The sequence below is a fragment of the Aythya ferina genome (assembly GCF_964211825.1).
Source record: "Aythya ferina genome assembly, chromosome: 19".
In the NCBI taxonomy this organism is placed as follows: domain Eukaryota; kingdom Metazoa; phylum Chordata; class Aves; order Anseriformes; family Anatidae; genus Aythya; species Aythya ferina.
This window is the reverse complement of record NC_140309.1, coordinates 12,432,625-12,715,875: the sequence shown is the minus strand read 5'-3', so window position 1 is coordinate 12,715,875 and position 283,251 is coordinate 12,432,625. Positions and strand designations below refer to the sequence as shown.

Genomic DNA, 283,251 nt, shown 5'->3' with positions numbered 1-283,251 from the left:
AAGCGGACTTCTGAGTTTGTGTCAGCTGAGCACAGCCCAGGCGTGGCCAGGACGGGCACTGGTGCTTTGTGCCTGCATAAGGCAAGACAAAGTAAAAAGCAGGAAGGCAAAATAGTTTCCTTTGTCAAAACTGATACCTGATAAACAATCACAGAGTGGTTGAGGTCGGAAGGGACCTCTGGAGATCATCTGTTCCACTGCCTGCCAAGCAGGGTCACCTAGCACAAACATAGCTCAAACTTTGCTGTGTTATGATGTTGGACATCTCAGCTGAACAAGCAGAACTGGAGCACCTGGCTTGAAGCATGCATACTACAAGTTAAAATGAGGGAAGAAAAGTCTGCTTATGCACACAGTGTAGAAGCCTGTATTATTTCAGTACATTTACATAGAAGAGAAGGGCCACAGTATGACTGCTACTGGCTCATCGTAAGTGCAGCCACTGCCACAGCGATTGACCAGGAACCAAAGTTTTGAGCCGTGCATTCCCAGGGATGTGGTGTCTGTGTGGGACTTCAGCCCCCTACAAGGTGGGAGGTGCCCTCATATTCCTCCACCACTCCTGTGTAAGTGGTGGGGCAGGCTGCAGCCACTGGATTGCAGCACAGATCGGTTCGGCACATTTTTATTTGGGTTTTAGTTTTTAATCTCGTGTTTATTTTCCTCTTTGCTGCTTATCTGTGCCATGTTCTTAAGCTGTAAGAATAGGAATTCACAGAGCCACTGTGCGGCTTTCGGTTCATCAGTTTTTAATTAAATTTGAATTGAATATTCTCTTTCCTCTAGGCTAATTTTCAAGTGACAAACAAAATCCCCTTAAGTGCCTTTTCTCTTCTACCATAAACTAGCAAAGCTGCTGTCAAATTCCCTCAGAAACCAAACTTCTCCAACCCCGTAAGTTCAGATTATTGTTCCATCAGAAATGGCACAGTTCTGAGGAGAACAGATGAAGCAGCAGCACTTCTCCCTTTGCAAAGCCTGGCTGCTGCAGCGTGTCCTGGGCGGGTGCCGGGCAGGGCACGTCCCCAGCACAGGCAGGCAGCAGGGACAGGGTTGCAGTGCTGGCATTGGACTTGCAGGGGCTGGGCTGCAGAAGGCCACACATGGAAGGAGTCCAAGCGCTGTCCTCACCACGCCTTCCGCTTTCCATGTGCGTAAGATCTCGAGTCCTTTGTCAGCAACTGTGAATGTGCCAGCGGTGCAGCGGGTTCAGGTTCTGCTTTTTTTCCTGCTGCGAGCTGCAGCAGGGTACCGTAACCCATCAGCCTGGTCAGAAGCAGCAGGTTCCTTCTCTAGGTGCAAGAGCATCCCAGGGAAAATGAGCCTCGGTGTGGACAGCATGTGCTTGCCACAGGGCAGAGCCACAGGGGGGTGAGGTGGGCTGCAGCCCCCCACAGCCCCACAGACAGGGGCTGGGGAGCGCCCCACAGGGGCAGGCTTCCCACCCAAGTGGTCAGTGGCTGCTGCTCATTTGGGAAGCAGGTGTGGTGCTGTCAGGCCGAGAAGATGAATTACGCAGAGCTGCTTTTAGTGACACCGCGGGGCCGGGGCGGCTCCATGGTGTGTCCTGCAGGGAGCTGGGGCTGCATCCAGGGCCTGCAGCTGCTCCTGCTGCCACACCGCGGCCGCGGGACCGACCCAGTGTTAATTGACCACTCTGGCACGGCGTTGTTCACTGAGTCTGTCTTCCTCTGGCCAGTTTCCTATGATTAACCTCAATTACAGAGAGCAGGTTTGATTATCCTGTGAGATTGACTTCTTGGGAGCTGCTCTCTATTCTTAATGGGGCAAGGGAAAAATACAGGGTTTAGTGAAGAAATCGGCTATGCAAAATTAACTTACCGTCTTTTCAAATGAATTTTCAGGCCCTTTAAAGCCCAGACTTGAAGTGTTCATCTGCACCAGTTAATCTTTCCGAATGGATTCTGGAGCTCAGCTCTTGATTGTGGGTGAAGCATAAAAAAAAAAAAAAAAAAAAAAAAAAAAAAAAAAAAAAAAAACACGCAAAATGAAACAAACAAATAAAAGTATTTCATAAACTAGCCTTGCAGAAGGCACACTTAGGGGAGCCAAAGGTAATGACCAGACCCAACTTTCAGCCTTTGTTTTTTTAAGCTCTACCCTCTGTAAAAAATTGCAACCAACCGGGAAGCAAATTCATGTGCCACATTGCTCTCTTTCTTTTCTGTTTGTAATGCCACAAGGCTGACACCATGCAGCATCCTGAGTGGTGCATGATGTGCAGGTATCTCTGCTGGCCCTGGGGCATTATTTGTCAGCACGTCTGTGGAATTCATTCACAGAGTCTGAGGCTTTTGGAGGCAGCTGCTCATCCTAGTAGGGTTGTCTTCCCATGTGCTCTGGCTTTTTGCCACTGCTGGCAAAGACAAGAGATGCTCAAAAGCCGCCCTTCAGAAGTCTCCCCAGAAGAGGTGCCGTTGAGCAGTGCCTATCAGCAGTGGTGCATTTCATGCATTGTATGAAATAACCTGCAGTCCTTTACATCAGAGCATGAGGGGATGAATTGTTTTCTGATTAGTGTTATAAACTAATCCAGGATACAGTATAAAAAAAGGAGGGGACAGGGGAAGGTATTACTTGGTTTTCATAGGGATTTGGTAATAATAATGCTTCTGTTGCCTGTCCATGAAAAGAACAAAAATGAATTTTAGCCTTGCTTTTATTCATATGCCAGTCTTGTAGGCTTACAGTTAACTTTAAAGACTTTTTGTTTCCTTTCCCTGTGGTACCTGCATGGGAGCACCTCATGTCCTGCTTAAAAGCAGAGGCAACTTTTGCTTTCTTTTCCCTGAAAGATACATTTTGATTGTTTGTTTGTTTGTTTTTGTTCTTCAATTCTAAAAATAAGCAGCAGCTTTAGTCCGAGCATGGGCAGGAGAAAGCAGTACTGCGTAGAGATGTCAGAAGTCAAACCATGTCAGAGCCAGGCTGGTTTAGGAGGTTGGATGCATCCATCTATGGTCTACAAATCCTCCTGTCAGTTTACTCTGTGCAAAAGCTGTTAACAAATTTAGTCTCAGTCGTGCATCTGGTGGCACAACAGACAGGGAGCCAAGCCCAGAGAAAAGGACCGGGACAGTCACCAGGCCGGGGGACTTCTCAGTGCCCCTGAGCGGGTTCTGCCTTTCTCTCTCCATCACTGCAGAGATGCAAGCACACCACCCCTCCATCCCTAGATGTTGTTTCAGTACCATGTATCTATGAAAGCTGTGCCTGGAGCTTGGCCAGGGGCGCAGGCTCAGCATGGGAGAGCTCCGCTGGAGCCTTGCCCGGCTCCCTCCTGGCCGCAGCTCCGCGCCTTGGGCAGCTGCGCAGAGCTCCGGGGCTGCTGCCGCGGTGGGCTCGGGTCTCGGTGCTGTGCCAGTCCGAGCGATGCATTTCAGTGCTGCTCCAGTGGGAATTAGCGTAAGGATGTGTTCTGCATCCTTAAAGAGGAGCTCATACCGTGGTCACAGCATGCCTGGGAGGCTTGATTCTTCTGTATCAACCCCGATTTCCCTGTGCAAAGCAAGATAAAATGTCTTAATGGAATTATGATCACCTTGCAAAAAGAGGCAGAGAAGGAGCCACTTACTCTCCAACAAAAACTATCCAAAAAAAAAAAAAAAAAATCAGGGAGAGGTATCATGTCACTGTAAGTCCATTTTAGCTGTTTGCCCCTCGGATACCTTTTTTCCTATAATTTATTAAATCACCTAGAAAATTAATCTGCAGCCAGGAGATGGAGATCATTTGTCTCAGGATGTCACACACCCTAACGATCCATCAAGCAGACAGTGTTTCAGTACATCATGTTCTGGTGCCATTCAGTCTTATAGTCCATCTCAATGTCAAGAAAAAGGATTTACAAAATATTTTGGGATGTATTTCATGTGCTGACACAGACTCGATGTCCGCTTTTTGATCAGTCTACACAAGTAGGGAGTTCATGCCAAGGAGACGTAGATTTTTGCTGGATAGCTCTCCTCCGTGCTTTCTAAAATTCTTCCTGCTCCAGACTCATCGGTTTTGTCCCGGACAGCATTTTCTTTGGATCTCTCGATGTAGAAGGTTTATTCCTTAAAGAAAGCTGGTGAAAGGGTACCTGGAAAGGTCTTCATCAGATGGGAAGAACACAGCTTTTTACATTTAGCACAAAACCACTTTTTGTTTATTTTTTAAATCAACTACTCTGATCACCTTTTGTCTGTATTGAAGAGTTGCTAGCACCCATGTACATCACTTTTTCTTCAAAAGGCTGTCCTCTAAGCAGCTCTATATGGATTCCCTGAATGAAAAAACGAGTCTACTTTAGACTGAAAAACATGTCTAGTACTACATATATCTCCTACCCTCTTGAATGCAATGTTACAGCATTGCTGCATCTGGTATAGCAATGTTAAAATTACTCATAATCAAATTAATTTCATTGTGTTTTAGCCCCCAATAATAATGAGCAACTGTTTCATGTCATTTCCTTTCTTCTCTATGCAAGACAATCTGCTAGATCCATCTTTCCAGGGATACAAGTGAAAGATGATAAGTATAATTTATGATTCCCCTCTGGACTGGGGTTCGTTATTAATAGTCATGTTCACTTAGACTGTCATCTAATCTTTCCTGTAAAGGGCTTATCGTTCTGCTTGTATGCAGAACATAAACTGTTTGCTGAATTCTTTGCTGATTATTGGAATGACAGTGGGTGAAATGTATCATGTGCAAAAATAGAAAACAGACTTTTAAGCTCCCATTTTGTTGTTCAAATTTGCAATTTTGCTACAAACAAAGCCAGACTCTAAAAACTCATTCTGTCAAAATGGTCAATGACCCTTGCAGTTTCTATGCCGGAGTCCACGTTTGGTTTTTTTGGTGCTTGTATAACCGATTCCAGCAAGGTGGCTGAGCACCTTCCAGGTTTCAGTTTGCCTTTCCTGAAGGGTGCCACAAAGCTGAGCACAGCACTGCCCAGGGCTGAGGGTCAAAGCTGCAGCACCACTGCAGCAGTGCAAGTGCCACAACATAGCGGTGCAGCCTTCCCCAGCATAAGGATTGTATTGCAAGTGCTGATCCTCTTCTGCACATCTTGTTCCTTACTGGTGTCTGCCATGGAGAAGCCTTGTTCAAGGGGAAGTCAGGGCTTAGCATCATGCTGCGAGCCAGCCCTGCGTGCAGCAGCATGGGCTGGGGCTGCGGGGCAGAGTGGGGCTGGCATGCATGGAGCAGAGGAGGCTGCAGCTGTGGGAGGCAGCTCAGCGCCTCACAGCACTGAAGCACAGGGGAGAAGCATGGGAAAGGCAGCTGGCCTTGAAATACTACTTGGTCAATACTTGAAAAAGAGGCCTCTTCCCCAACAACATCTATTCTTGACTTCTCTTTCAATTTGAACTGGTTAAGATTTTCTTTTTTAATCCAAGCTATTAAAGGAAAATTCTGTTTATAGGGGAAGAAATAAAACCAGAAGCATTTTCCCATGGAGAATATTGATATTTTTGTCACAGCTTTTCAGTGATCAGTCAGAAAAATGAATTCCCAAGCCCTTTGCTGAGGCCGGCTTTGTAACAAGGCTGTGCTTTTTTTGCTGAAGCCACGTGAGTGTTTAGGGCAGCGTTAGTGCAGCGTCAGATGGGCTCCTCCACACAGCGCCTGCCCTCAGCCCTTCTGTCCCTCTGATCGCAGTGGCTCCAGGCTGTCACATGCAGAGCAATGTTGAAATGTGTTAATAGTTGAGGCCTGGTTGTGTCTGCAGACATTTCCCAACACCTGCCATAATAAATCTCCTTCCCTTCCTCCCCTTGCCCCTGCGAGAGGTTGTTCTTTTTATTTGCAAAGTAGAAAAGTGATTTTTAAAAGGTGAAAGAGTATTTCAAACTTTGATAGTGTGATTAGCTTGGCTCAGAATATTGTTATAGCTTATCTTGCTCCTCCGTGATAACTCAGAAAAACAATAAATGTCTTCTTACAGCAGACTGACATTCAGTATTGAAATTGGTCTCCTAATCTTTATGTGATTGCTTTCTCTGTGATAGAAATATTGCCTCTTGTAGAGTATTTATTGTCTAGTTCTTTCCAAAGTATTGACTTTATGTAACAGTTTGATATACATCAAATCCTTTATAGATTTAATAAACTCTTCTGGTCAGTCTTCTGTTGTAAACACATTGAGATTTATGGTCATCTTAGTGTAAAGCCCTTTTTCACTGAAATTCTCTACTTCCAGGTATCAAAAGATAAGAATAGGAGCATATATCACCGTGGAAATCTTACCCCTTGTCTGCCAGGCGTTAGTCAGAGGCTGTTGATGGTTAGGGAACTGAAATACGAGCAATGGGCGATGGCAGGGCTGCCGAGCGCGGGGTCACAGCGCAGAGCCCCCCCGCCCGTGTCTCCCCTGAGCCGTTCTGCCCTACATTGAATCACGGCGGGGCCGGGCGATCTGTCCACGCAGCAGCACAGCTCCCACAAAGACTCTATCACAGAGGAAAAATAAAAATGTACCATTATTCAGCTAGGCAAAATAAAATAAATAAAATAAAATAAAATAAAATAAAATAAAATAAAATAAAATAAAATAAAATAAAATAAAATAAAATAAAATAAAATAAAATAAAATAACGAATTGTAGCTACACAGGAGCGCACAGAGTTGAAGCACCCACTAAGCCAGGAGGATGGAGTGCTGCCCCCCCTCCACTGCGGGATCCCCTGCCCTCACTGCGGGACCCTGCTGTGCTGTCCCTGCCCACGCCAGGGGTTTGGAGCTGGGCTTTGCCAACCCAAGCTGTTCTGTGGTTCTGTGCAGCCCTTCCTTCGGCACTTTCTGTCAGGTATGGGTTGGTCCTCGCGCAGTGGTGCCCCGGTAGCCTTGCACATGCCACCCTCTGTGCTGCCCTGCATTACAGAGCTGCGTTACACACACTCATTTTTAAGGGGTAGCTTCTCTCTGTACAGGAGCCAACTTTCTAGAAGCAGCCTTCAAGAAACCCAGCAGAGCTTTTACAATTTACTCATTAAATGCAAATACACTCTTTTTCATAATACGTTAACCTTCCTTGAGCAGCATGAAAGCATCTTTTCATTTCACTGCTAAGTTATTAAAAGCCTGTATGGTGAGAAATTTTTTGAGTGACATAAATCAATACAAATCATGGAACACAGCAGATCCTTGTTTTCTTTGTATTGGGGAGGGATTCATGTTTTTAAAAAGAATGTTTCATTTTTTGAAACAGAAGCAATCAGTTCAGGCTGTGTGAAGTGCATGTGAATGCTGTGCTCTCACTGTCTGTCCCAAACCTGCTTCTGGGGACTTTTTCTAGAGAGAAAGTTCTGGATTAAAGCTTTCCTCTTTTTCTGGAAGAGTGAGACAGAAGAGGTGAATTTCCATTTCCCTTCTGATGATATAAGTGGATGGAAAAATGAATTTTGTACACCTTTGAATGGACTTTGCATTTTATTGTTGTTCTTTTTATTACTGTCCTTCAGATCTTAGACCAGGTGAGGACATTTGTCATTAGTCAAAGGTAAAGTGTTATTTTCTGTACACCTATCAAAGCATTTGCCTGTTGTGCGTCTCTGACTGCTTCACAGCTTGTGGGCAAGTAATTAGTTGGGTGGTAAAACTACAAATAAACTAGTGTGCCTCCCTCACCGTACTTCCAGTGGGAACACTTAATAGGAAACTTAATGGGAATGATAAAGTGCAATATTTAGGAACAGTGGAAGGAAAATGTGGGTCACATTTTGAGACAGGACGACAACTGACAGTCTGCTGGCGTGTCCCTATTTCCCCACTCTACGAACCTGTTCCTTAGAAATAAAGCATGGTGCAAGTGAAAGGAATTGAGAATGGGCTTCTGTCTTGTGTGCTGAGGGAAGATCTTCCTGCCTACATACATTATTCATTATAGCTTATGTTCTATTTAAGATTACATTTTAAGTGCTGTGTTTTTTACAGTCATCTCCAAGGTACTTGAGCAAAGGCTGGGCTGGGATCTGTGCGGGGTTTGCAGCAGGTTTCATAGTGCCCCTGCCCCTTCAACTGGGATCAGACCCCTGGCCTCACTGTGGAAGGGCATCGCTCTTGCCTCCTGTCTGTGCAAGGGGGGTGCCAATGTCCAGGGGGTACCAGAAAATCCAGCTCACCGCAGCGCTGCTCTGCCAGGAGGTCCCAAATCCACCGCCCCAGGGACATTATTCTGCTTGCCTCGTCTTCCCGCAGGACTGCTCTCTCCAAGCACAGCCATGTAAGCGATGAAGATGGCTACCCAGTGCCAACAGAGGAAAGATAATTGCTTGCAGATTGCCCTCTCTATTATTGTAGGCAATGTTGCACCAGGCTGGAATCCCCCTCGAAACACATTTCAGTAACAGCTTCCAGGCTAATTAGTGCTCGCAGCCACCACATTTGCTCCTTTTGTGGCACCAGGTTTGTTCCTAGCAGAGCATCGAGCGGAGCTTCCGCATGGAGCTGAAATCTTGCAGCATTATTTCATCTGTTATTTCCCCCTCCTGATCTATCAAGAAATAACCACTTGCTAAGACAGGGACATATTATGCTCATGGAAATGGCTTAGCTGGGACACAACTCGTCATTTTTCCTTGCTGATATTTTATTAATATCTGTTATTAACCTTGATTCTCCTTCCCCATCGTGCTTTATCATCTGAACTAATTAATTCTTCCTGCAAGATTTTCAGGGAAGGGCGGGCACATCTGCGTCTGTACACCAGCCCCATCCGCAGGTGGAGCTGCCTGGCGCTGGCCCACGGGGGTGAGCCCCTCGTGGCAGGGCGCAGCCACCGCCGGGGCAGCTGGATTCCCCTGCTCCTCTTAGGCCTAAGGTGCCGCCCTAAGAAATAATTTAGCTATTTTTCTCTTTTCTTCACAGGTGTGAAACATCTTGGAAACCCTTGTTCATTGCCTGGACTCCTGCCACGCCTGCTCCAGGTTCCTGGTGGCAGGATGTGGCCGCGGCTGTGCCAAGTCCCCCTGCTTGTGCCCAGGCTCCAGCTGCTGCAGGGGAGGCCGTGGCTGCTCATGCCCCAGCCCCTGGGCTCCACCACCTGCCCTGGGATTTTCCACAGCTGCCACCAACACTCCTCTCCCTTTTTTTTATTTTTCTTTTTCCCCCTCTCTCCTTTTCTTTATTTTTTTTTTCCTTCCCCACACCTTCATGCTACAGGGCTGACATTTGCTAATAGCAGCAAGGTTGTGATAGAAGCAGTGAAAGTCTGGAACAAAATTCTGTGATTGGTACAGCCTGGCAGGAGAAAATGTAATCCTATTAGCAAGATGAAAATGCCATATGCCAGGGAGAGATGGAAGAAGATAAGAAAGGATGATTGTGCTTGTAGAGGGAAAAAAAAAAAAAAAAAAAAAAAAAAAAAAAAAAAAAAGGAAAAACAAGTTCATTCAAAACCAAATGAAAATTGGCTGTATTTGTAAACAATGTCCAGAAAATTGCTCATCTGACTCATCTTTCCCAGATATCCCATTGTATTTGGTGACCTCTGCTTTACCACTGTATTTTTGTTGCTGTTTGTCTGCATAGAGGATTGGTGCTGATTTGAAATGGCATTTCAAAAAATGATGCATTCACTTCTGAGTTGGGGCAGGGCTGTGAATGAGTCGTGTGGTCCTATTGCCCGAGACCTGCTTGTCGGTTCCAGCACTGCTGGTAAACTCTTGTCAGTAACAAGATGTTTCTGAGGGGCAGACCTCATATACACAATTCATTAGATCCCATTAAAAGATGAACATTGCGCATTTAGAAGACTACACATGTTTTCCCTGTAGTAATGTGGAATATATATGTAACCTTCAGCCATTACAGAGAACTTTAAATGCAGTGGTTTTGGTCAGGTAGCATGCAGAAGTAGTAGAGTGCCTTGCAAAATTAAGGATTTCTATTGCCTTAGAAAATATTAGCATTGTGCATAAAGAAATGTGATTCAGACAACCTTGTTGGGCGGGAAGGTTATGTTCCCTCTTACAGAGAGAAAAACAGTAAGACCAAACAGTTTAGTAACAAAATGAAGACCTGTAGTTGTCAGAATTACAAAGATTTTAAGATGCTTGATTTTTCAAAAAGGAATACATTTCTGTACTCAGCATAAAATGCTCTAATCATTTGTGTGGATCAATCCGAAAACTAAGCAAGTATGTCATTGTGCTAACATTCCTGGAAAGCAAGCATTGAATTCATCATTTTCCCAGCTTCCTGTCTTGCCTCTCTGCAGTCAGAGGTAACGAGGCACCCTGTGAACTGTGTGCTCGGGGTGGACTCAGGGGTGAATACCTGCCACAAGTCGCTCACCGTGCAGTGGTAATTGCAGCTTAGTGGGAGCTAAGCTGAGGGTGGAGGCAGACAGAAACTGCAGCATATAACTTTAATTTCAAATGATTGCTGTACTAAGCTGGACTGCAGCATGTGGGACAGCAGAACATACAGCAACTAGGACGCTCAGTTCTGAAACAAAAACCTTAATTGTATGAGCTGAAAGGGTTAATTCTCAGTGTGACCAGCAGCTAGAAATGGAAGGCAGCAGTTTTATTCTCAGCCATTATTGCTGTCCATATCCTACAGCATGCAGTAAAAGGAAAAAAATATTTATTTATTTATTATGACTAAAAAGTCTGGTGCAGTAAAATAAACAAACAAAAAAACAACCACATTCAACAACCCAGAGTTTATGATGATGTCAGTCATTAGTCCTGTCCTGGGATTTTGGGGATATAGGTCTGCTATATTGTTTTCACACACTAAGAATGAAGTATCATTAACTGATTTTAACAAATGTTCACAAATTGCAAGACTTGTTTGTTGTATGTTGAGCCAGAGAATTTAAAAGGTGCTTAGATTCAATGGTGTGTGTCATTAAATTCAGTTTTATTATATCCACTTGGATACTTTTTACTGTGTGCTTTATGTGTGTTCATAATACAGGAGAACTCTAAGTAATAATGTTGCCCAAAAAAAAAGTGTTTTTCTGCATAGTTCTTGCAGCTGCTCTGAGTGCTGCGTCCCCCTGGGCTGGGGCTGGCAGGATTCCTCCCAGGTGTGGGCGAGGTGGAGGTGTCCAGGCTCCATCACAGGGACTGCTGCTGTTGAGGATGACAGCAGACTGGAAGCTCTCCTCAAGAAGAGCACCCAATCCAACTGCAAAAGATCTCTGCCTGCTGGGTACCAGCAGGAAGCATCCAGTTTGGCAGCGTCTGCTGAGCATGCTGCCCGAAGCTCACCTTCCCTCCCAGCAGGCACCCCCCCTCTGACGCAGAGTATCTCACTGCAATGTGAACAGGCAACTCAAAACCACAGTGAAGTGAGTTACGTGTTCACGTAAAGGAAAATGGATCTGGGGAACAAGAGGATCACAGCTGATGTGCAACTCAGCCTGTGAACAACTGAGAGCGGCACCAGCCCTGGAGTGTGCAGTGTTGGTGTTAAGGCTGTTCACGTGAAGGAAGCTTTGTGGGTGTGTTGCAGCACTGGCTGTGCCCCGACATTTCTGCCACCCAGGGGCTGCAGAGAGCCCTCCAGTTGCTGCAGGTTGCAGTCAGCACAGGCGGCTTTAACTTCTGCTCTCTGCTCCTTCAGAACCGTGCAACACCGAAAGCCTCTTTGAAATGAGGTACGAATGCAACTAGCAATCGCAGAGGAGAAGGCCACCCTTGAAACTCTGGGCCCTGACGCCTTGGTTGCCGTCTTTTTCTTTCCCTCTGTTAATTTCTTTTTAGCTTAGAAACCAGTTAACTTCTTTTTAGCTATTTCTTCAAAAGTGACTTTGCTCGCTGGGCAGGTTTTCCCCATTTCTCTGCCTCTGTGTAAAATAAGGACGCGTTTCTTGTGAGTAAGCTGCCAGGCAGCCGCAGGGCCCCGTAGCTGATGCCGTGGCCGCTGGGCTGCCCGCGAGCGCACCCGCCGAGCCGTCACGTCCCTGGGTGCTGGTCCACGCGCTCCAGCTGTAGCACGGCGGCTGCATCAGCCCTGGGCTCCCCCCGGTCCCTGGTGGGGAAACGCGGCTACAGGGGGTCCTGAGCACCTGGGGGAGGGCACCCCCACGCCAACCCCCACTGCTTTGCTGGGGTCCCGGTGCACCACAGGGACAGCCTGGCACGGCGAGGCACTGGAAGGGGAATGCCACGCCTGGTTCCTCTTTTTTTCCTTTCTTCTTTCTGGCAAGAAGGAATGAAGGGCTGCGCAAGGCGAACGGTTCCCGACGCACATCAACCTGGTCAGCGCACACATCACTTCTGGTTGGTACACGTGGCAGGTTCTGAGGGGTTTAGCTCTCAGATGTGATGTTGTAGTGCTGTAAAGAAATGCACGCCTGCTATGGAAAGCAAATAGATAAAATTGTACTTTCAGCCACAGAGAAGCATGGGAGGGAGGGAAGGCCTGCACACCTGTGGTGCAGTGCTCATTTGCAGTACTAATTACACTGATGAAGGGTGAGGAATGATGAGCAAGAAGCAGAGAAGAGTGCAAATCAGCATGGTATCCTCAAAGAGTAAGAGACCAGTCTATGTTAGCCAAGTACCAAAAATTTCAAACTCCATTTAAGCTAATTAAGCAGTCAGCAGACCGCCAACATATAACTGGTTGGAGAAGGAAGGACACAGTGCAAAATGCAACACACCTGGTGCAGATACCCTGAGCTGAAAGCCATGGAAGATTTGGTGCTTCAGATCCTGCCCCTCTGCTCTCCCACAAGCTGCCAGCAACCGGGGAAAGCTCTGTCCAGGCCTTAGAAAGAAGAAATCTTGGAAGATGCACTGGTTTTATGTTGATTTTACTTCTGAGGTAAGTTGATACGTTTATGATATTACATTGTTTTTAGTGACTTTTTGAGTTAGCAAGGAGACTGGTGCAGGGAGAGGGTGATGCTTTGCAGCTTCTTACAGGTGTCTGCCTGCCTCTGCCGGTAGGTGGGTGCCTTCTGCGAGCACAGTGATGCTTCCTGTTGGACTCTCCTGTCAGTCTGGATCCTCAGATATTATTTTGCTTCTGTGAAGATTAAAGATCCTAGTAAATGGTCTGCAGGTGGGAGCAGGTGTTGCTGATTTCTTCCTGGCCTTCAGCATTTGAAGAAAACTCATCAAATTAGCATAAAGAGATTTTTTCCCCCCTCCCCTTTTTTTTCTTAGCAATGTCTCCAGTTTTTTGTTACTTCTAGAGTTGTGTTCTCAAACCTAAAGCAGTGTAAATCTAGTTCTTGCTGATTATTTTTTGTTTTGGAGTTACAAGTCAGTATAATCTTGTGCCAGGAAGCTGATGACTGTGTTCCCTTCTCCTGAGGGCTTGGATCCCAGGTCTGCTCAGAGTCACCGTTAAAATGAGTGTTTTGGGAACAAAAGCACAGCAGTGCCGTTTTCTTCCTGACTTTTTGGCACCTGTGCAGTTTCCAAGAGAACAAACACCAATAAGGTTAGTGCTCTGTATTTTCTTACCATGAGTTTACGACCTATTCATAAATTTAGTGATAGGGCATGTGGGGGTTGAATTTCTCGGGGACTCTGAATTCCCAAGGTTCAATCTCTAGCCAGTTCCTTAGTGCTGGCCATATACTGTCCACAAGACCAGGTGTTTCTCCCAGGTCTGAGCCCAGCACTGCTGCACGGGTGGGCTGGCGGGGCTGGGTCCTGACAGCCCAAGCATTTCACGCAGGGCTTGCAGTCAGTCCACGTTGAGCTCAGTGTTTGGTGGCTGGTGGTGGGGCGAGCAGCCACGCCGTGACTCCCTCTTGTGCTTGGATGACTCTGGAGCTGGAGCAAGGACTGAAGTGGTTGAGAGCTGTCTTGGCCCTGGGTCCTGTGAGTCCTAGGAACACAGGTCCTGTTAACCTGTGTTCCTAGTCCTAGTGATGATGTTGGGAGCTTTTTCACCCTAATAGCCTGGGTGTTCCAGCCTTTGCTGTTCTGGGGTTGTATCCCTACTTTTATTCCAGGCATTTTTGCCGCTTCTGTGATTCAAATTGAACTAAAACAGGTCTGGATTTCTATTAGTACAGTCGTCTGTGCCAGAGGCGCACCGAGCAACTTACAGCAATGTATGTAATATACTTGATATGCAGTAGTTGAACCTTCACTTAGACCAAGAAATGCAATAAACTGTTCTAGGGGATGACTGGGATGATGTGGCTGAGCACGGCTGGCCAGTCCCAGCTCTCCCCCCTGGCTGGGGACAGAAGCTGACCCTCTTCCCAGTGCCTGGGGGCACCTGCGTGCAGCCAGCCAGCCAATACAGCTGGAAAGGGGGGGAGTCGGAGAGCATTTCTCTTTATGCCAGGAAAGAGCTGAAAATCCAAGTGTTGTTTCAGGAGATGGTTGCTGATAGCAGCCTGCAGTGTTTTACAGACATCTGAGTGCTCTTCCCTTTGAACTAAGCTGCAATTTGTCTTTGTAGATGTCTCTAATACATTAATACAAATGGTGTAGTAGTAGGAAATGCATTATAATACTGCATGATGTTGCTCTTAGTAATTCTCCTCCTTCAGCAAGTGAACACTTCCTTGCTCGTTTGTATTCATTGTTTTGATGCTTAACTTGAAAAATGTGTATTATACAACAGGCTGAAATCCATGACAAATAAAAGAACCCAAGGGGATAATAAGCATCTTCATGCTGCTGTGATGTCTCCTGCTGCCAACATCAAAGGAGCCCGAGACATCCCTGCTGCCCCGGCAGGCGCAGGGCGCAGGGCTTTGCTCACCGGGCGGCTCCGTGCTGAGAGCAGCCCTGGCACCGCGCAGGGTTCCGCGCTGAGACTGAGGAGCGCGTTGGGTACTGCACCTCGCCCTTCACGCCTGGCACCCATCTGGGGACTAGCGTGGTGCTTGTTTTCCAGAGGGCAGCTCGAGCTGTAAACTTCTTCGGGGAAGAATCGGACCTGTCAAACAGTGATGGAAATCCTCTACTGTTTGTTTGCACACAAAGTTGTTGTTGTTTGGGTTTTTTGTGATAATAGTGAGCATTCCTCCATCCTTCCCTATAGATATGGATACCACCTGGGCATGGGATCCAACATCTTGATGGAAGTGGAAATCGATTTGTTTTTGAGCAGCACATGTAGGCTTTGACCCTTCGCATTCCCAGCATGTTGTATTTCACTGCAGCTGTTTAACAAGCTGTGGCAATGGTGAAACCTGGTTTCCTACAAAATCATCTTAGTGCTGTGCAGTGTCTTTCATCTTTAAAAAGTGTCAAGCCTGTTCATCAGGCTTCCTCTTAATAAAGGATTTCTGAACTATCCAGCCACTTACTGCCATAAGACTTGCAGGAACTCCACCTCTTTGCCATCCCAGCCCTGGATTTCAGCTGGGGGAAGCAAAATAGCACGGATACACGCAGATCCACGTGTATGTGGAGAGATCTCATGGGCTTTGTTTATGTACCAAATGAGACTAAAAATAAACACTGAACTGGGTCAGGCCACAGCAGAAAGCAGTCTTTGGCAGGTTCCTCTGTATAATGTTTGTTTGGGTGTTTGTGCTAGCTGCTGTCTCAGCCTCTGCACCTCTGGGATAAACCTTCCTGCATGAAAGCTGCCTGCCAGCTGGGTCCCTGGAGCCTTCCTGTATCTCTCCTGATTCTTTTTACTGCCCGCCTTTACCAGCACTTCCTACACCTGTCTTTAGATAGCAGAGACTAGGAGCTTTGGGGCTGGGAGCACAGGTACCCAGTGCCCTGTTCCTGGTGGGAGCAGTGGTGCCAGGGCTCCCACCAGGTCCCCTCGGCTGCACCTCCCCAGCCCTGCTCTGGTGCCCTGGAGCTCTCGGGCACCTCCTGAGCCCTGACGGTGGAGGATGGGCTGGGAGCTGGGCACTGCTGCTGAGCTCAAACGGGCGTGCGTTGGTGGGGAAGGGTGAAGTGGTATCTGAGGGCTGTGGAGTGTGGGAATATCGTGGCACTTGCTAAAAATATTCTAAAGTTCATAACCACTCTCCTGACGTCCTTCAGTCTCCTGTCCTTTGAGCTCATCTTTCTGACACATCGCTTGACATATGCAATGAAGAGTTTCTTCTGAGAGAGGTGTAAGTAGTCCAAACTGGGAAAAGTTCTCCGATCACTGTATGTATATGCTGTAAAGTAAATTATTACATACACGGTTGACAAGAATAACCTTACCCAAATTGTGATTTGTGCCTTGTGATTGAAACTCAGGAATTCTCTATTTACTTCTGAGTTATCACCCTCCTGGATTCTTACCATGGAGGCGTACCTGTAAAAACCATTAATATTCAAATAACTTTGCTAAATAAGCAACTATGCCAGGGTAGTTGTTTATTACTATTTATGATGACAGATTTATCTTACTGATTTTTCCAACACATTTCTCTAGAGGAAATTAGATAAGTACTTAGTTTAAGCTGTGCCAGGGAGAAAATGTTTCTATAAATGCTTAACAACTCATCTGGAGAGATGACAAATGCTGGTATGTCCTTCACAATGTCATGTTGGTCATTGAATCTGGTTTGAAATGCAGTTGTTTATCTTCTCCAGCAGGAAGTTGAGCTGGTGGTTTTAAAGCGGGGAAGAAAGTATATGCAAAAATATCAGCCGTGAATTTGGAAACCTTGAATCTAAGAGGAGATTTTTTTTCTTTTGTCCTTTTGGTAGAATCACAGGGGAACAAATTACCAGACCGGTTTTAAGACTTTCGAAGTCTCTATATTTGCATACATGGGACTAGAGGGCAAAGTGATTGTGCAGCCAAGGCATGCATACTGCCAGCACACGATGAGACCGTGAGAGGCCAGCTGCCCCACAGCTGCATGCATTGTAATGGTCAGGGCACACTGTGTGGGATGCCACAGCATCCTCCCGTTCTGATCTCAGCACGTCACCTGTGCAGGGATGGTGAGAAACACCCAGGCAGAAAGAGAGCATTGTCTACAACGTTGGGTTCTGCACTCCCTGGCCCTGCCCTGGCTGCGTGTCAGGAAATGGTGGTGGTGTGTTCCCAGGCTTTTGATTCAGGCAACTGAGTTGGAAGTATAAAATTAGACAGTAAATACTCCTCTGTGTCTCCTAGGTTTCTAACAGGTCTGTTGGAGTGAAATGAACTGCAGAATGTAAAATACAGTATGCACACTTCTTGGATTTCACCAGAATCTTCTTCCAAAATATTGTGGTGGCTTTTATCTGGCATCTTGGTTTTATTTGGGCCCTCTGTAGAGATGCAATTTAATCTTTCATATGCACATTTCCATTTTTTCCTCCTTGTTCTTTAATGGCAGCTCCTGAAAATGTCACTGCGAGTTGCACATCTGCATGGACTTGCCTGCAGCTCTCCCTGGAGCCTCATCCTTCCCTTCCTATCATGATGGCATGGCTTTCCCTCGGATCCTATCCATGCTGGACAGGATTACCACAGGCAGATGACGCTATATTGAACTCAGAGTGTGATCTTGGCTTTACCGTGCAGCAGGAGATCGCCCTCGCAGCCCAGGTGTGCCCAAGCTGGTCGCTGCTGCACCTCCCCTGGAGCAGCCGGGGGGCTCCTCCTGCAGCTCGGTCTGCATCAGCTCCTGGTCTGCTGCCCTGGGCTTCAGGGACAGGAACCCAGACAGGGCACAAGCAGCAGCGTTTCCCTTGGTAGTGCAGCCCCTTTCCAGGAGGAACTAAACAACAAATGACTAAGGGAAAACTTAAATTATGTGGAAGCCTTGCTTGAGAAACAAGATGAGGCACTTCATTAAAATACATTAGAATAGGCAAACAATCTGTTTAAATTTCACATTTTGCCAGCTATAAAACCTACTCTAGTTTACAGCAGGCCTGAGAAACTGAAACAGCTGGCAAAATAATGAAAAACATTCCTATTGCCTTCTGCTTAAATTGAAGGAAGGTTGTAGAGAAATTGCGTCCTGATTTATCTGAAATAATGCAAGAAAAACTCTAATGGGTGAATTGTGTAGAAAGTAAAGGTGTTTTGTTCGTGTGTTTGTTTGTTTGTTTGTTTGTTTTGCTTTGTTTTTTCCCCTCCAGCACAGGATCTATTCATTTCTGATGCTAGTTCTTGTTTAAGCCGACCCTTCAGGTTCCCTGCTGGTATTACTTGAGGCACCAAAGTGACCCAGGATCACCCAGATCACCCATTTGCACATCACGGATTGCTCAGAAGTGGGCTTGGATACCAGCAGGTACTGGGTGGCTCAGTGTGCGCTGCCTATGCTCCCAGAGCGAGCTGCAGGGCCCTTCTGGTGACACTGGGACTTGAAAAAATGATCCTCTCTGTTCACAGCTTGAGGTGAGTCACAGCAGCGAGCCGCCTGCCTGTCCCCATGCAGCCAGCAGTGCCGTGTCTGGGTACCCTCGGTCTGTCCTCCTGCAGGGCGGTGCAGAGCAGTGAGGTCATTTCTTGTGCAGATGACTTTGATTACCTGCTTGAGTATCTTTCCTATCAATTTGTAAAGACAAGAATGTGAATGTCGCTTTGCTGCTGCTGACTCTGAAGTAATGTGGATTTTTTTGGCAGTTCACTTGACGTTTGAGGTTGCATAGCCAGTTATAGACCTACCAGCCCTTCCTTGGGTTACTAACTCCATTACCACCTCTATCCAGTTTCAGAATAAACTCTAAAATTGTGGCTAAACAAATAAATTACATCTAACCACAGAAGTCATCTGAGCTAATTCCTCCTTGTGCTTGGAGAAGTGTTTTCTCTGTAGCTCTTCTGACATGTCAGGTTATTTTTAGCCATAATTAAATCCTAACATACAATGTCATAGAATCCATTCTATTAACTGATGTGCCAGCACTTTTTTTATTAAATAGACTATAAAAAGTTTTTAATTTTTAGTATTTGGAGTCTTCAAGGAGAAAGCACCCCTAACACTGATGCCTGATGACAGTTAGTCAATGAATTAAGAAAAAAACCCAGTGGTGGTTTTGTCTGTCTCCAAGCTCTTGCTAGCACTAAATTACAGAATTAATAGGCTTTTAGAAGAGACTGACACACAGTTACTGTGGAAAAGACAATTAAATGTGGAAAGCCACTTTTCTCACCGCATTTAATTTTAACTGGAGGCTTTGAGACTCAATAAATCTTTTTTCTTATTTCATCCTCACTTCTTCCACAGGTATTCAGGTCTTTAAGGAAAGTACTAAGAAAGTACCTGTTATAAGTGACTTAAATTTTCCTTCCCCTGTATTGTTTGGTTTTCTCAAACATCTTTCCCCCGTGCTCAACAAAGAGCAAGATGCTTTCCGTCTGCCAGCATTTTGTGATTTTCAGGATTGCTTGTGCTGAAGCAGTGGCTCAGGCGTTGCGTGAAAGGGGTGGACCAAGAGCCTTATCCCTCCTGGGTTTTCTTGCAGCCCAAAACAGGGCCAAGAGCAAATGGGGCCATTTCCCCGTAGAAGCTCTTGAGGCAGCAGGACCAGGGACTCCAGGTGTTTCCTCCACCAAGGGAGATGGTGAGGGAGAGGTGTGATTACTTGAAGATAGTATATGAACTGAAAAAGCAAACCTTTGGAGCCATTTCTTGCAGCTCTCCAGCCTGGTCTTCCTCACCCTCTCTGCCTTCCGCCTGTCTTCCTCACTGCACCCTGCCTCCAGCCCTGGGCACCTGCTGTGGGCAGGGAAGAGGCAGCATGGCATCAGTCCCAGCACTTCCTTCTCTTTCCTTACTTAAAAACCTGCTTATCCCAATTCCTCACAGAGGGCTCTGGTCTGCTCACCTGCACAGCTGTCAGTCACTAGCCTTTGTCTAAATGACAGCAAGGAGTATGTGATGTAAAATATTTTTTTAATTATAAAGCATGAATTCTTTTTTTTTTATTCCTGATCCTTATTTGAAATGACAGCAAGCTGTTTCATGTCTAGCACAAAGCCAAGCACACCTTAGCTGGAGACTGTGCTTATATTTGGATTATTGGGTTAACTGTCTCCAGGTGTTGCTGGCTGTTGCCCAGCTGGTGTGGTGTATGCTGCCCAGCCCCGCTGCCCCCCTTGCCACGTTATCACCAGGTGCATTGTGATGTCCTCAGTGAGGGTGAAATGAACTCTCAGTGGCTTAAAGCAAGGTAAGTTAATTTAAAAAAACTTGATTAAAGCATCATAAACCACATAAAAGGTTCCATCTTTCAATTATTTTAAAATAGTCTTTCAGGCAATAAGGCCAAAAAGCAAGTCCCTGCTTTGTTCCACGCGGCACGTCCCCATGCCACTCCATCCCCCGGCTTGCTCTGCAGCTTCTGCCTACAACAAAATAAGGTCCCCCTTGATTTCCAGGACCACGTCAAACAGCAGCACCCACAGCTCTGTACAAAATGCCAGGGCAGGCAGCTCTGGAGCTGTCTACTGAGTCATCTTATTTCTGCCCTGTCGTATCTATTGTGTCTGTCTGGAGAATGCGACAATAAGGAACGATTGGAAGAATGTCAGCCTGCAGAGGAGTGGGCTGAGGCCAAGGAGTCTGAAAGTATAGAAATTGCTCTTACAGGGAGGAAGAGAACAATGTGCTGCCTGCTGATGTATTGTCTGGAACAAGAAATAAAGATCTCTGACTGGTGAGAAAGATTCAGGTAAGCCGTTAGCAAAAGCTGCCTTGCAGGGAAGCTGGTGAATGGCTGGCAGAGGTGACCTGCAGAGGAGATTGAGCTTGAGGGTCTTTGAGGACCAGCTAGACAAATGTCTGCCAGCAGCAATGGGAACAGTTGGCCCTTCTTGGGATGGGGAAGGGGCTACGTGGCTTCCTGAAATCCCTCCTTGCTCTTTGCACAATGATGCGGTTACAGCTCCTGCACTCCTCTGTCCAGGGCTGTGAACACTGCTGCAGTGTAGGCTGACTTCTGTTTGCCTGCTGTAAGCTGGCTACCAGGGTGCTGGGGTCACTGGGACCAGTCAAGTGCTTGGAATCAGCCCGGGGAGCTGCACAGAAACTGCCCAAGCAGAAGAGCTGAGCTGCGCCGCTTGGGGTGCATTCCAGCTGAGCTTCATGGGCTGTCTTTGTTTCGAGCTGTGAATCTCACCTTTTAGGAATAAGGTTTCAGCACCTGCTGGATCTTTTACTTCTTGCAGATGTCTTCTGCTGTTGGATTAAAATCAAGCCGGTCAACCCTTGGTCTTTTCCAACCTTAAGGGCCCTCCCTGTTAATTAACTGACTTGATGAGAAATCATGTTAGTTGCTAAGCATGCGTGCTGCGACAGCGAAATTGCAGAGCAGCTTGTGGGTCTGTCTGTGATGCTGGGCCAACCATGCAGCCAACACAGCCAGTGCTGGGCTCCAGCTCCCCCATGCTCCAGCACACGCACGCTTACACCCTTTTCCTTGTTTTCTTACTGTAAGATCATGCTTGTCTGGCTGCACCAGCACTCAGAACAGCTTTCTTTGCCCCAGCTGTGAATCTGTGCAGCCCACTCACCTACCAGTTTTAATATAATCTTCTATTACAGAGACATCAAACATAGTATCCTCTGGAAAAAGGAGGTAGCAGCTTCCTGGAAAAATAATCTACCCAAACATGCGCTTAGCACTTAAATACAGTAGCGCACAGCAGGAAGAGCTAAGGCTCTGTGCACAACATAATCTTATCATGGGCTGTTTGGATTAGAAGCACAGCTTCACGCATTTCCCCTTCTACAGAAGAGATTTTTTTTATAAAAGTCGGCTCACTGCTTCAAAGCACATACATGCGCATAGGAAAACAGTTGGCTTCATAACCCTGGGAAAAAAATGGTGAATGAAGAATTCTCATGAGATACATATGAGAACCAGGAAGTATTAAAATATATGTTGGAACGTATTGATCCCTGGAAGCCTCCTGCAGCAGATATGAATCTTCATTTCCAGCCACTCCAATACTTTAATGAGGACGGTGTGTGCCTCACCTGTGTAAATTGCTAACGCAGATTTGTGCAAGGCCCTGCCACGGAGCTGTGGCACAGCCTGCCCAAGAAGCACGGGGCCACGCTTCAGGTCAGGGCCGAGGAGCGGGGCTGCAGCCAGCGGTCTGGCAGCGAGGTCTGCGGCACGGCGCTGCCGCCCTCGGAGAGGGCACGGGGCCTTTGAGGACCCCGAGCTGCATCTCACATCTCTCTCCCCATTGCTTGCCCCTCGTGTGATTTTTGTGCTGCTTTCTCATGTGAGTCGCAGATCACCAGCCATGTGAAATGAGCTGCGGTGGTGAATCCCAAGTGTGTTTCTGGGAGTGGTGCATTCTGCGTGATGTTTCCCAGTGGTATGGGGGGAATTTGTCTTAGAAAATGCTAGAATTTAGAACCAGAGCAACTGTCTTTGACTGTGTTTGCATCCCTGTTATTTTCAATTCATCTGCCATCTAGCTAAGCGTTTTTCTGCATGAGTCATTGAGGATATGATTAAGTTTTAAGTGGTAGCAGAAGAAGTATATTTAGAAATAGCAGAACCAGCCATTCTGGGGAGAAAGATGCCTCAAAGACGTTTGTGCACAGCGAGGAGCTGGGGCAGCTGGGCCTTCAGCCAGCCCTTCCCGATCCAGGGGTGGGCCACGAGGCATCGCGCAGCCGCTCGTGACCATGCACAGGGGGCTCCTGCCCACTCAGAGCCGCGGCCTCCCAGGGGCCCTGGCATGGCCGATCCGGCCCCGCTCCCCCCGCTCTGCGCCTGCCGGTCCCCTCATCCCACCCCGTGGGCAGCAGGAGCGGAACGCCTCCGCTTGGCCCTTCTGTTCCCATTTTGAATATATAGATTTATGTTATTTTTCCTACCCCTGAAGGTGTTCTTTTTTTTTTTTTTTTTTCAATAAACAGAGCACAGGCATAGGAAGATGAAAATATGAATCACAGCTATGAAAATATTTGGCTGCTTTAAATAAGACTCACAGCAGGTACAGTGGCAGCCATCTACCATTGACACTCTTCAGATGTATTAAGACTATTTTTTTTCCACTGAGTTATCATTAATTATTCTTAAAATAAAGTGCTACCGTGCAACATTAATTCAGGAGAACAAACTGTAACTTCCATCCTATTCTCCAAGGCCGGTTTTCGCAATGAATTAATGGGAGTTAATTTAGCACTGCACAACAAACAGTAGTGCTGAAAGAATACAAACTAGTTGCTTCCTAACTTCTTCCTCCTCTCATTAGTGCCCTCTTTTGTGTTTTAATTCTGCATGATACAAAAGGTCTTAGTCTGGCAAATAGTAAATTTGCCGAAAAGGCATGCGTCAGGAAGAAATATAGTGTGATTTCCTCCTCTCGGGAGTGCTGAGTTTAGTGCAGCTGCATAGCTCTCCCCATGGAAAAAGGATGGCGAGGAACAGCCTGTGATTCCTCACGCTTTGTTAGCATTTGCAAGCAGTTTGTGTCGCTCTGGCGGTGTGTTGTGCCCTTCGTCCAGGGCTGATGCGGGCTGCCTGCAGTGAGCCCCATGCAGCCTGCAGTGGTGGCCTGGCCGCACACTCAGGGCCCCGTGAGCCAGGACGTGTCCCCCCCCTCCAGCCGTGTGCTCTGACCTGAGGGCTCGCTCCACCAAGTCATGCTGCTGAGCTACGCCTTGGCTGCTCTGCCTCGGGGCTGTTCCAGGCAGCAAATGAGTGTTGCTCTGGTGGGGGCGACAGGCAGATGTAAGCAAGACAGCCTGTGGGGAAAGGTAATATTTTTTCATGAGGCTTCACGCAGTTTGGGTTTAGACTTTAGCTTCTACAGGTTTGGGGAATACTTGTTCCAAAGTGGTTATTTTCCATGTGTAACAAATTAGAAATAATGGAGCTAGCTGCAGATGCTATGACCTGTGCATGTCACAAAGTGGTCTCTTTTTTCTGAGCTTTACCTGTACATGAATACCTGAGTTTGTGAGGAACGGTTTGCTATTTCTGCAACCATTTCCACACTCCAACACAGCAGGCTACTGAGGTATTTTGGATACAAAGCAGTTTTCTGAATTGTGTGGATCCCTACATAAACAGAAGAAACAATACTGCTATTAAACATCTCTATTTTGCTCAGAAATGAACATTTCATTTCAGCTGGGGGGTTCCTGTGCAGCTCTGTGGGCTGGCAGCACCATGGTTGTGCTTCAGGGCCGGGTGTCACTGCAGCAGTGCGGGGTTCAGCGCTTCTCTGCCACCTGCACTTGCTTGCCTGGCCCAGCGGCCCTCAAATGTCCTTGCAGTCGATGGCCCCGAGCCCCTTGCAGGCTCGGTGGCTACACACAGCTCCTCAGCCCGCAGCAGTGCTGGCAGCGGCCGTGCCGCCCGTGGCACAGAGCCTGGCGCGCAGCCAGGGCTTCGGCTGTGCTAGCACGGTCCTCTCGGGGAAAATGGTTTTTAAATCATATGGGGGAACACAGCTTTCAGAGCTGCTGCTGTGCATCACGCAGTCATTGAATCTGCATAATTTCCACAATAATGTTATCAATGCTCCTTACAAACGCTACTTCTCCCTTGGAAAGTCACCACAATGTCTAAAAATGCGAGAGATTATGACCCTCACTGAGATGGAAAACTGAAATAGCCAATTTGGGAAACATCATGAGTCGTGGAGGAGCTTTATGTAATCCACTGAAATTCAGTTTGAGAAAGAGAAATGGTTTTACCTCAAATGTATTCAAAAATACGTAGTGCTAATGTCCAGGTTGTGAAGAAAAACAATTGAATCCTCCAAAGCTGGGGGTCAGCTGTGCTAAGGAAGGGCTCGCTTAGTGCTGTGGCTTCTGTGGGTGTTCGTGGGAGCTGTGCACTCGCTGGGTGCCGGTGCTGCTGCTGTGGGACTGCAGGTCTCTGAAATCTGAGTTTCTGCAAAGTCTGGCTGCAGCCCCCTGGGCTAGGCCGGAAGCTGGAGGGATTTGTATAGGAGGGCAGCTTGAGAGCATTTTTCTTTATCCTGCACGAGGCAGGACACTTGTCGTTTTTGTGTTGTTTCATTTTTATTTATTTATTTTCTATGGGAGAAAGGACCCTCTGCCAGGAATATCAGGTGGGGAGATGCTCCCATCCCTCTGAAGGATCGCAGATGGAGAGAGCTTTGTGTTTGTTCGCATTGTGAAGAAAGAAAATCGCTTCTGAAAATTACACCTAGTTAGTTCTAAAGATCTGTACCAGCATTTAGTGGAGACTGGGGGTGGGGAAGAGCAGGCACGAGAAATGACACACAGAAAATTTCATTCAAGCAATTAAAGAATCACTGCACTTCTATGATTAACTTCGTGTTCACAGATTGAATGCAAAAGCTGTTATAGGGCATTGCTATTCCATACCTGACATGAACAATGGGAATATTTGTTCTGCCCGGGAGGATTACACCTTCCATTAATCTAAGTTTTATTGAAAGTTTAAATAACAGACAGACAAAATTTGATCAATTAGCAGTGTAATTCCAAGGAGATGTCACAGTGAAATTAAATCTCAGGCATTTTTAATGCAAAGAAGCCTAGCAGCTCCCTCCAGTTTTCTTTCTCAGTAATAATGTTTATATTTTAATTGAAAGTTTATTCTGCTTTGTGCATCTTCTACTAAATTTTAATTTAACACTGTAATGAGAGCAGCTTTGTATTACAGTGTTCGGAGAGCTTCTCAGATAAGTCTAAAGGTGGCTCATAAGTGAAGGAAACAAATGGGTTTGGTAGGATTCACAGACCTCACCATGGAAATCTGCAGAAAAGAGGTTTTGATTGGACTTGAGGAAAAATGAGCAGGAACTGGTATTTGATAGAGAAAAAAGCCAAGGGGGCAGGCAGGCGGGCAGCTGTGTGAGCATTCAGCCCGGCTGCACTGTGGCTGCTGCGTGGCCAGGATGAGGAGCCCAGGGCAGGCTTGGGGAGAGGGCCGTACCCTGGCAGCGCTGGTGCTCGTTCTCCGGACAGAGATAAAGCGGTTTTGTCGTGCACGAGATGCAAGAGGGCAGGGTGTGTGGATTTCTGCTGCATGTTGCTGAGGTTTGTCGTTTGGTGTAAAAGCCAGGAGAACTCAGAGAGCTGCTGGATAAAGGCAAGGAAGAAAGTTCCCAGGCACGGTCCGAGGGCTGCCTGCGGGGCAGGGGCCGCGGTGCCTGCCCGCTCTGCAGGGCTTGCTGCGGGTCCCAGTGGCATGGCTGCATCAGCAGCGCGCTGCTCACAGCACCCACGCACCCCTTCCCTGCCCTGCGTCCTCGCTTTGTGCCCGAGGGCATGGGGCAGGGATGTAGCCAGAGCCCAGCTCCCCTGCCACAGCAGGCTCCTCTGCACCTCCGTGCCTGCTCAAAACACCCGACAGACTTCTTGTCTCTAGCAAGGCGTGACTGCGATTGCTACTGCTCGGCAGTTCTGCCGCTTTTATTGTCGGAAATGTCAGCCCTGTATGGTAAGTACCAGAAGTGCCACAACCTTGCTGTGAATCTGTTTCAGCTTTATCTTTGGAGAAATCCCTCCACTGAAAAGGAGTCCTAAATATATATATATGTGTGTGTGTGTGTGTCAGAGATAGCTGCTTCCATGGCTGAAGTGACTTGGACCTCCTGACACACATAATTCAGGTTTTGTTTACACAATAATTTTGGGCAATGCTAGGCCTTGAGACCCTTACAAAAAGTTCTCCAAAAAGACAGTCACTCCAAATTTAACAGAAAATATTAATGGGAGTAAGATTGTTGGGGCTGTGGTCTCACAGGACAAAGCAGCAGGTACCTAAGTTTCCTGGTATGGAACACGTGGGCTTTGATGGTAAATCAGTTCAGAATATTCCCTTCTAAATTGCTATCAGAGAAGCAAATAGGAGGAGGAAGTGCTGCTTACTAAAACCACTAGATGTGGCTATATGCACCTTAGCATCTAATTATTTTTTAGCTGCATCTACAAAACTGGTCTGTTCGCAAAGTCCGCTTCATCAAGGTAATTGGGTCTGTTTTCCAGGGCACGCCAATTTCTTCTGCAGCATAAACCTGCTATTTGAGAGGGGTGAGGATTTCAATTTTTACATAGACTGCTTTTTAAGAAGCAATTTTGCTCAGTAAAAGCAGCAATACAATTAACCTCACTGTAGTCACGTTCAACAGTATTAAAAATAAAAAAAAAAAAAAAAGGAAAGAAAAAAGGCAGCTTTCAGCTGCCTGTAGCTTGGCTCCAGAAGCCTCTCCTCCATATGGTGCGTTAAATGCCAGCACATGAAATTAACTCTCATAAATAAGTAATAAGGGATGATTTGCCATGATCTGGATGGGCTGGCTTCCCACTTACATAGCGTTTAACTCTCTCTGTGCTGCAGCAGGAAGGATGTGGTGTGTCTCAGAGTGTGTGCTGCTTTCCCAAAGCCAGGGGAGCGTGGCTGTGCTCCTGGCAGTGGGGTCAGAGGGCTGCAGCACCACGAAGGGGCCCGCACCCCCTGGGCCAGACCCAGCCCTGCGCATGCTCCCAGCCTGAAAGTGGCTGGTGTCGCTTATTTTAATTCAGATTGGTGCTATTTGGTACCACAGAAAATTAATCAACACTTTTGTGTGGTTTTACTGCTGGAGAGCAGCAGCCATCCTGCGGTCCTTTTTCTGCGTGTTCAGCACTCCCGGTGCTCAGCCAGCTCTGGGCACAGGGTCAGCACGCGCCCTCAGCACCCGGTGGGTTCAGGCACGCAAGCACTGCAGCATGCAGGACGTGGTGGCGGCAAACCCGAGTGATTAAGGTATTCTGCCTGACCTCCTGTCTTGCACCTGGCAGAGCTGCTGACAAAACAGAAGTGCCTGTAATTACAGGAGCCCAGAACAGTTCATTAAAACAATTAAGCATTAATGATGCTGCACCATAAAGGCTGGACTACAAAGAATACCAGTTCTAACTAAGGGTGAGAGAAAACAGTGAGAAAATGCAGTGTGTGGAAGCTCTGTGCATTCCTCATACTGAACATAAAATCTTGCAAATTAAAACTGGGAAGCAACCTTTGTGCTTCTGCATCTATTTGCATTTTTAATTAGCCCCTGTCTGATTTATAATTCTGATAGAAAATGGGAATAAAATGCCTCAGCACCACAGGAGGCCTCGGTGTTCTGCATTTGTCCTCCTGAAGATCAAGGTCTGTCCAACTAGGAGAGCTTCCAGAAGTGCACCAAGGAGTCCCCTCATCCCCGCGCACCGGTGGCTGCAGCAGCTCTGGCGCGGTGTGGCCACCGCAGCCCTGCGGCTTCCCTGCCAGCACTCCACATGGCAGGGAATGGTGCTCAGGGGCACTGTGATCCACGGCAGAGACGTGGGCACGGCGCTGAGGATTTTTGGCTAGTGCCTGTCAGAATACTCAGCCAATGATTTTTCCATTGGAGAACAACCTTGTAACACCAGATGTTTGAGGAAACGTGCTTCCAACACAAAGTATTCTAGTAGTGCCTGGGAGAAAAAGCACTTCAGGGAGGCTGAAGTGTTCAGACGTGGTTACAGCTCGCTCAAGAAGCCATCCAGTCCTGTATTTCCAGAATTGGATGTTTCTGCTCTCTCACATTCTTCAGGAACCAGGCTCAGGCCAAAAGTTGTTTTGTTCACACAGAACCTTTGAAATAACCTAAATTTCCCCTCTTCTAGAGGACCTCTTTCACAGTAATTCTTTTTATTTCATGAAGGTAAGAAAATCAAAATAATTAAACTTTCTCTGAAGTACGAGAACAATTTGTTGTACATACACTCATCTGATTTTCTCTCTTTCATTGACCGTACGGGAGCTTCAGACTGAAGGTTCTGTTCGTGCTGGAACAGAAATTCAGCATCCAGGAGAAAGCAAGATTTTAAGCACAGCTCCAGGATTCTCACCCAGTTCTTAGGAAAATCAGCATAAAGTTCTCAAAGACCCTCAAGATCAGGGACCACAGTTTTTCAGTGCATCTGCAGGGTGGCTTCCAAAGCAGCCTGGTGCCCACAGGTGCCAGTTCAAGCGTTGGCCCAACACAAAGGGCAAGGTGCTCACGTCTGAATCCCTGCTCCCGTCTCCTGAAACAGCCAGGGTTCATGGCAGCCTGGCCCCACTCTGTGCCAGGCTCTGACCCAATCTCCACAGAAAAGCAGCAGAAACAATTGGATTTTTCCTGTCACCATCAGTGCAAAGAAAGTGGCGTTTGTGCAAGTCATGGTGGATTGATGAATGTTATCTGAAGCGCAGTACGCAGCAGTGCAATTTGTCATAACTGAGGTTAATGAACGAGAATGTTAAATAGCCCGTGACTGTACATCTGACATAATTTGCTAAATTAACTGAAAATCAACTACCATTGTACTCCTAGCTTCTCACTTAACTATCATTAACCCCAGTCGCCAACTGCAGTGTGGTGACACCAGCAACCTGGAGGAAGAATCAGGCAGCTCTCAGCATGGCTCGCGCCTGGCTGCAGCATGGCCTGGCTGCAGGTTTCCCGTCCTGTGGCAGCTGGAAACCTGCTAAATCAGTGTACAGACTCTGTGCTGTCATGCACCTCTGCTTCAGCTCTTGCCTTTGGAACTAGGCTGGCACCACTGCCCAGCAGAGATCAATTCAAAAACACGAGGAGTGCATTTGGTACTAGACTACAAAGTGACACCTGTGCTGGCGACCAAATGAAGCTGCAGCTGATAGGTGGGAATGCCAGGCATTTAAGCTTTTAATAGCTTCAAATAACTTCCTACTTAATTCCTATTTACAGCATAACCACTGCAGGAAATCAAGTGATTTAAGAGCAAAAATAGATCCTAATTTCTACCAGTACCTTCTTGACTTGCTAGAAAGAAAGATGCACGTTTAGAGGCTGGTTTCTTTTCCAAAGGCTACTGTTCTTTGAAGGGATACCCCAGCTCTTCCTGTTGGGCCCTACCATAATTGCCAGTTTTGAGAAGTTTTTCTTCTTCCAGAAGTAAAATACAACATTAGAATTTCCAAGAGCAGTTTCCTCCGTTTGCAGTGACAGTGTGGTCTCTCCTGCCCTTTGGACGCTTGCCATCAATGCTTTAATCCCTAGCAAGAGTTTTATCTTAAGCAGATACCGTAAAGGATCTGAGAAGTAGGTCAGGAGACATTAAAAAGTATTTGATTCATCGTGAAGCGTGGGCACAGCGCTGTTTTAAGCCCAAAATGTCATGACTCAGCTGCAGTAAGAGCCACTCCTTTGCATTTTGTTTTAGAACAGTCAGATGAAAGGACTGATGGGTGAGGGAGGGGCGATGCGAGGGGCCCTTCGATCCATCGCCCATCGCAGTAACTGCTCCCCAGCCACAGCCCCTGCCCGGCATCGTTCAGCTCTGGAGGTTGGCACTGCCCCTGCTGCCCCGTTACAGAGACCATGGCACCAACTCCCGGTGTGCTGAGAGCTCTGGCTGCCCCTCAGCCGTCTCACACCCCAGTGCAAGCTTTTTATGTATTTTCTTAAGTATAGGCAGTATTTTTTTGCTCCTCTCAAAGTGCTTTCCCTTCCTGTGTCTGTCCAGGGTGTAGAGTTTTCATTTATTTTAATGATTCTCAAGAAATTATGGAGAAATCAAAGTATCTTTCAGAGTTATCTTCAATGCTCACTGTAGTTCAAATGGTTTCTATAAATCCACAGTGGAAATGCTATTTTTCAAAGCTTTACTGTTCCCTAAATGATTGTAATGGTGTGTTGACTGACTTTACTAGGGCCCTGGGAGTTTACAAAAGAAAAAACAGCTTAGTAAGCTGGAGCACTTAAAATATGTATATGAAAGTTTTCAAAGTTCATCTAATCCATCTCTGTTATGGATATTTATAAACCAGACTCCGTCATTAAGGCCAACAGCACTTTTCCACGCCCAGGAACACTGCAGCTATGGCCCAGCTGGAGCTCTGCCTGCCATGCCCAAGTGAGCTCTGGGGGTTTCCTTGTGAGCTGAGAGCCCAAGCACAATGCCTGCTGCACACCACGCTGCCAGGAGCAAGTGCTCTGCCATCCCACACTAGCTGGATGTTTTCAGGTAACAAGTTATCTCCCAGCTCAGGGACCTCAAATCTTGAACTTCTCTGCAGTCTTCCTACAGCATTGCATCATTTTTATGGTGTTTTGCCCTTTCCCCTTGTGCCCGCTCTTTGCTAGAGAGTCGTTGGGATGTTTTATGGCCTGTGCGTGCTGACAATGAATGTCCTCCAGTCTCTGGGCTAAGCATCTGAAACACATCTGTCCGTGGTGCAGGCTTCTGACTCAGTGTCCTCGCTCTATGGTGCTGCACCTGGCATCGCTCATGGGGCACGTGGAGGGAAGCCGCATCTTCTCCTGTCGCCACGTGCAGTTTGCAGGGTGAGTAGTGGGGGCTCTGCAGAAGGGGGGGAACATGCCCTAACCTGGGCCCCGATGCCCCATAGGCTTGTGGAGATGAGAGGTGCAGCCAGTGGGGTGATGGAGCGCCAGGGTTTCTTTAGGAGTTAAGCAAAGGCACCTAACTTCATGTGAGAGATTGACTCGCTGAAACTTGCCAGACTTGAAGGGAAAAAAGTGCTATCAACCTGTCTTTTGTTACAGCTATTCTTTTCATTGATAATCCAGTAAAACTGTTCTTTATGGGAGACAGTGAAATCCTAAAGGCAGACTTGATGGCAGAGGATATTACCCATTAAGGGCAGCAGATTGTAATTTGCTATTCAGAAAGTTGATTCAATTGAAATTCTTTTTATATTTCTACAAAGAACTGAATGCCAGAAGATAAAGACAGAAATTCTTTCTTGTGATAGAAAACAGAAGACTGTTTTGGTGCTTTTAGCACGTCTTCCTCATACTTTATGCCAGACCCTATTACAGATACACTTCTATATAAGTCTGAGTCCTTCTTGTGTGAGATGGCAGCACAGCCAGCCCAGCGTGGTGACCCGGCCACGTGTATTTGCTTTGCACAGGCAAACAGATGGGTTGCATTTTGAGCATTCCCTGTGTCAGGCCCCACAACGGGCACAGGGCGAGCCCTAGAGCAGGAGCAGGGGGCAGGAAGGCCCCAAGGGGTGCCCGTGCTGGAGGGGCACTGAGCAGCGAGCAGGGGCAGCCAGCCCACAGGGAGGTGATCCTCCGATGCTCTAAACACTGCTGGGGACGGGGCAGAGAGGGAGTGCAGAGTGGAGAGCAAGCGAGTGTTCATCACGCGTGCCATGGTCCCATGGCCCCTTAGTGCTGATTCCCCTTGAAGTCAATGCACCTGGCAAATAAAAAGCTGTAGGGTTTATTCCTCTTTTGGTACTCAATAATATTTAAGAGTAAATTCCCTAGAGCAGACATTTGCTATCCTGGTTCAACAAGCCTTTTTTTGATCTAGTGCCTAGTGCTACAATTTTCATAGGTGACAAGCACATCAGCACCTACATTTTTAGTGTAACAAGGACAAACAATGCTTTATTTTAACAAGATTCCTTGAGTGAGAGTGCTTGCTGTTGCGTGCTGAGCAGGTATAAGCTGTAAACTTCCACTCAAGGACAAGTCTAAGGCAAAAGAGCATCCAGACCAAGGTGATCCCAGCACGCACTGAAAGCACAGTGAGGAATAGCTCTTGGAATAGCTTTTGTCCAGAGAGGACAAAACCCTGCAATTTTTAGAAGACAGAACAGCACATTTCCTCTGGCCTCAGCGCCCTCTTTTCCTTCCCTCTGGGCCCCCCAGCCCAGAGCACCGTGACATTGCCTGCGGGCTGGGGGGTGTGAACAGCCTCTGCTCATCCTGTGACTGCAGGAGCTCCTGGGATCCTAAAATGCCTGTGTAACTGCTCCAATGCAAGATGAATATAGCTCTATACCCTAGATATGTTTAACCTAATAAATAGTTTCAGTTAATGGACAGCAAAAGGAATGATGCTCAGTAAATTTGATTTTATGAGCCTTTCACTTATTTACTGTGCCTATTAGGTCGGAAGTTAGGTAATGGTAAGTGTCCATTAGTGCATTAGCTCAGTGATGAGGGAGTTGAATTTAAAAATAAATAAATAAAAAGTGGGGAGAGAAAAAAAAAAAAAAAAGCCAAAGCCCCATCCATTTATTAAACCTTTAGTTTGTTAGCAGTGGGCTCAGTTGGCAGCCACCCACCCGGGAGGAGCGGCAGAGTTTGGACTTCATGGACTTCATTGCACCATAGCAATGGGTCTCCTCCTGCCCTGCCATCACGGCTGCTCTGGGGACCTCCCTGCCTTGGGCTGCTGCTGCCACTGTCAGCCAGGGCCGTACCCGACACTCGCCCACTCCCATGGACCATAGAATCACAGAACTGAAGGGGTTGGAAGGCACCTCGAAAGATCACTGGGTCCAACCCCCCTGCCAAAGCAGGTTCCTTAGAGCAGGCTGCCCAGGTAGGCGTCCAAAGGTGGAGTGGCTGGGATTTCAAATGCTTCAGTTAATATTGAGTGAAAAGGTCAGGGCTGAGTAAATTCTGCAAAATGAGAGAATAGAAGCTCTGTTAAAATCTGGAAGGAGTGCTCGCATCTCTCCAGAAATAGTCTTTTTCTAATCACAAATACATGACCAAGCTCATAACAATCAAAATAACCATTTCATTGATAACCCGTCTTTTACTAATTTCCTTTTAAATTTTAACTCTACCCAGGCAAATTAGTTTTTAAAATGTCTTTTCCTAATTTCCTGGATACCCAGGGATTATTTACACACCCCACAAAGAGCTATTTACTGTTCTGGGTAATTCAGCGAACATTCACTTGCTTTGAGTTAATATGCAGTCATTCCGAGTGCCAGCAATTTACTGATAATTGGAGCATTGGCTTACCCTGGAAAAAAATCCCGCCTTGCAAGTTACTTTTCACAAGCTACATTATGCAGCAGAAGAGACACATTTCCTCGTTCATGTGCTAGCAAGGAAACTTGTTGTTCATTAGCAATTAGCAGGCAAATTTTCTTCCCTGCTGCTCTGACTGAACTTTCTCCATAGCTGTGATGCGGCAGGTTGGAGAGAAGCCCTGTACACTGCCTGGCATTTCGGAGGCAGGCAGGTGACATGCAGGTGGCTGCGGTGGCATCTGCAGCCTCTCACACAGAGCAGTGCCAGGGAGTTTGGTGGGGCCCTGAAGTGGTGGGGGCAGCAGGCCTTGCACACCCCCCATGCAGGAAGGTGTCTGAGCTCCAGGAGATGGCCCAGTCACCCCGCCTGGCTGCGGGTGGTGGTGGGGAGGTTGCTGCAGCCACTGCAGGGTTACTCAGGGGTGCCTTGCAGATGCTGGAGCAGCCTTGGGTGGGTGAGGGCCTTGTGCAGGTGTGCTGCAGAGCACTGCGGAGGCAGCCTCCAGCCGGGGGTGGCAGTGCCAGCACCTCCTCCCTCTCCTGCTCGCCTGTTGCCCAGTGTTGGGCTGCTCCCCATAAGCTGTTTGCAAACCAAATAATCACAAATAATCATTATAGAGCACTTTGCTTCTGGTTTGCTTACAGGATCCAGTCAAAATATCTGTAAGAGTGGTACCTGATGAATTGCATTACACTTCACTCAGCTGGAGATTGATAGTTAAATCTAATAACAGTGTCAGTCTCATCAGCAGACACATTTCAATTCCAATTTGTCAAATGCACTCTGACCACGGACAAATGGTGGGTATAACCGAGACCTACCTCTGAAACTAATAGAAACTGATATATAGAAAATGATATCTGTTTTCTCTGCTTGTGTTGTCCATTCGCTTTCCTAATCTGGTTCCACTTAGAATGGTTACTTGAGATGCTAACATTTCACTAGGGGGTTCTCAGATAATGAAAACAGCTTTGTTAGGGACTGCAAGATGTGAAAAAGACAATAAGTTGCATTTGTTTGAGACAATTTTGAGTCTCCAGCAGGAGCAGTTTCAGTCCATGCAGTCTAGAGAGGGTTGCCGTGACTTCTGGAGCCTTTTTCCTTCCTTCAGTTTTCCATCTGCGTGTGTAACCTGCCTGGACACCAAACTTCCTAACTAGAAGTTAAGCGAACTGTTCTGGGGTCAGTTAAAGCACTAGGGTATCATTTGCTGCTGAACCTGGGAAGCTGAACCACTGTTTTTCCTTGGCCTGTGTGTTTTGCTATTTCTGCCTCAGCAGGAAGCTCGAGCGCAATGGCAAACGCAGCTGTAATGTGGGGGTTTCTCAGTGCTTGGTAGGTGCATGTCACTGCTGGTTGCTAGAGGTCATGTTTTTAGGATGTTGTGCAATAACTCAGAGAGCATGGGGCTTGCAGACAGCATGACCGAGCCTTTGCTGCACTGGCAGAGAGTGGGGAGCGAGGGTTAGGGGAATAGCAGTCATCATTCTTCTTCTTTCAACCTCCCCCCTGCTTTTTTTCCTGATTGAATTTACCAGATGAAAATCATCATGGTACAAATATTTTTGGTGATTTTCATGTTATGCTTTTGACCTGTGAAAATGTGTTTACAGCAAAGATTGGGTAAACAACTGTTGAAAATAAACAACTGCGAATATGAGACTGGTAGCGCTAGAACAAAAATTAACATACGCAAATTTAACCACTTCTGAAGAATTTGATTTCGTTGGGGAATTTGGTGCTCATGGAAGCTGGCAAGCTGACAGGCCTGAGAGTTGAAATTTTCTGGTGCTGTGGGACAGGAGCGTTCAGGGCAGTGCTGCAGCATTCCCCACTTCTCTGCTGCACCGACCCGGCTGCACCTTGTGGGGCTGGGCACAGCAGAGGGCGGTTCTGCCCTTTGCAGTTACATTCCCAGCCGCTCCTTTCCTGTGTCAGTAAGCAGTAATGGGAGCTTGTGAGATCCGTCTGCTAGGACCCAGCCTGGGACAATCACTCAACTTTATTTCATGTGGGTCTCTAGATGGAAATAGCTTCCAGTCACTAGCACCAACCTGGGGATAATATAAGCCCGTGATCTGGAGGAGAAATCCTTCACAGACGATTAGCAGTCTCTTGAGTTGTCACATACCCTTCAGCCTCCTTTGCATCTCCTCCTGAGGCGCCGCAAGGGCCTCGCTGTGCACAACCGATGGCGCCGAGCCTGCAGCTCGGAGCAGCTCCTGCTCCGGGGCCTGCAGGTTGTCCCTGCACCTCTGTGGGCGCGGTGCCTGGCACCATCGGCACCGCTGTGCCCGGGGCTGCCACGGACCTGGCTGTGGCAGCAGGGGGACAGCGCGGGCGGACAGCCACGCTGCAGCCACTGCGGGGCTGGAGTCAGGAGCCGTGTCTCCCTTGCCCCAAACTGGGTGTATTCCCTGTGACCGTGGGTGATTAATGTGGTGTTTGGGAGAGGACACTAAGCAAGACATCCTATTTACAAACGGCTTCCTGGTGGAGTGTTTTGAGAGAACAGGGATCCAGAGAGGGTGCAGTGTGTGTTACTGGTAATGTAAAGGGACACCGTTATTTGTATTGCATCACTGAACTCCATTAAGTCTTTTATTCACCTTGTTCTCAGGACAAACGCTATTTCATTTGGAGCCATCTACCAATCAGAACCTATCAGTAGACTGCTATTTCATTTTTTTATGCCTGAACGGAAACAGTCTGCTGCTGAATCCTAAGGCTGTGCTGCTCGAGGAGCCCTGATCTCAGGGGGACGGGCGGAGGGAGCCGCGTGGGGAAGCTCCTTGAGCGGCTGCTGGCTGCCTGGCCTGCCCCATGGGGTCAGTGCTGCTGCTGCCCCTGCCCTGCGAGCAGAGTGGGTGTCTGGGGGATGGGGACTGGGACAGGCAGGCACAGCATTGGGTGAGCCTGCAGGAGCTGGGTCTAGTTGTGCTTGGGGCAGTCATCCCGAGGATGGCTGCAGATGCTGCCCTTCCTAGAAGCCCCAGGTGCTCCTCTGCCCTCTGGCACCCCCACATCATGTCCCCAAACCATGGCACAGGTTGTCACCACAGAGGAGAGTGTGAGAAGAGCCTACGCTGGGCTGCAGGGCAGGGGCTGGCTCAGAGTCCCCTCTGCAGGTCCCCTATCCCTCAGTGAAACCGTGAGAGCAGCCTGCTTCCCTCTTTCCCTGTGCGAAGATTAATGTTTAAACAGCACTTGTCCTATAAATCTCTCTCAGAGGCTTTTCTCAGAACAAATAGTTAGCGGGAGAACAAGGCATCTATTCGAAAATGACAGGATTTCCAATCTATATATTAAGCAGGTAACCACTCTCTTGAAATGTCAGCGTGACTCTTCATCTTCCACTGGATGCAGCTATGAGTACGGTGTGACGGAAGATGCCACCTCCTGTATTTATTTACAAGGAGAAAGAGTCATTGAGATTAATTGCAGAAAGGAATATGCAATATGGTAAACAGTTATTTAGAAATGATTGTTTGTGTTTAATTATGACATACAGATGAGTTTAACAGTCATAAATTTTTCATTGGATTGTAAATGCAAATACAGGCATTGAAATATGTCAATGAAATACATGACTTATGGGCCAGGTTCTCTCTTCCTGCAATGTAACACTCTTGATCCTTGCTAATGCAAGTGCAAGATGCTGATCTCTAGTTGGGAGCGGGTGCTGCAGGTGTAAGCCTGGTCTCTCCGGGTGAGCAGTGTCCGTGGGGCTCCCTGCCCTGTCCTCCCTCCTGCTCACAGCCATCCGTGGCCCTCACCTGGGGCCGCCTCTCCTCTGGCCTGGGGCCCCTCCGAGGTGACATCTCCCCAGTTCCCCGGCTGCTGTGGCACACTGCAGGTGCTGTTGTGAGGGCGCGCTGGGACACTGGCTGCAGGGCAGGACTCTCTATCTCAGCGACCACCAGCCTGCGAGACAGGAGGCTGCAAGGTCTGGGCACTGTGGCTCCCCCGGGAATGTCGCCAGGGAGAGCACAGATGCTTTCTCCCTTCCTCCTGCTCCAGGTTTCTGCCTGGAGACGTGTGGTGCTCTTTGGGTGAACTGTAGACCAGCGTGGCCAGAACGGGGCTCGTGCTGCAGCCTCGTGGAGCTGGTGGGTGTGGGAGCTGGCACACGCGCTCCTTGTCCTCAGGGCGCTGGCACTGCGCTCCTCGTCCCTGTCCCCTCTGCCGCACGTGTCCTCTCGGGGGCCGACATGGAGTTTGCAGACCAAGTACATGGTTGACAGCACCTCTCCCCTTCCTCAGTGCAGCATCTGAAAATCTGTTACTAAAAGTAGCTTGAGAGTTGCTCAGAGAACAGAAATGACTTGTTTCTGCTTGTTTTCTTCTCGATTAAATAGGTCTTAATGCTGAGGTGTGGCTTTAATTAGCATCAAGGGATGAACTCCCTCTTAGACACAGCAAGAGAGGAGAAAGGGCTGTGTGCTTAGAAATGGTCCGTAGCAGATTCCCAACAAAATAAGACAAAAGAGGATTTTTATTTTTCATGGAAGTGACTTTTCAACCAATTTAGTTGGTCTTATATGCTAAATTATCATTTTTTCAAGTCTATAATGAAACCCAGCATGTTTCCAGCAATTGCTCCTTATCAATGATTTTTCACACTTTTTCTATCTGTATTCTCTTCTGTTTCTCCTCTTTTCCTCATCACTTCTTCCCCAACATATGCATACAGATACATGTTGCCCTTGGCAAATGAAAATGAATAATAAATGTGTAGGGGAGAAAAAAGGTTAATAGTAGGAGAAAATGAGCCAGAAAGATGAAATAAAACAGAAGGTACTAATAAGGAGGAAATTTAATCAAAACGGAAAATTTCATTGGGAAAAAGGAAAAGGGGGGTGAGTAGGGGGTAGAACACTGTTTTCATCTAGTCTGCTCATTTGAGGAGTGAAGTTGTATTTCCCAACTGTTAAAAACTGGTGTGGTAATGAAAGATGAGCATTTTTCTGTCTGTGTGTTACTGAAGCAAATCTCTCATGGGACAAAACATATCACTCAGTGAATTTCATAATGTTTAATTTTGTATTAGGCAGAGAACAAACTGTTTCTGTGTTGTATAATCACATACTCAGGCTTCCTACGTGCCACTGAGTGATGACTTTTTTTTTTTTCCCTTTTCACCATCTGCAACGCTGGAGAGAATGCTCCATTTCTGGTGAAAATTTTAAATGCAAAATATCTTTTTGACCAAGAAGATACAGGATAGATTTTCAGCAAATACCATAAGGATGTTTTTAACATGACCTCTTGGATGGTCTTGTGTTGGTGGGTCTTGTGTTTGGTTTATGTGTTGCAAAACCATACATGAAAAATGAAACATGGCACAAGCCGATGCTGTGTTCAGTTTGCTGTGAGTACACAGCAGAGCACTTGCTGCCAGTCAGGGATGGTGCCTTTGTAAGATGATCCTAACTGTGCTCACAGGGTTACAACAAAAAGCATCCTATTAAATTTCTGTTACTGGCTCCATTTCAGCAAAAGCACTTAGAGTTGGGTTTAATTAGAAATTGATAACAGTTGCTTGAAAGGCAGTCTGGTTTTAAAGGCTTGCAGTAATCTTGGGAAATGTTGTTCATTGTTCTGTTGTGTTTTATTTTTTTCTTTTTTTCCCTGTGATAATTAACTAGCCTGAGTCATATAATTATATATATAATTATTCTTGTTTGTCACATGCACTAACAGAATTAAGCAGTGCTGGCTGAAAGTAGCTTTCAAGTGCTGTTGCTGTCACGCTGGGGCAGTCATCTCTGGTCAGAGCAGACAGAGGTCTCTGCAGGGGGATGTTCTTGGTGCTGTGCTCCTCGGCCTTTGCTAGTCAAAGGCTCACTGACACTGAAAAGGAAATATTTAGGACTGCCTTGTCTTTTTTGTTCTCATTTTTTGTATATCCTGCATCTTGGACTACTTCTTCTTAACTGTGATTTTTCTGCAGTAGACATCCAAATGTGGAAAACCATTTTCTATCCAAAGTAGCATATCCTTGCCGGTAAGTGGTGGTGTGGTGAGTGTTTCAGATGTTACAACTGAGGCATGTCTTGCAAGAAGTCAAGTAGCTTTATGTACATTGATTTTCCATTTACGTAAGAGGAGTGGTGTAACATGCTGTCTGACCTTGTTCTAAAATACACTTCTAATGTGGTACAAGAGCTGTCAGCTGGGCTGCAGAGCTCAGGGCCCAATGCCCAGGCCAGCAGTATCCTCTGAAGGATTTCAAGACAGTGACCCTTTATGGGATGTTGCACAGAAAAGAAATCTGCTTGGGTTAGGCACGGGGTCAGGGACTGACAAGGTGCTTTCTGCAGTGCAGATGAGCACCAGGCTCTCCTGCAGACACATCGGTATGCCGTGGTTTAATGTGATGAGCAGCTAAATGCCACACAGCCGTTTGCTCATCCCCCCCATAGCGAGATAGGGAAGAAAATTGAAAAGAAAAATGCCAGAACTCGTGGGTTGAGATAAGGACGGTTTAACAAGAATGAGGGGGGGAGGGAGGGGGGCCAAGAATATGCAGAGCAAGCAACGCACAACCCAACTGCTCACCACCCACTGACTGATGCCCATCCCATCTCCAAGCAATGGCTGCCAACCCCCAGTTTTCTTGTTCAGCATGAGGCCACATGGTGTGGGACATCCCTTTGGCCAGCTGGGGTCAGCTGTCTTGACTGTGTCCCCTCACCACTCCTTGTGTACCCACAGCCTCCTTGCTGGCAGGGCAACAAGAGAAGCTGAGAAGTCCTTGGCTGTGCGAGCACTGCTCAGCAACAACTGAAACATGAGTGTGTTATTATCATTGTTCTCATCCTAAATCCAAAGCACAGCACCATACCAGCGAGTATGAAGAAAATTCACTCCATCCCAGCTGAAACCAGGACACGGAGGTATTACAAAGTGGCATTTCAAGGCAATGCATGAATCCAGCAGGTCTCCAGGCAGCGTTTCAAGGGTGCAGTGGGGCATGGAGGCTGGCACTGGCAGGAGCAATCATAAAACAGGACGTGCAGAAAGGATTGACCTGAGCTGAAGGATGCATTTAAGTGCTGCTGACCTTGTCATCAAGCCTTAAGATGAGACATCTGCCGAGATGAGCTCTGTTTATGGTATTTTCAAACTTTATTAATAGTGATACCATTGCAAGTCCTGGCTGCGATTTACAGCCTCTGTCACAAAGGGGCCGGTAATTCGGCAGGACAGGCACTCTGCGCCAGGGAGCCAGCAGGCTGTGGAGCTGTGGGCCTTTCCCTGCAACTGCTTTATTGCTGCTTGGGTTGTGGAGCCTGGGCTGTGAAGCAGGAACGGGCTCATGTAACCTTCAGGAGCATGGTCACCCGCACACACTGCGCTTTGAGGGGCGGGGGGAGCAGGGCATACATCGTGTGGGGATGTTTATATTTCTGCATATTTGGCTCTGTTTAGCTGTCATGTGCCCCACTGTTATTCTCAGAGACATGTGCATTCATTCCTTTAGTCTGATGAATAAGATGTAAGAGGGAATGTATAGCCATTGTGAGGCAGTGAATCAGCTCTGAGGACAGCTAATTCGCCGGAGAGGAAATCCTACATGGAAGAAGCAGTTTGGGGATGGGAGTGTTAAGCCAGAGGTGCTACTTCTTGAAATGTTTTCTGAGGCTCTACCTTTAGCTTACTCCTTGTTGCTTTTCACTTCTCAGCTCTCTCCCAGTGTCCTGGTTGAAGGACACCTTTGAAATGAGGGATGAGCCATAATGAGAAAAGAGACAAAAATTAATCAAAGATGACACTAGAAATGATGTGAAATAATTTATTTGGCATAGTATTCAGATATAAGGAAGTGTATATATATGTGTGTGTGTATATGCACACGCATATACACAAACTGTCATTGCTCATCACCGGTAATGCTTGTGAAGGACTATGGAAAGAAGAAAACTAATAAACCCTGAACAAAGGCACAAGGTGACCTTCAATTAAGGCTTTGGAGTCAGATTCAGAAGCCACGGATCCATGTGCTTGTTCTCTCAGGTTTCCTGGGGGATTTCAGGCACAGCCTTGGGATGGATTTCAGGGCTCCCCTGGGCTGGCCCCTGGCCCTGGCTCCTCTTTTCTCCTCTCCTCAGGCAGTGGCCACCCCCAGCCCCAGTTTGCCGCAGCAGCACCGGTGCTTGCCCAGCACCAGGAGCACAGCCTCCTCCCAGAAGGGCAGAGTGAGCCAAGGATGGGACACAGAGGATGGGCTGGGGAAGAGAAAAGGAGAAAGACGACTTCCATCATCATCCTGTCTGACTGGGAATCGTCATGGAGACATCAGTGATGCCACGCGACAGTCCCCGAGTTTACAGCACAGAGGCAATTAAGTTCTACATAGTGCCCAGCATTTCCTACTAAAATTCTGTCACCCTGATGATCGCAGGAGTCCGGTGCATGCACATCTGCGTGTCAGAAGGCAGGCTGCTCACCAGCAGGGTGGATATCGGAATTTCCTTGTGAGGCCATTAAACAAGGCTGCTGATTTTTTTATTTTTTTTCCCAAGGAAAAGCTCACAATGTGTAGGTTTTAACTCGCTTAATGAAGCATGAGAATTGAATGGTAATAGCTGTTCTTTGAAAGTCTGGAAAATGATGCAAATCTGTTAGGATCAATGTATTGTCTGCTAGGAAATAATCTGTTTCTGAAAGAAGCTGGTGATTTGTTCTTATTGTCCTATGAAATTAGAAAATATTACTATTTATGAAGCACATTTATAAAATGTGCACTCTACTTTTAAACAGTTGGCTTCAGGGCATTTACTAAAAGCCAGATTTATCAAATAAGGCACGTGTAGCTGCATTACAAACCAACTTAACTTAAAAACAGATTTGAGAAGTAATGTAGTATGTAGGTTGTAAAGCTCTACTGGAAGGGAAACATAGCTGCTTAAAGAGCAAAATGCTGCTCTTAAGCCTGGGTGGATGGAGGTTTAGCCTGTAATTCAATTGCAATGTTTTATTGGAATGATGCTGGTCATGGAGGTGACTGACAACGGTGGCTTTTGCAGAGACTCCCATATTGTTGTTGTGATGTCTTAGTGCCATTCTGTGTAAGCGAAACAAGATAGGAAATTTTGTATTTTCTCTGCAGAGGAAGACAGCAGGATATTTCCCAAGCCTGTTGTACGGTGCAAGAACAAGAACAGGTATGTGTGTGATTTTTGGGGGAGGGTTTACAGAACTGAGTTTTTTTCATAGTAAAATTCTGAATCAGTTTGGCAGAGGTGTTTACCTCTGAGCCTTCAGTGTTCTGCCATTTATACTCCTCCTCAGCTTGTTCCAGTGTCCCATGTGAGATCCTTCAAAAATTCTGGTTCTGGAACAGCTCTGTGACTTTGCAGAATTTGGTCTACTGCCAGTGAAAACTGATAACTGAGCAGCTAAGCAGGAACATGCATTTTTTTATGAGCATTCAGTGTAGAACTATATCCTAATAGGAAATTAGTGTTCAGGTCACAAGGTGGAACAGGACAATGGGAATCTTAATCACACAGGAAATAAAAATTAGAAGTCACAGTGGACAATGGGATATAATTTAGGATTTTGCTGCAGTCAGAGATGGTGAATCACAAAAATTGCTCACCATTGTCCTATGTCATAGTGTCAAAACCCACGCCAAACTCTTACATATCCAGTTGACTTCTATCGGGAGAGGAGTAAAATGGAAACGTTGTAATGGATTAGAGAAAGCCGAATAAGCTCATGCCTCTCAGTGTGAGCCTGTGACATGTCAGAGCTAGCAAAATATTTCACTGTGCAGGTTATTAAAAATGAGAAAATTGTATACAGGGTAAAGTTTGATCTTGATTGATTGTGTATGCTTAGAGCTAAGTCAGGTCGATCTGAGCCACTGCATTGAAAAAGCAGTGACTTGACAAGAATTGCGTGGATTGCCAACATGCTCAAAACTGTTTCCACTAGTTTGCTAAAATAAATACCTCAGCCCTGCCAAAGCGCATTAAAGGTGAAGTGAGTCAGCACTAAGGCAAATGCAGTGGAAGCTGCCTCGCAGCAGCGTGGGCAGCCCTGGCACAGCCGGGTGGTCGGCAGGCTGTGCCCTCCCCGTGATGGGGATGCTCCAGCCAAGTGGCCGCAGCCCCATGGCTGCCTGCCCCACTTGGCCACCGCGCTGCCGCCGCCGGGGCAACCCACAGAGCTGCCAGGGGTCCCCACTGCTTCCCAGGTCGATTTGCTGTTCACTTTTTTTTTTTTTTTTTCTTTTACTGAGTCAAGGCATCTGTGGCAAAATGCTCCCCTGTTTGAAGTTTGTTGCATTTGCATCAGCTGCAGCTCCTGTGGGAGAATCGCAGCTGCTTATATATGCGTATCCACACAGAGATATAAAAAATAATAGAAGTGTTGAGACACGGCAATGGGATTTTAATTCACTTGGACGGGGACCAAGATCTGTCCATGTCCATCTCCCCCCCGATATATGTATGTGTATTTAACGGGAAAGTGTGTCAGGGAGTCCTTTCATGGTTCAGCTGGGATTCTGCTTTGTACAAATACCTCTCATCACATAGAATACCGAACAATTTCTTAGAGAAACTCCCTCTTTGGAGAGGAAGCAAATAGCCAGTGTTGTATTTTAAATAACCTCCACTGAGGCTCTTTCTCACCTACGTGCTACAGATCTCTGAAGTGGAACAGATGGTGTCCAGTCCCGCAGTGTCATCTGCCTGCATGCACTCATCTTAAGTGGATTTGGGCTAGACTTCTGTTTTCTTTTTTCCTTTCTTTGCATGCTGAGCAAGAAATGGGGAAGGGAGAAAAATGAAACATAAAAGGCAGATGCTGGTAATAGAGCAGAAGTGAGAGTTATAAAAATGTCACAGACATCTGCAGAACTGCACTTAGTGGAAAACTTCACCATTGCAGCAAAATTGCCCACAAATGACCTGTGCAAGAAGATGAAGTGCAAGGGGCTGCTTGCTGGAAGAGTAGCCCCATTACAGCCTCAGGACGCAGCGCTGTGTGCCTGGCAGGTCAGGATGCTGTCAAAGGGACCTCATGATGCAGGCACTGCACTCCCACCAAGTCCAGGAGTATCAAATGGAGCAGGAACAACAACCTTGCCCATTCTTGGTGCCATTATGATTAAATCTGGTCAGGGCCTTTCTAGTTACTGGAGGGCAGGATTTTCATCAGGATTTGGTGGCATTGATAAAGCCATTTTTATGGTTGTATTTTGCTGCAGTTTTGACTCTGCAGCAGGGAAAAGAAAAAATTCATTGCTTTTAGAAAAGCTGATGAGCAAGAAGTTAGCTTGGGGTATCTACCTCCAACAAGACTAAATCCAAGGTAACTATAAATACCTACAGGTCCTCAGGAAAAGACAGGGATGTGAGCCTGCCCAAACATCTCTAACAAGTGAAGGGATCTGAAAAGGTCTACTTTTTTCTTTCAAGTTCTTTCCCCACATCAAATCAAGGAGAATAGAGAATGAATCTCTAAACCTCTAATCTCTGCTTTGTGAATACATTATTTTCATGTCTGAAAAGTTCAGTTATTTCCATTTCCAAGCTGGTCACAAACAACTAAAATCTGTAGATTAAAGATTGAAATATAAAGTTAAATCCCACATGACGAACAAGCTTTTCATTAGTAATTTTCCAGATGAAAGGCCCTTACACTGCATTCCTACCTGCACAAGCTGCCTCCTCCTCGCAGCCCCTCCTGCGACACAGCAATGATCACGAGCTCGCGCTCCCACCTTCACACCCAGCGCTGTTGCAGACCTGAGGGAGGTTCGTGGGGGAGGCTGCAAAAACCTGTCACTTCAGTGCGTGGGCACTATGCTGGCCCTCGCTCAGGCTCCCCGGGAGACCTCAGACAAGCCCGGTGATGCCTCTTGGTGGCAGCTGTGTGGTTGTGACCAGGGAACAAGAGCAGCCGCTCTGTGCCACGCTGCAGTGGCTGCACCCAGCACCAAGCCCCCGGGCCTCGGCCCCGCAGAGCGAGGGCTGCCAGGCACATGGGTGATGCCAGTGCCTACAGCACTGCCCTTGTGCCCAGCCCTTCCTCTAGACCTGCTCTTGTTTTTTTCCCTAATGCTGGAAACCCAAAACACCAGGGCACAAAACTACACAAAAAGCATTGATTTATTAGCTGCATTCCAAAGGGATGCGGCTGCGGCAGTAGCACAATAGCCACGCGTCTGGTGTGCAAAGTTGAGAGCATTGTAACAGGCAGCTACAGCTGCTTTTGGCAAGAACAATAGTTCACAGAGCTTATTAAAGCCAGCAGGATATAATCAATGTGTTGGTTCATTTAAATGAGGAAGCAGAGTTGTACAGAATAGGTGGTAGATACAGCCAGCACATTGTGTATCGAGTTGCACAAAATGGTCTTTCTTTATCCCTGGTAAGAATCCCAGTACAAATTATATAGGGGACTAAACAGCATGTAAGCTTTTAAGTCTTGCGTGTTAAAGCTCAAACCACATTGCAGCCATCGCAGGATCCCAGCACGGGGCGTGATGAGCTGAGCGTGCTGGAGTACACGGAGCTGGTCACGAGGCTGCTGGGCTGCCCAGAGCCTGGGAGTGCGCGCGCTGCGGGGCTGCGGCTGCTCTGCCAGCCCATGGGGTCCTGCTGCCATGGGGTCTTGCACAAGGTGCGCTGCCATTGCCCTCCGCAACACTCTCATGGGCGCAGAGCAGAAACTTGAGTTACCTCATTCAGTGAGCCAAGGTGTCAGCCCAGTTTGAGTGTGTGAATAGCTCCTGCCAAAAAGTTACAAAGCTGTGATGGCTGCTACTGGTGTTGTAGGGCTAGAGCCCCACGTGGGGGCAGTTGGGCTGGGCACCGTGGGCACTGCCCTCCGCACGGTGGTGTGCACTGTGAGCACCTGCAGGACCCTGGGGCTGCATACATGCCGAGCACCAAGAGCTAGTGAGTCTTAGAAAAATGGTGTTACATCTTGAGCCAGCTAATCTTTGTCTGAAAGGACATGGCTAATGATTTTAAATGAATTTTAAGCAAAAAAGTTTTAAAGCATTGGGAAGAATATGTACAATCACAGCACTTGGGCAGCCAGATGCCATAATCTAATAATTTAATATAGTCTTAATTAGGTGTTGTTGTTGTTGTTGTTGGTTGTTTGTTTTATTTAAAAAAAAAAAAGCAATCTGTCCTTCACTGTTCAGAAAGCTGCTTCCTACAAACTGGGTCACGGTTTTGATGAGCCAAACCTGCAGCTGCCCATCAGCTCCTTGCTCCTCAGCAAAGTTCTCGGTGCAGCACCCAGCGCACCATGGTCAGGGGTGGCCCTCTGTGCCCTCCAGGGCCTGGCAGGTTTTTCACCTACTCCGGAGCCCATTTCTGGAAAACACATTTGAACTTTAAAAACATCTTTCTGTAACATGAGTGTTTGTACCACTAACGCCAGTGTCCAACCTAGGTCCATAACAGTGCAAATTCTTCTGATGATTTGTAATCCCAATTATCTTAAACTAATTCCGTCTGAGAGCCAGGAATACATCTGGAGTTTAGCTCAGGTTCTTAGCCAGACAAACTAATCTCTCCTGAAATCCTGCTGGTTGCCCTGCTCTCTGCAGTGCCGGTGCACACACAGGTGAGTGCTGTTTGACCCACAAAGGAGATTTAGATGGGCTGGACAGAATAGGAGCTTTCTCTTCAGGCTTTGAAACATTTTGGTAGCTTCTAGAGGTGTGCAGGAATGAAAAAGCCACAAGCTGAAGCTCATAAGAAAAATGGTCAGCTATCTGTAATTGTCAGTGTCAGCCAAAAAAAAATAGAATTGGCTCTTTTTATAGAGCTGTGCAGATCCAGCAGTAATAAATCACTGCTGCAGACTGGTCCTCGGGATGGTGGTGACCTGTCACCAAGAGTAAGTGACAAAGTGACTTTGTGAAAAGATGAGAAGCAAGCAGAAAGTAAACCTGGGGGCTGTTTGGAGGGGTAGCATCCTGCCGGGGGGCTGACCTCAGCATCTCCCCGTGCCTGTGTGGGAGACAGCCATTAGCACACTGGGAGGAGGTGGCACCTGCCCTGAGAGCGTGTTCTGCAGCTGCTGTGCCCAGCTGCTGGCTGCCAGTGGGGCTAAGGCGAGCTCACACACAGACTAGAAAATGGTTTTGTGAAACAGAGGGCTGAAAAGCCTTGTTTGCTGCCAGATCTGATATGATTTCAGTGCTTGCATCACTGATAGAGGCAGGAGCTGTTGGTGGGTCCTGGTGCGAGGATGGCAGTCCTGGTTTTGGATTAGACAGATAAAGGTTTGGATTGGGACTGAATTTTATAAAAGAGAAGCTGAAGTATCCAAGCATTTTGTGCTTTTCAAAGTAGCTGAAACCGTCCTGTCCACTCCAGTGCTTGTCCAGAAGTGGTGGGGCCATGTATCAGCTAGGGAGAGAGCAGAGGACCAGAAAGGGTGGAGGGCAGCGGTTCTGAAATGACTGTGCCTTAGGTTTTAAAATCACACACACAGTAGTCGTTTCACACTCATTTCCAACTGGCTTTAAGCATCAGCTCATCAGGGCAATTCAATCTGATGTAACAAGTAATAAACATGATGTATTCCCTCTTTTATCTGTGGCATAGTCTTTTATGGATGTCCCATGCCTTCATTAAAACGTGTGCTGTGCTCGAGCTGTCCAGCACAACTACAGTGGAAATCGTTTTGAAAAGAAAAAAGAGAAAGAGCTCGTTAGAAAGAGCCCCGGCACCGGAGGCAGAGCACCGGCAGTCACAGAGGCGCAGCGTGCCCAGCCCCGTGCTGCTGGGGGGCAGTGGCACCGTGCACGTCCCAGGCACCTCCTGCCCACAGGGCTCAGGGCGCATGGCAGCAGCTGTTTAAGCACCAATTCGTCCCTGCCAGCTGGCAGAACAATGACACTTAGCATTTCTGGAGCGCGTTTTCATCCTACAAGTGTTTTGCAAACAGTTGCACCTCACAGATGAGTAAGTGGCAAAATTCCCTCATATAGGATGATTTGCCTTTATTTAAGGAAGGCCTGGAGCCCCGGCAGCACACCGGTGCCCACATGCCAGCCCGGTGCTGTGCCCTGCCATGGCCCCGCTCGGTGCCCACGTGTCCCCCTGTGATGGGACGAGCCCGCAGCCACCAGCACCGGCCCAGGGCCAGCTGCACGTGGGAGGCAGATGGGGCTTCGGTGGGGCTGGGACGTCTTGCTGAAACAGCTTTGGTGGTTCCTTCCAAGGGACAGTTTTCAGCAGAGGGTGGAAATCCCTGCTTGACAGAGCCAGCTTTTTATCTCTCTGGCTGATGAAGAAATTACATTTGTTCATATTTTAAAACTGGTCAAAGAATTATGTGTGTATTTTCCACCCAATGGCTTAAAAGCCCTTATCTACATTTTTTTTCTGTACTCGTTCTAAAATGTGTTGGCCTTGGCAGTTGATTACTTTAATTTCCCCAGGCAGGCATTCATTATACTGCACCACTCACATCTTTATGAAATAAGATGTTTTATGCAGCAAAATGACTCTGGTACAATTAGCAAGATATTGTTTCTAAAGAAGCCCTACACTTCTACTTGGGTAAAAGGGCATCCAGGGGTAATCATTTAAAATAAAAGCAGATAAATCACTGAGGATTCAGTGCCTTGTCCCATAATATTTGCTTCTTGGCACTGATGATCCCAAGTGTTAAAAAACATGAGTCAGGCTTTAGAGACTAGCCGTGAGCCTTCCTTCACAGCGGTGAGCGTGGACAGCTGCCGTCAGCAGCGCCCTGAGCCCCAGCTGCGCTTGGTGCCCTCACCTCGGTGCGCTCAGCCAGGGCCACAGGTTCCACACCCCCATCGGCCTCCCAGGGAGCCAGCCCTTTGGTTGTCTGCTTGCTAATGAGGAACAGAAGAGGAATAAAAACCTTTTATTTTTCCTCTTTTTTTTTTTTTTTTTCCCTGCAAAAGCGAGAGAAATTACTCCTAGGAATGCTAAATACAGAGGTTGGTCTGTCTTATGCAAGGATCATTATGTGGCAACTGATTAAGGCAACTCATTTTCTCCTATACAGCCTGTAATGGATAAGGGCCAGCACAGGGCTGTTGCAGCCCCCGTTGTTCAGTGTGTGCAGGAAAGCCACCCCACAGGGCTGTCTGCAGGCGGGGACTGGGCATCGCAGCCTCCTGGAGGCAGCACTTTGCCTGCGGGTGCCCACACATTTCCCCAGTCTCATTTCTCAGGTGTGACTTGCAGCACCCTCACCCACAGGTGAGGTAGAAAAGCCCAGCTGTTTGGTCTTTACTGCTTGAAGCCCACCTGTTGGTGAAAGCTCCCTGTTGACTCTGGCTCCCGGAGGGACGTGAGCGCTGACCACGGTCACCACCAGCCGCAAGCAGCAGCTGCCACCACGGTGCTCTGTGAGCTGGGGACAGCCCGCTTCTGGGCCTCTTAACAACAGCAACAAAGAGAGACTTGCAATTCAAAATAAAAATTCAGAAGCAGGTTTGACAGCCTGTGTCAGCAGTGACTGTGGTGCATGCAAACCAGCAGAAAGTCGCCAGCACCCTGCATGTGCCGCCACGCCAGCACCAGCCCTGCGCCCCCCAGGAGCCAGGGACAAGCCCACAGCCCTGCAGGCTGCTGGCAGAGCCCTGCTGCTCCCACTGAGGAGCTGTCTGTGTGCTCTGGGCTGTATGTTTAGCATTTTTTCTGCTCATACTGCCGTAACTAAATGTTTGCCAAGCGGCAGCTTTTTATTCCCCAGTAAAGATTTATTTTCTTAGTAGCCGACAAATGGGCTGTAGCCTTTGTTCCGATAGTCCCAGTGCTCAAAACCAGTGCCTGCTGCCGGGGCACAGGGACAGGGAGTGGTGGCTGTGGAGTGAGGGGACAGCTGCTCCAGCTTAGCCATCGGTTTCCCATCTGCTGGGTTTCATGACAGGGGTCAACAGCAGTGGGGGCTTGGTCGTGCTAGGCAGTATGTGTAGCCTGTGTGCATATTTATATCGTGTCTGTGATACATACACTGTGTGTAAGATGTTTGCTGTATCTATAGATACATGGTTTTGGGTATGTATATATATCGTGTGCAGATACGGTGCAAGCGTACTGTGTGTGTGTATGTATAGTATATGTGTACCTACACTGTGAGACTGTGTGTAGCCATGTACATCTGTGTGCACCTGTCTGTATGTCTTGTATATTGTTTGTGTATGTATATACACTATATATAATTTAATCTATATTATATATAACTATATCCATAAAACTGCAACTTTTAAAATACATGTACATTTCTATAGCATATGCAAGCACGTCCGTCTGTCTCTCCATGTGTACAGAAGTGTAGCTGTGCCTGTCTCTGCAGTCCGTGCCCGTGCCCGCTCTCTCGCCCCGTGCCCCAGGGCCTGCAGGACACCCGCGTGGGCAAACCCACGGCTCGACACAGCTGGCGCCCAGCCAGCAGCACGCTTCTCACCGCTGGCTGTCCCCTTGTCCCCTGCACGGTGACAGGGACAGGACGTCACCTCACCACTGCCACGGTGCTGGTGGGGTCAGCAGGCTGACAAAAACACCTATCAGTACTGCAAGACTGTGCTCTCTGGCCTTGTTATGCTATCCTGCTTAAGAAATTTCACATGCTTAGTCATTCTTTTTTGTGTAAATATCATGGTAAAAAGACATGACATTTTCTGGGCCATTCTTCAGTATTAATAAGATTCCAAGTAGAGGGTGACCTTTTCACAAAGGATTTGTAAATGCCAAAAACTGCATAAAACCCTCTCTTTCTGAGGCAGAGTGAGGCTTCATAATTTTGCATTTATTTCTTAAATGGTGCTTTCTTGCCTTTCCACTTTGGTTTTTATCATCCCTTTCCACCGAACGGCCATGATGAAACCTGTACCTCCACTAACAGCCACAAAAGAATGAGAAAATCCAACAGTAAAACAACAGCTCACCAAGGGAATCATTTTGCTGCGGAGCAGAACAAATTGAAGCAAAGAAACTGAAAAAGGTCGGGGCGCAGTGGGGAGGGTCCCAGGGGGCTGCGCACCCCTGGGGGAGGTGCTGAGCACCATGCGGAGCAGCAGGGACCCGCACCACCATCTCCTGCTGTGCATTCAGGACTGCAGCAGTGCCTGCGGGAGGGAAGATTTGGCTATGGCTTGGGGGAGGTTGGATGCAGCATGCAGCATGTGTAGAAAGAGGGCATATACTGCTTTTTAATCACTGAGCCATTTACACACAGAGAGCACAGAAAACAAGCACAAAGCAAAGACTTGAGGGTTTTGTATTTCACTAAGGATATTTTATTTTTTCTGCCTTTACAGAATACTTTGTTAATCTCTTTACACATATTTCCAACAGGCCACAGCAGAGCTAAATACATCTAATTAAAAAAAAAAACAAAACAAAAAAAAAAAGGTTGGTTTGTATTTCACCAGCAGCCAAGGCCTCACAAAAGCACCACGCAGCGATCTGTGAGCTGCACCCAGCACAGCCCTGGGACCACAGGGCTGTAGCTGGAGACTTGGGGTGTTCCTCCTTCCAGCAGCCCCAGGAAGACATCTGCACAGTGCCTCCTTACAGGTTTCATGCCCACATCTTTTTTTCTGGTACTTGCAGCAAAATACAGACCTTTTTGTAAACTCTAGTTCCCTTGAAGATGGACTCCAGGGGACGGTCCTCCTCAGCCTCTTGGGACAACTTGAGTCAGCCTGGAAATTACATGAAGCTGGCGAACATGGGAAGGATATGTATTGCTATTTTGTAAGTTCAAGACCTTCATATTAGAGCTGGTCTATGCAGCAAACTGAGGGATGAATTTTTACTTCGCATCCACTTTGTTTCTCGAAAAAAAGAGAATGGTATCGCAAAATCATTACGTCCCCCCAGCTGGTATGGCAGCAGGACCACCTAAGCCAAAGCTGCACTGTTGAGAATTTAGCTCTTCTGAAAGGCTGACTCCGTCAGAGAAACATTTGTAGGTGTCAGCGGGAGCCTATCAAAATGAATTCATTATCAAAGAGGCTGTAGCCGTCCCACTGCTTCCTCCTTGCTCAGTGACCCACTGCAGCAAGGATAGCTACAACTACATCACCTTAATTAACATGTCATGTAAGTAGGCTTGCCTGCCGTTTTGTTTCAGCTACCCTGCCACCTTCCCTGTCCTTTGACTTGTTTCAGCATTTTTCATTTCATCAAAATGTCACTGAGAAGCCCAACACCAGCACCATCAAATTTGTTCTCTTCTCCCTCTTGCAATATACCAAAGACTTCACTCGTTACTGGCATAGAATCAGGATTTTCATAAGCTACAGCTTAAAAAGGGAAAATTAAGTCTGGATCTGACTCAAATGCAAGTTCCATATTTTAATGTTTTATCACCTCAAAGTAACATCCTCCTTTTAATTTCCTGAGTAATTCTTGTGCCCAGCTCACCAAATGCTAATGCACTCCATAGGATTCCTACCCAGATCTTCCAAAGCCTTCCACATTTTCACTTCCATTTCAGTAAGATGTCAGGTTTCTGATCAGAAGCAGCAGGAGCAACAGGCTGTAGCTTGGTGTCTAACGTGTCACTTGCGTGTAATGAGGATGTATACAAGAACAAGAAAAATTTCCATAGTTGAGTAGGAATCACCAGGTATACATGAACCCAGCAAAAAATTACCTCTAATGTACTGGTAAATTATCTGGAGTCTGGCCAGATGCTTACATTTTCCAGTTGTCTGAACTTTCCCAGGTTCTTCAGTCAAGGCCACTGAAATCTGAATAGTTGCTTGCTTGGTAGGCTTATCATGTAATGATGCTTGGCAGGTTTAATTTTCTTCTTAAAAGCTCCATATTATGGCAAAAGAAACACTATACAGTTGTGACATGAGTTAATTGCTCGGTTATCAGACAATAAAAATGTTCTACTGGTTGCTTTTCAAAGGTGCTAAGGGCGTTTTCAGCCCGGCAATGGTCCAGTAGCAGCCAGTCTCTGCACTGCTTAAGGCTCACGTTAGCACTACTTCACTGGGATCCACAGCACGGCTTCAGAGGCAGAACTGGGAGCTCCTCCTCACAGACAGGGTGCCGAGGCACCCACAGATCCTCTGCTGGCGATGGGAGTTGCCTTCCCTCCTGGTGCAGCTGCGGGCCTCTAGCAGACTCCATCCTCTCTCCACCGCAGAGCTCACGGCTGTGGAGCAGGACCCAGGCTGCAGCCCCAAATCCCCGAAACTGCCCGGCCCGGCCGCACTGGGCACCGCCTGCCCCCGCTCACTGCAGGTAACGAAGGCGAACAGCAAAGCTGGAAGCTTTTCTGCACCAGCACTAGGAAAAGAAGGAAAGGGAGCATTTAGCGTTCGGAACCACATTTCCAAAATATTCAGCATCAACCTTCAGATTCAAGGCCACTCTCTCACACGGTTTCTGTGCAAGTCGGGCATCCAACATCCACCTGAGAGCTCTAGGGGCTGAGCCACCTCCAGAAAACCTCCCCGGGCAGCCTCAGGGAGACAGAAACCACGGCTCCCCTTGGCAGCTCGTTCTGTGGTGTTATCCTTACAACTTTTCTGTCATAATCTACACTTAGCTTCTGCAGGGTAAGCCGTTACTTCTTGTTCAGTTCTCATTGACTAATGAAAGTAATTGGTCCCTGTCTTCTTTATTATGTCCCTCTAAGTATTTGTAAAGAGCTATCATGGCTCCCTTTAGTCCTCTTTTCTCTTCACTTGGAGAGTCCCAATTCACTTTAATCTGTCCTCCCTGACCCTCACTCCCACTCCCACCTTATACATCAAATAACTAACCCTAATTACTTTGCAGATGGATCACATCAGGATGATAAAATTAAGGGGGGAACAGCAAAGTGCGTTGTAAAAACAATCATTTGAATTCCCTGCAGACCCAAAGCTTTCCCAGAGGGGTAACCACAGCTCAGGTAGGGGCAGTGAAGCTCTGCAGCTGTGTTCCACACCCGCCAGACCCCAGCTGGGACTGCAGCTTGAGACGGGATGTGCTGGGTGGGGGGCGAGGCAGAGACGCGAGCAGAGGCTCAGCGTTCCCTCTCGTGCTCTATAGCATTAAGTCAGGGGTTAATTTGGATTTACAAAGTGAAAATGTCAAGCTTCATTTATATTCTGGCACCCAGCATTAATTACCTTTCCCTTTTTTAGCAACCATTCTTGTATTCTGTTTCTTCACTTAAAGCTGATAATAAGCTGTCCGTCTATATAACCATTCTGCTGACACAAATCATGATGGATATGAAAAGCAATAAAAAGCAAGTCTAATGAGACATTGCTCAGAATGAGAGAAAAAAAATTGAACCACGTTCTTTAATCATCAATGTGCAAAGCCAACTGGAATAAATTTGTTTCAAGGAGGCTTCATTTCTATTTAAATGTAAAATACACTGAAGTGTTTTAAGAACCACAGAAAACTATGGATTTCTGATAAAGCATTATCCTTGTAATCCCAGCCAAATCAAAAAGAAAAGACAAACCCAAAACAACCCTCCAGGCATTACAAAGAGGCCAGTGGCTTCTCTTGCTTAGGGTGAAGCATAGAAAACTGCAGGTACGATGGGGTCGCTGAAAACTTAAGTCACTTGTTTGCTCTGGAGTGCAGGCAGTGGGGGGGCAGATGGGGAGGACGAGCACCCCTCTGGCAAAAAGTTGGGGCACGGAGAGTGGGGGACTGGTCCTTCTGGCTCGCGGTGCTCTGCCTGCGGTCGTGCTCGTCTATTTACCTTTACAAAGACATTACGCAGAACTCAAGGCCCCAGCCTATCTGCATGGATTTGGAGCTTGCTTTTTCCTTCCTGGAGCTGTGGCAAAGCCAAGGCATCCCTGTGACCACAACCAGCTGAGAGGGATGGGCTCAGAGCAGCCCTTGTGCAAGCTGCCTGCAAACCCCCTTCACCTTCAGCAGCCGCCCAGCCTTCCCTTGGCTCCCCGCAGCTCCGCTTCCCGCACCCTGCCCTGGTGCCTCCGGACCTGGGCACGGCTCCTGCTGAGCCCCAGACCAAGGCCCCCAGCTGGCCAGGGGCCAAAGCAAAGCCCCGCAGTGCCATTGGTGCCAGGCATTGCCCTCCTGGGGCTACTACCCACACGGCTCTTCAGACCTTGCTGAGTCCTGCAGGGGCTCTGAGCAGCAGCTCCCACTGCTGTGCTGCAGCAAGCAGTGTCCTAAAAGTGCCCCAGACAGACAGAACGCCCCATCTGGTGCATGCCAGATTTCATACTGATGAATTAGCCATCAGTCTTTTTCTTCCTAGATGAGCAGGCTCTGCTTCTAGTCAGTACTTTTTCTCTCCTCCCTCTTACCCTCCCAGTACTCATATTTTCCCACGTCTAACTCTGAAGCTGTTTCTCTAATTGCACCCATTGCAGAGTGAAACATAATGGCTAGCTATAACACCCAGCTCCACTGCAATGATCCAAATGTTTCAGTGCAATATTCCAAATGCTGTGATATTGAAGTGAGCTCTATATTAGGAAGAATTATGAAATTTAGAGTAATAATGACAATCTTAGAGAAGAAAGAGAGTCAATTATACAGCTCAAGGCTTTTGCAATGATACCTTAAAATAAATCAAGATGCCAACGCTTGTTCTATTTGCTCCTCCCCACACACCCACTCAGCACAGCGTATCTCAAATCACCTTTACGTATCTGGCACCCACCTGTGTGGGCTGGGCAGAACTGGAATCTGCCCCTCGAGTTTCTCATCGCCATCGCCACAGCAGTCAAAGCCTGTTTGCAAACTGCTGTCACTGCACGCTGTGCCTTGTGTCAATGTCACCCCTCAGTACTGCTGCAGCTCGGGGTGCGCAGCGACAAAGGTCAGCCCGGCGTAGGAGCAAACGGGTGGGCACAGCTCTCGGGACAGATCTCCTGGAAAGGGGCCGGGTCATGCAGAGGGCTGGCAGCCAGGGAGAGGAGCCGCCTGCAGCAAGGACTGCCTGTGCTCCTTGGAGCTCCCGTCCTGAGCTACCCCAACTTTGTTAGGAACTCTTACACACACTTCACCGACAAAGCTGAACTGAAATATACATAATAGCTCATAATCCCCCCCTTCATACAGACTTCTCCCGTAACAAGTGACATCCTAGGCTTTTTAATCACGAAGCAGCCAGAGCAATCAGCAGCCCTACAGCGTGCTTCTGCACGGGGGCTTAGCAGAGCTCCCACCCTGCTTTACCTCCACTAGCTCTGGTTTACCTTCTGCTAACCATGCGCTGCTTCAGTGACCCACTCCCTCCCTCCTGACAAGCTGAGTGCAATCAGCTTAAGAGTTGTAGGACCTGAGAACAGAAATTCACTTGAGAGTCTTTGTTTACCTTCTAGACATAGGTCTTTTGGAACATGTTCAGAACTCATTCCCCCCGCTTTATGCACTAATAAAACCATTAAGAGAAAGAAACTAGATTCCTGCCCAATGTCTTCAGAAATCAAGGCATTAATAAGCATCAGATGTTGTAGAAACCTGCAGTGAGATTTTTGGATAAATGATGTGAAGAAGGTGAGATTATAAATGGCTGTTTCTTATGCTCGGTACAACAGGAACGAGGCACCCAGATAAATCATCAGGCACTGTGTAATTAAACTGTAAGAGGCATGACAGCCAGAAGGATAAATGGGTTCAAAAAGGGATTCAATTAATTCAGAGAGGAGAAACCTATCTGTGGCTATTAAGCACCTCAGTCCCAGTGCAACTTCTGGCTCAGGAGGTCACTAATCTGCTAATTACTAGAAACCGGGAGGCTTGTTTGCAGGCAGGGGGCACTCAGTATTTGCCCAGTTCCTGCTGGAGACAGGGTACTGGCTAGATGATTTTGGATGCTCTAACATGCTTCGACTTTCATTTGGGTCTTTTAACATCTCACAAGACGTGCTGTGGTGTCCCCAGCCTCCAGCACCCCTTGTCCACGGGGAGCTGGGGGCCACCAGCTCGGTGCCAGGGACACCCCGAACTCTGCTCCCCACAGCACTGCAGAGCACAGGCAGAGCAGGCGTTTACCACAGAGCTTTTAGCAGGTCTGCAAGCCCAGGCTTGGGGGTCAGCCCGTGCCCCAGGAGCAGCAGCAGTCACCATGTCAGGGCCACGATGGGACCGGCCAAGGGCAAGCCATGGCACTGGCTTCTGTGTCTGATGCCGCCAGAGCAGGACGAGGCTAACACCCCCCCTCCTCCCCCGGAGGTGATGACCTGAAACTCCCTCGGTGCCTGCACCACAGCTGGGTGCTCCATGTGCCCCAGTTCAGTTCTCAGTGGTTATGAGCACAAAGCATCCCATGGTCTGGGCCTCTGACACCACAGAGACCCCTGCTCCACTGCAGCCACAGCTGCGAGCCTACAACCTCCTGTAAAAGGCAGGCATTTGTGCTGTGGATACTTGAAACACCACCCCTGAGCACTGTGTGCTTGCAGAACCCCCCCAGGAGCCTCCCCAGGATGTCCCCTGCCCACATCCCCATGGTGCCACCCCCATGCCCAGCGCCTGCCCTGCAGACACCCGCAGCACACCAGCACCATCCCAGCACAGCTGCCCCTTTGGTGCTGTGGGCTCCTTTCCCCTTTGCATTGCTTAAGTTTAGGTAATATTTTACTGTTGTAATAAAGTAACTGCATTGGCACAAGATGAACATTAACATTTGCAGTGGAGGTTGAGAAAAAAAACACTATCTTTAAGCCTCCACACAGAAAACAATCCCGATCAACAAACGGTGGTGTCACAGCCACAGCTCCCTCTGCAGCACGTATCATTGCTTCTCCTTCAGGTCTTCCCAACTTGAACGCCTCTGCTGCAAACAACAATAACAAACAACAAAACCAAACATTTTTTCCCCAACAAACACCCAGTCTTCGTGATTTCAGATGTTTTTGTTTCCTTGTTTTATCTGCATGAACAGTTTGAATGGTTTTATAATTTGCCTGCACTTCCATTTTATTATATCTGTCTTCCATCTGTTATTTTTATGGCTCATGTTACCATTCTCCTCTCGCTAATGCCAGCGGCTCTACTGTAAAATCGATGTTGCATCCTACAAACTTATCACCTCACTCCAAAAATATATCTTGTGCATGATGGTATAAGAACTGCCTGGAGAAGAATGAATGGATCTTTTATTAATGATTTTCTTGTAGGAAGAGTTTACGCAATAGTTGTACGTGGTGCAAATACGTCTTCTCACTGCACTTTGCAACATTCCCACTGAATGATACAGAGCTCATTCACCAAATGTGAAGAAAAATTGGGCTACATGGGAGTGTCTAGGCTTTAGATGACAATGCTTTCCACATTTTTAGTGTAAGCTCTTCACCTGGAGGGAAAGCCCTCTGCAAACTGCAGACCCTGGAAGCCCAAGCATTCCTGACACTGCTGTCACAGCAGGAGGTGCACCGATGCCAAGGTAGCATCACCTGGGAGAATCAACATATCTATAAATATAGATACCCTTAATATTGCCTCCAGTACTAAGTTCTCAACTTCAACTAGATAACACGAGTACCTGAAGAGTTACAGTATATGACCAGTTCAAATCCTCACTTATTTGTGGGCAACACTCTGTTTTTCTCCTTGTTTCATAATTTTACAAGCACAAGTATAATTGACTCTGGCTTGCTACCAAGAGGTTTATTAAAACGGAGGGGGATTAAACTAATGATTGTTAGAAAGATCTAATTTCAGGTATATCAAGTTGTTCATTACACATTTATGGCTACTAACCAGCAGAGCTCGAATAAAGGCCTGTGGCTTTGTTTACCTTGCCAAGGCACTAAGATGCATCCAGTCATGAGAATTCAAAGGTTGAGTGCTACCACACACCCTGCTATGGAGCTGGAAGAAACTAAACTGATGATGAACCTGAAAGTCCAATAAATATATGCATAATTTAAAATGTATTAAAAACCTAAAACTACTAAAACATTAATATTTAAATTCCATCCCCTGCAGTGTCACCACAGATTTTGCTGGCAGAGCAGATATTTCTGAACATGAAGGTGATGAAGTCACAGGAACTGCCTGAAACACTTCTTTGGCCAAATTCCTGACATGGATTGGAATAGAACTGTCACAGGCATAAATCTGGCCCCAGGTGTTCTCTCTCCCTCACTGTTAAGAAATACAGCAGTATGAGTTTCTAGCCCCCATGCAGGTGAAGTGGAACTCAGATGAACGCAGGGAATTAATTTCAGTTGGAGACCTCAGCAAGGAGCTCATGCTGCTGCAAGCACCAGGAATGGCCTCGGGGCTGCAGCCAGTGGACACGAGGCTGGGTACCGCTGTGTGCTGCTGGATTGTGGTCAGGTAGGAGCATTCTGCAGCAGGTCTTCCAAGCACCCAGCTGTAGGGCAGAAGGCTCAGGTTTTAACAGCCAGTGGAGGGAGGCTGATTTGCCCTCTGGAACTTACCTTTTCCAGTGGGACTCCTGCTAAGAGCCTGACGGTGAAGAGGTGAGGGAGGCTCAGACCACTTCAAACGTGCAAGTCACATCTAAACAGACTCAGGACTACGTCACCTGAGTGACTCCAAAAGCTCCTGTGCCTGCTGCTGGTCATATATCAGTTCAAACACTGCTGGAGGGATCTGAAGGCTGCTTGAGAGAATGGGCTTTCAGTGGTCATTCCTAAATCATTTATTATTTGCTTTCCAGCATCACTTCATGCAAAGTGCTTCAAAACATCAGGATTATTGACAACGCAAAAGAAAATCTTGTGCATAGTCGCACCAGGAAACAGATGCTATGGCTGAGGCGTGTGTGGGGAGAGCTGAGTGCACGCAGAACTCCCACCTGTGATTTAGGGGGAGGGAGGCAGGTTTGCTTCTTACGAGGCTGGTTCACACAGAACAGAGCTCCATGGCTAGCGGGGGACTGAGGCTAATGTTTTACTGACCGAGGACTTGTTTGAGGCTTTCTCTGTTTTAGACGCTAGAACGCCAAGCCTGCGTAGCTCCCTAGTCACCTTATCCAAAGCAGTCTTCCCTTCCAAAGGGGCACAGGGACCTCTTCCTAATGCTGCCAGGAAGCGCGGGAGGGTCAGCAAGCACAAGTGCAAGCAGCAGGGCTGTATGCAAATGTTTCAAACCCTCAAAGACACCAAATAGCAGAGCTCCTGGAGAACTGGATGCAGCAGTAAGCTTGCCAGGACCCGGCTCTGCAAAAGTGAAGCTCTCAGTTCCCCGTCTATTGATGATGGTGGGCTAAAGCACTTAGACACCAAGCACTTGTGCTGCCTCTGGCTAATTTGCTCTTTAACTAGCTTACTGTTAGAGCGATCCTTGCATTAGTTAATCCAGAGGCCATCTGCTGAGGATAATGCATTTATTACCAAGAATCTACCTATCTCTATTGTACTAAGCACGCACATGGTGAATCTCAATCATTTTAACTTAGACACTCTATTATACATACCATGAAATTTAACAAGGTATGTCCTATATGGGGCTGTAACATTGCAGCTGTGTGGACTAATTAGATAACACTCATTATTGTTCATTCAATTTGCGTTTGCAGATGCAGGGAGCTGAGTGCTGACTGCTCTCGAGTCTGATTGATTGCTCCCACTTTGCATTCATTAGGAAGGTGGCCTCAGCACAGTAGTTTTACAACATGTGTTTGCTACCACTTAACTGGATGTGCCAGTCAAAAGCCTTGAACTGTGTCTCTTGATTAACAATATTTTGCAAATATGGTGCGGTCTATTTTAGCAGCTTGACAGGCGGACAGCGGAGGCTGCGTGCCTGGTGCGCGCTACTCCCTGCAAAACCTTCCCCTTCCCGCACGCCAAGTGGGAAGAAATACAGCTGTGACAGTAAGGGCTCGTGACAGCTAGCCAATACATCAGGTTCATAGGTGGCAGTGTCCATTGCTCATCTCCTCCAGTAGGACGTGAATTAAAGAAATAAATGGGCTTGTCAGAAGGTTTGACTTTGTCAGACAAATACCAAACCCATAAAACTAGGACAAACATGGCTCACATTGACCGCTGCACTTTTCCCCTGATGTCTCTTTGCAGCCATAGGCTGGGCTTTTCGCTCTGCTTCTTCTCAGCTCCTCCTGGCCACTGCCAGGCGGCTGCTTGGGTGGACCAGCTCTCGCACGGCTCTGGCCAGCCCCACAGCACCCGGTGGTCTCCAGCCCAGGGAGCTTGAGCCTGGCCCCAGGGGCTCACAGCCTCCAGCCCTCCCCTGCTCAGCCCTTTGCCTGGCTGGGAGCAGTGCTGTGCCACGGGGAGAGGCAAGGAGCTCCCAATCCAGGACTTCCTTCAGATCATATTTTATATCAGCCAGGCAACCAAAGCTCTTTATGGAATCCTAAGTGTTCCATAGGGCCAAGGTTCAGATTATGGCTATCTGTGAATTGGTCAAGATTAGACTACATTTTGTCCAAGCCCATGATAAAGAAACAGTGCAAAAAGCAAATGACATTTGCTAAAAGTAAGTATCATCAGACCACCCCCATATCCAGGTGAAGCAGCAGACCAAGCAGCCAGACTGGAGCACCCGAGTGCCCACCCAGCCAGAACAGCCCGCTGTGCCAGCGGGACGGCAGCACTGCCAGAGGCTGCACCAGCCTGCACGGCACCATCGGTGGTGATACTGTGTGCACCCTCCCCTGCCCTTCTGGGAGGCCACGGAGGAGATGCTCCAAATGCAGGCCGTTGCTGACTCTGTGCATCAGTTCCTTGCAGGAAGCTTTCACAGCTGTGCCTGCCAGCCAGCCCTGCAGTGCACGGGGTGAATTCCAGAACAGCCTCAGCGCACGGCGCACAGGAGCAATCGATCTGCTGTTATCCCTCTGCTTCTTTTGAAAACATTTATTCCAGCTTTTCAGACATTAGTTTAGAGGGTAGAAAAAACTGGTTCAGAAGCACTTCATGCAGCCCTGGGGGCTTGGTTTCCTGAGTATCTCCAGAGCAATTCATCAGCTCCATACACCAGCCCCACTCCAGTGACTTCCAGTAGCAGGCATGAGGATCACTGCAGCATTCTCCCATACATCAGGTGAGGGATTTGGGCATATGGCAGAGCATTGCGAAGTGGTGAATTTAGTGTGCTGCTGAAGAGGTAGGATTGGGTCAGCCCCATTTCCAACTGGGTCAGCATTGGAGTACACTTCCCCAAGGACCCAGCTCCCCACTGACCTGCTGCAGTGCTAGCTCTAAAGCCTAACCCTGCCTCCAGCCCAAGTGTTGACTCTGCTTGCTCAGCAAGGCTTCTCAGCCCCCAGGGGCCTCATGCTTTCTTTTTCAAAACAATGTAAACTAAAACCCAGGGAATAACTTCTTGCAATAAAAGCTCCCCAACCCAGGGAGCTGCACAGCCCAGCCCACTGGTGCCTGGCCTCAGGGAACACAGCGAGTGCCCTCGCCAGAGCTGTTCATTTGATGCAAGCAAAGCTGACAAGGTCTCCATGAGCTGATGTCTCACAGGCACTAGGAGTGGTAAAAGCACAGTGGGAAGAGAGGAACCCCACTGGGGATGGCTAAGAAGCTTTAGCAGCCCTTTGTTAGGACCTGGGATGCCCACACAGAAGGGCAGTGGCATCCTCCTGCACCTGCTGTGCCTCCCCCGGCCAGCACACTGCTGGGCAGTGCCATCCCCATCTGCACACTCCTGCGCTGCTCCTGTGGTCCAACCTCACCACACTTCTGCCTCGACCAGGAGACTTGTTCAATGTCACATCAAAACCAGGCGCGGGCTCTGAGTGGCAAGTGCAGTGTTACATTTATTAGCTGCAAAACCTGGATGTGACAGCACCTTTACACTGACGAGGATTGACTTTACTACCCTTTTCTCTCAATTTACCTAATTAGTAACTAAATTAACTCTTTACCTGTCTTTACCTTGAAGCTTTCTGCCTTTTTTTAGATGCTGAAGAATGGCACCTGTCTGACAGCTTGTATTTCTCTTCCATGCATTGTATCAATCTGTCTTAATTTAAAAAAAAGAAAAAAGCTTTGTACACCTTACACCATCTTCCCTGAAAGCTTGTGTCAACTTCTGAGTGGAGTAAAGCCTCCCTGGTGCAAACAAAAACATTTAAAGAAGTTCCTGCAAGAAGTCATGCATTACTATGAACAAACACAAGAGATGCCGAAAGATATTGGCATTTCCTTGACAAAATTAAAGTTGTGACCATGTGCTTCACAATCCAGAACGTGCTGCATGTCTCCTTACAGCTTTAAAGGAAAGGCTTCTTGTATTTAAGATTTTGGATCAGCAGGTAATGGTCTTGAGTCAATGCCCTCTGAAACAAATTGGGAACTTGTCAACAGAGGTGGGTGGGTAGGCTTGGGATCAGAGCCACATACCCCACAATAACCATCAAGCCTTTCACCTTGGGACCATTTTGGGCAGCAAGACAGACCAAGAACAGGTAACCCTGCCCAAGGAGCACCCCTGCTGCCAGCCCACAGCAGGGCTTGGCCCCAGATCCGCAGAGGAGCACCCAGGGTGCGGACAGAGGCTGGGGCGCTGCGGGGCAGGGATGCTGCACCCCACGCAGGAGAAGGACGCCTGCCATCGAAAGGAGGATGCTCCATTCAGAAGGGAATCTCTCTATGGACACATCCCACATGATGGTTCACAGCTGGCTTCCCAGCCCAGGCAAGCGCACTTTAACAGCAGGATGCTGCCATTCAGAGCTGAACTGATTCCAGGGGATTTTTTCATCAAACTCAGTGTTGCTAGGCTGCTAACACAAGGCAGCTCCGCTGCCATCATGTTAGCCAGATGATCTGTCGCTTCAGCTCATTTCAGTGTGAAACACTGTCACTTTTTTCCTCTTTGCATATGCAATACTCACTGGATAGTTCAGGTCTACACATAACATATTTATTCAACAGTAATCGTTTCATTTCTGCAAAGGAAATATGTTCCACTATTCCTGCAGCTGATGGGCTCTGGCATAAGTAGGGAGCCAAGGCTCCAAAAGGAGGGAGAATATGTTTATAGGATGAACCACAGCTGTTTGCAGTATTCTTCTGCCCTAGCAGTTATTTTAATAGGAAGAATTCCTGGAGGGTTATTTGGCTTCTGCACAGCGCATGCTGTGTTCACAGTCTCTAGTTAGGGTATTAGACAAGTGAACCTCCGAAGGCACTCCTGTTCTTGTAAAGCATTTTTAAAAGGGAACAGGGTTAAATTCTGCAGCCTGCTCACACACCAGAAAATACTTGCTCCCATGGTAGCACAAGAAATGGTAGGAAAAATGGTACATTTACATAATCTGCATGATCACAGTGCTCTTCATTAGCATTGCTGAACTGCCCCAACTCCCCCAAGGTACAAGAAGAAATTACTGCCCAGCTTAAAGATGCAGAGCAAGGTGAGTAAGACACATTCCTACAGACAGGGTGAATTGTCTGCCTTCATAGGTATTTACCTGAGGATGAAAAGCTGGAACACCTTGATCCTCTTGATCTCCACGTTGCACTGAGACTTTCATGTGTGCACGCTCACACCGAGCCACAGAGCAGTTTCTGGGGGCAGCAACCCTGGCCAGGCTTTCTGCTGTGGTGCAACAGGGACTGTTTGCTCCATTGCCATACTTCAATAATAAACTGAAGTCTATTAAAAATTCAGCAGTTCCCTGTGAATCTGTTGCTGCTTTGCCTCAGAGATAATCACTGTCAGGACAGTCCTCAGACAATACTGCTCACTAAATGCAAAACAAAACCAAAAAAAAAGAAAGGCAAAAAAAAAAAAATCCTTGCTGATGGGGAAAGCCCCCTGGGAACTAGAATTATTTTAGCCTGCTTGTCACCCAAGGGTTTCAGAATCCTTCACGAGCATGTCTCACGACATGCCTATAGAGCAGCAGCTGTGTGTTTGCAGAGCAGCAGGTAGCACCAGCACCTGCAGGTAGCACCAGCACCTGTGCTGGTCTGTCAGCATTAGCACAAGAGAGAAGGAAACCCCCAGACCCCAAGGCTCCTGCAGCAGTCCTGGCTCCAGGCGACACTGGCAGCATGACAGAGCAGCGACAGCCTCATCCCTCAGTGGAGGAGCAGCAGGTCCAGCCCACGCTGGCCTCAGCCATGTCCTTGTCACCCAGCCAGAGCAGGAGCCCCAAACGTGCCCCAGCACAGGCTGCTTTCGTTGGAGATGGCAAATGTTTGTGTCCATCCCTGCAAGCCTCTTGCAAAGCCATTGTGATTTGCTCTATGTAGCTTAATGAGAAAATGAGTAAATCCCTCCCTGGATTTTTACTTTCAATTCAGCTGTCCAAAACACTGAATATTTGAATCTCTTATAACTTAAAATGTTATGCTCTCATTTTTATTTTAAGAGGCACATGTGCTTTTATAGCATAGGAAATCTGTAGCAGTGCTTCCACCAAGAGGGCTTTATTCACAAACTTATGAATATGTATCGCTGACTATTCATTTGGGGAAACACATTTAATAGCCCTCGTTAGAAATGAAATCAAAGAGCAACAGAAGGGCAGCGGCACGACGCAGCACTTGGAATGGCTCAGGTCTCTCCGGAAAGAGAGGCCCGGCTGCAGCCCCAGCTGAGCCACTTGCCCGGCCTGCCCGAAGGACCAGCCCCTGGACCAGCTCAGGGCTGCCAGTGGCAAACCATCGGTCCCACCCAGCCACTGCCCCATGAAGTTTGTTACTCTTGACCTTTCAGTGAGTAATTGGCCATTTTGTAGAGATACTCGCTGTCATTTCTAACAGTTAATATGCTTGGGAAGTCCACTACCATGCACAGACATCAAATGGCTCTTCTTACCCCAAAATTGCCCTGCACCCTCCTGTAAGAGAGCCCAGGTAGACAGATGTGGCTTCTTTTGCCACAGACACTGTCGGGCAGTTCCCAGCTTTAACACCAGCTATGGCGTGTTCATCTGCAGCCAGAACCCTCAGCTTTACCACTTTCACAGAGAATTTGTGAAAGGTCTAGTTCATTTGCATGATGCAGAGGGAAATCACCTGTTCTCACCCTCTCAGAGACTGCAAACCGTTTCATAACCGTGGCAACAATGGCACCATGTTCTCAGGATGATTCTCATCTTCCTGGGAAGAAAGAGCACATTGCTAATGGGGTAATCACAATGAGAAAACTCCCCAGACTTTACCCCCCCAAATGAGACTTTTAGATTGCCATGCAACAGAAGAAAACAGGTGCAAACTCAACCAGGCTTGTGATTATAAACTCTAGATTACAATCTGAATGTTCCTAATGATTTGTGCATGTCATGTTTAAGAAAACTTAGAGCATCTGACAAGAGTTAAATGATTTACATGCCTTGAAAATCTAAGCTTTTATGATCACACAACATAAAAATCAAGTCTCACCTCACATCCAACCCCATTTCTGGAAAAAGGTTGGATCCAACTTTTGACTGTGCTTCATCTCTCCAGAAGTGTCTGCTTGGGTGGATTTGCAAATCGCATTCCAGATCAGAAGTTTCAGGTTTGGCACTCTTAGAGCCAGCAACTGCAGAAAAGCATCACTGCCTGTCAGAGCTGAATCGTGCTGCAGACACGCTGTGCAGTAACCACAGTGCTGCAAGGATCAGCACAGAGACTGAGATCCTCCTAGGTATCCAGACGTGTTATTTCTAGCTGAAAGTAATGGAAAATCAGTGGCCTAAATGAAAGTTAAATGCCTTAATACTTCTGTGGAAAAAGATGTAAGAGACCAAGGCTTCAGTAAATAATATCTGCCAAATCGTGTTTCAGAAAGCTGGCCAGAAAAAAAAAAAAAAAAAGAAAGAAAGAAAGAAAAACCTAACAAATATCCTGTTACCCACACAGAAAAACAGATAACAGTTTGCTATCACCAAATAATGTTTCTCGCACACAGAAATGCCATCTTGTATCGAGATATTTAGATGAGAACAGAACTTCAGTGTTTTTTGTCAGTGCCATTAGTTTCTCTAGAGAGAATATTAGAGCGCTGCTACCGACAGAACATCAATAACACGGAGATAAATTCTTCTGAAGCATTAATTTTCTCAGCATTGAGAAATCTAACTTATGCATCATCACTATACATCAGTGAGGGGATAATATGAGAAGGCACTCTAAGCACCCTGCTACAAATAAAACAATATAATTCAAGTGGAATTTGTTTTTGAAAGAGGTTTATGTTTTGGTGCCAGACCCTGGGTTTCAACAGCTTCCAATTATAATGCTGCAGCCTGACACACTCATTGCTGCCTCTATCTGCCCGTTTCACAAAAACCTCTGCAATAAACACAAGTTAAAACAAGGGCCAGATCTGCTAGCTCTAAATCAACACAGCCCTATGAATCCAGCAATCCTCTAAATGCCAGAAAGATAAAGAAAGGAACAAATGGGAAAACTAAATGCAATTTCATTACTATGGACAGTTATGTGAAAATTAACCTTTAGTTGCATTGAGTGCAATACCACGTAAAAGACCATTTTCCCTGCATTTCTCAAGCAGGCTTGATCTTTTTCTCATCTGGATGCCCCAATCATTTGGACTCTGTGAATATTTAATGCCCACGTAGCTGATTCAGTGGCCAGCACTTCTCTTACTGTTTTCTGCACCCCGCAATGAGGTTTAAGAGAGAAAAGGACCTCTTGGACCATCAGTCAGCGTTCCTGCGAGCATAGGACTGCATATCCTGTCAGGATAGCACAGCTGGGTTTTGGCTTTCTGACAAGAACTGTGTATGAGATTGTGCCACTCTTTCCTCTTATCTGCTTTCCCTTGTGTTTACTTTATCTAGGCCATTACTAGCACCAGACAAATACTGCAAACATTTATGCATAAGTGTTCCTTAGAATTTTTTTAATTAGTCTCAACCATTTTCTCACTTCTTTTCTATTCTGTTCCTGTGACTTTATTCTAACAGATCTGTTTACTATCAGAGTATTCACTGAAGCAGCAAATTGCACATGATTATTGGAGATTGTTCACTGAGAGTAAAGTGATAAATTCATTATTAATTCTCATTATTAGCTTCGCTGTCCTGCTGCCTAGGGGCCTCACTGAAACCAGAGCCCCATGCTTTTAGTGCTGTAGGAGCATATTTTAGGAGGCCTGGGTTTTAATGTCACCATCTGCAAATGAAGAAAAAAAAATTTACACTTTTCCACTCCCCAGGGGTCAACTCTAGGAATGAAATAACATATCCATGCAACACATGACTGTGTTCAAAAAAGTGCTGCCACTTAAGCTCCTGACATCCTTTGTTAATGGCCAACTGGTTGTTTTTTTCTGTTGTCGTTCTTGTTGTTGTTTGTTTGTTTTCCCCTCTAATACTAATCTTGAAATAAAAATGAAACCTGCTGTCTGCTCCTTTGCTACAACACTTCAGTGGTTTGCTTCTGCACTACAGACAGGCCTGGACTGAAGAAGATGTTGCATCTTTGTACACATACCTTAAATAGATGCTAGCGTATGTTCAGGTTAGGGTAGCATTTCAAAGCCTAGCAGATTCTGAAATGAAAAGGTGCCACAAGTTTCCTCATTTATTGTGTTAGCTGAGTTGGAAGAATACTTCCTGGACACCTGGAGAATTCACCATCCCTTCTTCAGTGCTCCTAGAATTACAACACCCAAATGACCACTCCTGATATTTCTGTCAGTAACAAACACCTCTTACAGCTCTACAGATTTAGGAGTGGTCATTTTCTTTCTTTGGTATGTTCTGATCATTGGCTTAGAGGTTTTTTCTGAGCTTCGTCTCCAACTTCCAGATCAGGAACCTGGAAAGCAGATGCTGAAACTGCTGAGGAAAGGGTAGGAAAGGAAAAAAATACTGCAGAGGAACAGCTTCTAACACATCCACAGACCGCAGTTTGTAAAAATGGGATCAATACAATGTATAAGTGCCAAAAAAACACCATGCACACAAAAGTAAAACAAAAAGGTGCTGTAAAATATGTTGGGTCAGGAAAATGAATGATCTCTGTCAGCTATTTAAAAGCAATCCAGTAATGTGAACAATCAGAAGTGAAGAAAAATCAATACATTTCTCATGGTGCAGAAATGGAAAACAAGCTGGATTTTGCAAGAGCAAAATCCATGCAAACAAACAAAAAAAAAGATTATTTTTTCTCGTCAGTAGCATGGTCATTTCTTCAGAGACAGAACCACATTTAGAGCAGCACTGTTTAGATGCAATAACGCATTTATTGATGTCAGTCAAAATCCCCACTGGGGTCAGTGGTACACAACCAAGTCTTTATACAGTAATTATGAATTATGAATAATTGTTTTATTCCCATCACATTTAAGTGAAAGTCCACTAGGAAGACCTCAAGCAGTGAGAGGAGAGAGCATGCCAAATTCAACCCACTTGCCACTCCTCTGCCTAATTTTCAAAAAGAGCAGGAGAGCAAAGAAGAAAAGTAATACTACTCCTATTAGAGAAACCAGACAATTAGGGGAATGAATGGAGTGTCCCAAAGCGGCTATTTCTATATTCCAAACCATAGCCAACTTCTAGCTTCAAGTAACAGAGGGAAAATTGCATCAGGATGTGCAAGGAAGACATTTCTGTAGGAATTTAGGTGGCTGGCAGGGGAGCGGGGCAAGAAGGAACTTGACTGAAACTGCAAAAGGGATTTGGTAATACAGGGGGAAAACCTCAAAGGGGAAACGGATTGGTGGACAGAGCAGAATGTAGCAGTCCAATTTTTCAAGCTGTCCAGCACTTTACAGATCTACACAATTTATCTCACAAGTTATGTGCACAGAAAGACAGATCTATTAATTTTCCCTTCCAAACTTTCTTCTCCTATTGGACATACAGCTAGAAACATGATGGAAATTAAAGACTACAGAACTGTCTCTAAGACAATGGGAGCTGCCAGACTTTAAGTCAGCTCTGGAACTTCAGCCAAACCTTTGTTTGTCATTATTGGAGGAACACAATTATTCAAAGCTCTTCTCTCTGTATCTTTTGGTTGCAAATGCAGTGGCCAGCACTGCTTTTAATTCCTCTAGGCTTCTAAATGTGAAAGGGTAGCCACCCTTGACAGCAGAATTCAGGAAACCTGTACTTTTAGCAATCTGGGTTATATTTGGCCAGGACACCTAGCCCAGGCAGTGCAGACGTCAAGTCCTCTAAAACAAGGAGGCAGCCTCTGTACATGACCCATACACCGTTTCCATTTGGTAACCCAACGCAAGTTTACAGGCACAAAGGCTGGGGATTTCTTGTCCCCCGCAGTTATCCCTGCACGGCACGTTTACTCATATGCTGGTTTCCTGCAGCGCTGTTACAGTTGGGTGACCTCGTCTATCCCAGCGCGTTCCAGTTATTGCAATGGACATTCCCACTTACTAACCTAAGTGATACTAACTTCCAGAACAGCCCAGAACAGCTCTGTGCAACGCAGGCCTTCACAACACCCTCCACACGTCTGCGGTAGTGCTGCAGAGACTGCCCTTCCTTTCCTAACAGCTTACATACAAACGCTTGTCTGGAAGGACGCAGAGCCACAGCCCCACGGTGGGCAGCGATGCAGGGCCCCAGCTGACACAGCACAACTGTGGACTCCCAGAACCCAAGCTCTTCCCTGAACAGAGTGTTTAAAGGAGTGACACAGAGGAATGGGTCTCACTGACATAAAAGAGCAACACAGGACGTGACCGACGGCCAGAGCGTATGCAAGCACTACAGGAACCAACCAAGGAACAAAATCACTACTGCCAAAGGGTCACTGCTCCTGTTCCTGACCATGACGGCACCACATGTGCTGCTGCAGATGCTCCCTCACTGCCCTGCTTCTTCTGTACCTCAGGTGGGCCTGAGTGTCCCTAGGAGAGCTGCAGGGAAGTTATCTGCCATACCAGCACTCAGCACAGCCCCTGTCAGCACCACAGGATGACCTTGTTGTCCAGAATCTCAGCTCTCCCTAACTCACTGGTTGCTGAAGTGGCAGAATAAAACTCCCCAAAAGGCCCATTTTGTCTTCATCACATGGTGCACAGGCACACGGGGCACCTGGATGCAAGCACAGAGCTCTTACTAGGAGAAAAGCATGGCTCTTGCCACAGCATTACACAGGAAACTATGAAGCCGTAAGGGTCTCAACCACAATAAATACCTATCTTTTGCAGGAAATATGTTCCCAAGGTCCACTCTTCCGACTTTGCCCACGTCACCCTTCCATTTTGCTGAGCTGCTTGTGGGATTAGCCTCCACATCAAACTCTTCAGAAAAAAATAAAAATAAAAATCTAAGTTCACATGAATCTGTCATCAATCTTATTCCAAACTGTGTGGGGGTGAAAAGCTTCATGAAACTACAAAGAGTTCTGCTCAGTTAATTGGCAGACAATGAAAAGAAATGCAAGGGGAGAAGGCTCTGGAAAGCTGTTTCAAAAAAAAAAAAAAAGTGAGATCAGAGCTTTAATCTTCACAGCACCACAGATGTTACACTCAAGAGTCAAGGCAGCTTTGCCATTTTTTTCTGCAGCGGTTTAGGACTGTGTTGGCTCCAGTGGCCAAAGCAACCCCTTCGCCAGCAGACAGCTTCTCCGGGGCTCAGGGTGGCCCCCTTCAACTCCCTGACTTCAGCAAAGGCTCCAGGTCTTACCCAGCCGAGGGTGGGTGAGGCACAGTCCTGCTCCTGGCCCTGATGCCCTGGTCCCACCACCAGGACAGAGATACCACCGCACTCCGCACCACCCCCCCAAAACAAATAGTTTCTTGGTCCCTCCAGGCTAACTCAAACTGAGGCTGCCATTGTAGGAAAACATCAAGGATGGGTTTCCAAAAGCTTCAGGGTGCACAGAGGGGATGCAGGAACACCCCCCACACACAAGCAGTTGTGGCTAGCTGTCCAGGCACCTCTGAAAGGCTGCCTTCCCTCTTCCAAAAGAGTCCCAGGGATGTCAGAACCTGCTTGACTCTAGCTGATTCCCAGCCCCAATTCACTCCTGAGGATTTAAGGCACTTCTGATAATACAGATCAAGTCATGAAAGTGCTTTTGCAAACACTGTGCCTTGTCCCCTGCTGCGGCAGGAGAGCAGAATTACTCCTTCACTTCTCTTCTGCAAGAGCTCAGGGAAGGAATATGCATCACGAGCATGGTCACCATGGCGACAGCAGGGAAACAGTGGGAGCTTTCCTAGAAAACATTGGTTTGGATCAGAACAAATGCAGGAAATGAAGCAGATGCAGAAAAACCTTTTAAATTATTCAGCTGGAAGAAATTGTCAAAAGTGGTGTTTCTAATCCACCAGGCAGCAATCGGATCTTCCCTGGAAATCTCAGATAAGACACTGTCTCCTGAGGGCTGGCAGTGCCATAAGCAGTAGGGACCTGATTCTGTTTTAATGTAGAGACAACTTGTCCTTATGCTAATGACACAAACTGAAAGGACTGAGACTTCCACAAGTGTGCCATTTCCAAACCCACTTCGCTTTCTGATGTCACACCTCTCTACATACCCACATCTTAATGTCATTCTAGAGCAGCAGAGACAGCAAAAATGGCAAGAACCACTTCTAGGAATAGAGCCAAACTCATTAAACTAAAAAAGTAGTGTAAATGGCATAACTACTGCTTTTTCTGCATATAACACGAAACTCCATAGCAACTCATCAATAACTATAAAAGAGCCCTGCTTAGGACCTGTAAAGATGCAGTGTTATGGCACTGGAAACCTCACTTCAATTAAAGATAAAATATTATTTATCCAAGTATAGTTGCTAGCAGTACAACAGAATGAAAGCCATTATTTATCTCTTTCCTCACGTTGCTGAAATCATTCACCGTATCATCAATTTTAATTTTATAGGAACTTCCTGCAGAAGGAACCCTACATCATGCCACAAAAACATAGTGCATATGGAAAGCACAGGGAAGACAATTGATGCATGGCAAGAGAGACATCAAATTACCACTTAAATGTTGCCCATGCAGACACATCAGGAGGTACTGTTGAACCACAGTCACTTCTGAATGTCTGGTTCTCCTGAATTTTAGGAGCTATAACAATTTACATTATATCTAAATTCATCTCTAGAGCTCAGACATGTTTTTAAGATGCTGCGGTAATTTCCATTATTTTGTATTCGTTCTAAAGCTCTGGGCACATAGGCTGGAGGAAAACAACCTACATTTCACAAAACAAGTCAGCTGTGCTGCTGTCTGAATGATCTGTGCAGATCATGCCAAATAAAAGTACTTAGACCTAGAGCAAGTTGGATGAGCCTGTCCCCAGCGACCTATTTCCAGACCGGGTGGGACCCAGAGCACATCCTCTCCATTTTAAGCCTCTGAAGTCAGTACAAGTCAAGTTACAGATAGCACCTTTGCAAGAGGCTGAAGTGGACGCTTAACAGCCGCGAAGGGGGCAATGCTCTCTCTCTGAAGGTGAGAATCGCTCTCCAACTCGTTATGCAAATAGGAGGCTTGCAAAAGAAACCAGAGGATTGGGCTTCCATGCGCGTGTTTCCAGTGCCACCTGCTGTACAGAAGAGGCAGATTCAGAAGCTCCAAGGAACGAAGCCGGAAAATTCTTCCCCGCCCACCTGGGAGCACAGTAACTACCGAAATTAAACACTGAGACATTTACATTTTCAGTAGTTCAACAGCATACCGAGTTGTGTGTTAAAGACACCCACATGTGCCAAACACTTCTAATTTTACAAAGAAAGTACAGCAGCTTCACTTTGAGTTTTCCATAAATTCATACAGCTTCTGGGATGACATTTAATGGATGAGAAAAACATCCATTGTTACAAAAAAAAAAAAACACAGGTCCGATGGGATTTCCAGTTCCATTGGCTACTCCACACTACAGTGCCACGTGTCATGGCCACACTGCATGCACCTGGGGATGCACCCCTTGCTCCCAAATAACTCTACTTTATCCAATAACATGTACAAATGACTGCTACAGACTCTTGCCAGGACTGTGCTTTTCATATTGTTTCAAGAGCTCACCAGATATAAAATTCATAAATTGGATTTTCTTGTCCATAGGTCCAAACTCAAACGTTAAGAGCAAATTTTCTTTTTAATTAGCAGTCCCCTTGATGGCTGCCAAAGCCACACAAAGCCATCGATCAGAGCTGAATTGGAACTGCTGACCTAGAAGAGATGCCTAGATTTCATTCTTCATTCTGCTTTCCAGCTGTGGCTAGAAAGTTACTTGATAAATTTCATTGAGGGGTTTTCCAAGGGCTGCAAATCAGCATGATTATCTGGTGCGCACAGACTTTCATTAGGCAGAAGACAAGGCCTTATCAGCTTCCCTAATAGATGTACGGCGCTGTTCTGCCAGATCTGATAAGCGCTGTGGTGGCAGAGAGGGGCCTCAAGTTTCAAGCAGCTTCCCCTGCCGATGCTCACACCGCTGGCTCCGACCCAGGCAGGCAGAGAGCTGCCCTGAGCCAGACCAGGCGGCCCTGCTCGCCTCGCAGGCAGCTCTGGAAGGAGCCTTTGTCTAGCTTGACGGAAAATAATGATCCCAGGAAGGAGATGGTGCTCTGGTTTATCCCGGTTACATCTAGCAGCTGACCTGTGCTCCCTTCCCCGCTGTACCAGAGGCCAGCTGGAGCAGCACAGCTGTTCTTCTGCTGGTTCTGCCACTTCTCCTCATTGCACATCCAGGTTTTGCTCAATTGTTTAGGTCAGGGGTTTCAAGCCAGGAGAAGCAGAACGTCAGTATGGTGAGTTATGCTGGGTTATGGGCTCAGCACAGTCAGCTGGCAGCATGGAGGGCTGGTGGCTGATGTTTGCTTCTGCATTTGTGGTCAACCTGGTTCAAAGTTTTAGGCATGATCTTGTGCTGCAGGTGTAGCATCAAAGACAGCTTCCCATCTGCAGCTGGTTCTGTAACTGATTTCATTATTCTCTTCTGTGATCAGAATTAGAAGTCCGTGACATAGTGAGCATACCTACAAGAAGCAGTGAAGGTGCTTGGACAGAAAAAAATCCCCAATCACCTTTCCATCAGTCCAGTCCTGCAACCAGGTGAGCAGCCTCACAAAACCACCATGTTTCAGCTGTCTTTTTGCATCTGTACAGCTCAAAGGCAGGTTGAGTAGTGTGTCTTTGTTCTGCAGTCTGAGTTTCAAGGAACTTGTTAAAACTAAAGTTTTCAACAAATTTTTCCTATTTGATTGAGGTTGCTGATAGGAATTTTTTGACAGTTATTCACCAAGAGAAGTTAAGATAATCAGGCTAGCTTTCTGCTCTTCTTAAATGAGACTATCTTTGAAACTAGTGAGATTAACAGGGAAGCTGCCAAGGAACGAGATAAGTTATTTGTTGCATTCTTGATGTTTAATTTCAGTCTTCCTGGCTGACTTTCTCATATCCAGCCCAAATCACTCGAGTCCATACAGGATGCTCTTTAGACTATGTGGATAGTCACTTGAAGACAAAAATCTCACACATGGTTACATGAAATTTGTCTGCCTAGTGGCCGTGCATGAGAGATTCCCATGTTTGGAGTAGCACGAGGAGTTTTCTTGACTGATGCTGTTGATGAGCTGTGTTATAACAGCAAAGGAGAGCTGGAAGCAAATGAATTAAAGACCCAAGCAAACCATTAATGCCTTCTGAAGAAGAGAAAAGGAAAGATCACTTCCAGGTGAGAAAATTAGTCAAGCCTATAAGCAGTTACATATGTAAAGAAAACAGCTTAATTTAGCAAGTAATCTAGTAATAAACTTCTAGGAGGTAAAATGCTCTAATGATTATTTTTATTTTCCTCTTATGCCTGGATTCATGTTTGATTAGATTTTCTGTAGTTCATAAGAAAAGGAAGAGCAACACAGTTACCAAGTGCCATTCATCCTGTGCATCTCTGTCTATAGAGCCTAGAAAATTAGGATCCTGATTTAAGCAACTCAAGTTCAAAATTATATGGAATAAGACTGAGCTGTAAATTTGTGTACACAGCTTATCATAATTGCAGCTACTTCTGGAATAAATTATGGTGAGTGTCTTAAACATGCTATGACTGAACTGAAACACTTTCTTCAGCTAAAATTGGAAGAGCTTCCTGTCCAGAAAGCACCACCCAAACTCAAGATCAGACTTAATGGCCTCTTGGGAAAAGGATTTGCAGTATTTGGTTTTACATTTCACCTGATGAGCAAGGCTTCCAGCAGTCGAACATTATGAAGCATGTCACATAAGGATTTGGTCAGTCTCAGCTGTAAAAGTGAACAATTTAGGTCAATTGCTGCCCTCCAAGTCCTGGACTTAAATGGTTGTTTCTACAGCCCTCACATTTTGAGCTATAAGAACTAGGGAAGCAGCTCTTGCAATGAGGTCTATTATGAGAAGTTTTTCAAAGCTGTCTGGAAGTTGTTTCTCTCCCAATTGATTTTAGAGTCCAGATTATTTGGGCAAGTTTCCATATTCTGGCTGGAATATTCCTCTGTTAATTCAAAACCCACCCATCTGCTAGGTATACAAAATATTTATATACTTCTTTAAAAGGTATACCTAAATTGCTTGTTTAACTGTCATCATTGTCTCACACTACTTAAAGTTTAACTTTAAATCTCTTGGGGTTGATACTTCTCTGTATGTGAGGCACTGTCAAGGATTTCACACTGCATGAAAGACCAGTGCATAGATGGTGGGCTGCTTTTGCTGCACATTTAGTTTGGTCAGGATCATAACAAATCCATGCATGTGTTTTCATACAGAGTCCTCAGTGGATATTCTGCAGCACACAAATAAGATATCAACAAATTCTACTGTGGAATCAGCCCTCACTTTACAGCAAACACTCAGATCATCCACCCTGGGAGAGAAATCTGAGCCCATACCTTGGTGTCCTGGTTCATTTGCACCATCAAACACAAAGCTGGGAAACACACAGCTACTGCCTTCCTTGTGCAAGCCCATAAAGAGAACAAGACAAAAATCCATGACAGCTTTCTCAGGGCATCTCAGAGCAGTCTTGTTTTAGGTAACAGAAAAAGAAGCATTCTGATAGGGAATCTCCTATGTCCCAGATGAAGCACAGAGGGGACAAGCAACAGTCAGGGTGCAGCAGCTGTCCAAAAAGGTAATTGGTGAGCAAGTACCACTGTGATGTTCCAGTTGTATCCCAAACCACATCCCAAGCTTCAAGTCTGAGATATTAAAAAAAAAAAAAAAATCATTTCCAGCTGTGCTAGAGTGCTATGAATTCACAATTTAGTTTTGCATTGCATCACTTGTTGCTTCATGTCACTTCCCAAATACTCATGAATTTGCAGGTAGCTTAAACTAACTTTTTATCATACTGTAATACAAAATGCTTTTATTGAAAAGTATACATTCTCCCTTGTGTTGGAGGTTATGCATACATTGCAGAAAGTAGTAACTTCAAGCTTCTCAAAAGCATAATTGTTTTCTGTTTGCCTAGTTCTGTGTTATCATTGCTAAAAGCCCTAAGAGCAAATACTTAAATCACCCAGGCTTTAATATGGCCACACACATTAAGACTTATCTCGGCTTTTCAGCAGGCGGAGCACTTGCACAGTATTTGTGCTGAAGGGAAGCACCGCAGCGTAAACTGCCCTTTTAAGGTCAGGGAGCAGATTCAGGTGAAGAAACTGAAAGCAGCGGGTCAGCTGGCATCTGCAAGCAGGCTACAAGCCAGCACCAGGTCAAGAAAATAAGTCTCCAGTTCCTGTCTGCAGGCCACAAACTTCTGTTACTGAACCCACAACCCCGCCAAAAACTTGCCTTAGCTGATGAGAAATATGCAGCTGCAGTGCTTAAAAACAGCAGGAGCAGGGCTCCACAATCACGCAGATGGGGCTGTGTCAGCAGGGTACTGCAGGAAGGAGCAGGTACCCCCGCAGGGCCAGTGACACCAGAGCAGGCAGCACCACACACATTAGAGGGAGCTGAGGGCACATCGCAGGCACCCACATTCCCAAGATACACACCATGCTTCCCAGGTTCTCCCACTGCCCTTGGCTTATATCAGCCTTTCCCCCATCCGTTGTGAGAAAACAAAGCAAAACACCTTTATATTTATTGCTCACCCCATCAGAAGGGCTTCTCTAACACTGCTTCATCCAAGCGAACAAAATGCGTGAGAAACTCAGTTTGGACACCTTACCATCGTTCAAGGAGCAGCCCAACATAGCTCTCCCTCTCAGTCCAACCTTTCTGCTGCCACCCATCTGCCTCTTCTAACCTCCCCAGCAGGTTAATCAGGCTGTTCAGCAGACTTTGATTTGCCACCCAAAGCATTTGGACACTCCTTAGCTCTTCCCAGCTGGTGGCTGCCTTGTAGCCCATGCTGAGGTCACACAGTCCTGTGGGCATGTTCCCTCTGCAGCTTTGAGGTTTGCAATGATTTGCAAAGCAACAGTCGGTCTGGTGGGAAAAGAAACTACTCCGTTATATCTCCTGTTACAGTGAGAGTGGCGGAGGGATTGTCTCTGTGCATGTACTAATGTAAGAGAGGCTGTGTGACCAAGCCTCTGTTCACAGGAACCTCAATAAATGTTTCATGCTCATTCGTGACAACCTCCCTGCTCTTTTCTGTTAAATAAATGCACTTGAGTTTAATTCTCATTTGATTTCCCTGCTGTGAAAGCCCTCTGATTTCAAAATCAGGTTGAGGAAATGTCTGAGGAGAGGCCAGCTTCTTGCCCACATTCCTCATGCTGAGCTGTTCAGGATGATGCTCTTGAGCCCCAAGATGCTGGGCAGGGACTGTGGGCAGACCGAGGCACCACTGATGGCTGCTCCAGTTTGTGCTGGGCATGGCATGTTGTCCTTGGCTGAAAATAGGCTAAGTGGGAGGAATGAAATAGTATCTGTGTCTGACATGTGGAGAATGTCAACGGTTGTTCCCTGAGCTCAAAGCTGGGGTAGATCTGTCCCCTCTCCCGATTTGAGCAGACAGTGGGGGCAGTGCACAGAGGTCTCCCTGGCACAGATCCCCAAAGGCTTTTGCTCTCCCCAGTGACTTTGCAAAGTCATGCAAATTGCTCAGTTGACATGTATTTAAATTCTGGCAGGAGGGAACAAAACCAGGTTGAGCTTGTCTTGAAAAATATACATTTCCATTACTTTTTTTTTTTTTTTTTTTATAACAACCATAGATTTTTAGAAGGAAGGAAGAAGGAAGTGACTTCACCTTGGACTGCACTTTGTTTCAGCCAGAGATGGGCTTTGGTGACACAGATACTGACTCAGAGCTGGTTCACCGTTTGCTGGATGAGAGCACAATCTGGGTCTGGTAGCTGCTGTGTACACTTCACAGCTGGCAGCAGCCACCGTGTGAGGAGCAGAGCACACATGTTTAACCAGACAGCTGGCCGTTCTTGCATGTTTTGCATGGATTTATTTCTTTTCAGTGGTGATGTGAAATAATAATCAGAGCTAACAACACCGCACGTACACTGGTCCAGTTAAAGCCACATAACGCATGTAGACAAAATCAGGAGAGAATCTGCCCTGTGACCACAGAGTGCCTTACTGCCCTGGATGTCTTGTAATCACCCTTACCAGCAAATACAACTGTGCCCAGTGTCACCAGGGAGCTTCCTGGTGCTTGACTCCCTGTGGCTCAGCTACGCTGCACCCCGAGCAGCTCAGTGCCCTGTGTCAGTGCTACCGCCCTGGGGGCTGCCAGGGGCCCACCCAGCCCCAGCCCTGCAGGCAGCCCCCGGGGAGCACCGCTGTGCGTGCGCTGCACCAGCTGCCCCTGCATCCCCCCGCCGACTTTACCTCGCCTTGTGATACCGTACCTTAGGACATTTGGCATGCGGTCAGGAGCCACTCATGTCCTGTGGTGCTTTGCTGTACGGTGCCTGCTTTTTGTGCTGGTAGGAGGTTGTCCACAATGCGTTGCTGTGAGGTTTTGGTGCTGTTGGGGATGGGGGCAGTGGAGAGGAAGGAAGGAAGAAGCTGGGAGGAATTAGTTTAGCAGTTATGCTTTTCAATAGCCTGTGGAGTATGACCACTGTCTTTGCAGCTATCCCAGATTTAAATGCCACAAGACCCCACAGCCGTGGTCAGAACGTGGCACCTGTTCGGCCTCACGTAGCAAGTCCAGTCGGCGTCCCACGTCCTGCAGCATAGAGTCTCAGATCCCCACTTAATGCAGGCTCACCTGAATGGGTTTGGATCTGGAAACTTTGCCTCACTCCAAAGCAGCAAGTGGCTGTGGCTGAGGCTGGCTGCGGGGCTTTGGCTGCAGCTCAGGGCGCTGCACGAGGTGTGGTGGTGGCTGTGCACCCAGCAGCTCCACAGCTGTAACACAGCCAAAGCAGGACAAAAGCAGGCTGCCAGCGTCCAGGCACTTTGCTGGTCATGCACGGAAAGTCCTGGTGGGCAAGGGGACACTCAAAGGTGTGAGGTTAGGGGGTGGGCAGAGAGAAGGGGCTTGGGTTGTGTCCACCTGACAATGATAGCAGGGGGCTATCATTTCATGCCAAAGTAAATGAAGCTTGCCTTCCAGAATTCTTACTCTCATTACGGGCAAAGTGGGGAGCTGTGAGTATAAGTTTTACAACAGTCAGGATGCATTAAGAGAACCTGAACTTTGCATGCTTTGTTTTGTTGCTCCTCTGCCACTCCTGATGGAAGCAGGGGAGTCTGAGGAACAGCGCCCACGCTGCTCACCCATCGCTCCAGGGACCCCACGCCCCTCCGCTGGGCTTGTTCCCTCCCCAGGACAAGCATTTTGTTCTTACGCATGCATGTTGATGGGTTTTCTCCCCCATCACAAAATGTTAGAGAAATAACACTGGCGAATAGCTTTGTTTGTCATTCAGCCTGAGCTGTGGGGAAAAACGCACCAGACAGGCTTCCTCTGTACAATAATGGCTTTTTCTTAGTGTCCTGGGAGGAAGAGAGCTGGGAAATTAGAGGGATTTGAAATGGTTCCTGAGGAACTTGAGAGAGAAAATCCAATTTCATAGTTCACTCAGAGAGGATGTCCGTAAGGCAGCCAAGATGCCAGAGACTGAAGCTCTGTGGTAAACGAAGCTGTTTTAGAGAAACCAAATTGCTGCTTGTTCATTTTCATTTTATGAAATTGTTTGTTTTCCATACCACACATGGTCTGCGACTGACAGGAACAGGTTTTAGTTCTAACTCTGACACTGCATGGCTTATATTAGGCATACGCTGACTCCAACTCAGACAGAACAGGTCACTTGATGGAAACTCCGATGCGTGGGGAACAGATGCTGGATCCTTGCCTGCTGACCTGGTCCTAGCGTCACTAAGACCAGCAGAGATGTCCTGATCTGCACCTTCTTACACTCTGGTACTCTTCTGCTTTGGATCGTAACTTTATTTGATCTTACCCACCTCAGTAACAGCTCAACCCCAGTCTATGCCATTGCATGGTTTTCACAGGGGTATAAAGACCCCAGACTGTCCCCAGGGAGCTCAGCTAAAGCTGTCCCTTCATGGACATACATAATATAATACACATACAGACACAAAATATGTTATTTATTGTGAATTTTGCAAAGACACATTTAAGCAACAAAATATACATTTGTGAACCTTTAGTTTTATACATAACAAATACAATCTGCTACCATAGCAATAAATTAAATGTACATTATTTACAACAGACAGGCCACCAGGAACTACAAAGCACCGCCTCTCTACATAAAAAATAAACTTTTGTCAGATACATTTCTTCAAGATTTTTTTTCACTCTATAAACTCTCTTCACATTCTAATGATATAAATTCAGCATTTTCCTTTGCAGGGTATACGCAGTGCTACATTCATTAAAACATAATGAAAGCATGCTCTAAGATTCAGAAATGAGAGCTTCTTGACCAGCTCTAGTGGACAGAGTCGGAACATAAGCAAAGCAGCATGAGTGCGAGCTGTGATCTGCAGAGGTGCTGAGCTCTGACCGCCTTTAAGAGCAATTATCAGTGCTAACCACCTCTTGCAGTCAAGACAAAGACAGCCGAGAAACCTCTGAGCCAGATCCTCAGTTGGGGTTAACAAGCCCAGTTATGTCAAGGAAGTATCCTGGCCCCTTCAGCTGCCATTCCTGAAGACCCCCAAAACGCTGGAAAGAAGCTGGACCTGTGCTTAGCACCCCCCCTCTCCACCCAGAAAAAAAAGCACTTTCACGTTGTGCTTGAGCGTGTGCTTGGCTTGGGGAGCCCTCAAAGAAGGCCCGTGGTGCCGGTGCCTTCCGCGCACCCTTGCCCTTAGGACGGGCCCTGCTGTGCCCCGGGGGGCTGTGGGGTGGGCAGGGATGTGCACGAGGGACTGAAACACATCCCCAGAGCCTTATGGTGTGCATGGCACAGCCCTGAGCCCCAACGCTGGGCCTGGGAGGCAGACCTGGGCCTGGGCTTGGGCCTGATCCTGCCCCCAGCAGGATAGCCAGCAAGTCTGTGCCAAGCAGGAGGCAGGGTGTGGCAGGAGTAACCAGGGCACCGAAACCCAGGGAAAAAAGGAGAGCAAACACCCGGACAGCAGAGACCTGTCCTACACGGCCGGGAAATCCCGCTGAGCCTCCCCAGGCTGCAGTCCTACCTCCGGCGTTCGCTGTGCAACATCATTTCTGAGTTTGGTGTGAGCTGCGGGCATGTAAACAGTGCAGACGGGACAGGCAAACCGCTGCTCTGAGGCTGACACCAGGCATCCCCGCTGCAGCCCCGAGCCCTGGGCTGCGACTGCTGAGCCCACGGAGCAGCGGCCCTGAGGCCTCCTGGGCAGCCCCCGGCAGCCCCATGCTGGGCTCCCTGCGCCGCAGAGCACCAGCACCAGCAGCGGGCAGGAGCTGCCAAGCTCTGACGCGCACTGCCCCACCAGTTAGTGTCAGCGAGGGATCCTTTCTGTTATATATATATATATATACGTATATGTATGTGTGTGTGTCACATGTAAGCACAAAACATTTTGCAATATATATGCAGGAACATCTTCACCCACTGCTGGAGTGCAAATGCCTCCGAGGTTGAACACAACTGCTCAGCAGTCCCCAGCGCTGCTGCAGGGTGACCTAGGACAATCCCAGAACTGAAAGGCTGCTGCACAGGGCTGCAGGGCAGGGCAGATAGGCAGAAGCCACACTAGAGCTTGGCTAGGACAGGAGCTTTAAAAGCCCATTGTTATTTAGGAGCTGGTTTTACAGCCAGTTGTGAGCAGCACTTTTGAAACTGTCCCAGGAGTATAGGAGCAGCTGGCAGACCTTGTCTGCCCGGCCCTGCTGCCCTCCCAGCTGGTTGGAACGGCTCAGGACACATCTAACACATTGCATCTCTCTCCCTGGAGCTTCAAACTGTCCTGTGTGCCTTTTAACCACCTTCTAATAATTCTACAAATTGACCTAGGTCAAAAAGGAAAGTCACAGTTTCAAGTGAGAAAAAAAGAAAAAACAACTCAAAATGAAAAACCCAGACAAGAGTAGCCACTGCATCTTCTGCTGAAAGATCTCACAGAGATCAACACCCATGCGAATGATGACATCTATAGAATCAAGCAACTTCATAGGAGAAAAACAAATGAACAAACAAAAACAGCCCCTCAAAACAAGGTTTTGCACCAGTCAGTATTCACTGCAGGGCATAAGAAAACCAGACCAAAAGCTTTGAGGAGGAAGAACTGGGGATGGGCTTAAAAGTGCTACTGAAGCATCGTCAGACAGCAGAACTGAACAGCAAAGTATCTGGAATGTGAGACATCCAGAGCTAGCTGCGGACCGGGCTAAATGTGTTGTGCTTTTCCTCTTTCAAAGAAAATCTCAAGATTTAAATGTTATTTAAAAGCAACTCACTGAAAGCAGGAGGGAGTGTCACCACTGCTGGTTATTTGTATTTACTGATCCTCTACAGTGCGCTCAATGCCCATGAAAGCGTTCTCTGTTTTTTCCACAGTGTGGCTCCTTCTTTAACCTGACTCTTCTCCCAGGAGGGCAACTGCCTTTTCTATTCAAATGTGCAAATCACACGCACAAGTGGGAGCACCCATTTGGAGCACACATTCCGGTTGTTTCCCAGTTCCACGCAGAGCCTCATTCAGCACAGCTGGTTCGGATCAGCCCGGTTTTGCTCTGGCCCAGGTGGGAGGTGGTGGGGCAGGGACGGTGGGTTTCTGCCACAAGCCCTCGCCCCGTGCATCACCACAGCCACCAGCCCAGCTGTTCAGACATGCCTGTGCCTCTGAGCTCCAGCTGTGTATGATTAACTTTGGCACTCAAAGTTTTGTTTTCATTGAGAATCATGAACTGACAAAAGAGTTTTCACTTGAAATCAAGAACCTTATTTCATGGGGTGTTTTTTGCAAAGATTACGGATTATGGCAAGATGCAGTTCTGCACCTCTGCAGCACTGCAGTGTATTATTTAAAAAATCCATGAGGGAAATCTATGAGCATCCTGAAATTAGTGGACAGATTTCAGTAAACTTTAGACAAAGCTCCATAAGAGCAAAGGGACTTCTGTGGCAAGATTAGAGAGGTATTTTTTGGAAAAGGGTGTTATAGGGAAGTCACCTTCCAGAACTCATAATCCTCTTCTTTTAAAGTAAACAAAAGCATGTTCAAAAGCAGAGGGACAAATTCTGCAAGGGGTAAAGCCCAATGCCATCAAAAATCACTGGCGCTTTATACATTTGTTTGCCTGGCAAGCTAACACACAGGATAAGGTAGAGCCCACAGAATAAATCCACTCCAAGTGCCAGATTTAGTATTTAGTTATACTACAGCTTTAGCTTTGGTTAATCTTTTCCAGGCCCATGCATGGAGTTTTGGTCAGGGAAAAAACACAGAGGCCACCTACACCATCTCCTGAGCTGCCAAGAGAGGGCAAGTCAACCCCGGCTGCCTCCTGTGCCAGCACCTGAGGAGGCACGGGACACGAGGCTGCATTTGCCTTGAAAATTTGCAACCCAAGGAGCAAAACTGGTCAGGAGGAGAAGAGAGGGCAGCTCATGAGGTCCTGTGCTGCTGCCCTGCCAGCCCCGTGCTGGGCAGCATTGCTCTGCTGCCTCCTGACCCCTGGCAGAGGAGAGCAACAATGGGGGGAAAGCCACCATGACCAGCCCACTGAAAGCCCTAACTGCGCCCTGACCGCCTGCCCTTCCATAAGGGAAAAATACAAAAAGAAAGTGTTTCCGCACTGATACTACACATACAGGGAGGAGACCCCCAAACCTCGGGGGGGATCTGCCTGGCCTCCCTCCCGCCCCCCGGGATGGGCAGGCCAGCCTCAGGGGGGAGACTGGTGCTGGTGCCCCAGCCGCAGGGTGCAGGTCTCCCACTGGGGCAGAGGCACGGCGCTCACCTGGCCCCAGCGCCGCAGCGCGCCCGGCACTGCAGGGGGACGTGGGGCGGGTGGGCAGGGGTCTCCTGGGGCAGTGCGCAGGGTGCCCCCGAGCTAGCAACGCCATCGGCTGGGGCAGGGTGGCTGGGTCTCTGCCAGAGGACAGGAGCGGCTGCACAGTGACACTGACGGCTTCCTCCTGGCGCAGGGTGCAGCTGCAGCGATGAGGGGACCTCGCTGTTAGTGCAGGGTGTGCACGTTCCCACTGGGTGGTGAAGAGTTTTCCCTTTATTGGAACAAAAAATTCTGAAAACAAAGAAAAAGGATAAAAGCCTCGGAGACTTTGAATATTCTCACTCCTGAAGATATCCCTGCAGTGGTGGCTACGATGTGCCAGTCCCAGGGAAGGAGCAAAAGCCATACAGTAGGGTGCTGGTATGGCAGTGGTGTGGCAGTGCCCATCCTCTCAGAGGCGCCAAGTGGCCCCAGGCAGGGAGAGAAGGAGACTCAGGTGATGGGAGAAGATTGGGGCTTTTAGAAGCCAGTGCTTTTGGAAATGGAATTTCCTCTCCTTTTAAGTTTTGAGGGCTCTTCTGCTCAGCTACAAACTTCCTAACAAATACCATGAATTGCATGACAAAAAAGGCTGCAGGAACTCAAGCCTGTGGGAGAACCAGGAAACAAACTTGTAAATGCCTCCAGGCACGAGAACACGCGGGCACTGGTGGAGCTGCAGGGTGGAAGCAGGGGGCTGGCTGCCCCTGTCCCTGGCAGGACTCAGTGCAGCCGCTGCAGCCATGCAGCAACTTCCCTGAAAGCAGGTGGCAGAACTGCTGTGGGGAACATTTAGAAGCACCCCAGAAAGAAATACATACTGCTACATGGTGGCACTGAGGGGCACCAATCATTCCCATCATTAAACACTGCTGTTTTTCTCAGTCAGTGCTGCCCTCATCTCACAAAAGCATTTAGGATGCTGTAAGACACGTTATTGATCACATATTTAATAGTAAACACTGCAATTGGCCAATATGGGCTATCACTAAAGGATACACGTGACCACAGATGAGATGAATCACTGTGCACAACAGTGTTAGGAACACTTACCGCTGAAAAGTTCTTGACTTCTTTCTCCTGCTAGTGGCTCTAAATGAAAAACCAGAATACAGCTGAGTTGCAAAAAAAGGCACAAGAAGTCACCAAGCCCTCCTCCCCGCATCTCCTGTATTTATTCTCAGGAGGACCCACAGCAGCTCCAGCACTGCGTCTGGGAGCAGGGGAGGTGGGACACAGCACACCAGGGGCTGGGCCATGCCCTGCGCTTCGCCCTGCCTGCACGGAGAGGCTGCCCCGTGCTGCACAGCCCTGCCCTACCGGCCCAGAGGAGCGGGGCTGTTCCCCCATGGATGTCCCGTCTCTGTCACCCTCAGTGTTCCCGTGCAGACCCACACAAGCGCTGCCCCATGGCACAAGCGCTGCGGGCTCTGCCCCTGCCCCATGGCCAGGTAGGGCAGGATGTGGCCCTGTGCATCCCCCCTGAGAGCCGCGGCACTTACCGTGCTGGAGCTGCCGTGGCTGAGTTTGTCGAAGCGGAACTTCAGATTTGACCTTGGAGAGTTTCTGTTCTTTATATCTGCTGGAGGGTGGGGAAAAGCAAAAATAGTACTAATCCACGAGCAAGCGCGCTCGTTGAAGCTGTAGTGCTGACTGCTGTGCTACCAGCGCAGCAGCCAGGCACTTTAATAGATTGTCACCAGTGTTACAAATATTTAGTCTATCTTGGCTGAATGTTTGGCAAAATCTGTACATTAAGTGGTTTTGATGGAATAAATTGAGGCTTAATTACATTTCACAGTGTTTCTACTGGAAATGCCACTGAAAAGGCTACAACAAATGACTGATCCGTACAAGTATGGGTGGATTTCAATGCTCTTGGCAGGAAAAATGCAAAATAAACACTTTAAGCATTAAAAGAGGCTGTTTTACTCATTCAGAAATTCTCTAATAAAATAAGGAGGAGGACTTGTGGGGTGCAGAGATACAAAAAGCAAGCAAGCCAGACTGCATTTTCCAGCTTAGTTTTTCTCCTGAGCTGTTCCCAGTTACCAAGCTGTTAACAGTGGATTTGCAGCTCTGTCTATTTTGCAAAGTGCTCCTAAGTTCATAATGTGCGTTTTCATTTGAATCGTGGTTCCTTCCGGCAGGACCACAGCGCACGGGGAAATTAAAGGGTTGTGACGTGCAGGCGAGGAGCAGGCGCTGCAGACACCCCAGGGCTCCCCGAGCAGAGCGGTGTCGTCACCGCCGCACTGCACTAACAAAGGGCCTGATTTTGCTCATGCCGACTTGTGCCTCACTTTGCTAATTGTCTGACTAAAATGGACGGAATTAGTACAGAGTTAAGTTAGCAGCAGGGGCAATAGAGCCAGGCCCAAGGAATGCTGTTCGTTTATTAAATAATTTGTGAGTCACGGCTCATTCCTTGGAGACAGTGAGTTTCCAAGACTACTGCAAATGTCTGTCAGGAGGGAGTGGAGTAAACAGAGCCACCACAGAAGCTACCTCTGACTTAGCAGGGAAGCAAACTCCCCGTGGAAGCACAGCACCAGCGCCACAGCCATGCCCCGGGGCATGCCCCCGCGGCGTCCCGCGGCCGCTCCTGCTGCCCCTGCCTGGCAGCTGCTGCGACTCCAGAGCTGCCCCCCCGGGGGACGCCCCCACACCCACCTGTGGGGCTCCTGCTCATGATGACCGGGGTGGCTGCGGCCCCCATGCTCGGGCTCTCACTGCCAGGCGATGCGCTGTAGACAAACACGTCCTGCTTGAAGGGCGACGCCGTGGACGGCTGGCTTCCCTGCATGGGAGAGAGCGAGGCACAGCTCCATCTCCTGCAGCAAGTTTATGTCCCAGGGCTCTGCTCACGTCTTGTTACAGCCGTGCTCATCAGAGAGCCCCCAGGAAGGCTTATGCTCCGGAGCAGACCCCCTGCCAGCCTCCTGCCCTGCCAGGCAGCACCCAGGGACCCAGGGCTGCCGAGGAACCTGCAGAGCTCTGGCTGCGTGAGCCCAGGAGCAGGAGGCGCAGGGGCTGGTGCCTACCACGCTGTCGTACTCCTCCAGTGTCTCGCTCTCTCCCGCCGTGCTGCTGAAGCTGCTGGTGCTTGAGGAGGAGCGTGAGATGTTTGACCTCCCGTTCTCCTTCAGCTTGATGAATGGCCTAGGAGACAAAGTGATACGGAAAGAAATGACGCGGCTGCTGCAGGCAGAGCTGAGCGCCTTGTGGGCACCACAGGGACCTGCTGCTCGGGGCACTGCTAGGAGCAAACCCCCCGGACAACGGGACAAAGCAGCTTGCCAGTGGCACCAGCAGAAACACGAGGGCCTGGCTGGCTCTACACCATGTGCCTGCTCCCGTGCCTGGTTTTGGACAAATCCTGTCGAATACCATTCCTTGCTACTGTTCTTTTTTAAAGATGACTATTTTCAGACCATAAAGGAGCTGTGTGCATGAATCACCAGAATCTTTTTTTTATCCCTTAATATCAAACTTATTTATACTAAGACCTGAAGATTTTGTTCAACAGTCCCTGATGGCTGTTAGCTACACAGGGGCTTGCAAGAATTTGAGCTCAAAGGAGGATTGAGCTCTGTTCTACTCACCTGTCTTTGTTGGGGCATATTTCAGGGGAGCTGGGGTTGGATGAGGTTTCAGATTTCATCTCTTGTGATGAATGTCCCATATCTGGTGTCTTCTGGGCTCCAGAAACACTGTCGCTGAGGGCACAAAAAAGCAGGCTGCGTGAGTTACACAAGAGACTTAAAATGGATGGTCAAATTATATTCCTAGCACGAAGTGCTAAACTGTAAGAGTAACAGATGCTCTTTGGATACCACCGCTTTGATATAAAACAGAGAGAAGGCATTCAGGACACCATAGCCTTGAACATGGCAGAAGAAGCCCTTGTGGCTGCCTGGTGTGGAAAAGGTGGGGTTTCAACACCCCAGACACACTGCAAGGCCTCCAGCACCAGCCAACAGCTCCTGCAATGTTTAACACATACTGGGTGTTTCTGACCCAGCAACCAGGACAATGTCAGACTTACCACCTTGTCCTGCTCTCCGACTGGCTCTCAGACCCCGTGTGCAGGCGGGGGAACAGCCCTGACCGGCGCTTGATGGGACTCCTTGACTGGTTCTTGGCCGTGGCTGCTGGAACGGGGGGCTGCAAGAAGGAAACAGCCCACGTTCAGAGAGCAGAGCTCCATCCTGGGAACTCCAGAGACCAAACATCCTACTAGGAATTATGCTGCTCGCAATTCTCAGCCTGCACATCTAGAAAATGTGTAATACCAGAATTCCTTTTACATCTTCTATGTACTTTTGGGCTAAAAAAATGACAGGAAGCCGATCTTCTGGTTCTTCCACAAAACAAACCTGATTCTAACAACACACACAAAAGCGTGCTGTGCCCAGATCCTCTCCTTGTCCCTTTGTTCTCTGTCTGCTCAGGCGACTGCCACGCGGCTCCAGCAGGGTGCAGCGCCCCGCTGGGATGGGGAGGGAGGGACAGACAGAGGGACAGCAGGACGTGTGGCCACGCGGCCATGCTCACCGAGAAGGTGGTCTTGGTCACCTCGCCGCTGTTGTGTGCGATGCCCCCACTCAGGCTGCCCGGGATGCCACCGCCGTGGTGCTTCTTCTGGCTGCCCACCATCGTCTCCATGGAGTGGCTGCGCACTCGGATGGCTCTCTGTGGCCGCGAGGGACAGGGGACAGCGGTCACCACCACCTAGGGGCCTGCTGCTGCCCAAAGCCGTCCCAGCCCCAGGCCCTGCTGGCATGCAGCCTGCCTCCTGCTTCGCCCCGCAGCGCCAGCACCGCCCGCAGCGCTGCCACGTGCCCACAGCAGCTGCCCTGGCAGCAGCAGGAGCTGCGTGGGCACCGCGGTGGGGTTCATCTTGCAGTCACGGGGTGCCAGGGCCGAGAGCAGCAGCAGGGCTGGGACAAGCCCTGGAGCCCTGGCTCCTGCCCTGCATGTGCACAACCTTCCAAAATGCCCCAAGGAACAGCAGCTGCAGCCCAGCTGTATAGCTGCATTCGGGTGCACACCCCGGCACCTCTCCCTGGATTTGGAGTGGAAAGGTCTGCAAGGAGCCCCCAGCCCTCCCCGCTGCCCACACTGCTGACAGGTCCATCTACCAGCCCCTAAACATCACAGCGCTGGAGGCTTCACATCCTCATCAGCACAAGTGTTTCTGGTCTTCAGCATGCTTATGCTTGCTAAACACATCCTGCCCAAAGTGCTTCTGCTGCTCATTTGGCCCACTCGTCTCTGCAGTGACCATGGAGGAGAGCTGAGCCGTGTTCCTGTGGCAGCTACCAGCAGCTGCAGCCTGTGGCTGCTCCTCAGCCTTCATCCCTCCAGACCCTGCAGTGCCCTGTCTGCACTCCTTGCTCCCTGCATCTCCAGACATGCTTTCTCTAGGCATGCTTTTTTGCCCGCTCTCGAGGCTGGGAGGCTGGCTGCATGATGATTCCCATGCAGCCTTCGGCACCATGCTATTCAGCAAACCACAGCCTTCTCCCAGCTGGCCTGAGACATCTGTGCTGATTTTGGTGTAGACTGGTTATCAGGAAGAAGATCCCAGGATAAGGTCTGGTGCCCCTGCTCTCTCCAGACAAGGTGCTGGCTCCAGTCCACTGACAGAGACCGGAGCGGTGCTGTGCTTGGTGTGAACACAAAGGGATGTGAAGAGTATTCCAAGTCCGCCAGAAAAAGGACCAAAGGCACAGCTCTGTGAGCATGAACTGCACAAGCAGGAAATGAGGACAACTTTAATGTGTTTTGACTCAAAACTGTGGTAACCAGAGCTGCGCATACTGGAGGCAGAGACCTTTTGTAAATCTGAACACTCATTCTGGATGCTTAAACAGGACCTGAGCTATTTTTAAAGCCTTCCCTCAGTTGTTGTCCCAAGCACTTACAAATAAGACCACGAGATCTTTTGAAAGTCTGGCACACACTATGAAAAGCAACAGTGAAATGCGCAAGTTAAAAAAAATCCATACACTTATTTTAATTACTGTAGTCACCATAGTAACTGGAGCCCAAACTGGACTATGATACCAGTGTGCCAATTACAGTAAACTTTTCCTTTGCAGCTATTACCTTCTGAATTTCTGCTGTGCTATCTACCATGCCATGGCTACGTTCTTCCCCAACCCATTCAATGACAGCTCAAGGTAAAGAGATGTCAGAGGGAACTAGCCGGCAAGGGGTGTATTTCTGAAGGCGCCCAGCACCACATCCTGTGGTGCACAGGTGGCTTTGCTGCTGGCTTCAGCCAGTTGTAAAACCCCACAGGTACCAAAGTCTGCTGCACTCTGCAGAACCCTGCTTGCACAGGGACCGCGGTGTCCCCAGCAGCCCCACGCTCAGCCCCTCCTGCCCCTCGAGTAACGAACTGCAAGCAAGCGTCCATCAGACCGGATTTATTAGGATCAGCAACTCATACAAAATTTGTCAGTGTCCGCAGGTGAAAGCAGCAGGTCGCTCTGCTGCCAGCCACCCTGGCTGCCCGCGACACGCAGGCAGGAAGGTCTCTTCCTGGCACTGCTGATGCTGCGGAGCCCTGCGGTGCTCCCAGCACCCACCTGCCGCCCGGCGCAGCCCCTCGCCCCGGCACCGCTTCATGTACCGCATGTCCCCGAGGGCCAGCACTCCGAGAGCCACGGTGCCCACGGAGAGGCTGGGAGGGAGCGGGCCAAGGGCTGGCTCACCGATGTGATGCGACAGGCAAACAGAAATGGAGCAGATCACGTCTTGCCCTGCTCCCAGCCCTCCGTGCTTGCCACTTCCCTGCCCCACGCTCACTCCAGGAACACACTGTGCAGGAGGTAAGCTAGCAAGCAGCCCAGCAGTGCGGTCCCGAGGTGGAGGGGCAAGTGCAAGCCAGCTCCAGCAGCTGGATGCACCACACGCCCCAGGAAACCCTGAAATGCCAAGAAAGCAAAGTGCATCTTCTCATACACAAAGGCGTGTGAGAAAACAATCATTTAACATCAATGTCTGAGGCCGGGAAGTACACTGTGACAGATGACTGCGTGGTACCTCAGGTTCTGCAGCCCATCTCGTACCTAAGCAGGACAGAGCTGAGCCTCCACCCCCTCCTCTGTGAGGGACCAGACAAAACCCCTCAGCACTGCTCATCCCACCTCCACAGCTGCCTGCGGTATGGCAAGGTTAACCTCCTACAAGTGCCACTTTCTCTATGATAAAGAGAAAGCTGTGCTTATAGCACAGCTCCAGGAGCTGTCTCCAGCACTGTGCCCACACAGCCCTCCCTGCCCACCACAGCAGGGGACACCACGGCACCAGCAGCAATCCCTGCCACAGCTGTGGCCAGAGCCACCTGGAGCAGGACAGGGAGAGGTGCAAAGGAGACGTGTGCCCAGAGCCAGGGCACGGGTATCACCCACCACGGGGATGGGGAGCCCCAGCCGGGCACTCCATGCATCACCCCCTGTACACAGCCAGCCCAAAGGGCAAGCCCTTCCCAGCAGCTCCCCATCACTGTCTTACAGAAGCCTTTGCATGAGGCTTCTGGCCATGGCTCCTGGTCAGGGACATTGTCCAAAAGCCTTCCCTGCTTTACCAGGGCTGTTCCCTGCTACCCCGCAGGTCGGTGTCCGTACCTGGAACGGTCACCCAGAATTTCCTCCAGGTCGTTCATTTCTTTCTCCTTTTTTCCAGCCCACTCTTCCTGCTGTCCCCACTTACACCCACCCCACACCTTCACCCTGGCATGGCAGCACCTTCCCTCCCTCAGCACCCAGCACCTCTCACTGTGGCTCCTGTTGTGGCTGACACCAGCCACCTCCCGCCAGCCGCCCTCCCGCAGCGCAGCGCGCCCGGTGCTCAGCCCCGAAGATGTTTTGCCCACCCCAGGCACGTTTTAACCTTGCTCTTGGCAAGGGACTGGGGCTTACCTTGAACGATTCCAGAAAGCCTCCATGCCCTCCATTCTCCAGTTTGTCCTCCTCGGGCCCCAGCCCCAGCATGGTCTGGGTGTGCCCGTGGAGCTCGTCGTGCAGGTTGTCCAGCAAGGCGGCACGCGTTCGGTCCTGGGGAGTGACAGCCGGCTCAGCCGGGGCCGGCCTCGGGTGCGAGGGCGCCCGCCTGCTCGCGCTGCTGGCGAGTGCTGGCCTGGCTCAGTGCCGGGAAGAGCAGTTTGGGAGGAGAAATGGAGAGAGCCCTCTGCACCCCGCTGCACACCTCCCAGCCTTCGCACAGGGCACCGCAGTGTGGTAGGGGGTGGTTTGGGGTGGTACGGGGTGTTGCAGGGTGCTATAGGGCAGTTTGGGGTGGCGCGAGGCGGAAGGCAGTGAGCATTACCTCCAGCTTTGCAAACTTGTCTGACTTGCAGCAGGCGTTCTCAGCATTGATGAGCTTGGTCAGCAGGAACTCCCTGAACTCAGGGCTCTGGGGGAGCAAGAGAGGCAAGGCTGAATACCAGCCATCATACTGCTCCTGGCAATTCTGGTAGCGTAACCCTACGGACCCAACAACGAGCAGTGCCCCGGGGAGCCACATCTGCCACCCTGCAGGGGTGATGCTGCATGACGACACACCATGCACGGCCTCCTGCCCTGCCACAGACTCGCAGTCCTCGCTACCAATAATGTGTGTAAACCCCACAAATCACATTTCCCCCCAACAGGGCATGCTCTGAAGCATCCTGGACACACACACGTATATTCCTCCTGACTTGGTACACGCTTTCAGACCCATTTCTCACCTTCTGAAAAACCGGCGGGCTCGGCAGCGGCGGGCCAAAGGAGGGGACATCCTCGCGGGCCGTGACGGAGACCTGCAGGGCCAGGAGGAGCCGGTGAGGCAGGGGCACGAGGGCAGCCCCCAGCGCGGCCCCTGCACCCCAGGCGATGCTCCCAGCCTGGCAGAGGTGCCCCCGCCTGCCGACTGCGGCACCCAGAGCTGCCAGGGCAGGACTGGCTGCAGTGCTCTTTACATTTACTTCCTATGAACTTTGTTTTCATTCATGGCTCTAAGCGGTGTGCTTTCAGCTTGAAATGTGATGTTCTACTGACCTCCTGATGGAAAGCAGAGGGAGAGCAGGGTTTATGCTACCCACGCTTGAGTGCTGTGTTTAGGAGGGCATGAGCTGTCCTGAGGTTTATTCAAGTATTTAGTCAAAAAATCCTTATTAAAAAGTCCAAAATTCTTAATAAATGAGCATGCACCTGTGTATGTATACACACACTACGTAATAGTACATACATAAATATTTGTGTGTATACATATGTACATTCAATATATACATACTCCGGTTATGTATATATCACTGAGTACACGTAAGTGAATGTGAAATTTGGAATTTAAGTCTGTCCTACTGCACAGTTACATACAAACAATGCACATACACATGAGCTGGGCGTGAACTGCCTGAAGAGGAAGCAAAGACATCCATGAGAGTGAGCAGAGCTCCACGGGCACCATCTCATGCCTGGGGCCAAAGCGAACATCAACACGTGCAAGTTGAGATTCCCCCTACCTTGTAGGATGTGTTATCTGTCTCGGGGTTTTCCACCTGTACAACAATGTAGGCATGCAAGAAATTGGAGGCAATCATGTCTGGGACGAACGGCGTGTTCTCTTCTTGAAAGATAATTGCCACAATGTCATTGCCAATGTGTCTCTTCCTCTGCAGCTGAGCGGAAAGGGAAAACGTGGTTGGTAAAAGCAGGCAGCTCTGCCACATCAGTGCTGTGTGTGCAGGCTCCTGCAGACCAGGAGCACAGGCAGCAGCAGCCTTCCCCGGCACACAGGGGTCAGGGTGCTCTGGAGCATGGACTTCTGTGGCTGTGGCGCTGGGTAGGTCACAGCTCCCACACGGCTGTAGCAGCGACACATGGCTGCTGGAAGGCGTCTGTACATCTCTTACCTGCTGTGTATCTCCTTCAGTAAAAGGCAGCTTTGTAGAGACATGAAACATGATCTCCCTGTCCCTGAACACGGTGTACACAGACTCGGCCCCCGTCTGCCCGTGGCTGACATCCAGGCCTCCTCGAAAACTAGAACCGAAGAGAAATTAAGGGAGAAATGAAGAAATATTAATTGAAAGCTTACCAAAGCCTATAGGCGGTTGTCAGGGACAAGGTGATGGAACAAACCAGCTCATTTATCTTTATCTAGTAGCTAGCAAATGGGAGAGAACAAATCATGCGTCATATATCGTAACTGAGCATCCTGGTACTAGTCTGGAGCTCAGGGCAGGCAATGTGGTCACAGCGACGGGCTCAGTACTGGCAGCAGCCGTGAGCATCCGCAGCGGCCACGGGGCCAAGCACTGCATGGCTGCTCCCAGCCTGGCTCTGCTGACCCTGACCCCGTGGCACAGCGCTCAGCACAGTGTGTGCTTCCATGGAAGTCTCTCATTTACAGCTGAGTGTCACCAGATATCGTCTCCAAACAGCAGGATCTTTTCTCTTGGCAGTTCCAATTTTTCTGGAAAACTCCCTCAAGTTTGAAAAACAAGCCAAGGCTATATTTGCTTCTGCTTTGTACTGCTCATGAATAAGATGACTTCTGTTCTCGCACGAGAGGTACTTTACATACTATATGGTGTCTTGTTGAATTTATATATAAAATCATTTTTTTTACTTACCCTTTAAAGTCCTGCAGCGTTATGGTGTCTCCCAACAAATTCAAGAAGTTCTTGAAGGCAGCGCTCTCCTCATTATTGCCAAACAACTCTTCCTCCTGGGTCTACAGGACACACAGGCCCATCTCAGGAGGGCAGCCAACACAACAGGGCTGCGCCCCTCCCGGCTGCCCACACCTCCCAGCAAGGCAGGACAGGGCTGGGCTACGGCCACACTGAGGGGGCTCCGGGGGCCAGGGACATCCCCATGCTGCCAGCACCCACTCTGCACCACCAAACGTGCTGTGCACTGCCACAACGTGCTCAGCACCCGCTTTGCACCACTGAACGTGCCTCCCAGCTGCCAGCGTGGGCAGGTTCAGAGCCCTTTCAGCCACCAAGAAATTCCAGCAGTAAAGCTGCTGAGAACAACTTCTGACCAAGAGAAAGAGATGTGAGGATAAAGCAGGGGTAATACTGGAACACAGATTAATATTTCATTGGAAAAATCTAAGTCTTAATCATCCTCTGTGTGGTATATTTCAAAACAACAAGACCGTAATTACGGTCTTCCATGAGTTACTCAATCCAAAATAAAATGCAATATGTAAGGATAATTAGGGTGCCTGTCAGAATAATCTTTGGTAAATTATAAGACTCGGCTGTCTCCGTGCTTCGCATCCAGTGTTCCTAGGCTAATGAAAGCATTTTCAGCAAACGCATGTCTGCATAGCCTACAGCCTTCCAAGACAAATGTAACGGTCTCACTGTCTAAACATACATCTGATTAAAACACCACGGCTGCTAAAATGCATTTTCACATCCATTTTTCCCTACAGCTGCTTGCAGGCTGATTTTCATACTGATTTTTCTTCAGCCACATCATATTTTGAGTCAGGGAAACATCCAAGTAGTAAGAAGTGCATTATTCGTAAGGACACCAGTGACACAGTGTCCTTAAACATTGTCCCAAAATTAACTACAGGACCAAATTTCAGGCTCAGGGTCCCACACGTCTCCTGACAAACAAGCCCTGATGCCGCAGGACTCATTCTGTGAGCATGATGCAGGGATTACTCACCTGCCTGAACTTCTGGTAGATCACACCAAACTTAAACGTGTTATTGACTTCGTGTTCATCGTAAGACACTATCATCTGGGACGCCTGGAGTGAAACAAACCACAATTTCATTCGGCTGTCCAAACCCACAACCACCATAGGGGCCCCACAGCCTCCTGCCCACCGCCACAAGCGCCGGCCCTGCCGTGGCCATGGCGGGCAGCGGCCCCGCTCTGCCGAACCAGCTCTCGCTGTGTGGGCATGCGTCTGAGGCGTCTGTCAGCCTGACGTGGGCAGCGGCTGCTCTCAGACTTCCAGGTGATGGTTTGGTAGCAGCACGAGTAATGAAAATGGATGAATGGATTGCCTTGATCTCGGCTACATCAAAGGGCGGTGAAACTGCCTCGTAACACGCTGCTGGGCCTGCCACATGAGAAGTCTGCCACATAAAAGGTAGTTGAAAATGACGGATTTGCTGTGTAACTTCCCCATAATGGGTTTCTGTGGCAGCACAAGAGCTCTAGGCCAAGCGATCCCGGAGTGGGGGGACGAGCAAGTCCCGGCCCCGTCAGCAGCGAGGGCAGCGAGGGCAGCCTGCCGTGCCCCGCAGGGACTGCTGGTGAAACACCGCGTCCCGCCACACAGCCAACCGTCCATCGCGGCTCCCCTTCCCACACAGCTTCTCAAGCACAAGCTCAACACTTTTCACTGGGTTTCAAGTCAATCTTAAGGCATCAAACCAAGGCCGTTTCACACCTCACAGCCTTTCTCTCCTTCTCCATGGCCCGGGGCAGGTGCTGTGATGCCTGGGAGGACAGCTCCCAAATGAGACCATGGTGGGTGCACGCAGGTCCTATCCCAGATCCTGTACTGCTGAGCCCAGATAAAAACAGTATCTTACACCCTGCATCTATACAAAGCACTGAGGGGAACTTTCGCAAAGGGACAGAGCTAGGAAGATGCAGTACAAGTGCCTACGCTCTGTATCAGAGCTTCTAGGTCATGGGAGAAAGAGAGAATTAACCCTACCTGTCCTTGGCTGAATGTGCAACCAACATGGGGTAAGATCCTCACCTTGGGATACAGAACTGGGTTAAACTTCAGTCCGGAGGCATCATCGCAGAAGGCCTGGGAGCAAGGGAAAAGTGTCATCAGCCCCTGCAGGAGTGCTGGGACCCTGCCTGGAGCCTTGCCAGCAGGCAGCCACGGGCAGCCTGGCCTGGGAAATCTGAAGGAACGGCTGCCCCACAGACCCAGCATGGTGCAGGCTTCGCCGCATGCTGCATGCCTGCACAGCAGGCACCCCGTGCCGGTTACCTTTGCTATCTGTGGGATGCTAGGCAGCTTGCTAAATCCAGCCAGAGGGATCCTTTCATGCAACGTCTTCACTTTGGATCTGGCAAAGAAAAAGAAACGAACGGATGTTTGGGAGGATCCTGCGATACCAGATGCACCGGAGCTTCCTTGCATGCCAGCCATGGCTGGCTCTGTGGCGTGCTTGCCGCAGGAGGCTCTGCCAGGCCCTGGGAGATGTTCTGCTGGACTTGCTGGGCTGGGTTAGCAAGCAAAGGCTCATTTTTTCTTTTAATCTCTGCAGATCTTAAAATATTCATAGTTTGGAGGAGAAATGAGACAACAGTTCAGCCACCCTGGGCCTTGTCAGATTACAGGAAGGACAGTGACAGATATGACAGATATCACCCAGTGTCACGGAGAGTTCCACACTCAGTTTCAGCAGCATATTAAAGCCTTGTGTTCATTATCAGAAGTCAGGCAGTCACTGCAGGACAATGCCTCTGGCTTCCCACCCAACCCAAGCCCTTCCATGCGGGTGACACGTGTGTGCTGCCAGCACACCCGCAGCATTTAGAGCGGAAACAAAGCAAGAGCCTTCCAAAGAGAAAACACTTGGCTAAGCACTGTGCTTCTTTTCTCCATACCTGAGTATAATCCTTAAGTATTCAGTGCCATCTGCCTCCTCACACTTAATAGAAAGAATCAGATTTCCCAGGCTGCTGGCCGTACAGTAAAAATTTAAATGGTCCTACAAATAGAGAAAGCAGGTTAAGGTGGCTCAGCTTGTGCACAGCAGGAGACTGCCCTGCGCCCCCCCCGGCTCCTGCAGGTGGCTGGGCACCGTGGCCGTTGCTGCACACCAGCCATCCCTTCTCCTTGCAAGAGGGCAAATTGTAAAATTTGCCTATTTTGCTCACAATTGTAGGACTTTTTTTTTTTCTCCTGGACAGGGTAGGAGCATTTTTCAGCTGCCTCCTCACTGCCTCTAGCACCTACCTTCCCCAGAAAATGCTTCCTGTAGGCTCTGGCCTCTCCTTTGCACTCCAGCTTGTACCCATAGGTGCTGGGGCTGAGGTTTTCCTCTTCCTCCTCGCAGATGCTGCTGTCAGACGAGGTGGGTGTGCCAAGGTTTTCTGGGTCTTCAATCCAGTATCCCCCAAACTGGGGCAGGATGATCAGTGGGTAGGGGCTGCCCTTATCAAGGATCTGGGGAGGAACAGGGAAGCTGGGCAGTGCTGGGGTCCAGCTTTGGGGCCTCATTGCCCCCTCCCCGGCTGTCTCTCCCGCAACAGCCCCTAGCCCCGTGCCGCAGGGCAGATCCTGCCCCTCTCCAGTGCCTCTTCCCTCCCCTTGAAGAGGGCTCCTGTGCTGCCTGGGAAGAGCTCAGCCACAGAGGTGGAGCAAGGGGAGAGGAGATGGGGTTTGCACAGCTCCTGCTGGGAACAGGATCTCTGCACGCTCCCCTTCTGTCGGCACTTTGGGAAAGGCATTGCCTGAGCGTGTTGCAGAGCACCCACCTCATCGATGCTGGGGTACGGGATGTAGTCTTCCTGGAAAAAGGAATCACAAGACCGCCTATGAGTGTTTGCTCCCTGCTAGCCGTCCCCTAAAACCACAGCCTTCCCCAGCACAATCGAGGAGTGCTGCCCAGTGAGCTGGTCCTGCCGACCCGCACCCCAAACCTGACCCAGGCGCTGAGTGGTGAGATCGGGCAAGGCGGCTGAGCCCCCAGCACGGCCCAGATCTGGCCTGTGAGCCCCCAGCATCCTGTCCTGCTGCTCCCTGCTCCCCCGCCCAGTTAGTGGTACAAGCTTCCCCATGCCTCATACAAAACCCAGCCATTTTAAATCACTCTCCGCTGAAATACACAGGTTTGGACACAAAGCTGGATTAGAGATTTACAAGCACCACTCTCTTATCTTTGCGATTCAATCAGCGCCTTGCTTTTAGATAACACTGAAATCCTTTTTAGTCCTTACAGTGGCTGTCTTTGGCTACAAACATTAAAGCCCAGATTTGTAGAGATAAGGGGAGGTGCTTGAAAAGATCCATGCTAGAAAAAAAATAAATCAACAAACCTTATGCTTTTGGCTTCCAGTTCTCTGTTCTTCAAGTTTTGGTGCCTGTTTGGAACAAAACCAACAGACAGAATAACAGAGCTGTTTCCAGCAGCACAGGGGGTGCCAGCAGGGCAGGGCAGGACATTTCAGGACAGTCACCCTGCGGCAGCGGCAGGAGCAGAGCCGTCTGCGGGGAGCTGGCACACCGTGAAATGGGGACGGGCATGGGGAGGGCAAACCTGGGAAACAGGCCTCATCGACACACCGCTGCTCACCTGCATTTTCTCCAGCATTTCAAAGAATTCTGCAGACTGAAAAAGAAAAGAGAGAAATCTCCTGTCCAGCTGAAGTGGGCACGAGGTCAGGCAGCCCCAGCCCAGGCCACGGCCGGGCGCTCCTCCCGCTGGCAGCCGGCAGCCCCGGCAGTGCCCAGCGCCTCGGCGTGCCTCAGAGCCTGCCCTGCAAAGTGCAGTTCAACCTGCAAATAACACTCACCCCGGACAACTTCCCAGCCTGCCTTGTGTAAAGTTTGATAAATGCTCTTTAGTTATTTCTTTTTCTAATCACATCAGTGCTGGCACCGTAGTTTGGACAACCTCTTTGGGTCCCTTTTGTTCCCAGTTTTTTTCTCAGGCTGTTCAGTCCCCCGTTTCCAGCTCCCCACAGTGCTGACACAGGCTGGAGACGTGGAGCAGAGTGGCTCAGCTGTCCTGACCCCGCGGCTGGGCAGCATGTCCCGCTCCTGCAGCCTGTCACCAGCCCTGCTGCTGCCAGGGGTTGCCCTGTCCCACCAGCATCCCAGCTCCCCAGCACCTCTGGATGGGCTGAGAGCTTGGGGCAGGCTCACAGGTGCACAACCACAGACGAGAGGGGGGACTTGAGGAAATGCTGCTCCTGTCTCGCCCAACCTGCACTGCCCAGAGCCCCCTGCTCCTGTGCTGGTGCTGCCAGGGCAGCTGGGGCACAGCAGGCAAGGACAGGAACGGGGCAAGGGCGTGGGGAAAACCCACTCTCTGTGGCCAGCACTGGCTCCTCGACGCATCGGCACCTGCAGGGCTGTGTCCTGGGCAGTACAGCCGCTGGGGACATCGGCTGCATGGTCCCCCACCCTCACATGGCCTGTCCTGCTCCCGGGTACATGCAAATAGATTATCTAGGCAGACTCCAGCTGTCAATACTGGGGCACTCCCAGTAAACCAATATGTGGCTTTGCTGGAGATATGGTGAAGCAGCTTCTTTCCTCCTCTACCCAGTCTCCTTTAAGCCGCCTTTGCTCTGGCTATCCCTCGCTGCGTCTGCAGGAGGCTGGGATGATGGTTCACACTGCTGAGCAGAGGCTGGGGGTACGGCCTAATTCGGAATGGGCAGGGAGAGCAGGGAGCAGGACGGGCAGCAGCGGCACTGCTGATTCTCTGAAGCTCTGTGCCGGACATGGGGCAGGGGCGTCACGGCAAAGAGCACGGCACTGGGGTAAGTAACACTGAACTCTAGACTAAACTGAATTTCTCAAAAGACAGAGAAGAGAGAAAAAAAAAAAAACAGAGAAGGAGGTGAAGAAATGAAAAACACTGGTTTTCTTTCTGATAAACATAACAAGCCAAAGTGAGGATTGCTGCATGAGCAGCCCAGTGGCTGCGCCAGTTCACAGCGGCTGTGGTGGAAGGAAGACACTGCAGCACAGCAAGGGACTAGCACACCCCAGCAGCAGCCTTGGCCATATTTCTACCCTTAGACTATGCCCCTTTTTTATCGCCTGCACCTGCAGCAAGAAAAAAATCAACCCAGGGTTCAAAAGAGCTCTGTGCCCAAACTAGTAGCACTTTAAAAAGGCTTTTCCTTATTTCAAGCTCCTTTTAAGGTCCACTTCAGGTCTCTACAATGGACACATGCTCTTTGAGACAATTAAAATAGTTTTCAGGTCCCACTGCCAGCAGCCAGAACCAGACAGGCAAAACCACAGGGCTAAACCTGATCCAACTTCTAAAGTGAGTTCCGGTAGAAAATGTGTACACACATTTAATAAACCAAACAGCAGTCTGTACCCATTAGGAATTTATGCATACTTGAAGTTAAGCTTTACTGGGCCACAAATATTTTGATAATTACAGTTAAGACAATTATACCTTTGTGTCGCTCAGTCGGAAGTTATGTCACCTGCAGTGGAGTTAGCCAGCACAGAGTTTATCCTTACTCCAGTTGAGTCACTGAGCCTATCTGCTCCAGATTGCCATGACTGCATCTGCTTTTTAAATGCACGCAAAGGCAACATGAGTGTGGAAAGTCATTTCCCCTGCTACCTTAGGCAGGGCAAACCTGTCCAGTAGCTTGTACTAATGACCTCACGAACACAAAATACTCAAGCCAAAAATGGTATGGTTGTTATTGCCTTCCTGCTCACGTGCCCATGCTCCCTCACAGCTAAACTTGTTACCCTGACAGCAAAGAGAAGGGATGCACAGCATCACAGCCCAGCATTCCAGCACAGAAAAGTACATTTATTCCTCTCCTTCAGCACTGAGTCTGGCCCAAAGGCAGGTTAGCTGGGGCAGTGTCTGCAGAACCGCGCGCGCAGCACCCTGGAGGCACGTTGCAGCAAGCAGGTGCCTGCGGACTAGGAGCGACTCAGAGCAGAAGCAGCAGCACAGCCAGTAAATGCCCACATTGAAGGTTTACAAAGAAAATGACACCCAGAAAGAAAACTGAAAGAAAGAAGTTAGAAGTTAGACTGCATCAGAAGAGCGACTGAGGACCAAGCACACGGAGGTGCTCGCAGCCAGGTGCCCGCCCCACACTCCCTGTGCTCCCTGGGGGCGGCACGGCACTCACCAGCAGGCCCCGTAGGAAATCCATCATCGTCCCCACATCGCCCCTGCCGCATCAGCCAGGACAGCCGTCTTCATGCCCCGGGAGCTGCTGCTGCTGCCACTCGTCCTGACGGGAGCCCAGTGCGGAGCGGGGAGGCTGGGCGCCAGCCTGGACACCATCCCCAGCCCCGACACCTCCCCTCGTTAATGTTTCTCCAAGCCAGAGGCACTGCAGGACTGCTGCTTTGTTATTTAAAAGGGTGGCTCCGCGGGGAAGTGCCTGAAACAGGTTGGGCAGGAAGCAGGCAAAGGTTTGAACACTGGCGCGGCTCCGGGAGGGCCGGCGGGCACGCAGGAGATGCAGTGGGGGAGCCAAGGGGAGGGCAGCAGGCGATGGGAAGGGGGACGCTGGGTTTGCTCCCACCAAGCCCACATCCCCATCTCCCCAGTCCTGCTGCACAGCTACACCTGGCCTGTCCGGGCAACAGAGCAAGAAGAGCCCGGCACAGCCAGAGTTACCAGGCGGCAGGTACCATGTCCCAGCCACTGCCGTGGGATCTGCCCCTCACAGGGACCCCCTCACCCTGTGACAGCCACACTGATGCAGGGTCCTGGTGAGACCCCTCCGTGAGGCCACCGGTGCCGTGCCCCCAGGCTGCAGGATCAGTGCCAGCACTGCACGCACATGGAGCCACCACAGCCAAGTGCCAGAAATAGCTCGGAGCAGCCTGAGCCTGCCGCAAGTGCAGACGAGCAGAGGACATTTTGATTTTTCTTCCTCACCATTATTTATTTTCAAGCTGGCAAGGTGCCACAGGCTGTCCCTTTGGAAGCAGGGTGCCCAAGCCCTGCTCCCACAGGCTGAGAGCTCAGGACCCTCACCCCCTCCTGCAAAACACCTGGTCGAACACCACTGCCCGTGAGGCAGGGCACGAAGCAGGAGACCGCTGCTCCCCGACCCAGTGCTGCGGGGGCAACGTGTGTGGCAAGTCCCTGTGGTGCGGGGTCAAAGAGGGAAACAGAGACACTAGTGAAGGGGCTGGTAGGGGAAAAGGCCAAGGGAACATCAGAAAAAAAGTAATCCACCAGTTTTACACCGTCCACCAGGACAACTGGTTTTGCAGGAGGAGTGAGCTGTCACTCACCGCCTCTGGGTGGCCAGCACCCAGCTGGACGGGCTCTGCCTGTGCCCAGATGGGTTTCAAACGCATTCCAAATACTTCCAAAACCCAAGCCTTCCCTTTTCTGCTTACTCAAAGGAAGGTGACCCACAAAGTCTCAGGACACTCAGGACAAGTCAGGCCCATCGGTGCCTCGCCACTCACGTGCCTTTTCCCCTTTCCCCAATGGGAAGCAGCAAATGCCTGATGCACAACACTCAGCCTCCCCAGCTGGATCAACCTGGCATCTGCAAGCACAAAAAAGCCACAGCCCTGCCGAGGGAGACAAACAAATCCCAACCATAAAACCTCACAGAATCAGCTCCGGACACCCCAGACTGGTGACCCAGAAGCTGCAGACTGGGCACCAGCACCAGCAGGGCTTTCCTGCCCCAGAACGGCCCGGGGAGGAGGCAGCACACCACTGCTTTGGCCCAAACGCCCTCATGACTCTGCCAAAGAACGGGTGTCACAGCCACCAGGGACTCTGCTGTCCCTGCTCCCACCCCCTGCATGACCCTCATCCCTTGCTGTGACGGAGATACCAGAACTCACACAGCTCTCTGGGAAGCACCTTAAAATCTCTGAGGAACAGTGCCAGACCAGGATGAGCACCGAGGATACTGACTCGACTCACTCCTGCTTCCTAGCTTCTCAGCAGCACAGCTAGATCCATATGGTTTTTATTCGTGTTTGGCAACTCAGGGGCTCCCTGGCACTTGGCAAAGTATCACCCATAGAAGAGCCCCAGCTCCACCTCACTTTTCCAAAAGGACACTTTGTGCCACCTGTAAAAGATTTTGCCATCCTTTAAACCTGCCATAAAGCAGAACAAGTCAGTAATCACCTTTTAATTGCTTTAATTATGTGATTATAAAGACGAAGAACAAGCAGTGAAGCAGGTGCTGCCAGCCTTGCCTGCAGAGCCTGGTCCCACAGACTGTCCTTCTCTACCACCAGCCTCGTTCCCCAAGGCCAGCATGAGCCAGTGTGGTGAGGTCCCGTGTGATGGAAGAAGGGACCCCCCACTGCCAAAATGCTGCCCCTGTAGCCCCCAGTGCAGCTCTGCCGGGAGGAGCAGGCCCCTGCCAGCAGGCACCCTGCCTCAGCATTTCCATGTAGAAATGTGGAGTCACCATCCTTGGAAGTCTTCAAAAGACGTTTAGATGTAGAGCTTAGGGATATGGTTTAGTGGAGGGCTGTTAGCGTTAGGTTGGAGGTTGGACTCGATGACCTTGAGGTCTCTTCCAACCTAGAAAATTCTGTAATTCTGTAATTCTGTAACACCATCAGGACAGAGCCAGAGGCAGAAGCTCTTCAGGACACAGGTGGTCCTGCACAGCGTGTGGATGCTCACGGTCCATCCGCCCCGTGGCTCCAAAATTAGGAAGCTGCGAGGGAGCACTGCAGCAGAACGAGCACAAGGAGGCAGCAGGGGCTGCACGCTCGCTGTCAGAGCATCCAACCTGAACTTCTGCAGCTGCTAGCAGGTCGCTTAACACCTTTCTGCAAAACAACACAAACAGCACCAACAACTCACTTCCCTGGCAGGGCAGAGGCCCGGCAGGACCGCGATGGAGCGGCAGCGCTGCCCGAGCACGGCGCACACAGGAAGCAGCCGCACGCTGCTGCCCATGGCATGGTTGGGCCCCTGGGAGCAGCAAGGCCAGGCTGTGGGTTGTCAGCTGTGCGGCGGGTTTCAGTTTTGAGATAAGGTCCAATATGCTGAGAAGTCCTTCCACACATGGCAAGGCTGCAGTGGGGTCACTGTCTGTACGTGGCTGGTTGGTCAGGACAGAGAAAGCTGCTCCCTCTTGCTGCCTGACCTCTGAGGATCCCCTGTGGGGAACCATCAGGGCTCGAGCCAGGGGCTCATTTCACAGTAAATGTCAAATATCTGAGAGCAGATAAGGAAATGGAGCAAACAGGTTTGGTCCCTTAGAGAGTCCACTCTGCTCTCACAAAAAGGAGAGAGAAGAGGAAAAGCGCTGCCACTAAAAAGCTACTGAATTAAAAAAATAAACACCGGCAGATTTACAAGGAGAGTCAATTCCAGAAAGCTTGGGCAAAACTTCAGTATATCATCTGCAGTTTCCACGGCCAAATATCCATGCTGACCCTTCAAGCCTGCCTTCAGAACCCCTATGGAAGAAAGCTCCCAGCCTTTTCTTTCCTTCTCCAGAAGGAAAGCAGCCCTCATCCCTCAGAAGCCATATGATATTTTTTCTCCCTTAATTGCTCCAACACTCACTGTCCTCAGTTAAAACCTGGGATCAATACCTCACCCCTGTGGGACCGGCTGCTTCCGAGCCCAGGGTGAGCTCCCGCACAGCCACGCGGCAGGGCCAGGCACACGGGGCTGCCCTCAGCCGGGACCCTCGGGGCGCCGCTGCTGCTGGAAACCCCCAAAACGGGACCTCTGCACTGCCCAGAGCCACCCGGGGAAACGTGGTGTCCTCTGCGGGTGGTAAACAACGCGGGGGCTTCGGCTTCCCCTTGCTGGGCGCCAGCCGAAGTCCAGCCAGGAAATCTGCTGGCTGTTCCTCTGCCTCGCTGGCACGAGGATGGGATGCACGCTCTGCTGCTGGCACGCGGCTCAGAGCGCGGGCGGTGAACTGGCTGCACCCTGGGGGATGGCTGCCCGGTGCCGTGCCCCCGCCTGTCCCAGCCTGCTGGAAATGCCTGGCACGGCCACAGGGAGCAAGGCAGGGTCCTGGCCACACGACAGAGCCAGGGAGAGCCGTGCAGAGGGAACGTGGAGGCAGCCGCAGGGCTGCATCCCTGCCCACCCCAGCGGGAGGGGACAAACACAGCACCGCAAACGCCGACCCAGCAGCTGGGGCTGCATGCACTGCCCTTCTCCTCTCCCCCCCGAGACTCCAGGACCAACATCGGTGGAACGGGGAGAGCAGCAGGAGAGTCCCAGGAACAGACGGATTGCTTACCCCACAGCCGCTCAGTGCTGTGCCCTGCTGGCTTGGTCTGCGCGCAGTTTTGCTGCACAGCCATGCTGATTATGAGTGCAAGACAAATTCCTCCCTCCGAGGACTGATGGGAGGCAATCCTGACCATAGAATCGCACCAGCAAAGGAGGTTCTTGCCATTGTAGCCTGCCTCATTCAGGGAATTTAAACTACACCAGGAAAACACATTCTTGTTAGCAGAGCCTCCATGCTCTTAAGAGGAGTTTGCTCACACAGCTGCATTAGCAACGCATTGTACTGCAGGAAGACAGCGTCTGCAGCAAGCTGTCTGCAGCCTGTGCCTGAAATTAAGCAGAAAGTACAAAGTGCACATAAGGACGAACCTTCTCGCACCGCACAGCTCAGCTGTGAAACTCGCAGCTGGAGGATGCTGCAGAGGCCTGAGGTGTCTCTGCCCTCGGGATGGAGCGAGGAGAGCTGCCCCAGCGCTGCTCCCGCCAGGCTCCAGGCAGGACCCAGCTGCCAGGTCTCAGCCGTGCTGATGCCGGGCAAGGCGGTGCGAGGAGCAGTGGCACAAGGCACGCGTGTTGTGCGCTGCATCCCTGTGCCTCCGCTGCGCCGTGGGCAGGGTCATGCCACTGCCCAGTGCCCTGAGGCCAATGTGCCCCACTGCCGCACCCCCATGCCCCGCTCCCCCCATCTCTCAGCAGTGAGTCCCCTCCTCTGCAACACCACCGAGGTGCCGCACCTCGTGTCACCAGTGAACTTTGTCAGCTCGCTCCAACTCTGTGCACCCAGGTCATCAACAAAAGTACAAATGGACCAAAACTCAAGAAACTCTGCTAATAATCTCCTCCAGCTCAATATTCTATTTCCAAGCCCCCTTGCTCTTGACAACCATTTAACCAGGTTCTTTGCCATCGCGTAATCCTCTCATCGATCTCATCTTCTCCAGCTTAATGAGTAATTTCCCGGGTGGCAACATATTGAATACTTTGCAGCAACCCAGGGAGAAGAGCTACCATTTCCTTTGTCTGGAAACACAGTCATTGCACAGATTACTCAGGTTACTCGGACAGCAGCAGAGGAGTTGAGTCCCTCAACCACCGGCTCCACTGCGGCCAAAGATCAGGGGCCAGCGGCCACACTGGCCGGGTCCTGCGGGCACGGAGCCGGTGGTGGGCACAAAGCCAGCCCTGCCGTAGGGCCACGTGGTCCGCCTGGGCAAGCGGCCGCTCAAGCAGCACAGGGGAGCTTGGGGGGCTGATCAGAGGGGTAACAGCATTCAGGCTTTGCCCCCTGCCTGGCATCACTGCTCGGGATTGCGTAACGTAACAGGCAGCGCAGGATCAGGCCCATTGGCACGCACGCCCCTCTGTAGCTGATGGTGTCTGAACATGCTGCAGGCTGATCTCCAGAAACCACCTACTTCTGCTCCGCTCAGAACAGCCCAGACTGGTACAGTTGCTGCGTTGGAAGTGCTGCTCTTCGCTGGCTTCAGTTTCCAAAACCAGCACCCTGCCTGGACGGCGCACCCACGCACCGGGGCCGCCAGCAGGAGGGGGCAGCGGCCCCCGCGCAGCGCCCGCGCACTCACCTTCATGGTGGGGGGGGCGGTGAGCGGGGGGGACAGCGGCCGGTCCGGGAGGGTCACATCCGAGCTGTTCAGCAGCTCCTGCTTCCTGCAAAACAGAATGAGAGCCGGTCAGCTCTCCCTGCACCCGAAGGTTTGGGAGGCAAGTGAGCAGTGGAGGCAGGAGATAAGGAAACGCAGGGGACATTTCTGTTGAACCAAGAGGCCCTAATGCTCTCTTTGCAAAATAATCTCACATCAAAGAAAAAAAAGACAGCTGCACAAAAAGGTGATACAAAAGTTCTCTGCAGAGCCCCATGCCCTGCACGGGCTGGGCTGCTCACACACATCCCCACATCTCGGCACACAGACCCACGGATGGGGGAGTGGGCGCTCAGCACTTTGGGGGTGTCTCACAAGGACTTGAAACACTGGGAAAGGCAGGGGAGAAGCAGCTGTACCAAGATCCTGCCAAGAAATGCAGCCCAAAACTCTCTTCAGCCTTGATAAGGTGGACCCAAAGCCCTCCGCTGATTATTTGATAAAAATACACTGTGCCTTTTAAAAAAAAATCACTTCCCAGGCAGACAATCAAATCGTCACACGCAGTGGTAGTGCCAGATGCTACTCTGGGAGTCAGAAAATCTGAGATTTAATTTAGTTTCCTCTCATCCCTGCCAGGTTAGTCCTGCAGAAACTGGGCCAAAATGTCCAACTGTTTATCTCACAGTAACGAGGTTTGTTCCCATGGCAGCCCGCCCCGGGATGGCAGAGCGCGGCGCGTGGGGCGATGCTGCGTGGCGCCAGGCTCCAGTGCACACCAGGCCCCCCCAAAAAAGTGACTGGGTGCCTGCACCCAGCACCGGTACGTCGGCAGAGCCTCTTGCACAAAAACTGCCCAGAGGCTGCTCTGCAGGAGCCGTGCTTCACTCCCAGCGAAGAGCTGGAGGGGCAGCCCCTGCCCTGCGCTCCTGGCACAGCCATGCCCGCCGGGGCACGGACAGGGCACCCCCGCGCCCACAGGAGATCCTGCTGGGGGTGAGGGGTCTGAACAGCAGCTGCATTGCAGAAAGGGCACTTTTAACAAATCGGAACACTCTCACAGGTCGTTTGCAGGGTGCCACCAAATCACTCCCAGAGCAGACCTGGTTTTCTACCAGACCACTGAGGCAACAGCGAGTGCCAAGCCCTGCTGCCACTGCACGAGCATGGAGTGGCTGCCCAGATGTGTCCCTGCTCGTGAAAGAGACTGAGACAGAGCTTGACGAGGGCTGCTTTTTGCTCTTTCTGCCTGTATTTACAACTGCTTTTGCTAATAGACTTCTCCCAGTCTCAATGGACTTTAGCTCCATCTGTTAAGACGCATACATGCACACGCGCACACACAAACGTGCACACAGACGAGCGTTCAGCACCCAGCCTGTGCATGCAGGGGCGGCAGGAAGGACCGCCTGCCTCCCCCCGGCCCAGCCCCGTGCATCGCCAGCACCCGCAGCGGGCTTTGCCCCGGCCCTGCCAGCACCTGGCCCCGCCAGCTGCCCCGCGCCTCCCCGCACCTGGGTCACAGCCCACAGCCTTTTGCCCCCATCACAACATAAATTAAAAGCCCCCACTCCAAATCACCCCATGCAAAAGAGAAGCAGAGGATGCAAGGGAGCGGGTGAAGGCCTGTCCCTTGCGAGGCGTCCGGGTGGAGAAAGGAGAGCCAAGGAGCTGGAGTTACGGTGGCTGCGAACAGAGAGAGGGAAGGCACTAACAGGACACAGATCAATAGTTCCCATTAGTTAACAACCAAGGAACAAGAAATAATGGACTTAAATTATAGCCAGGGACATGGCGGCTGGATATCAGGGGAAATTCAGGGCTCAGCTTCAAGCCCATAGCCCCGTCCCTGGAGGGGGTGGCACAGCCATGGACCATCACCGCGCAAGGCAGGGCGATGCTCCGCCATGCCGGGGCAGTACTGCAGCCCAGCCCGGCCACCAGCACACAGGGACAGGGCTAGCTGAGCCCTGGGGACCGGGGGACCAACCTGTGACACGTCTAATTAATTGCTGGTTGCAGTCCTCGGAGCTCTTCCAAGAGCACCAAGTACCAGTGGCTGTGCCCAGGCTCACCCTGCAGCCCCAGGTGGGACGCGCAGAGGCGAAGCCCCCCGCACGCTGCAGCACAGCAGGGGCCCTCCTGCCCGGGTGGCCGCTGCGAGATGAAGGCACTGCCCATCCCCATCTCTGCTGTGCTGCACAGCCATGTCTCATCTAGGCTGATGGAGATTGTTTTAAAAAGAAAATAACATTTTCCAGATTTGCAGTGCCAGAAATGAATCGAAATGCTGTAGGACTACATAGGGGCACCAGCAGAATTTATTCTCTGACCACCCGTATTGTCCATTGAGCTCCTTCCTTGTCTCCTCTCCACAAACCCACCATGACTCCACTGCTGAAAAAAAAAAACAACAGGATGACAGATTTTTACTATTTGCTCTTTGACTTTCTAGGGCACTACAGCACAGGCTGCTCTGGAGGCAACCACTCGTCTTTGCTCTCCTTCCTTTGAACCCTGTTCTCTGGCTGATTGCACCAATCTGTACAGTGGCCTCAAAGGCATAAAACGTAACAGACCTCACAAAGATTAAAGTTACGGGGATGCATACAAATAATTTGACTTGATCTGGGATTTGTAACAGGTTGCCATAGCATCACATTTTAAGTATTATAAAATCACTCACACTACTTAACAACATGTTCTTCTATCACATGTTGATGTCTTCTCTGGGGCCAAACTGCTGGAACTGCTATTGCACTTCCAGGGAGAGCAAAACAAACCCATTCACCAGCAGCCGCTTGTAATTAGCCCTGGTGCACTGGAAATACATTATGTTAAATTGCAACCATGTCCCACGATTCACTCTGCTGTCAGCTACAGGGTCAAGGGCCATCAGCGTAATTTGAGGAGATTACCCTCTGGGGATGACAAACGAATCATGAGGAAGATTAGCATGTCGTTATCTGTGCAGGGCACACCTGCACGTCCAAGCAGCCCCCAGGAGCTCACATGAAGACTGCACCAGAGCGAGCGGGGGCTCGCCGCGGCCCCATCACAGCCGGCTGGGGGCTGGCAAAGGGCTCCGGTCCCTGCAGAGCCCCAGCTGCAGCATGGCTGGACACGGCCGAGGGATGCCAGGCAGCACACCAGCGCCCCACAGCCACCCAGGATGCTCATCCCTCAGGGATCTCTGCAGAGCTGGAGACCACAGGGTGGCCGGGGGATGCTGGCAGTCCCCCTGTCCCTGGACACTGCCTCACAGCCGGACACTGCGTGCCCCCAAGCCCAGAAGGGCCAGGAGCCCCCCAGCACGGCCCGCTGCCACCCAGTTCTGCTCCAGGCCAGCATGAGAAAACATCTCCTGCCTGAGCCGCCTGCAGTCTGCAGCTGCAATTAGCAAACCGTGCGAGGATGGGGTGGGGAAGGACACAGTAATATGATTATGAGCTGAAGCCTGGGCTTGGCACGTCATGGCTGGAACAAACGGCCTCTGCAATCACTGCTGACCTGTCTCTCCCTTGCACAATGGGCACGCGCACCCCGAGGGTCGAGGGTTGGTCACACAACACAAGGTCTTGGAGGCAGCACCCGACGGGGAACGGGGGGCAGCGTGCGCCTCACCCCCACCTGGCACCCCTGGGCACCAGCGTCAGCACAGGGTGGACGAGAGCATCCTCCGGAGCAGCACCTCCTGGACACTGGCTCCTCTGAGCCAGGCAGGCGCAAGCTGAAGGACAGCCTGGGCGCCCCACGGAGGACAGCCTCCTGCAGGATGTGTCCCACCAGGGTGGCCCCGCGCCACTCGCTGCAGGGCGCACAGCGGGCAGGGCCTTGGCCGTGCCGCTCGCTCGCACCCTGCAAGGGCCAGGGCCAGCACCAGGCACGGCAGAGGCTTCCCGGAAAGCAATGCAGGCATGGTTTTAGTAATTTTATTTCTTCATTTTCCTCATTAGGCAAATTAAGAGAGAAGGCAAAAAGAAAAAAAAATAGAATCCTACATACTTAGTAAATCTAATTAAGGAAATACCTTAATGCAGTTACACAGGCGCAACGGCAGGGATTCCTGACGAGGACGGGGAGATGAGCCCTGCCGGGCAGCACTGGCCCCCTCCAGCCGGGGGTGCCGAGGGGGAGCAGGGGGGGGCCTTTTCCCCTTGTTCTGAGTGTTTGTGTACGGGCGAGTTCCCGGAGCAGTGATGACAGGTGAAGTCTCTCTGATCTTCAGAGCACTCCCCTCACAGCCCTAAAGCACCTACAAATTCAGGTCATGAATTTTGTAAACCCTGCTGATGTTCTGAAATTCTGATAAAAACATCCTGTTCAGTGCCGAATCCTGCCTCGATGTGTTATGCTACCAATAAAACAACCGCCCAGCAGGAGCCAAGCAGCCTGCGGTGCTGCGCTGTGAAGAGCTCTCTGGGAACCGAGCAGTCGGGAGGCCAGGCACAGAGCTCCACACGGCTCCGCTGCTGAGAGCCCACAGCGCCTGTGAGGGGAAGAGCCCAGGAGCTCTACACCCTACATCTGTTTCATCAGCTCCTAGTTAAAGATGTCTCCACCCCACAGGGCAGCCAGGCACCCCTGCGGTGATGCTCTCCACCTCTCTGTGCCCTTCTGCAGCACCCCGAAGCACCCCAGAGCACTGGCTGACCGCGGGGCTGGAGCCCCCAGCGTGGGGCCAGGGGACGTGAGCACCCTGCGAGGAGCAGCGGCCAAGCCAGGGCTGCGCGCACCCTGGCCCCACACGGTGCTGGCCTCAGCATGCACGTCTCCTCCCATCTTCTCACTCTGAAGTGTAATGAAAACTTGTAAATGCATCCTGCCGTTTTGTTTTGTTTGTCCGATTTACCAGACAGGTCCTACACTGACACGGTGCGTTCGTACGAATTACGCGTGGGAAGGGGAGATGTCAGATGCTATCTGACACCGCGGTGTTCGCGCTCTACCTTTTGCTACGCTGTGTAAACTAAACACTCGGAGCATCGCAGGTTACGTTTGTGCCTACGCTTAATTTTGCAGAAGAAACCTGGCGCAGGGAGACACAAATCTCCTGCAGCACACCCCCCTGCAACAAGTTCAGCTGTCTAGATGCTTTATCCTTGAGAAGGACAGCAAAGATGTCCTGTAAATTAACAGCCTCTATATTTGGAACCATCATTTTTTGTCCTTGATGGGCATCACCTTGCCAGCTGCTCCCTGCTTCCTTTATTTAATATTCAGTGCCCAGTGCCTGAAGTTTTCACAGGGGCCGGGCTCCTCTATTGCCTCTCATGCCCACCCCAGCAGCACAGGCGCAGGCGCAGGCAGGCTCCTGCAGCCGGGGGGTGCCAGGCAGCTCCGGCCCCTGCCCCCTGTGCTGCACAGGAGCTGAGCCACCCGCACGGGCTGGGAACCCAGCACAGCAAACACATGAGGTGGAGCTGCAGGCCTGGATGTGAAAACTCCCCAGCATTTCAGCAGTAACTAACGGCTGGGTTCCCACCTTAGGTTTGAGCCTCCCCTTCAGTGGGTCGCAGAGGAGACACGGGGGAGCTCAGCACCCTCCAGCACAAGGCCTGACTCTGCCCCAGGTCCAGCTCACAAGATGCTGGGGAGCTCCTGGCCTTGCCTGGAGCTGTGGACCTCAGTCGCCTGCTCACAAGTCACCAAAAAAAAAAAAAAAAAAGATTTTTTTTTGCAACAGCAGCAAGGGCAATTCACTCAGATGTCACCCCTGGAAATCTTCAGCAAGAGCTTAAATGAAGCCCTGCAGCCCAACTGCACCACGCTCCATCCGTAGCCAGTGACCTGGTGGGGGTCCCTGCTGTGTCACTGCTCCCTGGGAGGCGACGGCCTCGGGCATGGCCGTTTTGGAGCTGCCTGGTCCCAGCTGCCACCACAGGCACTCCCGCCACGTGTGCACAGCTCTGCAAAGCTTCAGGTGCTCCGGGGCTTACACCAGGTGCAGGCAGAGCCCCTGCAGTGCAACGCTTTCCCCAGTCACCTGATTTACCTTGGCTGTGTCCTGGGCTAAGACTGGCCCTGACCTGAAACATTACTTTCTCGCACTGAAGTCTGAGAGTCAGCAAAGAAAGAGAACAGCAGTTTCTGGTCTAGATTTCTTGCAATGAATTATGTATTTGTAAATTGCCAGCCCGCATCTGCGTGCACACAGAGGCTTCCCGACTGCACAGCTCACACAAGCAGGAACCAAAGCCCTGCTAAGAGCAAGGTGACATTTAACTGCAAATGAGTTTAACTTTAATTACTACTCTGCAGCAAGAATAAATATTGTTGAGAGTGGTTCAGGGCGTCCCGCGCTGGTGCGGGCGCTGCCGTTGTGCTTGTTTCAGTAGGTGCTGGCACGCTCCACGCAGCCGCCCGTCCTGCTCTGCGCTACGGGAGAAGAGCGACCTCCTGCCTGCAGCTGGATGGAATCTGGATCCTTTCCAACCCACCAAGGACTTCCCAATTTGTCTCGTTAGGAAAGTAACGCTTGATATGCAAATAATGGCGGAAAGAGATTTTTATCGCTTACAAATTTTGTTCTCTGATCTCACTTCCAGGAGCAGAGGAAGCAGTGATTTCCAGCAGCAGTTGGATAAATGAGCCAAGGGACTCGTGGACTTTTTAAGACCAGAAGGATTGTCTGATCTGATTCCTGAAAACACACAAGCCAAGGAACCTTGGGCAGCCATTTCTGAGCTGATTCAATAATTTGTAAATTAAACAGAACAGCTCCCAGAAACCAGAGCCTCCCACCGCGTGCAGAACCAGCTCCGAACAGCGGAGGGACACTGCTTCCCCCCGGCCGTCTGTGCCATGGGTGCACGGGGACAGGAGTGCTTCTGAAGGTGGGGAGAGGCCAAAAACATGTGAGCTGCTGTCTTTGTGAACCCAAGCCCTGCTACCACCCAAAAATTATGGGAATTTAAAAATTGACTTCACCAGTGCAAAGATTCCATTCCAAATGATTTCAGAGGAGGGAGTACCTACGAGCATCCTTTGCTGAACCAAACAGTGAACTGACAACTGTGTTAGAAGCACTTGCCTTATTTCTGGTTGCCTCTAACACAGCTGGGACCAGCAAAGCAGCAGCAGGGTGCACCCCGGCCTGAGGCTCCCAGCCCGCCAGCTTTGCCCAGCGGGAGGGAACCACCGCGGCACCACCTCGCTGGCAGGGGAGCAGCTACGGGACCTGGTCGGGTACGAGTGCCCTGAGCCGAGACTTCTGGAGCGGGGCTGGCGTCAGGAGCAGCCCCGTGCCCGGCGGGAGCTGCAGCCCCGCGCACACCAGCTGTTGGTGCACATTGCTCATTCGCTTCAGCTCGAGCGAGCAGGGCAGGCATGGAGAGATTGATTGCCTGGGAAGGCGTGCGGAGGGAACAAGGTAAGCATCACCCCGCTCCTGCACGGGGAGCTCGCTGAAGTCAATTTGTTGTGCTGCACTTTGCTGGGTTGCTAATAAGAAAGGGACATGGGCCACCAGGGACTCTGCAGCTGCCACTGATCCTGCCAGACTTGCATATGGCTCATGTAAAGCAAAATTCAATTGCAAACACAGAACAAAGACTGAATGTAGGAGGAAAAAAAAAGAAAATAAGAGCAGGTGGAGGAACAGAGTCCCTTTTGACTATACCGCTAACAGTCTCTTCCTTTTCCCTCAGATTATGTCACTTTGATGGTCCTGGCAGCTTGCATAAGATGAAGCAGTCACCGTAAAGCACTGCTTGAATTCTCACAATCACTCCCATGAAGGCTCCTCAGTCCACAGCAGACAGGAAAAAAAAACTCCTCAGGGTCTCGTTCTCCCCTTAAGATGTCTATATGACTCTCACTGTCCTGAATAAACCCCACAGCAAGAACTACACTGGGAGGGTTTCTGCTCAATGTGATGGTGAGGAAAGAAAAAAAAATAAAAAAAAAATCAGGCTCCCACATTACAGGCCAAATTCTGTGAGAGTTCAGAGCCAGATTTTTTTCTCAGCCTTCAAGTGTCATGCTGAGCTCATTCACAGAAATCTGGTACCTGGTGGAAAGGAGTCTCTTTGGGAAAAGCCTTCTCTGTATGACTGGTAAAGCACTACCTCCTTTTCCTGACATATTTTGAGGTGAATGCAGGAACTACCAATGAGTTCCAGCAGAGACAGCCTTCAGAGGAGCAGTTCAGGACCCAGGTCCCTCCAGACCCCCGTTCAGGGACACGCATCCCTGCTACAGGATGCTCAGGAGCTGGCATTGCCTCTGCCTGCAGATAGCACAGCAAACACCCCTCAGTGCCTCACCACTGTGGAGGCGATGGGTTTGCTCCTCGTGCAAACGGCCCCGCTCCAGCCGGCAGGGCCCTGCTGCCTGCCACAGAGGCCAGGCCGTGCTGGGCTGGGCACTGCTTGCCTCGCAGGGCGCCCATGCCCCGCGCACCCGGTGCGTGGCGCAGCCTGCTGGGGGGCTCGGACCTCTCCCGCACAGGCAGGGAAAAGGGAGAAGGGGCTCCAGAGCGTGGCAGCCCTGCAGCCCTGCTCCATGGCCAGGGCCTTCCACTGGGGACAGGCCAGTGCTGGGAAGGGCATGGGGACCCCAAGCCCACCGGCCCCTCCAAGACAGACAGTGAAGTCCCTTGGCCACCTGCGCCAAAATCCAGGAGGTGACCCTGGAAACTGGAAGCCAGCACCCGAATGGGGCGGTTGGGCTGCTCACAGGGTTCAAATCCCATGATCCTGGCCCAGACTGACTCCAATATCCCTGACACAGCCAGCGCAGATGCCCACAGGACTCAGCTGAGCTCAGCGGAGCCCCTGTAAGCACGCTTTTCCAACTGCCCCACTGCAGCACGCGGCTTCAGCACCTCGCAGGGCAGCGAGGGGCCCCCACAGGGGCAGGGACAGAGAGGATGGAAGGGGGAGGACGGGGACTACACCTGCTCCATGGCTCAGTTCTGGGGAGCACTGGGCTGTTCATTCAGAACCACCAAAACCAGTGGGTTGTTTATTTCCATCCACTCAGCTTTGACGGGCTACCTAAGGCCCCAGAAACAGAGAAGAAAACATCCTCGAGCAGCAGCAACAACACAAGCTACGCAGAAAGCCCACCCACAAAAGCATCACTGAAATCCTGCTCCCAAGTGCACCTGTTGTGCGAGGCAAAGCAACTACAGCGGCGGCACCAAAACATGGGGTGGCCCCTGTGACCCAAAACTTAGGGGTGGGACAGGGGGAACAACCAGGGCTTCTTGTTGTGGGCTGTGTAGTTTATAACGAAGACTCCAAATAATCGATTCTTCATTTGTATCATTTTGTTACAAAATCACAACTTGAAAAAAATAAACGAAGAGAAGGAAGCCATCAATCTGCACCAATGCCCATGTTGTCTCCATCCCAAATCAGAAGTATGTATGCCACTGAGATTTGGATGCATATTTCGTACTATTTTTAACAACAAAGTTGCCAGAGCAGCACAGTCCTGGAGGAGAGAGAAGTCCCTGACTGAGAACGCACAGAATAAATCAGAGCACGGTAAACCTTTGAAGCAAAGAGCAACTCACACTAATAAGTGGGGGGAGAGAGCAGGAGCCATGCAGAGCAGATGCCAGCTAACACAATATTGCAAACAGGCTATTTCCTCCAAACACAAAGTTGAACATAAAGTACAATCCGCGGCTTAGTCAATGAAAGATGAAACCATTTGTCAGCTGTTCCTCAGCGAAGAGACAAAGCTGTTGAGCTGAGTTAAAGCAGTCCTGTGAACACCACGATCTCCGAAAGCAAGCAGTCTGCCCTGGTCTGGAGCGGCCCCAGGGGCCGGTGGTCGGGGTTACCCGGAGCGGTGGCGGCAGCAGCACGAGCCCTGCGCTCCTCCGGGCGCCCGGCAGCGGCTCGGGAAGCGCCGCGAGCAGGCTGCGGTCCCCCCGTGCCCGCCGGCCGGCTCCGGGGGAACCCTGCGGGTGCACCCCCAGACCTGTCCCAGGAACGGCACCGAGAAGGGCACAACCGACGCCGGCGCCGGCTCGCCCGGAGCCCTCTCCCCAGCGCCGGCACCGCGCCAGCGAGCGGCGAGGGCAGAGCGCTCCTCAGCCCCTCCGCGGGCAGGGGGGCGCCGAGCCGGGGCCGTACCTTTTCTCCTTGTTCTGCCTCCTGGACTTGTGCAGCAGCCCGATCAGCACCACGGCCGCGCGGATCCCGGCCCGCCTGGAGTGCATCCTGCCGGCCGCCCGGGACATCGCCGCCCGCCGCCCGGCCCCGCCGCGGCACCTGCGGGACGGCGGCGCGCCCGCGCCCGTGCCCGCGCCTCGCCGTGCCCGCGCCTCCCCGCGCGCTCCCCGCCCGCCGCGCCGCCCCCAGCGCCGGGCACGGCTGCGGGCGGCCGCTGCCCGCTTTTCCCCTTTTCTCCCCTTTTCCCTTTTTTTTTCCCCCCTTTTCCCCGTTTCCCCCGCCCTGCCCGAGGCCACAGGCACGGGACGCGCCCGAGGCAGCGGGGCGGGGACGCGCCCCGGAGCTGCCCCGAGGGACGGCGCTCGGGGATCGCTGCCGGGCGCGGGGAGCACGCGGCGGGCGGGAGCTGTTGGCCCGGGGCTGTAATGTCACAGCTCAGGATGCATTTTGCTGCTGCCCAGGTTTTGCTGAAAACAGCCCGTGCGGTACCCGTACCGCGGGTTCCTCAGAATGTATGGGGACGGGGTTACGTTACAGCCCCCTAAAACCTGAATTGTGCGAAGGATTTTTTTCCTGCCTTACACACTTTTCCTTCTGCCTTTTGCAGACATTATTTAGCCTTTCCCCTGTGGGACAGCTCCAGGCTGGCCCAAGCCAGGCTCCAGCCGTGCTCGTGCCAGGGATGAAGGTCCCTGTGCTGCAGAGCTGCTCAGAGCCAGGGCTGGGAGCGGTGCGACAGAGCACGAGCCCTCCAGCTGGGCTCTTACGTGGGGGAGCCGGCACACCACTTCTTCCAGGCAACACACACATATTTTTTTTTATTAAGTAAACTGTCGATGATCTACTTCACAAGCTCAGCACCTTTCCCTGGAAGTCTCTGTCGCCATGGCGATGAAGCAGCCGGGTCTCTCTGCCCTCCTCCCCTTCACCTCCCGCCTCACCTTCCTCCTTGCTAGCGGGATTTTCATGGGAATTAGATTCAGGACCAGCTACAGCATTCTGAACGTGTTCCTTGTTAGAGGGATGAAAACGCAGCCTGTGCTTTAGGCATATAGGGCACGAGAACACGGACACAAAACTCCAGTCCTCCACAGGACTGAAATATCAGCACCTGCCCAAAACCCACCCGTGCTCTGCATCTCTGCAGCCAGCCTCAGAGAAGCCGTAATAATCCTATTGCACATCTGGCCAAGCCCATGAAATCGTTCCTCTGGGTCTGTTCCTCAGCCCGGCCTTAAAGCAGGGAGAGCACAAACCTCCCGGCACCAGGGAGACCCAGACCCCCGGAGAGGAGTCCAGCAAATTGTCCCCAGCACAGGTCAGCACTTCTGCGGGGCCCCGCCACACACAGGCTCAGCATCCAATGGCCACCTTGACCAGGACACGGAGCACGAGCTGCCTGCAATCCCGCTCAGATGGGCGGTCAATTATTAACAGCACGTGGGGCTCTCCTGGAAGAGCCCCTGACAAATGTGTTTGCTCGGGAGCAAACAGCTCGCGAAGGCCATGGAGCACATCTGCCACTCTCGCTGCCTCCTCCTGCCTGCCACCTCCCTACCGCCGTGCTCGAGGTGATCAATACCACCTTAGCTCTGGCCTTTTCTGTCTAAATATTTCTGCACAATTTCTAATCAATGTGTTTGTTAAATTCAACAAAAATCCCAACACCTTCAGTGCCATTTCTTTATGCATTCCACTCTAAGTCAGATAAAAAGTATGTGGAACAATATTTCTGTCAGCATGCCACATCGCTTCAACCCCAGAACAACCTGGCTGCAGCACAGTCACAGCCACCCCATCTGTATTCACCTACACAGCACGTAGCTCTGCAAGGCGTTGAGATTTAAACTTATAGCTAAGATTAATATTTGAGTATTTTAACAGATCTTGTGTGGGTCCCTGGGAAGTCTGGGGCAGCAGAACGGCCTCTCCTGCAGCAGCTGAAGACGCAGCGATTTCACCAGGCACAGAGCTGCCCACTTTCCCAAAATGAAAAATCCAACCAGTTCTCAAAGCACCCTGGAACATATGCCTCCTTGGGACAGCATCAGATGATGCCAAACCACGTGCAGTGGGTGAGATGTGAGAGGATAGGAGGAAAAAGGTACATTGAACCAGGATGCTACCTTCATTCTCACTGAAAGAGCACTTAACTCACACTGCAAAGCCTTTTAATAAAGTTTTTGTTGGACCAACAAATCCCTTTGCTCTTGCAGAAAATATCTGTCTGCTTCCTTTCAAGCAGAATCATCAGTCTGACAAATTTCTGAGACATAGAGAAAAAAAAAAAAAAAAAAAAGAAAGAAAATATAACCCGCTTCCCGTGCCAAATTATATCAATTCTGCCGCACCTCATTAGCTTTCATTTAATGGAGGGGGAGGGGTTTTAATTTTAAACCTTTTGCCTCTCGCATTAAACAAGCAGCTTCAAATTTCATTGAGTCTCTCTCTGTCTCTGGAGACATCTTCCACTGTCTCTCTTCCCCATTTCCAGACAAGTTAAGTATTAATCTTCTCTTGTTTTATGCTGAAGTGCCTTTGTATTGATTTTTAAAGATGTTCAATTCTCTCATATTTGGAAATAGAGAATGACTTTGAGTAGACACACTTAGCCATATTTTCTTCTTCACCCAAATACTGCAAATGAGTCTTCATTGTAATCAATTTCTTCTGGACTTTGTTTGCACCTGATCTGTAATTTATAGGAAAAGGGCAGGATAATTAATGGCAAGGGGCTAGACGGGGCTGCCTGGGGCAAAGGCTCGGGCAGGGAGGCAGCAGCTCACATCAAGCAGCTCACACCACAGCTTCGGCCGTGCCGGGGACTCGCGCTCCCTCGCACAGCAGCAGCTGGGGTGGAGACCCTGGAGCCCCCCTTGCTGCCCTGCTACCCCAGGCAAAACAAGCTGCCAGTTAAAAGGTTAGAAAAGGTTAAACATTCTATTTCTAACCAGTTCTACCCTAAGAGCAGCAAAGGACCAGATCAGGAAGCAGGAGGTGCCACAAAGCCCCTTCCCCTGTGCCCACAGCACAGAACTCAGCTCCAGCCAGGGCAGCCCCCGCACCAGGAGGTGAAGGCACCCCCCAGCCAGTAGATTTATTTCCCAGAACAGCTTCTTTTACAAGGCTGAGTGAGCAATGCCACAGTAAGCATCTTTAGGATGTGTCCTTGTGACCACAGCCAGGGGCAAAACATTAGCAAGAAAAAAGTGGCAGCACAGGCTCCTGACAGGAGCCAGGCAGCAAGGGAGCTGGGCACAGCCCCTGGGCTCCAATTCACCTCCAGCTCCATTCCCCAGGTGGACTTCCAGTCATCCCCCCGGGCAGCACACAACACTTCACGGCACCTGGGATACGTGTCCTTGGTGGTAATGGCCAGGGAAGTGAGACTGATGTGCTCGGTGCTGCTCAGCCACGTGGACAGTGCAGGTAAATGGGGACCGAGGAACTTCCCCCAAGAACATCGCTTGTCCCTAGCGTGGCTGCAGAGCTGCCCTATATGTCTTACGTTCTGCTGTCTGATAAAAGGCTTCAGGGCAGATTAGAGCAGGATGGCAGGGAAGCCTTCCTTCCCTAGCACCTGCTGTTCTCACCCATCACACCTGGCAGGTTGAAATGGCACATTATGCACCCACAGAATGGTTTCTGCTTGGCAAATGGGGGAGCAGTGGCAGGATGGGCACGGTGAGCCATGAGCACGGTGAGCTGCATGGCACGGGAGCCCCAGGGCACCCTGACCTGGGAGCAGAGCCAAGTCTGCCGCTGCCTCCAGAGCAGGAGTGTAGGCTCCTGCAGCGTACAGGTGTGCTGCATGTCCTCAGTTCATCCTTTACTCTTTTTAAGAGAGGATCCTATCAAATGGCCCTGATGCTGCTTCAGCCAGAGCCGCAGCACGGGGCAAGTGCTCTGCCTGCATCCAGCGGGAGGCAGAAGCACTGCCTGCAGCTGGGGGCTCTGTGGGGCTGGGGTGACTCCGGACACCTCTGCTTTATGTGCTGATGCAGAGAGCATCACCCCCTGAGGGTTTGGGACACCCAGTCAGGGCCAGCACCCAGAGAATACCCTCCAGATGGTGTCTACACCACAATGAACAGATATCTTATAAAATGGGACGCTGCAGCTTGAGAGGCTTACACTGGAAATTAGGAAAAGCAAGGAGGTTGCTTCAGCCCTGGAGCAGTCCTCAGGAGGCTGCCAGCTCCCACCCATGGAGCCCCCGGCCTCAGGTGGATGGAGCCGCGGCCGAGCTGACCTGGTGCTGGAGCTCGGGGATGCCTCCCAGCCCCAGCCGGCCGCTCTGGGCTCCCCTCAGCCTTTGTCCTTCCTGTAAGCGTTCAATGTTACCTCGACAGCGACTAAATAACCTCTGAGTTAAGCAGCTGCCACTGTTTTATGAAGAAATAAATCTCTCTCTAATATTGCCCTGACGTTTTTGCTTCAGAGAAAACAGTTTTGCAGCTAACTACAAAACTGAATCCCAAGGGGCTGGAGAGAACTCATTTCAGGCTGGAACAATTATACGCCATGATTAATAAATCACCTGGGTGGCCGGATCATTTATACAACGCTTGGCATTTTATTCTGGACACTTTGCTAAGAAAGAAGATCTGAAAATACCAGACTGCGACAAGACCAAGCCTTCATTCCCAATATCACAGAACCTCCCCCTGAATAAATTATATGATTAATATTATTGAAAGGCTGTGCATTTACGAAATAGCTCTGGCTTTTGTGTTAATTCTTCAGTGAGATGGAATTGCCCAGGCTGCCCAGAGCCGCCCATCGACCTCCCGCAGCTGCTGACGAGCACATTTCCAGCGGGGGACGCCGGCCAGAGCCCCGGCACCCGCGGCCGGAGCAGCCCAGCCCGGTGACTCAGGGCTTCTGCAGCCAGGCCCGCGGCCAGGTGCTGCCCGCCAGGCAACGCAGGATGCAGCCCGCGAGCCCTCTGCGCCTCCCCTGCCCAGGGATTTACGGCCGCCTCGCTCACGGAGCAGCGCCATAAATACAGGAGATGCGCCAAGCAGCGGTGGTGCCGCAGGAGGGGTGGGGGCCCGGGCCCGAGCCCTCCCCAGCGATCCCCACTGCCACACAGCTGCTACCCCTCAGCGCTTCATTTCACATCACGGTGTCAGAGCCTTCCCTTCCTCAAATGCAACGCACAGCCTCTGCGAGCAAAGCCCTCAGCGTCCCGGCCGGACCCTGCAAACACCCTCCCTGCCCAGAGCCCCCCGGCCAGCCCTGCCCCACGCTCCCGGCTGAGCTGCCCCAGAGCACGGCCACGCACCCGGGGTGCTGGTGAGGCTGGGGGCCAGGCACTGCCCCTGCCCTGCCCGCACCATGGAGGAGAGGGACAAAAGGAGAGCACCAGCAGCGCAGACCAAAAGACAGGAATAGTATCAATCTTCTGCAAAAGGGGCAGTCACATTCCTATTTTCCTGGGGTAAGAAGAAAAGATTTTGGAGCTTGCAAACTAGGGAGAAGGTGATTATAGCATTTCAAAATGTGCTGCAGAAAGAGGATAAGAGTGCATGCAGGTTTAAGAGAAGTATCATGAGAAACAGAGCTTTAGATTATGTTACATCCAGCCCTAAGTAATCTGATTAGAGATTTATTTTATGGCTTCAGTTAGAAAGACATAGGGAAAATACCAAGAAAACAGGAGGCAGATATATGTGTTTTTCCCTTCAGATAAAGCATCCCTATGCATCCAGAGCTGACAAATCCCCAGAGCAACCGTTCAGGCACTGACATATGCATCGAGAGCAGTAAAAGGTGACTTTGGGAAAGCTTAATTACTTTTCAAATTACAGCTGGATACAGAAAACCCACCAATTAGACAAGAAAACTTCCAACCTGTTTTTGTTCTGGGTACAGTCCCTGCCATTCTGACGCTCAATACCCTCTTCAAAAACCAGACACGCATTGTTACACGAGGATCAAGGTCATCGAAGATCAAGACTTTTGCTGCTGCAGTCTTAGGCTGGCTGGAGCATCTCGCATAGATCCCGGGGCTGTAAAAGCACAGCCCCAGCATCTGCGAAGCAGCCCACAGGACTGGGGCAGCCGGACAGCATTGCACAGGGCACTGCGCGGCTCTTACCACGATTTCCCAGCACCAAAGAAAAGATCTGCCCCAGCCCCCGGAGCAGGCGCAGGTGAGACGCGGCCCTGGCGAAGGCAAGGGGCTCCCCTTTGGCACGTGCCAGCTGACGGAGCCCAAGGCCATGGTGCAGCCTGCACGTGAGTGTGACCAGCACCCACCCAGCCCCCCGGGGGTCCTGGGCACCCGGCGCTCGCAGCAGCCTGCACCGGAGATCGAGGCACCGCCACCTGCGAGCCAGCGCTGAGCCCTGGAGCTGCGGGCAGCTGGGGGCAACGCCTGCACCACCACACACCCAACGGGTCGGCATGCACCAGGAGCATCAAAACGCTGCCAAGTCTGCACAGCTCCTCGGCTCCAAGGGGGGGCTGCTGTGCCCAGCTGAGAGCCCTCTCCGAATGGACAGATTCAATAAAAGCAGAAAACACAACTCAGTTGTTTTCTTGACGCAAGGTCACCTGGTTAAAAGCAAGCAAACAAAGCTGTGAGGGGGGGACCGCAGCCTCCGTGCCCTCCACTGCCTGCCGGTGAAAGGCAGCCCAGGCAGCCAGTGAAGACGAGGCGGCCTCGGCGTTTCAGCACGTGCAATGCAAGCGAGCATTTGCCCAGCTCAGAGCAGGGGACAGCCCGTGGCACCGGCAGCAGCCTCAGCCCAAGGGGCCGAGATGCCAGCCAGCCCCCCAGTTCCACAGCTCCTGCACCAGGACACCAGAGTGACGGGGAAACCAAACGCATCCGCCCGGCTGCAGCGGGCAGCCCAGCACCCCCCCGCTACACGCACACGCGTTGACCTTTTGCCTGACTTCAGCTGAGCGGCACCCATGGTGTTTCATCTCCCCAGCGCAATTATCAGCCTTCCCAGGAAATAAACAGGGAAAGCAATCAAAGCTGCAATGAAAGAACAAAAATTCATTACAAACGAACGACCTCTCATCTCGCAGGGAAGCCACAGCCCGGTCAGATATCGGTACCCATTAAAAATAGAACAGGACCGCATGAGAGCAGCGGCGGTGTTTGAAGATCAACACAACTTCAGATAAGCTGTGCGTAAGTGCTAGGAAGCAGACAGGAGGCGAGATGGGCAGATAGCGACGCTGGTGCACACAGGCACCTGTTCGGTGGTTGCAGAGGCTTGGAGAGAAGAGACCTCAGCGGGAAAAGAGATCGCAAAAGACCTAAAACCAAAGTGGGGATTAGAAGGACCCAGAGCTGGCAGCGCTTTGCCCACACACCTTTTCACGCAAGCCACAGTTTCTCTGGATGTGGTGTACTTCTTTCAGTGCATCTCATGAGACCACTCTCTGTATTTGCAGGGCAAACAGGTGAGATGAATGGTTGGCAGCACTGAAAGCACCTTCCTAACTCCTCAGATCAGGCATCAGTTAAATAAATACAACTGCAACAACAGTAATAATAATAATAATAAATTAGTGATAATAATAATGAAGAGCCATAGCAATGGCCAGCCCCAGAGGACTGCAACACCTGCATTTCCCTGTCCTGACCCCCTGCACAGACCGGCCAGGCCTCGGCAGTGCCTGCCTGTCCCACAGCCGTGCAGCAGCCGGCCCGTGGAGGTGGGCAGAGCACTGAGTACCATGAAGGTGGGTGCTGCTCCCAGCTGGGCACGGGGTGTTCCCATGCTGGCAGACACCCAAAGTCACGCACAGCCCCTTTGTGCCCTGCGGAGGACAGTCAAGAAGCAATTTAAGCTTCAGCAAGACAGGAAATGGCACTTGATTAACCACAGGGGTGCAAATTGGTCCTTTCTGGGAACCCAGACGTTCAGCCCTCCTGGAAGTGCAGCTTTGTCTTTGTTTCTGCTCCACACAGAGAGCCGGGCAAGTCACTCGCTGGTGCGTTACTCAAGGCAATTAGCTGTTTTCTGCTGCTTGCAAACAGATCCCAGCAAATCATGTAGCCATTTCCACGTGGCCAGAGCAGGCACAGAGGAGCGGCAGCTGACAACGGTGTCAGCAGCACCTCTGCCCTGCCCCACCCCTGCTCGCGCCTGTTCAGCCCCCGGCGCATCACGAGGAAGCGGATAATCGCTGCAGTGCGCAGAAGATTAGCAGCACCGTGCCACTGCTGCTACACTGCGCTATTAATCTGACTTTAAAATGCACCTGAAATGGGCTGTCATCTGCTGGAGCACTCAAACTGAGATAATCAGAACTGCTGGAACATGGGCCTGTATGCCAGGATGGGGTCCGACTGCCAGCGCCGGGCAGGCTGGAAGCAGGCTCAGCAGTTACGAAACCCAGCTGGATGCCTTTCCACAGGGGTGATCCCATGAGCCCTGTAGGGTAACTGCGTATCGCAAAGGCATGCAGAATACAAACTAAGATATATCTGTGTTAGCACAGTGATAAAAAATGAATTTGTCTTATCACCTTGGAATAAACTTTGAGCACAAAGGACGGGAAGTGGATTTCACAGTGTGTGGCTATCTGTGCCCACGTAACACAACCCATACTAGAGCCAGCAGGAGGTCGACTCGGTTTGCCCAAGCACTGAGGTCGGTTCTGCGCCCGCTGCTCCAGTGCCAGCCACGACGTGCCACCTCCTTCTGTGCCACCCGCTGGCACCACACCGCCAGGACACGTCCCAGGCCACGGGCAAACGCACCTCACTTGGTGCCGTGCTCTGATCACCCCGCTCGGATGCAGCGGCCAGCCTCAGCTGCCAGCGGGGCCAGGGAGGCACCCGAGAAGCAAAAGCCGAGTGAGAAGGGCGATGGTTGCCAGCCCCCGAAGCAGCCACGGCACATGCAATTAATCCTGCCCAGAACGGAGTGTCACCCCAGGCACACGTTTTGCCTTTCAGGGGACTCATTAGTCACACGCAGCTGTTGTCTCTGCCCCAGGAGCCTCAGTGGCCTGTGGCATGACTGGTCCAGGAAGATCACCCAAACTGCAATCATGACTTGCAAAGACAGCCTTGCAGACTGAGCAGGGCCAAGCGAATGAGGGCAGAACTCTCCATCCATAGCTGCTGCAGCGACACTCTTCAGATCCGAACACCTCCGGGCTGGATGGGAGCATTCATTTCTCCAGCCTGCCTTCAGGACAAAACCATCCCTCAGAGTCCAAGGGCTGACAGCGGCGTCCGCTTTTATGTGAGAAGATCTATAGATAACTTGCTATCTATATATCTGCAGATACCTCTATGTTTCTATATATCTGCAGGTTCTCGTGACACTATTTTTGTAACCATTCCCTCTTCAGCAGCCTTCAGAAAGACACGGCTTTGCTAAGAAGCTTTCAGAAGGCACCTTCCCACCAACCATCCCAGGACCTCCAGCCACCTTCCAGCCTCTGCGAGCAGAGCCGAGCGCTGGCGCTGACTCCTTGGCATGTTGCAGTGCCAACCAGCACGTCATAAATCAGAGCCACTCGGTGGACAGGGAAACGGCAGCATAGGGTGATGAAGCAAATTGCCGAGGGCCAGGCAGAGGAGAGGATCGGCAGCAGAGAGGAGAAGGACCAGGTGCACAGTGTGGGCTGGAGCCGAGGCCCCGGGGCCACGCCAGCCCCTGCCCGCTGCAGTCCCCGTGTGAGCGTGCTGCCTGGGCCCAGGGAAACGCAGCACAGCGTAGTCATCCCCACAACAGCAGCGCAATTACATGGAAATCGTATTCTTGATAATTTGGGGTATTTTTTGCTATGAATGAAGGCTTTCTGAATAAACAAGTTTCAAGATTTCAGCATCAAATTAAATTAGATCAGATTAGCAGAGGAAATAAGTCTTTACAGTACGAGCAGTTCCTTTGAATTTCACTAGCAAATCAGTGAACTAAATGCCATCGTTTATCATTAACATCATTAATAAAGCCAGATTCAGGATGCATGGCAAACAAACACCAGTAGCGTGCCCAATGCTTCCAGAGCCACCAGCACCCCCAGCCCTCGCGTCAGCCCTAGCCCCCTGCGCAGGACACACTCCCACCCTGCAGTCATTTTGCAGTCCCATCCCACAGCCCAGGGGGGACCCTGGGAGATGTGTGGGTGCTTGGTGCTGGGGGGATTGCACCCGGGGAGCGCAGCCAGCCCCAGCAGCGCTCCCCACTCCTCTGCACCCCAAGGATCCCAGTAACTCAGTTACTATCTCCATCTGACACTTTGTTTGATGTGAGCAGGTGAAAAGACGTAATTTGTGGAGTTAAAACACGGGTATTATCTCAATGACACATCCCCACAACAGGGAGTGCGCGCGAGTCAATCATGTTCAGAAACTGGTTTCTGTTGCTCTACGGCTTTTTCCTTGCATCTTGCTCTGCATCAAAAAAAAATAAATAAATAGAGAGAGAGAATATGATGTAGGTAGTAGCTAGAAAACTGCCATTTTCCTCCTTAAATGCTCTCACACTGCTCAACCTCACCAAATGGGAACAAGAGGCCTGGAGGAGGCATGCCTGGAGCACTGGGGGCAGCCCCGGGCACAGCCATACGTGGCAGGAGCTGCCCTTTCCCAAAGGATGGAGCACGACCTGGGTACACCATTTCCCAGCCCGAGCACTGCCAGGGAGAGGAAAATGGACACAGACCCCTGTTTTGATCCTGGACTTGTTATCACTGCACCCCATTTCTCTTGCCTGGCAGCAAACCTCCCTGTCCTCTTGCTTAACACGCAGGTGAGCAGAGAACCTTTCAGCCGGTACAGCCACACTCACATCGTGGAGTGCTGCTGAAGGTCTGACGGACACCCTTCCTGCTCCCGAGCTCCCAGTCAGGCCGAGGCTGCTGGTCATTATTAGCACATCACCACGAAGTACAACCCACGTCATCTCAGTGAAAAGAACATCGAGCTCAGCTTTCCAAATTGGAGAGAATTAACACCAAATTGCTTCTATGAGGCAGGAGCTGTCGTAGTCCTTGGTGTGTGACACCGGTAACATTTGAGAGGAATAAGAGAGGACTGTGTTTGAAAGGAGTGACCTTTGAGTCTTCACAGAGGGTTCATAATACAACCCTAACCTATTCAAGTACCTGCCAAGCCTCTACATCTCTTCTAGGTAGGAGCCTGAGATGCCCCAGCCTTTTACAACAGGCTTTAAAGATGTGAGGATCTCAAATATCATATGGGCTCAGCTGGCTGTTGCCTGTTTGCTAACTGAGGGTAACTCTGCACATTATGAGCCCCGCAGGAAATAAAGCTCCGGAGATGGAGAGGGACATTTCTCGGTGTGGTGGCCACAGGGCCAGGCCCCGTGGGCTGCCTGAGGCTGGGATCCCACTCAGCAGAGGGAAAAGCCGCAACCAGCGCGAGCAGTGCAGCAATTAACAAAATAATCATCAGGAATAAGCCACAGCTGCATTCCCACACCCGGTGCTGCCCTAAACCTGCTCGGGATGCTGGGCACAGGGGGGCACCAGGCTCCCCGAAGTGCACCCACCCCAGCAGCCAAGCAGGAGTGGGGGCACAGCTGGGGGGACACGGCCGTGGGGACACCAGTGGTGGTGTGAGGAAGCAGCCGTGGGCGCAGTGTGCTGGGCGGGATGCTGAGCTCCTGCAGAACACCCTGTCCTTGTGCAAACCAGGACGCCTGGGAGCACACATCCGTAGCCAGATGGTGCCTTTATCGCTCCAGCCATTAAACATCCCTCCCCCCGTTACAACAATATTTGCTTTCAAAAGGCTGATACTCTTTCAATCCTTTTGATTGTCTGCAAACAGCTCCTATTTTGACAAGTTATAAATATAGCAGGAGGAAGGAGATACATAAACAGCATGGTTTATTACTTCTGAAGCAGAGCTAAAAATAGACCCACGTGGGGTTGCTAAGTCCTCTGGGCAGATGTAATTGTGGATAATCTAGCTTTAAATATGTGAAGGTTGTTTTGATAGCAACAACAACATTTTAACATATGGGACTCGGCAGCACGCAGCAGCAGAGCACGCCGCTGCGCCACGTCCAACGTCTCCTGCAAGCAGCGTTCAGGTCGCAGAATCCCAGCTGACTGCCTCCGCGTTATAGCTTGGGTTTTTGCATTAATAAACCCCAAAATAAACCCAAATATCTATGGCGAGCCACCGACAGGAAAGCATCTAACCAAACACCAAGCCAAGTCTCAGGAGCATCAGTGGAGCCGCGCTGGTTTCCCCACAGCAGACCTGCCCCTAACATTTTATACAAATTCTGCTTACCAGATTGAACGGCTGAAAACCCCCAAGTCCGTACAGCTGACAGCACCTCTCTCTTCCTGGGAAAGGCTCTGTGGTCCCGAGCACGCTCTGAAACGTGCTCGGAGGATTGCCTCGCGGGCGCAGGGCTGGGTGTCTCCGGGGGAGGCCGGCAGCGATAACCGCCCTTCCCCGAAGGGGCGCGCGGAGCCGCGTGCGCTCCACAGATAGGGAGCGGTGCTGGGGCCGGCTGGATTTGGTAAATCCGCTGCCAGCTCTGGGCCCGGCCCGGCCCAGCTGGCTCATGCCCCGCTGCCGCCTTCCCCGGGATGGCCCTGGGGTGAGCCCCGGTGGCTTGGCTGCACCCACGTGTGCTGGTCCCACAGCACTGCTGGTCTCTGGCTGCCACAGGTGGGCACCGCTCCGGCTGCCAAGCAGCAGCAGCGGCCCTGGGGCCAAGGGGCAGCTCCCCGCCTGCACACACGTTGCTCTTGCACATGGAGTTGGTGCCCCCAGCCCAGGGGCAGCTCCCGCAGCCTTGCCCCGTCCTCACTGCAGGGGCGAGGAGGACAAGGGGAGCATCGACCTCCGCCAAGCTGTGCCTCACCAACACACCTCAGACCCATCTTAAATTGACTTTTCTTAAATTACATGGTCCCTCAGCAAAAAGGCAGCTCTTGTGCCCATTAGGAGTCATTTCTGTCCATAAAGAAAATAGGATATCATTAAGGCTCCCATCTCCCAGGTTGTTTTTTCCCCTTTAGAAAATTGATGTGATTTTTGACAGCGGATCTGCTCTCAAACACGGTGTCAGACAACGTGCCTACACCCTCCCCGTGCTCCGCGGCACCGTGTGCTGGGCTCCGGCTGGGGGTACATGGGGCTGCCACACTGAGCTGCCCCTGTCTGCCCCAGAGGCAGAGGTAAGGGCAGACACCGCCTGCTCCAGCACAGGCCCAGCTCTGCCTTATCTGTAGGCACAAAAGAGAGATAGCAACGAAACAAACACACACACAATCCAAATCTATTTCAGGCTAAGGACAGCCTGAGCAATCCCAAGCACTGCTGGTGCTCGGACTCAGTGCAGCCTACCTAGGGCACCTCCTCACCACCCCACCCCATGCTGTGCGTGGCGTGGGCTCGGCAGCAGCACCCAGCACGGCCCCAGCACGGCCGCGGGGAGCTGCAGCACCCTGCTGTGGGACGGGGCCGTCCCTATCTCAGCCCCGCAGCCAGCGCTGCCGCGAGGGCAAAGCCCAGATTTCAGAGAAGCGGCGGGCGGTGGGGACGGGCCATTTCCAACAACAGCCCACACGGTACGGGACCCGCACCCACCCAGGCATGGCGCTGCCCTTTCCCTTTCCACAGCTCAGGGCACCCAAACTGGCAAGGAAAATGCAGCCGACACTAATTTCTTTGCATGAAAAGCAAATAAAGCAGCAGAAGTGAGAGTTGACTGATGATTCATTCGAGCCACCAGACGCTCTGTCCTACTTTCACCCCATTTTCACTGCTTTCTGCATTCCTCCCTCTAGATTTCCAACTCCCATCTTTGCTTCCCGGTGCCACACGAGCACTCCCCACCCTCAGAGGCAGGGCTGTGCGCACGCAGATACAGCCTGGCAGCACACAGGCAGCACTGGCCAGGACGAGCAGGACCCCCAGCAGGAGCCGGAGCAAAGCCCCCACCTGGCTTCTCTTCTCCTGGAGGCCAAGGAGCTGAAACCCAGCCGCCCTCTGCTAACAACCCAGGGCAGCCAGGACAGCGATGCGCAGCTGCCGGCTCCCGATGGGCAGAGATCCCCTGCGTGAGGAGGGCCCGGGGTGGCCGAGCAGCAGCACCACCCACTGCCCGAGCTCGCTTTGCTTTTATCCACTCACAGTCAGAATAAACAGCAGAGAAAAGCCAAATGTTCATGTGTCTGCAGCTGGCCACGCACAAGAGGAGGCACCGGGCACAGGCAAAGAGCCACGGCCTGGCCAAGCCTCACGGGCCGGCTCCTGCGGCTGGGCTCAGCCAGCACCGCAGCAACCGCTGCATCTGGCTCTGCGTGCACCACGCACTGGGCAAGTAAAGAAGGACATGCAAGCGCTTTCACACATGCCTATCTCCTCCCAGAATAAGAGGACTGAATCATATTGCCTGGGTTTGGATACAAGCCCAAACCTGTTCAGAGTGGAGCTTTTTTTTTTTTTTTTTTCAAAGTTTTGGTGGTTTTTGGAAATCGTTCTGATTCAGTGAAGGACCCTGACCCTAACGCAGCCTCCCAGGAGCCAAGGCAGAGCAGCTTCTCCAGGGAAGCGTTAAATCAGGCAGTGACAGCCAGGATGCTCGGAGCGTGTTGCACCAGCTCCCCCCCAGACAGCTACGGGCTGGGGCTGGACTCTGCTAGCACTTCACATGCTGAGTCCTGAGGAAACGTGCAGGAGGGGAGCAGGGAAAGCATCCACCTTGGAAAACAGCTCTGTCCTTTTTCCACAATCCTCATTAGAAAAAGATTCATTCAGATGCCACAGTCCTGAACACTTGGCTCCCAGCGGCCAGACCCCGTCCCCGAGGGTCCCGGATCTCACTTGTCGGTCGCTGTGAGCCCCGCAGGGGCCAGACGTGCTCGCAGTGGAGGACAGCAGCACCCAAGGGCTCTGACCCCGGGACGGGGGCTGCAGGCAGGGGCTGGCTCTGCCCCGACCCCACGCAGCCACAGCCCAAGGGTGGGCGAGGGGACAGGCAGGTGTCTCGCCCACCCCCCGAGGGCAGGATGCGGCCCCTCCGCCGAGTGCCTCGGGCTCAGCAGCAGCAATGGGAAGCAGCGATGCTGCATCCCCACAGGATTTACCCTGACATTTTTAAGGGATTGCTCCATTTCGGAGTGAAATCTGCTTCCTCACCCCTCACTGCCGTATGAGAGCACATGAAACGCTGCAAGAACCCACCCGAACAACTGCGAGGGAAAACACAGAGGACTGCTGCTTGCCGCAGACGGGTCACGTTTCCAGGACGGCTTTCCCAAAAGCCAGGGCAAGGTTGGAGCCCGGTGCCGAGAAGGACGGCACGGAGAGGTGCTGCGATCAGGAGCCGCTCGCACGCCAATAATCCACGGAACCGACACAGAGCCCCCGGCAGCAGCGCGGGGCCGCTCGGGGGCGAGCGGAGTGCCCAGGGCACGGGGGGGGGGGGCTGCGACCCTCGCCCACCCCCTGCCCCCCCCCCGCCGGGTGCCGCTCCCCGCCCCCGGCCCGGCCCTGCCCGGCGCGGCGGGGCCCGGCGCCCCCTGGCGGCCGCTGCGGGCGGCGCCTTGGGACGGGCCCGGCCGCGGGGGGGGCGGGCGAGGCCGGGGCGAGTCCCGCGGGGTGGAGGGGGAAATCCCAGCGCTGCGGAGGGCACGGATAAAACGGTCAAACCCCCCTGCAGCCGCCCCACCATGCACGGCCACCCCCCGTGCTGCTCCCAGCGCGGCCCCTCTGCTCCTGGAAGGCAGCAGCGGATCCAGGAGCCGCAGCAGAGGCACCCCCCGGGCAGCACGGCCGTGAGCGGGGCACCGCAGCTGCTCCCCCCCCGCCGGAGGGGCCGAGGCGGCCGTCCCGCAGCGCGCCGCGAGCCCCGGCGGGTGCTGCACGGACACGGCGAGTCGGGGACGCGTCCCCCTGTACCCTGAGGCAGAGAAGAAGATGTAAAAGGACAACTGGCAAGTTGCAGAGGAGAGGAGGGCGGCAAAGCCAAGCCCTCGTGTGGCTCCTCGCCAGCCCTGGTGGCTGCTGCTGGCCCCAGCTGCGTGCCCGGCTCGGGGCAGGGTCCCCCTGGGGACACCCTGGGGACACCCGGCGGGGCCGTCACCTCCTGCCAGGAGCCCGGCGGCTGGCTCTGCACGGCCAGGGAGAGACCTCGGTCCTGTGAGCAGGGACAGCAACGTGCGGGGACGGGAACGAGCAGCGAGATGCAGACCAGAAATCACCGGCACCCTTTAAAGGCTGCTGCAAGTCCTGAGGCGCTGTCAGCCCCAGAGCCCCCCGGCTGCCCCCGGCCTGGACACGGCCCCGGCCTGCAAAGACGTGGGAGCTCAGGCAGAGCCCAGAGGAGCAGCACGGAGCTCGTCCAGCGCCTTGCACAAGCGCTCACCCCGGGAGCTGCAGAAACTCTTTGCGCACGCAATTGCACGCCGGCCCCACGTGATCGGCTTTTCTCTTTCATTTCCGCACCACAGCTTTAATAATCTCCCTAGCAGGCAGGCTGGTGAGGGGACCACCTCTGGAAGCTTCACTCGGCAGATTCTGCAGCCCGGAAGATCAGCAGTTGCAAAACCAAATGAAAAACAAAGCCTGCCTCTGTCTGCTGGAGACGGCTGCTTTTCAGGCACTGCTGGTAGTGGTTTTTTGCAGCGGAGCTGAGGCCCAGCTGGAACGCGTGTACTACTACTACAGCCAGGGTATAATTGTAAAGCATCCATTTGCATGCAATTACCCATCTTAAAGGCGGCAGTAAAATCAGAGGAATTTACTTGGACACAACCTGCTCTCCAGACCTTGTCCTCACAGGACCTAAGCACATACCTACAAGATTATTGCAATCATCAGTGCAGCTCCTGCCAAGAAACTAAATCATTGCCGCATCTCCCCATTAACACAGCTCTGGCCCATCAAATATTAAAGAGCCTCAAGCTTGGACACAGCTCATTTTACGAAGGTCAGGGCAATCTCATCTCTTTGCACCTTCACGTTCTGCCACCATTCCCATTACCAGACAAGCATCACATGCTCTTTCACATGAATTTTAGCTGTGCACGTGCTAACTTGCAGTGGTTGGTGTACAAGGCTCCTCTGTTCCACACAGACATGATTGCATCGTGATTTTTGCTTTATAAGGATAAAGCAAGAAGTGATTCTTTGCCTGAAGGTGTAACTTATTTTATAGATTTTTTAAAATACTTGCTGGTTTCTCTTTACATCCTACTGATGATACCAAAGAGAAACCAATCAGAACCCAGAGGGCTGAGCAGGAACCAGCAGACGAAGGGTCTCTGAGTGAAGGACAGCCCCTGAGCAGCTCATTGCTGCAGCCTTGGGAAGAGCTGATGCTCATCCTTGTCCCACCGCAGCTCCCCACCCTGTGCCGGCCCCAGGGGAGCACCAGACAAGGAGCTCAGGACCCTGGGGCTGGGAGGCATCCACAGGAACCTGCCTGGCCCCTGGGAACCCTGCATTGAACCTGCACCTCGAGTGAGAGTGCAAATCAGCTGAGTAAGCTCATCTGGCCCAGGGCTGCTTCTGGATATGCAAAGTTCCTTTGATATGATTACTTTTTTGCCTGGGGTTACATTCAGGCTTCAGAAGTGGATTTATCTGCAGTCTGGCTCTGCTCTCCCCTTCCTGGGAAGCACGACCTGTGCCACGGAGCCTGAGCGTGTCCTACAAGCTCTGCTGGCAGCCGTACCCCAAGGGGCAGCGATGGCACCACGGGTCCGGGAGCTGCTGCCTGCCCTCTGCAGGTACCGCAGGTGGCACAAGAAGAAAAAGCAGCAGTGAGCCGAGACAGGGAGGGCTTCTTCTGGGCTCAGTGCCCCTTTTGAGATTTACATGGAGTAGTTAAAGAGTAAAGGAAAAAAAAAAAAAACACACAGAAAAAGGAGTGTGGTGGAATTGGCCTGTGCCAGCATCCCACGCCTGCACATGTCAAATCCTGCTCCCAGTCTCAATTTCGCAGCCCCTTGGTGCTGGTGCCGCTGTTGGCAGCCCCAGGCCCCATCTCAGGCTCCCAGCAGCGCAGCCCTCCCCACGCTCCCCACGGACAGGCACCCCAACCTGCACCCCGACACCCCCACAGCTCGCTCCTGCCTGCTGCCACGGCCGCCCCCCTCCCGCACAGACTTCGCAGGCTTCCTGAGAGCAGCCCCTGGCCATGCACGGTGGGAATCTGAGCATTGGAGCTCCCTCCAGAGCAGCCCCCGGCTCGCCACACAGCCGCAAACCCCGCGCTGCCCTTCCCCATCACGCCGAGCAGCCTCTGCAGAGCCGGGGCCCCGCTGCCAGGTTTGCTTTGCAGCGGGGCTGCGGCACGAGGCGGGGGCACGGCGCGAGCTGAGCTGCCGGCCAGGAGGGCACAGCCAGCCGGGCACGGGGCACAGCGAGTCCCGCACTCACCACAGCTTCCTGGGCATTGCGGAGGCTGAGCAGCGAAGGCGGCAGCTCAGAGCCCCCCGCTGCACAGGGATGCTCGGTCTTCTGCAGCGCGTTTGCTCGCCAGTTGTACCTGCAGGTACGTCCCAGCACTTCCTTCACCAGAATTAGGACAACCGAATCCCTGGCCAAGATGCCAGGGCTATCAGTCTCTCCTCCTCCGATGCTCCCCCTCTGCAATGTCTACTCATGCTCTCCAGTTTCAAGTCCCTCAGACATATTCATGGTTGCCATAGGAACTAATGAAAACCAAATTAAAAAAAAATAAAAAGGAGCAAGATAGAGGGAAGAACTGCTTTGAAGCTGAGGTGCCACCTGTGTGTGTGAGTTCATTATCACGACCAGCAGACGCCACACGCAGCAGCAGCCCCACAGCCCCGCTCGGTTTCACCAGGCGCCGGCGCCGCGGGGACGCAGGGACACGCAGCCGCCCTGGTGCTCCCCACGGGGTCTCGCTGCCCCAGGAAGGCTGCCCAGGAGCTGGCAGTGACGGGTCCATGGTGGGGACCCCGCAGCACCCCGCTGCACCAGGGTGCCCTCTGCAGCCAAAGGCTCTGGGCCACAACCAGCAGCCACTCGCTGTTCCGCCTCCGCCAGCCTTCCACAAGTCAATATTGATGTTTGCAGCACGCACGAGGCTTCTTGAAGTGCTCCTTGGCTTGTAGGAAGCAGCTTGTCTTTTTGTTAACAAGTTATAGAGCAGAGAAAATTGCCCACGCCTGGTATCCTAGCCAGAAGGCTGCAGTAATAAAAAGAGGGCGTTAGAAAACCAAAACTACTTTTTTTATTATTTATTTTAAGGGCTTTTACAAATATCTAACGTGGCTCTGGCTGGGCCCCAATTACAGAAACATTTAATGATGCAATCTGTCCACAAAGCAGAAGCACTAAGAGGCTGTGGAAAGCAGCAGCTGCAAGTGCCGGGGATGGAACAGCTCCAGGGGACGCTCAGCTGAGCAAACGCGGCTGGGGCTGGCGACAGGGACCAGACCTGGGGAAAGGAGCTCCTGCTCCACGGGAAGGCTCAGCGCTTGGAGGGGGCACTGGTTTTCTGCATGTGACAGCACCGGGACCAGAAGGGAAAACACAGCAGCCCAGGGCACGGCTCCTGGCTGCAAGCTCAGCCTTGCAGCAGGAGGCCAGGCCGGGCCGGGCTGTGGCTCCCCGTGCAGCCACAGGCACCCCCCGCTCCCCAGGGGCCGCAGCCAGGCTCCAGCAGCATTTCATGAGCGTTTAAAATCATCTCTCGGCCCTGCCTTTGAAGTAAGTGTTTTCATTCCTCTCTCGTGCTCCGAGAGGCTTTGCAGACATGCAAAAATCAATTCCCCCATGGAAAATTCATCTCCCCACACCCCTGGGGGAGAAGCACAGCTCCCAGGTCCTCTCCCAGCCGACAGCAGGAGCTGATGTGGCCCCGGCCATAACTGGAGGCATCGGGAGAGGGGACACCGGGCAGATGTCGCATTGCCGAGCGTGGAAAACAAAGCGAGTGCTCGAGCCTGCACAGCCCTGCGTTATGTCATATCCGCATTTGGGGGCAGGTGACACACTTCAGCAGCAAAGATCTTTTGCTATCGCCAAAAACGCATTATGTAGGGAAAAAAATCAACATCAGCAGCTGCCCCAGATACCTGCTGTCCTCAGGCAGGAGCAGTGCCAGCGGGGAGCAGCCGGGGCTGAGCATCACTGAGCTCACTGCGAGCTGCTCAGGCACAGCTCCCAGCACAGCCCCAGCCCTGCAGCTCCCCAGAGCCATGGGTGCCCCCGAGCACCCCACACCTCGCCACCTCTCCCAGGGATGGACCCCAGCACCCGGTGCAGGCAGGAGCTGCGGTGCACACCATGGGCGCTGGCACCACAGTCTGAGCAGGCAGCGTTTGCCCCACACGTTTGGCAAAGAAGTTCAAACATATTTCTGCAGCAGAACTGCTGCACAGGCCCTGAAAAATAGATAAATTAATAAATAAATCAGGGCAGCGGTGTGCGTGGCACAGCTAAATCCTTCCCAGCACCATGGGAAAAAGAAAACTCACCAAGATGCCCCCCCCCCCGCTCCTGAAAGCTGTAAACGTCGATTTAAACTTCTCATTAGTTCAGTGGAAACCTGAGCAATGAGCTTAGTAACAGCATTTCTGTTGTGCTATTTACAAAGGGCATTTTACAGGCTTATTCAAGCAGCAGGTCCCCGAAGGCTTTCTGTATACTTTTCCATTAATGAATAATTTGCACAAGTAATGATTATAAAGGGAAACTGCATGAGCAGTTACCCACGCGTATTACCTTGAACTCGAGGGAGGCCTGGCCAGAATATTTCTGTATTAGCACACAGCAGCGTTAACAGCGCTGGGAGCCACAGGAGTGCTTGCAATGGAAAATCCCTGGCTCGGGAAGCAGGAGGGGGGCACAGCACGGGCAGGGCGCGGCGTGAGAGGCATCCCTGGTGCTGCAGGAGGAGGGTGTTTCCTTTAGTGCTGAAACCTCCAGGAAAGCCACGGCTGCACTGATAGAAGACGATTCCCCGGCAAAGCATCAAGTCACTGGGGTGCTCAGGGGCTGTCTGGGTGGAGCTGGCTCAGACCCTGCACTCCGAACACATTCTGTCTTCAAGCTCATTTTCTGGAACAAGCACAGCTTTCGCAGCCACGCTGCCCGCTGCCCTCACAGCAGCCGAGGGGACGGGCAGCAGCCCCCTGCAGTGACAGCCAGCACTCCCCCAGCAGCCCACGGGGTCAGCAGGGTGAGGGGCGCCGCACACCCTATGTCCCACCAGGAGCTGCCCCCTCCCCAGACTGCGAGATCCAAATCCCAACCAGAGCAAACCCAGACCTTGCTGACGACGCAGCCAGCAGCCTGCCCTGCCAGCTCCCATTCCCATCCCTCCAAGCCCAACGCCCTGTGAATTCCACCACGCGTGCCTTAAACCCGCTAAAAATACAGCACTCACATCATCCTGTTCACCAGAACTGCTCGCTGCGTGCATCACCTTACACTAACGGAGCAGGGGCTGTGTGACGTGCACAGCAGCAGCTCCACGAGCAGGCAGACGGAGGGCACAGACACTGCCCTCTGCCCCGCACGGCTCCGCTCTGCCTGGGCCGGTGCCGTGGGGTCAGGCACAGGCACAGCGTGGGGCTGGCACCCTGAGCCCCCCCTGCGGCACAGCCACCCCGAGCCTGCCCCGTGTACGGGGGTAGGTTTGGCTGGCTGCTTGGTTTTTAAGGGCAGAGCATCCTCCCTCTGCTCCAAGCCATCGCTGGCCACCATGCATTCCACACGAGAGTGGCTTGATAAGAGAAAAGCGTGGTACTCACTTCATCTTCAGGCTGGCGAGCATTGTCTTGTCGATCCTGGGGAGAGAGCAGAGCAGCGTGTTACTGTGATGGCACAGAGACACGGGCTGTCCGGCCTTGGGACCCGTCCCCAGGTGTCCACGTTCACCTCAGGACCCAAGGAACAAAGCCCATCCCCTTGCCTCCCCAGCCAGCTTGTTCCTGTACTTCCCCCTTAGCTCTACTCAAGGTCTGGCTCTCCCATCGCACTCCCAGATTCATTTACCCACATCCAAGCTCTCCCCACAGCCTCCCAGAAAGCACAGATTTAATGAAGACAGACCTGAGACAACGCAGGTGCACCCAAACATCGCCCCAGACCCTGCAGCTCAGCCCTGCAGCCTCACAAGCAGCACGGTCCCTGGGGTGAGGACTCCAGGTGCAGCAAGGCACACGGCCTTTAGAGCTGGCTGGGCTGCCCCGCTGCACGAGCACAGGTCCGGCCCCAGCCCCGCAGCGCTGCCCCAGCCCCGCACCTCGTGCCCAGGTGCCCGCACTGGCTGCAAGCGCCCGCAGCTGCCCCGAGCCTGGAGCTGGAGCAGCGCAGGGCAGCCCCGGCTGGATCCCGAGCCGCATCGCCTCTGTATTTAGCACTGGTAATAAGCGCCTGTCTCCACAGAATTATTATGGTTACAAATCATATTAATATTAATTAATGCAAATCATAGTAATGTCTCAAAATGCAAAATTCTGTCTTTTGGCAGTAATTGCGAATTCTGTGTTGTCTGCTACATGGTGAACCAAAAAAACAAACCCAACCGAACCAACCCAACAGAACATTACTGGCTTCTGCCTTGTGATCACAGAAAATGCTGCGAGGCCGCAGAAATGCGTTTTCCCCTCCACCAGCAGCCCTACCTCCCCCTGCTCCCAGGCTGGGAGAGTGGCACAGTGGGGCCAGGTCCCCTGCACCCTGCCGCAGGCTGGGCTGTGCCGGCACCGGGGGTCCCGCCTGGCACGTCCCCACTGCCCGTGGGCACAGCCACCACGCTCCCCGCACCTCCTGGCCCCTGCCCTGCTCGGTCCGCTGCAGGGGCAGAGCCCCAAACCTGTGGGGGCTCCCCTGTGGCTGAGGAGCACCGGGTGAGCCCGGAGGCACACGGATCAGCAGGAGGCTCCCCGCCCGCAGCACACACTGAAGCTGTCGCCCCTGCCATCCTTGCAGGCCCCCCACCGACATCTGCCTGTGCTCACAGCTTCCAGAGACCTGGCACACTGCCGCTCGTACACACAGACCCAGGTCGGCTGCTACTAGTGCTTAATATTTAACCAGCCTGCCTACAGACCTTGTTGAACATTAGGTGGGGTTGAGCACTGAGCACGCTGCTGTGAGGTATCTGCTGCTGAGCTCTGTAACGGGGCCAGCGAGCTGGGGGACAGGGGAGCGGGGACGGCTCCTGCAGGGCCCGTGCCGGCAGCAGGGCTGTGCCCAGCGGTTTGGGTTCCGTCAGGAAGGAAGCATGAGAAGAAAAATCAGTTGCTGTTATTTTGCCTCATGGAGAGAGGAGAAGAAAAAAAAAAAAAAAAAAAAAAGAAGAAGAAGAAATAAAAATACAAGAAAGAAAACCCTCAGCTGGGGAAACCGCAGTTGCGAGATGACTAAACTGAGCGAGCAGCGTGGTCAGGCCCTTCGCAGCGCTCCCCTCCCGAGGTGGGGCGATGTGAAACAGCGCACACCCCCGGCTCTCCTCCCCACAGCACAGGGCTCGGGGCGCCTCTGCCCCCCCGGGACCCAGGAGCAGAGCTCAGGAGGATGGAGCCGCTGACGCAGCTGGGCCTTCCCACGGAGGGGCCGAAGCCGTGCAGCGGTGGGGCGCAGAGCCCGGCAGCAGCCCCCCCGAGGCTCTGCACTCCCCGGCAGCAGCCCCAGCCAGCGGCTTGGCACCTGGTGGGGCGACACCGACCGCGGCACCGCGCCCCTGGATGCCCAGCGCCACCTCCGCACCGCGCTCAGCCCCGGCCACCCCGGGACGGGCACGCCGCTCCCGAGGCCCCGTGGGAACGGATGCAGCCGGCAGAGAGAAAAATAACAACAACTCACACGCAGCTCGGGGCTGGAAATAGCAACTACAGCCCATAGAAAGAGGTGCCTGGGTGTGCCCGGCCACCTCTCGTGCTTATTCACCAGGTTTCCACAGGAAGGGCGTGTCGGCCGCAAACCCGAAATGACTGTGAGAAGATGAAGAGGTGCAGGTACACGGCTGTGGCAGGCTGCTGCCTTGCCAGTAGGCCTGCAGAGCGGCTGCGGGATGGTGCGGAGCTGGGGGACGCTGCAAGGAGAGGCTGCCCCAGGCACACAGCAGCCCCCTGCTGCGGCTGCAGGCAGCGGCACGGCACGCGCTCCGAGCTGGCCAGCTCCAGGCACGGCACGGGCACTCTGCAGGGAACACAACTGCGAGGGGCATCTTCCCGAGGGGACCCCTGGGAATTCGTTTGCCCACCTCACCTGGGACCTTCCCAGCAGCACATGGGGAATAGGGCTTTGCAGAACCCGATCCTGATATATTTTAAGTCAGCACCCTGCTTCCCCCACCAGCCAGCACTCCATCCTCCAACGGCAGCAGCGCCGCGTAACAGCCAGCAGATGACACTTTTCCTGTGTTACTCTGGTTAGCTGTTATCTCTTCACTGCAACTGCCAAAGCAGAGAAAGAGAACAAATAAACGAAGCCTGGATTACTCCAAACACCCTGCAAAGGTGAAGCTAAGGGCTCCAGTCTGCACTTGTGCCACTTGATCACAGCTGAGGAAGTGGTCAGCAAACGGCAGCTCGAGGGATGAGCCCAGCGTGGTCAGGGCTCCAGAGCCAGCACTCCAAAAGGCGGTGGCAATGGGCCAGGCATCCCAGCAGCTGCCGCTTCTTTGCACCACAAAACGAGCCCAAGTTTCACAAAACTGATTTACAAGCAAGTTAATTGGAGCGCTTTCTTCCAATCTTTATATCAAAGAAAAAATCCAGCAAAATGCTCGACTTAAGGCACACACATTGCCAGACGACTTTGCCGACACTTGACGATCTTGCTGCCGTCCCCCATCTCAGTTACTCAGCATTTCCCCCAGAACGTTTCAGGCAGCTCAGCTCAAAAGCCACCGGCACCAGCGCTCCTCCCAAAACCGCCGGTGCCTATCAGGCTGCCCAGCCCCAGAGCCAGCGGCAGCGGGCAGCCACCAAACGCAGCCTGCAGAGCCCCCGGGCACGGCGAGGGAGAACGTCCTCCTGCCCGACCGCCAACGGCTAAACAACCCCCACGGTGTCGGTGCATCCTTCAGTTCCTAACCATGCAGCACAAACTTGGAACAGGCATAAAATATTTTAGGAAAAGTGAAGCAAGGGCAGAGGAAGAACAGTGCCCTTTTCTTAAAATCTTTCCCTATAGATCAATACATCTCTGAGAAAAAGAGACACAAAAACCAAACAGCCCTGCTGAGCTCAGGGTGCAAGTGGCCACCGCAGTGCTCTGTGCAAGGACAGAAGGTGCAGGGATGACCAGGGGAGGCAGCGACGGCCCCGGCACCTCCTGTAAGTCAGGTGGGAGCACTCCATGGGCTGCAAGGTGCCGGAGGTGGCTGCAGGCACTGCTGCCTGGGCAGGACAGGGCAGGCAGCAGCAGGGCAGGAGGAGAGGGGAGAGCCCCGGGGTGCCCTTGTGGGTGCCGTGCCCACTAGTGCTCACCCACCACGAGCCCCACGGGCGCTTTCCCGGGCACCACAGCACCCTCCCCTTGGTGCCGCGCTGGGCTCCCTGAGGGCACCAGGAGAAGCGTGTCCTGCCCAGCGATGGTGCTGTGCCGGCAGGGCCCCGCAGTGCTTCCTCACCCGAATGGCCCCGGAGAAGCCAAAGAGGGAAGAAAAGCCGCGAGCGAGCAGGGTGCTGAAGCGAAAGCCACCCACCAGCCATAGCCGCCGAAGGAGACGCTGCGCTTTCTGTGGAACATGGTGGCTGCTCGGCACCGCCGGGTGCCGCGGGCAGGGGCACGCAGCAGGGCCGGCAGCACGCCCGCACGGCACGGCCACCGCGGCGCTTCCTGGCAGCGCCTGCTGCGCCAGGGCGGGGGACCCCGATGCCTCCAGGTCAGCCGCCTCACAGAGGCGCATGCACACACACACCAGAAAAAGTCATTTCCTTTTTTTTTTTTTTTTGTTTTTGTTTTTGGCCTCAGGCTTTTCACAACCTTACGCTGCAAATATCGTATTTCTCCTAACGAGAGCCGCTCAGCATCACGCGGCGGGCCCGGTGCAGGGCGTCCTGCTCACAGGCACCAGCCAACACCTCCCGACCACAGGCGGCTTTCACACCTGCTGCCCCTGGAGCTGCAGGGTCATCTCACCGGGGGATCCTGACCCACCCTTGCAGCTCATGGGAAATCCCACCCAAAGCACTGAATCTGAGGAACCAAAAACCCCACGGCCTCTCCTCTAGTGGAATATTGCTCCCCAGCAGATTCTGCCCCAGCTCCCACCGCCCAGCCAGGGGCTCCCGCCCTGTGGCAGCACCACCCACGGGGGCTGTCCCAGCCCACTCCACCTGGCCACCAGGCAGCTGCCACCAGGGTTTTCTCTCCTTGGGCTGCTCACCAGCTCCAGTACAACCGCAGTGTGCATCTGCAGCCTGACCACTACCAAAAAAAACACAGTCTTTGTACAACCAGGCTTTGGAAAAGCCATTTAAATGCAAATGCTGACCTCTAGCTGGGTCGGAGCTTCCATAAATTACAAAGTCCCAAGAAAACAAGCGACTGTCCTGCGACAGCACTCGGGCACAGCGGGAGCAGCACAGCCCGTGCTGGAGGCGAGATGGATGGCTGTGCCACGGCCCCTGGGCACCCACAGCCCCCGCAGCGAGCCCCTTTCAGCCTGTTCCCCATCCTCAGCACTAAGGCTCATGGATGTGAGCAGCCATCCTGCACTGCAGTGAGGCAGCACGATCCCAGTGCTCACAGGGAGCATCCCCTCGGCCTGGGGCGGCTGGGCAGCAGGGGCTGCTGGCAGTAAGGCTCTCCTCCAAGCACCTGATAGCATTACATCGAGAGGCATTTGGATTCTGTCTGATGTGTGAAAGGAGGGGGAACTAGGGGGCTGGAGAGAGAAAGAACATCCAGGGAAAAAGCTAGGATTGAAATCCAGCCATCCCAACTCCCACTTTCCAGCCCACAGCAATCTCTCCTGAAAGGGATGAAATATGATGGAAATCCTTTGCATTTTAGAGTTCTTAAGGACGTTTACAAAAAAAAAAAAAAAATCCAAAATATGCTGCTTGCTTGAATGCTGCAATTTAGGTACCATGAAGCATTTGGAGAACACATTTGTGGGGAGCACATTTGCTTCCAACCTCATACTCCACGTTAAAGCTTTGCAACAGCAGCAGCACAACGTTAGCTGTTCCCTTCAGCTTCCCCTAGGTCACGTCTCTTACACATACACCAGTGGATTTCTGCCCAGCTCTCCCGAGCTGCTCACAATTTCCACGCCTGAATATAGCAGCAGCGAGCTTCCCCGCATGGCTGAGCTCTGCAGTGCATCACAACACAGCTGCAGCAGCTCCAGCACACCCTGCAAATACCGGTGCAGCGGCAGGTAGCGACAGCAGTGATAGGAAGCATCAACCTATAGTCACATCACACCAGAAACAGCTTGGAAAGCAAGGGAAAGCAGGCGGCTCTTCATTTAAAAGCAGGCTCTTGCAGTGCTGGAAGCACCAATTACTGCATCTCGTCCTGCCACTTCAGTCCCCGTGTGAACTCGCTGGCTCAGAGCCGTAGGAGGCATCGCGTAAACAGCGAGGGCTGCAGGGAAGCGGCGCAGCGAGCGCCGGGCAGCCGGGGGGGGCCCGCAACAGACACATCAATTTTTTTGAATATTAGTTCAGAGACCTCTACATTCAGCAGTTCACAGTTAAATCAACTCCGGCAGATACACAGAAATGGGCATTTGGGCCAAGCAGAGCTCAGAGTCACCCCAACAAGCCACCCGGTTCCAACCACCTCACATCGGAGCCGCGAGCATCCTGCGCCCCCGCAGCACGCTGCCCGCACACGGAGCGGGACCGCAGCAGCGCCTGCCCCAGGCAGGAGGCACGAGGCACCTGCCAGCGCCGTGTCGCCTGCTGGAGCATGGCCAGAGCAGTTTGTCTGCAGTGACATTCATTCTCTTGCTTTGCCTCTTCCCTCCGAGGTATTTCACACAGTTGGGCTCAAAAAAAAAAAGAGGAAAAAAAAAAGAAAACTCCTCCTTTCAGAGCAGATGCAGCCAAATCATAATTGATCGGCCAAATCTAGGAAACAAAAGCCTGGGGGAAGATGCCTCCTTGGTACCATCTGCACGAGACAAAATTAAAATTTCCCAAGGGGTCTCTGACAAAACCAGGAGAGCACATCGCGCCTGACTCACCACCGAGGCCCAGATCTGCTCCGCTCCACACTTGAGGCCGTGAGCGCTGTGTCCCTGCCCCCTGCCTTTGGAGAGGACGAGGGAGGTGCTGTGCAGCTGGCAGCAGTGAATCAAGTTGTTAACAAGCACACGAATAAAGCCAAGCTCTCCTGGCGCACCAGGCATCGCAGCTACCTGGCACGCTCCCCGTCCTGCCCCCCCGGAGCCGCTGCCATCTGCTCGCTGCCGCGGGGGCCTCGCGGGCAGGAGGTGCCCGAGCTCTGGGTGGCTCCGTCGTGCACACCAAGCGAGCACAACAAAGGAGCAAGACAGGGGAGGGAGCAAGAGGCTGCGGTAATAACAGCATGCTGACAAGTGCATGGCATTAAAGCTTTATGAGCACAAACTGCGGGGTTGTGGGGCTGTTTACAAGAGGCAGAATGCTGCCAGCACGCTGGAGCCGATGGCCGCAGCAGGCAGCCCTCCCGGGGCCATGGAGCTGTGCCCCGGTGCCCAGCTGCGGGTGGTGACGTGGAGGGGCCACGCCATCGGGGCTGAGCCACGTGGAGGGGGCAGCTCAGTGCAGCACCAGCCCAAAAACCTTCATGGATGGAGAGCCTGGGTCCGAGGGGCCCGGGGACAGCAGCACGGGGGCGCAGCAGCCAGGCCGCCCGGTTCCAGCGTGGCTGCGCGCTGCTCGCGGCGGGGCTGCAGCCTGCAGGGTGCTTTGCAGCGTGGGGCTCAAACCCCACCAGCTGCTCCAGGCCCACAGAGGGGTGATCCAGCAGCTGCTGCAGGCTAGGAGCAGACCAGATTTTAGATACAAAAAATAGAAAAATAGGAACTGCAACCGCTGGTGAGATGCTCGGGAGGCAGCACAGGGTGCCTGTACGGCTCCTCAGCACGGACAGCGCTACCCGGCTGAGGGACGAGCACCCGGCGCGGGCAGGGCAGGGCTGGCACCGCGTCCCTGCAGGCATCGCCTCGGCAGCAAACAGCCCACGCAGCCAGAGACGAGTTCTGCCCAGGAAGGGCAGCATAATTCTTCCCTTTGTTGTTCAGGCTAAGAGAGACTGATTGCATCATTAGTGTTTTAATATTGTATGCGGTGCACTGAGGGTATTCATCTTTCCATTATGATTCTAAGGAAGGTTGTGGGCACCCAGAAATATTAGATTTTGTCCTGGCAGGAAGAACACGCTGTGCATATCATCAGCCTCGATATACACAGCAAAAGAAAACAGAGTCCGAATTAATTCTGACTCAGTACATGAAGTATTTTTAACAGCGTTTTCTCTCCTTTGTGGTAAAGTAAAATGAAGAGAGGAACTCAAAGCCTAGAACAGCAGCTTCCCACAAGACAGGGTTTTAAACCTTGCTTTTCAAGGAGGCTGTTTCCTGCTCAATAGCCCACAGGTCTGCACCATTAACCAGCTGTCACGGCGCTCTTGCTGCTGCCGAAACCAACTGCAAGCGGGGGGGCAGCGCTGCTCGTCCTCCCGAGGCAACTTCTGGTACCAGGCAGCCGGGCACGGAGACCCCTGGGGAGCACCGGCACCTGCGGCAGCCACGGGGCCGCTCGTTGAGGTGGTCAGACGGAGCTGTTCGTGGGGAACAGCAGGCAGCGACCGGGGAGGGATGGAGCCGTGCAGCCTGTTTGTCTAAAACCCGTTTGTTAAACTCATTAGAGAAGGCTCATTACATCTGGGGCTTAACTGGGAGGACCAGCCGGCAAAACAGAGCAACAACTGCACACACACGCACACCGAAATGCAGAGCCGATTCCCAGCAAAATGCTCAACTGGCCAGAAAACAAAGAGGAAGTTCAGCATGTAAATGAGTGGCTGCCTTTCTTACACGCTAACAAGGCCGCTCTGTTTGGAGTACCCCCAGCCTAAGGAACAGACAACAGGGAGAAAGCACCCGCTGCAAGTGCCCGGAGGGGGAGATGGAGGCCGTGCCGGCACCCCCGGCCATGCAGCTGGGGCACAGGGCACCAGCCCCGGCAGGGACGGAGGTGCTGAGGGCCGGGTTCGGGAGCTCGCTTTCCACCTGCACCATTCCCGTGTGGACAGCAGATGGAGTGCAGGGGGAGCCCCACGGGTCTCGTCCCTGCAGGCACTGAGGCCCCACACAACTCGGCACAGCCCACGCTCCAGCACAGCTTCCACGGTTTTGAGGCCATTCCCTGCAGCTGACAGCTCAGGGGCTCGTCCCTGCACCCCGGGCGATGCGGTGCCCTGTCGTCCATTCTACCAACGTGGCTTTAAAGTGCTCTTCCGAGCAGCCACCACTCAGTGCATCACTCTGCAGGCAGCTGCAGCAGCACTGAGCTTGCCCTCCCCTAGCCCAGAGCTTGCCCCAGGCACGCTCCCGGTGGCCCGGGCAGCTCCCCGCGGGGCGCACGTCGGCAGCTGGTGTGTCCCAGCAGCGCCCGGCCCCGCTCTTCACTGCAGACGGGCACTGCCCACAGCACTGCAATCAGGTGAGACCCATGCCACCACACAGACCGCCGGTCTCTCAGTAACTATTCTGGTCCACTACGAATTTGAACCTTTTGGTGCACCGAGTAGCTGGTTTTCTCAGGCTCTTGCATTTCAGATCTCCATCTTGCTAGCGAGGAGATGGAATTCCCCACAGAAACTCTCCCTTTAGGAAGAACCTGTTCAAGCTCACGGATGTGCTGTGTGTCCGTCCCTACCCCCAGCTGCAGCACCCCTGCCCCTCTCAGCCCCCAGGAGGATGCCTCAGACAAGCAGCAGCCCCCGGTGCCCACGGGCAGCACCCAGCACAAAGCTTTCTGTGCCCACACACACAGCACGTGCAAGCATCGTGCGAGGGAAGCCCACGTGCAGGCTGCTGCAGGCCCGTGCAAGGCAGGGCAGCGCCAGGCAGGCACCGCTGCCACCACGTCCCTGCCGCGCAGTCCCGTGCCCGGTGCCACCCCTGCGGCCACCCCACATCTGCCACACGGCCGTGCCGTGGCCCCAGCACCACGAGGAGCAGGAGCTCGTCTGCTCACCCAGCATTTCATGGCCTTGCTGAGGGAAGACGTGCAGGGCAAAACCTGACAGACCCCAATTCCTGCTGCTCTCCCCCAAATTGTCCCCATAGCGTGCACAGCACCCCCCACAGCAGCACAGGAGGCAGCCAAGGGTAACTGTGAGCGTTCGGCCCGGTTGACACAGCCGGCTGGCAGGGGATGCGCCACCAGTCTGTGGAGAAACTGTGGCAAGACAGAAAAAGAACTGCTTACACTGAAAACCAGGACTGGCAAAACGCGGGGTGGGAGGAAAGCACAGGCCTTAGAGAGACCCGAGCGTGTTTCGGCTGGGAACAAGGAGGTTTATGAGCTTTAAACACAAGGAACCCCTGGAACAGCCCCCTGCCAACAGCACCAGGGAGCAGCCCACAGCGGCGCTCAGCACCCTCGCGAAGCCGTCCCACGGGGCGCTGCCACAGCGGTGGGCAGCCCGTGGGCACCCTCACCCCTCACTGCCGCGCTCCCCGAGCCCCCGAGCAGGTGGTTGAGGAGCCGCTGCCTGGAGCCAAGATGCGCTGGCACCGGGTCAGGTGTAGGCAGCAAGCAGCACCCGGATTCAAGGCCAAACTTGTGCAGGGCTCCATCTAAATACTGCAAACGACACGCTCCAGATTTGGACAAAAGTTTGTCAAAACCTTGCTAGATCTTGCCAGCATCACCTGTATTTTTCCACCATTTTGGGTGGGTTTTGCAGTATCTGGGCTAGATTCAAATCAGAACCAAGGAACAGCTCTTTCTGGCTTGGCATCCAACTTGGAGGCAGATGTTAAGTCTGAGCAGGGATTCATCTACCCCCACGAAACTGCAGAGAGGTCTGGGGAGAAGGAGCTGTTTTTAGCTCCTGGAAAAAAATTCCTCCTGGTGGTGTTGCTGTTGAAGTCCTGTTCCTGTTTCCACAGCAGCCACTAATGACAAACAGAGCAGCCCAACGCCAGGTAGAAGAGAGGCAGCAGAAGCAGATGGACTCTGAGCAGCCCCCAGGACCCTGCTACCACACAGATAGGCTTAGCGGTGAGGGAGGAAGGAAGGAAGAATGACAAAACAGTTATCAGCAAAGGGGAGCAGCTTTGCTGCTGTGGGTATCGTGAACTGCCCTTTGGGAAGAATCAGCTGCAAAGGGAGAAAGAAATATTTGTTAAAGCTGGTGCACGCCAAGAGTGAGCCTGCCGTCTGGAATCACACTTCTTGTTGAATCTGAATTTAGACTCGCTGGCTCGTTTCCAGCCCTCAATACATCACTCCGTGTGGACAGATATTATGTCCCTTGTGCTGCTAAAGCAACAAGCAATCTTAAATAAAACAGCAGAGGCTGGAACACGCAAAAGATGAGGAAATAAGACAGTAGCCAGCAGGATTCATCTCATGTCCTGCGTACACCAGGGATGCAAACGACAGGCTCGCGCAGCCCTTATCAGCCCCGCTGTCAGCTCCCACACTGGGCTGCCGCTCGCGCTCTGCCTGCAGAGATGAGCAGGATAAAGAGAACCACGGTGCTCTGCCCTGCCTGCTGAGCAGACATGGTGCTCTCTTGTCTGGCAGAGATAAGCGAGAGATCTTGCTCAAAAGCAGAGGGGAGGAGGGTTACCCCAGCAAAGGGTGCCCTGGGCTAGCAAAGGGACGCGGTCGGAACAATCTCTTCCCATGTCCTATTTCTGTCAAATGCACAGAATATCGCAGGCTCCTTGGCAATGAGGTGCCCTGCTGAAGGCAGGAGTGCAACCTTCCCCCCAGCCCCACCAGCAGTGGGGCAAACACCAACCATCGCAATCCCCCGGAGACAGATACAAGCAGAGCGCTGGAAAGCTCTCTGGAGTTGCTCCTTTGAATTTTCAGTATTTAACAAAAGCACTGGCAGCCACCCCGCCGAGACACTGCCACACGCGGGCACACAGCTCGCACGTTCCTGACGAGCAGGATATTCCCCGTCCCCATGCCTGACACAAAGTCTGCATGCCTGAAGTAGTCCTTACATATTTAAACGCAAACAGAAACCAAGAACTGTAAGGCATTGCAACAATAGACCTCCCAGCTGTGCCTCACATTTACATCCAGGCAAGCCCATCCAGGGTAAAAACAAGGACAAATACAGATTTAAATATTTGCTGCTAAAGGCTCATCATGCTTGTCTATATTCTAGTCCCCACACGCTATTTAAATATTGCCGTACATCGTGATGGCAGTTCAGATTTAGAGAGATTCAGAAGCATCTTACCTTGATTTTCTGGCTGCTCTCTCTGTGCAAGACTAACACGGCAAGCATCAGCGCCGGATAAACGCAGGGAAAGGGAATTTCTCCACCCCACGGCAGCCCCGAAGCGCAGCTGCAGCTATCGCAGCGCCGTTCCCGAGCACTGCGCCCAGCTCTGCTCACCTCGCGGCGAGCACGGCCGCGGCCACGAGCAGGAGGGGCTGGTGGCTCAGCGCGGGGTGCGGGCACAGCTGCGCTCCCGCAGCCCCCCGGGGCCCAGCAGAGCCGCACGCCTCGCCCCCGCAGCACCAAGATCAGGGCTGGGGCCTGGGGCCGCGTCCCTGCCCCAGGGGAGGACGAGGTCCAGAGGCAGCGGGCTCTCGACAGGGTGTGCAGTGGTGTCACCGGGGGCTTCTGCAGCCCCGCCGGGGTGACAGCCACCAGCGAAAGCTGGGGATCGTACCCCAACCTCCCTGGAGCTTTCAGGGCAAAAGGGCTGTTGCAGGGAGGGAGGCAGGGAAGGCTATTGGACTGGGAAGAAGGAAAAAAAAAAATGGAGAAAAAAAATCTTTGGATTCAGTTGCAAAACAGACTTCAGCCTTTATGTGTGAGCCCTTTCATCCGTTATGGCTGAATTGAAGACAGACACAGGCTGGGACCAGGCAGGAGTTTCCAGGGCTAAAATCTGGATCCACTGAACTGGAAGGCAGAATTCCGCTTACAGCCAATGGGGACAGGTTTAGGGCCACCCTTCCTGCTTCACAGGGCACTTGCCACAGCACCACATTGCTGTTACCCAGCAGAACCCATAGGATGCTCCTGGACATGCGATGCTCCTATCAATCCACGCTGCATCACTTTGGTTCCACTGGGTTCTGAAGAGAATTAGTGAAACCAATGGAATTCCCATTTTTTGGCACCACTGACGTCTGTCTAACAGCAATAAATCCCAAGGGAGTGACTTCAGCTATGAGGCCGCTCAGCGCGGGGCTCGCAGCTCCCTGTGCCATGTCCTGCCCATGCCCAGCGAGAACCACACAGCTCGTGAAAACCACAGCGGCCTCTGCCACCCAGCTCTCCTCCCCACTGCGAGCCCCATACCCAGCGTGGTGCTCCCTGGCAGCGGGTGCAGGAGCATTTCCAGCATCCCAGCACAAATGAGTGCAAAAGGTGCAAGAGCGTGGTATCGAAGCACAGCGTGGGCATCCCGCAGTGTGCTGTTAGAGCAAAGTGTCCCACAGGAGCTGGGACTGCATGCTCCCATCCCTCCTTAAGTGCTGCTCGAGTGAGTCCATTAATTTGTATAAATAATAAAACCAATGAAACACCTGTTACATTAAGCCTTCCAACGGATCACCCGTCCTCTCGTTCAGCTGTCCCACTACCATCACGCACAGAACAAGAAGCAAACGCAACATAAAGACCCGGATTGGATTGACGTGACGATAGCTAACGTGACAGCCTGCAACGCAGCTGAGCACCCCAGCACCACTGTGCCACCCGGGGCACAAAACCACTCCCTGAGCGACGCCTCCACAGCAGCGCGTGGTGCACTGGGGTGAGCATCTCACTCCTGCCCACCAAAGGACGGCGGCGCCACCAGCCTTCAGCTGTGTTACAACCTCCCTCCCCTTCGGGGTGCTTTGCTTGCACTGCTGACTGCGTAATCCAAACACAACTCCTATTTCATTCTGACAGAGACATCTCCGATCAGTAGCAGGCCTAAAGACATCCCCAACAGGCAGCTGACTCCTCACTGCTGTCCCAGAGCAGGCTCGCAGGGGCCACCCCGTAAGCACTGCCCCGAAGCAGGCTGGGGGTGGCCGTGGAGCAGCGCGGGGCGCAGTGCAGTGAGCTGAGGGTGGGTGGCAGAGCCCAGCACAAACCCTTGGGTACGCTGCCTCAGCCACCACGGGAGCTCAGGCCAATGGGACGGGTGTTTTAATTGTCAGGCTAATTGTTCATTAACTGCTTATCACTGGTGGGAACCTGCCTAAAACACTGCTCAAAGGGAGCGCTGGACTCGCTGTGTGTGGGTACCCTGCTCACCCTGCAGCCGCCGCCTGCTGCATTTCTCTGCCTTCCAACAGACGTGGCACAGGAGGTGACAGCCAGCCCAAGCCCCACGGCCAGGGCGCGCTGGTGCCAGGGCAGCTCTGGCACCTGCTGCCCATGGCCCCCACCCCATACCCCCCACTCACCTGCTGCCAACGTGAACCTTTCCCTTGACAGGGATGCAGGCACCACTTAGAGCTGGCCCCTGGTGTCACAGCCACGGAATACCTTGAGCTGGGAGGGAGCCACAAGGTTCATCGAGTCCAGCTCCTGGCTCCACACAGCACCACCCAAAAAACAGACCCTGTGTCTGAGAGCGCTGCCCTAATACCTCCTGCCCCAGGGAGCAGAGCTCAGCACCTGCCCCTCCTGCACCTCCCGAGCCCTCCAGGCGACTTCCCAGCCCTCTGGGAAAATCAAACGGATCTGGTGGAATCAGCTCCAGCAGCACTAAACACTAATTATAAATCACATTACATGCATTTAAGTTCCGCACAATATACACACCTCAATGGAGAGATTAATGTGAACTTTGACAGCAATTTGCAAAAAACAGTTAAAAATCAATAGCCAGCACGGTAATTTGGATTTTTTTCACAAAGCAAAGGAATCACCACCTCAGGAGCCAGCTGGCAGCAGCAGCTTGTGCTGGGAGCCAGGCACCTCCTGCACCCCGTGCCCGGCTGCGCCCTGCGAGGGGCCCTGGGAGCAGAGCCCGGGGGCACCCACAGCCCCTCCTTTTCCCCTCCGGCTGCTCTGGGCAGGTAAGTGCTTCGAGGCTCTTAAGGGCTCTTAAGATCTGCTGCAATACAGAGGGAAAAGCTTTCAGCCATGTAGCCACACAGGGAGGTAGGTTTGCTTTTTGTTTTTTGTGTGTTTTCCACTCTTAGCAAGCAGGGAAATAGGCGCTGCACTATAGGTTTCTGGAGGCCCACAAGGCTTTTACTGTAATGACATTTTATCACCAAACACTCGGATCTAAAACGACAGCAATGCATATGCATCAGAGGCAGAAAAAGCCATGGCACAGCCCCACAATGTGGCTCCAAGCCATATTTGCAATGAGTTTTGGAGGAAAGAGTTGTGCTACATGCATTAAGCAGGTCCTCAGCAGGTGATGTGCCCGACCAAAGGCACGGGATTTGCAGAAGGGAGCCTGGGGAGGCAGTCAGCAGTTTGCCCTTTCTGCTGCTCCGAACCAGAGGTGTGCTCACACCAGGTTCCTGTCTGCAACCACCGCTCCCAGAGCCTTGTTTTGAAGCAGGCCCCAGCCTCAGACACTTGCAGGGCCCCAGGAGCAGAGGCTGAGACCCAGGAGACCTCCAGCTGCGCCTCAGGAGCTCATGGTGAGGGGCGGCCGGGGCCAGCCCCACGGGGCCGTGCCGTGCTTCCCGCGCCCCCGGTACCTGCTAGGCGAGCCCAGGTCCGCCCGGCTGACGATGCGATGCTGCTGCGGCGAGTACAGCCACTGGAAAGCCGTCAGCGTCCTCTCCTCGATCCGAAACCGGCCCTCTCTCACGTACCTAAAAATAACAACAAGACAGACTGAAATATTCATTAGCGCAGGATGGTTGGGAGAGGGAGATGCAGGACACGGGGAGCAACTGGCTCAGAAACGCTGTTTAAGGATGGAAGGGAGACAATAATAGTAATAATTGTGTGTTCCTTAATGAAAGCAGCGAAATTACGGCCCATTTGACCACCTCCCTGTGGGGTCCCCCCGCCCAGCAGCCGCTGTTCCCATGGGCACGCTGCCGCAGCCCTGACAGGGCTCTGCTCCCGGGCACCTTCAGGGACAGGGACCCCCCGGCCACCCTTGCTCCTGGCCCTGCTGCCACCAGGAGCAGTGGCCCCAAGAGAAGCAGGGGCAGATGCAGCGCGGAGCCTCGCAGGGGTTCCTGTGCCCCAAGCCCAGTGCCCATGGAGCTGCCGCCAGCTGCAGTCCCCCCGACACCCCTCAGCCAGACCCACTCCTAGCAGCCACACACAGAAAAACAAAGAGCAAGCAGTTCCAGAGCGGTGCAGGACATTTCACTGCGAAACCCCGGGAGGCCGAGGTGGTCTCAGCTCCCCCAGTGCTGCTCAGCACCACCCGGCGTGGGGGCACGGCCGGCAGCCACCGCGCATCCCCCCACCCTGCCCGCAGCTCCCAGAGCAGACTAATGCCTTTCTAACATTGTTTTGAATGTCAGGCCAGATGTTGAAGCTTATTAAACAGTATTCAAGTGATGAATCAATGGTTATTATTTTGATTAAAGAAGTGTGGGTTCTCCATTACGTGAGCAAGATGTCTGTAACTGCAGTTGTTCCCATCCTTCAGTGGGAAACTCTGCTGCCTGCCTCCCCACAGCCAGCTGCACTTCACACGCCTGCCTCTGAATGTGAAATTTCATCAGCAAGTGATTAATTATTTAAAACCTCTGTAGCACTGGTTGGGGACACGCACACACACACACTCACATGGAATTTCACTTCCTGTGCCCATTAATTGGGACAAACAGAAGCCGAGAGGAAAGGGCAATCAGGAGGGCGCAGCCCCAGCAGAAATAAGCCAGGGAGGCTCCTGGCGAGTCTCCAGGACAAGCTGACCTGCTGGGTTTCTTGCTATAAGGAACCAAGGGCAGTGCAGTCCCAGTGCTCCCTGACAGCTCTTGCATGTAATAGTGCTGCGAAAGCACTGACAGGAAAGCCAGAGGGATTTGGGGGAAGGAAGGAGAAGGAAAAGAGGGATGGCAGAACAGCCAAGCAAAGCAGCCATTATAATACTTTGTGTCTAAGTGTGCAAGAAAAGGTGTTCTGGACTGCCAAGGGGAGGAGAAAAAGAAAAAAAAAAAAGAAAAAGAAAATAAAAAAAAAAGGAAAAAAAAAAAAAAGAATAAATAAATAATTAAAAAAAAAAACACTGTGGAATAACCCTGCAATGGCTCCCACTCTGGCTGTTGCCCAGGCTCGCGGGGCTCCCAGCCGCAGCTGGGACATGGGGACAAGCCCTGGGCCCGCTCCCAGCTCCCGCGTCACCAGCAGGGCATTGTCACCCGGAGCCACTCCATTCACAGCCTGGCATCGCTACAGCGCCCTGCTCAGAAGTCACACGCTCTGGACGTCACAAACTACACAATTAAAAATCAAAAGATACAGAGAAAGCTTGTTTCCAATGTCAGCCTGTCCCAGCTGCTCCGAGCACTCCATCCCCAGCAGCAGTGGGTCCCCACGCACCACGGCCGCCTCAGCACCCCTTCAGCCCCACGACAGCAGCCACGATGCTCCCCAAACACCCACGAGTGTCCCGAGACATCCTGGGGGCAGCCACACCAACCCGGTGTGAGTGGGACCAGGACGCTGCTGGTGCCCCCCACTTCTCCCGTGCCGGGCTGGGACATTTCCCCTGACACCAAACCTCTTTGGGTCCCTGACCCTCCTCCTCCTCCGCTGCACCCCAAACGAACGCCCCCCACCCAGCCGCAGCCCGGGGCTGCCCCTTCCCTGCCCGGGGACACGTCCCCACCCCAGCACCCGGTGCCCCCCGCGCCTGGGGCTGCTCTCGGCGTGCCGGGAGGGGCTGGGTGCCCCCCCCCCAGCGGAGCACCGGGAGCTGCCCCGCACCCCCAAGCCGGGACCACCGCGCAGAGCGCGCCCTCGCCGTGCGCGGGGACCCCCGACCCGACCCGACCAGCGGGGACCCCCGGGCACCTCCCGCGGCCCCCAGCGCCCGGGACCCCTCCGTCCCCCCCGGCCCCACTCACCAGCGCACCAGCTCCCACCGCCGCTCCCCCGCCGCCTTGCCCGAGGCCATGTCCCCGCTCGGGGCTCGGCGCCGCACGGCGAGGCGGGGCGGGGAGCGGAGCCCCGGGGCGCTCCCGGTGCGGGTCCCGGTGCGGATCCCGGCTGCGGGCAGCGCGGAGGCAGCGCCGCGGCTGGGCTGGGCTGGGCTGTGCGGTGCGGAGCGGTGCGGAGCGGAGCGGCGCGGAGCGGCCGGGCCCTGCGCGCTCCCCCTGGCGCCGCTCCCCGCACCCCGCGCCCGGCCCGGTGCCCCGGCGGCGGCCCCGTTACGTAAAGCAGCCGCAGGGCCGCTCCCCGCCGGCCGCCCCGGGCACCACGCGGGACCGGCAGCGGGGGCGCGCACCCCCCCCCCCCGTGGCCCCCAGGGAACGGGTGCGTCCCGGAGCCGGCGCTCAGTGAGTCCCCACCGAGCGCTGCAAAGCGCGGGGGTCCCGGCTGTGCCCCCCTCTGGTGCGGTTACGGGTGGCCCCTGGTGCTTAGGGAACGGACTGGAACTACTTTTAGATGTTATTTCAAGGAGATTCAAATCACGCTGAAAGTGGTTTCACAAAAGGAGTGTTCTGTCCCTAAATCCTAACTTTTCTGATTTGTAAGAACAAAATTTTGCAAGTTCTCATTTGCCAGGTGTTGTACACTTCACTTGTACAGCTTCACTTAAATTAAGTAACATCAGTAGCCCAAGTAAGTACCTTTTATTAGTAATTGCAGAGTCCCACTCCTGCAGGAGCTGAGCCCATCTGGAGCACATCAACACCTCTGTCTCAGCTGATCCTCACTAAAGCAGGGCTCTGGTGGCTGCACAGGCTGTGGCTCTCCCAGGGTCACACACGGGGATTCAGCCGGGGTCTTGTGCATGTGGGCAGTGACCCTCCCTCGGGGGGAGCCCAGAAGCAGCACCTGCAGTGACAGGACAGCATTCGGCAGCTGGCAGCCTGCTGGGCTGCAGGGAGCAGCATCTGTGGCAGGGCCAATAACTCTGTCCTGAGCTGGACGCTTTGGCTGAAATGATGACAAGGCAATTGTTTATACTGAGCCCAACAGATTTTAATGAGGCTGAGAGCAAGCGAGCCCACTCCCACTCCCTCTGGCCTACGCAGCCCCCAGCAGGGCAGGGCCGCAGCCTTCTCCGATCGGTGCTCCCTCTGCTTCTCTCCAGCGCTCACTCCCTGGCAGGGGCCAGGCGGGGAAGCAGCAACGGGGCCACGTGGGAACAGAACGGGTGCGGGAGAGGCCAAGGTTCTCCCTTCTGCCCTGGAGCCAGGGAACCAGCCCGCCCTGGTCCAGCACACCTGGTTCTGCAGGCCTGGGAGATCTAAAGAATGAAAATAAACTTTATTTTAGGGAAAAAAAAAAATGAGGTTTAAAAATAAATAAATGGCACAATCTCACAGGAACCACACACTAATGTATCAGGCATCTCCCATTTGCCCCTTTGCACTGCCAGCACCACACCGATCACAGGCAGGTCTCCCTTTGGGGCCAGCACACCCAGGTGAGGCTGTCGGATTTGGCCCCGTTATTTCCCAGCCCAAGGCTGCCCCAGGGAGCCCCGCTCAGCCCCGTGGCCTGTCCGCAGCGAGCGGTGCAGAGCAGGAGCTCCTTGGGGGACAGCAAATGGCACTACGTAGCTCGAGCAAGTACCTGCGGGTGAGATCTCCCCCAGCCCCTGTGGAAATGTTAGGCTAACGTTAAACGCATCGAAACCCCCTGGCTTTCAGCCCTCCGCCCCTCCGCGGAGCTCCTGGCTGGGTTGCTCAGAGCCGCTGCCGCCCGCCGGGGAGCTGCCGGTGCCGGTGCCGGTGCCGCTAGGGGTCAGTGCACACCCGGCGCTGCCGCCGCCCGCAGGCTCCGACCCTGCCGCGGGGCCGGGGCTCGGCGCCCTCCTCGCCCCCGAGCGAGCGGAGGGGCCGGGGGCTGGGGGCGTCCTGCGGAGGGGGCGTCCTGCCTCCGCCGGGGGCCTCGGTGCGGGCACGGGCGGGGGCTGCGCCGCCTGGCCCCGGGCAGCGACGCCGAGGGCGGCTCGGAGCGAGGAGAAACCCCCGCGGCGTGGCCGGGGGGGCGCTGGGCAGCCCCGGCCCCCCGCTCCCCGCCGCTGCCCCCCCAGCACCGAGCTGGCTGCCCCCGGGCGCCCGACCTTGGTCGTTTGCAGGCTTGCGTTTTATCCGGTGGAAAATCGATGAAAGCCGTACGAATCTGGTGCAACACGATGCGCTCAGAATCTGCCCTCCCTGTCTGCAACTCGGTACTGCCAAAGCAAGCGCAGGAGCTGGGGGAAGTCGCAGTGAGATGCACAAAGCAGCCCTGCCACACGCAGCAAACCGCACTGAGTGCACCAAGGGCATCGGGGCAAGTGCTGACCTGCGGTTACCAATGGGTGCGAGATGACCCCAACCAGAGTGCACTTCCCTGAGCAAGGAAGTCTGCCCTCCTCACCCAGACAAATATCCATCACCCCACAGCAACCTGTCATGGCAGAAAAACTCGTTTTTTTACAAGAAAATTTAGAGAAGGCCCACAGCAGTCAGTGTGAACAGAGGCGTGCTAGGAAGCACCAAAGCTCTCAGCTGCACCTGCCAGGAGGCCTTAAGCAGAGATGTCTGAGTAAGTCATGGAAACCAGAAGCTTCCACGTACATTCATGTCTGCATGTGCAGACCTTTGGAGCTCCCCAGTCACCTTTTCTCCTGATGTGACGATTTTGCTCTTGGTGTGAATTAAGCTCACTCTCCATAGAAGAGTCCTGATTCCAAGCCCAGCCTCCCTCTGCCAGCAGCTTGCACCAAGCCAGGCTGTGCCACAGCACTCAGCACCAGGTAAGGAGCCGGTCCTCTGCCTGCTGCAGCACGGGGACGTTACAGCCCCCCCGCTGTACCCGGACTAGCACGTGTGCCTGCGGGCAGCACGCAGGGCCGTTGTCCACGGCAGGAAGCAGGGCTGTTTCCCATGGCACACCCCTGGTCGCAGTGCGTGGCACAGGCATTGTCAGAGCTCGGAGACATCCAAGGAGGAGAAGGGACGCGGGATGGCAGCGACACGGGGCCGTCACTGCGGGCTGCCCCACAACGGTGCGGGCTGTGAGCTGCCGGCAGGCTGAGGGCACAGCAGTGCGGGCAGCGCGGGCCAGGGCAGCGCGGCCCGGCCCGGGGGCACTGCCTGTCCCGGGGTGCGGGGCCGGGAGCTGCCGGTCCCCGGCGGGAGGCACGGGCAGGCCGCAGGCACCCCGGGCACACACCGCGGGGTGAGCGGCGGCCCTCCGGGCACAGCCCCGGGAGCCCCCCCGCGCCCCCGGGCTCCCCGCCCCGCGGTTGCCGGTCCCTCCCCGCACAGCCCGGGGGGGGGGGGGGCCACGATCGCCGTGCTCGGGGCCGCGGCCGGGCGGGCGCCGTCAGCACCGCGGACAGCGGCGGCGGGGCCGGGGGGGGGATCCCGGAGCCGGGCCCGGCCGCGAGGGGCGGCCCCGGGGCCGGTCCCGGTCCCCGCGGGCCCCGCTCGTGGCGGCCGAGCCCCAGTTCCGGTCACGTTGCCGCCTGTTTACGGCTGCGGGCGGGCGGCGGGGCCGGGCCGGGCCGGGCGAGGCGGGGCCGCCGCAGGCAGCGCGGGCAGCGCGGGGAGCCCGGAGCGGCCCCGGCCCGGCCCCGGCGCGGCCCGGCCCGGCCCCGGCCCGGCCCCATGACGCCCAGCGGGCGCCCCGCGGGGCCGCGGCGCTCCCCGGAGGTAAGGAGGAGGCGGCGGAGGGGTGGGGGGGGGCGGCAGCGGGGGGATGGGGGCGGCATCGCGGGGCGCAGCGCACGGGGGGGCCCCGCGGAGACGCCGAGCGCGGCCCGCACCGGGCCCGACCCCGCCGGCAGCGCCCCCGGAGCCGCGGGGGCAGCACGGGACGGCCCCCGGCACCCCCCCGGGACCCGCACCCCCGGCCGGATTCGGGCGCCGCCGGTGCCGCTCGCATCGGGCCCAGGCTGCGCTCGGTGCCGGCGGGGGGGGCGCTGCGCGGTGCTGCCGAGCCCCGGGGCCGCTCCCGGCGACTCCCCCCAGGCCGCGGTTCCCCCCCCGGTCTCCCCTCCCGGCCCCGCCGCTCCGTGACCTTCCGCAAGTTTCCGCGCTCCCCTCGCCGCGCAGCCCTCCCGCCCGCAGCAGCACTGCGAAGTTTGGCTTGCGTTGAGAGCAGGAGCGACGAGCGGCGCGGGTGGCTGCGGCGTGGCCGTGAGCTGCCCTGCGTGTGCTGGAGCCACAGCGGGATAAATCATCGACCTGTCCCTGCAAACCTTGTTTGCGCCCTCAGCCTCCCCAGGTAATTTGCCCTTTATGAGGAAAAATGATGCGAGCAGAGACTGCATCTTTGCATGACCGCGTTTGTGCTGGGCTATGCACAGATGCAAAACCACCCCTGCCTCTGGAAGGCATCGTCAGGGGCTGAGGTCGCTTTCTGAGGTCACAGCTCTGGGATTCGGACTGACGTGCAGACTCCAGCGCAGTTTGGCCTCAGAAGCAAATCCTCAGACGAGCTGTCCATGAGCTGGAGATCAGCTCTGAGCAGACTGGGAGCAGTTGCTCATTGTAGTTACTTTGAGAGGTTAACTCGCTTTGTTTTGTGAGAAATAAGAACTCTGATAAATTGGGATGAAACTGCAGACCTCACCAAGCTTCCAGCAGTACTTCGAAACACCCTGCTGAGATCAGCATTCCCAGTGCCCTCTGTCCCGAAGGCTGCAGCGTAGTGTTGGAGGGAGGTAAAGCACGCTCCGTTGTGGAGGTGGAGGGCAGCACCACGAGAAGGCTCAGCACTCACAGCCGTACCCAGCTTGGGAAACTGGTGGGGACAGCCCAGAGCCGCCACACTCCCCGTCAGCACCTTGCCCGGGCTTGGAGAGCAAAGTCCCTTGAATGCCCGGTGATGTTTGGGTGCCTCATCCGTAGCATGGCACCCGGTGCCTCCCGAGGCATGGCCAGCAAGACCCAGGAGTGCTTGGCCACATCCCGGAGCTTTCTGAAGAGGCACAGGTTTGAGGTTGGCAGGAAAGTAGTGGCGGGGTGGATGCACCCAAGTGGCACATATTTCAGAGCAGTCCTAGGCACACATGGGGCTGACACCCCAGCAAACCAGGGACGGCCGCACAGGCACAGCCCTGCAGGGACAGGGGCAGCTCCGGGGGCGGCTGCCACTCCAGTGGGTGCCTCCTCTCCAGCTGTGCACATGCATGCAGCTAGCAGAAACAAGGCACCGAGCTCCTTCAGACTGAGGGGAGCATCACCTACCCTTGGGCTTTTACAGCAAGTGACTTTTGCTGGGGCTGCAACTTTTACGTGACTCCCCCAAGCCCCTCAGTGCACAGCCCCGTGAGGCCTCCCACCAGCAGCTGCTTCAGCAGCTTAGCCCCAGCCTGGAAGCACAAAGTCACGGCTGAAGCCACGAGGGAGGGATCGGAGCAGCTCGCTCCCAGCCCCTCGCGTTGCTCGGAGCAGTGCAGCCGTCCCATGGGGAGCTGTGCTCCTGAGGCAAGGCGCTGGTGCTCAGCACCCCCGGTGACCGCGCTCTGCCTCGTGTCGGGCTGAAGGCTCCTGCCCTGCCTCACCCACAGGCTGCAGGGCCATCAGCTGGCAGACAGGATGGCTCTGTAGCACGTTATGAGGTCGGCCAGCAGCAGCAGCAGCAAATAACCCTTATTAACTCCCGACACCTCCCAAGTGATTTCGCTGTGTGAAATGACCAGAGGCACCGCAAACTAAACACTCACAATGCAGCTGCAATCTCCGCTTAACTTCAAAAGCAACGGAGGGAAAACAAGTTGCTGAGAGTTCGGTTTAGAAGTTCTTTTGGGTACTGAGTGGGGACCTCCTGGCAAGGCAAAGGTTCGTTCACAGCCAGTAACATCGGAAATGCTCGAGCAGCTTACAGGTGCTATTGAAGCTCCACAACTAAATCACAGCTTCCCCAATAGCTCTTGGCTCTTGCATCATCACCTGTACCCCAGAGATGCCAGGTAGCTGCTGGGTGGCACCATTGCTCCTCTCCACGGGGAGGCAGGGGCTGGGGGAGAGGCACCTCCTGCCCGGGGCATTCCCACAGCCCCTGCCCATGGCTCTGGATCGCGCCTCGTGTCTGTGCTGCCTGCTGACGGCCGCGGGGCTGCTGGAGGCCGCACGCGTGTACCCTGTGGCAGCCCCACAGCTCCCTGAGTCATGACAGGAGAAGCATTCAGGTGGGCGCTGAAGAAATCCCTGCCAAGCTGTGGGCTCTGAAAAGCTCCATAACTGGGGAAACCAGTCTCAAGGGAGTCAGGGTTTTCAAAGTTCAGGGCTCAAGATCCGTGTGGAATGCTAAGTTAATAAATGGATAGTTTTCCACCTAAAGGAGGGGAGGAAAAGTTCAGTGGAAAGATCCCAGCCATTTCTACCAAACACATCTCAACCAGACGGAACAAAGTGCTTGAAAATAGCACTACATATCCTCCAGGGCTTTGTCCAACCTACTTTCTGACACTTCCAGAGAAAAGGTTCCTCCCCTTCCTTAAAGAAACTGCTCCGAAGCGGGGGCACACCTTCCCCAGCCCCCCCGCCACCAGGGCTGCAGAAGGGCACGCTGCGAAGGCACGAGTAACCTCGCCCTCCAGCATCAGCTCCTTTCATTGCCATCTCACATCACGCAGAACAAGTGCCAGCTCTCTTGGAAGTCATTAGGATACAGACCTTTTAACCTTGTCTGTTAATTAAGATGTCATCAGGAAAAGTTAACTAACCTACAAGGCTTCAAAACCATCATGATGCCATTCAGAAGACTGGGAGTGATTAGGATGTTAAGTCTAGAGCAATATTTTTTCCCCCAAAATCCACTTTGAAATGACAAACACTGAGGGCCTACAAGTCCCTTGAGGTCCCAGCAATGCCCCTGGTTGCTTTGAACCGAGCACATGAACCTTACATCCAGGCAGGCAGGAACAGGAGGGCCAATTCAGGGCAATTTCCACTTACATGACATTGTTCCACAGGGAAGCTTTAAGCTGGTATAAATCATACCTCTCACAATAAGTGCTTAAACGAGGAGCAGGACCTCTATATCTGTTGCTTTTATGTATCACACCAGCCTTTTTGTGCTTTTCTATAGCATTCATGCATTGAGTGTTTGGAGCATTTCATTCCCTGAAGAGCAGATCCATCCTAAAACCGGGCATGTCATTATTGTGCCACTAGAAACAGCTCCCTGAGGCATGAAAATAGCCGATAACAATCCACCACATATGCCAAAGCCAGTTCACATAACACGCTTTCCTTATTTCAGGCTTTAGCCAGATTCCTGCAGCCTCGCAGACCACAGCGAGGGCCCCGAGCCCCTCACACAGCTCCAGTTTGAGACCCGTACCCCCAGTGCAGGAGACGGCCACAGCAGAACCCAGCTTGTGCCAGAGCTGGCTCCAGGCACCCTGGCCGTACACCACCGGGACCCCAACCCCAGCCCCACAGCAGGCAGAGGGCCATGCAGATCCCAGCTGTACACATGTGGGGGGCAGCACCCTGTGCAAGCAGAGCCCCCCCCCCCACCACAGCACCCCCGTGAAGAAAGCAGCACTGCTGTGTTGGGGGGTTTTACACCAGGGCTGGGAGAAGGGGGCAGCTGCAGGACATCAGCGCTGTTCCAAGCCCTGCAGCTGTTTCCTATAAATAAGGAATTTATAGGCTTAAATAAATTCAGCTTTAAATGAGCTAAAAATTCCCTGTGTATCTCTTGGTGGCTGTAGCTCTGTGAGGTGGGCTGGCAGTTCATCACCTTCCGTGGGGGCAGGAGGAGCAGGTCCCCAGGGGGCTGGGGCTGCTGCAGGCAATGCCCCCACAGCAGGGGCAGTGGGGAAGGTGCTCCCAGGGTTGGAGCCTCACTGCGGCCCCTTCCCTTCTCGTGAAATAGGAGACCTGATCTTAAGGTTTCCACAAACCTTTGGAGGCCTTGGCAAGAACAAAGCTTTGAGCTAGGAACTCTGCCAAGATTACTTGCTTTGGAATCAAGCTTAAATGGGGTTTGATTTGGTTTAGACTGTGGGAATTAGCTTAAAATGTGCTACATTGAAGGACTGGGTTTGCTCATAAACATGAGCTAAAGCACTTGCTTAGTCTTCAAGTTCATATCGAGAGAAACACAAAATCAGATGTGAGTGAACGAGGAGATGGCAGTAGCAGTGGCAGGATGGAGCGTGCTGTCCTTGGGCTTCCTGGCAAAAACATCCCAGCCTGTCCAGCAGCTTGCTGCAGGTTCCCCTTCTCCCAGGCTCGGTGTTTGGGATAAGGACGGATTCCACATCCACACAAAATGGTATTTCCCAGAATTAAGGATTCTTCCAGAGGTTTATTTTTATCTCCCCGGTGCAGGTGGGCAGCTCACGTGGCTGCTTCACGGAGCAATTACCGCGCTGTGAACTCCTGCACCCTGGGGCCAAGCTCCGGGCGTGGAGCTGGCAGCAGCACGTCTGTCGGGTGAATTACCAGTGAAGATGTTCCTTCGGCTGTAAGGCAGCGCGAAGCTCCTCGCCATGTAACGCTGATTGGATTAGACCGAGCATATTGTATTTTTCATGTGCTAGATCTGCTGCTGCAGTTGCTGCTTTGTAATACGTGGCTTGCCAAGTGACAGCCCAAATCAGCGCTGGTGTGGCTCCCACCTGGGGACCGTGGGGGGAGCAGGAAGCAATCCTGTCCCAGATGTAATCCTGCTCAGTGATAAAACAGATTTCCCAGGGCCAAATTTAAAATAGAAGCGAGCTGTTTCAACACACGCATCCGTACGGCAGCGCTTTCTGTTTGTGCAGCATCAGAGCTCTCCAGCCCACAGCGAGAGCTGGCACCAGGGAGGGGATGGGGCCGTGCGGGGACTCGGTGTCTGCTCCTGTGGGACCCCCGGCGGGGTCACAGCCCCTGCACGGAACCGCCTTGCCTGCAGCCACATCCCTGGGGGGGACAGCGGGGAGCAGGTGCCCGCGGTGCCCGGCAGCTCTGCCTCCCGCAGGGGCTTCGGGACCGGCTCCGCTCCCGGGGTGCTGCGGTGCCGCTGCTGTCTGACGGCAGGCCGTCTCCTCTCCCCGCAGGCGTGGACCGCGAGCTCGGTTGCGATGGAGACCGTGTCCCTGGAGCGCCAGATCCAGAGCGTGCAGCGGCACATCGCTTTCCTGAAGAAGGAGCAGATGGAGCTGCTCCACGACCTGCACCTGGAGATCCTCCGCCTGCAGAAGCACTGCTCAGGTGAGCGCCTGGTGCCTCCCCTCCCGCCGGGCGCCGTCTGCCCCAGTGTCAGGAAAGCGGGTAATAGGAGAGGAGTCCGTGTTCATAATCCGTAATTAGGACCCTCTTCCTTCGTTTTAACTCAGTGCTTGGGGCAGGCTTCTGAAAGAGGATCAGCCCCACCAGCTCAGCGCTCTGCCCAGGCCGTGCGCCCACACCCAGCCGTAGTTTGACTGCAGTAGTCGCTCCCCTGGAGGTGTTCACTGGGCTAAGGAAAGGAAAAGAAACCCAAGCATCAGCCAGCAAGGTGGTCCTGCCTTTTCTTTCTATGATTTCTGCCCTCAATGGTATTTTGTTTGTTAAAATGTAAAAGCAGTTCTTCCTTTCTCCCTGATGCTGGTAGATGAAGGGAAGGAAAAGGGCTGAACACCGATGATGGGGGTGCACAGGATTGTGCCAAAGTCACTTTCAGAACCAGGGGAATGTGATTTTCTTGTTTCTATCTTGTTACTGTGCATATTTTCTGTTATTTGGAGCTGTGAAATCCCCTCTTTCCTGCCAGCCCAGCCCGGAGCAGCTCGGCAATGATGCTGTTGGTAGTGCCTGTGTCTGGTGCCCGGTGCTGTGTGAGCGCTGAACCCACGGCACCAGCACATCCACTCCCAGCCAGGAGCACGGCTCCACGCAGGGCTGCAGAGACACTGCCGCCCTCCTGGCCCCCGGGGAGCCTGGGCTGGGGGCAGGTCCCCGCGGTGTGGGGGCTCTCCCACAAAACCCCTTGCCCAGCAGCGACCCTGCTCTGCCTGCCACTGAAATCCATCCCGGCGTTCTCATCAATAATTCAGCTGCAGCAAATTACTCATTGTCTTCCAGCTTCTCGTTCTCACTGGTTCCTGGGAAAGAGACATGACGGCATTGCTAAAATTGTCGGTTTATTCCCCGTCCTTCCCCAGCTTTGTCTGTTGTGTTTCATTTCTTTTAATATCTGGAAGGCTGAGGATGAGGCAGTATGAGACAGCGGGGTTCTCAGGCCTGAATCACGCTGAGGGGTTCAGAGCCACCCGTGGCAGAGATGGCCCCGTCCACGTCTGTTGTTTGCAATCGGCTCTTCCCAGCCGCGCCGACTGGCAGCACTGTGGGGCCGGATGAGTGCTGTGCCATAAGCATGATGTGTAGTTCTGCAGCGCCTTTCTGCTAGGAGCAATGGGGGCAGAACTCCTATGCAGCTCTGGGATGACTTTGGTCACGTTTTCCGTGCCATCAGCTGCGATGCAGTTTGCATGAGAGGTGAACTGGTCACTCAGCACTTCCCCATCTGGTCCAGGTGCGTAGCTCATTGCTGCACCTGATCTGCTGTTAGACCTTGGATTTTTGCACCGTGACCTCGGTGTCTGAGCAGCATCGCTGCCAGCCCAGCCCCCAGTGGATTTCTGTGTTGCTGCTGCCCTCTGACAAAGCCCTGGCAGCGTCAGGGTGCTGGGGCCCTATTCGGGGAGGGAGCCAAGTGATGCCACACGAGGTGACCCCAGGGGGGCTGCGCAGGGCACACAGCACCAGACCGGGCTGGATCTGGCAGCAGAATAGCTGTGCTCATAAGGGACCTTCTCTGAGTAGATAAACCCACAGCTTTTCTGCCTCAGGACCTGGGCTGGCACAGGCTGTGCTCTGTCCTCTGCAGCCTCCGCCACCCAGCGCTGCTGCGGGGCAGCGGGACAAAGGCAAGCTGGGGAGGGGGCTCCAGCACCTGCTGGGCTCCACACCGCTCCCCCAGCAGCACGGGTGGGAGGAAGGGGCCGGCGGGGCCGCAGATATTGCGGGGGGTCAGCTGGGAAGCCGGCCCTAGCGAAGCCCTGCAGCCCAGCATCCACAGTCGCAGCGCTTACAGGAAGATAAATGCAGTGAAGAACAGTGTGGTATGATTCATTTATTGGAATAAACTTCACGTTACAGAGCAGAGTTGGCTTTCCTCCCACTCCCATTTTATTTGCGAAGCATAAACACAGCAGAAATAGCAATAGATTCTTTCAGACTCTTCTGTTTCTCCTTTTACTGGAAGATGAGCTCAACTCTTGTGGCAATAATTAGCATGTTCCCCAGTGTTAGCAGAACAACAGGAGGGGAAGCTCGTGCAGGAAGCAGAGCCGGGTTTCCAGGAGGGAATCCGTGGAGGCAGCGTGGTGGATCAGCAACGTGCAGCAGAGAAGGCGCTGGCAGCCCCTCCGCTCTCCCCCACGTCTACCCGAGTACAGGAGCATCCTGCTGTCCAGAGGGCAGCAGAGACCCTGCGGGCCCCGGCTGCTCCCGAGGGCATGGATGGAGTCCCACTTCTGGGACCGCATGGCCCTGGGCACGGTGAGGGCGTCCTGGACACTGCAGAGCGCAACCACAGCACCCGGTGGGGTGCCAGGAGGCGGGGGGAGCCCCTTGGAGGTGGGCGAGGGGTGAGGAACATGGAGCTGGAGCGGGCTGCGGCCCCTCCAGGGCACGGCCACGTCCTGCTGTGGCAAGGCCGGGGCAGAGCAGCCGGGGCAGAGCTGCCACCGCACGCGTCCAGCCCGCAGCCAGCGGGGGTTTGCAGCACCCCCACGACTGGCCCAGCAGCAAGGAGCCCGCTCTGTGCGTTATGCAGCAGAGCAACGCTGCCTGCTCAAACGGGAGACTGCTTTAGGTTTCGTTTGGAATATCTCTGAGACTCCAAACCCATTATTTTAGCTTCAGAAAAATAACACAGCTGCCATTGATTTCCAATGGGGCAGTCAGGAGTGCTGAAAGCTTTCCAGAAATTGCATTACGTTCTCAGTTACTTCTGCATTCTCACTACAGATTTGTTTTCCAAGACAGACGGGCAGAGGAGCCTGAGCCAAGCATTTCGCTTCAGAAGGATGGCAGTGACAAGGATTAGAGTCAACACGAAAGCAGATTAAAAGAAAAATGTAGGGCAAAGATTAACCATTTGAATTCATATTCAGAAAAAAAAAAAGAGCTCAAAAATGACAGACTACTGCTGTTAGCTCCTTCCTTCTCCTCTCTTAGCTGCTGCTAGTCCAGTAGTCTGTCATATTAATCCAAAAGAAATTGTAAATATTTACAGGTTAAAGGCGAGCTCCAGCAGGTCCCTGAGCTGCTGTATGAGCCCTGGGTGCTTTGGGGCTGGGGACCCTGGGGGAGACTCGGCCCTTTGGCTGCATGGGGTGACGGGTCTGAAGAGGATTTTGTGGGGTACGCGGTGCTGCAGCAGCGCCCTGCTCCAGGCACAGCGCAGGGACAAGGACATCCCGCTTGTGTAATGTGCAGAGGCAGAGAGAGCAGGCTGGAAGCTGTAAATTATGAAATACTTCAGGCAGCAGTTTACACTTTGGTCTATTTTCAGTCCGTTGCTTTGCTCTTTGCCCTGATTTAAAGCACCGAAAATGGTTCCAAAAAAAAAAAAAAAGGCCCCATGGGTGTGAGGGAGCCTGCGCTGGGGCAGGACCTGCAGCTGCACCAGTCACATCCAGGAGCGGGGCTGCTGCAGGTCCCGAGGCTGCCTCACAACCCACGGACTCCAGGCACCAGGCTTGGGAGCAGCTGCGAGCGCTGGGGCGGGCGCCGTGGCCGGGCAGAGGAGCCAGGGCTCAGCCCCGGCAGCACGGGCGGCAGGAGAGGGGAAGCAGGGGCAGGGGCTCGGGCTCATCCCCGTTTGGTTTCTCTCCTAGAGCTGACCCACGACCTTGAAATGAAAGAGCTGGAAGCCCGCCAGCAAGGTAGGATCTCGGTTTGCATGCGCTCAGTGGGGTGTGCGGGGTGCCTGCACGGAGCCTGGGGGCGTGGGGTCCCTTGTCCTCAGGGGGTGGTGGGGCTGGGGGCGGCTGGGAAGCCCACCTGCACAGTTCACAGCCTCTTAGCACCGAGATTAAACGGCCTCAAATGTCTGTGCAAAAAAAGAAAAAAAAAGGGTTTTGCATGTGAAAGCAAGCATCCATAGGGTTTGCTTTGCTAATCCCCTCACACAGAGCCCTTAGGGGTAGTCCATGGACCCCCAGGGAGCGTCTCAAAGCCTGCCAAGCCTTGAGCCCCAGGAAAAAGCAAACAAGGGTGTTATCAGTTACCCCCTGAGCTCCTCTCACCATCCTGACGGCACCACCAGTTCCTCACTATGACCCGCAAAATGATCTCCCACCTTCCAAACTAAGGGGGAGAGAATTGCTGCTGCACCCTGAATGTCTGCAAGCGGCTGGCATGAGCCTCGTGGGCCGGCAGCAGCGCTGCGGAGCTGCCAAGGCGCATTTCTCAGTGTGCTGACCCCTGGGTCCTGGTGTGGGTCGGTGGCGAGGGGGGTGCCCGTGCTGCCCCTGCCCAGGCCCTGCAGAAACGCATCCCCCAGCACCGCCCCGGGCTCTCCTTCCTGGTGTTACTGCCCCAGCCTCGTGGCCACCTCCTCTCCTGGGGCCCAGCCCCGCATCCCTGCCCGCGCTGCAGGGACCATCTGCAGTGAGCACCGCCTGCAGGTCTCTGCCCATCCTTCAGCCTTTTAACAGCTCAGGAGTACGAGCACATTTGCTACATTTATGGGGCAACAACCTAAATTAAGATGCCATCAAATGATCGCTCTTCAAATGCCACTCATGTAATAATTACCGCGTGCAGCTGCCTCCCTTAAGATCTCATTAGAAAGCATTTTTCCTCTGCAGAAGACACTTAAGAGCTGAAGCCATAAAGTGGTTGCAAAGCGTATCATAAAAAGCAGAGCTCTTCCACAGCCACGGGAGCGCGCCTGGGCATGCCGTGTGCGCTGCGCTGGTCCCAGTGACGGGCGCTGCCCTCCTCGGCCCCACGGGAGGGCTGCGTGGAGGGGCTCACAGCCCGGCCTGCCGGGGGCACCTCGCCTGGCGCAGAGCTGGGTCCCCACGGGGACACTTGTGGCCATGGGGCAGGGCTTGTCCTCATACAGGGAGTCCTCATACCTCAGTGGGCCACTGCGTGTCCTGAAGGCTGCCTGGAGGAGCCCTGAGAGATGTCCCGCTGTGGCTGCGGTGCTCCCCAAGCCCTGTCCCCAGCCGCTCCTCCCATCAGGATCATTGGGCAGAAGGGAGTAGGGAAATGCAAAGTTTTGTTACCCAAATTGTTCTACGGATGGACAGTTACTAAAGGCAGTCTCTTGATGCTGCTATGGGGGAGCAGAAGGCAGGGTGGGTGTGTGGGGGGTGGCCGGTGCTGTGCCCCCGCAGGCAGGTGAGGGAGCCGTGGCTGGAGCTGCCACGGGGCCCACGCAGGCTGGCTGGAGCGGTGCAGGGTGCTCGGGAGCAGCGTGCAGGGCTGGTGTGAAATCACACTTTTTTGGGTGCCACCGGCGTGACTCAGCAGGGCCGGGGCAGGGAGGGCACCCATCACTTGCGGGGTGTAGGGAGAGGTGGCGGGTGGGAGCCGCGGGGAACCTGCCACTCGGAGCAGCGCCTCTGCTTCAACAAGTCCCGTCAGCGCCCCGTCGCTGGCAGCCAGCTGCTGCCGGCAGCAGAAGAAGACGAACAGGTCAGGCACCAGCAACCGGGGGTGACGGCGTGGTGAGTGCATCGCAGCCAGGAGAGGAGCTGGCTGCCTGCTGCCTGCGCTGGGCGGTGCTGCCGCAGCCCCGGCTCCAGAGCCCCCGACCTCCTCGCCCCACCTCACCGGAGCCCAGCACACCCCAGAGGATGGGGAGCGGTGAGCCCGCAGCCCCTGCAGGGGTTGGGCAGCCAGAGGTGGCGCAGCAGTTCCCTCTGAGCACACGCCACCCTTCTTGGGAACTGTTTTCGGAAAAGGTTTTCCTTCTGGAGAACGGCTGCAGCACGGGGAGGAACTGAGCATAGCCCGGCAGCGGCAGGGTCCCTCTCCTCCTGTCCTCTGCCTCACGCCCAGCCTGGGGCTGCACCCCAGCTCCCGACCCCACGGCTGCCTGTAGGCAACTGCGGGCACATCCCTGTGCTGCCGGGGCGCTGCGTGCCAGCGGGATCGCTGCTGCTCACGGGCGCTTCCACTCGCACCTGGAACCGGCCGCCCCTGCAGGGCCCTGGCGTCACCAGGTGGAGGCCAAGCCGAGGGTGGGACAGCGGGGCGAGGCGCTGGGGACGCGGGGCAGCGCCTGTGTGGGGAGCACCCAGGGCTGCTTCGGCTGCAGCGCCTGGCTCCTCCTGGGTGTCCGTAAATAAATGAACACGTTTACGTGCCCCCGTACAAATAGCCACATGCATGTATGTCCATTTCTCCCTGGGCCCTCAGCTGAGCATGGCTCGACTGCCTGGTAATCCTGGATTAGCATCCTCTATCCTCTAATCTGGCTCTGCAGTCTCTTGGCATGAGGGCAACAGCACTCAATAAATTGGGTTGATTGCTTTGCTGCTGGGTTTTTCTCCTCTGTCCCAGCCTGTACACTAGCCCCATCGAGAGGGGATCTCGTGCCTTGCCCCGGAACACAGGGAAGGGCTGCATGTGCTGGTGGGCTGCCCACGGGGAGTTTTCGGGCCACGGTTTCCAAAAGCACCTGAGCAGCCCGGTGGCACAGCATGGACGTGCCGGCATCCCACTGAACCATGCCCCTGGGTCTGGTGCCCTCACAGCCACCCCCACGTGGGGAACTGCTCTGTCTGCTGGGCAGAGCCACTCCTGCCTCTTCCTAACCCCCCATGCCTTGCCCTGCAGACGTGCTGGACCGGGAGCTGGAGGAGAGGTGCCGGGCGATGGAAGCCCAGCTGCAGGAGAAGGAGAAGGACAACCTGGAGCTGCGCAAGGAGCTGCGCCACAAGGAGACCCTGGTGGCCGCGCTGCGCTCCAGCCTCCGCAACAAGGAGCGCAGGTTCCTGGAGGAGCTGAAGCGGCGGAGCCACCGCGTCACCATCCTCGACACTGAGCTGCAGAAGCAGACGGAGGCGGCCGCCTACCTCTCCCTGCAGCTGCACGCCACTGCCCAGCGCCTGCCGGGACCCCGCGCCAGCGGGCGGCCGCCCGCCGAGCAGCCCCCGCCCGAGGCCAGGCCCCGGCGCCGCGGCCACCGGGCGCACCCACGGCGCCCTCCTGGGGACGGTGCCCACCCCAGGGACCCCGCACGTGAGGAGCACGACGCCATGCCCGACCCGGCCCTCTTCCTCTACACCACACGGCCGCCCGCCCCGCAGCGCCCACCAGAGCCCCCTGCCGAGGCCCGGGGCACGGCCAGCACCGCTGCGGCCCCCCGGGTGCAGAGGTCCCCCCGGCCACCCCCGCAGGAGCCCGCAGCCAGAGCCCGGCCAGCCAAGGGTGAGCCCAGCAAGCGGCCAGGGTCTGGGCCCCACGGAGCCCGGGCCCGGGAGTAGGCGGCCAGGGGTGGGCACGGCCCGAGCGGCCGGGAAGGCGCTGAGCCCGGCGGCACTGAGGTGGGCGCCGGCCGAGGTTGCTGCCCCTGTCCCCTGGGAGGGGAAGGAGGCAGCGGAAGGTGGGTGCCCTGCCCGCACCCCCTCCCCGCTGAGCAGCCCGCGGTGCTGGGGCACGGAGAGCACGGTGTGGTGATGCTGCATGAGGCTTGCCAAGGGGGAACAGCTGAGCAGCTGTCCAGAGCTTCCAGGGGAAGAAAGGCAGAAAAGTAGTGTTTCCAAGACAAGCAGATCCTCCTGTTCCTGCTGCTGCTGTTCCTTGGAGAAGACGCTGGTCGTGTTCCCCAGGCCTGGGGTACCGGGTGCACAGCAGAAAGACCCGTGGCTTGGCACAGGGCTCAGCACAGCCCTGCTTCAGGCACCCCCGGCTGGGCTGGGCTGGAGGGGCACAGACACCGCCAGCACAGCCCTCGGTGCCCAGGGGTTGCCAGTGACAGTCGGCCCCGTTGGCACCGGAGGGGTTTTCCCCCTCCGCAGGGCGGTGCAGCTGTGCCAGCCATGTCCCAAGTCACCACTCCCCTCTGCGGGATTTGTCTGACTGTCACACGGATTTCCCCCACGTTACATGCACCTGGCAGGCTGGGACAAGGCCGATGGAGATGACCCACAAGCTGGAAGGCGCCCACTTGCAGCACCTGGCGCTGCTCCTCCCGTGCTGCTGGAGCAGGTTCCTGACTCACATCACCTGCGATGGGCAGGCTCTGGCCGTGCACCAGCACTGTGTTTGTTGCTTGCTCCCATGGCCAGGTGTTGGTTTTTCACCACAGACAATAACCACGTCAGCAAGACGCTGGTGAAGGTGGGATCTCGTGCACCACCGCCCTGCTGGGGCAGGACCAGCCGCAGGGGCAGCCCCGTGAGGAGCACAGGCTGCACAGTCTGCCTCGCCCGCGTCCCTTGGGTGCTGCAGCTCCCTGAGCCGGGCTCTGGGGAGCAGCAGGAAGAGGCACCGTGGGGCTGCCGGCTGTCCTCCCACACTGCCCGTCCTCCCTCCCAGCACCACGGCTTGTGCCAGCACTCAGTGTTGGCCCCTTCTGCCTCGCCTGACTTCAGACCAAACCAACGGCTTCAGCTGCTCTGAAGCAGAGGTGTACCCTAAATGTGGACGAGCAGAAACTGGGACAGGAAGAAGCGGGGCAGGGGGCAGGGCTGGCCTGGGCGCTCCAGTGGGACCTAAGGAACCCCGCAGGTAACCAGGAGCCAGGTGGTTCGCGTGCCAGCCCTCACTTCCCTGAGCCTCGCGCTGTCGGGACATGGGGCAGTGTCTGGGAGCGAAGTGCCCAGGGCGCAGCACGGCCCCGTGTCCTGCAGGGCGATGCCTGGTGCGGGCAGGAGGAAGCCGTGTGCTGCCTCAGATCCCATCCCCTCGAGTTCAGTTTGAAGCCCCTGGAAAGCACCATCCTGCAGCAGCCGGGCTGAACCCACCTCGAGCTCGCCCGCAGAGCGCTCACACAGTCAGAGGTCTCTATTTTTGTAGCTCAGTGTTTATATATTAAAATGCTTTTACGAGATTCTCAGTAACAGTCCCCGGGCCAGCCCTTTGGATGGTTCAAACAGCCCCCAAGCATACCCTCTGCACCGGCAGGACAGAAATGAGCGGCTTTTGCACCTTTTCTCTGCCTGTGTCGCGAACCTGCCCGGTGAAACGCTGGGATTTGGAGGCGAGGCACCCCCCAGCGCTACACCTGGCCGTTACCGATCTCTAAGCACACCCCAAATTTGCAAGGAGCCCCCCGACACAGCAGCCCTGGGGACAGCTCAGGGCCAGGCCGTGCCCACGGGGCCTGTGCCCGGCTGGGCCGCGCTCCCCTGGTGCGGCCTGCCCACGGGGCCGAGCGGCAGCGTGTGTCGTGGTGAGGCGCCTCGTGGGCCTCGGACCCGGCTGCGTGCTGCAGGCTTGGTTTTATTTTAATGTGAGAGGGTAAAGAAACCTCTGCGCCGTTCAGCCGAGCGTTACTTTGGCTGTGGTTTGCGCAGCGGCCTTCCCCCTCGTTTCTAGACAATCCCGATACACAGAGTGTGTTGCGTTTTTATTATAAAATCATTGCTAAAATCATGGTGGTCGTGACTGACCTAAGCATTAAAAAGGGGAGGGAGTGTAAATACCTTCCTATTCTCTGTAAATACCTTCCTAGCAATCAGCATTTTTAGTGCCTAGCAATGTAAATGAAGCAACCCTGTGGGAGCTGCAGGATCCCTCCCTCTTCACCAGTAATTAGCAGCTGGCTGGAGGAGTTCATCTCATCTCATCCCGGTGCCCCCGTGACTTCTGCCCTTCCCAGCACCCCAGCAGCGTGGATGAACAGGGAAAGGCAGCAGGGCCCGGAGCAGGACGCTGCGGGTCCCCGCTGGCAGCCCTCGGGTGTGCAGAGCCTCCTGGTCCCCCCGCAGGCCTACGAGATGGAGGTGTTTGGGGCTAGGCCTGCGCTTCCCGGGGGATCCTCACCCCCGAGCCTGGGGACCAGCTCTGTGCACTGCACCTACTTCAGTCACTGCTGCTGCTACTCCTGGAGGGGAAGCTCTAGAGTACTATATATACACAAATATATATACATATATACATACGTGCACTTGCTTTGAGGGGAATACACTGTATGATTGTAATAGAAATTATGTTGAAATAAATTATTTTAATCTTTGTATTTATATAAAATGATCAGAGATCAAAAAAAAATCAAAAAAAAAAAAAAAAAAAAAAAAGGAGCAAGGAGGCAGCATTCCTATTTTGTTAAGTCGGCCGCTGTTGGACGCAGCGAGCCCAGGGGGGCAGCAGGGACGCGGGCAGCCTCTGACTGACCCTCGGGTCCCCGGCTTGGGGACGAAGCAGTGACCTGCCGGCTGCATTTGTCCCGTGCTGTCAGACTCCTTGGGAGGCGAAATGGTTAACGTAGCTTAAACCTGCGCTGTATAGCTCTGTGCATAGACACGTATAGACCGAGGAGTGTAACTGCTGACACCTACATGCTTTGTATGGAACAAGCAATGTGTAATGTTGACTCGTAAAGCTTAATGATTAGACTGGAAATGGATGCATAGCAATAACGCTCAGTTGTTAAACAATATCTTATATATATATAAAACACAATGTGCTGACAAGTCTCTGTGTGCAGACTAACAGCCGGGCACCGTTCCTGTACCCGCTGGTTTTGTTCTGCAGCTGTGCAAACCCTAATGGTTTTGGTGCGTTGGATTTGTTAATCCCCTTTTCTTTGCGTTATTACTCTTCTGAAATCTCTCTGAGGAAGGGATGCCTCACGTTGCACAACCCGCAGCACAGGCGGAGGAGCTGCGCCGAGCCCTGGCAGGCAGAGCCAGTCCTGGTGACTCGCACGCTCCCCTCGTCTGGCTCTAGCCCCGGGCGGGCTGGTCGGGAAGCTCTCCCTCTTGACCCTGTTAATTAAAAAGCCATATTTTCTGAATGTGCTTGCTAGGGCTAATCTAAGCGCTCCTGGCTATATCCTTCCCCTCTCCGCTTTGAAGGTGCGGTTGTGAGGGCCCAAATAGCTCAGAGGCTCCCCAGCCCCTGCAGGCTGCGCTTGGCCAGGAGGAACCAGCACCTCGAGGGGCCGGGGCTGCCACCGGACTTGGGTGGGGGGCCCCAGTGCGGCCAAGAAAAATAATTAGGGGCAAAGTGGCTACGGCAAGATGTGCATCAGCAGGGCTGTGCGGGTGAGCCAGCTGGCGCTGAGGCCGCGCTGGGAACATGCCACCCACCAGTGGTGCCAGTGCCGTCCTGCGCAGCAAAGCCCAGCACGCCTCTGCCGCCGGTGCCCTGCTTGCTCCCTGGTGAGGCAGCGAGTCTGCGTGGGCTTGGCTCCTAATCTGCTGTGCTGCAAACCGCCTGGTAGAGCACTCCCTGCTGACATCTGCCCCACTGGCTTGGGGACCTGCCCCTCTCCTGCACTGCACTGTGCAGAGCTGTGGTGGCTGGGCCTAATCCTATTGCCCTGGGGAATTTTCAGCCTGAGGCAGAGCTTGAGGCTTCCCACAAACTGCCTCACTGCACAGAAAATCACACGCAGGACACAGCTGATAGATGAGGATCTGCAGTGTGGGAGCGTGGGGATGACTTCTCCTGGTTGCCCCGAAAAGCTGAAGGCGCAGCAAGAAATGTGGTCTCTGTAGAGAGCGATGGTCAGGGATTTCTCTCTGCACAACACATCTCAATGCACGAGGTACCCAAAATGAGCTGCCCGGAGGCAGAAGCGTGGCACTGTGGTGGTGCTCTCCACTGGGAAGATTGACGGGCAGCACACCAACAAGCTTCCATTTCGGGGCCGTAGGTGAACATCTCGGGGTCCCTGCTCTGCTTGGTGCCCACAGGCCACCCACCAGCCCCGATGAGCCAATTTGGCAGTAATGCTGCTGCCGCCTCCTCTCTGCACGCCTGCTCTTGTCACTCCCCTGTGCTGCCTGGCTGCTGAGCACTGCTGGGGAAGTGAGGGGAGAGAAAACCTCCTGCTGCCCGCAGGCTGCCCTGCTCCCACTGGGTGCCATCAGCCGCGCTGCGGGGCCTCCCTGCCGGGCCCAGCAGAGCAGCCCCAAGCTGATCGCAGCGCTCACGTGCAGGCTCTCCTCCGCCCCACGCGCTCAGTAGAGCACAGAGATGAAAGTGCCGCGTCTCCTCACCAGTTAAAACCTGCCCTTTGCTCCCAAACGCCAAGTTTCTCTGTTTGCTCCCTCTCCAGTGGCGCTGCAGCGATGCCCGTCACACGCCAGCCCAGAGCCCCTGGCCCAGCGAGGCTGCCCAGAGCCCCCAGTCGTGCAGCAGGGGGCCGGGCAGGGGACACAGAGCACGGCACTGCGTGTCTGCACCGTAACGAGCCCCCACATCTCCCCCCTTTTGTTCACCTTGGGTAAGAACAGGGCAGCAGAGCGTCAGGCGTGAGCACGGTGGTGCAAGCAGCACAGGAGCATTTAAGATCCTAAGGGTGCAGCGAGGCCTCCTGCCTGTTTCCACAGAATTTCAGCTTCCAGAACATGACCCGTCCCTGCCATTGCGATTACAGCGGTGATGTGGCCACGAAGCCCTGGGAACCCCCTGGGCCTTTCTGCGCCGCAGCCTCAGCGGGGGCCTCGGGGCCCTGCAGGGCCGAGCCCCAGCCCCGCTCCCGGTGTTCTGGGGCCGTGCAGAGGCTGCCGGTGACCCAACCCTGCTGGGGCTGCACCGGGCGGTGGGGCGGTGGGCGAAGGGCTGGGCCCCGGGTCCCAGCCTTGCTGCGGGCTGGTGGGCGCGGGGCTGCTCCCGTCCCGCAGCGGAGCACAGCAGCAGCCCGCGGGCTGACAGCTGCTGCCTTGTTCGAGGCACAGCTCCCTGCCCGGCACCATCGCCCCCCGGGACTGCGTCCGAGGCTTTATTCTTTATTCTTTATTCTTTATTCTTTATTCCTTATTCTTTATTCTTTATTCGTTATTCTTGATTCTTTATTCCTTATTCTTTATTCCTTATTCCTTATTCTTTACAACCAAGTGCTTCCTGCAGTGCCCGCTCTGTGTGCCCGTCACAGCGCTGCAGGCGCTGCCGTTCCCCTCGCACCCCCCGGGCCGGGCCGCGCTCCTGCAGCAGCTCCCGGGGCCCTGCCCCCGCCGCCCGCCCGCCCCGTGCCGGGAGCGCTCCGTGGCGCGGCCCCTTTAAGGCTGGGCGGGGCCGGGCGGGGCCACGTGGTGCGCGCGGCGCTGTCCCTGTCCTTCGCGGCGGGCACGGCGCGGGGCGCCCCGTGGCGATCGGAGCGGGCCAGATGCCGCCGGCCGTGCCGGGCGCCGAGCAGCAGCAGCCGGGGCCCCGCGCCAGGAGGCCGCCGGAGGCCGAGCAGCGCCCCGGGAAGGGTGAGGGGAAGGGGGCGCCGCGACGGGCCTGGCGGGCGGCGGGGCCGGGCCTGGCGGGACGGGACGGGACGGGACGGGACGGGACGGGGAGGGGAGGGGGGCGCCGCTGCTGCTGCTGCCCCCGCGGCCGGGGCCGGGGCCGGGGCTGGGGCTGGGGCTGGGGCAGGGCCGGGGCAGGGGCTCGGGGCTGTGGCTGTGGCGGCCCGGCCCGGCCCCGCGCGGCGCGGGCGGGGGGCGCCGTGCCCGTGGCCGTGCCCGCCCCGCCGAGCCCCGGCCGCCGGCTCCGCTCCGCTCCCCGCGGCGGGGCCGAGCCCCGGGGCCGACCCGGCGGCGGCAACGAGCGAGCGGCCCCGGGGAAGGCGGGGAGGAGAGGGGGGGGGGGGGCAGGCCCGGGCCGCCGCCGCTGCGAGGGGGGGGGGCGGTCGGGGCCGGGGGGGCCGCGGCGGGGAGCGGAGCCGCTGGGCTCGGGCCCGGGCGGGCCGTGGGGGCCGGGCGGCGGCGGGGGCGGCCGGGCCCTGCCCGCGGCGGCGCGGGGAGCCCCGGCCCCGTGAAGGTGACCTTCAGCGGGACGCGGCGCGGCCGCGGGGGGGGGGGCCGGGGGCGGCCGCTGAGGGCCCCGCGCCCCGGCCGGGGGCGGCCCCGGGGCCGGGCGGGCCCCGCTCGGGGGAGGCCTCGGGGCCCGAGCCCGGCCTGCGCGCGGCCCTGCGGCGGGCCCGGGGTGGGCCCGGGGCTCGGGGCCTGGCTCGGCCGCAGCGGGGCCGCCGGGGGGAGCTCTGCGGGCGGCTGCGGCCCGGGGAGCGCGGGCACCGTGCGTGTGCCGCCGGCCTGCGGGGCCGTGCCCGGAGCGGGGCCGAGGCGGGGGAGCCGCCGGCACGGCAGGAAGGGGCCGGGCAGGAGCGGGTGTGCGGCCGGGCTCTGCCTGAGAGCAGCGCGGTTCGGATCCTGGCTGGGGGCTGGGGGCTGCGGGCAGGGCGAGGCGCAGCCCTCCCGGCCCCGTGCCCTGTCCCAGCGTGGGCCCGGCTGGGTCGGGCTCCTGGGGTGTGCGCTCCGCAGAGCACGCTGTGTTTTGTCCCGAGGAGCTGGCATCCTGAGCGCCGCGCTCAGGCTCGGCCCGTTCCCCTGATCTGTAACTCACAGGGGGAGGGTAAAGGCCCGGTGCTGCGGGGCTGCCCTTCGGCATGGCCCAGAGCCCCTCGCCCTGACTGAGCGAGTGACCCCCCGAGTGACCTGCCGCTTCCTCCCTCCCCTGTTTTTATGGTGGTGAGGTGAATTTTTGAAGTTTGTCACCTAAAGCAAAGTTCATTGGCGTTTGAGCAGCCTGGCAGTAATTCAAGTGTGTGGGGAATGCAGCGCTGAGAGCCTCCCCCCCCCCCGTGCTGGTTTTTTCCTTTTTTAACGGGTGCCAAGTGTGCAGCTCCAGCGACTGGGTTAAAAAGTTACGCCGCGTAATCCCTGCTGTTCAAAGTGTGAGCTGATTGCTGGGGGAGGGAGGGAGGCGGAAAAATCCTCCCCATGTGAGTGTAAGGAAGCTGGCAGGTGCCCAGGGGTCTGTGTGGAGGGGGGACCTGCAGCCAGCCCCCACCAGCCCGGCGCAGGGGGCTGTCCATGGGCAGTGCCAGCTTGTGCTGCCCAGGCCTCTCCCGGTTCTGCGCACCCACCGCTGCCTGTCCGTGGCTCCGTCCCGTGCTGCCCGAAGCAGGCACTCGCCGTGGCTGTGCCGTGGGCAGGCTCCGAGTGGGCTCCTCGCTGAGGAAGCACGTTCTGTGTTGGTGGGCACTGAGACCTGAGGAATGCCCTCGCCTCTGAACAGGCCAGAGGGCTGCCCGCTGCTTCTCTCCACCTCCAGGCCAGACACCGGTGCTGGGGCTGCTCTGTCCTGAGAGCAGGAACACAGAAGCGTGAATGCTTTGGGTACCTGTAGGGACTTCTGTCAAGGGCAGTTAAAGTCACCTTTCTTATTAACTAGCACAAGATCAAAAGGCAGCAGTTGTGTGCAGTGTTTTTGGATTATTTCTGTTTCTGCAGAAATACGGCAGCGTTGTCACTGCCTTAGAACGAGCTTGTCTTGTGCAGGTTCAGTGGTGTCTGCTTGGCGTAAAATCCTTTTCATCATTGCCTCGCCTGAAGACTCGCTGTTTCTAACTGGGTCCCTCTGTCTCTGTTCTTTCCCATCCCCCCATGTATTTGTCCGCCTTTTCTGTTGCAGGGGTGGAGAACGAAGGTATTGATGGGAAAACTGCTGTGGAGGTGAGCGTAGGTGTCCGTTGGTAACACAATCAGAGCGCTGACTGTTAATCTGGGGATCCGCTGTGGCTGTCAGGTCGCTTGACCTTGGAGGTTTGCTGGTGTTTGGGGAAGGAACTGCTGGCGGGTGGGTTTGCTAACGTGTGGTGTAACAGATTTCAGAGGAACTGGAGGAAGAAATCCGCAAGATTCTTCTGCAAGAGAAATCTGCTCAGCGCTGCAGGGTTGAGGAAAGGCCCGTGACAAACACGGCACCCGAGTGGCAGGCTGGGGAGGGACCTGGGGGGGGTGAAGCCTGGAGCCGCTCTGCCCGTGGGACGGCCACCGAGGTGCCCCTTGCAGGCCTGGGAGCTCGCTGCTCTGCCCATCATTACACTCAAATTGCCTTAAACTCGGCCTTGCTCCTGGGTTAGGGAACCCAGGAGGCGAAGAGTGGAAGTAGGTCAGGAACACGCACGCAGAGAAGCGCAGCCGCGCACCTGCCTCCTGCCCAGTAAAACAACTTTGCGTCGCAGGGAACTGTTTGTCTGAGCCGTCTGTAAATGACTAAACTTGGCAGCGCTCCGTCTGCCTCCTCGCGTTGCGCTCTGTTGGTTGTACTAGAAAGCTGTTATTTCTAGAAGCTTGGAGAGGTCTGAAGTTCATGCGTTTCTCTATTTGCATTTGAGCAGTAAAACCAGTCCATGGGAGCAGGACTCGCGCAGAGCGTGGCTGTTCCCGGGGTGGTGGTGCTGGTGCCTCCTGGAAGCGGCGGCGCTGCTGCTGCTGGGCTCCTGCTGCTGGCTGGGGCAGCCCCAGGGGAAGGGCCGGTGGGGCAGTGCAGCCACTGGTCCCGTACAGCCTGGTGCCGTTCCAGTCCGTGGTGCCTTTTTAAAGCAGAGCGTTGCTGCCCAGCTCGGTGCTTCTGGCTCAGAGCCGATGATCTGCTGGTCAGCTGCGTGCAGAGTTTGATGGGGTGCTCACCTGTCCGGGGCTTCTGGTGTTTCAGTAGCTTTCTGAAACTGAGGTACATTCCAGAATACAATGCCGTGCTTAGGGAAATATCGACTTACTCCTGGTATGTCTGAAACGGGACTGCTTCGGCCAGCTCTTCTCTCTGGGACTCCAGCAGGCGGTTTCTTAGCGCTGTGGATGGTTTGGCTGGTGTCGATCTTTGCTCGCGGTTCCTGTGGTGTTTGAGGCGCACGTTGCTGCAGCAGTCCCCTCACCAGCTGGTTTCAGAACTAAGTTTCCAAAGCTTTGGCTGGACAGAAAGCGTATGAATGGGCTCAAATGTAGTTCCCAGGTGTGGAGAGCGAGCGTGGGTGCTGCAGCTGCCAGGCTCGGGGCACGGGGTCTGGTGGCTTGGAGCGCCTGAGCTGGGGGACCCCGGGAGCACCCTGGGCACAGCTGCAGTGCAGATGTCCCGGCACTGGGAGAGCACCAAAAGCCACAGGCTTCTGAGCAGACTGGAATGTGGCTTGTGTTGTGTAGGTCCACCCAGACCTGGCTGTGGGTGCGCAGGGCTGAGCAGTCTGCCTGCTTGCTCCCCGTGGGACCGCAGAGCTGCGGGGCCGGGGCTGTTGTTGAAGGCAGCCACGAGCTGCAGCCTGCTGCTGTCCCCGTGCCAGCCAAACCTGAGTGCTGAGAAGCCGCTGAAAAATAAGGGCAGTGCTTATAGCTCTTCCCACAGGTGGGTTAAAGCCAATTTGAGTTTAATGATGGCTGAGAGCAGCTGTAAGCTTCACTGTGGGCTCGTATTAAAAGAAGTGCTTGTTGTGCTGGAGGAGCACCGAAAGATTCTGGGAAGCTGTGGTTTCCTCTGCGGGGATGTGGGAGGCACATCTGTGCCGTGTCCCATCTCCTGGCAGGCCGTCCTACCGACACCTTCCCACGAGGGCTCTCTGCGATGCTGACGGCTATTAATTCAGCCAATTTATTTGGATTCAGTAAGCTATTTGTTTTGTTTAATTTATTGCTAGGCTAACATCCACTTTGCATTTGCTAGACCAGTGGCAGCCTTCTCACGCTACAGCCAGCACGTGCTGCATGGCACAGGGCTTCCCCCGGCGGGAGGTGCGGCGGTGCCGCTCAGCACCCTGCCACCTCGACACCTCTCCTGCGCGGGGGCTCGCAGCGCTGCCCAGCACAAGCCCCGCGTGCTGCCCTCGCCGTGCTCCTGCGGCTGCTGCAGCCTGCGCTCGGCGCTCCTGGCAGCGTCAGCACTCTGCGGGAGGTGGGAAGGGAGGTGGAGTGGGAGGGGTGCGTGTAATCCCATCGGAGGATGGGTGGCTTAGCTTTCCTGCCCGGTGTGCCTCCCAAGCACGGGACATGCTGGCAGTCTTATTTCTACATCCCCAAATCCCATTGCGCCACTAGTACGGGCTGGTGCTGTGTTGCTTTTTCTTAATTTCTTTTATCGCTGCAGATCATCGCACAGAACCATTGCACAGCGTCACCGCCCGGCCTCCTCCTCGGAGAAGCGGGTGTCTCCAGCTGATGAGCACAATAGCTGCTTGGTTAGGCTGGGTTTATGTGACTATTAAAAGGGAAAAGTAAACTTTGTTTAAGCATAAATAGCACCATTAAACTTAGTGATCTAATTAATTGCAGCAAATTGTACTTCAGTTGATCCTCTTTAAAATGAAACTGAATCTGGGCTCGTCTTCGCTCGAGCCTGAGCTGCTGCTGCAAGGGGAGCTGAGGCTGCAGGGCACCGGGATGGTGGCACGGTCTCCAGGTGAGGAGAGAGCTGAAACTGTCAGAGCATTAAACTCTTCCAAAAATCATCAGGAGAAACTTTTGTTTTAGATGCTGATGTAACCTGATAACCAATCCTCACTCCCGAGGACAGGAGAGGCCTCTTGTTACCAGGGATTTCAAGGTTACGCTTCTCCTGCGCTGGGAAACTGGCAGAGAGCCGCTCTGAGAAGAGAACGCCGGCCGTAGCCTGGGCTCTGCTGTTTTCTGGGGTGGTAACTCCCCGTACCCACATGAATTCAAGTGGGATTTTTCTTCTGTTTCCTTTCTCTGTTCTTAAAAAGAAGAACAGAAGCTAGCCGGGGTTTGACTTGCACTAGAGAGCTCTCTCGTGCTGTTCAGCCTGTTGCTGCCTTTCCCCTTGGCAGATTGGCTGCCAGAGCGCGAGGCTCTGGGGCAGCTTCCAGCCTTCCCAGGGCCTCCTTTGGAAATGAGTCTCCTTGGCCGGGTGTCGGTGCTGGGCAGGTGATTGCACAGGCTCTGTAGTCCTGATTTCGTTCTGGTTTTGAGTTTTTTTGTTTTGTTTTTTTCTCTTTCTGCTCGGGCTGTGGCACTTTTCTTCCTCTCGGTGGAGATGTGGGCTCCTTCCCGGCCGTGCAGTGCCGCTGAGCTCACAGCAGGCTGGTGGTGGTGGTGGTGGTGCTGGCCGGGGAAGGCGAGGGGCTGGGTGTGTGCAGGGGCCGCGGGTTTCACCAGCACTTGTCGCTTGCACAAGTCTCAGGCTCTGTAATCCCTGCACCAGTTGCTGGATTTATTGAAATAACAGAGAGGAGTGGTTTGAGGGGAGCTGTCTGTGTGGTTTTTTGGCTCGTTTGGTACAGTGCAGCAGTGTGAGAGGACAGAAAATGCGTCTGGGAACGCCTCGGTAGTTTGCTGCCCAGGCCCTTTATGCCCGCCTGCTCAGTATGGGCGGCCGTGCCCCGCCGAGGCCGCCACAGAGAGTGCCCTCCTTGTAATTCAACGCGTTGCGCCTGCCTACGAGTTTGGCAGAGCTGCGGAGCTCTAGCCCTTGTCCCATGCTGCACTGGTCCAGCACTTGATACCGGCCGTCTATTTATAACGAGCTCGGGGCCCGAAGCACCCGGGCAAGCGCCCGCTCTTAGAGAGCGCTGCGGAGCCCGGGGGTGCACGCACGGCCCCGGGTCCGTGGGCTCGCTGCTGGGGCAGAGCTGGGGGCGTTCAGCGGCTGCTGCGGGGCTGCCACGGCGGGGCGAGGACGTGCGGTGGGTGACGGGCGCTGGGCGAGACGTCGGGGGAGCTGCTGCCAGGCCAGCAGCACGGCCTGTGGAGGAGGCACGGGTGTGAGCTCCAGCACCTCCGGGATGCGGTCCTGAGCCCGCCACGGGGCCTGTGCTGCCTCTCCCCTCGGGTCCACGTAAGAAGTTTCTCCGGAGAGCCCGGCTGACTGCGAATGTGAACAGATCCGAAACGGGGGGTGAGCTCTGCTGTGCAGGAATCCACCTTGTGGGGACTTAGATATGCGCGTGCAAAAAGGGATTTGCACGCAGAACTAACTTCTGTAATCCCGCGTCGTGTGAGCCAGGCTGCTTACGATCATGGGGAACAGCATTTTTGTGAACTGCTGCAGGCATGTCACCGACCTCATCTTCCAGACACGCAGCTCCAGCTCGCCCGACGAGCGGTCGCCGCTCTTACCGAAGCCTCCCACGAGCCGCGCCGGCTCCCCCGAGCTGCCGGCAGCTTCCCGGGGCGCCGTGCCGTACCCCGACGTCATCCCCAGCGCGGCGGCGGTGGGAAGCCTGCAGAAACGCGCCGAACGCGGCCAAGACTCGCCCGAGGCCGAGGGCGAAGAAGCAGCAGTGCCGACCTGCGATAGCAGCTGCTGGGGAGCTGGCGGCGGTGCTGCCGGCCCTCTCCAGCGGGCAGGGGCGTCGCGTGCCGCAGCCGTCCTTCCAGCCGACCTTGAGGAAGGGCCGGCGGGGCCGTTCCATCGCGCCGCGCTGCCTCCGGCCTGCCAGTGCCGCGTGAAACCTGAGGACGGCGGCTCGGCCGCGGGGCCCGGGGCGGCCCGTGCCGTGCTCACCCCCAGCCCCTGCGTGGAGCCAGCAGGCGGGGGGAGAAGCCCCCGCGTCCAGCAGCCAGTCACACCGCCTGGGCTCTGCAGGGAGAAGGCGTCTGAGGGCACGGCCACGAGCGCTGGTGCTGCGCAGACTGAGCGTGCCGCAGGCCCCGGCGGCAGGCCCAGCGGGGGCTCCATGCACGTGGTGCCCTCCAGGCAGCCCCAGAAGAGGAGGAAGAGGAAGAAGCTGCCGCCTCCAGGTGCTCACTGGAGCGGTGCTCTGTTGGGCTGCGTGTGGCTGGAGCCCCTGGCGGTGTCGGGGGGGCCATGTACAGTCGTGGGATGGGCGGGAGGGAGGAGGGGGGGCACAGGCTGTGTTAGCTCGCAGCAGGGTGAAGGGGGCTGGGGCAAGGATTCAGCTCCGGGCCGGCTGTTGTCCCCGCCTGGGCGCAAGCAGCTGGGCTTGCTGCTGCATGGGTCCCAAGGTCAAAGCTGGCCCCTGTGGTGGCTGGGCTGGGTCTCAGTGCTCTCGGTGCAGCTGGTGGTGTGCAGGGTGCAGTGACACCGACGTGGGGCTGCCTGGTTGCTGTCACTACAGGGAGGGAGGGGAACTCGGGCGCAGTAAATGCTTCTGGTACTGTCACTTCTCCCCCCCCCTCTGTGCCAGGCTGCCTTGCTGCAACATCTTCTGATCCTGTTGTCAGGAAGCTGGTGACTGACTGTGGTTTAGAAGATTTGTGCAAACACTAATGAGTTATTAACGGAAACTCCCCACAATCGTCATCTTGCCCCCTTCCTGCTGTGTGCAGTCAGCAATACTCAGGCGCAGATGCAAATCCCCTTTCGTGCCGGGGCTGCCTGCCTGGCTCACGCGGTGCCCACCACATCTGCAGGCTCCCTATAAATAGGAGGCGTGACTGAAATAGTGCCCGTCACCTTGGCGTGTACTCACTCTGCAGGTGCAAGGATGAAACGTAATCCTCCTGCTTAGCCTTCGCACCAGGCCGGGTGCAGCTCAGGCGGGCGCACGCTTATTGCTGGGTCCGGGCCCCCTCCTCCCTGCTTGGGCTTAACCCGTTCTGACGTTTAATCTTGTGTGCGCTCGGGGTCTGTCCTTGCTGTGCTCAGGAGCAGGGCTGAGGACACGGCGTTGCAGCTCGGTGCCCCTGCTGCCGGTCCCTCCGCTCACTGCCCTCAGCACAGCCCCGGGCACCGCGGTGCTGCAGCACGGGCAGGAGGAGCCGGGGCACCGAGGGGCAGCACGTCCTGCGGGCACACTCACCTCACTCTGCGGGTTGGGGTTGAAACAAAACACGCTGTTTTTTGCACAAAACAGTGCTGACCCCAGGGGCCTCTGGAGGCCGTTCCTGTGGCTGTGCTGAGACCTGTGTGGGTCAGAGGGGCCCTGCTCCCCGGGCTGTAGCAGGCAGCTCTTCTGTGGCACCAGCTGGAGCTCGCCCTGCCCGCACCTCGGTGCAGCAACGCGCCGGTCCCCTGCCCAGCTCGGTGGGTCCGGGCTGCGCTAGGAGACCTGTGGCTTCCTAGATGGTGTCAGCTCCCCGCTGCTCTCCACCTGGCTGACAAAGAGAACAAACCCTCGCGGGAGCGGGCAGGGAGGTGCGGGGTGCTCCCCGTCCCGGGGGTGCATCCCTCTAAGCGTGTGCTGGGAATGTCACCACCTTTCTCGACTGCAAGTGCTGAGGCAGAGCCTTGCTGGCACCGTGGGGTCGCTGCGAAGTGTTGTGGGGGCACAGAGGGCGGCTGGGGGCGCGGTGTGGGAGCGCCTGGTGCCGGGGAGCCTCCCGGCAGCCCCCCCGCCACACGGCGCAGCAGGAGGAGCGCTGGGAGCTGCGCAACGTGTTGGTGCAGAGGTTACAGCTGCCTGCGGGCTGCAGAGCACCACACCCCCGTTTCTTTTAATTAAGAGGCTTCTTAAGACTAAGCCGAACGCGTTGTACACTGACCCATCCTTCCTGCTTTCCTTCCCTCCCCTCCGCACAGGGTTTGTGGAAGATGCAAACCCTGCAGGGAACGAGAGCGCGCTAATTGTGCTGAGGGGCAGGAGGGCAGGGCCTGGCACACCCACCCCCAGTAAACACCAGTTGCAGGATGAAATGTTCGCCGCCTTGTAACCCCTGGTTTGCTTGGCGGGAGCATGGTGGTGTCACTGGAACCGGTCTCCCCCGCCTGCTCTAAGCTCCCCTCTCCCCGCAGAGCACCCGTCCGGCACGGCACTGATGAACGGCAGCGCGCCGCACGAGGGCCTCAGGGGCGAGAAGGACGCCAGGCAGAACGGCCACGAGGAGGCTGAGGCGGGGGAAGATGGGAACGACCAGGAGGTCATCGTCATACAGGACACGGGATTCACCGTCAAGATCTGCGCGCCGGGCATAGAGCCCTTCTCGCTGCAGGTACCTGCGTCCCGCCAGCCGGGAGGGGACGGGGCAGGGGGTGACGGCAGGGGCAGCTCGGCAAGGGGGAACTGCCCCTGGTCGTTCTCCATGGGGCTCAGGTCTGAGCACAGGGCAAGTGGCATTCCCACTGCTGGGCTGCTCTGAAGGAGAGAGGTGTAAACAGCTTCTGGGCCTGACTGTGGAAGGGAAAGCCTCTTGCCTGCTCAGAGCTTTTGGCACAATGCACCTCCTGGCTGCGCTGCGTTTGGCACGGCAACACGCGCTCACACTGCTCAGGGAGCTCGGGCACCTCTGGGGCTCACAGAGCGATGCAGCCTCCCCTTCCCTCCCCTCCCCTCCCCTTCCCCTTCCCCTGTCCTCTCCTCCCCTTCCCTCCCCGAGAGCTGTGCTGGATGCGGCACGGTATCACGTGGGCGGCAACACGTGCTGCCAGGTCAGGACAGGCTTTGACATGCCTGGCCGATACTCTGATTTAGCTCGATACTGCACTGAAAACCATGTGGACGAAGCATTTTTAGTTCGGGGGAGGCATTTTGAGCCTAAGCCCGGGGGAAGCCTTATCTCCCCAAGACCAGCAGGGAGTGCAGTGAAGTGACGTCCCCCGTGGAACTAGCTGTATTTCAGCCCAGCTTTTCTCTTTCTCTAAATCTCTCTGGCTGTTAGTTTTAATAGGCTAATAATAGCAGCCCATGCTGTTTACAGCAGCTTATGTAAACTGCCCCGAGTCCTCATAGCTCGCGAGCAGCGTCGGTGGCGCTGGAGCCAGGGCAGGCAGCAGGAGCGCAGCCCTGGCACGTGAGCCGGGGCGGTTTCCGCACGGCAGGAGCCGCGTGCCCGGGGGCAGAGCGAGCGGAGGAAGCGGTCTGTCCTCCACTTGCGTCGTTCAGAGCCTCGCCACAAGCATGCAGTGGATGGATGAGGGACGAGCCCCTGGGTTCCCCCCGCCTTCGGTTCCTTGGCTGCGCTCCAGCCCTGCCCTGTGCTCAGTGCAATGCCAGGCTGCAACGCCGCTGGGTGCCCAGCCTGGGGGTTGGAGCTGGGGCAGCTCACCCTGCACAGGGGCAGCGTCCTCCGGCAGGGACAGAAACGGCCTTCTGACAGTTGGCTGACAGTAACTGGCTGGGTTGTTGCCCCCTTAAGGTCTCTCCTCAAGAGATGGTGCAAGAGATCCACCAAGTGTTGATGGACCGTGAAGACACCTGCCACCGGACTTGCTTCTCTCTGCAGCTTGATGGCAACGTCCTCGATAACTTCGCTGAGCTGAAAACTATTGAAGGACTGCAGGAGGGCTCGCTGCTAAAGGTGGTGGAAGGCAAGTTCCTTCAGACTCCGGGAGGGAACAAGCAGGGAGTGGTTTTGGCTACCTGGCAGCAGTTCCCTGTTGTTCTTTTTTGAGACTTGTCTGCTAAAGTAGTAAGCAACTGTGTAATTGCGGTTTATTTCCTCCCTTTTTGTTTATCAGAGCCGTACACAGTGCGGGAAGCCAGGATACACGTGCGTCATATTCGGGACCTTCTGAAGAGTCTTGACCCATCAGACGCTTTCAATGGCGTGGACTGTAACTCGCTGTCATTCCTGAGCGTCTTCACTGAAGGAGACCTGGGAGGTAAGGGGCAAAAAGGCTTCTCTAGCATGGTTGGTCTTCATTCCCCTGACTCCTTGCTTCGTTAAAACACGTTGTGATGATCAGCTGTCCCACCTCATTCAGGAGCGCAGAGAAACTGAGCACTTCTGTACTCCTGCTTGAACAATTACTGGGGGATGAGGTGGTGTTTTGCAGCACTGACTTGGTGTCTCTCTACTCCAGACAGTGGAAAACGGAAGAAAAAAGGTACCGAAATGGAACAAATTGACTGCACCCCTCCTGAACATATCCTGCCAGGTAGCAAAGAGAGACCCCTGTGTGCCCTTCAGCCCCAGAACAGAGACTGGAAGGTAGAGTTCTCCTGTGTGCTCGAAATGGCTCTCAACAGCAAACTGGTGTTCAGGAATTGGGAACTGCACTGAGGGTGGACTTTGGGATTTGCTCTGCTTGATGCTTAATGAGTGCTGGGATAGCACTGCTTAGCCAAGAGAATAAAGTCCAAGTGCTGGACACAGTCTGGACAGCCGCAGAGCACGAAGCGGCCAGTGTTGGGGAGGGGTGGCAGGGAAGGGAGGGCTGCATTTCTCTGCAAAGTCGTGGAGGCAGGATCTGCAGATCGCTGTGAATTACCCTTAGGTTTCCCATGCCCTTGCACTTGGATTCCAGTTTTAGAAGCTGCCATTTGAAAACCAGTACAGCAAGAAATCCATGTGTTGTGCAGCCCAAAGGCCCAGGATGTCTGTTTTTACCTGTCTTATTTGTGAAAGGCAGCAAACTCGGGCGCACAGTAGTGGGCTGCAGGTAGCTGGGGAAGGCTATGATCTTGAGACAATTCTTTTGTGTGCTGTTCCTGGAACCAAGAGGGGCAGCAGGTAAAAGGACTCTGGCTTGTATAGCAGATGTCTCTGTAACACAGGGGTATTAATTTCTACTGACAGGAACTGTTTCTGTTGTGTTCTGTAGCCTTTGCAGTGCCTAAAGGTATTGACAATGAGTGGCTGGAACCCTCCACCTGGCAACAGGAAAATGCATGGGGACCTCATGTATTTATACGTGATCACAGTGGAGGATCGACACGTCAGTATCACTGCATCCACTAGAGGATTTTACTTGAATCAGTGAGTAACTAGGATTTCTCTTGTCCGGCCTTGCAGGAGGGAGCTTGCAATACCAAACTGGAAAAGAACCTGCAAAGAAACATGCTGCTGCTTTTTTTTTCTTTTTTTTTTTCTTTCCCCTGTGGAAAATAGCCTATTTGAATTCACTGCTCACATGGGGTTTGTAGGAGTTGTTATACTGGATTGGGCTCTTTAGTTATGCCCAGTACCATTTTTCCACAGTGGATAAATGCCTGATGCTTTAGGGAAAGGTGAAACATCCCACAATGTCATCAGCTAGTTGAAGTATTTTAAGTCAGGAGGGAATTCCTTCCCGACCATTGTAACTAGCTCATTTTGCCCTCAAGGAAAAGTATAGTCTGCCAGCACTTTGTAACCTGGGCACGGATTTGACTGGCCATTTTTTTGGTGGTGTCTATGAGAGACTGTTAAAGCTGACCGTACAGTGCCTGGCAGCGTACCAGTGGCTGCATTTGAAGAGAAGATGAAGATAAAGCACATTTCTGCATTCTGTCCCATTATGAAATGAAAGTGCTCTGTGTTAAGCTGGCTTGTAGAAGACAGTTTGTATTCTATGGTTTCCTCCCAGATCTGTTAATAAGTAAATAAAATGTGTCAGAAATAACGAGTCAAGAGATGGACATCTAAGTGTGGGTCCAACAGAGAGCAAGTGGCACGAAGAACATGGAATAAGAGGCCTGCTTGGGCTTGGCAAAATGTGAGCTGGGGAGGGGAGTCTGTGCTTGTGGCCCTGGCAGGTCAGTGCTCAGCCCTCCGGCAGGGAGACTCAGTACCCTAAGAGGTTCTGGCTGTCTGGTGTCATTGGTGCCATTCCAGTTGGGTTCTCTGCTAAGCAGAGGCCCTTGTGATACGTATGGGAAGCTCTTCTGTGAAATCAGTCCTTCCTACCTGTGAGAATATGAGCCTCTCTTAAACCTAGTGGTGGCTGAAGAAAGTTCTGAATTAAATTTGCTGCCTGCTGCATGCATTTGGGTCCAGGTATGGAATTACTGATCGCATCTCTGCTGGTGAGAGCCGGGCAGCAGGGGGGCTCTCAGTCCTCCTGCCTGTGTGCCACTTGGTCTCTGTTTCACAGACAACAATGTGTTACACAGGCCTTTCACGAGGTGCTTATTTGGGAAGGCTTTCACTCATAGAGCGAGTTCCTGTGGGTTGTGAAGTCTCAGCTATGACAACAGCTTGTTTCTTTCCTCTTACAGGTCTACTGCATACAACTTCAATCCCAAACCTGCAAACCCCAGCTTTCTCAGTCATTCCTTGGTGGAACTACTTAACCAGATCAGCCCTACCTTCAAAAAAAACTTCTCCGCTCTGCAGAAGAAACGGTAGCAAACGTTCTCCTCTCTGTCCCCTTGGGTAGCGTGATGCTAAGCTGCCTGGTGAGGCCCCGGTACCTGGCTGGCTCTGTGGAGCTGGGTGCCGTGCTCGTACAGCAGGGGTTGTGACGCCCTCTTGCTCTGCACACACCTGGTGGGTGGATGGTCGGGGGTGCTTGGTGGAACACGAGTCCGTGCAGCAAGGGGCTGCCCAGTGCCTGCCGGGGCCTCGTGGCAGCACCCTGGGCTCTGGCTTTACCTGGTAGTAGGTGCTTCTCCCTGAAAACAAAAAAAAAAGCTGAAGCATAAAGTATCTGGAAAAGTAACACGTGAGGGCTTTGCAGAGGCTTACAGTAGAGAAAGAATAATTATCTTAAACGTGTTCATGCATGCTTGCTTTCCTCTAGTTCTTCTGACAGTAATAATAAGGAACAACAATAGATTGTTTTATTTTCCTGCCCTTGCCAGAGGGACCATTTATTCTACTCCAGGACAGTGGATCCTGTGCAAAAGCCTGTCATTCTTTAGAGTCCACTTAATGAACTGCCTTAGCTCAGCAGGATGCAAATTGACAGGCACATTGTGTGGTTTTCAAAAGTGCTGCTTCTGTTCTCATTAGGAAGATGAAAGTGACACTATACAAGGGCTGGAAATTAGCAGTGGCCTCCCAGCCACCAGTGTGACTATCTGGCCATTTAAAAATGATTATATTGTACTGCTTGTTGGGCCACAAGTAAATACAGATGAGACTCCGGCACCTGCTGAGAGCAGACAGATTACACCGAAGGCCGTTAGGTGAAGCTTGCGTTTTCAGTTCATTAGGGGATGTGTGCTACAACACGATGCTTAGGGACTGCTGCGCCAGCTGAGAGCCAGTAACAGGGGTGGCTGGCCGGGAGTGGCCATTCCCTGCCTCTGCTCCTGGTCTGTGGTGAGCAGAGAACACGGGGGGGATTTCGGGAGGTGCAGCTGAGGAAACAGGAACGAGGAGAGCCCAGTGCATTGCCTAGGCTGCTGCTGAGAGGCACTGCCAAGCCAGGCGGTCAGGAAGGGCTCTCAGATGGGGGAACCCAAAGCCCACTGTGCTGCCTGGCAGAGCTGGTCTTGTTCCGTGCTTTGTCACAAGCTGGTGTCGCAGCACAGGGAGAGCTCTCTTAGAAATCTTTCTTTGGAAAATACCTAATGGTTTTCACTCCCAACTCAGGGTTCAGAGACATCCTTTTGAAAGGATAGCAACTCCTTTCCAAGTGTACAGCTGGACAGCTCCACAAGCAGAACACGCCATGGACTGTGTCCGGGCCGAAGACGCTTACACCTCTAGACTGGGCTACGAAGAGCACATCCCCGGACAGGTAGCACTCTCGCTTTGGGGGGGAGCCCTGGCAGGAGGTTGCCACCCGTTGTGCTGGGAACCGGCTGGCTTTACTGACAAGCAGACCTTTGGTATTTGTGGAGGGGTGTTGCTCAGCGAGGAACACTTGCGTTAGTCCTTGTTTTCTACAGCCTCTTTAACTACAGAGGGCTGAGTGCTGAGGCTGCAGCTTCCCTGAGTACCTGAGGGTCTGAGAGGAGGGATTTCTGCTCAAGTATTTATAACTCCCGTGTCTGTACTCTAGCTCTGCTGCACTGTGCAGACAGCACAGTGTTCCTCCTTGCTGGCTAGGCCTGGAACATCTCAACAAACTATTCCAAGGGTTTCAGTCACAGCCTCGTAACCTAAAATGTTCCAGGCGTGCGTGGAAGGGCTGCCTGCAGGTGGCTGCCTGCGGAGTGACCACGTCACAGTGTGCGGGTTAACCAGATCTGCACTGAGTTACTCCGGAGCTAGCAATCCGGCATCTCAGATAAACTGCATTGTGTAAGCTGGACTAATTCAACAGCCATTTGGGATAGACCTTGTATACAGGCAGCTCGTAAGGAGTGATCCTGCTGTGAATTCACTTCCTCTGGATGTTATGACAGCCCTGAGTTCTTCCCTTCTCCCTTCCCTTCTCTCACAAAATGCCTTGTAAATCAAACGCTGGCTTGCCAGCCCCTGCCTACACAGTGTAGTGCTTCCCATGAGTTTTTGATTCTTTCAGACCAGAGACTGGAACGAGGAGCTGCAGACCACACGAGAGCTACCCCGCAAGAACCTGCCTGAGAGGCTGCTGAGAGAACGAGCCATTTTCAAGGTAACTTTGGGATCTGCAGGCAGCTACTTACACACACCCTTCTCTGCCGCTGGTCTCACATCTAGACATTTCACCTGGGCCTGCCTTTTAGAAGCTGCAAGCTGAGGGTCCCTGTTTGCGAGCTAAGGGGTCTTGTTTTCTCTCGCATATCACAGAATCCTCTAGGTTGGAAAAGACCTCCAGGGTCAAGTCCAACCATCAACCTGACCTGCCAAGTCCCATCACTAAGCCATGTATCTTAGTGCCACATCCACGCATCTCTTAAATAACTCCAGGGATGGGCACTCTATGACTTCCCTGGGGAGCCTGTTCCAGTGCTTGACCAATGTCTGCCTTCTGCTCCCAGCCTCGCAGGGGAGAATCGTGCTCCTTGACCTTGTGTCTCCCAGCCCTCTGCTGTTCTGTTTGATCAGCCTTCTTTCGAGTGGGTGGGAGGGGTGGATGCGCGTTAACCTAAACCTCCTCTGCAGAGAGCTAATGAGTCTGAGCCATGGTGATCCCTAATGCTTTGGCTCCTGGAGCTTGTATCCAAGCCACTGGCCAGGCTCACAAAAGCAAAAGCCAGCTGACCTGCCTGCCTGCTGGAGGCCATCAGGAGGTGAGGAGTGAAGGAGAAATTTGCAGAGAGTTTTGAGAAGGAGGTGCTAGGAGGGGGTGATCCCTTCCTTACCTAGCTTTCTCTCCAACTGTCTCCAGGTTCACAGCGACTTCACTGCAGCAGCAACAAGAGGTGCCATGGCTGTCATTGATGGCAACGTCATGGCCATCAACCCCAGTGAAGAGACCAAGATGCAGATGTTCATCTGGAACAACATTTTCTTCAGTCTGGGCTTTGATGTCCGTGACCACTATAAGGACTTTGGCGGGGATGTTGCTGCTTACGTGGCACCTACCAACGATCTCAACGGTGTGCGGACCTATAATGCTGTGGATGTAGAAGGGCTGTACACGCTGGGGACTGTAGTGGTGGATTACAGAGGTTACAGGGTGACAGCTCAGTCTATTATTCCTGGGATCTTGGAACGGGAGCAGGAACAGAGTGTCATCTATGGGTCAATAGACTTTGGCAAGACGGTTGTCTCGCATCCCAAGTACCTGGAGCTGCTGGAGAAGACCAGCAGGCCGCTTAAGATCCAGAAGCACAAAGTCCTGAATGACAAGAACGAGGAGGTGGAGCTGTGCTCCTCAGTGGAGTGCAAAGGCATTATTGGCAATGACGGGCGTCACTACATCCTGGACCTGCTCCGCACTTTCCCTCCAGACCTAAACTTCCTGCCTGTTGAAGGGGAGGAGATGCCAGAGGAATGTAAGAAAATGGGGTTTCCCAAGCAGCACAGACACAAGCTTTGCTGTCTCCGGCAAGAGCTTGTTGATGCCTTTGTAGAGCACAGGTGAGCTGAGCTCCCCCCTTCGTCCACTCACAACTGGTAATGGCCAAGTCAGGACCACGCTGTGCTGTCCTGGGGACGTCGCCTCACAGCTGCCAGGGGTGGGCTTCCCCACCATTTGGCCCTGCAGGTGCAATGATAGAAGCTTATTTAATGAGAGGTGAAAACAGGAACACTAACAGGGTTACAGGGAGCCGGGGAGAGGTGCCTTCTGCGGTCTCCGGGTCTCTGTTTGTTGTTTCCTGTCCTTACCCTGCAGATACCATGTTCTCCTGCCATCTAGGGAACGGGATGGATTTATGTTTATCTTTAAGGCTCTCCAGACATCCTGAATGCTACTTTACCCCCTCCCTCCCAGACATTTGAAAAAAAACCTACCTGTGGGAACTGCTGTAGGCACTTCTGTGGTGGGGTGTGTTGGTGTTGGGCTGGCTCGGTGCAGGCGAGGAAACGGGAGCTGAGAGCAGGCAGGCAGAGTCATGTGGGGCTGGTGGTGTTAACGCTCCTGCTTCCCGTGTGAAGGGCTGCAGGGTGCTCTGCTTCCACCGCTGGTCAGAGTCTGCTCTGCTCACACAGATGAGCCCTGAGCCGCTGGCAGGGGAGCCCTGCCCGCTGAGCAACCAGTTCTGCAGCCGGCGCCCTGCCCCATCCTGCTGCCTGCCTGCAGGCGCCTTGGCTGCTCCCTGGGAGAGCTTCCAGACCAGCAGCGTGCAGGACTGTGGCCGTAGGGTGCTGCTGCTGCTCTATGGCTAGCAGAGGTTGGGCCTCCCTGTGCTCAGGTCTCCTGGCAGAATTGCTGCTGGTTTCTGTTTGTCTCTAGTTGTGTTCATCTGGCAGTAAGAATCTTCCTGAGCTGTCTGCTGGTGCTGTGCCTGGAAAGCTACTTGTAACCGCTGCAAGGAGCTGAGTTTCCCATTGTGATGGGTAACAAAAACCCACCTTTTTTGTCTGTTCTGATATGCTAATGATAAATACTAGAATAATGTAAACTCCTTCAATTCCAGAAAGCTTATTGGTAGGCGTCGTGCATTATGCCTTTGCACTGGGAAACTGGATGGTCCATTACCTCAGCTCTGAGGTTTTTTCCTTGTAGAGGAGTGACAATCTTAGTGGATTCTCCTGCTGTGCTGAATTCCTCTCTTCCTTCACTGCAGGTATCTCTTATTCATGAAGCTGGCTGCACTGCAGCTGATGCAGCAGAAAGCCAACAAGCAGGAGAGCTCAGGTGCATTGGAAAATGGTGCCTCTCCAGAGAATGGCACAGCAGAAAGTGAGAAGTCTGAGTCAGATGATGGTAAAATAGATGACAACGTGACTGGACTTGATCAGGTTAAGGAGCTTGCTGAGACCATTGCATCTGATGATGGAACAGGTATTTAATCCTCTGCACCAGAAGCAGCTCAGGCCTGCTGCTGTGCTGGTGGGCTGTGTCTCTGGTCAGAGCTGCCAGACTGGGGGTGCTCAGGGTGATTATTCATTGTTAAACAGGACAAGTACTGGCTTCTGTTGTCAATGGTGTTCTAGCTCTTTTGATAGAGCTGTTCACGCACTAATACGTTAATTACCCTGGCTGCCTGGGGGCAGGTGGGTAGGTGGACTGTGTGTCTCTGAAATGGGGCAAGCCCATCAGCTCTGACGCAGGAAGAAGCCTGGCCAGCAAGCTGGTCTGCATGGTCAGCAGCCAGGGCTGAGCTCTGGGGCAGGCGGAGAGGCACGGGCTGTGTCAGAGCAGGGGAGTGTGCAATGCTCAAACACCTTCAGAAATCTCAGACTTGAATTTCTGAGTATCTGTGGTTGGGGAGAGGGTTTGTTTTCTAGGTCATCTTAGGTGCTTTTGCTCAGATTTTGCACTTCTGCAACTATTCTTCTTTCCACATATCTTACGTTTGACTGTTTTTATAATGGTTTCCTGCAGAACGTGCCATCGTTACTGCTTTTAGTAACAAAACTTTTCTCTTTAATAGCTAGGCTTGTCATTTTCTGAAATCCACATTCATTTCTATTCTATTTTTCTTCCTGCTCCAGTGGATCCGAAAAGCAGAGAAGTGATTCGAAATGCTTGCAAGGCTGTAGGCTCCATTAGTGACACATCATTTGACATTCGGTTTAACCCAGATATTTTCTCACCAGGTATGTGAGCAGCTATGTGTGTTTGTTCTGGTCTTTCTTCAGAGGATCGCTATGTGCAGCCTGCTACAGGCAACAGTGTGTTCTAAAACCACAGGCTTTTGGCTAGTTGGCATAATGTAGGGTTCTCTGTACAGCATAAAGATACAGAGAAGAATAAAATTAAATTGATTGTAATGCTCTAACTATGAGAGACAGGCAGTAAGCTGTCTCCCACTGCTGCACTTGGGGGAGTCTGCAGAGTGTTGCCAAGAATCTTGTGATTCTCCATCGTTCCAGCTGCTAGACCACATGAAAAGAGGCTGGGGGGAGGGCAGTAAATTTGATCCTAATGTAGTAGTTGACACAAAAAACAACAGTCGTAGTTGAATCAGTGATGTTGGATCCCCAGCGAAGGGCAGGGGCTGTTTTAGCAACATGTGGTCAGCGGGTCACAGTGCCCTTTCAAACACATACATGGGTTGCAGGCATCGGATGCACTTTTCTGTGCCTGCAATCAGCGTGCTTTATTTGGAAATACGGTAAAACTGTGTGTTTATGGGGTGAACGCAGAGGCTGTGTGCGTGTAAATTGCAGGGGAATGGTTATGTAGTTGAATTCATCTTGGAATACATGTGTCAAAAGGAGCATGTGTTTTGAAATGCACAAACACCTTCTGAGGCTGGTAAAAATTAGTGTTTTGGCACTGACTGTGCAGCTAATGCTTAAAACTTTGTTTTAATTTTGGAGTGCCAAAGCAAAAGCCTCTGAGCTTCTAGTACCCGCAGTATACGCTGGCCCATCTTCTGAGATGTGCCGCCCTGCTCTAGCCAGTTCTCTGCGCTGGAATTGTATGCAGCACTTGTTGGTAGGTGGAATGGACCAGATAAAGAGCAGGATTGGGGCCTTTAAGAGCTGCATTAGAAAAGAACAATTGGGCACAGAGCAGCACAGCCAGGGGCCCCGTGGACCAGGTAGCTCTTCCTATCAAAACGTGTTGCAGAGTAGAGTTCTGAAGAAGCATTTCTGCTTCCAGCGGTGCAGAATGGCTTTAGCTCGTTGCCTGTTCTTATTCTATGACTTCTGTCCTTGAGTTAGTTTTCCTTTGAGTTAATGCTCTGTGTTTTCCTCTTCTACCCTCCTAGGTGTTCGTTTTCCTGAGTCCAGCAAAGAGGAGGTGCAGGATCAGAAGCAGCTACTGAAGGACGCTGCTGCATTCTTGCTCTCATGCCAGATCCCAGGCTTGGTAAGGAACTGAGGGCCAGCAGTAATGTCCTCTTTGAAAGCTTACCTCAAGTCTGGCCACTCCGAGCAAGCGCTGAGATGGTGGGACATCAGCTTCACCTCCTGAGCAAATGCTGCACTCTCCTGCTGGCAGCCAAGTTACTGCAGTGGGGATGAAGTACGGTGAACAGCACCAGTATCGCCAGTACAAACACGAGGGGTTTTGCATTTCCTGCCTTGCATCACAGCACAGTTTTCCCACTTCACTCCAACAAAGAACTTTTGGCATTAGTGATTAACATTATTGCTGAGAGTTTGTGGCAGTAAAGACCACAAAAGTGATCCTCCCTAGCCCTGGGCATCATACACAGTGTAGCGTATTATCCGACCTCGATCATGACTCAGTGGGTGACGAATGATTTGGAGTGAGCTGGGAAACTTCTTGCTCATATCTATTTTAAAAACTCCTTCTCAAAGTCTGGAGCATTTTGAGTGCTAACCCATGTGCCTGGCTAGATAAGAAGGGAACAGCTGGTGTTTCTTAAGACGCTCTCTAAAGTGACTGCTAATATGTATATTACAGCTGGCACTGGAAGTAGGATTGGAATTGCTCATCTTCACTCCAAGAGGCCGTGGAGTTGTTGGTGTTACCTAGGAGGGGCTTTTCCTTGCTGGAAAACTTCTGAACTGTACCTCCCTGAAAAACCTCCCTGCAAATCCACTAGTGCTGCAGTCAGCATAAGCTTTTAAGGCCAGCTATTCAATGCTTAAATAGAAAGGGAGGGGGAATGAATCAGAAAAAGGCCTGATGAGTGTTGTTTTACAAGGTTCTTGATACACTAGTTTATAAATGCAAAATGCTTCACAGACATGTATGTGAGGGCAGGCCACAGGCCAGATGCTGAAAGTAGGCAGTCCTAGCTCTGTGTATCAGAAAGTAGCTGGTGTTACTCCATGACGTGAATTAAATGACTCTTATCAGCGCTGCAACACAACTTAGCAAGTGCCATTTCCCCTTATCAGCCAAGTGTGTACCACTCCATGTAGCCTTTTAATTGGAAATGGTTTTAGTTAGCGCCTGTATGGCCCTTAAAGAAGGGGTAGCCTGTTGGTTCCACAAACCTCAGTTAAATAGCCCATGCCAAAGGGAAAGAGGTCCTCATTGCCTGAGACACAAGTCCTCTGCATCCTTGCTCTGCTCCACTTGTGTGTGGCCTTGGGCACGCTGCTGGACGCTGTGTGCTGAAGGCTGCCCCTGCCTCCACTGGTCTCCTCGTGCTGCTTGAGGTGCTGGGAGGACGCTGTTGGTGTCTTGCTGGGCTGTCACCTCTGCTGGGTCTGCCCAGGGAGCTGGGTGGTGTCTGAGCTGTTTTACAAAGGCAGGTGATCTCTGCACCGCCGTTTCCCAGTGCTTATTGGGAGTGTACAGTGCTCATTCAGCCCTGAGATGTGAGAGTAAAGGCGCTAAAAGCAGCAAGGAGCTTGTGCAGACTGCTCTGGGCTGCCTGCTGCGAGCCTTCCCCTCGCTCGTGCTCTATGGCTGTCTCTTGTCATCTTTGGAAATTGCCTTCTCTGTTAGTGAACACGTTTTCCCCTCCCCAGTCCAATTTTTTTTTTTTTTTTTTTTATATGGAAATTCTCCCCTTCATGTTTGTTTCTGTAACCAGAGCTTGCATATACCCTGCAGGTCAAAGACTGCCTGGACCACACGGTGCTCCCGATGGACGGGGCCACCCTAGCAGAGGCCATGCACCAGAGGGGCATCAACATGCGATACCTGGGCAAAGTGATCAACTTCATCACGAAGACCCCTGGCCGTGCTCAGCTGGATCACATCTTTGTAAGCATCAGGCTTAACTTCGGGCTGTCATTTCCAACTGCCTTTGGCATAATTTGCCCTGTGTAAATGCCAACTTGGCTAATTTTCTCTGTGAAAAATAAACAGCTTCAGTAAGAGGAGGAGGAAGAAGTACTTGTAAGTGGTGGATGGGGAGTTTTACTCCCAGTTCCTTAGTTGCTTTCATAATGTTGGCGTGTTTGAGTGTCCTCCTGGGATAGAAAAATGCTTCACGGATTCGCAAGTGTAGTAGCAGGCAGCACCCAGCTGGATTTTTAAGCCATGCATTTTTTTAAGCCTCTAATACCTGGCAAGGCTTTGGGTCAAGGTGGAATGTGGTGTTGAGACGTGGCTGCCTGGCAGCTCTGCAGTGTGGTGTGGCTGGTGGGCATCTCGCCCATGGGCGAGCAGAGGGCTCTTCTCCAGCCCTGGGAGCGTTGTCGAATGCAGAGCAGTTCTGTGCCCAAGTGTGAGAACTGAGCAGCGTGCCTTCTGCAGATCTTGGTAAAAGCCCACTTCAAAGCAAAAGTGTGTTCTTCATTGTTACTGTTGACTGACTTGGTCTCTGTTTCTCGTATTCCTTGGGGTAGAAAATTGGCATCAGTGAATTGATCACGCGATCGGCTAAACACATCTTCAAGACGTACCTCCAGGTATGACCTGCAGTCTAACCTCTTGCTTTGTGTGTTCTCTCTAATGATTTTTTTTTACAAAGGGAGAGCTGTTTGAGTTTCTTCTCTCATTAGAGAGTTCATGGGTGTCTCCTAGCAACAGGAAGTACAACCTTATTAGAGCCAAAATAGGCATAGGCCTGCGTGCGAGGGAAAACAAGTTCCCACTTGAAGGTAGTTTTCCCAGAGAATAATCATTCATGCTTTTCTTCCCTAGATTCTCACTCATTACGTTGAAGGCTTATAAATGTGAAATCACAGCTAGTAATGCCTTTTCTGTTGCTTTTGCCATTCTAAGAAGCTTTTCTTAATTAAATGTGCAGTAATGCATCTTTATACCTGTACGTATGTGGCATAGCAATGCACCTGGTTTTATTCCAGTGACAAATCTTTACACTCTCTAGTTTTTCTGTCCCAAGTAGCAGCCCGAAGTAGAACTGTATATTGTGCGTGTGTGTACACCTTTACATCTACATAATTCTGTCTGTGCTAGTTCCCCTTGCAAATATTTGCCTCTTCCTCGCCTGGAAGATTTCCCTGTTTCTGGCAGGACTGGATCTGTGCAAGGCTCAGGGTCAGTGTAGTGCCTCTGTGCTGCCAGGTGTATTCCATGACTGACTTCAGTGTCTCGCTGTAGGGTGTGGAGCTGTCGGGTTTATCAGCAGCCATCAGCCACTTCCTCAATTGCTTTCTAAGCTCCTTTCCAAATCCCATTGCCCATCTTCCAGCTGATGAGCTGGTCTCCAAGAAAAAGAATAAGAAAAGGAAAAACAGGAACCTTGGAAATGCTGATAACACTGCTTGGGCCAGCATGACCCCTCAGGAGCTTTGGAAGAATATTTGTTCAGAAGCAAAGAACTACTTCGATTTTAGTCTTGAATGGTAAGCAAAGCAAACGGCCCTGACTTGCGCCTGACCTCTCACCACACGTCGGTAGCTCGTACTGCTCTCTAATAAGACCCGCCTTTTTGATCTGTTTTCTGTTTGGATATAAATTTGTACTCTTGAGGAATTACTATGGCCTTAAAATGGAGATAAATCAGCCAAAGAGCAGCAGGGGGAAGTGCAGCTGAAATCTGGAGTGAGGTGAAGCCTATGAGGCAAAGGCAGCTAGGAAACCCAGGGGAGAAGGGGAAAGCTCTCCTTAGCGGTGCAGAGGGGGAGCACAAAGCGAGATAAAACAGCGTAGGCAACATATATTTGTATATATGGAAGATGGTTTAAGCTGAAAGCAGCCTATATTCCTAAGAAACAAGGACAGCCTCTCCTGGATTTGAAGTGGAGAAGGCCAGTGAGGCTGCTGGCAGGCGCAAACAGGAGATGTTCAACTGAAGTTGCAAGAAAACGGGGTCCTCAGAGGGAAATCGCGACTAGGGGCTAAGTCAGCGATCGCCCCTTTCATGTCAGGGCCAGCTTAGTGTTTACCTGGAGCTGAAACCCTCAGATGTACAGGCCTGCACCCAGACCCTGCAGTGGGCTGGGAAGAGAAGACAGAGGGTTTCAGTCAGAAGTGGTGACGTGCAGCTCTGTAAGCTGTAATAGACCACTGGCATCCAGCATGTTACTGGTCTCAGACAGCAGCTGGGTGCAAGGGGAGCTGTGTTTGATACGCTGCCGCCTGGGGAAGGTCTTGAGCAGCAGCTTCCCTGGGAGCTCAAGCCTGTGTTTGCTTCTTGCAGTGAGAACGCTGACCAAGCAGCTGAGGTGTATAATCTACAGAAAATCACCCTCCTTCGTGAAATCTCCCTCAAAACTGGAGTCCAAGTAAGATCCACTTATTTTCTGCCCTCCCACTGTGTTCTGTTCTGAAAAGTGTGAAGCACAGATGGCTCTGCAGGGACAGCCCATCAGGGAGACGGTGCAAGCCCCTAAAGGTCTTCATGGCATTAATGCTGCAATACAGGGGCCAGTCCTGCAAAAGGAGACTTCAAATCCAGTTGCCTTGTAGGGTGAACTGGTGGTGCATTTCCCGTGGAAGATCAGCTGGTCTGACCGTGATTCCTGTGGCAAACTCTAACAGTCCAAGCCATCACACCTTGCTCTCCCCATCCAAGGAGCAGAGCAGGGCTTCAGGGTTGTCCTCACTTGAGGGGCAGGGTGTTTCCCTCCCTGCAGCCGTGCCTTCTCCCTCCTGTAAGGGGGTGTGTGTAAGTTAGGCTGGATGGGCTTCCCCTGGCACTGGCATGGCCATGGCTTTGCAGTGTGGAGCTCTTACCACCAGTATGTGGTGGTGCACGCCTACGTTACCTTTCAAAGCACTGTCCCCAGGTGATGATACAGGAGATGTTTTGACCGAATCCATATGCAGAATTCGAGACTCGTTCTCCTCTCTTCTTGCTAAGTACCCATGAAGTGGTGGCTGTGACCTCCTCCTGTCTTTTTTGTTCCTCCAGATACTGCTGAAAGAGTACAACTTCGACAACAGGCACAAGCCCACCTTCACAGAGGAGGACATTCTCAACATCTTCCCTGTAGTGAAGCACGTAAACCCCAAAGCCTCAGATGCTTTCCACTTCTTCCAGAGCGGGCAAGCAAAGGTTCAGCAAGGTACAGACCCAGCATGCCTTTGCCTCTTGAGGCTACTGCTGATGAAAGGAAGAGTGGGGTATGTGTGGCATGGGCTGCTGCCCTCCGCCAGGGTGTCCCCCACCTACCCTGTTTCAGCTGAGAGTCACGGTCTCCAAAAACATCTGAAGCACTCAGCTGATCCAAGGTTACCACCTGTGAGCAAGGATGGATGTAGAGCAACGTTTTTTCTCCTGGGGTTCAAACCTTACACAGGGCAGTGACCTATAGCTCCATAGCCCACTACTGTTGTTGCCGGCCACACGTAGCTCGCTCCACATGCGTGGCTTCTCCAGTAGCATTAGGGGTTATTTACTATGTATGCGTAGATGAATATGTATTTTTTCAGGTTTCTTGAAGGAGGGCTGTGAGCTCATCAATGAAGCCTTAAACTTGTTCAACAATGTGTATGGTGCTATGCATGTAGAAATCTGTGCCTGCCTGAGGCTGCTAGCTCGTCTCAATTATATCATGGGAGATTATTCAGAGGTAAGCAAAAGTCTCAGACAGGGTTTGTTTGTCCTCCTGTTCCTTCCCCATGCTTGCTTGCTCAAGTGCACAACATCTGTGTGACTTGTGTTTGGATCTTCTCTTCTGTTTAGGCCTTAAGTAATCAGCAGAAAGCGGTGCTAATGAGTGAGAGGGTCCTGGGTATCGAACATCCCAACACAATTCAAGAATACGTAAGTACACAGGATACTGGGGGAGAAGCAGCACCCTGGGTATGTGCCTATTCTGAGAGCCTTAACTGATGTCTGAATCTAGAAAACAGTTGCAGTTTCTTCTGTGCTGTTCTTACCAGAATCTTCCACTTTCGTGGTTTTGATTCTGTAAGGTGTATGTGAAATTGTTTGCATCAGGAGCATCCCATACGATCAGTGTTTGTCCTACTCAGTTTAGACTTCTGGGATTTTGTCTGTTGAATGCTTATATATATATTCTTCAGTTCTGGAAAAAAAAAAAAGGCAAGAACCCCCTGAAGAGCACAATCAGAATATCATATAAATACAGGTCAACTTTGAAATATTTTTGAGGTGCATAAGAGATGTTGCAATTAAACTGTTTGGCTGTTTTTCAGTGTATTTTATGTGGATCCCTTAGCATAGCTGTAAGTCAACCAGTAGACTTGTAACCTTTCTGACTAGTTGAAATCTGTTTAGCTATAAATGAAAATACTTATATTTGTGTGCAACTGAGGAAGGGAGTAGAAAGGAGATATCAATTTGTTTTATAAAGTGATAAAAATACATCAATGCTGTGTTATTTTTGTTGTAGATGCACCTTGCTTTGTACTGCTTTGCAAACAGCCAACTCTCTACAGCATTAAACTTACTGTACCGTGCACGCTACCTCATGCTGTTGGTATTTGGGGAGGATCACCCAGAAATGGCACTCTTAGATGTAAGTAATCTTCTAGAGTCAATGTCTTTGAGTTTAACCCTTAAGAAATCTCTTGGACTTCAAAACACCCAGGCTATTTGAACTGTGCATTTAGGCACTTCATCCCTGGGTTACAAAACATTACTACCATTAGAAGAAAAAAGGAGTTTGACTGTTTAGCTGGGGAGATGGGAGGTCAGCCTTCTGTGGCTGGAGCTCTCTGCTGGGACACTGGAGATGTAGACTTGAGCACCTGTAATGCTTGGCCTAATTCAGCCCGTTCCTTGTTTCCTGTACGTGAGGTGGAGAAGGTTCACAGGACCTCAGAACGGCTGAGATCAGAGGGAACTGCTGGGTTCATCTGGTCCAACCGCCCTGCACAAGCAGGGTGCCCAGGACCATGTCCAGGCAGCTCTTGAATATTTCCAAGGACGGGGAGGCTCCTTTTATTTCTTCTGGCTGGCTGGTTTGGGCTGAGTCCCCGAGGGAGAGAGCGGTCTCCAGTCATACGTCAGGTGCTGGAGATATCTGCTGGGGACCTGTCAGCTCGAGCCTTTTCAAGCAGAAAATACCTGTGCAGTCTTGGTATTCATGAAGCAGTAAATGCATATTTTGATTTGGCCTTAATGAACGCCTACTTGACTACTTGTGCTTGGTGGATCTGTGCAGAACAACATCGGCTTGGTGCTCCACGGGGTTATGGAGTATGACCTGTCCCTCCGGTTCCTGGAGAACGCGCTGGCCATCAGCTCCAAGTATCATGGCTCCAAGTCTTTGAAAGTTGCACTAAGGTGAGGCAGGTGGAGTGCTGGGCTGGGTCACTGTGCTGGCAAGGAGCGAGTACGCTCACTGTGTGCTCACACGGGAGGGCTCTGGTCTGTCTCTGTCCAGTCATGTAAATTAGAGTCAGTAGTCCCAGCTCTCATGCTCCTTGGGACCGGTGGGCTGCATGCAGTTAAGGTAATGCCGCAACATCCAAGTCGATCTAGAAGGACGGAAGTCCCTTGTTCTTGAAGTTAATTGTGGGATCTGCTTAATGCTGGTTGCCCCAAAAATACGTTAGGAAGATCCTGGTACTCACAGGGCAGAGTGAGAAAAAAGCATGTGGCAACTGAAGGTTAAAGAGCAAGGCTCCAGTAATTATACTGAGACTGGGATGCTATGGAAACACGTGTAGCTAATTGTTTCAGCCCTCAGGGAGCTACCTTTGAGGAAATATTTCATTTGCTTTTGTCCTTCACCATTAAACCCTTGCACTTGAGTAAAATACTGAGCGGCATTTTGTTTCCAAGGGAGCTATGAGTGGTTGGCACCTTTAGGATCTATTCTAAATGCCCACTGCTCTTCAGTGCTGCATGCTCTGTCCTTGAATGCAGAACTGGCTCACAAACAACCAAGCAGTGGCCCACTCCTAATTACTACCACATTGCAACCCATCTGTTCTTCGTCAGGGTGAAAATAAATCTTACTAAGCACCCACAGGAATCCGATTTGTTTTCTAGCAGGTGATGGATATTATTCTGGAGAAAGACTCTTTCCTTCCCTCAGTAGCACTGGGATGCTTGATGAGATCCATCGCTTCCCACAGAGTAAAACTGCCAAAAATAGAAGTCTTTTTTTCATTCCAGAAGCATTAAGGAAGCGAAGTCCAAGCCAAGTCAACTCTCCAAACTGGAGAGAAACCAGGTGACTTGGATCCCAGCTTTGCCACTGTTTGCTGGTTGTTTCTGTGCTGGAAGACTTCTTGATTTTTTTTGTCTGGACTAATCAAGTTATTAACACATTTGCTTTCCAAGAAACAAAAAGCCCTTTTTTGAAAGGGAAAGGGCTTATAGCTGCTTCCTCCTTCTCCAGTTAACAAGATATTCTTGTGGATGTCTTGCCTTTATTCAGTGCACTGCTGCAACCTTCAGTTTTCTTGGATGCAGCAGGAAAAAAAACAAAATCCCAAGTTCAGTCCCGTCTGCTGTAGGTCACTTCTCAACATTTCAATAACAATCAAGCTACGTCAGTGTAGTGAGCCAAACCCCAGCTGGGGTGGGGAAAAGTAGCTACCAAGGTGCAGTATGCAGCAATGTCACAGGCAACAAATACAGCATTGTTAAGACTTCTAGCCTGCATTTTGCTTTGCTAAAGCCATGCACTCTGTAGCACAGAAACGTTTCTTCACTACGTCACCTCAACCCTTTTATTTCCTTCAGCCACCACTTGGTAGCCCGAGTGTATGAGAGCAAAGCAGAATTCCGGTCAGCACTGCAGCACGAGAAGGAAGGCTACACGATCTACAAAAACCAGGTAACAAGCGTGCATGCTGCTTACTTCTTGTGCTGCTTTCCTGCCCCAAACAAGTTCTGCCACTGCAAAGGGATGCTGCAACTTAAACACAGGGAGGCCTTTCTTATAAACAGCTCTGAGCAGATGCCAGGGAGCTCCCGTCTTTCTAGGGATGGGACAGAATTGCTGCCCTGTGCTGCAGTTGATTGGCTTTTATTCTGAAAGTCTTTGAATGGACTTTCCTGCTAATTTGTTCTTGCTGTGCCCCTGCCATTGGGCAGAAACTTCTGTTCGTGCCTTAGCCCCATGTTCTGGTAGGGCATGGAAAGAGCTGGTCTGTTCTTCCTGCTTTGTGCATCGCCTGTCTTTCAGATGCCAGATCCAAAGTAGTTTGGTAGCTGAGCTGTTCTGTGGGTAGTACCCTCTCGCTTGGAGCCCTTGCTGATGCACAGTGAAACTTCTGCATCAGTCTGGGGTCTGTCTGAACACGTCTGCAGTTGCACACTGATTCCGTGCCATCTCACTGGCTGAAAGCACAGCCTGGTGGAGGGAATGCCTCTCACCCTGCAAACATGCTTCTACTTGATAGAAAGTTGTACTTCTGACAATAAGGTTCCTGCAGGAATGATTTCTGTTTGGTTTTTAATGCCAAAGCAGGTCGAATACAATTCTGGTGATTTTCTGTAAGGATGTTGAGCTGGCAAAGACTAGGAGTGCACCCTGATTTATAACGCAACATTTTTTTTTTTCCTTTTCTGGTTAGCTTGGAGAACACCACGAAAAGACCAAAGAGAGCTCTGAGTACTTGAAATACCTGACTCAGCAAGCAGTCGCTCTTCAACGCACAATGAATGAGATCTACAAGAATGGCTCCAATGCGAACATCATGCCACTTAAGGTAACCTTATGCGATGAAAGCAGTTGAGAGTACTTGCCATGAATGCAGAGATTTGTATTCAGCTGTTACTGAGGCCATGTGAGCATGAGCATGCAGCCTTCTGCCTGTGCAGGCAGCAGTAACAGCTGTGCCAGTTGCAGACACCAACAGGAGGTCCCTGAGAAGGGCAGAGGCTCAGATAGACACAGGAAAGTCTTACTGCTGTGGACTGAGCGCTTGCCTCCTCTGCTTCTGCATACAGCTCTTCTGGGCTTCGGCTCTTTCTCTTGAGCCTAAGCAGCCAAGCCAAGCCGGCTGCTGTGCAGGATGCTCAAACTGGGAAGCCCACATTGGGCAGCCTGAACTGTGGGAGACTGGGGCACCTCCGCACAAACCTGCCCCTGCTGGTGACTCACTGGCTGTAGGCACGTTACTCAATACAAAAGCACCTCAGTTTCCTCATCCTTAAAAAAAAAAAAAAAAAAAAAAAAAAAAGGCATCTTTCACCAAGTGCTTTGTTCTTAGTCCAAGGACTTTGTGGTTTGTAAGGCTGGACAGCAGAGCGTGGGGTGCCTGCTTTGCCTTGCCCTCCACGCAGCAGGAACCGGCTGCTGTTATCTGCATGTGCACCTGGCAAGTCCCACCAGCCTGTCTGTGGCATATCTAGGCCAGTGTGCAGCCACCTGTGTGCTGGGCGTCCTCCCTGCTATGCTGTGCACGAGTGGCTGCCACAGACTGCTAGTCAGCAGGCTGAGGAAGGGACTTCCAGCTGCACAGGCAGCTCCCAGTAGAAAGGGCAGAGAAGGACAGCTCTCTGTGGGAGCGCTGGGGTTTTCTTCTCACTGTGAAGAACTAGATACAGAACTGAGGAGTCTGTGGCAGAGCAATCTGAGTGTAAGGACCGTGAATCGGGTAAATGGTCGAGTCTAAGTGTTGCGCTAGGAGGCTCAAACCCATTGAAGAGTGTACCTGTGTTATAACACATGGAGGGGGCGGAGGGGAAGGCAGGCAAGTTGAGATTTGATGTCACAGATGATTCAGCAGGATGGTCCCGGAAGCAGCAGTATTACTGAGAGTCCATCTATCCTGGAAATTCAGTTGCAGCCTCCCCAGAATACTTCAGTGTAGTTGTGTCCCAGGACTATTTGTGGTAGTGCTCAGGGGCTTAGGGACTCTGTGTAACCATGTAAAAAAGCGCTATACTGGCCTCTGTCCCAAAAACAAGGTAAGGGAATTATTCCTTGCCCATAACAAGAACAATCGATGTGCAGAGAAGTGAAAGGCAGTGTTATGAAACCGAGGTGTCTGAGACTAGCATCAGCCTTATTGACCACCTGTCTGAACTGTGAGCATAGCATGTTCCTGTTAACACGTCAGGAGAAATAAACTTCATGATCCGGTTTGCTGTAATAGAGCAAGGGATTTTGAACTTGTGTAAACGTTCTGTGTAACTGAATGCAGTCAGAACTGTGCTCATAGTGGAAGTCTCCTGCAGCAATGGAGATCTATAGGTGCCTCTGTAACGTGGGGCTGTGAAGAGGTGCAAAAATATGAGCTGTAAAGTCACTGCTGCTAGAGCTAGCTTTTCTTCAACTGTTGCTGTAGTGCCCCTTTTATAGTTGGGGGGGAAGGAGGGTTATTGCCTGGGCTGGATTTGCTCAGTTGTTCAGTCTGGATTTTGACTTTTAAACTTGTGCTGTAGTTCACAGCTCCCAGTATGGCCAGCATCCTGGAGCAGCTCAACATTATCAATGGAATTCTCTTCATTCCGCTAAGGTAGAGTGCTAACTATGTACTTTGTACCTTTGTCTCCTAACTCATGGCTGTAGAAGTCAAGCAGTCTCTGTGCTTTGTTCCTGAGATAGCACGAGCCCCATGTTTCCCTTTACGTGGAGTCACACAGACCCAAAACGTGGAGTTTCCAGAGGTTATGTACTTTTTCTCTTTTGCCAGCACTAGGCAAAGTGTCGCTCCTGCAGAAAAAAAAATGCTTTTGAAGGTGCCACAGTCACCTGAAGGTACTCTTGAATCCTTGTGAAGGGATTGCTCGCTGAGATCCCTCAGCAAGCTGTAACAGTGCTAGAAAAGCTCCTTCTTGGAGGAGTATTGCATGAATTGTCAGGGTCTCTTACAGGACTGTAACCATGACCTTGCAGCAGCTTTCTGCTCTCATAAAACCGCTCAATGCATCTTAAGGAAACTGGGAACCTTCCTTGAGAAGTGATGCTTATGTGGGCAAGACCTCTACGGTGCAGCTTCCCCCTGGGTTGCTCTGCAAGCAGCCAGGGAGCTGGTATTTCCCATTGTCTCCTGTTCTCAGCCTGTTCCCCTGGTAGCAAAGGGTTTGTCTTTCTTCAGCTCTGTTTGGAAGAGCAGGAAGTAGCTGAAGTACAGTCAGTGGTCTCTACCCATAAGAAATGAAGTGAGCGGTGCTGGCCTAACTGTAGTGAACAGCAGCCACTACCTTTGTCCCTGTGCTTCACTCCATTCTTCTTATTTGCTAATATTTGCTACCCTTCCTGGTTTTCCCCCTCAGCCAAAAAGACTTGGAGAACCTTAAAGCAGAGGTGCAGAGACGCCAGCAGCTCCAGGAAAGCATAAAAAGTGGTGAACATCTGGAACCAGAGGACAAAGCTGTGGAGGAGAAAGAAGCTGAGCCAAGCATGCCTTCCGCTGCGATCCCCTTAACACAGAGCTCTGCTTAATGTGTACCTCGCTTTAAAAAAAAAAAAAAAAAAAAAAAAGTTAAACCACCCTTTTCTGAATCTGAACCAGGGTCTTGGACTCCCCTGGAGCAGCTCCTCCTTTTTTTGACAATGTTATTGCACTGGTACAATTAATACACAATGCAAAGAACTAATCTGAGAAATGTAATCTGTCTGACTGAGCTTGTATCTGCCACGTGAAGGGGGAAGGTGGCCAGGATGCAGCAGCATATGAAAGACCCATCCTAGGTGAGCACAGCCAGAGGCTGTTGTGCCTGTGTGTGTGTGTATGTGTGTGTGTGTGCACATATCATCAGTTATTTCTACTTTGTACATATGAATTCCAAATGAATTGTCTTGAGGTATATAACATTTCTCAGGTCATTTTTATGTTGACTAAGGACACTGCTTTGCTAAAACCAGTACAGAAACATCCCCTATCCACTGCTCAGCATTCTTGTAAGATGTGGATTCCAAGCCAAAAGATTTATTCCCCCTCTCCCCCCAGTCACTATCCCAATTTGTGCTAAGGAAAATTAAGCAGCCATATTTGTATTGCTCAGATAACTGAAGCCTGTAATGTGTGTATGTAAGTAAGTGGGGAAATGTACAGCATTTTCTACATCAGGATATAGCCATTGGATTCCTTTAACCATTTTTTCTACTTTTGGTTGGCAGTTTGGCAAGTCAGTTTTTTTGTAACATTCATGTTCTAATTTTCAAGATATAGAGAAATATATATATAAATATATACGATACTCACAGTTCCACCTCTGCTCTGCTTCTAGCTGAGTAACTTAGGATATTGTATCCAAAGAGTGAGGGCTTGATAATTAAAGCGCACAAACTTCCATTATGATGGAAACCCCAGTGCCTAGACGAGATGGATACTGGCATCAAACAAGGTTTAAACTGAAATGATTTATTGGGCCACTGTTGCCTGCTTAACAGAGGGGAGGAAAAGTAAGAAACAGGGACTTGATCTCATTTGAAATAGCGACTCTACCACAGAGCTGATCAACCTTAACCTGGTTGCCAAATTTAACTAAATTGGAATCACGAGTTTCATACAACACGAAATTAGTAGGCTTTGGGGCAGGGAGGGGGGGTAAGTAAAAACACTCCTCCCCCAGCACTGAAAGCTCTGGCTGATGTCTTCGTAACTAACGTTTTGCACACGGGGTTTGAGATTGTTCCCAGGGGAGCTTCCATTGCTGGCAATGGATGTTACTGGAGTGGCAGATGCCACGAACTGCCTCTGTCTTTCCCCCTCTCCCACCACACACACATCCCATCGTCACGTTAAAGGACGAGCACAGGCTCCCCTGGTAGTGCAAGTCACTAAGCAGGTAAGACTTAGCCACTGCAGGCCATGGTATGCCGACAGAGTTGAATGTCCTTTTTTCCCAAACAGATCAAGCTGTAGAGCAACTTCTGATTGCTAGTCCAAAACCATCCTGTGCTGACAAAGGAGTCCAGTCTCTTTCTCATTTTGTCTGTCATGGCTAGTACCCTATGCTAATTTGCATTGCTGCTTTTACTGACCTTCTGGAGAAACAAGTGCTGTCACTGTGCTCTGTACCCTTGGGTTCCTGTACTACATTACAGGTATTTGTAACTTTGGTGGGGGGGAAGGGAAGTTGGGGAGCAGCCTCCGAGTTGTTAGAGGTGGCAAAGCAGGAGGAGTCTTTACTGCAAAAGACCTTGCTCCTATTGGAAAAAAAAATATCTGAATTTCATGGAAAGCAATCAATAAATGACTACAGTGCATCTTTCCTATACGAACTTTCTTTTGCTAGTGTCTTTTAGTCCATTAAAAGCTTTTGAAACTATTTTAGACACTACTTATCAGTTTCTTTAAAAACTGCTCTAAGGTGGTGGGTACCATTCAGCTGAGCACCATCACGGAGCCCCCAGCTTCTGTTCTGAGCAAGAGCCCCTAGGCCAGAACAGCTCATGGTAGTTGGCAGCCTTAAAACGTGCACCTCACCTGCAGCTGCTGGGGGGGGCCCAGCACCCCTCCGGCGCTCCTCTGCCTGCACCGAGGTGGGTGCTGGGGCCACTGCCTGCAGCTCGCTTGGGGTGATGCTCAGAAGGAAATGAAATGGGGGCATGCTCGGGGTTGGGCTCCCAGCTGTGGGCGCCTCCTGCAGGGCAGCAGCTCCACCACCTCTTCTAGAGGTGCGGGGCTGCTTGGACGTGTCCTTGGATTGCCCTGTTGTGAGTTTGGGCAGCCTGATACTCGCTCCTCTCTGTACCCACTGCCTCCCCTGTTAACCGAGTGCCACAAGGGGCTGCCCTTGGGGTCCCAGGACTTGAGTCCAAGAGAGCAGTAATAACACTAACACCGGAGTCATAACCCCAGCAAGCCAAAGCCCCAGAGAAGCAAGAGCTACTCCCATCTGTTAACAAACACCACAGAAGCATGTCCCCCCGGGCGAGGTAAACAAGGGAAGGGAAGCAGAAGTACACGAAGTCTCACTAACAAGGCTGAGCAGCTTGAATGCTATAATTTGTTCAATAACTGCATTTAACAAGAGTTCTGTAATCCTCTTTACCTCTCTTTGGCTTTCAGTGTTCTCAGGTATTCAGTTCACAAGTCTGAGAAGCCAAAATGAACTTGGAAGCCCTGACCCAAACCGAGGGCACACCAGACCAAGCAGAGGGTAGAAGTTCAGGAACCTGCACGTAGCTCTCCCAAACCCAGCCCAGCTTATGTCTGTTAGGCACTTTATTATTAATTTATGCAGCTACATGTAGTGCACCTTTGCCTGGGGCTCTGCATCAAACACCCCGACAAACTGTGTTAGGGGCACGGGGGCCAGAGCGCACAGAATTAAATTCAGAGAGATACTGAAACCATCAGCAAGTCTGAAGATGGCATAGAGAAAGCGACCCACTATTTTTATCCTCCCTGCTTGTTTTCCAGACAAAGGGATTTCAGCACTAAACATCAGCCATCTCCTACACCCCGACACAAGCTCCCTGTGCCCATGCAGCAGCCACAATGCCTGCACCGAGCCGCCCGCCCGCCCAAACCCATTCTCTTACAGTGCAACATCTCTTCCTATTCAGCCTGGCTGCTGTTTGTAGTTCCACATTGTAGTTCCAGGCAGTTCTACAGGCAAACACCCCAAGGAGGCGATGCCTCCACACCACGGCTGCTGTCAGTATGGCAGCGGTTTGGGGGCTGGGGAGTGCTTCAACACCACAGATGCCTCAGGGCAACTCACATTTTACTAGGCCTTATCTTTTCCTTTTGATAAACTTACTGTGTTTTTATATGGCTTTCTTTGAAACCTGCATCTTAATTCTTCAAGTGGGTCACAAATGAACGCCTCCAACAGATCGCCAACAGAACAGCCCCAGCTCATCTGCTACGAGCTAACACCATGCAAGAAGCTTACAGGGAAAAGAGGTGGTAGGGTGGCTTTGCTTCATTCTTTCCCCAGATCATGGTCAAGGTTACAGCCTTGTCCTTCTACCTCTGAAGAAATGAGCATTTCCACGTTAGTTACTGAGCCATTTATAAACAGCACTCAAGGCAATGAAGGCCAGAGCAGAAGGAAAAAAACTACACACCAAGACACCAACATTGAAATAAAATGTAAGCCCTGCTTCAGTACCTCAGCTCTGCATACACGCACCTCCAACCACACAAGGCTTTTGGTGCCTACGAGAGCAAATAACTCCCACACCGAGATGCTTGGGGGGATTCACCCAGCGTGAACAGCTCCAACGGTACTGAACAGAGGTAGGGAAAAGTGAAAGGTGGTTCTACCAGGCCAACAGTAAATTAAGGTTCAAGGTATGGAAAAAAAACCCGAAGGCTCACCATCTGACGCTGCGGGAGGACAGCAGGAGGCAGCCGGCTGAAGGAGATGCAGAAAGGCAGCGAGGGCAGCTGGAGATGCTCAGACTCGCCACCACCACCCCCAGCTGACCGCTGGCCTCGCTGACACCGCGCTCTGCCACGAAGGGGGAGGCAGGGCCCGCGCCAGCGGCAGCATGCAAGGGCACCGCGGTGTGCGTGTGCTGCAGGAGGCTGTGCTGACACCCTGACACCTGCAGTACAAGACGTGGGGATTTCTACCCAACATCAGTAAATTCTGCTCCAAATACACTTCGTCTCAGAAAATCTTACTATACTGAAAAGTCAGAGCGGCCTCCTAGCGCGGTGCCCACGGCGCACGCCTCCTCCTGCGGGCTGAGCGCTGCGGCATTAGGGAGCACGAAACCACACGGTACAGCATTAAAAACCTTCAGATCATAGAGGAAACTGGCTTTTTAAGTTTGCATACATTTTAATAAAATCTCACTTTACCATTTTCATCAACAAAACCTCAGAATAGCCTAAGTGCAACCAACTGCCTTAAAAATGCCTTACGTTTCCTTACTCACATACGACTTGAATTAAAACTAAGTTTAAAGAAAAAGCAGTGTGGAGCAAAACCTGATGGGTGGAACACCAGGATCTTGTTTTCAAAATAGATTTAGTTCTTGCATCCAAGGAAACAAAAACACATCTAGTTTTATATGCATTTAATAGTTTACCAATTGGTACAATAAGATTTTTTTAATATGCAGAAAACATGAATAAATTTTGTTTTACACAGTCTGAGAGCAACAAATCTTACTGTAAAACACAGAGCAGTATTATATACATTCCTTTACTGTTTTTTTGTTTTTTTAATTGTGTCATATCTTCAGTTAACTCCTACAGTCTGGGGAACTGTTTTCTCCAATTGCAACCTCTAACATAGTTCTTATGAAAATTTCGTTTGCCTTCATGTCAATGTCAGGATCAACTTCTAAAACTTGAAGATTTTGCTCACTTATCTTCAGAATGAACTTGGGGAAGCCTGAGGGATAGGTAGGACAAGAAAGCAGCTACTTACATGACACAGTGGAAAGATATAAAGGCCAGTTAAATCCAGTTGTGACTTGTAAATCCAACCCAACCTTTCCCACTCCTAATGCATTTATCCCTACCATTTTATGCACGTATTCTTTGCTAGAAGATTCTTGGTATTGACTTTTTAAAAATACACTGGACTTTATGTACAGCTGGACAGCAAATAACTCATTCTAAGTGCGTTTTTCCTTCACTCAACTTAGTATTTTTTTCTTTATACTCAAATCATTAAAAGGATTATCAAGCCACCACTGTCTACAAAAAAAAAAAAAAGTTTTCCTTTTAAATAGCTTTCATACAAGTCAAAAGCCATTTAAGAGTGATATTATCAGGCAGTTCACATAAAAACAGGAGGAGGCAAACAGGAGAAGCAGGGTACTGACAGTAAGACTGGGCTTGGTGAGTCTATAGCCAAAGCTTTCAAAATACTACAGTGCTCCACAGCCCTTGGACAACTTGCTAGCAACTAGTTTTTTTTTTTCTTTTTTTTTCTTTTTAATTAGTGCCCCGGGCACATCATTGGTCACACCATACACAAAAGCAGGACGGTATTTTTTATTTTTTTTAATCTTCTAAAGTGCAAGATGCTATAAAACATCAACTTCCAGATTATGTCTAAACCACAATAAATGTTGCACTTTTTAGAATGCATCTAAGACTTCCTGGGCACATTATGTCAGTGTGGCACTGGAATGTCTGTCTGTTTTTAACCCCCCAAAAAAGTCTGTATTGTCTATTTGGTAACACAGTCTATATAGTTACTTTTTAAAAAACGCCAATTCTAGTATGGAAAGCGACAAAGCAGTGAACCTCTTAAATGCTCTAATAGATTTATTTTGTTATCCAAACCAGTAACCTCATTATTGTACTTGTTATCACAGGAAAGGCACAGGATTAGACAGCTGACAGAAAACGTTGCAAACAGTGAAAAAGTTCAACACAGTGTAATACCAAGGAGCAACACTGCAGGAAACCCTCACAAACCCAACTCCTGTGTTGTGGCTTTCACTTTTTTTTTGTCTAAACAGGGCTTTAACTTTTGATCCATTCAGGACCATCCCTGAGATTATTCACTGCTTATTAAAGGAGAAGGTTGCAAACTGCATTGCAGAAGTACTTGGCAGGGTGTTTCACACAAGCAATTAGATACTGCTAACATGACATTAGTTAGTTGTTTGCCCTTGTGTATAGTTGTATGCTACAGGGAAAAAAATGCAGTAGACAATTTCCACTTATTAGGTACCTTTAATTTCTCAGTCATGTTTACGAGTTATGTACATGAGTGTGGTTTTTGTTATACTTAAATAAAGTTTCTAGGTCCTATCAGGAATTAAACGGACTTATTACTTAACAATTGCAGATGCACTGAGGAATTTTAAGATGCACTACTTGTGTATCTGGAATTCTCGAATAGACAAAGAGCAGCAAATTTTTCCAGTCCAAGCAGCTAACAAAGAAAAAAATACTTTATCTGTGCATGCTGAAGTGCAGAAACACACACTAAAAATTACGTAAACCACTGGATTTAAGAAGTTAGCCTGAATCTTCAACTGGCTCAAAAAAAACCCCCACATCAGAACTCCATTTCCTCCACCCCTTCCCAAAGGCAAGTCTACGCAGGGAAACAACACTGAAATCCATCTCCTCCATGCAGAAGAAAGGATCCTTTTTGTGGGTGACTGTAGGAAATTAACCACTACACCCCTCACCAATTTCTTAGTGTGTACACCCTGTGTCAAGGATTTCTATTTTTAAAAGGGACAGTTTAAAAAGCCATGTATTAAACAAAATGAATAAAAAAGCACAATTTCATCTGTTAAAATATCAGACTGGTACTTCAGTATGTTGGAAATTTTAAAGTGGATTTTTAAAAAGACCTGGTTAGTTCAGTAAGTATTGGAATTCTTAGTTATCTATAATGAAATTTGTCACAAAATGGTGATTAAAACATTAATTTATAGTATTTTCATTCACTGCAGGTCAAAAATCTTTAACTTTAGGGATATGCAAGTTAAAAATTGTATACACCAGACAATGCAAATACTAATAACCAAGTTGGGCTAGTTTTGTTGATATGATTTATTTTTTTGTTTTTAAAAGTTTACTTGATAGGATCATTCCAGCAGATGGACTTTGTTTTGTTGACGGTGTTTTCTTTTTCTTTTAGAAGCCTGTATCAATTTGTATCTGCCATTACAATCTGATCCTCAAGGTATTTAGTGCTTTCTTTAAAGCATTTAAATACTGTATCCCAAGATTTCTCAATACACAAACCACTAAGTTTTTATTCAAGCCACATTGTCTTGTCAAGGTAAATATAACCTCATATTCAAAAGGGTTTCCAAGGAGGCACTAAAGAAAACAAGAACCCTTTGCATACCCCAACCTCCTGCATGTGAATATAAGGGAAGTGTACTTTGATACTGTTGTGTAATAGAAATTGCACATCTCTAACAAACATTGAAAGCAAACAGCAAGTTGTACCATGGCATTCATTTGGGAGAGTAAGCTCTATTGGAAATTAGATCACTAAGTTCTAGTGGGATGGACAACTCCTCCTGGAAGTTCGTCTAGCATTAAAAAAAAAAAAAACAAAACATTTAAACTTAGTTTAACAGCACAGCTTAACCATTGAATGACCAAATAAAAAATAAATACATTTATCACATCAGCTGCTACTAAGATTTGTTGTCTTATTTCAGGTTTACAGTTATATAAATATACCAACCTTGTGTGATAGGAGGCCAAAACAAGTGTATTCTGTTGATTTGGCAAATGTTCCATGACAAATATTCCAAAGTTTAATTAATTTCCATTAATTACATACAAGGTTCAGAAGATTCTGAATTGCAGCCATATTATCTAGTATTCTTAGAGAAGATTTATTAAGCACACTTAAGTGATGTTACATAGATACACATTTCTGAAAGAGCCCTACAAAACTTTTCCCAAATGAGGTCACCAATTCAGGCACCAACAGACAGCAGAAAGAAAAACAGGTATAATTATCCGACATAGAACGACACTGTCAACTATTCAGTTAAGTGCCCTATTTCAATTATCCAACTTCTGCCTTCTTAGGTCTGATGTGACCAATGCCAGCCCATGTTCTTAAACCTATGGTACTTCTAGACAACGTATGTAAATTTACAGTATACAATTTGGATTCACCATGCATGAATACTTTGTGTGTAACATTTAATAAGCTCAATCTACATCCAGAATAATTTACATGAAAGGACAATATTTATTTAAACAGAGCTCAATGGGTAACCATGGTATCTGAGTGCATCCAGAGGAAAAAAGGGGTCAAATGTGAATTCAATCAACGGCACTCCCACACTTTTACTGTTTGATCTACACTTCCAGTAACCACATACGGTGCCGTCTTGTGGAAATCTGTGAGGAAAGAAAAGCGTGTGTTAAGAATGAATGCACTTTCGTATTTCCCTCTCTCACTGAATGCCATTACTTTTTCCCCCAAAATGACACCGTTTCAAAGACTAAATTTCAAAGCTCTGCATATCTGTAGTTTTGAAGGCAAATTCTCTAATGTAAAGTTTTGTGAAGCAAGAAAATCTACTTTCAGTTCCATGGAGCTTCCACGGAAACGAAATCTGATCAAGGTATAACAGAGGCAAGTTTGAAATACCTCAAGCTGATAAAGTCCTTGAATATTACCAGAAGACATCATCATTTATTTACATTTAAGGTTAGCATCAGAAGTCAAGAAACTTTTACTTTTTGCTGTAGACAGTAGAGCTGATGTTTAAAACAAACGTGCAGTGTTGCTCACGAGATCCCAAAATATGTCATATATACAACCATGTTTTGGACTGGGTGGGTCAGCAGACAGTACTCAGTTTTATCCATGAAGAATCAAAGGGCTGGGGGCAGAGCGTCTGGAAAGCTGCCCACTGGAAAGGGACCTGGGGGTACTGGTTGATAGTCAGCTGAATATGAGCCAGCCGTGTGCCCAGGTGGCCAAGAAGGCCAACGGCATCCTGGCTTGGATCAGAATCAGCAGGACTAGAGAACTGATTGTTCCCCTGTACTCAGCTCTGGTGAGGCTGCACCTCGAGTACTGTGTTCAGTTTTGGGACCCTCACTACAAGGAGGACATCGAGGCCCTGGAGTGTGCCCAACGAAGGGCAACAAAGCTGGTGAAGGGTCTAGAGAATAAATCTTCTGAGGAGTGACTGAGGGAGCTGGGGTTGTTTAACTTGGAGAGATGTTTCGGGGGAGATGTTATCACACTCTCCAGTTACCTTACAGCAAGCTATAAGCAAGGTGGGGATTGGTCTCTTCTTCCAAACACAAAGTGAAAGACAAGAGGAATTGGCTTTGAAATGCACCAAGGGATGTTTAGGTTGGATATTTGGAAAAATATTCTTTACTGAAAGGGTTGTGAAGTATTGGAACAGACTGCCCAGGGAAGAAGTTCAGTCACCATCCCCAAAAGTCTTCAAAAACCATGTACATGTACTACGTAGTGACATGGTTTAATGGTGGACTTGGCAGTGCTAGATTAAAGGATGGACCAGATGATCTTAAGAGATCTTTTCCAACCTAAATGATTCTATGATTCAAAACACCTCATTGTACAGAAAAGGTTCAGCAAATCAACCCACAAACTGAAGCAGACAATTCCAAGGATCTAATGTTAACGCTAATGTTCTTTAACTTTTCTTTAGCCCTTGTTCATCAGCTGTTTTCAATAAATTAAGGATGAAGTCGAGTAAGAAACTCTGCATCTTGATGAGAACTGCTAGTTTTATTAGAAAACCTTAGTAGCCAATTCCAGGTCCGCTGCTAACCTAGCACACAAAGCTTTAATGAAGAAACTAGAAACTGGCCAAGGAGCACAGAGAAAGAAACAATACAGAAGATTCCAGAGTAAAGCTAGTTTTGTTGAGTGAGGAGTGTTTTTGCTAGGGTAGGGGGGAACTGACATCTATTAAGTTCTGGTAATGCCAAACTAAAATGCCCAGTAATTAAAATTAACATTATTTCCTGACTCTTTTACCTTGTCCCCTGCATTTTTTGTTGTTGGTGAGCATTTGCAATACAGCACTGCCCCAAATCCCTGCACACTCAGCAATGAAGGGTTCCAGAACACCTTGACAGTTAACGTCTTCGTCCAACGTGCAACACCAGTAACAGAAGTGCAAAAACTCGTAACACTCTAAATGCCTATCTGTCCTTATATGACTAAGATACATATAGCACAAAACTTCACTGGAATCACAAAATGTAAATGCCTAGCTTGGTACTCAACTTCAGCTGGTAAAGATGTAGAAAAATTTGTATCTCTGGTTCTGAATGTCTCAGTGAGTACTGTGGAACAATACATACCCAAAGAGGTAACAAAGTGTTCGTGCGCATTGAGGGTTTTCATGCATCGTTTGTTCTTGAAGTCCCAGACACGTAGAGTCTTGTCATCAGCACAGCTCAAAATAAACTTTCCCCCAGAATGGAACAGAACGCCACGTACCCAGTTATCATGGCCCACCTTAAGCACAGAGACATTAGTAAGCAGATGCATGTTTTAAGGCTGAATGCTCTACAATTTATGCTATGGCAAACTGAGCAACTCTTTGCTCTGTCCCTGCAAGGAGATCATTTATTTTTCTAAAACCTGTAAGAATTTGAAGTTTATCTTCAGTTCCTATTATTACATTTATTATATCAGCACTATCAACAATGTGAGTTCCTGTCCTTGAAAGCAAACAAACAGCGGTTCTCATGTGACCTCCACCGATCCTGCTCCCCACCCCAAGTGCTGACATCCAGGCCAACCTGAACACAGGCTGGAAAACAACAGCCCAGAGCCCACAGGAAGGCGACCACATTGAAAGAATATGACATTCCAAAGAAGACAAAATTCAGCTGATTATCAGCATTTCCACTGGCAAATCAAGCTACTCATTATAACAACTACACCACCACGCTCCCGCATTTATACTACCTATTTTGAAATTCTTAGTATTTCTCAGCAACAAGAGCTGAAATACAGAAGCCATTAAAACTGTCTATTTCCAGTGTGTGCCTTATTACAACAACTTTGTCTTTTTTACAAAAAAAGATAATTCACTACGTTAAAGTTGGAGTTAAGTACACAGCTATCATCACCAGAAAAACACCAATAAACTTACAAGTGTCATAAGGCACATGCCAGTGCTAATGTCCCACATCTTAATGGTCTTGTCTCTGGATCCAGACAGCAGAAAAGGCCCAGGCTTGCCACTCTTCTTAGTCTGCAGAAAATTATGTTTTAAGTTATGGCATATACAGGGGAGAAAGGAGAGGTAGAAAGCAGGTCCTTCGAGTGCTATTTCTTAGAAAAATTAATTATATGACAACTTACAACTAATAAACACACAACGCTAAAGCTAGGATTTGCAGGCATTTTGTTGCTAATACTAGGAGAAAAACAAAAAATGAAAGGAATTAATCTGTTGAAAGAATTATATGTCCTGCTCATATACCGAAAATACTTTGAATCCAAACTTGCCTACTGCAAGACATTGAATACAGTGGTAGGTGCGGTTCAAGTGGAGTCACACATCTCCAGACAAACGAGTATGAAGTTCAGACATACCTGTGTGTCCTCATTCTTCATAAAAAGTAATGACGCAAGCTTAAGAGTTTTTGGAGAGTCCCTACTCTGAGCTTATTGCCAATTGCTACCAAGCAAAGTATGAATGAGACTTAATTCTCAGAACATGAAATGCTTCAATTGTGAATGTCATATTAACTTGCTTCTTGCTCAAAGTTAAGTACTGCCATGTGACATGTATAGCTGATCAGACCAGCAGAGGGCAGTGGAGACACCACTTCAGATAATTATCACTGCAAGAGGAAGTGAACATTCGGAGTTTAGCTTTAATTACTCTTAATTAAAAGATTATAAGAATCTTTTAAGGATGCAAGTAAAATTTGACTGAAATAATCTGTAAGATCTCTCAGCAGACAAGTTCCTGCCTTCAGTGTATCTGCTTTTCTCCTGGGGTATTCGGGTTCGTTATGGGCAGGGTAGAAATGTTTGTTCTGTTCATTAAACTAGAAATAAAAGTCAACTCCTTCTACACTTTGTCATCTTTAACTGGAAAATTTTTGCTGACCTTTAGTAAGCCTTTCTTAAAAATTTAATGGCCAAACGAGAGAATATGTATCCACGATCACACGAATGCAGATTTTTTTTTTTAAAGGATGTTTTTTCATATCATTAACTCTGCACACTATTTCTAACTTGCTACTACTCCCCCTACACATTTCATTTGCCTATGATCCTTACAAATTTCATGTTATGGTAGATAAGCTACCTTCCATGTTTCTTTGTGAAGGTATGTGAACGCTGTTCCACTCTCAACCTCAAAAATAGCCTCTCTAAACTTCACTTTCGTTAGCGCACCTTACTGCTAAAAGCACAAAAGCACTGAACCTGTGAAGCCGAGAGGGGGGATTAATGTACACCAAGTATAACCAGCAAAAAGCCTCATATACCTGCTGTACCTGCCAATTATTTTGAGAACAAAGCTTAGTACTTTCATGTTTGTTAGCATTGGAAACGTTACCTCTGATCCCGTAGCTTCTGATATGGTGGAGTATGAGCTCTCAGGAGCCCAGGAAATGCATTCTACCACATGCTCATGTTCTCGGAGCTCAGCTTTGCATTCCTTTGTCGCTACCACCCAAACACGCACTGTCTGGTCATTAGAACAACTGGCAATTAAGGTGCCATCCTGGTTAGGCCGCACCATGCGCACCCATTCTCTGTGACCCGTGAAAGTCTTCACACAGTAACTATTTAAAACAGAGAAACAAAGTAATTAACACTGCAGTAAAACCACTATACATGCCTTTGAAATTTAAGGACACTTGACCTACCCGTAGAAGTTAAGCTAAGCTATTTCAGCACGCATGCCAGTTCTGGCTGATGTACAAGGCCATAACAGTTTATGGTAAGAAGTTCATATGAGAAAGAAGCAACAGTTAAGAACAAGCAAATACTTAAGGTAAAAAACAGGAGGCTCGGAGGCTAAAAATAAAATTGACACCCCAGTTTGCATTAAATATGTATTTTAAGAACACAGATTTACAAGTCATTCAGATAGCCTTCACCCACAACCTTGAGCAAATGGATGAATTAAAGAGACTACTGAAGAATGAAATAAGCAATAAGGCTAAGAAAATTTTAAAATTCAAATTCTTTCTCCGTGGCAAGAAAAGTAACAGATTTCACCTCCCTCCTGTCATACTCTTTAAACTTGCAGTTAACCACTACATTTATATTCCTACTTGGCCCCGAGTTAGTGTTACACCTTCATAGCTCCCAGAAAGATAAAGCTGGTTACCTTTAATTAGTGGCTATGAAAGCCCTGTACTTAGAAGATTTGAAGCAGAAACCTTCAGTTTGTATATGAAAAGAGCATAATACCATATCTCAATCAAAAGTCTTTCTGACATTCAAGATGCATGTTGGCCCACTTCCTTTTAGGAAGTGCTTTTTTGTGTGTTTTCTTTAGGTAGTGATGTTCAACTGCAATTGCACTTACCCTGTTTGGACTTCCCACATTTTGATAGTTTTATCCCTTGAGGCAGAGACTATATGATCTCCATTGGGCATGATGGCTACTGAAGAAACGTTATGATCATGACCTAAAAACAAAAAAAACTTTTATCACGTGGTACTGTAATATTGTTTTGACAGAGCATATATGACTTGCTATTCATTTGTCTCGAGCAAGTAGCTACAGCAGCAGCCTTCAGCATGTTTCATGGAATGATCTTTAAATGTAAATTTACGCCACACAGTCCAGCCACTGAGCAACCTTTAGGACTGTTTAAAAAAAACAAAATTGTAAGATGTTTTAAAAATAGACATTCACTACTGCAAGCAAAACTTCCTTTGCAACAGTTACAAAGCCTGGCAGTTTAGAAGACAGCTGCTATGCTGACTATATCTGAAATTATCAATTAGGTGTGCTGGTAGTATTCTGATGCACTATGCAGAAGATGTTGCAAAGAGGTCTTCAGGAAGAAAGCATGCCCAACCTCACTGTACGTGCGTAATTCTCGAAGACTGAATGTGTCCATAATCTGGTATCAGATATTAGTAAGATACCATACTGCACTGATTCAAGAGCCAAGTAAGAACCAGTTGTACATCCATGATAGCAACTTCACTACTGTAGAGACTGCTGGACTTGGACTACAAAGCAGCTACATTGGTAATCAAGTATCTGAAGTTCTAAAGTGTCAGAGAATACTAGTTTCAGTGCATGTACTATACAATTTCCCCTTGAAAATATAATTTATTTCATTTTACTTGAAATTGACCTTAAGGAATGTAACTGGCAACACACATTGAACTATTTCACCCACGCTCACATTGTAACATCCAGTTCATCAAATTATACCTGCTGCATGTGTGTTCAGATAGAGATGCTTAAAGACTTAAAAAAAAAAAAAAAAAAAAAACTGAAACACCACTTTATTTTCTCACCATCACCCAGCTGTGTATCATGTTCCACTGCAACATCTGTTCTTTCTCTACAGTAGTGTTCCGTGGTGTTTGAAGAACTGTACGCACAAAAGTCAACAGCTTTCTGTTTTTCTTTGGTGTGTGTTTACTCTTATAAAGTCTCAAACATTCTTTATTCCTACTCACCAATTCTACAAGATGGCATTAAAAGCATATGAGACAAGCAGCAGTATAAAACTGCTTTTATATCAAGACTATAAAATGAGGAGTTACTGCCAATACCTGGATCTATGTTGTGGTTGCTTTACTTTCCCATTTTTTCCCCATGTTTTTTGAGACTAATGCACTAGGCACATTCATTTGAAATCAGACAAATATGAAGCAAAAGACTGCACAGTACATACAGAACACTTTTCACCTTAACTGTTTCCTTCCTGAATCAGCACATTAGGGAATCAGTAGACAAAGATAACAAAAACTGTATCTTCAAATCAGTAGAGAGTTATCTAGTAAACATTTAATTTTCATAACTAAGCTGCTCTGCCATTTCAATATTGTTATGGGGAGTTACCCACAGCATCACATATAGCAGATTTGAGATGCTAGTTCATTCCATAGACACTGACCATATACTTCATTTACAGAGCACTCGAAGCATTACAACATCCCCTTCTTTCTTTTGGACAATACTGTGGTTTATATCCTCTTTCCACATCAGCAGTTTTCCTGGATCAAGAGAATCTCTTCACTTCACAGATTGCTAAATGAGTTCCCTTTATACCTTACCATGCATAGTTCTGATGCACTCAAAGCCCTGGAAATCCCATAGCTTAATGGTCATATCAGCAGAACAGGAGGCCAATAGTTTGCCAGTGTGGTCAAAGGAAATATCTTGCACAGAGTCTGTATGCCCCTTAAGGGTTCGTTCAAAGTCTCCTGTCTCATAATCCCACACCTGACAAGTGAACAGAAAATCTGTTAGCAGCAACCTATTACTCATTGTAATCTCCAGTCTTACATTTGCACTCTGCAAGCTAGTCTGGCACCTTATTCAATAATTAATTGAGCAAGAGACAAAGAAAGACAAACCAATAAAAGCCTAATAACATAAAAAAAAAGAGCGTTATTTTAATTATTGTTATCTATAGATCTGTTCCTTTCTATATTATTTCCTTAACTCTAGTGACACAGCCTGTTTCTAATTGGTGCAGAAAGCACCTTCTTTAACAATTCCCCCCTCCTTTTTCTTGTCTTTACCGTGGCTCCAGAACTAAACAGCTAGCATTCTGTCTAAAAGAAGAACAACATTTAGAATGCAGTGGTTCAGTGATAATCCAAACCACTCTTAGGAGTTTGATTTATACACATTAGCTAGATCACAGAATTTGTCAGAGATTAAACAGATGTTTGCACAGCTAGTAACTGGAAGATACCATTCTCACCTCCTAATTAAGTCAGTCTTCTATCACCTAACCTTAAACAAAGCCTTTGAAACAGAACAAGCTCCTACAGATTTTATTGTGGGGTCTCTCTCAATCGCAAAATTAAGACATTTAATTTTAAATTGTACTCTAAATGAAACAAAAGAAAACAAAAAACACCCAACAGCAAAAGAATCCATCATCCCCAATAGATGTCAATCACTGGGAATGCAACAGTCAAAAATCATGCTATGCAGCTTGGTTTCCAGCACAAACAAATTCATCCACTGTATCCACGAGAAGGAATAAAGAATAACCAAAGCTAATTACGCTCCTGTATAACATGTAACAAACGCAGAGCTGTCACTGTTTCAGTTGCCCAGTCTGCTTGAAGAACAAAAGACCAGTTTTTGATGCTCAAGCCTGCCACAGAAACAAGAATGAGTTAAAAGTTTCTCATGAACTAGATCTGACACGTGTTTTAATCTTCTCCAATAGGTAGCCACTATTAGAAAAACTTGTATTTTTAAGCACATTATTTAATATTCTGCTGAACCTTTTTCAGAACAGCACTTTTCCAAATAGTGCTCAAAACAGCACAGATGGCAGCAATGAGAAATATCCTTTATCTGGCAATTTGTCTTAAACAGTGACATTCAAAGAAAAACAAAACGCATAATTTTGTCCTTAGAGGATGTTAAAATGAGAAGCTACTTGCCTACTATAACAAATTTGTTTGTGTCACTGTACATTGCAATAAACATCTAACATTTAGAGTTACTGAAAGTCTCTCCTGAAAGTCATGGGGAATTCATGGGACTTGCATGTCCCACTTAAAAATAAGTGGGAAGAAACATTTTTCAGTTAAGAACACATCTGTGTAACCACTAACTTAGCTTTAAAAATAATTTCTTCAGATGACTCGAGGCAATCCTTCCTCCCCCCCCTCGTCACATCTCTATACACTCTGTATGACACTCCTTCTCACTGAGCAGTCAAACTGCATTCTTCCTTCACCAACCATTTATTTTTCCAGTCCCTAAATCCACATTAGCTTATTATTTCTTCACAAGTCAAAGGAAAGTCTTCTTGAGTTGAAGATTGCAGATATTAACAGGACCAGCATAAAACTGTGATTTGTAGGTTACACATGGAATCATATTCGAAAGATGCTAAAGCAGAATCTGAAACAATCTTTCATTGGTACAAAACATGTTCACCCTGAAATACTGATGTTACGTATTATTCATCCTCAGACCTCCTTATTTTAATTTTATGTAGCAAGCACATACCTTTATTGTGGCATCCTCTGAAGCAGAGACCATAACACTGAAAACTGGATGGAAAATTACTCGAGTGACAGGACTCCTGTGTCCACTCAACGCATACTTCTCTGGAGGACGAGGAATCCACTCTTTAGGGTCTCGTTTTTGACCAAGAGGTCCACCTGATGTAAATTCTTCCTTAGCTTCATTCAGCTTTGATTCTAATTCCATTACCTATGTTTATGGGTTTTAAAGAGACCATTTATTTCTACTCTTACACCAAGATCTAAATCAGCTATAGTGATACCCCAAACACCAACTGGCTCCCAAATCCACAGAAAAGCAAAAATCCATACCAATTACCAACACTCAATAGCATTGATATTTCTAAAAAATTCAGACCTAAATCAACCACTAATTCCCCTCTCACTTTCACAAGAAAAGTTCTGTCAAATAACATTCATCCAAATACTGTACAAAGTTGCACTAGCAAATAACTCAAAGGGTTTTTTTCTTTATTAATTTTGATGAATGATCGAAGGAAGTTGTAAGCAAAAGGGATCTGACTACTGCAATAATTTTTTGTATTCTTGAGGTGGCACATGTTAGTCAACAGCAGAGAAACTGAAGGTGTAATAACATCCTCGTTATATTAACCTCTAGGATAGATAGGCCTTTATTGTTAGTACACTGATTTTTAAGGCTTTTAATACTCTCTAAACCCACTGAAGCATTACTAAAAAGAGTTTTGTACTGTCCATTTGCAAAAGAGTCACTTGCTCTAATGCACTGGAGTTAATGGTATCTCCCCTTTAATGTAACAGCCCAAAACCCCAGCAGCATAGGTTTTTACCTTCTTTCTAAACCAGTTAAGCTGTCTGGAGACAGCTATTCAATCTTTCTATTCACAAATTGCCTTAAGGCACCTTTTTCCTTTCCAGCTTCAGAAATTGTACATACAATCCATAAACTGAAGTCAAGAAATGTTTATAAATAGGCTGTGAGGATGTTTTTACTAGTACTAAGATGGACAAAACATTTTCTACAACACTGAATTAGTTGTTTGCCCCTACACAAGTCATACAAATTAATTTTTGAAGTGTTTTCTAAACTCCATGCTTGTCTAAGAAGGAAAACACGTAACACTGTTTAGTGACGAGTGTTTGCTTTTAATTACAACTTTTTTATACAAGTAAATTTATCAGACATCTACTTACCTTCTTTTGTAATCTTATAACTGAGGTCCATTTCTTTTCCAGAAGTCCGGCGTACTTCTTATCTAACTCTTCATTCTAGGGGGGAGGAGTGTTTAAGTAAACAAACTCTAGGTCCAAAGCCTCTAGAGTTATTTCTTCAAAAGTAACAAACAGGTCATTTTAACAAAAATCTCTTCACCACAGAAAAATAAATTGGAGCAAATTAAAAATACAGCAGCAACAGAGATTAACGATGCAAGATCCTGCAAATAAAATCTAGAAACTAGAAATAATCTTCATTACTTGAAAGCTTTTTATTTTTAAGCGTTATGCAATTCTGCGTAAGTTGTGTCCTGTTTTATTAGAGGTTTTCCCTTCTCCTGCCCCAGCTAACCCTCATAAAAACAACAGTATATAGCACACATTGACTGCAAGGGCTGAGGCATACAGGACTGGTAATTAGCTTCTAAAAGACAATCTTCTTTTCACATCCACCAACTAGAGCGTTATGAGCTAATGAACTCTTACCTACAACCATTAAGACCGTGTTAGCAGCACTACTTGTTAGCACAATGCATTTTATTTCTCACAGAAACACACCATGAGCGGCAACCAGCTGCCAGAGCAGGGTTACGTATATTCCATCTCACTTGAAAACCATTTATCTCAAACTAATTCTGAACTTTTTTGAAGACTTAATCATAGTTAACCTCAAATAACCACCATAACATTGCACTGTTTCGTGCCAAAATCTCAAAGACAAGCTTGAACTTCTCCCAGCACCTTTACCTTTGTACCTGCAGCATACAGCAGACTACTGAACCTGCTCAACAGAACAACCCCTCTGATACTGGAAAAATCAACACTGATTTTGTAACTCTAATGAAATTCTAATGATGGATAATTTTCTTCCTCTAAATATTTTTCTTCTTTGGGCTCTAGGGAATAACTGGGGAGCTACAACGAACAACTGATGTTATTGCAAAAGCAAGAGGACTACTATTTTTTTTTCCCCCTCTCACCTGTTAACACAAGGAAAAAAGCAACACAAAAACAAGCAGCATCAGAAGCACACAATAGTGTGTGAAATGCTGCACAGCTTCTTCATTCTACATACAAAGTGAAAATCTCATACCAGAATAATTATATTTTTTGTCATTTTATAATCCCACCTAATTCAGATTTTTCATGTAAGAAAGTCATACGGAACTTCTAGTAACTGCATTTTTTATTTCCCTCAAGACAATCTAGCCTATTTAGATCACCTTTTTAACTTTTGGGAAGAGAAAACTTAATTAGGTTGATAGATAGAGCAGATAAGGGAATGGTATTAGGATTTTCAATTATAACTACGGTATTCCAATTTGTAATTTCTACTTGTTTATTAGATACTAGAAGCAGACTGAAGAAATTAATTTATACTTCAACCAAGCATTTGGGAAAAAGAACAACACAATAATTATAATAGAGAGTAGGCAAGAATTTATCAGAAGTCATCTCATAGAGGTTTACTCCGGAGAAACAAACTCAAACGAAAAGCACAGCTCTAATAAATGACAACCTAAAAATCATACCAAGGAAGAATCATCTGTTACAAAGGCAAACCAACAGAATTAAGTTGCATGAAATGACTGGTCCGTGTCAATAGCATCCATACAGCCTGACAAAGTGAACTGTGTACCAGAGCTGACCACCTTCTAGGAACTGTTTAGATCTGCCCTCCTAGTACACCGTTAACCAACTAGTACGCAGCAGTCCCAGACAGTGATTTAACTACTGACCCAACCACCATCACAAAATGGAGCTCCACCATGTGCTCTGTCTGATAAATACAAAAGACAAAAGCAATCCTGTTTTGTCTTCCTATTTCTAAAACATGACCATGAAAAATCAGCTTCCAAAGTTGCAATCTTATACCATTTCAAGTCTGGTGACAAGAGAACAGTCTTCAGTTTGATTAGTTTGTACTGCAGGAAGTTTACGCTTTTATGCAGAATTCCATGATAAGAATAAGCACAGTTAAGGAAATGAGTTAGTTACAGGGAGGGGAGGAGGGATGTACACAACAGCAGGAAACAAATCAAACGTGAAAACAAAATGCATTCCTCCAATCATTGCGAACAAAATAGGTGATCTCAAAAGGTCCTTTCCAAGCTGAACAGACTCCAAAGCTCCCTGCTCAAAGCAAGGTCACCTTGAACAATCACTCAGGACCACATCCAATGATTATTTTTTGATTTTATGTTAAGACAATAAGCTGTATGAGTATCACCTCCAGTTCTGATTGCATGAGCTAACAGGTAGATAAAGCGTGCGCACATTCAGAATAGACACAAATGCTTCAACATTACAAAATCTTTACTTAGAATATAGATGAATAATTTTGTTTGAACTCACCACATCTAACTCAGCTTCCTTTTTAAAAACTGAATAAGCCTCTTCATAGCCATTAGAACGAAGGTAATCTGCTATCGCTCGATTTCTAAAAACACAAAACCAGTAACAGTATCTTTAGCTATAGTTCTGGATAAGAGTGCAAGGATTGGTTCAATTTTTTTTTTTTTTTATCATTACAAAAGCACAATCAACATGTCTTCAGTGCAGTACATTATATAGAATTCTAAGGCTTGTTAAAAACCCAAGCAAATTTCTAGAATACATTCGGTAAACATTTTGCTTCAAGATGTAAACAGCAATACACTTATATCTTAGAATGTATTTCTTATTTTAGGTTTGATGAAGGTGTTGGTTTTTTCTTTTATATTACCAAACACTGGAGTTACTTATCAATCTGTATTGCATATAAAACCTAAAGCAGATACAAAAAAGATGACCATAACTTTGTAGCTTTATCACTGAAAAGAAAACTGTTCAGAAGAATAGTTTACAGTACTTGAGAGTGCTCACAAAATTTTGCTTCAGTTAAACTCGAATAAAACGAAAATTCTTCCTGTGGCTTTAATCACGTTCTTCCTATTTGTTCAGTCTCTCCTCAGACACAACTCTACAATTCTGCATTCTAGCAGAAATTCCAAATTTCTCCCCATAAACCAAGTATGAGGAAATGTATTGCCTTCTTTTCTGGAGCTAATCATGGTCTCTGCTCATTCCCTATTTTTATTCATAGGGTTCATTACTTCCATCTCCCCATTAACATATGTAGCCTTTGAAGTTTTGCATAAAACTTCAGAGAATTCCTAAAAAATTATCACATTGAATGTGTGAAAACACCAGAACTTATCCAAATCCAGTGAACAGTTGTGAAAATCAAAAGTTGAAGAGAGCTTCTAACTCTAATTTAAGAAGCTTTATTAAGAAGTACAGCTCACCTAGGACAAGAGTCACAGAAGCTAAGCAATAGTTGGTCCGTACTTTTACAAAAGAAAACAAACCCAACCCACGATCTCTAAGTAAATCTATGGAAGTGCATAGCATGCAAGACATTCCCATTCTGACCCCACTACCCACCACCTGCTCGATCGTGATTTATTAAGCAAACTAAAGCATGGAATTTGACAGCCTATTCCTAGCCTTAAAATCTGGAAAGAATTCCATGTTCAATTGAATTAGTTTAGTTTGTTTATTTATTTATTTTTAATTATTCCCTTATTTTAAACACCTCATAAGCAAAGATAGATTGTAATCACAGTGCAGCACATTCTCATTAGGTCCTTGTCTTCATTAAGGAATAAAAACCCAAAATGTCATAATTTACTGAGGATAAAAGTAGAATTCACAAATCAGTCTGGAACAAATATTGTAATGCATTTATTATAACCCTTTAATAATTTTGCGACTGAAGTTGAAACAAAAGAGCGGATAATAAATTACAACAAAAATTAAGAATCTATTTTTGATGCCATTTCCCATCTCTATGACCAAATGCTTGAGCTTGTATAGTAAGAGCACAGAGATCAAAACCATAGTACGTGGTACTTGATCAGACCGTGAGCAAAGCCATTCTGTAAAATACAGATGGAAACAAAAGTTTATTCCTAAAGCTTAATGAGACACAAACTTAAAAAATAACTGCAGCTTACAGTTCATCTCGTTGCCTTTGTGACAGCACCATTGTGGCTGTGATGTCAGGTTAACGTGATTCAGCAGTGGCTGCCTCCTCAGGATCTAAAGTCTTAGGAACCCTGGATCCACAATTCAGTCTGCCACAGAGTGGCTTAAACCAGAAATATTACTCCAGATGTGAAATTCGATAGGAAAACCCAGAGGCATTCAACACAGAAGATTCAATCCATCTAGAAGGAAGAGAAAGAGATACTGTTAATTTCATTTAAATAAGCATTCAGTCACTCTGGGCCGATGAGAAGATGCACCCAGATCACAACACACTGGACAGAGTAAACTGACTGAAATTTTAAATGCCCTTTTATTTTGCTACTCTGAATTATGCCCTTATCGCACATTTGCGATCTCGACTGAGTAGCCTGGAGAGTCTTGCACCCTTTCTTCATTCCTCTTCTTGCTACCGTTGTTCCCTCAAGACACAGGGAGCTGAAGACACCTCCAGACACAGCCCACTCCTAGGTTACAGGAGTGCAATGCAAAGAACTCGGCCCTACCTTACACAACCTACTTTTTGCACTCACTGCCCCTATCAAAGATCCCCAAAGATCCCGCTCCAGGCCACAGCCAGCACCACGCACCCGCAGCTGGCTCCTGCAGCCCACTGCTGGCGTTGCACTGGGCAGCTCCCTAGGATTTACGCGGTGTATTTGCAGACTCTGGCTGTAACTCAGCAGATGAACTTGACAGGTCGGTTAGTTCCCAAGAACGCTGTTCTAAGAAGAGTTTTTGCCCTCTTTTTAATCACGTGTTAATCGAGCTTAGCTTATACACACACACAATTATTTATATAAATACAATCTAGCCCAGGTTTGGAGCACAGCAATTTTTTAAACAGATCTTCAATCTTAACAGAGCAGCACTAATTCCATGGCCCAGAGTTGAGTCTGTCAGAAATGGTGCCCTTCTCAAATGACTGATTCCCCCCATCATACAGTATCTTCTGATTCGGTGATGAATTTACTCCTCACACGAACAATTACTAGTAGCTAACTATTCTTAGCGTGCAGACTACTTCAACTTGCCTGTTTTAATCTTAGTCAAGAACATAGCATTAAAATCATTTTAGCAGCTTTGCTTTTTGATTTCTGCATTGCAGGTACCCTTTTGTAAGGAGCACGATTACGAGAAGTGCTGAAGTTGGCATTTTTGCATGCTGGTCAAGAATCTGGATACACAATCATTTACTGAAGCCGTTAAGTTTCACCGAACAGCTTTTAACAATGAGATAACGCTATCACGACAGTACAACAAAGACTTCAGGAAATATTGGTTAGGCTTCTACCTAACCACCCTCAGAAAACCCGCTCCCACTGCCTCTCCCCTACTGTTTTTCCACTAGACATACAAGTAAGAGGGCTGTTGTACACAAAAGCCTTTCTTGTATTAAAATGTTAAAGGAAATGCTAAGCTAATATCATTATCATCTGCTTATCCATCACAGGAGACCAAGAGTTGGTTTCTAAACCTATCCAGGCTCTGCTGTCTGCTTCCAAGTGGCAGCTGCCTGTACTTCCCTTGCTGGTGGGATTCCCGCATCACCTGCTGTCCACCCTAATAGTGCACTGCAAGCTGTTCAGGGAAGGAGCACTCTGAACAGGCAAGACATTTAATTAGTTTGACCTCTTCCCTAACAGCTCTTTCCGAAACAATTCGGTTGAAAGCCAATAGCACAGGTTCCATCCTTTCAGATACCAGAAGCAAACATTTCATTTTTTCTTGTCCCACATCTTGCTTCCTGACAGGTAAGGTGGCAACTGGTTTTCCATAGATGCATCTTTTTCACTACAAGGTAGGAGCACAGCACACAGATTCATGGAAATTTAGCTAAGATATACAAAAAACAATACACAAATGATCAGAAGAAGTGCCCTCTAGAGGGCAATGGTGCTATAAATTTAAGTACTGAAAAAAGAGGCTTATAATGGCTGAATCCCTGTAGTTCAGCATGAGCATAGCAACTCTTTGATAGCACTGAGAAGGCCAGAACGAGGCACGCTTCTGTACAGAGGCACTGTTTGAAGCACTGAGCAGCAGAGCACAAACATGAACATCCAAAAATCGCTTGCAGTACTACACACAGCAGGAAAAGCAAAGGGTGTTTTCTGTATTATGAACCACCTCCAACCAGCAAACGCCTTGCACACCCCACATTGGTGCAATAACCCCACGAAAAATGATACCCCAAGATTTCGTTTTGTCATTGCATCTAGCAGATGCAACAATAATTCATGCCCACAACCAACAGCAACTAGGTTTACAAGGTGCTCCTTGACATACCATCTAAAGGAATTCTGCCCCAAACAGAAAGGAACCCTAAACTTCTGCTATATCCCCAACAGTGATACTTTGTTGGCTTAAAGCTGAACTGCAACAGGGCTTTACCTGCTTCCATAGCTGCCTTATGAAACGTTTGTCATTTGACTAGGATTGTAGCACTGCAGTAGTGAAAAGGAAGTCACGTGGCAGTTAATGTAAATGTACATTAACACATGCAAAACCCTTTCATGAGAAGTAATTCTGAACTCCGGTATTCCATGAAATACAGCAGTGCACCCTAGCCACAAGTTTGCCAAAGTAACAGTCAAAGGTAAAATAAGAGATTGTTTGTGTCAAATTGAGTTTCATTACCAGCCCGGGGCAAATGACTGAATCGCCTCCACCCACCGTGTTTATCCTGCAGCTTACAAATAATGGCTACTTAATCTGCTAAAGCCTTAGAAGCCAGAGGATGCCCTGAATGCAGCATTAATACATTTTCTTCAGACCAAGTCACTGATGGTGAATCACAGCACTTCTCTGCAAATATGAGCCTAAAGAAAAAATGAATTAAAAGCTGTAAGTCCTATGAATATGGTAAGTATTTAGCAAGCAATGAGTCTTCGAACCTTTTTGTCTAAAGCCAAGTTGCACAGCTAGCAGTTACAGGGGAAGCAATTCTTATCTGGCCTAGCTGGTAGTCAACAGGCACTGACAATAAACAACAGTTATTTCTCAACTGCTTTTGAAATATTGCCCGTGTAAAATAGGAAAGCGAGCAGAGATTATGGGACACGTTTACTTCAATGGATGGACAAGGTTGGGGCAGGGTGCGACTGAGCTGGGAGCAGCTGAAGCCCACCTTAGTCTATCCCGCCCAAAACCGGGGCTCATTTAACCAGTGATCGTGCCTTCTTCCAGCATCTTCCAACACTACTCACAGACCCTACAGAAACCTTCCCCCTCTCGTGGAGTTCAGCGTTAGAACTTGCCCATCGCACTGTGCTGAGAACAAACATCGAGGCCTCACTACGAGGCTGCTCCGGAGCAGTCCCACGTACTCAAGCTCCAGACTTCACGTACAAGCAGACGATGGTGCAGACACCCGCAAGCACTAGAAGGACACGAGGACACAGATCGCCCTTGTTTGATTACAAGTTACTGCTGTGACGTCAACACGTCCATTTTATACACAACAGAGAGCAGATGAGCATTGTCCACGTGCACTGCCTTCTTGCTTAGCTAGCGAGGGCTGTGACATACAAAGCTCAGGGGAGCAAGACTAACCAGTCCTCCTCCACTGCCTGTCGAGGTTTATAGGCACCGCGGCATTACACACACACCTGCAAACAGCCTTAGGAACCAGAGGAAGCAAGTGTTCAACTGGGAGAACCCTTGGGAAAAACACCTATGCATTACCCCTTGTCTGACATCTGTGATTTTTAGTATCAATCATTTACTGTGAATAAGGTGGTGTCGACACAGAAACAGATCTTTTTTTTGAAAAAGATGAGTTTTAAATTTGTTCTGTATTAAGTACAGTAAAGAAAGAAATGATTGAGCCTAAACAGAGCCATTCATGGAGTAATAACTACTAATAAAATGCAAAACAGGATGCACCTCCTTTTAACAGCCCCACCTGTATTGCAAAAAAGTTCTAGCTTCTAACTTACGGACATTTCGATTTCATGATTCCATACTGATAGTCAGCATACATGAACACTGAGAAGCAACCTTCTGAAGATGTACAACCTTGCAAAAAATGTGAGCTACAAGTATTTTCAGCTAGATCAGTTGTCTTTATAACCACTTTAAAGTTAGGAGCTAGACCCAGCCAAACCCATAACACCGGAACAGGAATGACATCAAATGTTTGCCTTTTACTCCTCCTAGGAGCACGGTTCTCTTTTCTGGAACGTACAGGTACCTGGCAGGGAAAGAAACGCAGACATTACCCTCTGAAATGTAAGTAGGCTACGTCTTTATGAAACTTCACAACACAAACCAAGCAAAAACTGCACATTACATCCTGCTCAGCTCCATTAGCAGTAGCGTATCCTCAGCAGACAGCTCCATCTTGTTTCAACTACTGACATTTCAATAAAGATCACCTTTTATACTAAGGAAAAGACTCACAGGAATGTCTGAACAATACAGATAGAAGACCTAATTCAATCCTTAAGTGCTACAGGACTGAAGAGTGGCACACTGAAGCACAACCCTTCAAAAACCAGAGAAAAGAGCCAACTGTCATCCCAGGTCAGAAATGTTTCCCTACATGAGTTTATCAATAGTTGTATTTTTATTTATTTATTTATTTATTTTTTGAAAGAGCAACAAATTTGGAAGAAAAACCTGAAAAGCAGAAGCCCTCCTTGTAAGAGAACATGGAACCAGCAGAGCAGAGGTTCTTTGTTCTCATTAAAAACAAGCGGAAGACCCTCTGCTTCTGCACGTTGAAGAATCACCTCCCATTTCCCTGTATCAATCAGCATCCAGAGATCCCTCAGCTCCACCACCTGCAGCCTTTGCTGGAGCCCACTGCGCTGCCCCAAGACTCACCCAGGAGGCCCAAGGCACACCTTTCGTCCTGCTGAAAGTGCTGAGGCTGAGACTCTGCCTGACACGCATTTAGAGAGGGGCCCACCCTGAAGGTGACTGGAGGCACACCTTGTGCAACTGGGCAGCGCCAGGCACTGACTCCGAGTCTGCTTCAGGTGCGGATTGAACTCGAAGATCTGGGATCGAGCAGGAACCACTCTGCTCCTAGGAGTGACTGATACATCCAATAGTCCTGGTACTGATGTACACCAGCATGGCTCAAGCATTTCCTAGATTACTGGAAAACTGCAAGAACTTAACAAGACAGACCTGCTAAGCACTCCTAAAACGCACCAGTAGCAGGATGAAGCAGGTTCAGCAACACTCGTCAGCCCTCTGAGAGGGGTGCGCAGCAGGGAGTCAGAGCACAGCACCCAACAGGCACAGTCAACGCAACGAAGCAGAAACAAGTCACTTCCAGGCAAGGGATCCTCCCAATTCCCCTCACCTCATGATACACCCTGCCAACAAAGAGTAAGTCACAGTTCATGGTACTTCTGTGACAGTGTTTATTCTTGCTTTAGAAGACACTCAGATATTATTTTCCATAGGTGTTCTCCAAATATAATTGAGAAAAAGACTGTGGAAAAAAAATTAAGAAATTAACCCTTGAGTTTTATAATCTTAACTTGCCAAAAATAGTCATTTGCCTAACCTAGCATCAAGCAAGAGCAAAGTTATTGCAATTAAGATTCCTACAACTGCCCATTCTGTACTCCTAAAAATCAAATTCAGTCTGTAAATTACTTCCAACAAATCCTTACATTTTTGCTTATCGAAGTACACTGGATGCTAAACAGAACTAAGATTTGTTTTGAATATATGTGCCTGATAAAGATGCCGTGCCCTGGATTTGGCATATTCAGCTTTGACCTACTTCAAGCTGATCGCCCACTTTACAAAGCCACAAAAACTAAACAGAAGCACTGAAGCATGCTTTAAGACAGATTGCTTTTATTTATTTATTTTTTATTATTTTTCTAAATCAAAACGAACCTGTCACCTTAGTTTTATCTATTGAAAGTGTCTCTGGTCTTAACCCCTGACTTACTGCTTGCTGCTATTAATTACTGCACAGATACCCCAGCTCAAACTAAACTGATCTCCCACATATTTCAGGGAAGGTGAAAGTTGCCTTATTTTTCTGTTTCATCTAAACCATTTGTTTTGTTATTACAACTTTGTTTAGCAACAGTAATAATTCAGTGTTACATCTTTGATCTGAAGGTTTTATCTCTACATAGTAGGGCCCCATTCAACTCTTCCAACACATTTATTGATTGTACTACGACAAAACTGGAGCTGCAAATACAGAGGTCAAAGAGACCATCAGTGACTTGTTATTAACTCATGGTGTAAATTACATCCTCACTAGGATGCTGCGTTGGTCCCTGCAAGGTGTTAGTTTGGTCAGGGATTTAGCATCCCAGCAAGACTGAAAGCTTTTTTCCTCTCGGCTGCGTTGCCTGAAGGGTGGCCCCAGACGAGAACTGCGCTCACCCACAGCAGCTGCCAGCCTGCAGCCCCCCAGCCTGGGGGCTCCTCCACAACCCTGTCACAAGCCAGGTGTTTCACATCTAGTTCCTGGGAAGTCCTTCCACATTCAAGCGTTTTCACAAATGTAGCACAAGATGTATTTGTGTGCAGATACCAAACAGTGAAACTGCAACCGACCTTATCATCTTCCTTAGTATTTCATTAGCAAGATCAGTTCAAAGTTCTCCACTGTCCTTCCTTTACTTGCATCAAGCGTGTCAAAAGTACTGCTTACGGTCAACACAATCAGTGAAATGCCTCAACTGCCTGACAACATCCATTTCTGCTCTTCAGAAGAAGTTACAGGAAAAATTACTCCAGATTGAGGTATGATGTGATATATGATCCACCTACACTGCAGATTAGCACTGTAAGAAGAAGTGATTGTTTAAGTTAGGAACAAGGTATACACCAGTAAACATTAAATATGTAAATAGCAAATAACAGCTGTCAAGCTCCCCTTCTATTCCGGAGACACGCTTGTTTTGCTAGAATCACAGGCATGCCCCAGCAGCAGAGCGAGCCCCAGCCCACCATGCCCTAGGACGTGACCTCCTCTCCCCGCAGCAAACCCACCTGCATCAACGCCTCGTCAGGCAGCAGGGCTCTGCCACCGCAGCAATGAGCTCTAACAAAATCCAGACAAGCAGTAAGGAGTGACATACAGCCAGCAGAAAAGCTATTCCAAGTTCATCGTGAATCAGTATTTCTTGCATACATTTATAGGCTCTAACCAGATCTTCAAAACAAAAACAAAAACCAACACCTCGCTAAAGCCACACAGAGTAATGTAGAGAAAAACCTCTTCTAAGGCCTTTTGAACTCTCAGAAGTGTAATTTTATAGGCTTCCTTCATGGCCTGAGTTACTCTGATCAAGACACCTTCCACTGTCAGGAAACTTCATCAGCCCCACGACGAACGCCTCCAGAAGCGCTGCTCATCTGCAATGGAAGCCATCGGCCTTAAGTCCGCAAACACTTCTCCTGCCTCCTGCAATTCCCACAGGCACACTGATCCCTTCTGTATTTTATGGTTTCTCTCATCTATTTTGGAATTTCTACAAATTAAATCGTGAAAGCCGGTGTCAGCATCACCCCTTGGTTGGTACCAGCAGCACAGTTACACGGGGCGGCTCCCCCCAGCTCCCCCTGCGGCTGTCTGGGAACCCAGCAACTGGTGCTGATCTGGGCTTACAGCTTCAGAGCTCCTAGATTTTTAGACTGTTCACATCTAAATGACTGCAAATTAAGGTTTTAATTCAAAGCTAAATTTCCAACGACCTGTGTAAAACCTTCAACTAGCCTTATGTCCAGCTACGTGCTCTCAACCTGCAAGCAGTTTCTCTAACACTGTCTACTGTCTTGAGAAGATGTGCTAGCCAGAGGAAAATTCCTTGTTTTCTTCATTAACATTCTAGTTAATGTATCTAAATCCTACTTTGTCTGGCTAGCTTCCTCTCTTTGGCTATTTTTCCAATCCTGGTGAAAGGCAAGTTACTTATAAAGTGGTAGAAGAGATGAGAACCACCAAAAGACTAATTTAATTGATAGGATGAGATATAAATTCGGTAATTCTTTCTAGTTGGGATTAATTATTTATGCATTATTAAAATAGAAACTCTCCTTGCTTTGTCAGCTTACTACATGGCAGGCACGTCAGATCCTTACAAAGCTTTTCAACAGTGTATCCCCTTTGCTAACACATTAACAAAAAGGGGCTATTGGTAAGTATTTGCTGGCAGCTAGTTACAAACTCTTAGGGTAGATCTTTAATTGTTCTTGTATACCTCTATATTATACTGCTGGATTACGTTAACAAATATATAAAAACACTTCTTTTTAATCTAGACCAGCTCTAACGGGCTGATTTTGTTCTAAAACCAGTAAGCAAAAAGCTGCTTTATCAAACTCAAGCCACAGAGCACACCCCACAAATGAACTCTAGGAACAAACTCCATCAAACCTGCTGTTTAAATACTGACCTAATTAAAAGTGAGGTAATAACCGTATTTCTTGGGCATAATAATTATGACCTGAAAAAGGTTTCTTAGAAGAAACCTCCTTCTGTCTCCACCTCTTGGGAGGAAAGAAAAATGGTAACAGCAAGCATCCAGCCCCATTTCCCCCCTTAACTCTCACCCCAGTTACAGCAGAAAAGCACACGTACAGTACGGTCACAAGAGAATAGCCAGACGGTTGTTCCTACAGCGTGGCAAACACACCTTATCCTAGAAAAGGTTAGAATTAATCACCTGCTAAGCCGGCCGGGATGAGCATAAGAACACAAAAAAGCTACTCATTTATAAGTGGGGCTGATCGTTTTTCTACTTTTCACCCCACAGCTAGCTGAAGGATCTTCTCTTTGGCATCCTTCAGCTTCGTCTATGTCAGAGCTCAAGTTTAGAGTCCACTCCATGTAGACTTCGGTAGAAGACATGGTAGAGGACTGTCTAAGGATGATAGAAACCATTCTATTTCTAGCTTGCCTGCTCAGTTCTGCTTGAAAATTCAGGTAAATTTAGCTATCAATAAATGAACAGCCTGGGGAGAAAAAAAAGGGGGGGGAGCAGGCTGCAGTTGAAAAAGTAAACTTCAAAATACGTGAAAAGGTTTTGGAGCTAGAACTCTGTGCTGTTGTTCAGCATACTATAATAGTGATAGCAAGGAATTATATCACAAAATGAGTTTTAAACTCCTGTTCTTCCCCCCTGGGTTTTCACTGAATATCAATGGAAACCTGAAAGGCTGACCTAAAGGTCAGAGAAAGGTTAGTGAAATTTTCAGCCTGGGGGGGAAGAGAGGAGGAGAGCTGAAGAATTACAACTGGCTTAAGCACTGCAAGCTGTTCCACTCAATTTACTTGGAGGAACCCACAATACATAACGTGGTTTATCTGGATAACTCCAGCAAAAGAAAAAAATCTGATTTTTTTTGTTTGGTCAAGCAATACACACACAGTGTAGGATAACAATTCTGGAACGCTGCACTTACGGGACTTGGTCTTAGCCCCCAAGAGAAGAGCGTACGTCCTCAGAACCATTCTTCACAGTGGGCAGCAGCTGTGCACTGGATGTGAATTCTGCTCTTTTCCATTCCCCCCCCCACCCATTTCTTAAAGTGCTGAGTAGCAGACTTGCAACTGTCAAGCAATTTACAGAAATACAGCCAAATTTTAAGATTTCGTTATTAACCTGCCTGTTATACTAGAAAGGTGATGCTGAGAAAAATGGTTGTGAAGTGACTAAGTTTATATATAGGCATCTGGAAGGAAAGTTGGAGGAACCCTCATGTTAAAGCTCTAGAAGGAGCAGAAGGTCAAAACCACAAAAAAAATCCAAAATCGGTGCAGACCAAACACCCCATCCTCTGCTCACGAGCATGCTCCGTTCCATCCGTTAGCCATGTTCCAAGCTTATCGACCCAGAACGGCTCCACCTGACAAGTACAGAGAAAAGAACCACAAACCTAGCTGTCATACACACCTCGTATCCTGTTATGAGAAGAGTTGAATCTTTTGTGACGCTGGTACCCAGTGGAACGAAAATGAGGTTCCTGCAGAAGGCGCCTGACAGTTCCTACAGCCCGTCTGCCCCACACCTCCTGCACGTCCACCTGGGAGCCCCACGCACCCCCTGCGCTCGCTGTCCCGCGGAGCTGCCTCCCCTCAGCTACGAGAGCTCCAGAGCTCCTCTCTGAAGCTTTCCCCCATCTAGTCTCTGCTCGTTGCCTACAAACCCAGCTGAGCGAGAACCAAAGACTTCCACCACCGCTGATTTGATAGACACCATCTGCTTCAAAACATATACATGCACTCATGTTAATGACATCCTCCCCTTAATAGTCTGTAAAGACACCGGCATTTAAATAAACCAAATTGTTTATCCGATCTTTTCGTCACCCCCAAAAGCCCCCCAGGTGAATTAAGCACAAGGCAAGCCGTCAGCGCTCTCTTTAAGGAAGACACACTCCCTTACAGACACACTCCCTTACAGACACACTCCCTTACAGACACACTCCCTTACAGACACACTCCCTTACAGACACACTCCCTTACCTACAGCCGACAGTTTGCTAACTGATTTTCCTGCAGACTTAAAGAGGGATAAACTTAACACCTCTGCTTTAGCATTAAGAAAAACAACACAACCAATGAAAGCAGAGGCAATCTGGAGAGGGGGAGAAAAAAAGACTCATCTAATTAAGCCAAGAGAACGTAGATTTTCCCGAACAATGGGAACAATTAACGCTGCTAGGAGAGGCAAGGTATACGCCATCTCAGTCATGAAGGCCACTGCTATCTCAGAGGGACGGCAGGCTGACATAAAACCTGTTACCTTTAGCCCTGCCTCAGCTGACTCACCAGCAAGCTGGGAGACCGAGAGGTGCTTCAGAGAAGCCTGCCTCTGAACTCCCGGCGCAGGGACCTGCTTAACAACAGATCTGAGAAAATTACAGGACAGACGTTTACTGCAGCACCACCTATAAACCTCAAGCACAATGGGTTGTCCCGTAACTGGAAATATCTTTTGAGGACTAGTTACAAACAGCTCCTCCAGAACCAACGGAATCACAACCACTAAGACGTGCTTATTATATTCATTTAAGCACAATCCTTACCCAAAAGTCCATAAGCAGCCAAATCAAACTACTGGGCTAAGAACCGTACTGGTAAGGAAGAAAGGACTAGAATACTTCCAAAGCTAACAAGTGCTTTGAATTTATAACGCTGATTTTTATACACATAGCTGAGCATGCCTAAGTGCACTTGCTGCTGCTTGGTATGACAATGCTGTGCTTGGAAGAGGCCCCTGTGCTTACAGCACTGAGGAAATGGATCAGAGCAGGAACAAACACACTCACCTTGTAAGCAACATTTCCCTTTGAAATTGAACAGTCCACGCCAGCACAAAGCAGTACAATAGTTAACTGGCATGGAAAACACCTAAGAGCAAGGTAGACTAAGTCATCACGTGCGTAATCCCTACAGAGAAGGCGTAAGGTAAAACAGCACAGAACGAGCTTTTACATGTGCTGAATTGGACAGGCACTGATAGTCAAGACTGAGCCCTGCCTTAATGAGTATTAAGAAAAACCCTTCTTCAAACAAGTTAGATAAGCACATTCGCTGGGGTAGACGTGCAGGATCTAGCAAGTATTAGATTAAAACCAGATCTGAGGTATTCATTTCACAGTGAACACGTAACTTACAGGCTAAAACGTCTTGTTCGGATACACAGATATAGTGAGACGATTTGCCTAGCAGAAGGTAAGAAATCATGGTTCTTTCAAACGTTTCTGGAATGCGATACTCAAAAGGCTCAAAACATTGTAGGAATGAAGAAGAACATTGTTCTGAAATAACTGTAGCTGTGTTATGTCAGCTGGTGCCCTCAGCCTAAGTGTCTATTTTTCATGTGTTACAGCTCAGATCCAACCACTGGATTGTCAGCAGTGGCACAAACCTTCCACGGGCACTCCTGCCAGCTCAGACAGCAGTTACAGCAAGAATCCTGAAGAAATAACTTCACGTGCTCCAGAACTAGTTTTAGGTGGGTCAGGATTATTTACTAGTGTAAATGGCCATTTTATAAATCCACACTGAGGTGTAGCCTACTCTGTCAAGCAGATCAAAAGACAAAGTACCATCAGCCATTAATGAACACCTGTACTCACAACACCCAAAAGCCCCATTAGGAACCTCACTCCCCTTCCGCCACATAATGAAGTAGCTCCCAAGAAAGCCATTCAACCCAGGCAATGCTTAAGCAACTGACTTTTTTTTTTTTGTTGTTAGAGCAGACAGGTTCTTCTGCCAATGACAACTATGGCTTATAGAAAGGAAAAGTAGGAGAATGAAGAGAACAGTAGCAACTTTATTAATAATCTGCATTTATAGACAGCCCATAGCTTACCACATCGCTACAATAAACCTGGCAGAAGAAACCCAGGAGCATTTTGATTAGCACGTGGCTCTGGTACTTGGGAAAGGTCTTCAATTGCTATCACAAGTTACATACTATAGGCTGGGGGAAAAACATGAAATCTGAAATTGTTATTTGTTATTATTAACTGATTTTTATTGTCCTCTTGATTTCATATATTAAGCGTAAGCAGCTCTTCTTTTCAGGCCGGGTACTATTTCACTCTTCAGTTCAAAGGAATTTCAACACACAACTCCCAGTCTTTGCCTTCAGTTTGGAAGACAGGCCTGAAGTTCAAAAAATAGGGGAAAGCTGACTGAAATGGAACCATTTAAAAGCTGCTCCTTTTCATACTAGAGTACTTCAGGCCATTCCCGTTCATGAATCCTAGAAGCAGCTACAGGGGTTAGTAAATAAACTTTGTAACAGACATGCCCAGTAGGGTTCAGAGCCATAGAGCTCCTCCAGCTATTGTCTGCCCAGAATATCTTACAAGAGGTCACAAACACATCACAATCAGCCCCAGAGTTTGTGAATATAACAAGGTTTAAGTGTCGGTAAGACGATCAACAGAAGGTAATTCAGAAGTTGCCCCATCTCTAGCAGGCTCAGCAGACAAAAAAGTTGAGAGCAGACAAAGAATACAAACCGAGCACCCAAGGCTGGGTGGAGCACAGGAAATAGTATAGGCTGAAGAGTCAGCCATAAGGGCAGGACAGACCTCTCAGCGTCACAAAGGTAAGTGTTAATGTCTTTTTCTTTTGTAGAAGAGAAATTAACCAGTTACTCCCATAGAAGAAAGTAACTGCCATCATTTCGAGGACAAAAAAAATCACCCAAAGTTCTAAGCAGGCAAGTGTTCTATTGCATTCCTCATTGTCCTTACCTTGGATTCATCCATAGACGCAGGCATTTAGCGAACGCATCCATTAAACCCTGTAACATCTACTCCTCTAAGTAAATGAACTTACAGAAAGCCACTATCCCTTAATTTAATTTGGGGCAAGTTAAAGCCAAAAGCAGTTATCAGCTGTGACAACCTACCAGCAAAAACTGGACTCTAGAATTGAGACAGACCCAAGAAAAACAAAACCTCAACCTGCTTCACAATCATCACCTTTATTGTGGTGCTTGTTCTGACCAACGCTGGGTTCGGGTGGGAATGCCACCAGCCACATCTGGAATAGCAGAGCACTTCTAAAAGCAGTCCTTTCTAGGTGCTCCAGCTGATCCCTATTGTATTCCCCAATCCTTTGTTCTAATGCCTTTCCGACACAACTTTAAGTCTGAACGCTGGTATGACCCCAGAATGCAAGGCCAGCCGAGAGCACAGCACGGGTCTCACAGAGCCGCCTCGTTCACAAGGGCCTCCAAAGCCCTGAGATGTTATTTTGTATGAGCCTGGCACATGGAGGGCAGTGTAACCAGCTCCCTGTACTAGCAGGGGTTGCCTGCCCTACCGTGGGCACCAGAGAGAGCAGGGATGCTTTTTGTGTGTGTGTGTGTCCACCCGAAACCAAATCTAACCAAGAAGTTATGTGAACGCCACCACTAGGCAACAATACAAGGGTTCTCTACAACCAAGGGAATCTCGTGTGTAAAACGCCCATGCAAAAATTACAACTCTTATCTGAAGCGTAAATAAAAAAATCAACAAGTGAATATCTAAATCGATATATTGAAACAGATACCAGACAAAAAACCTGGCTTTGCAACAGTGACTGGTCACTTCTCACTGCCAGCCAAATCAAGATCCACCCTGCAGAAAAATAAGCCTCAAAACAGAATGTGAGATTTGTTTCGTTTCAGAAGGTTCCTGCACCATTAGATTCTTCCCTAAAGAGACTTCATTGTTACGGCAATTAGTATTCCTCCACCCCAGCAAAACGCAAGCAAAGGGAAAAAAAAAAAAAAAAAAAAAGCTATGAAAGGGTAATCTAGCCATTTCGCAGCTTTGCCTCCTTACTCCACCCAGTCTCTTCTCTGCTCAATGGCTGCACACAGCATCCACAAACATGGCCAAATCAAAAGAAACACACAAAAATGAGAACCCTGAGAACAAGCTGGAGATTTGCAATAAATCTTTCTGTTAGAAAATATTTTCTTTGTTTAGTTCCCTACCATGATTTTCCCATTTAATAAAATGACTCCACGGGCAAATAACATTTTGATAGCAGACCCTCCCTCTTCTGCAAACGAGCCGAATGCTGCACAATCATTTACGGACCGATCACTGCCGAACACAGGTTCTTTAACCCCCACCTCCTCACGCTGTATAAACAATACCACCAGAGAAATACATACGTGAAGGGGTCTCCGCATCAATACAGAATTCGGCCAGGTCCATACGCCCCAACATTCATTTGCAGTAAAATAGCGATTATTAACGATTTTTAATATACCTTCAGTAACCTTCCAGCACCCCCCGGTCAGGTAATTCATTATGAATTGACTTGACCTGCAGCGACCAAGCCCTCTGCTGCAGCACCACCAGCAAGGCAATTTTACCAGGCATACTACGGCAAAGAAAGGGAAGCTATCGCCTCGTCGTTGGTATTAAAGGTCAAGTTTAATCGCATCCACCTTGAACAACAACAAAAAAAAACCCACCCACAGGACAGAGCAACCCTAAACTTTTTTCAGGAAGGCACCACTCCCACCCCCGACTCCCACCAGAAGCCTGCTGCCGAACAAAACCTCGAGCGGGGCCGTGAGTGGGGCGATGCGGCCGCCCGGGCTGCCAGCAGAAGGCTTCCAGGGCAGCTCGATGCGGCGCCGGGCTGCGATCTGACCCCCGCAGGAGATTACACCTCCCTCCCCCGTTGTGCTGCAGCTGGCTCTGAAGGTCTGAGCCGCCTCCTATCTGCGCGCTCCCCGCGAGAGCGCCGCAGGAAAACAGGCTGGATGCGAGCGGCTCCTCAAATCCCCCCGGCCGCTCCGCTATCGAGCCTCGTTTGGTTTCGTTTCGTTTGGTTTGGTTTGGTTTGGTTTGGTTTGCCCTGCCGCAGCCGGCTCGGGAGGCGCGGGCCAGCGTCTGGCAACGCCTGCGGTGCCGCGGAGGGGCCGGGAGATAAGGACGGGAGCGAACCCTGGGAGAGGAGCGAGGGGGGGGGGGGGTGAGGCCGCCCGGCACCCCCCGGCGCGCACCCCTCGCCCCGCGTTATTCTGTTATTTTTGTTATTTTGTGATTTTTTTCCCCGTTTTCCTCGCCCGGCCCCGCGCCTCTCCCCGGCATCTTGCTAAGTCACCCGCGGAGCTGGGCGGCCTGCAGGCGGGGCGGGGAAGGACGAGGCAGCCGCGGGCGGGGGCACCGGGGCCGCTCTCCCCCCCTCCCCCCTTTCCCCTCCCGGCCTCCCCCCCCCCTCCCCGCTCCCCGTTTTCCTGCCAAGTCACCGGCAGCGCGGCGGGGCCGAGCCCCGGGAGCGGCCGCTGTGTCCGGGCGGGCCGCGGGCCGGGCGGGGCGGGCGGCGAGGGCAGGGAGCGGGGAGCAGCGCCCCCCCCACCCCCCCCCCATCACAGCCCCATCCCCGGCCCCCGGCCCCGCCACCCCCCAGGGCCCGGCCCCCGCCCGGCCGCCCCCCGCCGCCGGCCTCCCCCCGCCTCCTCCCCGCCGCCTCCTCACCGCCGGGCGCGGCCGCCATTTTGAGAGCGAGCGAGAGAAGGAGGCGGGCGGCGCCGGGGGGAGGGGGCGCGGGGGGAGGCGGGCGGCCCGCGGGGAGCCGGGAGGCCTCGGGCCGGGGCTGCGCGGCCGGGACGGGCCCGCGGGGCGGCGGCGGCGGCGGCGGCGGGGAGGGGAACGGGGACGGGAACGGGACGGGGAGAGCCGCGGCGCCCGCCTTACCCGAGCCGCCGCTCGGCTCCGCCTCGCTCTGCTGCCTGCGGCCGGCGCCGCCCGCCTGTCCCGAGCGGCGGCGGGGGGCGGGGGGCGCGGGGCGCTGGGCGCTGGCTCCGCTCCGCGTCTGTCAGAGCCGCCCCGGCCGCCAGCAGGGAGGGAGGGAGCGGCGCGGCCCCGCCGCGGCTCTGCGCATGTGCGGGGCGGGGGCGGGGGCGGCCGCCCGCCTCCATCTTGGGCGGCGGAGGCGCAGCGCGCCCGGCCCGGCATGCCCCGCGCCGCTCCCGGCAGCCTCCGCGCCCGCCCCGCCGCGGCCTGAGCGGGGCCCGGGAACGGCCCCGGCCCGGCCCCCGCCCCTCAGGCGGTTTCTCGGTGTCCGCGCTGCTCAGGCGGCGGCTGAGGGCGGCTGAAGCCCCGCGCCCAGACGAAGCGGCTGGCAGAGGACAAGGCAGAGTCCCAGGGACATCGCCACCGCCTCCCCCAGCGGGCAGCTGGCGGCGCGGAGTTAAACAACTGCGCCTCAGAAGCCAAATTCCCCCCTCAAGATTTTCGTTTTGCAGCACTTGGGGCTCCCACAGGTTTCCGTATCAGTCAGAACAGTCCCTGTGCCGCTGCTTTGCAAAACCTTCGGTGTTTGGCAAATGAGAGGTGAGCTGGCAGCAGACCCAGCCGGTGTAAGTGCTCGATCGCAGTCAGTCCAGGTGCAAAGTAAAGAGCCCCGCTGTTACAGGGGGCAGGTACATGTGGCACCATCAAAGACCAGTGACCAAAGTCACCTCTAACGTTGGCAGGCACAGCAGCACGATACATGGTTTAGTGTAGGCCATAAAATTTTCTGGAGCGTTGATTTGGGGAAATCAGTAGTTTCACATGTAAAATTACCCATGTAGCAGAAAACTTTAAGAATCTTGAAAGGAAGATTTCACAGTCAAAGGCTGTGTAGTTTTATCTGCTTCTATTGCAAGTAACAACAGATTACAAATACGAATGAATCTCCGTTTGTCGACTGGTTTGAAAGTGCTCAGTCAGCTTCACTGCTAACCCATGGCGTGTGGGCAGTCACTGCCTCGTTATGCTCTTATTTTATAGCAGTAGGGTAAAAGCAATAGGCTTTTAAAACCCAATCTGCAATGCGGAACTACAAATGGGTCCAGGACAAAGTTTGAGTATGAACATGCGTTTAATTTTTTTTCGTTGTTTTGTTTTGTTTTTCACTTGATTATAAGTTTTGAACTCATTTAGGCCTTGAAAACTTCTTAAAGTTTACACACAGACACGGTGATATCCCAGATATTCCCAAATACATTGATTGACTAATGACATCGAAAATAATAAAAACAAAGTAATACTGCATTAAATGAACCGATTAATGGAATTAATAAACAGTTGGATAATCCAGTAGGCCCAATTTCCAGTGAGGAGACAACACAGTGTGGATCTGATCCTTTTGTTAATAAAAAAAATTAACATGGAGCAGAATCTGTCAGTATCCCATAACAACATTTCACGGACGTGTTCAGATAGTTTCCAAAAAGAGAGGAATGGGTCTCATCAACCTGGCCTTTTTTTCCACCCAGTATTTCTAAATTCCTGTGCTGATTACTGACAAGAGCACTTGCCTTCTTGGCAGAGATAACATTCCCAGTTCCCACTTACAGCACGTGACAGTGGTATTTCAGAAATGTCACCAGGATAAGCACAGTGGATCAAAACTTCAGTTCTCTGTGATGCTTCCCATCACTCAGGTACATGGAAAAGTAACACGTCCGACCGAAAATCATGACTCCCCATGTTCTGAATCTTTGGGGGTATTAGCCATTGTTGACCAGTTTTCATCTCTTAATTTGTTCTCTGGCAATTAACATGCTATTAATTTTTAAATGTGCTGAGTACATTTTCTTACCTCTTAAGAGACGTGCAGGCATTGGCTCGGGTTTTTTAATGTGCTGATTACAAGTGGGCAGGCCCGGAAGCGACTGAGAGCCTGTCCCTCTCGTATGGTAAAGGAAATTAAGGCTTTTCACATTCGAGTTACTCGTCGAGGAACGTTTTCTCAATTGTATGGTTGTGCATGCCGCTTACATGCTGGAGCCCTGTGGACTCTGAACTGCTGATCACACCCCTCTGAGCCCCACGGCTCAGCCACTTTTACCCCTCTGAACTGCCTGCCCGTCTAGTCCATACCTCACCATTTGGCTATAAGGATACACCAGGAGACCACAGAAAAGCCTTGCTAAATGCAAAGCAACATCCCCTGCTCTCACCTTGCCATTGAGCTGCTCATCCTGCTGCAGAGTGTCGGGCTGCTCGGGCACATTAAACACACGCTGCCTTTGGTAAATCAGCGCTGGCTGCTCCAGTCATCTTGTTCCGTCTGCCTGAACATGGACCCCAGGAGGGGCTGAGGAACTGAGATCTGAGCAGCCAGGGTGCAGTTCCCTACAAGTGTCCGTTAACTGCAAGCAGGAGATCTGCAGAAACAGTCTGAAATTTAGGATAAGACTTTAAGATGCATGACAAAATTATATCTGCATTACTTCAGTTTGCAAAGCAGGCTAAACTGCTTTGAAATTTCTCAAAATTGTCACATATCAAGTATTTTGGGGTGCATACGCCAAGTTATAATTAGTGTTTACCCATAGAATTAAATTAAGTTTACAGAAACTGATGAATTTTCCCAGTACTTTTATGGGACATTTTGTTCTCCTCTTACAGTTGGCCTTCCTTGCAATATTATCGTTTGATACTGGGATGAAAAAAAAAAAAATCCCAGCTCCCAGGACATCTGAACTACAAGAAGTCTCAGAGCAGGATTTTTCCTGATAGTTTCCTTGATTGCTGCAGAGTACCTTGGCAACAGAAAGAACATACTCGGAGATAACCTCAGCGGGGATGTGTAGATCCAAATTGCATAGCTCATTCTGATGCCAGCATCAATTTTTCCTTCAGGATATTCCTAAAGTAAACGTTTACAATGTGCACAGCTGCACTTCAGAGCAAGCCAGCCTTCTTCAGGGTACTCTTTACTGTGTGGGGACCCTGGTGATCACATATCTCATGTTACATCAAACCTTGGGAAGCATTATGCTACTAAACACTGAAAACTTCATTCATTGGTAATTTATGTTGTCCATGAGTGAAAGTTGTGATTAATATTCTCACTGTGTACGTCTTTGTGTAGCAAAACATCTGTAGTGACTGTTCTCCTGTAATGAACTAATTTACATGTTGCAAGTTCGTCTCTGTGCCTGACCTACAAACGGCGCGATCTGCTGCAGCTGCAGAGCTTTGGAAGACAGAAAGTTGCACCAAAATGCCTCCACGGGTCTGAACTGAAAGATCGGCTCAGCTTTAGGTTGGGAATAAATCCTGGTGACACAAATACGGTGGTGACTAGATGCCAAAGCATACCAAAGGAAAATTAACTTTTAGCAGTGTCTTGGCATTCAGTTTAGTGAGTCAATGGGCACGTGTGCCTGTGTCATTACCCTGTCATTGAAACAAATCGCAAGAAGTGAGTATTTTCTCATCTTTTTGTTCAATAGTAAACAGAGACTTCTCTGTGGCTCAAGCAAGACCTCTTCCTGAAACTTCAAAGTTTTCCTCTCCATTGTTTTTGTGGATGGAACTACACGCAGAGGTTTTTGCCATTGTGTTTTTTGAATTTTAACATCACTTGGGAATCAATAAAAGATACTGAAAAAAATGACTATTTTTGCAACCAAAACAGAGAGGAGATACCTATATGTGGAATTTTTTTGTTCTCAGTGCCAAGCATAGCACAAAAGCATTCAGATTCATTTCTAATTTAAATTCAGTTTTGAGAAATCCTACTTCCAGTACTCACGTGGCCTTACCTATACATTACCAACATAAGGAAGAGAACAATCTGTAACCGTGTCCCTCTCTACCCGACCTTCTTAATAGCATTAAAGAAGAGAAGATCAACAAATCCTGGCTCTACCGTGTTTCAGTGCTGAGAACCTTGGCCTTGTGCAAAAGCTGCGCCCATCACAGTAGAATTTTTTAAGTGAGCTGAGCTCCTTTACAGATTTATTCTAAAGAATGTGATGATTTTTTCAGCTAGTCTTCCATTTCTACAACTGGATGTTTACACGCCTATATTTATGCCATTTTGCTTATTAACATAACTGGTCATCTTGTATAGGTTAGAACTTGTTCATGCTACTGTCAGTGACAGTTATCTTTCTATACCTTGATTCGCCCGCCTGTATTTCTATGGTTATTATTTTCACATGATTTCTTTTTTAAAGTCACATGTTAGTCCAGCAACTACTTCTCCTAGGGCCAAAGGATGAAAGTCCAGGTAGAAGTAGCATTTCATCAGCTTATCGGTTTTGTTTTTCCTGGTTGTACCCTGAGAGAGGACCTTGTATAAACTTTATTGTTCACCTTTGAAGTATGGCTTTATCTGACAGCTGTAGGCCTGGCTTGTTTGTTAAGTCACAACTTATCTGCCAGCTCTTTTGCATTTTAGGGGGGGTACAGTCAACTTCTGCCATGCCTGGCATTCAACCACGTCTGCCCCAATACAGTGAGATATTAAACATTTCATTTTTGTGATGCTATGAAAACAAGTGTTGCATATAACGACCTTCACAATGTTTATAATGTTATATCATAATTGCAGGTAGTTATTGCCATACCTGAAGATGTTTTCTGTTCCCACATGTTTAAAAAATTGTACAAAGTACACTTATTCAAAGGATAAATATACTTAATTTTAAAACATGTATTTAATATTTTCAGCATATGATTCCTTATATATTCAAAACGCTTCTCCTAGTTAAAGTGAAAGCTCTACCGGCAGCATGTAAATTTCAATTAGAAGTATAGTAAAGCAGTTCGGAGATCGTAAAAGATCCTCTCAATCTAATTGGGTGCGTGCTTTTGTATGCAAAAGATGCACAGGGTTATCATGCTAATTTCGAGGTGTACTACAGCTGAACATGCAGATCAGGTCATCACAGCCTCCTGTAGTTAACTGGAATAATTTGTGTGCATAAGCACCTGATTTGCATAGAAAACTGCTGCAAATGCATATGCAGATATCTTAAATCAGATAAATCATCAATCTTACAGAAACGTTTCTAAGCATATTGCAACTGAAATTAAAAATTGACGTTCTCTAAGTGCAAGCCGTTGTTGTACTTCAGCGTCACATTTTCATTTACATCTATAACCTTTGGAATGAAATAAAATAAGTATGCGAGCTGTTGGAGTGGTTTAGTGATGCTTCGCAAATTTGTATATCAAAGCAAAAAAAGCAACTAGACCATGAAAGTTTGTCAGTATAAAGATTGCGGAAAGTAGTCCAGAGCATATTAGTATGAGGTAGTAGTATTAAAGGAGGGGAGGACAAACTAACATCAACGTACTCTTAATCCATAGTTATCCCAGCTTTGGATTAAACGGCCTTCTGAAGTTTTTTTAAGGCCCTGTTTGTATTGGAGTGTTTGCCTTTGGTCACAATGTTTCCCCTTTTAATGAGTTCATATTTAAAACAAAAAACCAAAACAAGATAAACTCTTCTGCTGAGGATATCAATAGAATTGCTGCTGAGTCAAAAACAGAGCTAAAACAAAGCAAATATGTTGCTTTTATAATTCTTTAAATTCCATTGCTAATTATAGTAACGTGTAATTGTGTATGCTGTTGCTGCTGACACTGTCCAACTCCCCTTCTAAATTCCTTTCACTATATTCCTTTTCACTTAGAATAATAAAGCACTGCCAACAATATTAAATGACATTGCTTGCATTTTTATAATCATCATACAACAAGGGCTAGTTTCATTGCACTCAACCTAATTTTAAAAGGTGTTCTCATGTTATTTTTCACTCCTTTGTAATTCTGTTGTTTACATATAACCTGCAGAAACCTAGAATTTACTTCTAATTTAAGAGTTTCTATCCTCTAAATCACTTTTAGCCATACATATTAGTTTGCTATTGCAGAGTCACCGAAGTCTCTTTAAAGTTTTGCTTTTACAGCAGAAATCTGTTGCTCAAGATACTGTAAAACTACAGGGAAATACTCGCTGTGTCCTAACTGTGCTTCTGTCTTCTAAACACAGCTTTGATGTTACAAGTATCTTCACTTAGCTCATCCAAGAAAATTAGAGACAGACATTATTCACAATGCGTTTTTCATTATAGATATGGGAAATGAAAAAACCTATGTGCAGCTGTAACTTGTGACTGTTATAAAGGCAACTTGGTAATGGTTTCTGACTTTGTATTCTGTGTACATATGATTGACATAACATCTTTTTGTTCCAGTCAGGTGCAGCAGTAAGCTGAGCAGACTTGAGGACTGAGTTGCTTGTTCTCCAGAAGGATGATGAATTTTGCAGCTGAAGTTATTAGCAAGCTAACAGAGGAGATTTGTAATATATAGGCTAAGGGATGCAAGAAACCTTGTCAATAGCTACCTGAAGGCCAAGTTTTAGTTGTACATGTCTTCTAAGCAAAAATATCTTCCTGAACAGAAATATTGATCTCTTAATGATAAATAATATCATTATATATATGATAAATAAATATAATAAAATGAATGTCCTTTTCCTGACACACTATCTATTTAACTAATAGACTTATTTCAGAGTAATAAATTGACAATCTATTACCATATTGAAATAAGCACCATTTTACAAAATAAATACAGATATTTAGAATCTGTTGCTTTGACAAAACATAATTGTAAATGCCATGCTGATGCCACATTTTTTTTTAATTTTGAAATATTTATTTTTACTGGAAAATTCCAATTCTCTTTAGATTAGAAAATTCCTAACTATTCCTCAGTAACATCATGAATGTTACTGGTCTAACTAGAAGGCTTAGGAATTAAAATAGATGCGTGTTGGGACTGCTGTCAGCCTTAAAGAAGGTGGTCCAGCTGGACAATTTCTCTTCCTAATAGGAAGGAATATTGCAGCTTCCCAGCTACCAGGAGGTGGGTCATTCGTAATGCGTTATGATTCACATACATAAGAATGTACCATGATCAACCCATGCACAAATACTCACACGCCCTAATGAAATTATATGGTTGACACGTTCTTAAAATGAAACTTTCTGAATGCAATTATACTCATTAGTTGTGCTGTGATTCAGTATTATGCTAGCTAGTAATGAAATGCTTCAGTGGAGTTTGACTGTTCTTCATACTGTATCTCATAAGGAAACAGTAACCTTAGCTTGTCTTTTACCCAGTTTTCTGTCTGATGAACAGCTATAATTAATACAATGTTACATAAAATGGATTGTGAAGAAGGACCACATTGGCTGTGGTAGTAAATGCACTGAAAATTGTACGTGGAAGAAGAAAATATAAGATTTTAACTTTTGTCAAACAGCAAATATACAGAGAGAAGACAGTGGCGTTAGAATACTTATTGTTACTCTTGGGATGCTAAGATGAGAAGCTACTAGGATGAGAAACAGGACTATAAGAGTTTATTATAAAAAAAAAATAATAAAAAAAAATGCTGCAGAGGCAAATAAAGTTGGCTGCCTGGGAGAAGCTGAGATAAAGATAAAAAAAAATGTTTAAGTGTATTAGAGAAATGTTTCTCCTAAGGCAACAAGGGGAATTATTAGCTTATATTTATTGTAATTCCATTGTCCTCCAGAAATATTTCCCAGCATTCTTATCAAAGAACAAACTGGGGTGGGAGAACAACAAAAAAGGTTTTATGATTGTATTCATCTGAATTTGAAAATATAAATAAAGGAGAAACATTTTCCTAGTTGTGTAAATTATCTGAGATTTTATTGAAAATGGGATAATAATTTGATAGCATTGCGAAGGTTTACTCCCTTGGTACATCACTGTGTGGTCTCATGCTTTAAAAAGAAATGTGCTTTAGATCTTTCTATAGGTAACATAATTTTACCAGAGTTTTTAGATTTATTTACATAGAGTGTAGAGCAATGCAGACCTTACCCATGTGGCAGTTAATGCTGAAAACGGTAAATGACAGAGGCAGTAAAATGATTCATTCTGTAGTATCTGCATTTTTTTAGTTAATATCTTCTAGTTGAAACCGTAATTCTGAATAGTGTGTAAAACAGTAGAAAGAGAGAACATCTCTTCATTTTCGGAAAAGTTACAAATGATTATTATCCCATGCTTTGTTTTGTCAATAACGTATCTTCTTCTGGGAAAACCGTTCACCCTCTTCTGAAAACTCTTTCAAGCATTTAAAATGGCTGCATTATTAACTCAGGTCTGTGAGGTTTGTCTATACTTATTCTTTAATAGATGTCACTACAAAAATAATATGAACATGTATTGGAAAACTTCTCTTTAGAAAATCAGTAGTAAAGCTCTCGGTGACTGTGATAGAATAATCATAACTGGACTGTAATTTTTACAGCAGAAGGTTAATGTTCATTCACACTCTACTGGCTCAAGTGCTTTCTCAGACCTTGGGTACAGTCCTATTATCTGTTCCAAGTATGTAATTTAGTGACCTCAGTGACCATATTATGTTTACTTATATCATTAGAAGAAGATAAACTTCAGGATGTGGGATCTCTTAGCCAGGTTAGAAAACATTTAATTAAAAATGCTTTGGAAGGGGTGAATTGTCGTGGACTCTCTACTGTATTTTCTGCATCCATTCTGAAGAGGAAACTAAGCAAATGGTGTTAAATTAATGTATGTTACCTAAAAATGTATAAAGACTGTCCTATTCTATTAGGAGCTCTCTATGAAAAAAAAAAAAAAAAAAGTAGAATTCTATCTGAAAGGAAAAAAATAGCATTCAACTTTGACATAACCTTCTGTAGACAAAACTTACCTTGGCTTCAGTTAGAGCTGTACTAAAATAAGATCTTATGTAGTAGTATGTTTTATAGACCAGTGTCATAGCTCAATAAATTATTACATGACTGAAAGACTGAAAGAGACATGGGCCAGAGTGGTCTCAGAGGATGTCAGAACACGATTTCTGTAGTGTTTGCCCTTTATTTTACGTAAGTTATTACAAGTGTTATTTAACTCACTCTGGCTTATCCAGTAAAGGTTTACAACTTTTAACTGGGAACAAGGTGTGAGACTAATTATAAAAAATATAATTGTGAGGTTCAGTTTGTTACTATTTTAATGCATGGTTAGAAATCAACAATTCTTACTTGGAATTGAGAAGAAATTCTAGTTGAGACTCATTTACTAATTCTTAAGAAAAAAGGGGGAATGAACACCTCTTTGGTTCATTTACAGAATCCCAGTAGATTTCCATTTGGCCTGGAGAGTTTTCTCTGTCCCCGTTTTCAGGCTTCGTTACCTGTATTCACTTTTTTATCTTAGATGGCAGCTTTTTCATTATTAAGTAGGCTCAGTGAAGGGTTCACTAAAGTAGAACATTTTTGTCATTTTACAGGACAAGACAACAAAAAGTCTCCCCTAAGCTCTCTGATGTACTGATAAAGCAGAAGACTTATGTGAATCATATCTAACATAAAATCTGTAGTAGTCTTCTGAAATGTTGTATTTACAAAGTTACCTCAGAATTTTTCAAGAACAAACAATTTGCCTCTTTTAAGAATTTTTTCAGAAGGATGTAAAACAGCCAAAGATTCCGACAAGTCAGTGGAGGCTGACTTGAATTACATAAGTAAGAAGTTTGAACTGCAAAGTTGTTTCTTCCAACAGCAATATTTCTTAGGACTCTTATTTCTTAGGACTTAGAATTCATCAGGTTAATGGCATGTAGTACAACTGAAATAAATATGTTTTGGTTTGTACTAAGCTGGCAACATAAATTTAATTAAAACAAAACAGAGGAGTAGGGGAATGGGCAAGTGATTGGCATGTTATGAATGTAGAGAAGTATCTTTAGACAATTCCAGCAACATAGCTTTATTTTCATTTTCTTGAGAGAAATAGACCAAATGCTGAAAACAGCAATCACATTTTCATATCTGGAAAATAATGTAATCTGTTTTGAAAGTCTAAGAACAAATGTTCAAGTAAAACCAAAAATCTTTTCACCTTGAACCTAAGACTTAATTCTTCAGCGTGTATAACCTGCTAGATTCTTTTATTTTCACTGGTAGGTACCTTGTCCAAGCTGCCATTTGTATTTCAGGTTGTTTTTCCGCAAGGGAATCTTTCCATGCTCCAAGTTAATTTTTTTCTCTCCTCTCAAGTTTCTTTACTACATAGGAATTTAAGCTCACGCAGTCTATTTTAGCCTTTTAAAAGCCATCAGTGCTATGATATCTATGTGCTAATCTAAAAAGATTATATAAATCGGCATACTGGGAAGTAAGAGGACAGCTAGGGATCATCTTAGGACTCACAGAGCATAATATCTTTTGGCTGGCTTCAGTAGTTGTCCTGATGTAGTACTACATCGTGCTATGTAGAATGGGTACATTTTAATGAGGTGAGTTAATCCCTATATTCTAGGAAAAGACCTTGATAGCATTATCTGCCTTTACTTACAATACTGTATGTATTAGAGTGCACAGAGCTATTCCTGGGCTGCCAGTCCCGTTAAAGAAAACCAGCCTCATACAGGGAACTAAAATTTAGTTGCTTACAAGCTACTAATCAGCCGCTGTAGTGAGTATCAGAAACAAGCAATGACTGGTGCATTTGCTGTGGGCACTAAGATGAAGAGCGATGGAGGCGCTGGTAAGGTCCTAAGGAAAAGCTTTCTGGCTTTTGCAAGTTGCAGAGGCTTGGCAGCACTTGGCTCCAGTACTGGGGACAATATTATCAGTAACAGCTAAATAACAGAAATAGGGCTGCAGACATTAGTAAGATAATGCTAAATGTTAACGTTTTCTAATAGATTCCTTGCCCTATGGTTGTTATTGTCCTTGTCTATAGCAAGTTGCCAAAGCCTGTTAGCAGACAGCAACAAGTATTTCACTGACACCTAGGATGAGGGAAATAAAAACGCCAACAGTGCCAAATATCATGCTTTAAAATGACAATTGCACTCATTCAGAAGCCCTTCTCCAGTTGAAGACTGGAAAATGATGTGGGTCCTTGCTCACAGGATGCTTTGCCAACCAGAAAAATGGAAAGAACTCTCAGATCAAAAAGAGCTGAGCCAGCTGATTGTGTTGGAAGCAGCTCTGTGCCAAGAGCTTTTACCTCCTAACAGCTGGTAGTTCAATCGCTGGTACAGAGAGCACAGGAGAGCCTCTTGTAGCTTGGTATTTAGACACCTGAAGCTGAAAGTCAACTAGAATCACTGGATTGGTTTTTTGTTTTGTTTTGTTTTGTTTTTTCATTTAATATGAAAAGTCCAGTGTTGTGTGAGCAGTGAGACATAAAAGGGAACAATGTGAAATCACATGGGGCTGTAAAGCCAATTTGGAGAAATGGTGTCAAAGAAGCAAGCAGGAGCCTCTCCAGTGTTAACTCTGAACTGAATAGCGAGGGCTCTGCATCCTCTGCAGTGTGACGAGCAACTGTTACCAAGAGCAGGTGGGATGCCAAAAGCAGATACCGATACTGATGGAAAATGTTGGAAATACAGAGAAGTCTGCAGGTACGCTAAAAGCAAAATGTACCACAATCCTTTTTGTCCCAAGTTTCCAAGAGAGCACTGGTGTGATTTGAGAGGCAACTGGTATGATGAGTGCAAAGGGCAGTGATGCTGCTCTGCAGGAGGAGGCTTCTGAAGGACAGACACGTTCATTCGGTGGCCAGGAATGTTTGTTGTTTGGTGTGTGTGTTCCTTACTTGCCTTTAAATTCTTACAAAAAATACCACTAGTTTTATTGATGGAGATTCACGAGGTAAAGAAGAGTAAAAAGATGCTCAAAGATGGTCAGAGGTGATGGTCATGCTGATAAAGGCTCTCAGAGCAAGAGTTTCCTGATACCTTCAGGAAAATCAGCTGTCCAGCTTCCAGAAGGTTAGAAGTAATGTGAAGACAGCAACTTGATTAGTTTACCATTAATTCCTCTCTTTATGAATATCTAAAATACTTCCTTCCACCTTCAAGCCATAGAGAAATACTCTTCCTACAATGATAGGTCTTTTATGAAAATTGAAAGAAAAAAAAGCTATGAAAAACAAGTAGGTTAGTTTCCGGAAAGTTCAGAGATGTGCAGCTGCTGTCCTTCTAAAAAGGTACTAGCAGTTTGTCTGCTTCTGACTGACAGATTTCCCCAACCTCAATACTGGAACTGAATTAAAACAGTAACATTTTGTCCCAGCTGTCGTTGGGTTGCTCTGGGCAACTTCTTTAAGATCTTGAAGTAATACAATTGATTTTCACAGATGAACTTGCAGTGTTTTGCTGTAACACTGACAGTACTCTAGAATCCTTTATTGATGTATTTTTGTGCACTTCAGTCTTCATTTTCAACTGCCATGTTCCATGTGAAGTAATTTACATATATGCAAAATTAATGTTAAAAAAAATCTAAATTGTGGCCTTTCTCACTGAGGTTTTGCAAGTGCTAACAGTAACACAGGGTGCAAGGCAAGTGTAGAATCTAGCCTTCAGGCATGGATCGAATTTCATGTAATTATTGTCCTGTTCCTCGTTTTGATATTATACTTAATTTATATCAGCATTTTTACTCATTAAAAATTAGACAGCAAACTACACCATTCAAAAATGATTGTGAAAGTCATTGGCAATTTTTCATCTGTAGTGTTGAGAATGATAGTGAGAAGCAGATCAGGATGGAATGGGAGTAGGGAGCTTGGAATAATTTAAAGGAATTGGAGGAGAAGGATAGAAGCTTATTTTATTCCCATTTAGCAATTAAGGGAGGAATCTGTCTTTATCTGTCATAGCAGACAGAGGAAAGTAAAGAGAGGAGGGGTCATGAGCTGGGTGCTCCTTTGTGAACACACAACTTGTGGTGAGAAAGATGAACAGAGGAATCGTGAGAAGTAACTGTCAGTATCCACAATAAAAAAAATGCCTTAGCAGGTTGGCAATCAGCTCGTCAGAAATTCTGTAGCCCTCGTATTAGCCAGGTGGCCAGTTCCCCACTTAGCCTGCCAAGTGAGTTGATCATCAGCTAGGAGCCAGACAGAGTGCCAGGTGGCCAGCTCCATCACTCAGCATCCAATTAACAATGACACTGGTTCGAAGCCAAGTAGAAAGGCAGCTCTGAAATGGAGAGGGAGCGTTGCTGCACCACCGGACCAGTCCCTATGTCGTGTCCAGCTGCCTTGAGTTTTTCTAGAAAGCTTGATTTTTTTTTGAATCATTTTATTTTATTTTATTTTATTTTATTTTATTTTATTTTATTTTATTTTATTTTATTTTATTTTATTTTATTTTATTTTATTTTATTTTATTTTATTTTATTTTATTTATTTTATTTTACTTGCTTGTTTATAAGCAATAAAGCTGTCTAAATATTCTGGATGTCTCCACTATTCTTCTTTTACAGCACCTAAGAGCAGGACTGTGCCACACTAGGAATGTTCTGTCCATATTGGAAAGAAACTGCCCAATTCATTTAACTCCCAAACCGTGTTTGAGTACTAACCCAGCTAAGGAAATGCGAGCTAAGTCTGATGCTGGTGTTATGGCACAGGTGGATCTCACTTGACTATGCTTGAATTACTTGGCAAGAAATTGGCCTCCACTCAGCCCTCATGAAGAATTTTAGATATAAGGGCAGTTTTTGAGCTCTGCTTTTTCTACTGTTTCAACGTTTGGTAAAAGCAATTGTATTTCAAAGGCTTTTTCACTTCAGTGGATTTTGTAGGGTGCTTTGTGTTAAACAAACACTACTAAAAGGGTCTACTGCCCCCTCTCAACTTGAAATCAGTTACAGATTTTCCGTAGATTTTAAGGGAAATACGGATTTAAATTTATTATTATGTGGGAATAATCATAGATTTACTAAGAAAGCTCTGGAAAACAACCAGAATTTGTGAGATGGGATAGCCCAATGAATCCGATAGTTCAGACAGTCCTCTGGCTGTCAGATTTAGTTGTTCTCCACGTTGGTGACTGGCCAGAGGTCCCTGCATGAAGTGGTCTTTTATTAGGCCTTGTTTGTCCTCCATAGGAGTGGAGCTAAAATTGAAAACGTTTGAAGTCTTTTCCACTCCTTAGCAATCAGCTTGAGACAAGCAAGTAGAGAAAATTCATGTCAGTTTTGTACACATATTGTGAAAAAATAGAGGTGTTCAATTTGTAGTATCTTGCGTGATATTTTGAAAATGAGGGAAAGGAGAGTGTTTAAAAATTCAGCTTTCTTTAAGCTCCTCTCATAGTCTGAAAATAGCATTCCACCTTTAGGCTGCCGGTTAGGGCAAGATAAACAGTTATGAATGAAGCATGCTGACTGGCCAAAAGTGAGATAATAGTTTGTAGGAATAGGTCTATATATAGCTCAAAGGGTACAGCAGTCTGAACTGCAGTATCCAGTGACTCATGAACGGTGTGATCAGGGTACAGTCTTGTCTGAAATCTCAGCACTGCTGCTGCAGTGAGTGTGAATGAAAAACTCCGACGAACAGGCTACAGGGTTTTGTGGCTGTACCTAGGCAGCTACAATTAATAACTGAAACCTCAGTTCCACAGGGCAGGTATCAGATTCGTCACATCTGACTGCTTCCTTGTGGACTGGTACAAGAGGAGGGCTGTAAGAAGAGTTGGTTACATCACACAAATACCAGCTCGTATGGAGAGTAGGTGGTTGTCTCACCTGGCAGATGAAATAATGAAGGCGAGTGTTCATTTCCAGCTCTCAAAGACTTGATTCAGATCATGCAATGCCACTATGTAGGAGATTTCTCAGTGATAAGACAGGAATAGTGGTTTTGATGTATAATTCCTCGAAATTAACAAAAACATCCCAATATTTTGGGGTGAAAGAGTCAGTAACCGGTGTGTTATTGCCCAGAGTTGACTCCGAGTAGCCCCATGACCTTGCATTAGCCTCTCTCGCCAGTTTCCATAGATGCAAAACGGAGCTAACAATGCCTAATTACCCACTTCATCTTCTAAAAAGGGTTAAGGCTGGGGACACTACGACCATTTAATTACCCTTTTTAATGAGCTCTGGAAATAAGTGACTGGGAACCGGTATTGCTGGCGTAAATCATGCAGCGGCCGGACGCGGTGGGCGCGGGCAGGCTGCTGAGGCTGAGCGCTGCTGGAGGAAGAGCAGAGGCCGGCCCAGCACCCAGGCCCAGCGCCCAGCTCCCAGGCCCAGCTCCCAGGCCCAGTGCCCAGCTCCCAGGCCTGCTCCCAGGCCCAGCAGCCATCCCTGCTCCCAGGCCCTCTCCCAGGCCGGCCGCCTCTCCTCTTCGGAAGGCGAGCAGCCTGCGCCTGCTGAGCGCGCTGCCAAGCTCCTTGCATCATCCGCTCTCCTCCCCCTCTCCCCACCACAGCTGTGGCAGCAACAAGGGGAGGAGTGTGTCTCTCTGTGGTGTTTCCACCCGTTTGATCCCTCTCAGGCAATCACGTGGAGGTGGGGTTTCTGCCTCGCTTACGTGTCTGTGTTTTGAAATCAGCCTCTCGTGTAGCCGCCCCGCAGCCAGCACGCCACCAGCCGCCCCGTACCACGCAGCCGTGTAGCAGCCGGTGGCTGCCATAACTACCTGTGGCGTGCGTTCCTCAGACACTGCCCGCAAACAGCAAGGATGCGGGCACCCCACTCGCCTCCCGACACCCGCTGCCCACCTCGCCCCCAGCCTGCTGGCTGTACGCAAGGAGATGTTCAGTGCGAGGGAGCTTGAAGGGACAAAGGCTTTCTCAGGTCAAGTTTCTGCTTGTCGGTGGCAGGACACAGACTCCCAGTTCAGGGCTTGGCAGCGCTGCCTGGTGCTGCTGCCCCTGCCACCCACCCATGGGGTGCCCAGGGGTGCCCAGCGCTCCTGCCCCTGCCCGCGGCGTGCTCGCGCAGCTCCCCCAGCAGAGCTGGGGACAGCCACAATCTGCGGGGTGCACAGAGAGCAAGCCGGGCAATTGTAGTCCTGACATGTATTATGAAAAAAAAACAAAAACAAAAACAAGTTCTTCATGCTGGCTAGGTCCAGAAACGCCATTGTCTTTTCTTCAAGCATTTGTGAAATATACAGGGATCAGGACTCTGTGCCGCCTTCTTGTATTTCAGTGTAGCTGCTGTTAGAACGCTGCCATCAGAAGGTGCTTTTCTTCAGCTTCCTGAGGGCAGTCAGTGAGCGCAGTGGTATGTACGGATGGAGACAGTGCCCAAAGGGGGGAGAGGAAGGAAGATGAAGAAAGGAACGGTCAGCTTTACGTATTTCAAAACAAAAAGTCCGAGATAGGTCCAGAGATTTTTTTGCCATTTAAGTTGTCTTCAATCTCTATTGATGTTTTTTTTTTTTTTTACCAATATTGTTCAGCTAGGGAGTATTTACATTTGTTTATTTTGATTTTAGAGTGTTGATGAACAGCATGTGAAAGAAACAAACTCAAATGAGTTCAAAGATATTATCACTTTGTCATTAATGTACTTTGAGGCTTTTTTTTATCAACAATCTCACATTCTCAGATGCCACTGGCAAAGCTGCTGAGGGAACATACAATTGGAACGCAGTCTGTAATTGAGCCCAGCCAGGTGCCATCAGGGGTGTCACATAACCCAGTTCTAAATGTCTGTAACACGGTAGAGGTTGGTTTGTAGGTTTGTTTGTTGTTTATGACAAGAAGATGGGAGTCTTCTCCATGTCCTAGGGGCCTCTCCTGCCCCTCTGTTCTCTGATGGCTAGAAACCCCGACAGCAGACAGGTGACCATCTCCTGGTTAGGCAAAGGGAGTGCTTTACAAGACTTTTTAAGGGTAAAACTAACAATTTACTTCAATTGCAGTGGCTTTCACTGGCAGCAGACTAAATTTATGTTAATTTCAGTGTACGTCATGTTATGTCCTGTGTATTTCCAAATGGTAGCTGATGATTTCAGATTTCCTTCGGTCAGTCCTTCCGCTGCCCCCCTCAGCAGCCACGTTTCCATTTTCTGCCGTGATGGATGTACCACGGCACATACGATCACTAATGCAGCGAGTGCAGCTTCACGTGCCTGGCAGTGTGCTCATAAAGGGCCTGATGAAATACAGAAAGCCCTTGCCAGTCACCATAAACAATGGTGCCCCAAGGAAATGAAAAATTGCCTGCCTGTTTTACACCCGTGTGCTTTACAGATTAGAATGTGGCTTTAGGTATTTAGGTGCTTTAAGCCTGACTGTAAGATTTTTTTTATTCCCATAATAATGAAGTGGAACTAAATGATCTATTTTCTAATATGCCACAAGGCTGATTAAATAGGAGGCTGGAAAAGGGGTTTTAGAGTCAACATTCAGCTTTGGGTATTCTTTTCTTTGTTTGTTATTTTTTAACAGTGGATTGGAAAAGATTACAAAGCCTGAAATGAATATAAATAGTTTCCTGATTTAATAAAAAAAAAAAAAAAAAAGAAAAAAGAAAAGCAGAAGAGGACTTGATTTAAATCTTGCCCTGAGGAGCTGGCAGCTCAGCGACAACATTACGGACTCGTGTAGTAGAACTGCAATGAGTAATTCCTCACCAAAAGAAAATAAAAGTTGTCTAGAAGGTTTAGCTTCAAGATGTTCTTCTAGCCTAGCTAGAATTCACACAACGAATTAGGAAACTATTATTTAAAATAGTATCTCCTACATAGCTCTTCTTGTCTTCAGAATACGTTGGTAGCATCAAATAAATGATTTTTGCAGCACTCCTGCTCCTCATAATCTTAGTAGTACTTACATGGGAAATACGAGTGACTGCTTTCCCCCAGCACACCTGGGACCAGGCAGCCTCCCTGTACATCCCTCCATGTGCGAGCAATGTCCAGAGGTACCTAGCACTTCACATACACTAGCTCACCCTCACGTTGGGGACCCTGCAGTCCAAAGAACTTGCATTTGAATAATTATATAATTTAAGAATTTCAACTCTGTCTTCAGCTATGTCACACATCACTGGAAGTCCCAGTCCATTTGGGCTCCTTCACTTATTTCTAGCATTAGTATTAGATAACAACGCCGTGTAGTAACGCTGTAAGAGTTGCACAGCACAGGAGCTGGGATGCCCACGCCAGTAGATGGGCAGAAGGCAGGAAGGGCCCAGTAAGGGTCAGGGCAAGTCAGGAGAGGAATGCCAGCCTGCTGCTTCCCCACGGTGTAACCTCCAGACAAGCGCTTTCCATTCTTCCTAGCATGCAGGTTTTTGCTGAAGAAATCTGGCAAAGGATCAGGCAAAGCAAAAGTAAAAGCTGTTGCCTACTGCAAGTGACAAACCCCAAAGCATTTTGCATTTATTTTTGCTGCATTTGGAGACATGGACTGCATAATCTAATATGTCCTTTATGTCTTGTATTGTTTCTAGCAAGATTGTTTAGTGAGCATGCCACCTTTAGGCATTATTGATGAAAAACATTTGAAAATGGAACCTTAACGGGCTGCTTCTTAAGAAATACGAAAGCACAGACAATGTTTACAGCAAATCTAGGGCTACGCTCCCAGGTAGCACAAATAGCCATGCTTTACTACCTGCCAAGTGACACTTACTGAAAATGTAGTCCACTCAAGGCACGCTGTGCTTAAATTTTCCTAATTTAAGATTTTACATAGGAACGTATGGGAGAAATAGACTTAAGCGGTTTGGAAATATTGGTGGAAAATATTATACCTTTACTTACCTCTATTAGGTTATTTACAGATCTGTGCAACCATAAACAACACCTAGATGTGTATACATGTGTTTCCATCTGTATTGCAGCTGGTACGCAGTAACTAATAGGCAAAAAATATCCCGTCGCTGCCTAGTGCATTAGGAATTGTGGAGTTTGGGGGATCACTAATTAGTATAGATTCTTCATCTGCTGAGAGCAGGGATGAAAGTGGACTCAGCAGAAAATGCCCTGTGGTTGGTGTTTTTACTTCTGTTCTTTGGTGAGTACCATGCAAAGTGGATTCAGCATTTACTGTGCTTTGCCGTCTCTGCTATGTAGAGTAAAAATTATGTATGAGTATCTATTAATTTAAATAAATATACACTTAAATGTGGTTTTACAGCACTTTGGGGAAGATGGGGATAACTCTGACCTAATTTTTCACTGCAGTGATTAGTGGTTCTGTATGCCTCAGATTGAAATACATTAAAAAGTGCCCTCTTGTTAAAGTTCCATCTCTGGTGATCAAGTTTCTTTGAGAAGTCTGTAGTTAACCACTCAAAAATAGATGCATTAATAGTCACTAAGTAATTTCTGAGTATTTGGGTCAGTCAGTCTCATTTCTAGTTTCAGCTTTTGAGACGGGACCTGGTGCAGGTAGTTAGCTGATCCGAACTCACTTCTCTTTCCACTAAATTAGGTGCGAATTTTGCCATGAACTCCAGTGGATGGAAGTTTTTGTAATGGCTTTCTCTGTAGTTATTTTTAATAAAATCTGTTTCCTCTGATCTGGGGACAGTGTCTGCAGAACGGGGAGTTCCCCGGTGTTCTGGTCCGAAACTCGCCGCTATGTTTCCAACACACCTGCTGGTCCTGGGGCAGGTGCAGCGACTTGTGCGAGTCCCTGCGTGACCGAGGCACCCGCGCATGGCGATGGAGTGAGGCACGCTCAAAGTCCTGTAACGCGGTAATCACGGGGCAAACCGCGGGATTTGGATTCCACGATCTGCTTGTGTCCTGTAATTCCTTTTTTTCTTGACCAGTTCACGTGCACTCTGCTGCAGGTTTAGCTAAAGGCAGGCATCTAATTGTCATGAGCCTTTGTGTTGCCGTGAGCTGTGCAAGCGCCGCTGGGTGCTGGGGAAGCTCCCGCAGGCCCTGCAGGCCGGCTGCCTTGTGCCTCGGCGCCCCGGCTGCAGGGGGGGTGGTCCTAGCGCTGCAAAGCCTCCCCATGCACCAGCCCCTGTTCCCCAGTCCCTGTGCAACCTGCAGGAAGGCACTGTTAAATGGCAGTGGGAATGGCGCTTGCTCACATTCTCTTTCAAGCTTAAATGTAGCAAAATTTCAGCGCTGCTTCAATGGTGGGTTTGTGGTTTGGGCTGCGTGGACCTTGCTTCCAGTTGTTTTGGGTAGATATGGAATAGCAATGTCAGGGAAAACCCAACATGTTTTAGGCTTTCTGGAGTAACTTCCCTTCCTTTCTGTCAACCATACCTGGACGTGGGGATTTGTTCAGCTTCAACTATCCCATTATAATTAAAGCAATGCAATTTGCCTGTAGACAAGCTCTTAATGCCATTTGCAGTGATTATACATGTGTTAAAGTTACAGCATTGCTTCAGAGCAATCTAATTATTTTAAATAATTATTTCAAAAGAAATGTAAAACAAATTGGTCATCCTTTTTAAGAAAATTGTTTCAAGTACCTTTTTTTCAAATACTTTTCTTCTCCTCTTTGATGATGTGTTGGTATTATGAGACTTCTCTTGTTCTTCCTTAGTGACCACAAAGTGCAGCCGAACTCAGCTCACTTGGGCATCAGGACTGTGCTGTGCACATCTGGCTAAGCAGAGACATAATCGACCTGCTCTGAGCTGCTGCAAGAGATGCGTTTGATGCTCAGTCTTTCCTGCAGCACGAGGAGCACGGAGCTGCAATCAGGTAGTTCACAGCAGAGCAAAGTGAAGGGCAGCACACCGGCTGTGGCAGGTATAAGCCCCACACATCACCGCAATGAAGTCTGAAAGGTGACCTTGCAATGGTCTCCTGCCCTGGCCTGGAGTCCCTTTTGTGAGAGCTGCTCTCAAAGGATCTTGTTCTCTGAGATAAAGAGCTTCTGATGAAATGGTTTCATATAAGTCACTTGGATAATTAAATGGTTTTGTGTTTTAGGTAGAAGAGGTGTTGGAAACTCATGCTATTACTTTTACAGTAGGAAATAAATGCACAGAAGTACAGACTGTCAGGAAAGGGACCTGATCTTCATCTTATTTATTCTAGCTGTGTACCACTGACTTAAAAGCAGTTCCCACCATTTTTTTTTTTTTTTCTGTTTTGTTTTGGTTTTGTTTCTTTTCTTGTTTTTTAGTTTTAATGGCTAGTGAGAATCAGACTGGTGTTTTCATTTTCAAAGTTGTTTTCTAATGTTTATCTTCATTTCCAAAAACAACTTTAAATTTATATGTTGAAAAGCTTTGTCTAGATTTTTTTTTTTAGTATGGGATTTTGTCACCAGGTATTTTATTGCCTTTGGTGGGACATTCAAGACAGATTTTGTTTTGTTTTGTTTTGTTTTGTTTTGTTTTGGTCCTGAACATCAACACTGAATGTTTCAGTATTTCCTTAAAGCAGATTCCCACCCTGTGCAAAATGAATTCCAGCCAGTTTTTGCCCCAAGACAGCTTCCCTGTCAGTGTGTGGGAAAGGATTCAGGAAACTGCCTCTCCTTGTAGTATAGTTAGGACCTTGCCAAAGTGACGTTTTATGAAAGTAAGATTCATATAATCTAACTGGTAAAGTTGTATTATTATTATTATTATTATTATTATTATTATTATCTGTATTTTCAATTTTCATGTCTTTCTTATGCTCCTTGGCTCGGATTCTCCATTGCCTTGCACCTTGTTCAGTGATTTTATACTTATTCTCTCTCATTCTACTTTGCCTGTGCAACTTTTCTCGCCCTCTGGGGAACCAGATCATCTGTTTTTTAACCCCACGCAAAATAACATTTGTTTAGTTTAGCTTGGTTTCCTCTAATTTGGTACTTGAAGATATTAGAAGAAGCAGAATAAAAGATTCCCTTTTTCCTCCCCTAATTCACAGGTGTATCTGGATGGCTCCTGAATTTGGCACGTTTTGTGTATCTGTGATTTTGGACACATTTTCATCAGTCAGAATCAAATTTGGGGTTGAAGACTTGAAGGCATCTGTTGTCTGCACTGTCCATGGGAGGGAGACAGCGAGCTATGCCAGAGGTATGGAGAAGGTACTTTTTATCCCTAGGAAAAGCCAGCAGCGTAGCTGGTGCTAAGGGAGGAACATTTTGCAGGATGCTGGGTTCTGATGCTGGTTCTCCATAGAAATTAGCACATGGCACAGGACACGAAGTTGCTGTCAGTAGAGCAGTGAAATTGAGAACATATGAGTTGCTGTCAGATTTGTAAATGAATTACCAAAAAATGAAAAAAAAATAAAATTAAATCAGGCATTCTTATACCATATAGTTAAAACAAACGAGAGACTTCAGCAAATGCTTTCAGCATCTTCAAATATTATTGTTATTTGCTGTGCTCAGATTCACCGTGTCCTTAAAGATTTTCTAATGCCAAACAAATGCTATTTGGGTTTATATATTTAGACTAATAGTGACATCCAGTGGTTGATCAACCCAACCACAGGAATAGTAGCAATCATATCAAATGGAAGATCCAAAAATGATGATGTTATGTTGGTTTAGATCAGGTAGAATTTGTAGCAAATGTGTATAATATGCTAACTATTGTAGACTTTTGTGACCGGCACAAACTTGCCAACTTTGCACTTGTTCTCCTGGGATGATGGTGGTGAAATCACAGTGTCTAGAAGAATTGCTTCATATTCTCCTATGGTGATGGACAGCTTTCAACACAAATTGACACCTCGTTTAAAATCTTATTTTGTTTTTCTAAATGAGTCTCACTAAGGACACTGAGTGCTGGTGGAACCCTCTGTTGCTAGACAGACCTTTGTAACAGAGGCTAAGTCTTAAGAGCAGAAAATGGAATCACAGAATGGCTTGGGCTGGAACAGATCTTAAAGATCATCTAACTCCACCCCCCTGCCACAGGAGGGATGCCACTCACTAGACCAGGTTGGCCAAGGCCCCATCCAGCCTGGCCTTGAACACCTCCAGGGATGGGGCACCCACAGCTTCTCTGGGCAACCTATTCCAATGCCTCACCACACTTTGAGTGAAGAATTTCTTCCTAATGTCTGATTTAAACCTACCCTCTTTTAGTTTAAGACCATTCCCCCTTGTCCTGCCACTATCTACCCAAGTAAAGAGTCCTCCTCCATCCTTTTTATAAGCCTCCTTGAAGTATCAAAAGGCTGCAGTGAGGTCTCCCCAGAGCTTTCTCTTCTCCAGGCTGAATGAAGGGAGGTTTGTGTCAAATGCTTGTTGGGTTTGATCAGCCTAGTTCTGGTGAAGTCAGCAACTGAGACTGGAAATCATTCATCTCTCAGCTTATGGCTCATTTTACTGTAGCTATTTATAGTTAATTTGAGCACGGAATTAATTACAGCGAAGATGCTCATTGTCTGCTCCTGTTGCAGTGAGGCACTGGGTGGTTGGGGTGTGCAGGGAGGGTGACCACCTCCGCGGGATGCCAGGTTGGCGTGCGCCGTGCCACCTGGCGTGGGGCTGGGTGCGTGCCCCTGCACACCTGGGGCCGTGGACTGCGGCCGTGGTGCTGGCTCGAGGCCTGGGAGGTGGCGGCGTGCTCCCGGGGTCCTTCGTGGCCTTAAATCAGGAACTGCAAACGTGAGGCGCAGACCTGGTAGCGCCGTGTCACAGGCTGGGCTCCTCTGTGCCTGCAAGGTCTGAGCAGCGTGCCGGGGAGGCTGTGCTCACCGCCAGCAGGCCGCGGGCCAGCAGGGAGCAGCTGGAGCTCCGCTGCCGGGGCTGAGGGCTGCAGCCACCGCTGTGCTGCTGGGGAAGGATCTGCTTGGGATGACCCTGGCACCTTCTGCTTTCAAAATGCAACCGTGGGGTCAAAGCCTGGCACCTCCTAAAGCAACCATCCCTTTATCTGACTGCTCGGTTACCTGAGAGCTCGTTTGCCACTCTGAGTCCCGCAGCGGTCTGCAGGTTAATGGGAGTTTTAACGACGTGCCACTCGCGAGGCTTTAGGACGCTGGTTATAATAGCAGGACAGTATTCCAGGAACTAGCCGGGGTATTGCAGAGAGACCTGGCACAACCAGTGCAACGTCTCCCAGAAGTCTTCCCATATTAAGCGTGCAAATTGTGTGAGAGAATAAATGGCTGCTTCCAGCATGAACAGAACTAATTTTAGACAGGAGTGCCTAATGTGCCTGTCAGTGCTTCAGAATGAATGATGAGAGATAAAAATAGATTTATTACATTTCCACTGGTGTCGGGCCTCAGATCTGCAGGAAATAAGGTATCTACTTGCTGAAAACACCCATCTAGGACTGTCCTAATGTATTCTGAAATGATTTCACAGCATCTGTTTAGCACAACTAATTGCATTGTCACGACCGTAAATGTTTGCGTTGGTTACAGTTACAAGAAGCACCTGGTAAATCTGTTTTGACTTAAATGTCTTCTGGTTAACTGAAGGGTGCCTGGTGATGTAAGTCATGGTGTGTTTTTTGTTTTGCTTTGTTTTGTTTTTTACTTTATTTGCTGTACATATGAATTCATGATGATAGTACCCATTTAGAAAAAAAAATCTAAGAAAAATAATATATATATCTATAAAATATTATATAATGATAATTATAATATATATATATACATATATAAATAATATATCTTTGAAGCCTTAAACATGTATATTTGTAAATGCTATACTCTTCACAAGGCTAAAGCATGCCCATGGCAGTTCTACCATGAGCATCCTCAAGGCTCAGCAAAAAATATCTTGTAAAATAATTGAGGAGGAGATACCTCCATCACACCTGCACAAAGGGCCAAACTTTTCCATTCTGTTTATAGACAGATAATTTATCCAAAGAGCACTGAAGAGTTAACAGATCTTGTAGTTAAGTGCTTAATTAACAACTAAGGAGTAAAGTCAGAAAAATTCAGTTCATTATTTGTCATGGATGCAGAGCACATTTCACTTTACTATGTAGAGTAATACATTTAGATTAAGACTTTACACTTTCAAGGTTCACAGGTCAAGATTAATCCGTTGTGACCTTGGAACGCAGCTCTTCTCTTCATGAGGTAAAAGCTGAGTAAGGGAATCTGAAACAAGAGTCCATACGTTTATATATAGCTCAATCTGACTGAATGGTTAAATGTAATTGAACAGCAAAAATAACATTCCTTTTCAGAGGAAGAAGACCTTTGGAAAAAGGGAGGTGAAATACGAGTAATTTTTCAGTGCAAGTGGCATCAAGAATTAATCTGTAGCATGACTGAGGTTGATCGTGTTCCTTTTCTACTACAGTTCTTTCTCCAGAGAAGTTCCTTCTGCTTAAAATTTTCAGTATTTTATCTGAGAAAGATACAAATAACAAAATTTAAAATTGCCAGGTGCTTTGATAACAAGTGTTATTTACTGCCAAGCAGAATATTACATGTTTGTTTCTTCATGGCATCTTTATTTCCAGTAACTTTATTTATCTACCTCATACATTTCCTAGCAGCAAAATAGAGTATGACCTGGTAATGGGTTGCTGCAGTCACCCTTGCACCGTTAACCAATGTGCAAAGAAGCCTAAAAGCAAAGAGCAGGTTCTCTGTATCTGAGCTCCTTCGGACTTTGCAGGAGAGCAAGGCCATTTAAAAGCTGTCTCAGCATCTTAGCCCTGGGTTTACAAATGTCTGTCTGCACTAAACCTGAAGAGGAACAGATTTGATTTATATCCTGGCAGTGTCTTTTCAGTATTTTTATTTTTTATGTAAACGAACTCTCTCTTCTCCCCTTCTCTTTATACCCACCAGAACATCCTAGACCTCTACCATCAGGCCCCAGTACAGTTTCCCTTCACAAGGGGAATTCCTCGCTCACTGCTTCTGGCTGGTTTAAAGTTATTTCATGCTACTTGTCAGGCCTGGCACAACAGAGGTTCCTGACCTGATGGTTTGGATGATTTTCATTTGTGAAGCTGGAAACAAAAAGCTTTTTTTTTAGTTCCATGCATAATACTGGCATGACAGTCTGTATGCTGCTTGTGGTGTGCCTGCGTGCTATTCAAATTGTTGCACTCGGCTGTCTTTACAATCATTTCAAAATTGTCAACTCTACAGTTTAGAAAATCTTCACCTATTTCCAGGTATATAGAAGTAATTCAAAAAAAAAATAGCATTTTGCTTACATATGTAGTTTTCCCTGACCTGCTCTATTCTACATATTATCCATTAATGTTTACACATGCCTGCATAGAAAATGCATGGCTGTTACCATAAAGAATAATTATTTTGAGCCACAACCTTTTTCCCTGTTACCTTCTGTTTTTATGAGCGTCTCTTCCAATTCTAATCAACATGTAAACCTCGGCGTGTTTGTAGCTAGTCTCATCTTTTTGTATTTTAAGTTGTATTTCCTGGCTTCCAGGTCTCGTAATTTCATCGCAGCTTTCATGATATCTGCTTTTTCCTTAACTCCTGCAGGCAAGAGTTTTGTGAGTTTAAATATCCTTTTTGTTTTTGCAGTTGTTGATAAAAGCTTGCAAATATGACCCTACAGGCTCAAAGATTTGTAGGGACATTACAAAACACAAAAGCGTAACCGCTAAAAATGAGGTATTATTTCAAAGCTTAACTCAAGAGAGTCTTCATCCTGATTCATGGCTTTGGAGCCGCAGGACTGTGTCCAATCTGCTGTTTGTTCTCTGTTATTTTATACTGATGTGCCAACCCACGAAGGGATCAGGAGGCGATACCCTCTCCTGGTTACTGGTGGCACCAGCACGCGATGAGCGGCCGAGGGGCGCAGGTCACGGAGCTGCCTTGGCACGCGGCGCTGGCAGCACAGTGTCGGGTACAGCTGCATGAGTTCCCGTTCCCGTCGCCATGTGTCACCTCCTGATCTGCTGCTCCCCTGATGAGCATTGTTTGAACCCCAACTAGTATTCCTACTGTCCTTTTATAAATTCACTGAATCATTTATGGTTGTATTAAGGTTTATAACCTTGTTTTTGAAAAAGGAGTGCTGACCTTTGGCCTGTGTCGTTTGCTAGGCTCCCTCTAAGCCATGCCGTCAGGTATTACAGGGATAATGAGGTGGAACAATTTATTAATCTGTCATCTCTGAGCAAATGAGTTACATTTGTTTTGAAGCCTTAATGTAGTGGTCATAGGTTAACCATCTTGTAAAATCCCTTAGGCCTTTCTTTTCAGGTATGAATAAACTAGGATCTAGCAGGCTTACCATATATCAAGGGAAATAACGGGTGAAATCTATAATTAGTGTCAGAACTTTGTGGATTTTTCATAGGGTCAAGAATTCACTGATGGCCTCGGTGCTGCAATTCATTGCAGCTACAGAGCTCTGTGCTGACTTCAGAGGAGCTCCATCCAGCATCACAGTTTGTGGGTTCATGATCTATGCTGACAAAATATCTCCACCTGTTTTTGACCATACAGTGGTCAGAATTTTCAGACATTGTACCCATACTTCAGACAATTACTGAACTGTTGATTTTTTAAAACTATATTTTTTATAACTTTTTGTCTCTTAACCGCAAAATTTATTGTAACTCACATTAAAATGTCTGTGACATTGACTTGCAGCTGCTTAGTGTTACTCATCAGTTTGTAAATTATGTCTCAGAAAGAATAGAGGTTGATTCAATCATAGGATCAGTCAATACAACACAATTCATCCTAATATACATTAAAATATTTATGCTATGTACAAGAGGTTAACAATTACGTGGTGGTGGCTAGCAAACTCTGGAAAGCGTAGTTTGCCTCAATCTTGTAGCATATTTGTTCAAATTATTATTTTCAGTATTTCATATTTTGTTATAAAAGAGCACTGATGGTCCAGTGTCTGGTACCAGCCGTCTTATGTGACTATTTTGTATTAATAATCATGAATAATTTCATTTGTGGTGGACATCTCTGGACAAGAATAATTCTTACTGCCCTCTTCAGGACTAAATTTTTCTAGTAGGTATTAGATCTACATGAATGCTGTGAATTTAGCTAATAATCCCTACAGAGCCATTGGCACTGCTATCATGCAGAATACTTCTGGTCACCTAACATACATCTTAAGAGCCTACAGGCTGTGCTTTTGGTGGGTGTAATTGTGGATGAATTTCTGCAGGAACAGCTACTCCAGAGTAAGTGTTCCCAGCTGGAGCATAGGAGCCACTCGTATGTGAGGTCGGTGAGAAGCTGTTACTCTGCAACTAGAATACAACAGCAAGAAATGGGCAAAGTTGATTTTGAATCAATTAAGTCTTTGGTTAAATCTGCCAGGCAGTTCCGTATGTATTCATTCTGCAGAGAAATGAAGAAATACCACTTGAAAAATGCAAGTATTTTCAGATGAATCAAACCACCATTGTGCTTCATGTCTGAAGTTCCGGTGCTCTCTTTCATCATCCATCACACACACTTGTTCCTATTGAGCATTTTCAACTAGGATGTGTGCAAAGGAAATTTCATCGGGAAAACACCTGCTGCAAGTGTGTCCTGTTGCTCTCAAAGCGCGTGCAGTTTGAACAAGACGTTATAATCCTGGATTAGCTTCTCTCCCAGCAGATGCTCTCTAAACTGCTGTATGCAGTCTAGCCCTCATGTCCCACATGTTCTTGGCTTGCTGAATCTGCACAGAAACATTGTCTGGCTGGCTCTGGGCCCCTTGTCGTACGCTCCAGATGCAAACCAAGTGCCTGATCCTGCTTTTGGCAGGGAGAGCTGCACAGTCTGTTTGCTTAGGCACTGTTAGTCCCTGCCTTCTAAAGCTTTAATAATAGGTATTAAATTCACTCATAATATTTCAAAACTGTGCAGCCTCTACCTCCCTGTTTTCTCTGAAATACTAGTAAAGGAGAACACGAGCAAACCTAAATACTAACAGTCCACATAGCAGACATGATAAAAAACCTGCAGAAGACTTAACGCAGATCCTTATTTAGTTTTTCTTGTGTCTCCAAAAATCAGCTAAGATTTTGTCAGTGTCTTCTGACCTTCTACTGTAGCTAGTTTCCTTTTAGTCTAGAACTGCTTCCTTTCCCTTCCCTCTCCCTAAGGCTTCTTTCCAGAGGACCGCTTGTGTAGCTTTTAACTCCTAGTAGCTAGGCTGCTGCGAGGATGCAGCCTCCTAGATGAATGAACTCTGTGGGGAATTATGCTCCCTAATGTCTGCAGATATTCGCATTTGGAGAGGTGATTATCCTGTAATAGCCTCTGACAAGCCTACATTTGCTATCCGTTGACGGTGCTGTAGGGATCATAGTTAAGGGCACAGCAAATGATATGGCATAATTTTACAATCTCACCCGCCCTTTAAAACCAAAACACCTCGTGCAGCTAGAAGCTGACACATCCAGCCATGTGCTCATTTGTCACGTCACGCAATGTAATTCCTTCTTTCGGATTTGCATTTTGGAAAATAAATCTAAGGATGTCCTCATCTGCATTGGTGTAGAAACCTGCCTGGCTCCACAGAGCAGCTGTAGCAAGTCAGTAATGTACTTATGTTCTCACTATTTTTCCATTCGTTCTTCTGTCTGTCTTCTGTTGTGCCGTGTCAGTGTTGGTGGTCTGTTCTTTTATCGTTTCTGAGAAGATGAAGAGCTGAAAAGTCACTGTCCTGTGTCCATCTTTCATCCTGAAGAATATGAGGTCTTCAGCAGCTCATCTGCATCTTCTTTCCCATCAGACCCGCGCAGAGTGTGGGGCTCTCACCCCTTGCAGTCCTCGGCCTTTAGTGGGTGCTCTGTGGGCCTGTATTTCTCACACGAGCTGTCATCTGCCTTGCCCACGTGCATGCAATTGTCCATCTCAGCAGGACTTTTTTTTCAGATGCTCTGAATCTGACGTAGATCTGATGCAGCTGCTCCTTTGCCAAGATCCAGCCACTGCCTGTTTCACAGTTGATGCTGTGGCGATGTAAAATTAGTGCTTTACCACCCCGCTGTCAGCAGCAGTGAGGCCTCTGCAGTGCTAACTGCTATTTCTTATTTTGGCAGGTTTTGGAGTTGTTGTGGCCCAACCCTTCTGGCTGGACCCAATGATCTCTTGAGGTCCCTTCCAGCCCCTACAATTCTGTGATTCTGTGGTTCTATAAAACTCTCTGTGGTGTCCACTGAGATCTGATGTCAGGGTGCCTGTGCAACAAATCCTCCCCATTTCAAATCCAAATGAAGTGTTTTCAACCCAGGTCCTACCCATCACAATCCCTGTTGTTTCTCTTCAGCCCTCCCAGGCTAAGCCAAACAGCTTGAAACTTGAGATTCTTCCTCATTTCCCCTGGACTAGATCTTGCAGTGTTTGCCCAGATTTAGCATGAACTGTGCCCCGGTTTTTGGAAAGAAACCGAAAGAGACAATTTGCAAACTTGCTTGATAATTTGAGCGTATACCTCCTATCTGGTCTCTGTAGGTTTTATTGACCTTCATTTGCAGAAAGAAATAGAAAGCATTGTTGCATTTTGCATGATTTTTTCATTTGCCAAGTATTTGATTAGAATATGCTGTGTGTGTTCTAATGTCAAAACTAAAAGGATGGCGTTTTCATCAGTCATCTGAGGGAATTCTTGTAGAGAGCGTGCTGCCCTGTACTCAACAAATTATCTTTCGTTTCCTCATAGGCTTCCCCTTGAATTCCCCAGCTGCACAGACAGAAGTCTCCAAGCCTGTAGCCTTCTCTAGGCAGAAGCCCTACATGCATGGGCTGCCTCGTGCTCTGCGAAGCTGCAGTTCTGTTAATTCCTCTGGCATCACCTGAGCTAAGGTGAACTTCCACAGACCTTAGTCAGCTGTAAATTTTGTTGGGGAAGGCAATATATTTTACATTGTGGGGATAAGTAATTGGAAACTTAAGCTGTTGTTTGATTCATCACATTGTTTCCATCTTGATATAATTTAGTATCATATTTTCAGTGATTGGTGCAGTAGAAACTGGATGCCACGCTGGATCGCAGCACCCAATTCAGTGTTCTACAGCTATTTAAGCTATTAAATGTTCTGCTGCTTTTCTTACAATGGGAGTACATCTGTTAAAATGCAAGGCCTGAAATTTCACTTGGAGACAAAACACATCACACTAGTGAACAGAATGGCTGCTAGAGATGTAGTTCAGTCCTTCGGAACATTTTCTGTTCCTGCCTTACTCATTGTACAGCTACCAGCTTCCTGAACAAATGAAGTATGCAGTGCTGGTGAAAACAAAGCATGCCATGCATCTGAGATCTGAAGGTTTTGTTTATGTCGCAAGATGCAGAAAGAGGAGCCATCTGCAGAGAGCGCAGAGCTGAGTTCATTGCTG

The 283,251-nt window shown here is 50.2% G+C and overlaps 4 protein-coding genes and 4 long non-coding RNA genes across 22 annotated transcripts; 3 read left to right on the top strand and 5 right to left on the bottom strand.

The window, feature by feature from the left end:
* Nucleotides 1-11,198: 11,198 nt before the first annotated feature.
* On the bottom strand, nucleotides 11,199-12,922 carry LOC311421185. Its single transcript, XR_014684735.1, has 2 exons — nucleotides 12,635-12,922; nucleotides 11,199-12,307 (listed from the first exon to the last, which is right to left on the bottom strand). It is a non-coding gene; the product is annotated as an uncharacterized lncRNA (long non-coding RNA).
* Nucleotides 12,923-30,626: 17,704 nt separating this feature from the next.
* LOC311421183 lies at nucleotides 30,627-43,597 on the top strand. Its single transcript, XR_014684731.1, has 3 exons — nucleotides 30,627-30,823; nucleotides 30,943-31,143; nucleotides 42,725-43,597. It is a non-coding gene; the product is annotated as an uncharacterized lncRNA (long non-coding RNA).
* Nucleotides 43,598-51,854: 8,257 nt separating this feature from the next.
* LOC311421181 lies at nucleotides 51,855-65,271 on the bottom strand. Its single transcript, XR_014684730.1, has 2 exons — nucleotides 64,954-65,271; nucleotides 51,855-53,888 (listed from the first exon to the last, which is right to left on the bottom strand). It is a non-coding gene; the product is annotated as an uncharacterized lncRNA (long non-coding RNA).
* A 16,666-nt stretch (nucleotides 65,272-81,937) lies between these two features.
* Nucleotides 81,938-158,706, bottom strand: RAP1GAP2 (RAP1 GTPase activating protein 2). 12 transcript variants are annotated; one of them, XM_084492832.1, is made up of 26 exons: nucleotides 158,568-158,706; nucleotides 156,231-156,347; nucleotides 141,156-141,191; nucleotides 109,300-109,384; nucleotides 101,090-101,125; nucleotides 100,833-100,877; nucleotides 100,272-100,304; nucleotides 99,751-99,960; nucleotides 99,399-99,502; nucleotides 98,776-98,854; nucleotides 98,533-98,586; nucleotides 97,480-97,563; nucleotides 96,423-96,523; nucleotides 95,700-95,829; nucleotides 95,310-95,465; nucleotides 94,536-94,607; nucleotides 94,133-94,219; nucleotides 93,727-93,861; nucleotides 90,350-90,487; nucleotides 89,841-89,959; nucleotides 89,398-89,511; nucleotides 88,837-88,954; nucleotides 88,466-88,592; nucleotides 87,295-87,371; nucleotides 86,846-86,884; nucleotides 81,938-86,044 (listed from the first exon to the last, which is right to left on the bottom strand). In XM_084492832.1, the coding sequence occupies exons 1-25, from the start codon at nucleotides 158,615-158,617 to the stop codon at nucleotides 86,876-86,878; spliced, it is 2,316 nt and encodes a 771-aa protein (XP_084348958.1). In that variant the 5' UTR covers nucleotides 158,618-158,706; the 3' UTR covers nucleotides 81,938-86,044; nucleotides 86,846-86,875. The 12 variants fall into 12 exon arrangements, with proteins under 12 accessions (XP_084348958.1, XP_084348954.1, XP_084348959.1 ...); XM_084492828.1 differs by having other exon boundaries at nucleotides 87,295-87,374; nucleotides 158,568-158,705; XM_084492833.1 differs by lacking the exon at nucleotides 141,156-141,191 and having other exon boundaries at nucleotides 87,295-87,374; nucleotides 158,568-158,705.
* A 917-nt stretch (nucleotides 158,707-159,623) lies between these two features.
* LOC311421535 lies at nucleotides 159,624-162,046 on the bottom strand. Its single transcript, XR_014684899.1, has 3 exons — nucleotides 161,280-162,046; nucleotides 160,739-161,067; nucleotides 159,624-159,916 (listed from the first exon to the last, which is right to left on the bottom strand). It is a non-coding gene; the product is annotated as an uncharacterized lncRNA (long non-coding RNA).
* Nucleotides 162,047-162,192: 146 nt separating this feature from the next.
* On the top strand, nucleotides 162,193-178,334 carry CCDC92B (coiled-coil domain containing 92B). 2 transcript variants are annotated; one of them, XM_084493512.1, is made up of 5 exons: nucleotides 162,233-162,317; nucleotides 162,720-162,891; nucleotides 167,669-167,822; nucleotides 171,497-171,544; nucleotides 174,456-178,334. In XM_084493512.1, the coding sequence occupies exons 3-5, from the start codon at nucleotides 167,693-167,695 to the stop codon at nucleotides 175,103-175,105; spliced, it is 828 nt and encodes a 275-aa protein (XP_084349638.1). In that variant the 5' UTR covers nucleotides 162,233-162,317; nucleotides 162,720-162,891; nucleotides 167,669-167,692; the 3' UTR covers nucleotides 175,106-178,334. The 2 variants fall into 2 exon arrangements, with proteins under 2 accessions (XP_084349637.1, XP_084349638.1); XM_084493511.1 differs by lacking the exon at nucleotides 162,720-162,891 and having other exon boundaries at nucleotides 162,193-162,317.
* A 2,497-nt stretch (nucleotides 178,335-180,831) lies between these two features.
* Nucleotides 180,832-215,431, top strand: CLUH (clustered mitochondria homolog). 2 transcript variants are annotated; one of them, XM_084493510.1, is made up of 26 exons: nucleotides 180,832-180,988; nucleotides 190,206-190,402; nucleotides 191,546-191,717; nucleotides 191,868-192,011; nucleotides 192,213-192,340; nucleotides 192,954-193,108; nucleotides 194,329-194,454; nucleotides 195,650-195,797; nucleotides 196,527-196,619; nucleotides 197,316-198,010; nucleotides 199,162-199,379; nucleotides 200,033-200,137; nucleotides 201,259-201,359; nucleotides 203,025-203,177; nucleotides 203,765-203,827; nucleotides 204,483-204,727; nucleotides 205,525-205,609; nucleotides 206,239-206,392; nucleotides 206,760-206,899; nucleotides 207,013-207,093; nucleotides 207,686-207,811; nucleotides 208,460-208,581; nucleotides 209,992-210,085; nucleotides 210,828-210,962; nucleotides 212,644-212,717; nucleotides 213,478-215,431. In XM_084493510.1, exons 1-26 carry the CDS (start codon nucleotides 180,901-180,903, stop codon nucleotides 213,644-213,646), a joined length of 4,011 nt encoding a protein of 1,336 aa, XP_084349636.1. In that variant the 5' UTR covers nucleotides 180,832-180,900; the 3' UTR covers nucleotides 213,647-215,431. The 2 variants fall into 2 exon arrangements, with proteins under 2 accessions (XP_084349636.1, XP_084349635.1); XM_084493509.1 differs by lacking the exon at nucleotides 180,832-180,988 and adding an exon at nucleotides 187,261-188,251.
* A 2,742-nt stretch (nucleotides 215,432-218,173) lies between these two features.
* PAFAH1B1 (platelet activating factor acetylhydrolase 1b regulatory subunit 1) lies at nucleotides 218,174-252,328 on the bottom strand. 2 transcript variants are annotated; one of them, XM_084493504.1, is made up of 11 exons: nucleotides 252,169-252,328; nucleotides 235,971-236,183; nucleotides 234,328-234,412; nucleotides 231,952-232,026; nucleotides 230,762-230,968; nucleotides 228,835-229,003; nucleotides 227,120-227,222; nucleotides 226,139-226,367; nucleotides 224,717-224,818; nucleotides 223,917-224,073; nucleotides 218,174-221,960 (listed from the first exon to the last, which is right to left on the bottom strand). In XM_084493504.1, exons 2-11 carry the CDS (start codon nucleotides 236,000-236,002, stop codon nucleotides 221,887-221,889), a joined length of 1,233 nt encoding a protein of 410 aa, XP_084349630.1. In that variant the 5' UTR covers nucleotides 236,003-236,183; nucleotides 252,169-252,328; the 3' UTR covers nucleotides 218,174-221,886. The 2 variants fall into 2 exon arrangements, with proteins under 2 accessions (XP_084349630.1, XP_084349631.1); XM_084493505.1 differs by lacking the exon at nucleotides 252,169-252,328 and adding an exon at nucleotides 251,950-252,087.
* Nucleotides 252,329-283,251: the final 30,923 nt, after the last annotated feature.

Coding starts and splice junctions, on each gene's coding strand:
- PAFAH1B1 (XM_084493504.1), bottom strand. CDS start 236,002: ATGGTGCTGTCACAAAGGCAACGAGATGAACT. Junction 227,223..228,834: donor GTGCATCAGAACTATGCATG/GTAAGGTATAAA, acceptor TTTTGTTTTTAG/GTCATGATCATAACGTTTCT. Junction 226,368..227,119: donor ATGTGGGAAGTCCAAACAGG/GTAAGTGCAATT, acceptor TGTTTTAAATAG/TTACTGTGTGAAGACTTTCA.
- CCDC92B (XM_084493511.1), top strand. CDS start 162,273: ATGACGCCCAGCGGGCGCCCCGCGGGGCCGCGGCGCTCCCCGGAG. Junction 167,823..171,496: donor CCTGCAGAAGCACTGCTCAG/GTGAGCGCCTGG, acceptor TTTCTCTCCTAG/AGCTGACCCACGACCTTGAA. Junction 171,545..174,455: donor GCTGGAAGCCCGCCAGCAAG/GTAGGATCTCGG, acceptor CTTGCCCTGCAG/ACGTGCTGGACCGGGAGCTG.
- RAP1GAP2 (XM_084492828.1), bottom strand. CDS start 158,617: ATGGCCTCGGGCAAGGCGGCGGGGGAGCGGCGGTGGGAGCTGGTGCGC. Junction 101,126..109,299: donor CCGCCCCCCCCACCATGAAG/GTGAGTGCGCGG, acceptor TTTCTTTTTCAG/TCTGCAGAATTCTTTGAAAT. Junction 98,587..98,775: donor GCATCCCACAGATAGCAAAG/GTAACCGGCACG, acceptor CCTTGCTCCCAG/GCCTTCTGCGATGATGCCTC.
- CLUH (XM_084493509.1), top strand. CDS start 187,528: ATGGGGAACAGCATTTTTGTGAACTGCTGCAGGCATGTCACCGACCTC. Junction 188,252..190,205: donor GAAGAAGCTGCCGCCTCCAG/GTGCTCACTGGA, acceptor CTCTCCCCGCAG/AGCACCCGTCCGGCACGGCA. Junction 206,393..206,759: donor GCAAGCAAAGGTTCAGCAAG/GTACAGACCCAG, acceptor GTATTTTTTCAG/GTTTCTTGAAGGAGGGCTGT.